Genomic DNA, 238,288 nt, shown 5'->3' on the forward strand with positions numbered 1-238,288 from the left:
ACCACTAACTCAGCTACAGATAAGGTAGATAAAACACCAAAACAGGACTTCACCAGAATGGAATTTTCGCTCGAGCCACATTGAACGTGGGGGCACCCTGTCTGTTTCTTTTGGCGAAGTGCCCATATCCTCTTGAGAATACCAGCAGGCTTCTTTTGTCAGCCCCACTATAGACAATTTGCAGCCATTCTAATGAAACGGAGTGGAAGGGTATGATCTGCTGCATATGCTGATTTCTTTTGGCAGGTGTGTTGCTATGCACAAAATTTGCAAATCTTTTTCTTTTCACTTGCATCCAATTTGCATGAAAATTAAGGTTGACCTTGACTAAATTGTGCAGCTGTTATTTTTTAGGATGTAGCTGTAGTTTTCTTTAGTGCTGATAAGTATTAATGTAAGGTACCCGTCATGTGGATCCAACCTGCTCTTTCTGCTCTATGACCCATCTGAGCTCACCTTTATCAACTGTGCCCAAGCAATGAGACTATCCTAAGGATGCTGGTGGTAACTTCTGGTCTCTGTCAGCCTTTTTGGTTTTGTTGCCTTTATCTTGTTTAAACTCTCCAGCAAATTATTTAACTGCTCCTTTTTTTCTCAGTGAAAAGATTTGTACCTGCGTTTGTGTATCCAGGAAATCCAGGGAAAAGCAAGCATAGTAACAATTGTGATGACACTTGTATTTTTAAAACATTCTCAACAAAGCATTGCCCCCCCCCCCCCCCAGTCGGAAGAAGGAGACAGACACAGGGGTTGGATTTAAGTGCCGCTTTATTAAAATACAACATGAACTATTAACTGCGGCCAAGGCCAACTGGCAGTACAGGTCAAGCTACAGGGTCAGCCCTGAACCTCCACCTTGACCTGTCTGGGCGAGCCCCCTGCCCCGGACCAGCCAGTAGGCAAAACCAAACCCCTATCGCCCAGGACAAACACTGGTGAACCCAAAATGGCCTCCGATCACCAGCCCCACAAAATGGCCACCCCTGAGTTGCCTAAGATGGCTGCCAAGGATAAGGGGGGGTGAAGTAAGGGGGGAGCAAACCGACAACCACTCACCCCTTGCCCCCTCTCTTTTTCTTTTCTTTCCCCCCCTTTTTTTCTTTTAAATATGGTTGTAACCAAGGTGTTGCTATCAAGCCCCTCTAAATTGCCTGACAAGGTGGCTGGGCGCCAACTACTGGGGCAGGCAAGCCACAACAAGGCCCATACTGGGCTTACCCAACCCCCAAAGCGCTTCACTTCATATGGCCACTGAACAGTAGTGACGAATGGCCACACAACAAAGCCGTCCCGCATAGGGTTGCCAGCTCCAAGTTGGGAAATTCCTGGAGACCTGGGGGGTGAAACCTGGAGAAACCTGGAGAAAGTGGGGTTTGGGGAGGGAAAAGACCTTGGCGTGGCATAATTCCATAGAGTCCACCCCCCCAAAGTAGCCATTTTCTCCAGGTGAATTGATCTCTGTAGCCTGGAAACCAGTTGTAATTCCAGGAGATCTCCAGCCACTACCTGGAGGCTGGCAACCCTAGTCCCGCACCCGTAGGGGTGGCGGAGAGCTGCGCAGGCCAGCTCCTGTATCCCTCCCCAATGTCTGTGGCCCAGGCAGGGCCGGCGCGCCCATTGAGGCCAGGTAGGTGGTGGCCTCAGGGACGGGGTGCCGCAGGGAGCGCCAGAGGAGGCGTGGGGGGGCAGGAGCGCGCGCCACAAAGCAGCAGCCTCCTATCCCTCCTGCCCCGTGCCGCCACCGCCACCAGCACAAGTCCCCGGCCGGGTGCAACCGCCGTGGGCATGCATCTGCAGCGGCGGAGGCAACCGAGCAGGAGAGCTCAGAGGCCGCCTGCCGCAGCGATCACGCCGGCAGCGGCATGCGTGCTCTCGTGATGACATCACACATGACATCATCACTCAGGTTGGTGCGTGTGCGCGGGGGCACCCGGCTGGCTGGCTACGAGTGCCGCAAACCCTTGCGCCACCCCTGGGCCCAGGCAAAGCCACAAGGCAGAAATCCTGCACCCAAATGCTCGTGCTGCCACAGCTGCTGCCAACGCTCCGCTGCTCCAGGCACGGCTGCAGCTTCCAGCCCCGATGCTGCAATGGGCTCATGCTACGAAGCTGCTTTGAGCCACAGCCACTGCTGCCAACCCTGAAGCCGAAAGGCTTGTTGCCCCGCTGCCACTCGGGGCCAGGTAAATGCCCTTTCTGCGCGATCAGGAGCCAACACGCTTATACGCCATACTCCACTGATCGCACAGAGCAACTGCTGGCCAGGTGGGTCAGAGCAGCCGATGGGGCCTCTGCCTCTGCCCCCACTGGCCAATCCCCGGAAGGGAGGAAGACACAGACTACTCCTCCTTCCACAGAGGCAAAGTTGGCCCCCAGCTTAAGCCGCGTTGCGGCTGCAGGGAAAAGGCCGCAATATATGGAACTGTGCTTGAGCATAACTTTTCCTTCTGATCCATAATGATGGCTATAATTTGAAGAGTTGTCATGAAAGTGGGTGGTAGAAGTAGGAAGATTTCCTTTCCTTTACAGCAATTTGATTTGCACTGAGATAAAACCAGGCTACCCATGATTACTAGAATTCCCACGTTACTTGTGGATGAAACTGGGAATATGCATGTTACAGTGTAGACCTGGCAGTTCAGGTACATCATAAACAACAACCAATACAGCACTGCACTGACCAGGCAAATGGAGCCCACTGACTTACTTAAGCCCATTGATTTAGGACTGTGCTATGATTTAAATAAATGTCATTGAGGACACGGTCTGTTGCGTTAACATTTATTTGAATTCACTTAAACATGTAACTACTTTTGTACATCCATGGGACTTAAGTCAATAGGGCTTATTCTGAATATAGGATTAAGCTACAAAGCCTATTGTTTCAGAACAATGTGACTATGGAAAGTCATTAATGTCTCTTATTTAGGGAAATAGAAAAGAGCCCAGTAGCACCTTTAAGACTAACCAACTTTACTGTAGCATAAGCTTTTGAGAACTGGACTTTTTTCTGTTTTGCTACTACAGACTAACACGGCTAACTCCTCTGAATCTTAGAGCCAAGCTACAAGTGATGCCTGACACAGGTTGGACACTTGTCAGCTTCCCTCAAATTTTGATGGGAAATGTAGGCATCCTGGTCTTGCAGCTGTAATGGAGAGCCAAGCTGGAAAACCAGGACGCCTACATTTCCCATCAAAACTTGAGGGAAGCTGTCAAGTGTCCAACCTGTGTCAGGCATCACTTGTAGCTTGGCTCTTATTTAGGGATATTCCCGTATTTGTAAACTGTGACCTGGTAACCACATCTCATTTCCAGATTACTCTTCAATGTTTATTAATGTCCGTGGGATTTATATTGGTTCTCTGGAAGCAATCCTCCTGTTAAATGTTCGCTTTGGCCTAGACCCATAATGTCTTCTTACATCTATATTAATATGGTGATATGGAGAAACTTCCAGCTGCACTCAGATAATGCAGAGAATATTTGTACCGCCGCTCCCCCCCCCCCGAGCACGCATACCGTTCTTATTTCAGATATGGATTATTAATGTGGAAGGCTTTGTCAGTCTTTGAAGCTATCTCCAGAATGGTGTTTGGTATACTTATTAGAGAGCATTAAGCACACAACTGTGGATTGTTTCATAAGCATACAAAAAAACCCCCACAAAAAGTCCAAGCTCTGCCAGGAAATAAGTAGGTTAAATCAGACAGATGGTTAATATTTGTAAAAGTCACATCCAGTTTAATATTTCTGTTTAGTATATCAGAGAGTGTGCAAATTAGTACACAATGAAAAAATTAATTAATACTGCATCTGCTTATATTGGCATAATTAGCAGCTTCTGTAGTCCTTTACTAATTCTATGGTTTGACTTTACTGGTGCTCCACTTTTAAGGTTCCATGGACTTTTTGTGAGTTAGGTAATGATTTTTCAAAGATTAATGACTTCCTCAACAAAATGAAAAATATTGTTAGCAAATTTCTTCATATATAATCTTCCCTAATAAAATATTGTATTTTTATTAAAACATGTAAAATAAAGTGTATCAGCTAAGCTTAATAAACTCCTAGCCTCAGTTTTATGTCTATTGTTATGAGACTGCCTCCACTTGCTTTGCCTCCCTCTCCAAGATAAGCTCCTATCCCCTCTTGCATATCATGTCAGTGAAAAAGGAACTAACTACATGTTACATCCCACCCCCCAATCCCCTTCAGGTCCATGCAGTTCATGGTACTTGCAGGTTCCCCTGTAGAAACTCAATTTTTAGGCACATAGGGCTCAATTCAGGTCAGGCTTATGATATACAAGGACAGCCTTTCTCCTGCCAACTTTGAGTTGGGAAATTTGTGGATGGACCCTTGAGATGGTGGGGTTTAGGAGGGGAGGGGCCTTAGCAAGGTGCAATACCATACAGTCCACCCTCCAGAGCAGCCATTTTTTTCCAGAGGGACTATTCTCTGTCATTTACAGATCAGTTATAATTCCAGGAGATCTCCAGGCCCCATCTGGAGGCTGATGTGCCCATCGCCCAGCAAGCGTCCACAGCAGAGTGGGGGTGCCAACCCGGGTCCCTCGGATTCTAGTCCAACCGTTAACACACCACACTGGCTCTCCAGTAGCAAGGCTGTGCTTATGCCTGATTGCCGTTTAATTGCATCTTATTGTGATGCTGAACGCAAAAGTAGAATAGCCTTGGTCATGGTCATCAGCTTTTTAAAAGCAAAGCAAAGGTTGTAAGGCAGTTATAATTTTTAGAGCTGTATAATTTATGAAGAGTAAGAAATGTAAATAATATTTTCTTCAGCAGCTTGCTTCCTATGATCACCTCTTACCTCATAAAATAAATGCAGCTCCTGAAGCCTTCAACAGGTTTGCAAGCCAAATATCCTCTCTCTGCCTGGATCGGTTTTACAATCCGATGCTCCTCTAGCAATAGCCCTTTCTTCCCTATCATAAACAGCTGTTTTTTCATAACTTATTTCAGTCTCTTATGTCAGCACACCAACAGATTGAGATGCCATTCTAGGCATTTCCCCAGCTTTTAATTCTCACAGAAGTTACAAAGAAATGTTTCAGGAGATAGGATTTCTTGGAAGCTATTCTGATATGTATATACAGTAAGCAGTTATGTGAGCAAAAATGTGCCATCAGAAAATCACTGCAAGAGAAATTTACTAAAGACACAAAGTAATCACTTTGGATATAATCCTTAATTTATACACACCATCTTTCAATATTTTTATTGCAACAAAATCAAACAAAAACAATGCCGATCAGATAAAATTAAAAGCATAATTTTCAAAAATAAAAATATTGATACAACTGCAAAACAAAATAAAAACTTTGATCAAGGAAAACATCAACGTGATATTTTGCAAACTGTGACCCTGCTACAGGGGCTCAAAATAGGAAGATTCTGGTACATACAGGTTGCAACAGGTGCACTAAGCAGATCCCACAACTGCCCAAGCACACTTGTCAACTTTCAACACGCCAAGATTGGAAAGTTTAAATATTTCCATGTTTAGGTTTTAGTTCAAGAACTGAGCAGTTGTTACTCAGATGTTGCATGGAATCCAAGTTGCTTTTCTCTTATGGGGATAATTTTAAGATGATAGAAATAGCTTGTCTGGATTTCACAGCTTTGATTCGGTGACAAAGTGCTTTTCCAAAGAGTATAATCCTTTCTGTGTGGATCTTATGGAGGTAAAGTAGGAACAGAACTTGTGAGATGGTGTAAGTTAATAATTTTCTTAAAGTCAAAATCCTGAAATATTCAGAACAATTCAAGAAAATTTGCTTAACTAAACACATAGGTGTAACAGAGAGCAGAAACTTTCAGAGGACAATGTCTTTGAATTCAGTCAAGTCAGTGCTTACGGCTTGATACCACTATGTAGTAAGCAAAGTCCAACTCTTTTGGTCCACCAAGTATCAGAGTCTTCCAAAGGAGTCCTCTTGTTTCAAGGAGCAAACTGGACATCACAGAAACCAGGCTTCGGTCTTCAGCCTGAAAAATACAGCCCTGCAATAATAATAATATAATTCCAATAATATTACCTGTCATACTAAATTTACTCGCCCCTTTCTAATTAACGTTTCACACATATAAATTTCAGGATTCACACATATAAATTTCAGGATGATAAGGGCCCCAACTTGTATATAGCTTCCCAGCAAACATACTCTCCCTGTGCTGCTAGCCTCTGTTCACAGACTGCACCGCTACTGTGCTAAACTGTTTAATTCCTGGGGTTAAAATAGCACATGCAAAGCGTTGGTTCAGCACTAACTTCTAGGTGACTTTATATGTGGTGGTCATGCAATAGATCTCCATCAGATTGGGACATGGAAGCCTGCTTCCTTGGAATTAGGGTTGCCAACTCTGGGTTGGGAAATTCCTGAAGATTTGGGGGTGGAGCCTGAGAAGGACAGAATTTGGAGTGGGGAAGAACCTCAGCAGGGTATAATGTCATAGTGTCCACCTTCCAAAACAGCTATTTTCCCCAGGCAGGGCTGGCGCGCCCATTGAGGCCAGGTAGGCAGTTGCCTCGGGGCGCAGGGCACTGGAGGAGGTGCTGGAGGAAGCGCTGGGGGCGGGAGCATGCACCATGGAGCTGCAGCCTCCCAGCCCTCCTGCCCCGTGCTGCCACTGCCATCAGCACATGCCCCCAGCCAGGCACAGCAGCTGTGGGCAGGTGTCTGGGGCAGTGCAGGGCAACTGAGCGGGAGAGCTTAGAGGCCACCCACATGCCGTCCCAGCTGCCCACTGCAGCAATTGGGCCGGCTCGCGCGCACACCCATGATGACGTCACACATGATGTCATCACACAGGCTTGTGTGTGTGCGCGTGTGCATGCGCATGTGTGCGGGCGCCGGAAATCCTAGCGCCTCTTCTGTCCCCAGGGGAATGGAATTCTGCAGTCTGAAGATCAGTTGGAATTCCATGAGATGTCCAAGTCCCCACCTGGAGGTTGGCAACCCTAATTCCAAAGAAGCTGATTTGTCTTCCACTTCAGGCTGGACTCTAGATAAATTTCACCTTAGCTCCCTACTCCTTGCCTTAAAGGGACAGTGATTTTTGAGAGGAACTGACAAGCCATAGTATCTGCCCAAAGCTTTGCAGCTGCTTTTTCTACTTCAGTTGGCTTCTTGCCATTCTGTACATTGATCAGAAATGCTGCATTCATGTTGCTTTTGTATTTTTTCCTCCGCTGGTTTTAGTTTCTCCCCCTTTGGATTCTTATTCAAATAGCTTTGCCTTTTCATTTTCTCTCTTTCCCTCTATTCCATAACAAACAGCTGAAATGTCTCCTGCACTCCTCGCCCTGCCTGTCATATTTGTACTGTTCTCTTATTCTGCAGTGTTGTTTTCTAACAGGTTAATAAACTGTTAGTCAGCTTTTATCAAATCTATCCTTTGCCATGGAGTTGCTCTTTCTCTTGCTTACCTTTTACTGAGACCAGGTTTAGAGACCTCGGCTTCTCTTTCTTTTTCTCCCCTTTATTTTACGCAATCAGACTTCTTGCTCTACTGTTACTGAGGCAGAGGAGTTGGGAGGCTTATCTCCTATATCGCTTCCCATGTTTTCCTTGTTCTCTGCCTTCCCTTTATCTTTTGAGTTTGTTTGTTCATTTTTTCTTTTCTTTTACTATTAATATACTTGTTGCCCCGATCCGATTTCTGAAACATTTGTTTGGTTACAGTTATTAGGCAGTCATCGGGGTCCTGCATCATTGCCTCTAGGCAGCATCTGCTGATATCAACGGCTTAAGGGGAGTCAGTCACCAGTAGAAGGGAAAGAGGCAAAGGGAAGGAAGGAAAGCCATATCCTTTATCTCATCCATCATAATTTACTACAAGGTTTTCACGTGCCGTAACTAGAAGGAAAAATTGGTTCAAAGTATCCTTCCTTGCTGGAAGGCTGCCCCAGTAAGTGCTGGTCTGCTTCCTTTGTCTTATCTGGATGCTTCTCCATGCAGTCAGAGGATCCTGTTATTGCAGCAGTCTTTCAAAAAGAGGGAAATGTGTGGGTTGATTTCAATGGGCTTAAACTGGAGTAACTCTGTTTAGGATTACACTGTTAAAGTTCTGCCTGTATTAGAACAAGTAGGAGGTAAGAAACTTACCAAGGATAAGAGTTTATGCTATTGCAGAAGAATATTCCAAAATTCACATTTTTAAAAAAATTGAACAATATTTAATAAAGATTTTACAAATAGAAAATTAAAAGCTATTACTTTATTGTAAAAAAAAACACACCACTTTTAAGCTTTCCAGGAATTAATGAAATCATAAGTTTTAAACAAATTGTGAATAATATTGTGGATTCAATTAACTCTGTTTTAATTAGCTTAGCTTTCAACATTGTTAATTTAGAAGACAAAAAGTAAATGCAACAGAGAGACTCCGTACGCCATTACACAGAGTTTAAACAAAGATCTTGGCTTTTCTTTAGCATCTATTTTCAGGTCTTCTGAACAGCCAAACATTTACATGTAACATTTTTCCACTCTCCTGCTTAATAATAAATGGTCCAGTAAAGCAAACTGAATTGCCACGTGAACAGCTTCATTTCTTAAACTGTCTGTTCAAAGAAAGGCAAAACTTGTTTTGGAGAGGAGCATTTCTTAAAGAAAGTGGGTAATCAATTTGGAATTCTCATTGTTACTTGAAAATGATAGGTCAGCATGGTATTATGTGATTCCCATAGGAAGGGCATGATCCTTCATGAAGATGGAAAGCTTCTGCTCTCACAAAAAGGTGACTGGCACTGTAATCTTCATAATATGTGACATCTATGGGCACTCATTTACTTTTGCCACAGGGATATCACCAAAAATATACTCTCCATAATCACTCATTCTCTGCCTCACAGCAACATTTAGAAGCGCTCATTTCATGCATGGGACTACTGTGATGTGAATCTTTGCTATACTGTTACCAGAACTGCCTTTTATAATGGGGAAATTAGCTTTAGCAGTCTGGAACTAAAATTAGCGCGGATCTAACCAATGTTTACGGAGGTCCCGATTCCAGACACTCTAGTGACAAAGAGACAGACTATAAATAGGTTCAATAAACACGTGTATTTACTAATAGTGTGGCGTAAGCCTGAACTTGCACATACACACAAGAGAGCATACAAGGACTAGGAAATGCAGAGTAAGAAATATAGAGACGGTCGCTTGAGCAGGTACCCACGATGATAAGGGAAATACTCACAATCCTGAAGCGAAGCAGAGACACGACAGTGAGGTGGTCCAATGCCAGCAATGGATCCACGGACAGACAGCAAGGGGGTCTGGATAGGAATGGCACGAGCACCATACGGTCTGAGAGACCAGCTTAAATACCCCAAAACGTACCCTGGGGCTGGTGCTGTACTTGGTGGTTCTCACAGATTAAAACAAAGGCTTTAATGGGACACTGAATGGCTTGGATGGGCCACTTTAGGAATCTGATTGTGATAAGTGACACCTCAGGAAGAGGGGACAAAGGAGGGAGGGGGAAATCCGAGTGGGCTGAATGGATGTTCCAGCAGACGGGGCTTGTCCTGATGTCATCAGCTCTGGAATGCGGAGGTTTCTTTGAGATGCATTATCTAAGTGCTTGGGATGGTCGGCACTTAGCTTCTTCTCCGGGGCGGCTCCTAAGATATGCAGAGCGGGGCGAGGTTCTCTCGCTGCAGACGTGGTGTGTCCGTTTCGCCGAAATGGCTTCCCAAAGCAGGCTTCTTCTCTCGGTCTTCTAGCTGCCTAGGAACATGGTCGCCAGCTGGGCATGGCGGAGGCTGGTTAGCAGGTTGCCCGGTAGCGAGGGCGAGCTTGGGGACCGGCCCGCGGGAGGCTCCAGGCGGGGACTGACCAGGGAGCACCTGGCCAGGCTCGCTGGAGGTTTCCCCAGCAGGCGCCCGGCTGCTAGCAGCGGCTTGGGCCCAGATGAGGCAGGCTTCCATGGAGGCCGGGGGAACGGCACGTAAGACACAGTCCATAGCAGGGAACAGGCGCGGTCCGTGGCGGATGGCAATGCAGGCACGAGGCACACTTGTAATAGAGTCCAAACACACACTGGGAGGTCCAGATATAGGTCTAGGCAGGGCTGCCCAGGAAGAGAGTCCTTTGTGCAGTTATCCAGGCATGGTGTCAGGAAACTAACACAGTCTATTGCAGCAGCAAGGTAATTAACACGCAGGCAGGAAACTGACACGTGTACCAGAGCACACATGTGCAGGGCAATCTTGGTGTAGCAGTAAAGCAGTAACGCAGGAAACTTTAACACAGTCCATGGCAGGCCTTAAAGCAGGAGAGGGGGGCTATTTGGCAGCAATACTGCTCCATGTTTCTCAAGGGTTCAGAATTTTTTTGTTATCACTAGACACATGTTGAATATTGCCAAAAGTTACAAGAGGGATCAGTTGCCATATATTGAGCAAAAACAGGTTGTCGTCACACCCCATCTTCAAGAAACAAAGCCTAGCCTGTGTGCAACTGCAAAATCAGGATTCAGCAAGGGAGGATACCTATAGATCTCTGGTGATGCTATGAATGTGAAAAGAGCTCAAAATGCTTCTGGAGCATTGAGCACAAACAGACAGCATTGGATCAACCAGAGGGGAAAAAAATCGCTCAAACTACAGAATATGGCACAAGATACTTACTGGTGCAGCAAAGCTTGTGATGCAGGGGAGGAGGAGAAGGATACACCTGCCATCCCTTGGTCACATAGCTAATGGCCCATAAGCATGGGTGGCTGTTTCTCACAATACTACTACTACAGAAAATAATGGAAATGATGGTGCACATCTGGCTTAGATGCCGTTCGGAATTGCTCTTCGACCTGGATCTGCCTTGGAATGCCAGCCTACTTGAGCTTCTCCATTTTCTTTGGCTCCAGCTTCTCAGCAGCTGCATGAAATGAAGCAGGGAAAGGAAGCTTGCATGTTGGTTATCAGTTCCTGCTTAGAGGTTCTTGGTTGTGCTTGCTTTATTCATTGAATTCGCAGCCCTGCCTTCTTTTAAATTCTGCCTGCTATGTTTATCTAGATTCTGTCTCCCTCTGATACTGCCATCCCATCTTCATCCTGGCTTTCCTCCTGAAATGTACCTCCACCTAAAAAGTTAGACAATTGTAAGTATAGTGGAGGGAAGAAGTGCCCGTTGCTCCTCCACTATGTGAAGCATACCACCAGCACGGGAAGTGCATTAACCAGGCCTACGAGGATAGCCGCTGATGCAAGTAGCTTGGATAACAAAATAATTCCAATTACCAAATATAGTATGTGTGAATTATTCACTTGTTATCCTTTTAAAATGCAATGGGAGTTGCAACTACAAAAGATATCTGGAAAGTCCCTGTATCTCTGTTTTTGACCATTAGAGCTCTAAATAACTTGGATCCAAAGTTCCTGAAGACCACTTCCACCCATATAGTTCTCTGAAGTAATTCAAGGGGGCTGTGCAACAGGACCCACATTATTTACACCTGTGTCTGGCAAGAACCAACTGTAAAACTTCATTCCCAGGAACTTCATCATGTCTCCCTTACAGAACTTTGGATATTTTTTAAAAACATACCTGTTTTAGAAAGCCTTGACATATAATTTTATGCCATCTCTGGGCTTTATTCTGTTTTGGTCTGTGCCTTAAGGATTTTCCAGTAGCACCTTAATACAAAAAAAATTCCAGGTATAAGCTTTCTTGTACATAATGAAAGGCAATTTGAGTCTTGAAAGCTTATACCCTGGAAATCTTGTTGGTCTTTAAGGTACTACTGGACTCAAATCTTGCTCTTACCTTGAACATGTTTATATAAAAATATTAAAAAGTCCTTTCTCCATTTAAAGGAATAACTGGCAAATAATACAGTTGTGTATTTCACAGTTGATATGGGCATGCACTAATTTGTATTTTCATTGCATAGGAAGTGGCCCTTGAGCTCTAATTATACATGATGACAGCAGAGCTCTGCTTGTGTATCACATAATTGAAGGGCAAGGGATGATTTAAAGAGGGAGAATAGCTGGTGGGAGGCAAGTTGCTGAACTAAGTGTTAAGGCATTTAGTCATCCTGTGCCACAGAATGTGGGTCTGCTGTATAGCTGTAACGATACATTGATTTACAGCAACGAATGTGATGGGTGGAGGGAAAGCACCGAATCTATCTCCACCATCTATCTCCACCATCTACTTTTCCCTCCCACTGCAACTACTCTTCCAGCTGTTTTTCCATGGGTGGGCTCTAAGATCTAAAATAAGTCCAGCCATGAGAAACTCAAGGAGAACCAAGGAGAGGATTTCTGGGACAAGAGTGGCAGGCAGGGAAAGGATTGGAGCCTCTCTCCCACATACTGCCTTAAATCACCCCATCCCCATTTTACAACCATGCCCCCATAAGACCATTAAGCACAGAGTCCAACTGAACCACTGTGTACAGTAAACCTGAATACTGTAGTCCAGAGTTGTGCCTCTGACATCTAGTTAGGGCTTTGAAGAGAAAATATTTTGACAGATGGAGAACCACCTGATTCTGCTTAATCAGTTTGTGTGTGGTGGGGCTTGTACTGAAATTTGAAAGAGAGATGGTTGCTACAGAAACAGAACTATTGTTTGAAAGAAACAAACACAATTTAAGAACTGCATGTCTAGGACTGTCTTTTCAAGAAGTACACTTAATCCCTTGAAGGTGTGGAAGACGGCAGTTCTATCTATTGTAAAAGATTATCTATTAATACCGTAGTTCCATCTTTCAGAAGATATGTATATTAAGCTCTTGTCCTTTGGCACAGGAAAATTGTATTTTCACATTTGGTTGCATGGCAAGATGATTTTGCTAAAGCTTTGGTTATAGTCTTAAACCCAAACTACCCATTATATACAAATACATGTAATCATAATCCAATGATTCTTAAAATAAGAAAAAGCCACTTCCTGAAGGCGTGATCAGGAGCAGAGAGGCAGCTGCAGAAGCGATGGGATTCTTAACCCACTCCCTGCCTTCCATTTCCCCACTTCAGCTCATTCCCAAGAAGCTTTATCCCATAAGGTTTTAAATGTGGGGATATGGTGCAGAAGAAAACTGCTTGAGGAAAGATTTGGACCGAGGAAAATGTAGCCCGGGAAAGTATTAAGCAGCTCTTTTCTCTCCTGCCACCTCTTTATTCCTAATTACCCACACTAGAAGTGACTCCACCATGTTTCTAGAATGTGTGACATGGGAACTCCTTATGGAGTTCCCTCATGGAGACTTGTATCTATGAGGGTCTGAAATGTGTGATTCTCCCCTCAAAAAAAGAAGACAAGTTGCGCGAATTGATATTTATATGAATAGGCCTCTGTCTAGAGGACCAATGTCAAAACAATATAACAATATAAATGCATATCGGAGGAAAGAGGAGCAATAGATGGCTTCAGTTTTATTTTGCTAACTACCAAGCAGGGAACCCTGAACATTACAGCAAGTACAAAGTGATGTACATTGTATAATAGTCTTATGGCAGCTTGAAGTCTAACACATTTATTATTGCAGAAGATTTTGAGGCACTCCTTTGGGTGGCAAAAAGTTCAAGAAAGAAACAAGAAAGCCATGTCATAAGAGACAGCCTCATTCAAATTTGGGATTCGGTTAGAAGAAGAATAAGCCCATTGATATCACCACTATTTTCACCAATTGATGCTTTTTGTGACAAGAATCAGAGAAAAGATAATGACTAGAGATGGGCACGAACAGCAATATGAACAAAAAAAAGCCATGAACGGCCCAAGCTGTTCATGAGGCCCCATTCTAAATGAACAGGCGGTCATTGCAAGCCTCGTTCATTGCTGTTCGTTGCTGTTCATCTAGCCAGACAGTCTGGCTCCTGCAATCAATTCCCTTGGCAACTTAGGCAGGGATTGTCTGAACTCTGTCTGAACTCCTGCTGTTGCCCTGGAAACCCCAATCTAAGCCCAATTTAGCTTGATAGGCAGATCTTCCTTTCAAGTGTGGAGCTCAAAATTTGTTACAACAAGGGAGCAAAGAGCAGGGAGGAGGGGGGCTCCCAGCTCTGACTTTGCAGACAGTGGAGAGACAGTTGCTGTTGGCATTTTGAAAGAGAGTGCATTGGAGCTTGAATTTTCCTTCTGTGTGGTGGGATAGGGATCTACCCCTTCCAGGGCTGCTGCCAGGCTCTGGGCCAAGCTATTATTGATTATTGGTACCTTTCCTGCTGCCTGCTCAGGGTTTGCATGCAAGGAGTCCCGTTTCTGGTATCCCCTTCTTCCTGGCCTTTGAGCGAACGGCCATTGCACTTTTAGAAATATGTGTGACTTACCTTGGAATCCTTATTTATAACTGCCAGGAAGAAGGGGATACCAGAAACGGGACTCCTCGCATGCAAACCTGTAGCGGTTACTGCTAGTCTTTTTTGCAAGCTGTTTGGCTGCTATATTAATTACTTGGGTTGTCACCTTCTAATCTATTGTTCGTACACAAGCTTTCAGCTGCACTGAAACTGATTTATATGCTGATGGGATTGTGAGCCCTTGTATCTTTGTACCATTAAGAATTCAGCATTTGCACTTTGTAATCAACTTTGATTGTTTACATGGGACTCATGTTACATCCCCAGTAATTTTGTACCTGCTGTACTATTCACCTTAATTATTTATTGATTGTATTAAATTTTGATATTGCTGTTTCTTTAATTGTTTTAGTCAGTCGGTCACGGTTTTGTTTATTTTTTGCATGTTACTCTGTGACTCTCCCTTTTTTTTGCTACGTGTACTTTGAGGCTCTGGGGCCAAGCTATTATTTATTACTGGTACCTTTCCTGGTGCCTGCTCAGGTCAGGTTTCTGGGAGTGGTGCAGCAGGGATCTTGGCTGGGATGATGGCTGGAGGAGAGCCTGCTGGCCCCCATGAACAGCCAACCACAAACATGTTTGTGAATGGGGCCATGTTTGTGGTTGTTCGTGAGTCCCTGTTTGTGGATGGGAATGAACAATGAACATTATGTTCAGTTTTTTTTCCTGTTTGTGCCCATCTCTAATAATGACTTTATAACATACCAAGATATGATAAACCCTCAAGGAACGATAAAATCATGGCAAGAAATTCAAGATGAAGGGGAAAAAATACAATGGCTGATATATTTTCAGGCAGTTTCCAGAATACAAAAAGCCCTGAAGGAACTCAGAGGACAGTTAAGGAATCTTACCGATTTTGAGAAAATAATCACACAGAAAAAGGAACACATCTTGGGTCTAATATATAAACTTTTACTCCAACATGATACTGAAACAGAACAAGTTAAGTGTGCATGATAAAGTGGATGCAAAATTTTGGAGAAGAAATAACATTTCAGCAGTTGGAGAACCGTTGGACAAAGGTTATAAACTTTATGGCAAGTCAAACACTGAGAGAGAAGTGGTACAAAATGTTCTTCAGATGGTACATTACACCAAAAGACATCAAGAAAATGGACAAGAAATACGTGGGGTTATGTTGGAAATGTAAAGAAGCAGACAGTTCCTTTTATCACATGTGGTGGACATGCCACAAAAGCAAAAATTTCTGGAAAGAAATACACGCTGAGATGCAAAAGATTTTAAAACTTGATTTCGCCATGAAACCACAAAGTATGCTGTTGGGAATACTACCAGAAAATGTAGACAGAAAATTACACAAACAATTTAGGTATTTACTGACGGCGGCAAGGGTGGTATTTGCAACCAGATGGAAGGAAGAAGAATGCCCAACTAGAAAAATCTGGAAAGATAAAATGGCAGAATAAGCAGTGATGGCAAAACTGACAAGCTATTTAAACAGAAGACCAATGAGAGGATTTGAAGAGAATTGGGGGAATTATTTTACTTATAAAGGATAATGCATTAAATGTTTTAGTTATAGAAATCTGAATAAGATTGTATACTGATATATTGTTATATATTGAATATAAGGCTATGATAAGATGGAAAATGGTCAAATATTAACGATGAGGTAGATTGCATGATGCAGAAATTTTACATAAAGTTAATGATCTGTATAGAAGCATTAGACCATATTAAGACGGAGACCGCTCGTTTTGACCTTTAGTTGATCCAAAATTGAAAAGTGAGTAGGGAAAAGAACGTATTTAGTTTGTGAAGGTAAATGTGAAAATACATAGTAGCTGGAATAGTAGATATAATCGTCACTTTAACATTGATGAACTCTGATTAAGATATGTTTTGTATACTCTGTATTTTAATAACTCTTGACCCCGTTATCCCCCCTCTTTTTTCTGTATTATTCTGAAATTTAAAAAAAAAATATTTTAAATTTTTTTTTGAGGCAGAGCTCACTTCCTCAGACACATGTAAGCTTATGCCACAATAAGGGGAAATTGCACTGCATACATTGTAGTCACCATTTTGGGTGAACAGATTCAATATCTGTATTTCCTATGTGAGTACATGTATTGAAGCCAGAAAATTACACACATTGCCCTATTCATACAAAATGCTGATCATGCATATCAGGAGGACCACAGGTAGCACAATTTGTGCGCCTGAACTGTTAACTGTAAAGGCTGAAAAGAGCTCCTATGACCCACAAACTGAATGTAACTTTGGTGCAGTTTTGTCTAACTTCTCTATTCCAGAAGCTACCAGACATTTTTGAAACATAGTACGTCTCTTGGAAACACAAATGGTACATAATGCATGTCATCTATTTCATCATCTGTATAGTACACTACAAAGTGTTCTATAATTAACCAAGTATTTGCAATGCACTTGTTTTTAAGATGGTGTGGTATAGAGTAACAGTCTTTACTTGCCATTATAAGAGAAATATCTACATTATATTATTGCTTTATAAAACCATGTTTATACTCTGCAGTAGAGTTTCTTTGTTTATTTAAAGCAAAGGAGAACCTAAACCAGCTTATATTGTCTCTGCAAAACATAGTTTAAGTTCTTTTTACATCCTAATTGTAATGGCCTTTGGTCTTATAAATTAAATACTACTACTACTGCTACTAGTACCACCATAACGGCATTTGCATCCAGTATGTAAAATCCAAGAGTGTATGTAAGGATTAAATCTGAACCTTGTTTGAGATGCTTTGTGTTGTCATGCTTCGTGTTAATCACAACTGCTCAAACTTTGATTTTCAAGACAGTTAATCAGAAGTTGGACACCTCAAATACAGCAAAAGTAACTCCAGTAAAATCCTGTACAAGAGTTATTTTCCAGGGTTAAGCAGAAATAAGTGCACATTTTACCTATGTAAGCAGTATAATGTCAGGGGAGCTGTTCACAGAAGATTGTTGCTGTTTCAATCAAACAATTCTACTTGTTGAATATACCCTGGTCACAGAAATTGCTGTTAAGATCTTCAATGAGCAGCTTCCATTAGCATTATGCTGCTAATTTGAGTAAGTAAGCCTTTGTGCAAGCAAGCCCCAGAATAAAATTTGCATCAGCTTTCAGCTGTTCCCTGGTTAAATAGAAAGCTGGCTAAGGATGTTATCATTCAGTAAGCCTTGGGCGGGTCACTCTACAAACTTTTTCTGTGTTTCTTAGGAAGCAAGGTCTTTACAGACACCACAAAATCAGCAAAAAGTAGTTGTGTCACTGAGAAAAGAGAAACTTGGAATAATGCTTACATATGGGAAAGAAGTTGCTAGGTGTGATTCACTGACATTGCTACTGCACAGTTTCTGTTAATTTCATTGAGGCTTACATGGGAAGTTTCCCCCCAAAAAGCAGTAAAAGATGTCATGTAACAAAGTTTAAGCAGCCTATCTGCATTCAGCTCTGAAAGTAACCAAATAGCAGATAAGCATTTCCTGTGAAACATGAGCTTCTGGGCCCCTCTCCAAAACAATCCAGGAGATCTAGGAATGGGTCAGTACAGAAAGGGCAATACAGAAAAGATATTTCCAGATAATATTTAGTCTTATCGCCATTACAAAAAAACCATCACCCAAATCTCAATACAGACACAAGGGTGCTTAGTAGAATGTGTGTATGGGGGGGAGGGTATTTCCTTTGTCTGGAGGTTGTGACTTCCTCAACATTGGCAGAGTATCTTATTTATTCGGTAGAAAGAGGGGAACTTACTAGAACTGAGTCCTGGGCATGGCTCTGAGCAGCAAATCCCATCTGAAAAGCATGATCGAGCACATGTCCTTGCTACCCTGTTAGCTATCATAGGCCAAGCCAACATATCAGGCCAACATATCAGGCCAAGAGGCAAGATGTCACTCAAAAGAGAGAGAATCTTGAACTGGGGTAGGGAAGTGTTTCCTTTTCTAAGGCCCCTTTCACACTCATTGTTTAAATTGCCATTTCTGCACAGTCGCTGCGATCGAAGTGGCTTCAACTTTGCACCTGCTGTTTTCACACTGTCTGCTGCAGTTTCATTTGGTGTCTTGTGATTCCTTTCAGACCCGCTTCGAAGCATCCTTTCAGTTTTGGGCTTTCGGGGCTTCGCAGTGCACGTCACTGGTTTTTTTTAAAAAACTTTGAGCATGCATAGTAACATTGTGAAGTTACTACATTGTTTGTCCGACAAGATCTCACCCTCCCCCCTTTGCCAGGACTGAAGGTATCCTGCCCAAAATGCAACCACTTCACCATTGCTTCCTCTCCACACAGTTAAAAAAGAGTTTAATGGTTCAATTGTTGAATGTTTTTGCCTTTAACCCTCCTCCTTGAAGACAGGAATGGGATATATAGAAATATATATCCCAGTTCCAGTTCCACACAGTTAAAAAAGAGTTTAATGGTTCAATTGTTGAATGTTTTTGCCTTTAACCCTCCTCCTTGAAGATAGGAATGGGATATATAGAAATATATATCCCAATTCCAGTTTGGTGTAGTGGTTAAGAGCGCGGGACTCTAATCTGGAGAACCAGGTTTGATTTCCCACTCCTCCACTTGAAGCCAGCTGGGTGACCTTGGGCTAGTCACAGCTTTCTGGAGCTCTCTCAGCCCCACCCACCTCACAGGGTGTTTTGTTGTGGGGATAATAATGACATGCTTTGTAAACAGCTCTGAGTGTGCATTAAGTTGTCCTGAAGGGCAGTATATAAATCTATTATTATTATTATTATTATTATTATTATTATTATTATTATATAGCAAACGAACCTTGGGGAGGAAGCTACCACCCTGCTGGAGAGGTGAGTGCCCCACTTACCACTGTGCTGGAGACCTGCTGCCCGTCTAATATGCCCAAGGAACAGGGGGGAAGCTAACACTCATGGCACCCGCTGAGGGAAGGGGCCAAGTCCCTGCACCGGACCACAGCAATGCCCCAAGCCACTCGCCGAGCACCATCTGCCCACAACTCAGCCTGTAATCATAGTGCTCTGTAGACAGAGCAAGCAGCAGCAAGAACAGAGCAACAGCAGGGAAACTCCATCTCAAGCACTAGGAAAGCCTGATGCTGCTGGTCCCTTGCCCCTGAACAGCTGCTCTGCCCACTCCTCCAACAGCTAAGCAACAGAAGTAGGCTGGAGCCACAGTCCCAGTACCACTACCTGATGCTCGACCATCTCTCCACAACTCAGCCTGCAACTGTAGTGTTCCATAGACAGGGCAGGTGGCGGCAAGACCGGAGTGGCGGCGTGGAAGCTCAGCCACAAACACTGGAAAAGCCTGATGCTGCTGGGCCTTCGCCCCCAAACAGCTGCTATGCCCGCTCCTCCAACAGCTGAGCAACAGAGGCAGGCTGGAGCCACAGCCCCAGTATCATCACCCGGCTGCCAAGCACCTGTGTGAGACACATCACTCCCAGCTGCTCAGCTGCCAACCAGCTGTTGTTAAATGGTTCAATTGTATATTGGCATTTAATGTCGCAGTGCAGCAATGCTACTGTTCTTTAGGGGAAAAAATGGTGGAAAAAGCAGTGGAGGAGCTGTGGAGGGTGGATGTGGTTAGACCCGCACCAACCAATCAATTAATGAGGAAAAAGAGAGGGGGGAGAAGAGAAGCAAAAGCATTCACACTGACATTAATTAGGGCAGCCGTAACTCATCAGTGGATTCAAAATAAAAGTCGCATTATGTCCGCAGGGAGATGCCCCGGACAAAGTCCGGTGCTGTGTCACATGACTACCTTGCAAGTGTGAAACCCCTGCAAACATGGGAAGTGAAATAGGTACTGAAAACGCTTTAAAGACCAAGTGTGAAATGGGCCTAAGTGAGGGCCTGCTTCTTGCAACCTGTGGCAGGGTGAAAAAGATAGTTGTTTGGAGCAAAGAAATTGTTTGAACAGTAAAGTATATGCTGAAAACAAATGGATTACTTTTGGTAGGAAAGAATGAAGACATAAAGATCTTTGCTTTACCTAATATTAAATCAAAAAACATCACAGGGGAATATATCCCAACACACATTGTAATCAGCAAGCAGATAACATCCAGAGTTCATATGTGCAGCACCCATTAGGAGATTATACTTTTACTCTTGCACAGGAATGGCTCAGTGCATTTCCAGTGCCACAATTGGCCAGCATGCTACACTAAGCCTGTGAGTCAGGACTGGGTGCTGATCAGACTCTAGCAGCTGCATTCTGGGATGAGGGAACTATCAGTTCACTGATATGCTAGGCAAAAAAGAGAACAGAAACCAAGCAGAGGTACAATCCAAACTAGCAGATGAGATCCAGAGGGTCAGAGGCTGAGGTATAGTCAAACCAGGTAAAGTTCAAACCCGAAGCAAGCAGGATCCCCAAAAAGGAACAACAGCTGGGCTAAAGTCCTTACTCAAGAGACAAATTGCTTGGATAGGCCTAGGCCTAGAACAAACTCTAGGCCTAGAGTTTTATAGAGCATGGTTCATGGGGACTGGCCAAGAGCCCAGATGACTAGGTGTCCAGGATCTGAGACACAGTTCCCGGACTTACTAGGAGGAGGGGATGGGAGGCAGTTGAGGAACAGCCACCCAGCCATCCCAACGGGCACCCAGGACCAGAACAGACCAACAATTGAAGGGGGGAAGGAGGCATCCCAGCCACAGTAGGGCAGAGAAGCATCCAAGGCTCAGAGAGTCAGATGAGGCAGGTGGAAGCCAGCTAGCCCCACCCTCCGATGGGAGGCCAGGGGGCCGGGCAGGGAGAGTGAGGACCCCCCCGAAGGGGAGTAGACCTGAAGGAGGAGGCGCAGGAAGCAAGGGCAGTCAGCCAGCAGCCTTACCAGCCAGGGAGGAGAGGCAGCCAAAGCAGTATAGAGCCATGCCCCAGCCTGCAGGCCAAGCTAGAAGGCAGTAGCCTGGTCCAGGCGAAGCTGGGAGCAAAACAACCCCAGGTGGGGCTGTCTGAGGCACTCTACAGTTGGGCAGCCAGCCAAGGAGGCACAGGTGTGCCTGCCCCAAGCAGCCAGCTCAGTAGAGAAAGCTTGGCAGCCAGCCAAGGAGGCGCAGGTGTGCCTGCCCCAAGCAGCCAGCTCAGTAGAGAACGTTTGGCAGCCAGCCAAGGAGGCCCAGGTGTGCATTCCCAAGGCAGCCAGCAGAGCAAACCCAGGTGCAGCTGCCTGAGTCAGCCAGGGCTGTGGCTAGAGTGCAGGAGGGAGGCATGGCTGACAGGTGGAGCAGGGAATGTGTGAAGGGATAAAAGGGAAGTCCACTCACAGAGCGGGGTGGGTTGTGGAGGAGTTTGAGAGAGAGAGAGAGAGACTGACTGACTGACTGACTGACTGAGCAGAAGGGAGATGAAGGGGAGAAGGAAGAGTAAGTCCAGAGGAGGGAAGGGGCCAGCTGTCATGGAAGGCAGCCGGGACTCTGTCAGATTGAGTGGGCCTGTGAGCGGATTGCAAGGGTGAGGTATATCCCCCCTCCTTCCACAGAGCAGGAGCCCACATAATCCCTGATGGTACCCCTGGTCCAAAGGCAGGCATGCTGGTGCCTCACAGGGTGATACCTAAGGCAGAACCTGACACTAAGCATTTAAGAAGTCCTATTATTGCAGCCTGGATTGCATTGTTGATTTTAAGTCTGGAAGACTTGTAGTACAGTGGTGCAGGAGGTAAGGTGCTAGCAGCTGTTCCTTGAGTCATTGCTCAAACGTCTCACATTAGATGATAAATAAATTGTTATGTAGGTCCCAGAAACCTAATTAAAGGATTCTATGTTTGGGCTGTTAGCAAAGTCTATTGTGTGGCATAGGTGGTTGTGAGCTCGTTCTGCTGGTTGGTGTGTGTGTAGGAGTGAAAATAACAAAAGCAAACACTTGATTTATATTTAAAAAAGAAATGAGTTCTTTATTGCAGGAACTTCATACTCTGATAGGAAAGGAGGAGAGATAGATCCTAACTACCTATCTAGTCTAAAGATGGACATAGATGTCAGGGCAAGGCCTGTATCCATGGTGCCAAGATAGAGAGAGGAGAAGGAGAGAGGTGTTGCCTGGAACAAAACCAGGAAAAGAAGGCGAGAGAGGGAGGAAGTCAAGAGGAGGAAATCCTGAGAATAGCAACCTGCATATTAAAGGATAGTCAGAGCAGTAAACAATAGTAAACAGTAAACAGAATGCCCTGACCTCTCTATCTTTCTAACTCTTTGGTTTGTCCCCCTCTGAAACCTGAGGAGAGAGACAGCGCTAGATCCTCCTCCTCCAACATTAGAAACCTCAACTTTTGTAAGCCCTGGTTTCAAATTATCATTTAAAAGCAAAGAGTAAACTACACTTGATTATTATTATTATGAAAGGACAGGAATCAGAGCATGCGAAAGAAGGAAAGGACAGAATGGAACATCAATCCAAGAATTGTTTGGTGTTGTGAACCAAACCCATATGTCCTTTGTGCAAACTTATATATGACAATACAGAAAGAGATTTGTTATAGAAGCAAGTGCTCTAGGTGCTGAAATGTTTGAAATTTATTTAGCAGACTAATTTCATTAAAATCTCAAATATATACTGATACACTTTATCTGAATAACCAGCGCTTAATACGTATCTTCATTCAAATTTGACAGTATGGGTTTAGTTACAGGAAGAACTTTTTGCTTTAGATCTGAGTTGGCGTATATTCCACTCTCATCCTGCCATGTGTTGATACCATGTCTTCTGTAATCTGCTATATCAGTGAACTGAGAATGGCATTTTCTGTGAATTACAGAGTATCCTCCTAGCTCAGCAGTAACCTGTGGAAAGAAATATTTATTGACATTTTTCCATCCCAATTTTTTTTTTGCCAAAAGTTACCCCCCTCTCCTCAGTGGATCGTAAGAATCAAAATCTAATACAATGGCACTCAAAGCTCACTATAAAATGTTCTCCAGACATAAGGAGAGAGTTGCTAACTTGCTACTTTCATTTCCCTGTTGCTGTTTCCCTTCCCATTCATAGCCTTGTTAAGGTATCTTGGAAACTGGGCATAGAAGGGCTCTTAGGCGAAGCTGGAAATGGGAAGAGTGCCTAGCTATACCCTGCCATCATGCTTGATGGTCTCATTAATGAAAATTGGAAGCTGGAGAGAAGAAGTTTGCAGTTGGAACTGGAGGTATCCATTAAAGCTGCATTTAGACATCAGAAACAAACTACAATCTGTTTGTTATGAAAATGAGCTTGAAATACATGGGAGCTTGATGCTCCCTCCCTTCTCCCCTTGCCATGCTGTGCCAAAAATAAAGACTACCAGATCTAGAACATCAATGTAGTAATTTGTTGTGACATCCAAATAAAGTGCTTTAACAAACTGGGTCTTATCCCCCCCCTGGCCCCTATAAAGCAGGATTATAAACCATGGTTTAATCCTGGGGGCAAGAAACAAAGCCAAATTTGTTAAAGCACCTATTTCAGACATCACAATGAACAGAGTTAGACTGAAGATGTCCTAAACCACTACGTCCTTAGTATGGTGCATAGAGGGAAGTCACAGCCAAGTCACAGGGAGCTTGTGAATCAAGGATTTCTGGCTCATTTTCATCACAAACAAATTGTGGTTTGTTCTTGAAGCCTGAATGTAGCCTAAGTGTACAGTAGTGTATATTATTAATCAAAAAGGCAAATTTTGTTCAAGAAATAAAATTTAGTCCTATGTCAGTCTTAATTTTGTTAGAGGTTATCCTAGGTTAGAGCACACAAGGGGAGAAGGGAGGGATGAAGGCAAATGCATCCTCACCACAAACAAATTGTGGTTTGTTCATGATATTGAAATGCAGCCTTAATGCACATAATTTTCTCTTCCAACAAAAATATTTCATTAGACCACATGGTCAGATACAGGGGTTTGCTCAGGACAGGTACATGTGCAGCAGGATTTTTAGGCTGATTGTCCCCAAACAACAAGCCTCTACAGGGCTGCCAGTCCTCTGGTGGGGGTGGAGCAGACATGGAGGATGGAGAAGCTTGTGGCTGAAATGTGTGCATGCATTTTACACATTGTCTGCTGATGATGTAATTTCTGGCATGGGGCAGAAGTGACAGGTTTTTAGTCCCTGGAGCAACCTGTTGCTTCTGCATCACACTGGAAATTACATCATCAGCCAGTGATCCAGGAGTGGACATGTGTACCCACCACCCTGCCACTCCCAGAGCCCCAGCTTGGCCAGTGGGAGACTTGGCATGCCTGGGCCTATACTGTTACCCAAATGGGGGGGGGTCTCCTTGGGGGAAATAGCTTACAAGGAGACACAGCGATAGGGGATAACTAGCAGAATCTCCACCAATGTATACCAGGATAGTTCGCTTAGAGAACTCTCTGGAAGAACCAGGCAGGTGTTCATCTGGAATGGTTTCTATTAAGGTGAAATAACAAGGCAAACAGACAGAGAACACACACAGCATACACCCAGAGCCAACTAGAAAGACAGTGAGGAAAAGGGAAAGCAGCTTCAGGGGAAAGGCAATATTTAACAGTCTAAGAGATAGAGAACGTCCATATAGTAGAGATGGGCACAAACAGCAATTTGAACTAAAAAAAGCCACGAACAGCCCAATCAGCTGTTCGTGAACAAGCTGTTCGTGAGGCCCCATTCTAAACGAACAGGTGGTAGTTGCAAGCCTTGTTCGTTGCTGTTCGTCAAGCCAGACAGTCAATTCCCTTGGCAACTGGAGGCAGGGACTGCCTGAACTCTGTCTGAACACCTGCTGTTGCCCTGGAAACTCCAATCTAAGCCTAATTTAGCTTGATAGGCAGGTCTTCAAGTGTGGAGCTCCAAATTTGTTACAACAAGGGAGCAAAGAGCAGGGGGGTAGGGGGCTCCCAGCTCTGGTTTTGCAGACAGTGGAGAGGGAGAGACAGATGTTGGCATTTTGAGAGAGAGACAGGGAGAGTGCATTGGAGCTTGAATTTTTTGTGTGTGGTGGGATAGGGATCTACCTCTTCAAGTTCCAGGGCTGCTGCCAGGCTCTGGGGCCAAGCTATTATTTATTATTGCTACAGTTCCTGCTGCCTGCTCAGGTAGGGTTTCTGGGAGCGGTGTGGTAGGGATCTTGATGGCTGGAGGAGAGCCTGCTGGCCCCCACAAACAATGGAGATGTTCGTGAACAGGCCATGTTCATCAATGTTCATTGTTTGTGGATGGCAACGAACAACGAACACCATGTTTGGTTTTTTTTCTGTTCGTACCTATGTCTACCGTAGAGTAGCAACTGGAGCAACCAGAGCTTTGTAGCAGGAAGAAGAGGGCTCAGACACACATCTGAGGATGTGCATAGAAATCCCAAGACACACAGAGCTATGGCTGGGCAGTCCAATTATACTGTGGAACGTACCCTGGGGTAGGATTGTGTCTTCTGCCCCCAAAATAATAGCTTAACGGCTGTCTCTAGAGGTGAGAGAATAAACTGGGAGAGGCTTGATTAAACTTTCCTGGGTGTTACTAAAGGTTAGAAAGGTGATTGATGACCTGTGATTGTCGATGGGAAGGGCTATCAGATCCCTGAGTAGCCTTGATTAGGAAGGTGGGTGAGGGAAGATCAGAAGGACGTGGAGGAGATTAACTCATGAACTCCTTTGTCTTTACATCTTTGAACATCTCTGGGGTGTGGGGCTGTGGGTCAGTCCTGCCTCATGACTCACATTCCAGTGATTTTCCCTTCCAGCCAGACTGGAAACTGTTCTGCCTAGTCAGGCAACATGCTATGTGCTTGAAGCACATGAGGAGAGGGATTTATCATACGGCCATATTCATAAACTTCCTTATTAGTGTGAGGGTATAGCTTGACTGCTAACAATACTTTTTGCTGTGCTACAGCACATTTACTTCCTGATTTTTCACTTATTTAGAAAATTAAACTTTACTCTTAGCTATATCAACCAGAACAGACTATTTATAGTCTGCCTTTCTCACTGAGACTCAAGGCAGATTACACAGTGTAAATCAATATGATCTGCAACTGGACATTCAATAAACAATACAATAGGGTATGGCTCAAAAAATCCTATACAGAGCAGATACAATGATGAAACAAAAGTAATTTGACATGATGTATTAAATGACGCAGAAACAACCCATATTGCTAGGGGAGGCCAAACTGGCAGTGGTTCTCTTGATGCACGAGAGTCTTGAACCTCTCCCCTTCCAGTGGCAACCACTCACACAGAGGATTAAATTGTGTCAATCCCACCCCTTACAATTGTAAAATTACTGTTATAGCCTAGAGCTTGAGAAGAGCTTTAACTATAAAACCACCACATATAAAAAGATCTGCCAAGTCTGGGGCTCCCTCATAAGCTATATAAAATAATTGTAGGTCTGTGGCAAAATAAAGGCTTTTTGTTTTCTTTGTGGAAAATGCACGCCTCATTTTTCATTTGTTACAAACAGCACTGAAGGATAATTATTCTATATACTAGTAACATAACGCACCGTTTCTTGTTTGATTCCCTCCACCACCCCTGCATTCTTTAGACATTTAAAAAAAAAACACTAGTTTGGGTTTTATGTTTCAATAGAACAGATCCATGTGAATCTTTCAGTATGTATATTGATGTATATTAATAATTGATGGGAAATATAAACTGTATATGATTGTATTCTAAATACTTCTAGTTTAACAATTCTATGATAAATGGAAAAATAATAAAGAAGTACTAAATTATTTATAACATTTTCCGCATAGTAGCTAATGGCTGTAAGGTTTCATATACATAAACACTAGGGTTGCCAGGTCCCTATACCCTTCCAGTGGGGGAAGTCCTTGGAACTTACCTGGAGTCTCCTTCTTGGTACCGACACAATGACATCACTTTTAGGAAGTGCCAGCTGCGGGCCAATTCGGCCCAGTGGGAGTCAAAATTGGCCCCTGCAAAATGCAGGAGCATGCCTGCCACCAAGGAAGCGGCATTGTCGCGCCTGCTGGGAGGGTGCCTGCTGCGCACTCGCCCAGGAGGTTTCTTGCCTCTTGGACCTATTTCCCCCACTGACCAGGTAAGCAGTGGCCATGGATGGGACCAGGGGATCTCCTGCCCACACCGGGGAGACAGGAACTCTAATACATGCACACCGATGTGGTATAGTGATTAGTGTTGGGCTAAGATCTGGGAGACACAGGTTCAAATTCCCTTTATTCCATGGAAGATTGCTGGGTGACCTTGGGCCAGTCACAGATATTCTCAGCCTAATCTACCTTACAGGGTTGTTGTGAGGATAAAATGGAAATAATTACTGAAACAGGAAGGTCAGTTGTAGCATTGTTCCAACAAGTACCATTACTCGGGGAGGAGGGAGGTCCAACTGTTAGAGACAGAATTACCAAGATGCAGAAAGAGCAGTAGAGAGCCTGGGAAGCTTAGAAAAGAGTCCAGTAGCAACTTTAAGACTAACCAACTTTACTGTAGCATAAGCTTTTGAGAATCACAGTTCTCTTCATCAGATGCTCCTCTGGGAAGCTAAGATCGTTCAGAGGCTTTAACTAGGGACCCATATGGGAAAGGGGCCTAGAAAACATTAGGTCTGAGAAAGTAAGGAAACCAGAAGCCATATTTCAAAATAGCCAGTCGGGGTGGTGTCTCTGTTTTTTCTTCTCCGTGTGGAGTATTCTGTGCACATGGAGCAGTAAAAATAGGGAAATATTCTCCCCTCAACCCTGCTATATTGAAATTGGGAACAGCTTGGGGGGGGGAGGCAGGAATCCTTCCTCCCACCACGGTGGTGAGGGAGTTCTGAGGACCTTTGGGCTCTCCTTTATTTTTTAATAGCCATTCCCCACAGCTGCTTTGTGGCTGCGAGGAATCCACACTGGGTGTGGAGAATCTGGACCCAACTCTTTAAAAACCTGCACTGTCTAGTTTGGCTCTAAAGGTGTGAAATTCCAAGAGTCAAAGCGATTGATGGAGACGTAATGAAGCAGGAAGAAAAATTATAAAGATATAAAAGGTCTGAGAGATAAACGGTTAACTGGGACAGGAAATCATAATCCAGAACTTCTGTACTATAGGTACAGGCATGAAGAGAGAGAGGGGCTTCCCAAGGAAGTTGGCTTCCTGGGAGGTACAAGAGGCTAGGGAAGTGAGATGCATTTTGCACATTAATTTCAAACAAAACAGCTACATCTATAGCTACAGGGATATAGTGTTGTGTTCAATGAGATCAACATTTCCAGAGCATTAATATGTGGGGGAGATCTTCCATCATGATAGTTGTATGTTTGCTTATGCGCTCTTATATATACTTTTTTTTATGGGTTGCCATAGTTACAAAAATATCTGACCACGATTCTCATTCTGTGAAAATCTCTGGCACATAAAGTATGGAACCCAGATCAAATCATTACGCATCAGTACACTTTCCTTCCTCGTTTACTGGCTTGGTACTGTGTTATACTTTCTATTTTTATTGCATCTCACACATACACAGTCACAACCGCACAATTTTATAGCATAGCAGGCACACACGCAGGCACACACAGTGATTTTTCAATTGCCCCATAATAAGAGCAAGTTCAAGCGCTATGATTTTTTCCCTCAGATATATGCATTATATACTTATACTGCTTAAACTTCTTAAAGATGAAAATCACATTGCTTCAATTTTTCTCAAAGGCTTAGCTCCTGTACTTTCCTTCCACTTGCACAGCATAGCCATGCATAAGCAAAAAGCGCTTGGTGGGGAAGAATGCACTCTGCAAAAGAGAACCATGCTGAGCAAGCAGAAGGCAAGTACAGGGGTCAAGTCATTGTCTAGATCTGTTACTAAGCAATATTTAAAAACTGGATGTCTTGGGTCCAGTCTAGGGGTGTACACCCAAAAAAAGTAAATCTGATTTTTTCCCCTGAAACTGAGAAAGAAGTTCAGAATTCTATGTATTTTTTAACCAAACTATACCAGATTCAGAGGGAACCTACTTCTAACTTTCCTCTTTAAAAAACCCCAAGTTTCATGAAGATTGGACCCTGGGGGTCAATTGTAAGGTCTCCTGAACAAGGTGACCCCAGCCACTCCATTGTTTCCTGTGGGGAAAAGTCAAAGCTGACTCCTTGCAGAAACTCACTGAGGTAACGCTGCTGCGGCCTAGCAACACTCCCAAATGCAAGATGAGCTCATCTCAGAGAAAACCCAGCACAACTAAATTGAAGAATAGGAATGGAATCCCCCCAGAACCAACGTGAAGCAAGGGGACCAACATCCCACCAGAGAATCACATCCATTCCACCAAACCAAAGTAAAGCTAGGGGCACTGTTTCAACTTACCCCAACAGAACCAGGCAGTATCATTTAGGGCAGCCAGGCACAGGTTCAGCCAGTGGGGAAACACCACAAAACAGAACCAAGCAGTATCTAGACACAAACACAAGACATTCGCTTGCTTCCGTTTGCTGCTGTTGGGCTAAGTTGCAACAGTGTCCCTTGCTTCAGTTTGGTCTGGGTGGAATTGATTCCCTCCAAATGTGGTGAAGTTTGGTTGAAAAAATTGGTTGACTCCCCCAGCTCACCAGAGAGTCCCCAAAGTGATTTTCCCATAGAAAACAATGACTGAATTTTAAGGATACCTGTTTTTTGATTTGGAACACCCAGTTTTTACTGAATCATCCCAAATTCGGTATTTTAATCCAAATTCTGAATTGAACAGCACACCCCTAGTCCAGTCTACATGTAACAATGGTTCAATGCAGGCTGCTTAAAAGCACCTCTGCATAGCAACTGCTCTATATCGTATCTGTCTAATGCCAATGTTGCAGAAAAGCAAGTTTTTCTTCCTATACACTTACATATGGAGTATAGTCATATGGTGGAATGTAGTCTCTTCGGTAAGTTGTGTCCAGAAACCTGTAAAATATTATATACAACAGGACGAACTTTATTTATTACATTTTTATCTGACCAGCATTTGAGAACTTACTGAAAAATAATTTGAAAACTATAATTAAATCTAAGATATTTGTTGTTCAACAAGCAACAAGCTATCTGACCAAAGAAACTGGATATGTTATTTTTGAAAACTTCACAAAGTAGTTTGAAATGGTATTACTGTTTGCAGAATCTGTTCTCTACTTTTCTGAACTCAGTCCTACTTCCTCTCCTATTAAAATGCTAATTTTCAGCATCCATTGGTGTATTTATTTAAAATATCACTTATCTACCCTGTACTCAAAATAGTTTCCAGATATACAGAGAAAATCACACACATTAAAATATTAAAACCAATAGTAATAAATTCAAAATAACAACACCATCACCACCATAGTAGATCATTATTTTCCTGTGCTCCATTATTTTCCTGTGCTATGAAAAATAAGTTGCTATGTCCAAGACCTGCGCTTCAAGTAAAGGGCACAAGATGTGCCATTTTTATAACAATAGCTCAAAATAACTTCTATTGCTAAGTGGTGAACAATATGCTACAAAAATCTTCCTAGCTATATGTTTTTAAAATAATAAAATAATAATAACGGTTGTTATCCAACCATTTGTTATCTCTTTCATTACACAAAGGCTGCTTTTAGTTCAGACTTCCATAGCACAATTGTAATATCCTCATATTGGTGACAATATTGCACAAGCCAGTGTTTTGTACCGGTTACAGTGTTGGACTAGAATCCGGGAGACCCAAGTCTGAACCCCTACCTGGCCATGGAAGCTTGCTGGGTGACCTTGGGCCAGTCATACACGCTCAGCCTAACCTACCTCCCATGGTTGTTATGAGGATAAGATGGAGGAGAGAATGGCATGACCTGATTTGGAACCTCATTGGGGGAAAGGTGGGGTATATATGAAGTAAATACATAAATACAAGCACATGACAGACATTTATGAGAAGTCCTTTTTCTGCCAACATAAACAATTGCTGTAATGCTGGGGACCTAGATGGTGAGAAAGGGTTAAATCTGGTATTTTGCCAGATTCTCCAAACATACTGACCAGCTGCAGCAGTATGACATGGAAACTAGTTTTCAGATTCCAGTGTAGAAACTCTGTTGTCACTTCAATAGCTTAGAGGTGACAAGAGTGTATGTAAGCAGCAAACCCTCCTTGTACCAGTGTTCCAGTATTCACTTCATTACCCTTTCGGTCTACCTGCTGAAAAAGCTCCATATGCAAAAGAACCTCCTCAGGATACAGAGAAGCCTCCCTCCATTGGCATTCCACACCCTGGGAAACTCTTACAGGATGACTCAGCTCAACCCCACCCCTCCTGAGTAGATATAAATGACCTGGCAACATCTTTTCCACACTGTGACACTGAGAGATCTCTGTCTTTTGGTGCTACACCTCTGAAGATGCCAGCCACAGCTGCAGGCGAAACGTCAGGAACTACAATGCCAAGACCACAGCAATACAGCCCGGAAAACCCACAACAACCATCTAGCTCCATAAAGTTTAGTTTTTAAGAAGAGTTAGGGGAAGAAAAATAAAAACCAAGTTTATGGCTCTGGCTAGCTTACCCAACAATACATTCTGCAACACCACCCATGTCTCAGTTTTCGGTTCATTTTCCTTTTCTCAGCTGTGCTGATCCATATTTAGGCTTGTGTTTCAAGGCAATTGTGGGTTATATTACTCATATCACAAATAAAACTGAGCACTATTCTATACGAATAGAAAGAAAAGACCGAAACAATGCAAGAAATTAAACAAGTTCCTTGTGTAAAGGAACGTAGATCTGCACACTTAGAGATGAGGCTTCTTTACTCTTTTGATTTATTTAGCATTACTGGGAAATTAATTTCGGTTAACACTCTCCCCTGACATTTTGTGCAGCAAATGGTTTATCAGCTCAAGGCAAGAATTTGAAAGTTGAATGCCTAAATCTGGAAATGTGAAGCTCTTACTGGGAGTTGGTGCCAATTTATTATGGACCAACTCTCCAGTTGTTTAAAAATATTTAGAGTTGATATGCCAGTCACTGTGACTGGACAATATCAGACCCAAGTTTGACCTAAAGCATCACAAGTATTTTTTTCCCCCTCAGAGGTATGTGTGAGAGAGACGAATTTCATTGACTGGTTAGAGCCTTGCTTTTGCAATGAAACAAAACCTAATTAAGCATCGTATATGTAGTTCTGAAGGGTTTTTCTTCAAGTCAGATGCTGATTCTGAATATATTTCCTCTCAGTCTATAAGATGAGATATATAGGATTACGTTAAAGGCAATTGCAGAATAGTGCATCTTATGGTTTACTTAACCCGTGGCATATACATAGTTCTTTTATTACATGAGCCAAACCTGTTGAGAATTGGTCATGACAGAAGGCCTTGTTTGAGTAGGGATGTACTAGAGTACTTTATTAGATAACGTCTAGACCTGCAAATCTGGGAGTAACTAGGGTAGCCAGCGCTGGGTTGGGAAATTCCTGGAGATTTGGGGGTGAAGCCAGGTGACAACAGGGTTTGGGGAGGGAAGGCACCTACAGAGGGCATAATGCCACAGAAACCAACCTCCAAAGCCGCCATTTTCTCAGGGAGAACTGATCTCTGTAGTCTGCAGATCAGTTGTAATTCTGGGAGATTTCCAGATTCCATTTAGAGATTGGTAACCCTATAAATAACTCTGCACATACCTGTACTGTAAGTCCCACATTTATATAAATCAGTATAAAATATGTTAAAAATACATGAACTGTAATCCCAATCATGGGATTCCACATCCCAAACTATGTGGAATTACACTGATTTGATAACACTGGGCATTCCATTAATATCTATCAACTAAGAAATAAGTTTGGTGGGTTAAATGCAGAGCATCACTAGGAAGACATTACTTTGTCTTACTAGAAATCATCCCATTCCATGATTCTACATATATCCTTATCCTGCTTAGCTTTTTTAAAGTAGCTTTGGCCTGGATTTTATTTACTGCTCCACTGTGTTTCTACTTAGGATCTCGCTGTTTTGGGTTTCAAAGCCTCTTTCAAATTTTATGGTTAGTCATCTACTTTTTAAAGATTTGAATCACAATGCTACAGAAATAATTTTTAAAGTGTATTTTTTGGTTTATAAATTACACAAAACTCCAGTAAGGTAGCAGTGCTACTTTTTGCCTCTATGTAAAACATTATTAAAAGAAACACTGCAAAACCAGTTAAACAAGATTGCACTTATCTGTAACTGTTGTTCATTAAGTGGCCTTCTGTGCAGGTACACATTGGGACTGCATATATGCAGGCCACCCATGGAGAAGATTTCCAGAGCTTTCCAGAAGACTAGGAGTGCCTTTCCTCCATTTGGCACTTTCTCGCCCAAAACATCACATGACCAGGAGGAGGTGCGCTATTCCCTCAGCTCTCTCCATGCCACTGCTGGAGACTCCCCAGAAACTAAGGATCCAAAGAGTTCACAGAGGCACAGGGCAGAGTGATGTGCGTCTGCACAGAAGACCACTCGATGAACAACACAGGTTAGTGCAACCCTGTTTTGATCTTCATGGCTTCTATGCAGTCCAACATTGGGAGAGCGGCAAAAAAGTAGTTGTTTTAAAGATGCGATTCACACTTTTCTTCCTCTGATAGGCAGCGTGGAGGAGAAAAGAGCAATTCCACTCTGCCTACCAGAGGAAGAAAAGTGTGAATCATCCTGAACTGTACTAGGGAAAAAAGGGCGACCTGTGGTGCAGTGGGGGGAAGGGGGAGTCTCATCTCCCCAGTGTTGTGGTGCCTGCTTTTTTTCTTCTCTCTCTTGCAAAGCTGGCAAAGTGATTACAGTACCCTCAGAAGGGAAAGGGGGAGGAGGAGGAGGAAGAACGGCTCCCCGCCAACTATCTGCTGAGATGCATCTTTAAGACAACAAAAAAAGCAAGCTCCATTGCCCCGTTAAGTGTCAGTGCGAGCAATCGTGGTATTTTCCAGCATCTTGAAGAAGCCTCTCTTGAGCCATAACAATGACCAGAAAGACAAACTTTTCTTCTTTAAATGTAGTTGTATTGTTCACTAAAGTGTCTATTGAGGGTTAAAAACTTTTAAAAGAAATAATTCTCCTCAGCCTCAAGGATGAGATATGGGGAAACCAGAGAACAGCAGTGGAGAGCCTCTCTGCAGTGGCAAAAAGATAACTGAGTGAATAGAGCCCCTCCTCCAAGTCATGTGATAGTTTTGGCAGGTTAGGACCAAAGAGGAGGGTCGCTCCTGGTCTTCTAGAAAGCCTTGGAAATCTTTCCATGTCTGGATTGTGCATGTGTAGTCCCAAAGTGGAACTGCACAGAAGCCACGAAGATGAACTGATATTTCTACCCTTGGGTATACTTAGAAGTCTTTTACACACAAGGCTACCAAAAAAAACCCGCTCATTGATCTTTAAGATAAAGTACTTACATTTGCAAGAAGAACATGGTATTTTCTTGGAAGTAAATACTAAAAATCAATTTTCATTTAAAATTAATCCAACTCTCATAGTATATAAATTATAACTTTAGTACTGTTGTCTTCACAAGAACATTTTACAAACTTTTCTAATTTGATGTTTGGCAGCTATAGTAAACCTGCACCATTTGTGTGGTCAGTGTAGGATGAAGGAAACATAGTGCTATTTTCAGGCAGGGAGGCCAGGCTTTATACACTATGTATACATTTCAAAGTAATTTAGGAATTTATAGTATAATAATTAAATCTATGTACAATAATTTCCTAATTGGGGTGGAGCCTGAGGCGTGGGTGTTGCCTTCTGACACACTTCCAGTGATGTCAGGGTGTGTGGCATATGCAAATCAGTTATGCCAATAACACACTTCTGGTGATGGCAAGGGGTGTGGCATATGCTAATGAGTTATGCTAATGAGTTCCTGCAGCTCTTTTTCTACAAAATGACCCCTGACAAAAGCAATAAGACTTCCTTTGCCCTGCTTGGTCTGAATCCCAATCAAAGCACAGATGATGAACTGATGCTGCTTCCATTTTTCATTGATTTCTGTAGCTGCTGCTACAGCTGCAGTGAGGGAATTGTGATAGGGCTCAATGGAGATTTAAGAGAATTCTTAGATCAAGGCTCAGACTCAGGCCTTACAGAGGAAAGAAAATTAAACACCACTGGCATTTCTTCTTTTTTGCTTATCATCTAGTCACCCACCAAGAAGTGAGGGAATCTGCCTTGGCCCAGCTGCCCCCCAAGCCCTCAAATGCTGCCTCCAGTCAACACCCACTACCTGCTTTCTTGCAACTTCAACACAAAGGAATATATATTCAGTGTCTGCAATGGGGCCAGTGTTCCTGTTCCATATGCTTCCAGGTCACCCCCCCAGTGCAACCCATCAATATGCAAATATCAAAGGAAGATGGGAGAAACATAACTGCATTCGTATCACTTACTGCTGTTTCTGTCCTTACTCCAGTGACAGTACTCAAGTACTTGCCTTAACTGACAGGGAAAGATTTCATTTAGTCAGGTCAAAGTAATGAATGGTCTTGAGCGCTTCCTTTATGCTCCAGAATGCAATTCTTCTCCCAAAACCATAACATTCAGGGCAGGCTCTCTGGTCATTTTAGGCAATTTTGAGATATGATATGCAACTATGAAAATGTTCATTTTCATGAATATGAAGTATCAGAAGGGCTTTAACAACACTGCACAAGTATTTTTTTTATTTTTGACTGATTGAAAATAAGTCTATCTATATACTAACGCTTAGTATGACCACTAAAATAATTAACTGTATTTGGCCTACACACTAGTAACGAAAAATAATGTAATGTCATATATTATCTGGTTCAGAAATAACAAGTGTCAGTTACTATCATTATGAACACTTTATATATCTTTCCAAACTTCAGTAAAGCACATGCATCACAATGTGAACATTACCACAAAATGAAATTAATTTACTGCTTTTGTAAATACTAACATTGTAAAATGATCTGGGGAGTGACGTGGCAATACAGCTCCAGCACCTATTTCAGGAAGCCCCGTCTCCCTGAAAATAAAGAGACCGTTTTCAGATTACAAGCAACGAATCAAAAACATTCAAGTCCATTTCTGGTTTTAGTAACATTTTTTTAAAAATTAACTTAATTTCTATGAATTCCTATGGAAAAAATATCAGGGATCATTAGATCAAATTCAAATATGCATAAGAAGCATTATTCCTATGATGTTTTCATTCTACAATAGAAAGGAGTTGCTTCATTTGTGACACAACTGATATCATTACTAGGGTTATCACACCGTATTTTTGTAAATGGTCACCACTGCTCTCTACTGGTCGGAGTCTGCCAAAGTACTTTAAAAATTTATTCATTTCTAAGTTTGCTGCTTAGAAACAAGAAAAGCTGTTCTCATTCTGACAGACATCTAGTATTGAGTACAATCTTGCACCTCAAAAGCCCAGAGGATTTGTACAACTTTAACTTAACAATCTCAACAAGACATAGTTACCGCTATTTATTCTTTCCAGTTCCTATCACTTGGTGAATTGGCAACTCTTACCACAAATACATACGAAATTATGTAAGAATCCTTGGAATCCAATATTGATCACATGCAATATTTTTGAGCAGAAATAGTAAAACATATAGAAAAAATGAAGATATATGTAATATATCCTATAAAGCAGCATTATTTGAACACTAAATATGGATTTAAAAGCATTCAGAAATACCTGCTAATAACTGCTTCTTCAAAACTATCTTCATCCAATAGTGGCTTCTTAATGTTTAATTCCTGATATTCTTTAAGTCTATAGGGTTGTGACATATAATCTTGATAGGTTGTTATCCATTTCTAAAAATGTGTTTTTGGGGAAAGGAACAAGGTTTAGAAATACAATAGCAATCAGCTAATTATTATGTGCAATGTATAATTATTTGTTTCCTTGATTAATGTTTTACAATTAGTTCCAGGACCATTAATTTGCATTGGTAATGAGTTTTCTTGGAAAAGAAACTCTTTCCTTTTCTATTATCCTTCACCTGCTTTCCCCTCCCATGCTCTGCCCCACCCCACTGTATCCACACTGCTCTTTCCCTTACCACTCCAGTGTTTTGCCAGTCATCTAACCACTACAGCTTTTCTACCCTAGCATAAACAGGGCAGTAGTACACCTGGAAAGCAGACTTGGAACTATACTTTTTTTGCCTGCTGACAAAGGACTTGGATGGGAGGGTAAGCAGGTGCAAAATTCTTCTCCCATCTGCTCGGCCGCATGTCCATTATTGATGGCACTGCCAGAAACAAAGTTTGTTAGAGATGCAGATAAGGACTCCTACTGTCCTTAAAAATTAACAAGTTGGGTCCAGAAATACTGGGAATACACCACTCTTATATGGGTTGCCAGGTCCCTCAGGAGCCAAAGCAGGGGGCTTGGAACAGCAGAATACTCACCTTCCCTGCGCATGCAAAGCATGTGCATGCTCCCGTCCTCCCTCATCACACCAGAAAATGATATCATTTTCTGGCATGATAAGGGTGCTGCAGGTCACACTGAAGCCCAATTAATTAAAAATCACCTCCACAAGGGAAAATTTATAATTAATTAATTGGAGGCAACATTTAAGGGCTTGGGGCAGCTGGGCCAAGGCAGATTCCCTCACTACGTTGGTGGGTGACTAGATGGTAAGAAAAAGAGAAAAAATGCCAGTGGTGTTTAATTTTCTTTCATCTATAAGGCCTGACTCTGAGCCTTGGTCTAAGAATTCTCTTAAATCTCTACTGAGCCCTATCATGATTCTCTCACAGCAGCAGCAGCAGCAGCAGCAGCAGCTACAGCAATCAATGAAAAATGGAAGTAACATCAGTTTGTCATCTGCGCTTTGATTGGAATTCAAACCAAGCAGGGCAAAGGAAGTCTTATTGCTTTTATGAAGCAAAAAAAAGTAGCCCTATGGTACATAATGGCAATATAAATATTGGGAGAATTAGGGAATAGGCGCTTCTCCCCCACCAGTACCTCCCCCTGCCAGACAGGCAAGCAGGACCCGAGGGCAGAAAGTGAGGGAGGGGAAATTCCTCATTCGAGGCAGGGGGCTGACAATCCTACTCTTTCAGCTTATGAAGAAGGCCCATGGATCATAGGGATGTCAATACAAGCGTGATCTGCCGCTTCCCTTTCTTTTACTTTCCCAAACACTGAGCATAAGACAAGAGTATGAGATACAAAAAAAGCAAACTAGCTCTTTTACATAAAACACTTTTAAAAGTAAGAGTTATATGTAGACTCAAGTTGTTCAAGTTGGTAATTATAAGACTGAATACATATTTTTTCATGTTTCATCTACAATATCCATACTAACATTAGCAATGAACATTTACATCAGTAGTATGTGTTTGCATCACTATCTTAACAGTTATGCTAACAGTTAAATCTTAGAACTGGGTTTGGGATTAACCTCAGAAACATCAGTATGGGAGTATGTTCAGATGAATCAGATCCTATTAACATCAAGGTGTAGTAAACTCCCCAGGACATGGCCTTATGAACTAAGGAAACTTTAACATTTTTCACAAACTGGTGATCAGGTGAATCCAGCCCTGGTTCTCACTTACTTCTCTCTCTGCTCTGCTTCACAGAACTGATGTACACTATGCATACACCACAATTAACATTCATCTAATCACGTTCAGTACGAAAAAATGGGATGTGAAAGTTCTGTTTATGGAGATTAATTTCTGATGGCTCATCCACACATCACTTGATGATACAATTCAACAGCAAAAGGTACAAAAGCATTTATTGTGTGTAGCCAAAGGCCAATACAATCAAGCACAGTGAATTAAAAGAAAAAACCATAAATCATAGCTATCAACACTAAAATAATAAAGTCTAAAAATTCTTTTATAAAACATGACACCCTTCAGATATGACTTTCACTCATATTTTCATAACTGCTAAAGAAAAAAGGACAATCTGTGTGGTACGAATGGGTTAGCATCCAAAAGAAGGAAAGTCAGCTTCTCCATTTTTGAGAAAGAGTTTAAGCCCTGAAAAAGTCCTCCAAGAAATTTGGTTCTAGGCTCTGTGTAGAGTGGACAGAACAGAATGTAAAAGGGTAAATCCTCCAGAACAAGAGCAGCACCACATATACAAAAGTGTGATGCAAACGGTTTACAGGAATAGTGACCATCAAGCAAAACCGTTGACTTGGTGAGACAGTTGACAAAAGATGACCAAGTGCGCAATGATACATTTCACAATGTGAATATGAATGGAACCTGCTGAGAAGAACAAGTGCAACATAACATCTGTATGCTGATATAAGCGTACTCATCCCCCTGAACTGCTCACCACTGTCCCTGTCCTACCACCTGATCCTCCCTGATGACAACTGTGCACACACACAGCCCCTCACACACATGTAGCCAGGCAATCTCCCCTTCCCAGCTGAGCCACAGTAGCTACACCTTGGTTCAGCTGGGAATAGGAAAAAGTTCAATAAAGGCTAAAAGAGGGGAGGCCCCACCTCTTCCACAGATTTGTTGCGTATTGGGTATCTGTATAGACATTATTCCTGAAGCCAACCTGCAGCTCTTCCTTTGAATTGAAGATTTTCCTTTAATCTGACTTAAAGGAGAAAGTCCTGAGAGCTCTACAAGTAATGCTCACAATGAGATTTACCTTTGAAAGCTGCATAGAGGAGTGAATTTAGGCAGAAGCAGCTTGTTTCGAGTATTGCCAGAAGAAGAAGAGCTGAATGCCACAAAATCTCCTCTTTTACATGAATCTTAATCTCTGTTGAACTTGGACATCCTAATAATGTTGAACTTAGTGAACCCTCTGCAATGTTCTGGGCACTCTCCACTACCCAGTGAATACTGTAAGTTAAATGTCACCCATTCTTATTTAAAAAATAATTAGTACTATCACTAATTAAATTAGATGATTTTCAAGCCTAGGATCCTATGAAGCTAATATTGTTTCTGAAAACCATTTTATCATGACCATGTCCTGTTGAATGAATGTCTAACTGTGCCATCTTAAGCCCCATCGCTGATGTTCATAGAATGGCAATGAAATCTTACACTGGAGTATCCTGAAGATACGTCAACACAAGAGGAAAATACACCAGTGTATCTGGAGATACACATGGCATAGTAAGCTTATAAACCATATTATCTGGGGTTAATTCACCTGTTTAGGCTTCAACATAATAAGCAATCGCTTGTGACAATGGTCATCTGTTGCATACATAATGGACAAAAAATATTTTACAAATCTATCAAAGAATGAAGATATTTGGAAACCAGATTGATGGAGGATTCAATTAACTGGAATATTTTATGTGCCTTTACTATTCCTATGCATTTTTATGCTATTCTCAGGTACTATTGTAATACGCTTTTTTTTTTTTAGAAAATTTTTATTGGTGAGTATACTTTTCAAATTCAATACATACATTCCCTCAATATCTAATTAACCCTATCCCCCACCCTTTTCCTCCCCCCTCTCTATCGACTTCCAACAGCTTTCCAACCCTTACCCCCTCTTATTACTTGATAATTCCCTTAGTCTAAGCACATTCTAATTTTTTTTCCAGGTATTCTATCATATATATCAAATATCCTATCAATATAGCATGCTTCTATCAATTATACTATCAAATATTCTATCAGTATAATATACATCTATCAATTATACTATCAATATAGTATAAATCTTATACCCCTCAATATAGACCAGTATGATATGATATGATATGATATGATATGATATGATATGATATGATATGATATGATATGATATGATATGATATGATATGATATATAACAAAAGTCTTAGTTTAAACATATTCTATTTCTTTTAAACATATATTCTATCAAATATACTATTGTCATTATAATATGTATTAACACCCCTACTGTGCACCCTGCTACCAATGTGGCACCGCACACAGCACCATACTGCACATTCATTATATAATATACAATCTAATCTACCAACATAATAGTATATATAGTATGCCCCATCAGTATATTTGTTTAACTATTCCCTTATTCATATACTCTGATAAAGGTATTACTTATCATAACCTCCCTATCTTATTCTTTAAAAAATCAGTTCTAAATTTCATCCCTCTTCTGCTATATTATAATCCAAGCTTAGATTAAAATAGATATAAATTCTTAATGGTAAAGTCACTTCTCTCTTCTGTTTAAAATGTCTTGTTTCAAAAGTTCTCAAACTGCCACAGTTCTCCTTTCACATCCCATTTTTTTTCCAAAAATTGTTTCAGTTTCGCCCAGTCCGCCAAATACTGTCCCGGATCCAGGTCTTTAAGTTTTCTTGTCATTTTATCCATCTCTGCCATGTACAGCAATTTGTAAATCCAGTCCTCTACAGTAGGTACTTCTTGCACTTTCCATTTCTGCGCATACAGTAATCTTGCTGCAGCTGTCATATAAAATAACAATGTTCTATTTTGCACTGGAACATTCTCCATTCCCAAATTTAGTAGCAGCAGTTCTGGGTTCTTATTTATTTGGGTTTGTAACACCTCATTAATTACTTCTATTATATCTCCCCAGTACTGCTTCGCTACTTCACAAGTCCACCACATATGGTATAATGATCCTTCGTGCTTTTTGCATTTCCAGCACTTATCTGACATTTTAGCGTTCCCCAGCGCAATTTTCTTCGGTGTTAGGTACCATCTGTATATCATCTTGTATACATTTTCTTTAATATTCGTACACGTTGTAATCTTAATTGTATTCTTCCACAAGTGCTCCCATGCCTCCATTGCTATTTCTTTATGAAAATTTATTGCCCACTTCACCATCTGTACTTTCACTGTTTCATCCTCAGTGTACCGTTTTAGAAGTATCTTATAGATCTTTGAGATTTGTTTCTTGCCTTCTTGTAGCATTACTTCTTCCAATTCTGTATTTTCCATTCTTATTCCTCCCCTTGAACAGTCCGATTTATAAAGATCCCTTATCTGTCTGTATTGAAACCAACTATAGCAAGGAGACAATTCTTCTTGTGACTTTATTCTTAATGTTGAATATTGTATTTGTGTTATCTCCTTATAAGTTAAACGTTGCTGTTCGTTCTCGACAGTTCTCGGGTCTATTACTTCATACGGGACCACCCAAGAGGGGATTTGATCTTCCAGATACATCTTATATTTCTTCCAGATTGTGAAGAGGCTTCTTCTAATATAGTGATGCAGAAACAGAGAGTCCGCTTTTATTTTATCGTACCATAGGTATGCATGCCATCCAAATATTTTCTTATAACCTTCCAATGCCAGAAGCTTGAGATTTTTCAACGTTATCCAATCCTTTATCTGTGTCAAACAAATTGCTTCATAATACAGTCTTAAGTTGGGCAGTTGCAAGCCACCTCTTTCTTTCGCATCCTGTAACACTTTCATTTTAACACGTGGTTTCTTGCCTACCCACACAAAATTTGAAATTTTTCTTTGCCATTTTTCAAATTGTTTAGAGTCTCGAATAATCGGAATCATTTGTAACAGAAACATCACACGAGGTAGAACATTCATTTTTATTGTCGCGATTCTGCCCAGCCATGATAAATTCAACTTGTTCCACTTTATCAAATCTCTCTCTATTTGTATCCACAATTTCTCATAGTTGTTCTTAAATAAGTCTATATTTTTTGCGGTTAGTTCAATTCCCAAATATTTTACTTTGTTTGTTACCTCGCAGCCCGTTAATTCCATCAGTTCTTGTTGTTTCTGTTTGGTCATATTTTTGCATAGTATCTTCGACTTCTTTTTATTTACAAAAAAACCAGCCAGATCTCCAAATTCCTTTATCTTCTTTATTACCTTTGGCATATTGTCAATTGGAGCCTCTACAATCAACATTATGTCGTCCGCAAATGCTCTGACCTTGTAGGTAAACTCTCTTACCTTTATACCTCGGATTGTGTCGTCCTCTCGTATCTCAATCATCAATATCTCCAAAATCAATATGAACAGCAATGGAGACAATGGGCAGCCTTGCCTTGTGCCTTTGCTTATTTTCAGTTTTTTTGTCAAATCATCATTCACTACAATCGCTGCACTTTGGTCTTTATGAATTCCTTTAACTGCTTATATGAACTTTTCTCCCATTTGCAGCTTTTCCATGGTGGCAAACATAAAGTCCCAGTTCAGATTGTCAAATGCTTTTTCTGCGTCTACGAAAAAGAAACCAACCTCCTTATCACAATGCTTATCATAATATTCAATAGCATTTATTACTGTTCTCAGATTGTCTTTAATTTGTCTATTAGGTAAAAATCCCGCTTGTTCATCTGCAATGAATTCCGACATCCATCCTTTAATTCTTTCCGCCAACACCTTTGCAAATATTTTATAATCATTGTTCAACAATGAAATTGGTCTATAATTTTTAACATTAGTCAAATCTTGTCCTTCTTTTGGAATCAATGATATGTTAGCCTCCTTCCAAGAATCAGGAATCTCTTGATCCTGCATAGCACCATTCATCACCTCTTTCAGGAGAGGTGCCAATTCTTGGCCCATTATTTTATAAAATTTTGCCGTTAGTCCATCCAGGCCTGGCGCCTTCCCCAATTTCGTTGATTGAATAGCTTCTTTTATTTCTTCTTCTGTCACTTCCTTATTCAATTTCTCTTTCCATTCTTCAGAGAGTGTCGGAAGTTTCATCTTATCTAAATATTCCGCTATTGAATCTTTGTTCACCTCTTTTTTTTGGTATAATTTTGCATGAAATTTAAAAAAGGCTCTACTAATGGCGACTTGATCACTTAATAGCTTATCATCTTCTCGTATCGTACTGATAATTTTCTTTTCCTTCCTCTTTTTTAGTTGCCATGCCAAATATTTCCCAGGTTTATTTGCACCTTCAAACGACCTCTGATTCATCCTCTTTAAATTCCACTCCAATTCTTTATTGTTCATTGCCGATAACTGTTCTTTCAATATTTTTATATCCTGATATATTTTCTTTTTGCCTGGTCTCTTTTTGAGCTGAATCTCTTTGACTTTAATTTTTTCCATAATTTCTTGTCTTTTCTCCTCCTTTTTCCTCCTGTCTCTCGCATTCAAGTCCATTAGTATCCCTCTGATCACGACCTTATATGTGTCCCAAACCTTATTTGTCGATACTTTTTTATTCAAATTGTATTGCAAAAAGAACTTGGTCTCTCTTTGCAGCAACGCAATATTCTCTTCCGTTTGTAACAGGTCTTCATTTATTCTCCATCCTCTTCTTTTAGTATTCTTACCAAATTTCCACACAATTGGATTATGATCTGAGCCTACCTTTGGCATTATTTCCACCTCTTTAGTCCAGAGCGAAAGTTCTTTGGAGGCCCAGATCATATCAATTCTTGATAGTGTAGAGTGTCTTGCAGAGTGATATGTATATTGTCTATTTTTGGGATACTGTCTCCTCCATACATCCTCTAAACTTTCCTGTTTCATGATTGCAAAAAATGACTTTGGTAATAGTCCTCTTTTTTTGTGTGTAGTCTTAGATTTCTTGTCTTCCTCCAAGTTTGTAACTCCATTAAAATCGCCTGCCAATATTATTTGGTTATAAGACAGTTCATCTAACTGTTTTTGTAAGTCCGTAAAAAAAAATTCTTTTGCACCATTAGGCGCATAAATTCCAATCACCAATGTCTTTTTTGAATTCCAAATTATTTCCACCGCCAAATATCGAGCTTCAATATTACTGAACACCACTTTAGGCTGTAGTTCCTCCTTTATATACAACACAACACCCCTCTTTTTCTGTTTGGAGGCAGCTATAAATTCTTTTCCAAGTTTTGCCATTTTCAAATATTTTACACCTTGCTTTCTAATATGTGTCTCTTGTAGGCATACAATTTTACATTTCTGTTTTACAAGCCAGTGGAAAACAACCTTACGGTTACAAGGTGAGTTTAGTCCATTTACATTCCAAGATATAATTTTACACTCCATGATCAAGGTTTTGTGGGTTTTGGTAAGTCCTTTTCATTTTTACTAATAAAATCCTCCATTTCCTGGCCAGATCTGATGCTCTTTCTTACTCCACCAAACTCAAATGTCAGTCCCTCTGGTATTTCCCATCGGTATTTTACTTTCATTTCTTTTAACATCTGGACTAGCTCTCTGTATTTCTTTCTTTCCAACAACACCGATCTGGGCAGTTCCTTCATAATTCTTACCGCCTTTCCATCAACTTCTAGTGGATCCTGAAACTGTTTGGTCACAATTAGTTCTCTTGTATTTCTTGTCGTAAATTGCACAATCATATCCCTTGGTAACTTCCTCTGAGACGCAAATTTTGAATTAATTCTGTACACCACGTCTAGGAGAGCTGCAATTTCCTCTTCCTCCTTCCCCAGGTACTCTGCCAAAATTTCTGTAATCTGCTCTCGGGCGGTCTTTTCCTCTGTTTCCGGGATCGAACGAAATCTTAGCTGTTTTTCCATTTGTTTACTTTCCGCGATGGTCACTCTTGCTTTCAGTCCTCTCATCTCTGTCCTCTGCAGATCCATCGTGTTTTCTACTACCTTCACTCTCTGCTGCGTATCTGATACGTCTTTTACCAGCTCTGCCATTTCCGATTTAAGTGTCTCTTTAAAGTCTCTAAAGTCTTTTGCCATCTCCTGTATCATACCTTTGAGCTCTTTATTGCCTTCTGTAACTTCAGAAAATTTTTTTATCCAGATTCTCCATCGCAGCTTGCCACTCCTTCTTCGACATCGTGGGGCTAGATTTACCACGCTCCCACGAGTCTGCCCTTTTCCTTAAATCCGTGGTGCTGATTTATTACTTCCAATTGCTTTAAAAAGTCCCAATTTACTCAGTTGTTTTGCTCAGTCCAAAATGTCGGGCGTTTTTTCTCTATGATTTTAACTTGAAGCAAACGCCCTTACCTTCTTCCAAGATGTCCTACTTCCTGTTTCCTTGAAGCCAAAACTTTGCCCTTCTCCAAAATGGCGAACTTCCACTTCCTGTATTAACACAGAGCGCCTCTTGCCAGTCTCTTTATGGTCCTGACGTACTTCCTGTTTCTTTAATGTTTGCAGCAGTTCTCGCGATATTCAAGCTTTCCCACAGTCCAGTATCTCTTCCCACCTCAGGTATGTAAACAATATCCAATTTTCCGCCTTAACTACTGTTTAAAATGTCACTTTTTAGATTTTCCCTTGCCGGAATCTTCCCCTTCACTTAATCAGTCTTTTGCAGTTTTTAAGTCCAGTTTTAAACTTTATTACTTGCTTAAATCTGTCCCGGTTTGAGAGATAGCAATCTTTACCTTCTTAAACGTCTTTTCTTGGGTTGTAATCGCTGCTTCTTTTAATCAAACGAATCCGTTTCCCTTGCTGCTTAACGAAGCTCGGGCATGCAGGTCTTATGCCAGTAAAGTTGACTCCTGAGCCGCTGCAGAGATCTTAGCAAACCTGTCTTCGGGTGGGACCTCCAGGGCGGGAGGGAGCTCGTTGCTTAGAGCCCCCCACCACCCGAGATCGACGCACCCTCAGATGCAGTGCGTACTTGCCTGTTCTCCGCCTGAGAACAGGGGGCCATGGGCAATCTGTGCCCCTCCAGCCTCCACAAACAGCGGCACGGACAGCTCAGCTCTTAGAGCTGCTTTAGACCTTCATGGATCCCGAACCGGAAGTTCCGGTACTATTGTAATATGCTAATGCATTAGGCAGAGAACTAACTCTGGAAACATATGAATGTATATTAGGCACTGGGAACGCTGAGGTAAAGCTGCTGCTTGCAGCGAAATAACCCAGGGCAATAGATATGCTTACCAAGCAATCTTGCTTCGAGAAGATGCACCTGTACTCATTATATTTATGCCATGCTTACAGGCTGATAAGGAAAATCTTTCCCTGAATTGCTCATACCAAATGTAACTATAGAACGATTGAGTATAGACAAGAGAAGCCAGCTGCAAATGGGAGGATCCGAACACCTGCCCTCAGATAGAGGAGTGGGCAATTAAACCCCTCAGTAAGAGGAACGAGCCTGCTTTAAGTCAGTTAGATTAACTGACTCTCCCAAGGCTGTGAAAAGTACCCAGCAATGGACGTGGGGTACCGAAAGTAACTTTCTGTACATTCCGGAGGAAGGGAGATTGCTCCCCTCCCACAATACCTGAGAGGGAGCCATCTCTTCCTACATGGTGCAAGGTTGATGAAGCAACACTTAGGTGCCCTTGGCAAAATGTTACACAGTCAAGTGTGCAGGAAATAGGGAGAGCCCTATGGATGGGAAAGTATGAGAGCGGAAAGAGATGTTTCTTGAAAAGATAAAACAATTAAAGTGATAAGAAATGCAAATTGGGAAATATTGTAATTGTGATGCTGACCAGAATTATTCTTCCAATAGGGACCACTGGGATCACTGGAGGTAGTCACTGAGAAAAGCCAGGAGGGTCACAATTAGGCTTGAGCCAATGGGACCCCCAATATTGAAATGAATAAAAGGGTATAAAACATCTTGCACAGCTATTGTAGCTTTGATGAACGTGGTGCACGAGTGATCCTTTTACTCTCTATGTAACTAACGTTCCTCCATGTTTAATAAATGTAGCAGACTTGCTTCTTTCACAGGACTCTGCATCTGTCTCTTCTTTGAATTGGCTAAGGGACATTTGAACCACTGATTTTGTGGAACAAAATGGACAATATTTCTCTTTCCCATAACACTTTATTATTGATGGAAACTAAACATTTTTTTTAAAATCTTCAAATAGGGTTCCATGTGAAACTGCTAAATCTATCAAGACATTTTCCCCAAGATCTGGATACAGACCTGACATTTGCCAGCCATTTCAAGTGTCAGTCATTTTAGTAAACTAGAGAGATTATCATTCCAGGTAGGCTATTATCAATTACTGCAGATAGAATGGTCACTGTGCTCATTTTGAATACATTTGAGTTTTACAAAGAAATCTCACAGCCTATATTTCTTGCATTTCATGGCCTTTTGACCCCATATTTTTCATAATTTTACCCACTAACCATTCTAGCTTCATGTAAAGGCTTATACCACAATAAATCTATTTGTTTTCAAGTCACCAGAAAATCTTTTTTTTTTTTGCCATGCTGCAAAAAAATAGTATGTTTAGGAACTAATTTCAGCTGGATTAGAGGCAGTGTAAAAAAGCAACAAACATAATTTAAAAACATTAGTTTCTCCACAAACAAATACACATATACCATGAACTTGGCTAGAAATCTGGATGCTATTTTTAGTTCTGTAATGCAAGCATCTGCAGGAATTTCCAGTTAAACCAACTAGCATGAAAGTGTTTTTTAAAAATATGTATTTTACGTTACTATCCTCCCCTCTTTCTACTACAAGATCAAATTCTTGGGTAGCAGGAAGTAAATCAAATTAAGCATAAAGAGCTGTCTTCTCTAGACAAACATGCCATAATTCATCTTTGAGACTGAAAATCACAACCAAGGCTAACAGTACAATACTTAGGCCCACCACACCGCCGGCACTCACATGCCCACATACCTGCAGTGCCACTTGTCTGCTCCCTATGGACTTAGCAGGAAAGCAACGCCAGCAGCTTAGCCCAGCAAGGTGTGGCAGGGCCTCAGCAGTAGGCGCACGCCCTGTTGTTTTACTGATAATCCAACTTACATCCCCCAATGGCTGCATCACTCCCATGACAGGCAAGCAAAGGCAGAGCCAATGCATGTGATTCCAGCTGCCCGTCGACACCTCCATTCCCCCACCCCCACCAAAGAGCAGACAGCTGAGAACCACATGCCCTGTGGTAACAGCACCCACATCGGGGCACCCAGCCAAGGGGAAGCTGTCCAGGGGAGCCCCAGTGCTGCAGGGGTGGCTCCTGTCACTGATTGGAATGATTACAGGCCAGCACCCACCCCAGCTCCACCAGGGGCACCTAAATGCCCCACATGGCCTATGTAGCTGGACCCTCACCATGGGGGGGCATGCCTTGTGACACCCTCCCATCCCGGCACAACATAGCCTACTTCACACGGCTGGTCTCTCTTATCTGGCTGCACTCATGTGAGGGCAAATGGGGTGGCCTGCTGCCCAGGCCTGACCCCCCTCCCCCACTGCTGCAAAGAATCTCTATAAGCAGATGAGGGGATTGACCTGGCAATAACTGGTCTTGGCCCTTACTTGCTGGGGAGATGCCCACAAGGATCCCACTCTGGTGGTTGCTGTGGCTGCCCAGTGTCCTTCCACAGCTGCTAGCCAGCTTTCCCAGGCCGGGAAGAGAGGGATGCTCACTGCAACCAGAAGGATCCTCTGGTGATTATGGGCAGGGAGACCAGGAGTGGAAGACTCAACAAGCTTGAGCAGCCCTTGGATTACCTGGAGCAGTCCAATTGGGACTGTTAATCCAGCAAGTACTGCAAGACAGCTGACACGTGCTTGCAGTATCACATGCGTGCTCTGATCTCCCTGGACTGCTATTCCATGTGAAAGCACCTCTTGCCACCTCTTCTTTTTTTTTAGTACTCTCTTGTTTAATGCTCCCAGTCAGACCAGGAAGATGGCAGGAAGCCACTTGTCTAGACACCCCACTATCTCTGGTAAAGAGAAGAACCCCACAGGGGTGGGGAGCTTCCCCCCTGGGGTTGGCAACACTTGACCAGACATCCTCTTCACTGTTGGCTGTTCAATAAAGTTGATGTCAGACAACTAGTCCCTCCCTGCCTCTTTGCACACCCATAGCTGACAATAGCTCTCCCCCACAGCACATCCCTGGGGCTGGTCCCTGGCCTGGGCCACCAGGGAATCAGCAGCCCCAAGGATCCACCAGGCACCTCTGTCACATTGCTGGCTCAGACCCCGAACAGAGTGGGGGGGTCCATCGATTCTGTGGGGGCTGCTGCTGCATACTGCCTCTGTCCCACCTAGCCCCTCATCACATGGCGATGAGGCAAATGAGGTGGGACACAGGGACTTGCCCATGTGCAGGGGGAAAGCTGTCAGCCCCCCTCAGCACAAATGGGGTCTGAGATGCCAGGCAGATCACTGTGGCGGCCGGGGGCGAGGATGATCTGGGGGAGGGGGTTCAGGCCAGTCCGTGCGTTGCGTGCACACACCCCAGGGGGGAAGCTCCCCACCCCTGTGCTCTCTTCTCTGCCCAAACAAACTGCGGCTTTATCAAAACACAAAGTTCAGTATAGACACTTATCTTAAAGCCGGATAAAAGCAGGAGCGACACGCTGGTGTGTCTGCTCAGGATGCCATCTTCCAGGAAGCCTCCTCTTCTCTGCCCAAGGTGGGGAGCCCACCCGAGGAAGTTTGAACATGGGCTGCAAGGAGCCCCCCCCCCAAAAAAAACAGCTGCATCAAGCACAGCTCCCAGGGTGACTGTCACTTTGGCAGGCATGGACTGCACCCCCTCCACTGGTGAGCCTCAACCACAGAGGCCACCATTGGGGGGCACTGGTGAGGGGTGAGTGTAAGTCAGTGTGAATGGGCAAGCTGGGGTAGCCAGCTCCTCTGTTCCTTCTTACCTGTCAGGTCTTAGGAGATGCATAACCTGTAAGGCAACTTGGGTGGTGGCTGTTGGTCAGACATTCTGGACTTAGCACTGTTTCCATGTGTGAGTGAGAAGTGCACCCTGAATTTTGCAATGTTATTTCTGCGCACTCTTGCCCCACCACCATGAGTACCCTCTCCCGCCTCCCATGGCAGAGGGCTCTCAGGCACAGCCTCTGGCCACATCCCTACTTACCTGGGTTCATGGGTACCCTGGAGGTTATGTAGGGAGGGCTGGGGACTGATTGGCTGCCAAGGACGGGGCTCAGCTGTTGCAAGAGAGTGAGCAGATTGGTCACCATGGTAGTTGGTATCCTATGCTCCACCAGGTGGGGCCAGGTATGGGGGGGCGAGTTTTCCCCACACAATGGGCGCCTATGGGCTACGCTGTCATTTTTTGTGGCATAACTTTCTGCTGCTGCAGGTGGTGTTCCCATGCACAAAACAGCTTAGGGAGCAGACTAACTTGCATCCTGCCCCCCCACCCCCCGGGCCATCCCCTGGCCTGCTGGCACAGGGACTTACACCCCAGTTATGTTCATGCCCAGCTACTGTGGCTGAGTGCCGGCAGAGAACCTGGGCAGAGTAGCGGCGGGTTGCTGCACTGCTGTAGAGGGGGTTACAATGTCCAGGGTACACTGATTTAACTCCTATTTGGCTTCCAGGGTGCTTTCGGCCTCTCTTACCAGGATTGTGCTGTATATGTTGTATACAATCAAATTTCTACCGAACCATACAGAGCATTAACAAGGTTGTATCCATTTGATGGTCCTAGGAGACTGAAACTGGCATTTACTCCAGTTTCCTTGTCTCCCTAGTCAAAGCAATCTCATCTTTTGCTTTCTATATATTTATAACATACTCCCCAAATTCTAGCCCAACAGAAAGCACAGGGATAGGTTATATAAACATATGTAGGTTTTTATATTTCCTCCCCAGCTGAATAATTTATTGAACAGGATTTTGCTGATCCTATAGGACTCAGGATCGAATTCTTATGAAATCTCTATTAAATATTTACATGTGACCAGCGCTTATATGGTTCTATTATTGAAATTCATACTATTTGATTATTAAAATAGTGTTCTAATGAAACAGGGTACAAGTGAAGCAATATATGCATATGTAAGCAGATCTGGTCCTATATGTAGCCTGGATGGGAGACAAGACACTAGGAACCACAGGTGAGCTGCTCTGAGGTCTTCAGGGGCAAAGCAAGATGCAAGATGAATAATAAGCATGTGGCCTGCATTGTGGTAATTATAATCACAATGAAGAAAATGACTAGAGTTAAGTCTTGAATGCATTTTATACTCAGAAACTAGGGCAAGAATTTAAAAAGAGAGTAAGTTATTTTACCAATACAAATTCTAATATATTTACTTCAAATTCTGTGGCATCTTAAACATTAATTCACCCAGATATTATGATGATATCAGCCTTTGGAAGGTTAGTGCTTGATTTATCAGATGTATGAAGGTCAGACAGAGAAGGCAGAGAGTATATGCATTATTTTCAAGTACTATAAATAAAAGTAAAAATTAAACTTACAAAAGGATGAGGCAAACATAACAGAAATTCAAAGACTAGGATTTGCTGGCTAGGATAACCAAAAACAGAGCTGTGAAACTTTGTGAGCGCAAAGAAACCAACGACTGAAATTATGTATATATTTACTGTGATGTAAGTTCTATACAACCAAATGGAAATTTGCTGTTGAGTAAACAAGTACTGGATTGGTCTTACACTTACTTCTCCTCAGATGGTTTGATGAAAAATTATGAACAACCTCAAGGTAGGCTGACAGACTTTCACAAGCTGTGCATGGGAGTAAACATTCCATTGGCTTAATACAAGCCCTTTGCATGAGTCTGGGGTTGCCGGTCCCCCAGTGGGGGCAGGGAAATCCTCTGCTCCCAGCCTCTGCCCCCTGCTACCAGTCACCTCGTCAGAGAGGGGAAAAGGTGCAGGAAAGGGCCTCCTGAGGCACGCTCCTGGTGCAGCATGACAATATCACTCTCAGGAGTGACATCATCACACAGTCCCTAGGACTGTTCCTGAGCTTCACGCCACGGCAATTTGGGCCCTAAATAGACCAATTCTTTAAGAATCAGCCTGGTGCAAAGTGTGGGAGCACTCTTGGGCCCTGCCCAATGATGTCACTCCCGGAAATGATGTCATCATGCTGCCTCAGAAGCATTTGTGTGCCCGTGAGAACATTCTAAAGGTGAGTGCTGGGTCACCCTTCCTCCTGCCAGGAGAATAAGGGGAGCTGGCAACCCTATCAAGCAGTACATCTGATTCCATCTTTTTTTATTCTTCGCTAATTAACAGAGATGTGTTCTTTCAGTATCTGAAAGGAATTTATTTGCAGACTTAACTTATCTCTCTGCAACTGGAACCCATCTCATCATTACGTACAAGCAGCAAGGGGGGGACCTGCTCCCATAGCATCTTTCCTTTTCCTGAGCCCATCTCTCCTTCTCACTCACCAGTCAATCCATCTTTATCTGCCCCCCTGTCTGTAGCTTCTCCTCCTTCCCTCCCCATGACAGCTTCTACCTGGGACAACTAAGGCCCAGTTGCATCATACCAACCACTGGGCCTATTTATGCAGTGCCCGCTGCTAGGTTTGAGTGGGGCTCCTCATTTTCCTCCATATCCCAATCCCCACACTACATCCTTTTCCCTTCCACCTAGCAAACCACATTTCCTCACCTTTCTCTGCTTCCTTCTCTCTTTCCCATCCACCAACCAAACTACCATCTTCAGCTATATGTAGTAATTCATTTATACCCCACTTTTTTCCACAATGGGGTCACTAAGCAGTTCACATCATTCTCCTTGCCTCCATTGTATCCAAATCCTCTCTTGATGCAGTAGAGGTTTTGAATTGCCACCTGACAGCTGTAGTCAAATGGCTGAAGGCAAACAAATTGAAACTGAACCCAGAAAAAACAGAAGTGATGCTTGATGAGAAGGCAGAGATCTTGAAGGACATTGTGCTCCCTGCTATTGATGGGGTTCAGTTGACCCTTGCAGACTCAGTTAAGAACATAGGCATTATACAGGATTCAGCACTTCTGTCAGTCTAGCCCTTCCTTGACATGACCAATCTGGCCACCTGGATACAAGCAATGGTAACATCTTGACTAGACTACTGTAATGCACTCTACATAGGTCTCCCCTCAAAGTCAACTTGCAGATGCCAATTGGTGCAGAACTGGTGCAGCTTAGTTATTATCAGGAGTTGGACGGAGCATGCAAATTACTCCCTGTTACAACCCTTTCTTTCTCTTGGGTAGATTTTTCCTTTAAACTTTCTCTTACACCCTCTAGGTAGACTGTTGCAGTCAGGAATATTATATTCCAAGATACTTTATTTAAATTTCCCCTTCTTGGTACTATGTAGCCCTGAGGATAGGAATGGGATATAGGAATGACAGATACTCTGGGATATAAAAAACAAAGTAAACTTTTGTGTTTATAAGAAGCATATTGGTTCCATATTATTTCTAAAACTTGATGGTTTCAGGAGTAGTTCTCAATTCTTAAAGTTACTTTACTTAAACCCAGTCACACAGATCTTCTCTAAGGCTTCACACACAGTTTGTCTAATTTTGATATTAATTTCTCTCTCAGTTACAAGTAAGCCCTTTTCTCAGGCACACACAGTTTGCCCACTTTTCCCTGACTGAATGTTCTTTCACAAACACACAGTTCAGGCTTCCACCCAGGTTATATTTCTCTCAGACAACATAAACAAGCTCAGGCTGCACACAGCTTGCCTGCTAAAACCAGACTCAATATTTTTCACAGAAATGCTTAAACGTGCAAAGGTTACACACAGCTTGCCTCTCTCTTACCCTGACTGAATCTTTTCTCTCCCTCAGTAACTAAAAATTGCATTCACTCCACCCACACTCTCAGTCATCAACCAATCATATCACTCACTCATCTCTCTCCTTCACCCTCACTCTTCATCTATACCTCACCAAGCATCTAAAGACACATACACACGATGGTTGTTTTGGATTTTTCGGGCTGTATAGCCGTGGTTTTGGCATTGTAGTTCCTGACGTTTCACCAGCAGCTGTGGCTGGCATCTTCAGAGGTGTAGCACCAAAAGACAGAGATCTCTCAGTGTCACAGTGTGCCACTGTGACTGTGACACTGAGAGATCTCTGTCTTTTGGAGCTACACCTTGAAGATGCCAGTCACAGCTGCTGGCGAAACGTCAGGAACTACATTGCCAAGACCACGGCAATACAGCCCGGAAAACCCACAACAACCATTGTTCTCCGGCCGTGAAAGCCTTCGACAATACACACACACATTTACTTAAAATCATTACACTCCCATTCTGCAATCACTCTTTTGGCTTCCTATCGGTTACTGGGCTCAATTCAAGGTTTTAGCTATTATATACAAAGCACCTCATGACCTTGGTCCGTCATATCCATGGGACCACCTCTCACCCTACGCTCTATGGCAGCTTCACTCATCTGAACAGGGCCTTCTGTAGGTGCCAGATTGCAAATGGGCAAAATCAACAACTGCTCATGTGTGCACATTCTCTGTTATGGCTCCTTCCTTATGAAGTAGCCTGTTTGATGAGGCTAGGAGGGCTTCCACTCTCCTGGCTTTCCACAAACTGTGGAAGGCTGAAATGTTCATAAAGGCTTTTTTAATCAGGAAGGAGAGCTGTTCTGTAAGAAAATAATTCAAAGAGATGCATTGCTAAAGATAGGAACTAAAGACTATACTACTGCATACTGTCTTGTTCTATGTATGTTAGTACAAGGTAATTTCTGCACTATTTAATATTTCATATTTACTTATGCTTTGTTTCTGCATTGTTTCAGCTCTATATCATATTTGTTATCATATTTCTGCAAGTTTTGCATTTGCATTTGTAAGTCCCAGACTTACACTGTGTAATTTGTCTCGAGTGTCAGTGAGAAGGATGGACTGTAAGTAATGTAAACAAACAAACCCCATGAGGTAAATTAGGCTTTGAATGTGTAACTAGCCCAAGGTTATCAGGCGAGCTTCCACAACAGAGTGAGAATTTAAACCTGGGTCTCCCAGATCCCAGTCAGAAACTCTAACCATACTGGCTTTCATGTGGTGGCTTCCATTGAATAGTAGTGAGTGAGCAGCCAAATCTGCCAGTGGTTATAGCTGGGCTTGGCCCTGTGAGTCCCATCTCAAAGGCCAAAACAGGCCTGGAAATGGCCCTGCTCCCTTCCCCTGCCTTTTACTGACAGAAACCAAGGTTTGAAGGTTGTCAATATTGTTGTGGTTGCCTAATGACCCCTATAGTGGCCACTGCAGATAACATTCATTTCTTAAAGTTATAGGTACTGCTTCTGTTATTTTGGGGGGTTGAACCCCTCATTATTTTTTTAAGATTACAGATTTTTCTGCAAACCTGGGGCTTTCCTCAAGTTTGTAGAAAGATCTGTCTTGTCTGTTCATGGCTCTCATCTCCACATGTAACTATCCACAGATGGGGCCACATTGACAATTACATACATTGATAACAACCATGTCTGTTCCAGTTCCTTAAGCACAGACTCATTTGGGATGATTTACTACAAAACTGTACATGCCACAACTCCTCCTCTCTCCTACATAACGCTGTCTCTCTCCATTTTCCCCATGATTGTGGTTAAAAATGTTCACTTGAAATATTAATTTCATCTTAGCCATCTAAAGAAGTAAGTAAAGCTTATGCTAAAATAAATTTGGTAAGTGTTAAGGCGCCACATAATTTCTGTTTTCTATCACATTAAAGAGATGAGTTTCTTACTTCATTTATGGTTCCAAGTCTCCAGTAGGTAGAACGACATAAGTTTTTAGAGCCCAAGGGAATTTCATGTATGTTATAATCCTTTGGTTCAGATTCTCTGTATTGGTGCCTTTAAATAAAAAAATAAAGTGGTGTTGGCTGAAATTAAACGATTATGGGCACTATTAAAAGAAACACATATCGATCACACCAGAACATAACAGGCATAAAATGGTCATATTTCTATCTGTGGGAATTACTTAGAACTTCTTCAGGATTCAGCTTGAATAACATTTTGTCCAAAGACCACAGCAAGACACAAAAGATGTTTTAAAGAAATCTAAATGGGGGAAAGATCAGTAATGAATAATGCCCACACACTGAAAAAAGAAGAGCAAATAATATGCAGTATTATAGATCAAACAGTAAGCTGGTAAAAAGTGCTGTCAAGTTGCAAATGACATGCCGACCATGTAGGGTTTTCAAGGCAAGAGACATTCAAAGGTGGTTTGCCATTGCCTGCCTCTGCGTAGAGACCCTGGTTTTCCTTGGTGGTCTCAATGAGATTTTAAACCTAATGTGGAAATAAGCAAAATAGTCCAGCCTTCTCAGTCGCAGAAGTTGTTCCAAATCAAAGAAACTTACGAATATTATAACTTTTAGATTGAAAGGGTGAAAAACAAAGCGAGATAAAATTGTGAGGGCACAGCTCTGCCTTGCCAGTAGGACACAGACGAGTCAACAATACTTTTTACTTACCAGCGATACACAAGGGTGGGTCTTCCATAGTTGGCAAAGTGAGAGCGCAAAGTCAGCGCTCCCTTGCGCTGCATCACATCTGGAGGGCCTAGTTCCATTTTCAAACGCTTATTTATCTATCATAACTCCAGGAAATGCCTCAGTCAGTACCAAGCCGTAGACTATCACGGGTAAGAAGCAGCAGACATTATCCCACTTCTGTTTAAGTCACTTCATATGCCAACACACCCAACACCCAACCCCAGTAAATACTATTAAAAGTACTTCCCCAAACTTCCAAGCCCTTCACGATCTAAACTCTTGTTAATGGGTAGCCCAGAACGTGCAAGCATACTTCAGAACGCATTATAATTACCATAGAAACCATAAACTCTGCTAGGAGAAACTTTTGGAATCATTCCGCTCCGAGGTCGGAACTATTTTTGTTGGGCTATCCCTGTGAGCCTTGCGCTCATGAATGCTGCGCTAAAACTACATTTCCCAAGATGCCACAGCAGCTTTCTCAACTCAGAGCGTTAGCAGGGGACGGGAAGTTTTAATAAAGCCCAACTGTAAGTTTCGTAGGGGAAACAAAGGAGTGTTTAAGTTTGTCATGCCTTCTCGTAGACAATTATATTGCCCTTTAATTTATAAAATGAGAGGCTCTGAACCTGAGGTCTGCCTGAAAGGTTTATAAGCCCTCGGGTTTCAATATGTAGCTGTATTCATTGGCGAGGGAGAAATTCTTCATGCGTTCAGTTATACTGCTCATTTACTTAGTATTATAGAAAAACAGGTCAAAAGTCTGCCCTGGTTCAAATTATATCCTGTCCATAGGCTTGCCAACTGTATAGGAGGTTCTTGTATTAAAGTATTTTAATTGTTTTGTTGAGCTAATAAAAGGACATGCTTCAATAAATTGCTTTTAAAAATATTGAATTAAAAGTTTAAAAAAATTTCATTCTAATATGCATTATATCACTTCACAACCGGGTATATTCAGGTTGTTAACTTATAACTGTATGCACACAACTACACTAGATCATAATAAAAAGGCACAGAAGCGAAATCCAGTATCTAAACCCAGGAGTATCTGGATTTGAAATAAATTTCCACTATCCTATGCTTCATCCAGTGTTAAATGGCATTCAGCAATACTAGCACACCAAACTTAAGCATATTTACTCAGAAGTAAATCCTTTAGTGCTCAGAAAGGCTTATTTGCAAGTGAATAGGGCTGTAGCTTTGCAGTCTAAATCTATGCACTTTTACTCAAGAGATAAATCCTATGATACGCTAATATTTAATTTGCAGAGCACTTTTACAGGGGAGAGGATTAAGAATGTGACATGACTGCTCTGAATTTTACCTCCTCATCCTGCTGCATGTTTCGAACAGGCCCCTTTTCTCCAATGACCTCTAAACAGAAGGCAAGCAACTATAAATAATTATACGGATAAATTAGTGCAGGCTGGAACGATTTTATCAGGTCAGCACTTACTTCTGCAGCAACATGAGAGGAAGCACTCAGGGACAGGTTTTACGGACCATTGTCCTTGCTCACCTCCATCTTGCTTGCTACAGTTTCCACTGCGGGGACAACTTTTCCCACCCCTGTGTGGAAATATCCCTGATCTTGTTAGCACCCAGTGTGAAATGCTGAGTGGGTATGAGGATTTAAAATGACACAGGGGGTCCGGCTGCACCACTGGTATTCTGGAAGCAAGAAGAAAGAACGGATTCTTCCCACTGGAAACACAAATGTCAGCAATAGTCCAAATGTCTCAGCACCCACCGGGACACACAGATCCCTTGCAGGAGAGCAGAGGAAGCACTCGGTAGTCCTTGGATTAACAATATAGAGGGTAAATGTAAGGTGATGCACAAGGTGTAAAGTTTATTGGAGCTATGCTGGATACTTTTACCATGGGTTGTAGGGAATCCCCATAAACATAATCTCTTCTCAGGATTATTCTACTGCAGTTGACAATCATTCTCTCTATCCCTGAATTTAAGTATTCTCAAAGTAGAAAGAACATAAAAGCCACCACAAGGAAAATCCTTATACTTTTTATTTTGTGGCGGAGCCTTTTTTTCTTGTCTTTCCCTTCTGTTACAACTGCCCTGAATAATGAGATGTCATAAGGAGTAGAACTGAAATCTTCCTGCACCATGGAAGCAGATGTCATTTACACCATCTACTACTAAATCCTTTTAACTGAAGATGTGGAACCTGCAGCCTTCTACATGCAAAGCAGATGCTCTTCCACTGAGCGCCCTTCCAAATCAACCATAGTATCACGGTGAGCAGCCCAATGGGGAAGTATTGCTTTACTTGAGCTTCCGTGGTGCAGGAAGATTTCAGTTCTACTCCTTAGCCTCTAGCCTCTGGTGTTCTGCAGGGTTTCATTCTGTTCCACATCCTTTTTAACATCTACATGAAACAGCTGGGCCCCTTTTCACACAGCCTTTATAAGCAATTTTGGCTGTTGGTTGCTAGTAGATGTTTTTGTGCTATTTCAGTTTTACTGCTAATTGCTAACAGATTTTTTTTTTACCATTTCGACAAAACCACTTGTGACCCATTTACAATGCAGGGTTGAGCCTTAAAAACCCCCCACGTTTTCCTGTTTTCAATGTACTTTGTTTGCTGCGGAGTACTGTTTGAAATATCCATAGAGCTTCCAACAGTGCCACTTTTTTATTTCCCAGCCTAATTCCAGTGCATTTTTAAAACATGTATATAGATTAGCTCTAAAGCGATATAGCACTGTAATGATAGGTTTAGCAGGTCCTCTGAATTCCCAGCTTTCATTTTTAAAAAGTCTCTAGCCCCTTCTGTAGTAGAGAGATGCCTTTTCCCTCATATCTCTGCAATGGAAAGGGCTAAGGACTTACTTTCTAAAAAATGAAAGCTGGGGATTTTGAGAACCTGCTACACCTATTGCTATATTGATATTTTGGGGCTGATTTAAAAAAAAAATACAGAAGTCCTGGCTGCTCAGGAGAGGGGTGTAGCTTCTTCCTGCAGCAGAAAAAGTGGCACTGTTTGAAATGGTCACAGCAATTCATAAACAGATGGAAATGCTGTTTGAAAGTGCCACCCCTAAATTGCTTTGCAATAAAGTCTGGGTAACAATTGGATTAAAACAGAAATGTAAAAGAGGCCTTTATCTGGTAGGGTTAAGAACCAAAGTTGAACAGGCATTAAACATAACTCAGTTTATTGTCTCAGAACACAAATAACACCAAGACTGAACTCTGTCCTCTTCAACTACTCAGTTACAGGGGCTGAAGAAGTCCAAACAATCCCAACTAACAGACACAATACCCTCACACATGCACAACAGAAACTGTCGTGGAAAATCACTCAGAAATTCAGTTTGTTGTCATCCATATATAGCTGGCAATCAGATCTCTCTCTCTCTCTCTCTCTGTTCCAGTTGACTGTCTGGAGGCAGTGAAGGTGAATTGATTGAAATTTAATCCAGATATAACAGAAATGTTGCAAACTGACAAAGTAACTAACAAAGTAACATTCTGTCCTGAATGCTTACAGTCTGGAATAGGATTAGCAGTGATTTAAGGGGCTATTACTTAACTCCATGTCATGAAAAGCTGCGCTTACCCATTTCTACACATTAAGCATCTATCAAAGGGGCATTTTCCCACCAGCTTCTTGGCAACTCTGATCTGGAACTACTCCTGGACTCCCCTCTGACCCTGGATAACCTTGTTGCAGGCAGAGGTAGTAAGTTTGAATCCTTGTACAACTTGGTAGGAAACATTTACTTATCAATAAGGGAACTACTGAAGAATTACACAAGGTTGACAATGAAGAAATCGAAATTGTTAAAGAGTTTCTATCATCAACCAAAAGGGAGTCTGCAACCAAGAAATTGTTGGAAGGGCCTTGGAAGGGCAGCCATGAAGGAATGAGAAAAGATCTTTAAGTGTAAGGAAATGTTACTGGAGACCAAGATTAATTCATATTTTGGAATTCTCCATGACTATGCTTGGATGTGAATTAAGATGACAAGAAGAAAACTGAAATTGAAATGTGATGTTGGAGGAGAGCTTTATAGATACATAGACTGCCAAAAAAGATGAACAAATGGGTTCTAGATCAAATCAAACCTGAATTCTTCCTAGAAACTAAAATGATGAAACTGAGGCTATTATACTTGAGTCACATAATCAGAACACAATCCTAACTGGGAAAAACAATAATGCTAGTCTGGTTTCCTACTCTCTTTCTAGGAGGGAGTCAACAATGCTTTTAAACAAAAGGAAAAACTGGGCAAGGAAGAAATAAGGGGGAAAAAATTTAATGGTAAAGGAAAAGCAAGGAAAAGCAAAAGGCCCTACTGCAACAGAAAATGAAATTGTTATTATGAAGGCATATGGCAGGAAGAGAAAATCCAACTACCTCTGTTGTACAATAACTTGTCTATTCTTGATCAGGGTGATCTCTCTAGCTACAATAAAGATGGACACCAGGATCTTTTTTTGCTGAGTCTCATTTTGCTCAATCATTTTCCTCATGTGATAGGGTCACTTAAGCTTGTTTTGTGTTTGTGTTCCTCTCTGTGTCAGGGGTGTAGGTGGTGTTTTTTCGAGTATTGCACTATAATTTTATAAATCACTTCAAGTGTATTTTATATAGAGCAAATGAGAATACAACTCATCTGAATAAAGTGAAATACAAGTGTTATTTCTAAAATTATTGAAACCACAGCAATATGAAAACATGTATGCAACTTCTTCACTTGACAGAAGTAGAACATGTACATATGGAGGAGACTGTCCAAACAGATTAAAAATCACATTTCACATTAGAACAGCAAAATATGCTTGTCAACAAAACAAATATCATCAAGACAAGCAACTGCACTTCCCAATTCCTGCTTCTTAACATGTTGTAGAAAAGAGCAAGAGTTCAGTAGCACCTATAAGACTAACAAAATTTATGGTATGGTATGAGCTTTTGTGAGCTACAACTCACTTCTTCAGATCTATCTTAATGTGTTGTTTGTTAGATGTACCACACTATTAGCCATCTGCCATGATATTGACACTGAAGTGAGATTGTAACGTTATTCTTGAAAGTAAGCTCCTGTCTCATTGGGACTTACTCCCAAAGCATAAAGTCAGTGGAATGTTCCACTGAGTGGTTCGTACTCATTTATATATGCATAGGATTGCAGTCTTACTGGGAGAACCTAACTTCTCCACTTGGGAAACACAGAAATCTTTTTGAGCTGTTATGTTTCTGTTGCACAAACCAGGAAAGTATGCTAAGTGCAGTCATCTCAGTATGCATGATTACTGCTTTGTCTAAAAAGGACAACATGCATATTTTGCAGCTTTAGTATGTGCAAACATATACCCTGAAAATCTAGTTTTCAGGTTGTGCACAGTAAAGCTGATCATCATTTCAGACATGGTGGTCAAGTGTACTGAGAGAATCATGCATCGCATATTCTCCCAGTGTGCAGTATAGGAGTGCCAGAAATATATTGCCTGAAAAGGAATTATATGAGGTAGGCAATTGCTGACAAGCACTCCAATAGCAGCATACCAGACCAGGCCTCCCCATCATGGTGCCCATGGGCAGTGTGGCAGATCATGTGGTTCAGGAAAGCAGAAGGGGCTATTGTGAAGGGACCAGTGACTGGTTACCTTCATACAAATAAAGGGTCTTTTCACTTTGGTCTTCTTTTCAGTGCTTGTTGGTGTATTATCACCCCTTGGTCTTCTCTGTGTTTTATCCCCTTTCAGCCATGTTGTTTTCTTCTCTCTGTGTGTGTGGAGTCCCCCTTGGGATTCATTCTTTCTTCCTTTCTCCCTCTCTGTCTGTCTGTCTGTATTCCACATACCCCATCTTCTTGAGTGAGTTGGTTTGGCTCCACCTCCTCAGTCAGCCATTTTATACTGGCACCTGCCAGCCTAGTTCAAAATTCCTACAGGTTCAAAAAAGCTGGGAGCCCTTGCATCAGACCATTTTGTTTGGCATTCAGGGCAGCATCTCTGTCCAAGCAAGTAAAGCACTGGCAGCAGTGCTGGCATGGTTTACATTTATCATCTCCTTCCAGACTGCACAACCACCAGCCAAGTCCAAATCCTGACATGCTGGCAGTGCCACTGGGACTTCCCTTGCTCCAAGAATGTCTAGCCTAGAACAACCTTCCCCTTTACCCATTCTGTTTGCTAGCACACATACTTTCTCTTGTTGCATGGTTTGGGGCGCTTTGACCAAAAAAAAGAGCTAACCCCAGGCTAAAGTGTGGCCCATCAGTACTCGCAGAGCCCCCAATAGGGCAAATATCATCCTTTCTGTTCAGGAAAAAGGCAAGAGCCCTCTGACATGCCATATAAATCGGTCCCCACACGACCAGAAAACTCAGTATTTCAGAACACTTCTCTCAGCTTGACCCAGCAACATCCTAGGAAAAACCTAATGTAGTTTAGCCCTACTAGTTAAATCCTACTAAATTAAATAAAGCCTGCTTGAAACTATTATTAGAACCAGGCTGCATTTCTTTCGTCAAATATCTTTGAAAGGAAAATGAGAACTAGCAGCGGAATGCTGCAACCCTTTAAATCCGGTGAAGTCCCGGGGTTTAAAGAAAGCTTGGAGCTTAGTTTAAGACTGCGCTGGGCATTACCAAAACGGGAGAGAAGGGTTAGAGGAGGCGCTGGAAGGAGGGAAGCCAAAGCCGCCTCTGGCCGCTTGTCTCGCTCCAGCAGGACGCCTCACCCTTCGCTTATCTTCGCCTCGCCCCTAAGGAACCGAGGAGGCGGCGCCTCCTTCTCAGAGCAGCCGGTTCCCCGAGCTCCGCGCTCCGCCCTGCGGGGGCCGCTGACCCGGATGCGCTTCGCTTTCCCCGGCCTGCCTTACGTGGGGGCGACGGTGCCGCCGACAGTAATTGCAGAGGCGGCGGCCGGCAGCAGCGGAGGAGGAGGCGGGGACCGAAGATGGCCGAGTCCCCGGAGGAGGTGGCGGTGCTGGTGCAGCGGGTGGTGAAGGACATCAACAACGCCTTCAAGCGCAACCCCCACATGTGAGTGGAGCAGCGCCAGGGAGGGAGATGGCGGCGGGCTCTGGATCGCCTTCCTCTCTTGTGCGGGCTGCTGTTGTTGCGGGCGGGAGTGGCGGACGGGGGCAAGGAGGCAGGAGCTAAGCCTTTCCGGACAAGGCGCCGTTGAGTTGCTTGGCGCACGGCAAAGTTGCTGGGCGCCAGCCGCCCTCTTCCCACTAGCTCACCGCGAGAGTAACTTTTTAGGGGGGGGGGGCGGGACTGGCAGCGCTCCTCGGTTGCAAAAGGAAAGCAAAGCATAAAGTGCAAGCATGTTCTGGTTTACTGGGAAGGGGACTTACTGTCATAATACAGGAAGGATTGTAGCCTTCGTGTATTACCAGTTGAGACGTAACTTACAGGGAGTCGCATCGGCGTGCTGAAGAAGCCATGACAGAACATGTCGCACCTTCAACCCATAATGGCTTTTTAAAAAAAGTCTTTGGAACAGTATAGGAAGGTTTTCCATTCAAGCCTCCTTTTCCGATTGTTAGAGACAAAATAGGCACGCTATAAGTTTTTTTTTCCTATATAGGACTTCTATCTAGAAAGCCTTTCTTTTAAATTGTTGCTTTTAATGCCTGGATAAAGAATATAATAATGGGTATTATAAACTCCATAGAAGATTCATGGAAATATGAGAACAGATCCTACAGCACGAGGGCAAACCATTAACTGCTGAATTGTGACTATCTGGGTGTGATGATAGGTTTTGGGCCAAATGCAAAAACTGGAGGAGAGAAACCTTAAGAAAAAAGCTGGGTTGCTCCTCTTGTCAGCTGGGAATAATTTGCCTTAGGCTGTGCTGCAAATCATTAAGACAGCTGTGAATAGGTTTTCAGCAGTAAACTTTTTAGGAGCTTAAAGGAGTGAACAATGGGCTTAGGATGGGGTAACTGCCTAAAATTGTACTATTAGTTAGGGTTGCCAGGTTCCTATACCCTCTAGGTGGGAGGGGGAGCACCTGGCACTTAACTCATGCTCTGTGAATGTTGCTTTTTACATGTGCACTCTCCCAGCACTTGTGTAATGACACACTTCCAGGAAGTGACATCATCACGCTGGCCACAGGTGTGCTCCCACACTTTGCACTGTGCAAATTCTGCCTGTTTGGGGCCAAAATTAGCCCCAGTGAAGCATGGGAGCATGCCCAATGCATGGTTTTCCAAGTTGCAAGTGATCTCTGGGGGGCTTGCTGCCACCTGCCAATCGCCAGCAATCAGTGGGTAACAGGGCAAACCCCCAGGAGACTGGGGCAACAGAAGAAGTATCTGAAGAAGTGAGCTGTGGCTCACGAAAGATCATACCCTACCACAAATTTTGTTAAGTCTTATAGGTGCTACTGGACTCTTGCTCTTTTCTACAACAATAAAGTAGTTCTTGCCATGTAGTCATACAAGGAATGCAGTTGCTAAAAGCAGGCTTATGTTAATTCTGTTATAGATACAAGGTTCTGCACAGAAAAGTGCTGTGAATATGCATCATGCATTGCTGTTCCTTGACTTAATATGATGTGATCTTCAGTGCAGAGTTTAAATATTATTATATTGAAGTTACATTACTAGTAATTTGTGTTTTACAGTGTCCTATTTTTTGTAAAACAGGAAAACTATATCATCTACTTTAATGCGAAGCATATATTTGCCATTGGTTGGAAAATAGTTTTAAAGGAATTTAGTATTTTGGGCAGGTTGTTGAACTTTACATTACGATTTCTGTTAGGCAAGGTGATAAAACAGTTCTTGTTGAAAGTCTGCAGAAGTGACTTCTGGAGTTTTACTAAGATGCAAAGTTTCCTGCACTCTTTTGCTTTTCACTGGTGGCAGAAATAAGTCTGTGTCCTTTTAGGGGAGTGGTAGAAATTAGATTTACAAGATGTTTTGTGGCTTGAGATCAAAGATAGCCTTGCTCTTTGTACATCATGGAAAGATGCTGATGAGACCTAGGAAACGTCTGCTTTGTTTCTTTTTGGTGGGTGAGGAGTGGCCCCACACATTGTGCTTTTATTACTGCATGTGCACACCACAAAGGTCCACAGCTCCTGGATCCTGGCACATATACCTCTGCAATAAACAAAGCCGGCAGCCTTAAGAAGGCAATCTCTTTCAAGTGGTATTTTCATGTTGAATGGCATTGTCTCTTTTACTGGGTTTTCACCTTGCTTTCAAGTACTGCTTTAATCTTTTTAGAGGAAGATAACTTTTTTATTCCTGTTTCTGAAGCATTTATAAATTAAACATTAAGCTCACATTTTTTACATGTTCTGCTCGTTTGGTTTTTTTCTGACTAAAGTAGGGCAAACCACCTTGTCAGAGATAAGAGACTTTCCCCAAAGTAACATGTAGTAATGTTACGCATGCGTGTTTTTTACCCTCAGTAAGATGGTCACTCCAAAAAAGTCTTTCTAATTTGGATCAAACATAAATGCATGAAGCATAATGATGATTTATTAAATTTATAGTCCGCCCTCCCCACGAACGGGCTCAGGGCGGATTACAACATACAGATAAAAATACATTGATAAAACAGTAACATTGGATAATCATGAGAACATGTATGCCCTTCTGCCGTCTTTTCTGTGCTCTGTCTAGGTTGCTCAGCGATGCTGCAAACAGCTTTTGTAGCACTACTTTTAACTTTTTAAATAGATCTGAATAATCATCTCTGGGAACTTTCTCTTGTCTTCCAACATTAAACCAGCATTGAAGAAATATGCTTGCTATTCCAAGTCTGATTGAAAGGCAGAGAAAACTGCCACATAGTTGTGCCAAGGATGTTTGAGCAGAGGTAAATAGTAGAGATCTTAATAATTTGTCTGGTAGAGTTTGTCACCTTTCCATGAAAAAAGAACAAGTGTGGCTCAAGCTTGTTGATACATACTTGCTTTATGGCCCTATGCTGTTGTCTTTAGTTACTTGGCAGGTGCTTTGTTTCGTTTTTCTCAATCCATTTCAACTTGCAGTTTACTAGTCATAAATTAGGCTTTTTTAACCATGAATTTCAGCTCCCAGCCTTTCATAATCAGTAACTGTTTACTTTGTGGTACTCTGAAGCAACTGTTTCAGTAACAGTAAGTACTAGCATCTCTGCTTGATAATGTAGAGCTCCCAATCTGTTCTGCTTTGGCTTTGTTCTCAATATCATCTATTTACAAGAATGGAGAATGTTACATTCTTGGGTATAAATTTAACGTAGAGCTTCTCAAGTGCTGGTACAAATTTACTGGCATCCATGTGGAGGCTGCTTGAAATAGCCATTCCCATGTGGTGAGCCATTTGTGTCTGTAGCAAGCTCAAAACTCTTCATAAAAGCCACAAAACCATTTGCATGCAAGCACCACAACTACACATGAATAAAAATGTACCCTGAATTTTTCATTTATATTGTGCCATCAGTGGCAGAGTGCAATAAGATATCTAGAATGTGACATCAGGATGGTGGCGGGATGATAAACAGAAAAAGAACATGCATTTATACTGGTTATACTTGTTTGGATTAATTATGGGAAGAAAACCTAAGGGATTCATATAAAAAGTGAGTTCTGAGGAAGGATTTGAAGGGCAGGAGAGAGGTGTTTGAGTTGCCGTGTCTTTTTGAAATGCTTCCCATCTTTTACTCCAGATGTACTTGTTGACTGTTCTATTACTGTATGAATTTGGGGTTTGGATCTGGATGGATGCTATGGCAATAGGCAAAGAGTCTTGGTTTACAATAACACATTGTGAAAATGGAGTCCATGTGATTTAGTGGCTGATGAAACACCATGAAGTTTAATATCACCTGACATAATTGTAAAATGATTACTCTAACCCTCAGGGACTCTTATAAGTCTCCCTAGCTTTCGCTTTTTAAACAGAAGCTATCTCCTATAAATCTTAAAGTGGAGGATCTTTCTTCTTCCTCTGTAAATCAATGCAAAAAACATGGCCAAACTGATTTATGCCAAAGATAAGAGCTAGACCTGTTTTGATGCTCGGAAGACATGCTCCCTTACATGCCTTGGTCCTCCTGTCGAAATCCGTTCTTATTTAGACTGCTTGGTTAGCCCAAAGTTACACAGAACCTTTATGCAGTCAAGATTCAACTGCCCCTTTTCAACGGTATTGCCGGGTTGCCTGTTAAGGATCCCCTTTTCAGATTGGTATGCCCCTGCCCCCTCCAGTCAGTCAACTCTCTTGTACATATTCTCTTGCAATATCCTTATGTGTTACAGTTTCCGCTGAAATGGATTATGCCATGCCTTGATAAATGGACTATGCTTCCTCTGGCGACTTTAAAGCAAAAGGTTCCATTCCTCTTAGAGGATTGTGATCTTAAACATTCTTATTTTGTTACTCTATTTCTAGAGGCTGCAGAGAAGTGTTGAAGGGAGGTGCTTTTAGATATGGGCTTTATTTAAGTTTTTCAATTTTATCATTCAGGACCATGATCTAAGAACAGGGGGGTGAAAAGTAAAAGTAAAATGATTACCTGCGGATATAATTGCTGCTCAGACACATTTATTGGCATAACACAATTTTCCTTCAATTGCAGCAGGGTGTGGCCTAAGGCTCTTGCCTTGTTCTTCTCCCTGGCAGCTCAGGCAACAAGGTTGTTCCTTATCAGGAGGGGCACCATGCTGATTGTTGGACACACACCCTTCTCACTACTCAGCCAACATTGTTTGCTGCCAGAGCTGAGTCCTGTAACATCTAATTTTGTCATAGGCTGCTACAGTGTGGCTTGGATCAGGATAGGTCCACATGGCTCAGTTTTCAAATAAAAAAAAATCCGGTTGCACTAGTTTTTTTCCCCAACTGATCAGTTGTGTGTTTTGGAGGGGATTCTTAGAATATTCTGCAGAGAATTTTTGCATTCACTGACAGTTTTGTGTGCTCAGGTCCTGGCCTGTTTAAAATTGTTTTGCACTTTTTAAACAAATGACTAGATGAAATGTTTTCTTCTCTTTGATCAAACTAAATGATAGGTTTAAGATCTTTGTTGTATGTAAATCTCCATGATAAACTAACGAAGCAGAGAGCTATAGCTGGCAATGGCATATTGTCCTTCAGGAAAGAAAAGATTCCTTGAACTGTAATACTAATTCTATATAATGTACAGCTCAAGCTACACACATTACTTTCAATAAATCCTTTCAGTTTATTGAGCATCTTTTTTTGAGGAAATGAATCCCACTGTAACTTATATCCAAGTCAATACAGCTTATATTTGCAAAATGGATTGGCAAAAATATGCCACTGGTTCATTTTTAATGCTTCAGTTATATATACTATAAATAGAAATGTTTTAAGAATCTTATTGGCTACATCAGTTTACAGCCTAGTCCTATGCATTTTGGTTTCTTTACTTCTTATATATGTAATGTAATGTAATATAATTCCCCATTGAGACTTGAGGTGGATTACACAAAGCCAATGCAGTAAGAGCACTGTGTATGCAATCAACAACACAAAATAATTATTAGTAATGTGGTGAAAGCAGGAAATAGTTGTCTAATTATATTGTTACTTCCCTTTTTGTTTTAAAGTGATGAAATTGGATTAATTCCCTGCCCAGAAGCCAAATACAACCGGAGCCCTATAGTCCTGGTAGAAAACAAACTTGGGGTGGAAAGTTGGTGTGTCAAGTTTCTTTTGCCTTATGTTCATAACAAACTTCTTCACTATAGACAACGAAAGCAATGGCTCAACAAAGAAGGTATGTTGCCCCTAAGTATTTGTACTTCATTTTAAATTTTTAATTGAAACTATATTGTTACTCTTAAAACTATTTCTTTTAAAATTAGAATTGCCTGACAAGTGGAGACTATTCAACAAGTATGCAAGTACTTTGTTAAAGATGTTTTTTGTGCTCTGTTGCTTTCAAGTGATTTAGAGATTAGTTAATTTTAGACCATCTTCAAAAAGGGCATTATTCTTCTCTTCTTGAAAGGTGTAAAATGGGTAAAATGGTATTTTAAGCTGTTTAAAATTTGGCCACTATCACATAGGCTGCAGTAATTAACACATTTAACAGAAAGTAACCTCAGTTAAAATGGAAAGGTTTTGTTTCCAGGTGATGTCTTTAGAATGGTATAATAAGATATATAATTGCTTGTCCAGAGTAGCTACTAGTTCTCAGCTGTAGGCAAAGTATGGTGTTACCTTAATGCAAATACTTTGGTTATATTGGCTAGAGTGACTTAATAACAAAGTTTATAAGGGTGTGCCTGGGAATCAAGAAAGTGCAGAACTGGAAAAATCCTGCATGCCTGGTGAGAGGCTAGTTGGAATATAAATATTTTTTCATCACTCTGCAAGGCCTGGCTTCTAAGAACTGGTAACATTGCACAGTTCCTTTCATAGTTTGATTATAAGTCACACCAGTATCAAATCAAATAATTGTGAGTTTTGTCACAGACATCAGTGACAGATTTATGTCAATCACTAGCTAAAGAGAACTTGAGTCATTACAACAGTCCTTTGGTCATTGTATCTTTTGGTGAAATGTTTTGTGGGTAGGCCACTTGAATGTAAACCAACTAAAGGCACATTTGCACAGGAACACTGTCTGCTCTCTGTAGTGCCAGAAAAGACAGGCCTGATGTGATAACAGACCACAATGAACTAGACAGCTGCAGGGCACCAGATCCAGCTGCAGACCATATATCTGTACCATGCAGAAGTTCATTGGATGTACATTTTACCTCCATTAAAAATCCTCATGCAACTTGTAAGTGGTTTACAGTGAGCTCTGTTTTTATTCTCCGTGGAGACCTCATATCTTAAATACATGTATGCAATATAAGTTAGGGTGGTTCTGAGGTTTATAAGAGTTTTTTTTGTAGGTTAAGGAAGCCATTGCAGAATGTATCTTCTGAGTCACTAGTAGAGTGTTAAAGGAAAGGAAACTGATATGGATGCACATCTCTATGTGAAAGAGCTTAGCTGTCAAGTGCTTTTTAGCAATAGAATGCCAGCTTAGCTAAGCTAAGTGGTACAACATGGCAGAGAATAAACAAAACATCATAGACTTGCAGAGAACATTGTGAAATAGAAAGGTAAACTGTTGAAAATGAGTCAGTTGGATTCTTTGAGAAGATGTCAACTTTTATTTGGCCTGTGATTCCCTCTGGTCATATTTTTTTTCAAATGATTCACTGGAAGCAGTGGACTGGATCTAAAGAAACAATGCTAAATCTCTGTAAAATGTGTGGGATTTTCAGCATGAAAAACAAGTATTTGAACACTGGCCAACAAAACAAAATCTTGTTTATGGACCAGATTTAATAGCTAAAACGGTAATCCTATTTGCATTTATTTGGAAGTAAGTGTGCTGGGATTTACTTTCATATATGTTCAAGTCAACCTACTGAATTTAGTTATTATCTCTTCTGTCTTCTTCCCCAAATCAAAGCCTGTTTAAGATTTATACAGTTTTGCAAACAAACATGAATCTCTAGTTGTGAGGAGAACCATAGCTCTGTGGAGTTTGTAGTTTGTATGCAAAGAGTCCAAAGTTTGGTAGCTGGCATCTACCTTTAAAAGGATCTCTGATAGTAGTACTGGAAAAGATACCTGCTTAAGGTTTTGAAAGATATTCTTGCTAAATATAGGCTAAAGATCTCATTCTGTTTAAAGCATTTTCATATGTTCATCAAAGTCAATCACTACTCTCTCCATATGTCCCTTTCTGCCACTTGCCCTGGTAATCTTAGATTACCCACCTCTGCAGCAGGCCCAGCTCTAATGTTAGTTACACCTGCAGTTTTCTTTTGAAGTTGGCTACCATTTTGGTAGAAAAGTAGCATTTCCCACTGCGCTGCTTCAAGTTCACTTCTTAAGGTCAGAAGATCTCTAAGGAAGCCAATAAATAGTTTAATTTGGAATATTCTAGCAGTGGCACAAACGAACTACTCTTCCATTCTAATCTGAAATTGTGAAACACAGGTATACTATAAACTCTCCATATTCTAGATTACCAAAAGCATGACAGATTTTCTTTGGCTGTAGAAGCCAGCACAAAAATTTAAGAGCCAGACTCAAATTTCAGTCTTCAGGGGTACGTATGACCATATTGTTCAATTATTCCTACCACAAAATAAATAGGTGCCACAATGAAATCTCAAGGCACCATAGAGACCTCTTGTCTGGGGTTTGTCAAGCCTCAACATAAAGTAACCATGTTTGGAACATTTAGATTTCTTGATATTAACATCTTTTAAATCAGTATCTAATGTATTCTGCTACTGTATGTTGAAAGCCAGAATATTTGATGTGTACTTGGAGGAAAGCTTGGAATGAAGTAATGCTCCCTGAAGTGTTAATAAAGTTGACAGCTATAAAAGCATTATTTGGTGTTATTGTCAGATCTTCCATAATTTTCCAATGTTGTTTTGTCAAAAGAGGGGAGAGAGGCTGCTGGATATTATTAGTCCTTTATGCTATCCTGATCCTAACCACATTTCATGGAATTGATAAGTGGAACAGAAAGCCAACCTAGATTACCCACAGGCTGCATTCAGATGTTGTGATGATCTCCAATTAAGATTAATGTGCAAACATGCTTGTTGCCATGATTTCATGCACTTCCCTCCTTCTTTTCCTGTTTTCTCACACAGAGTCTAGCAATGGATTTCTGGTTTGCAACAAAATCCAGTTCCCTGTGACAAATGCATGCAGGAATCTCATAGTAAACAAACTCCAAGTTCGCTGGGTGCTTGCATCTGTACATCAGAAAAGACTGGAGTCTGTTTCAGACTAGGAATCCTTAATCTTACTGCATGCAAAAAGGGAAGGGGAGATATGTGTTTAACCATGGCAACAAGCCATGTTTGTGCACAATCTCATATTAATTGGAGCTTGTTATGATGCCTGCAATCAGACCAGATGTTGTAATGTTACCCTGATGACCCTTCTAAAATAGGAAAAGGTATTTCCCCAAAGGTAATTGAGATTGAGGAAGTGGTAAGCTCAAGAAGAGGAGTTCTCTGGAGAAAGGGAAGGGCATAAATGAAAGGCTAATCTGTTTTTTAGTTTAAATGTTTTCAGATCACTCAAACTATTTGCAGGCACAATTTATCTACTGTTCTTAATTTGCATATACACACAGTCATTTTATGAACTCTTGTGCATTTTGGTAACTTCTGAAAATCTTACCCAACATAGATTAATATTTTTGTTCTGTGTAACATTTTAAAAGTGTCTAGTCAGAGTAATCCACCATAAGACTCCATTGTTGCTTTAAAAATATTTTTATATCCTTCACTCATATGGGACTCCCTGTGGTCTCCCACCCAGATGATTTATCAGGTCTATGCTGTCTTAGTTTACAGTATCAAGTGCTCTCCTAGTACAAGTGGTTGGTCTTCAACCCCTGGGTTGGTACCCTTGGCTCACAAGCTCCTGTAAAGCCACCATTTTTTGCTTACTTCTTGGAAGGATCTGCTGCTTGTGCACATATGTAAAGAACAAGAATGTCACATCTCCAGCCTCTCTTGCCTACAGACTTAAAAAAATCAGTAGGACGTTGGTGTAGAGGATGCATTTTTATCCCAGGCAGGGCTTAATGTCATGTCACGGTGATGTCATATGACTAATATGTTACTTTCTGTCATGTGCTTGTAAAATTAGTGCGTACCATGATTCACCTGGCTTGAAGGTCTGGGCAGGCTGAAGACCAGTCCCCTAAGCTATTCACAGGGGCAGATCATGGGACTGCATTTTTTAAAAAAGATATTCAACTGAGAGCCAGTCTGGTGTAAGGGTTACAGTGTCAGAGTCAGATCTAGGAGACCCAGCTTTGAATTCCCACTCTGCCGTGGAAGCTTCCTGTGGGACCTTGGGCCAATCATGCACTCTCAGCCTAACCTTCCTGAGAGGGTGTTGTGGAGATAAAATTGAGGCGAGGAGAACAGTGTAAGCCACTTTGGGTCCCCATTAGGAGAAAGGTGAAGTATAAATGAAGAAAAATAATTAAAAATAAAATATACCAGTCAATCTTTTGACATCTGTAGTACTTTTGACCTGATACTCAAAATAAGTCACATTATTTAGTCAAATAAGGATTTATATTTAGTGGTATGGGTTGCCTTTGAATATTAACTAATCAGATAACAACACGCTGTTTTATTACTATCATTAGAATAGAAAACATAAAATTAATGCCATTTATTAATATAATATGACCTGAATAGCCCAGGCAAGCCAGATCCCAGAAGCTAAGGAGGGCCGGCTTTGGTTAATAATTGGATGGGAGACCTTGAAAGAAGACCCGGGTTACTATGAGGAGGATGGCAATGGAAAACCACTTTTGCTAGTCTCTTGCCTTGAAAACTCCAGCAGAGGTCACCATAAGTCAGCTACAATTTGAGGGCATTTTCCTCCACCACTAATATTTATATTTGGTTATGCTTGTTGGCCTACAGGCTGTTTTATTGTCAAAGGGAGCTGGGAAAGAGTAGAGGAGATAATGTAACTGACATACCAGCTTTCCTCCTCTTGTTTCCCCTGCCCAGCCATACTGTGTGAGTTGGTGCTGGTGTGTAGGCTGCTGCTTGGAAGTCCAGTCAGGGGCAAACATAGGGTGAAGATCACAGACTTTTTGTACCTGCTTATCCTAGATGCTTTTTCTGATATGTCCAAGATGTCACTTCTTGAGGCATCCTGGGAAATGCAGTCCCAATGTGTATGGCACCAGCTTAGCTGTACAGTAAGTTTGTAGGAGTTGTGTGGAAACAATAAATAATGAAAAACAATTAATAATAATGGAAACAAAGTTTTTAAAGTAAACACTAGTCAGTTGCCCTGTAATATATATTTATATTCTTCCTATTGTTGCCAGGGACCTCCCCCCCCCACTTTTTTTTCATCATGGAGCCCACCATGAACTATGCCAACTTCCTGTGGTGCCTTTTTCCGGCTCTGCCAAAAGATTCTGTTAAGGACAGCATTGCCCATGCCTGCTTCCTGCTCCTATACCAGTATAGACTGTGTTTATGCCTGTTTTCCTGCCTCCTTGGACACCTACCTCGCCAGGGCCCGAAGCCATGCCGCCAGCAGCACAGTGCCAGCCGGAGAGACTCTCCATGAGCCTGGCCAGGCACCCCCTGGTCAGCTCCCGCGGGGAGTTCCTTGCAGGATGGTCACTGGGTCTGCCCTCACCACTGGGCAGCCTGCTAGCCAGGCCACGGGACAGGCCAAGGAAGAAGCCATGTTCCCAGGCAGCAAAGAACCAACATGGACAGTTTTACTCTGAGGCTGCCATTTCGAGACCCGGCTCCTGTCATGTCCACAGTGCCCGGCCTCACCCTGCTATGCATATTGCTGGAAGCCGCCACGGAATGGAAGCTACGTGCCTGCTGCCCAGAACACCTAAAGGACGCATTTCAATACAACCACCACATTCCGAAGCAGATGCCATCAAGACAACTCCAGCTTCCTGGCAGATCCAATCAACCCTCCCGGCGCTCCCCTCCCCTCCTTTGTCCCCTCTTCCCGAGGTATCACGATCATATATTCAGATACTAAAGTGACCCATTAGCGATAGTTATAGACCCATCAAGCTTTTGTTTCCCCTCCTGAGAACCACATGGAAGGCCCTCACCTCAGGGTACATTTTTGGGTACTTAAGCAGGCTTTCCCTGCTATGAGGTGCGCGCCATTCTTCTCCTGAACCCCAACCGTCACTCTGCGTATCTAGTACAGCCATTAGATATCGCCCTGCTTTGCTGCTGCTTCTCTACTTCTCGCCGTGACCAGGTACGTATCGCCCCGCTTCCTCGATCTCAAGTGGGCTCCCTGCTCATGCAAACGGCTCTATTTTTCTACCCTTTATTTCTTAAGCTCTTGTATGTATCTTGCTTGTATGTGCTATCGTAGGCATACGCAACATTTCTAGTAAACACGTTTTGTACTGATTAGTCCTTGCCTCTTTATTACGAGAGTAAACCAGAAGTACGGACTCTGGTATACATTGGTTAAGATCCGCACTAATTTAATCCGGACTGCATGCTAATTTCCCCGTAAAATAGCAGTTCTGGTAACACTAGTCTATCCTCAAGTATTTGTGGCATTTTATCCCAAAATATACAAAAATTGCTGTGAATAGTCTTTAAAACATCAAGAAAATTAAAATTCCAGGCAAATATTGTCTCTGTATTGCTTCTAGCCATTTGTCAAGTGTTCTTATGTTGTATTTTGATTTAATTTTTATGCTGTAACGTGTATGGAAAGATTTAAGGTGACAAAAGTAACTTTTATTAATTATGTAGCACAGTATTCTTTTGTGCACCAAGAATTATCTTTAGAATTCTTAATATATGTGACATTTTTATGCATTTTAAAGTTCTGCCAAAGGATGGGTGGATAACTTCTGTTACTGGTCCTATTTTAACTTGTTATTGAGAGTGTTAAATGCATTAATAAACTATAAAGACTTTTTATTTGTTACTTCAGTGCAGTCAGATTAATCGACCTGGTTTTGCGCCTCATAAGCAACTGATCAATATAAGAGGTGATAGATGGTTCTGGCACAGACTTCTGCTCTGTGGTGGCGTTGGTTAGTTAATTATATTTATCTGACAGAATCCTACAAGTAAGGATGTTTTCATCCACATTATATAGCAGACGTTGAATTTGCTTGTGAAGTGGAATATTGAAAATCTCCTAGAAGAGCAGTTTTTGTGCATCAAGCGTTTTCCGTGTCCCTTTCATTGCCACCAAAACCCAGAGATGCCACATGCACAGTGGCAGTGGAGCATCCACAGAGGAGTTTTCTGTGTCCTTTCGGCTGTCAGTCCCCAGTTCATACATGCTGTTCTTCCTCCCCCATCCAACTTTTCTCCATCAGCTTCATTCAGTCCGATGTCATGCGGCAAACAACACCTCTCCATTTAAACACTCACCTTCCCAGCCTTCCTGGGGCTCCATTTCTCACTTTCCTTGGCTGCTCTATTCACTGGGAGTGGAGGAGCGAGGACAGCTCTTGGACTCTCTCACAGTCTCCTCTGTTTCACTTTCTCTGCGACCCTCAAGCTTGGGAATGATGTGGCAACAGTGGCAATGTTAAGCGGCTTGATTCGCGGTTACGTTTGTATATTGCTATTGAGGCTACACTTATGATTCAACTGATATTGACATACTATATTTATGAATGACTTTCCAAGTCTCATTACAAGTAAAGCACTTTAAAATTCCTATTTGGTTAATTGTTTCCTTCATACGTAGTTTTTTCTCCTCTTATCTTGATTTACTGTGTGAGGGAGCCTCCTTTGTTCTTTGCTGGAACATCTCTGTCTGACAGGCCTGGCAGAAGGATATTAAATCTCGCTGGGCCCTAACTTCAACAGACAGAGTTCTTCCAGGTTGGTGCCAGGATGAGAGTGTCACGTAAACAGCAAGAGACCTAGTGTTTGGTCCAAAAGATAGGATTGGATCTGAAGGTGCCCTTTTGGGATAGGAAAGACAACTTTCAGTGCAGAGGTAATCCTTCTCATTTGAATCTCTGGACTCTGCAGTAGATGCTTATTTCAGTGCAGTTAATTGCATTGACTCGTGGCACAGAGTGGTAAGCAGCAGTACTGCAGCCCAAGTTCTGCTCACAACCTGAGCTCGATCCTGGCGGATGCTGGGTTCAGGTAGCCGGTTCAAGGTTGACTCAGCCTTCCATCCTTATGAGGTCGGTAAAATGAGTACCCAGTTTCCTGGGGGTAAAGTGTAGATGACTGGGGAAGGCAATGGCAAACCACCTCGTAAAAAGTCTGCCAAGAAAATGTCATGATGCGACATCCCCCATGGGTCAGTAATGACTCGCTGCTTGCACAGAGGACTACCTTTACCTTTTAATTGCATTGACATGTAAAATTTAGAATGATGAAGCAAAAAATGGACTCTTGTAATTTCTTAAAAGCAGGAATTTAAAAAACTTGAAATGTTAAGAAAGCATTGCATTGTCTGTTTGGGTGTCAACATTCTGTAATGCTTCTGAGTGCAGGAAGAATAGAGAACAGAAGGGAGTTGGTTTTGGTTAGCCTACCACACCAATCTTAAGTTTTATAGCACCATTAAATCTTCTTATAGCAGATGTGAGGAAGCAGACATACATATGAGTTCTTCAGTGTATTGCATGAAATTAATTATTCAGCATGTTTAGACTATGGAGGATGAATTGAATGGCATGGTTTTCTCATGTTGAATTCTGGCAATAAAATTCTCTTGTTGAGTTCATGCAATAAAATTATCTGTGGTCAACTCTGCTTCTAAGCCATAATAATTGTTTTTACTGGGGTCTTGATGAAAAAATTTTCTTATACTCATGTGGGATGCAGTAGAGCAGAATTCCACTTCAAATCACTCCAAGGGTTACTTTTGTGGATTTTTTTAACTGAAGAGGGCAGCGGTGTTATATTAACTGCTGAAAAGTATTTTTGCAGTAAAATAAACTTCCATTCCAGTTCTTGACTAACTCCGCCCCCCTGCAACCCATAGCCTTTCTTTTCTATCTGCACCACCACAGGATTCTCTTAAATCATAGGCAGACTGGGATGTTTAAACATCCCCTTAGCAAGCTGACTATAGGGGCTGCAAGACTCTGGTCCAGGCTGTGGTGCTGATAACAGGGAGCAAGCTAGATGTCCCACTGTCATTGCTGCAATAGCCTGGGTCTGAAGCAAATGGTTTGGGGGTGCTACCCACACCCTAGGGGTACCTTGTCTCTGCTTACTGCTGGCTGCCAGAAGCCCTCCAAAGCAGACAATTACCAGGAAAGCAATTGGGGCTGTTCACCCCTACTGTGCTTGGTTAGCCATACTTTTGTCCCTACTTCATAGTGTTCTTTCTTTCTCTCTGGACATCTTCATCCCATTGTTGTTTCTCCATCCAAAGAGTTCTCTGCATCCCCATCTGCCCTACGCTTCTCTTTCCCTATGCCACAGACTATCCTGTGCCCATTTCCCCACCTTCTTCATTCCAGCGGTCTCTTCTTTCTGCAATACCATAGAATTCTTTGTAATCCAGCTGCCATGATCCTTCTATTGCTTTGCTTACCCTTCTCTCTGCACTGCCAAGCTCTCAGTTCTTTCTGTTTCTTTCAGTGTTCTTGTAGTTTTGCTCTGTTGTTGTTCATCCCCCCCCCCCCCATCTTTATCACTTCTCATGGAGTTGGGCAGCCGTGCATAAGGCTTTCACTCTCGCCAACAACCCAAATGATGAAGGGTCTTCAGTCAGCTGGCCATACAGCATAGCCCGCCTGCTTCTGTCACCGGCTGGAAAACCAGCATGAAGTCCCCTATCCCATGTTACTCATTCCAGAGAGCAAAGGTGAAATGCAGATTTAGCAAGGCTAGCATTTTCCCACCTCCTGTTTTTAATAGACCTTGGGCCCATCTTGAGAACAATATCTCTTGTTCCAACACTGCTGGCATAACGTTGAAAAACTTGAGCCTAGATGTGGGGGAAATGCATGCTGATGGTTCTAACTTGGTTAGCACTGCTGTTCCAAGGAACTAGGGAAACCCTGGTGTGGTCAGTGACTGGAGCACGGTCACTTTGGGTGATTCTCATATTGTCATGGCAGTAAACAAAAGAACTAGGTTGCAGAGGCTCCCACAGCACAACATAAGAATAGACATTCCCACAAAGAAGTGAAAGCTACAAATAATGGGTATCTGGGATTTCTCCAGAGAGCATAAGCCCCTGGGGCTAAGCACATAGTCTGCCTGCATGGCTTACGTTGTTCAGGTTCAGATCTTCAGTAGAATTAAAAAATAATTGTCTATTGCAGCTTATTCTTCTTATGACAATGTAGCCAGATTGTAATAGCTGCTACCATCTGCTGGTGCATTCTAACATCCAACCCTCAAGCCAAAATTGTTCAATCTGTGACAATACTATTTGTTTTTCAGCTGAATTGCTTAAAGAACTCAATTTTCTGTATAATTGCATTCCTCTCTAAGAATGTTGAGGCTTTGGGGAAGACGATGCAGGTATGGGAGAGATCCTAGAATCTCGCGTGCTGCTTTTCTTTTGGGGGGCACCTCGGACCTTGATCCATTCACCGTACCGTCCTGTTGAGGTGTTTAGAAACAGAAGTGGGCATCAAAGAATGTGCCCTGGACTGGTTTAAATTGTTTCTTATGAAACGGACTGGATGGTAGCTTTCTTTTCTGTGGCTCCCCGCAAAATTAACAGCAATAAGCTGAGACCAGGTAGAACTACCAAGCCACACAGTATCCTAGATGGAGTTCTTAGGAGGGATAAAAAAAAATCAGCTCCTGTATTCCACTCTTACCATTCTATTTATCTGCTGCAAGAGAAACTCCTAAGGCCAAGAAGTTTGTGGCTGGAAAAGAAAATGGCATCAGTATCAGGAATAATGTTCCTGGAGGGTTAGTTTGAAACAAAAATTGCTAACAGCAAGTATCACAGAGAGAATCACGAAGAGGTAAGAAAATATTAACTTCTATGCTGTTTTCTTTTTCTTTCCTTTTCAGAATTGATAGATATCACATGTACGCTGCTGCTACTAAACCCAGACTTCACTACTGCTTGGAATGTCAGGTATGCTTAGTTTTAGCAGTGAAAAGATATCGAGACTTTCAGGAACTGCCTGAAGCCAGAACGAGCCATACATTTTGTTTTAAGTACCTAACTTTTCAGATAAAGTTCTTTGGGAAAACTTTTAATGTGATTCCTCACATTTTTTCATAGCATTATCATCTGTCATGCTTTGTGGTACTATTTTTCAATTGATGAGTTAAAGCTCAGTTTTCTGTGTGCCAAGACCACTAAAGGGTTGGCTGTGTTCACCCGTTGGTTTACAACTTCTTGATCACCAGCACTTACTCATGTGGCTCATGAATATGCAAAACGGAGAATCAATTACTTTGCATAAGACAATGCAGGCATAACTTTGGCAAATTGTTAATGGTGCTTTCCAGTTACTGTGAAGTTATTATGTGTGTGAAAAAGCACACATTCTTACAGTCTAAACTAACTAACTTGGATTGAAACCCTCCTCAGTTCACTTGTGGGGTGGAAACTTCCTGGCAAGTATGTCTAGAACTGTTAAACAGGATCAGTGAAAAGAGAATTTCATGAATGGTGAGAATTTAAATATTGGCAGTACCAAATCGTCTAATTTTTAGCAGTTACTTCATTTGCTGTGGCTTTCACTGCAGAGATTTATTCCGGAAGAGGAATATAGAGCAAAAGCAGCCATTTGTAATTCCTTCCTGAACATGAATCTGCCACAGAGGTATCCATCAAATGGAAGCAAGAGTGTATGGAAACCTCCTTTTCTTTCAACTAAAAGAAACATCAGCATGTAACACAATAGCATTAAGCTGCACTCGCTATATAGGCTGATGCATTGAATGAGAAAATGAGGTGAAAATACCATGACGGAAGTACTGGGGGAGCAGGGAGAATTCAGGAAAATCGTAGCCTCCTTCCTCCGCCTTTGGGACTGCCTCTGAATGTCACACAGGCACAAGCCCTTGGCTGGAGTTGGAGGGGGTTGCCATTAAACTGAAGCCAAATAAAATAGCAAAATAGGTTAGTGCCATTGTTTTGTGCGTGGATTTACATTGACCGGGTCTCGCTGTCCGCCTTTTGTTCAATTAAGGTCATTTGCTTGCTCATCCTTAATTAAATTTGCCTGATTTCCATCAGCCTCAACTTGAGAGGGAGATTGATTGGCTGGCCTCCCTCACAGGCTATCTGTACCACCTAACAAATTGTAGCGGTAACAAATTTCAAGGTTAGCCAGAATAGAAGCTTCACATTTTTTTCTTCATAAACGTCTGAGAGGCTAAGCTGTATTAATGCTTGGGATGCCTAAAGGACTGTATAGCCCCTTGTTTTAAGAGCAGCAAACATTTATTAAAAAACTTAAATAAGATAGCTACCCAAGAGAGTAAACAGTTAGACAGAGAGATTAAATTGAAATCTAAAGGCATAGTGACAGGTCAAGCAAAAGTGGCAGGCTGAACAAAATTACATTATAGCGGCTATACATCATTGTAATAGTAATATAATGGTCTGTCTCTTAAATGGGTATACTTACAGCTCATTCACTAGGCTGCAGGAGCTGGCACAAACACGCTTTACACGACAGGCTAAAACTGCATTGAGCTATTTTCATGGCAGCTGTAACATTTGGATCTGTTCTTATTCTACACTTTGTCGTGTTTGCATTGGGGTAATTTCTGTATCACCCCAATGAAGGGGGAAAATACTGTCAGTGGTATCCAATTTGCTGGAGCCCAAGCACCTTTGAGACTTCCACAGCTGCCTTATGATCTTGCTTACCCACTGAGATAGCCCTTGGCGAGTCTTGATGTTAGAGGTAAGGTAGACAGAAATGGAAAATAAAATCTTTTTGGTGGTTCTTAGTATCTTTGAACTGCCCTTCCTAAGGATCAAATTCAAAGCCCCCCTGTGATAGTTTTAAATTAAAAATAAAAACATTGGGACACCCAGTTACAGATCTTCCATGTTGCCACAGTAATGCTTGAAGAACACCTTTTTTGCTTTCCTATACTTAGCCATTGGGTTATCGATCCTCTGTGAGCATCAGTCAGGACCTGTGGTCCTGATCAGAGCGTTCCCCCTGATCAGAGCATTCACTCCCCCAGCTTAATTCTGTATTAGGTGGGTAGAAGCTGTGTTGTATCTTGAATCTGTGTTGTGTCTTGGAGAATCTTGAAAGAACTTCTATCAAAAAGATTGGGAACAAAATTGTTTAGTTAGTATTAGTACTGACTGGGCTACACTTGTGTGGTCGTCTGATGGTTTCTCATGGTCTCTTTCTACTGGTTGAAAGAAAAAAGCCCTCTGATCTCCCCAGTATTTTTTTCCTGTTTCTGATGGGATATTCAAGAGAGATCCAGCACACTTTCTTTTCCTGTTTTAGTAACAACACTCTTCCTCTGCCATTTAGGGGATTGTACACGAGGTAGATAAATCTGAATGTTTCACAAAAATTTGACTACATGTCAGATAAATGAAAGGCAATGTCCATTTGGAGGGAAAAATCTAAAAGAGCAAGTATAGCTGGGAAGCTATAGCTAGATTGGAGCCTAAGGTGAAAACAAGCCCAGAATGTCAAGACGTACTTCTTTGTGGCTTACATGACAGCAAACGTGGCAGGCAGCCTTAACGTACAGTAGTCATGATTTTAGAGCATGAATACATTTGTAAAGGCCTTTTCCTTTACCCACTCCCTAAAATTTCCATTTAGAATAATATTTAGTAATATTATTTGTTATATATCATTCTCTGAATGTACAGTTGTCATTCTGTCCAGAAGCTTGGGGAGAACTGACGTTCATATCCCTTCCTGCTCCCCCAGTTCTATAATCCATGATTCCCTTCAGCTGTCATTCTGCATCCTTAGATCATGCCATGGAAATGAAATACCTTTTTATCCAGTGCTGTTTTTGGCAATTCTTGTATCACATGTCATGCCAATGAAGTGTTCTGGAGCTAAGCTGATGTGATTTCCCTTCTACAGCCTTTGCAGTTCTACTGCTTTGTCATATAAGGGTGTATTAGAATTATTGACCTGAGTTTGTTTTGCAAAAGAATGTTTGTATGATACTTGGTAAGGGATGCTTAAGACGACATAATAACCAGGTGCTGGTTAGGGAGATGGCTTCTGTAAAGACTGTGTGATACCAGTAGTATACACATGAAAATGTTGGTTTGAGGTTAAATTCATGTAAAAGGGCTAAAGAATCTGTCTAGAATTTCTGTCAGTCGAAGGAGGGGAGGCACATTTGTTGATTTCCCTCTCCCCCCCCCGGTGAAAATGGCCCCCTCCCTGCACCTTAAGAAATTCTAGGTGAGATCCAAGATGTTTTATTGTAATTATGTTATATTGAAACATTTGCTAAAGATGCCTGTAATCAAGTATTCTCTCTTAATAAATGGCCGCATAAGTGACAGCACTTTTTGAGCTTTTGGGAGTAATATCCTAAATTGTTTGCATATGAATTTTGAGGGCTTTGGATCTCTGTTTTCTACTCCCAGTGCTCAAATTCAGTATGAGGACAATCTAGCCCTGCATTTTCCCTTTCCCCAGGTGACTTTCAGTTAAGCAGGCTAGCAGGAAGTCAAAGTGTATATAAATATATTAGAAATCCAAAAGCCACTGCCTGCCCCTAATAATCCAAATTAGGTTCTCACTTTTGAAGTTTAAGGTCAGCGTAAATTTGTTTGCCCTACTACTATTTAATCTTATAGAAATTAAATGAGAGGGTAAAGTAATCTGCAGTCTGTTGAATAGGATAAGTGCCTTAACAGCCTGCAGCAGAGAATGTAAATTGTTCTTCTTACCCTTTTTTCTGGCCTTCGTTAAAAGCCTTTCATTTTTTAAATTGAATCTTACGTCCACCTCTGCAAAATGGAACTAACTCAGCTTCATTGAACCATGGAGTACATGGCAAAGAATGAAAATTCCCTTTTTGCTAAAGTTTAGCTTTTAAGTTTTTTGAATGTCTTTGTATTTAAACATTTTCTAAGCAGTGATTAATGCTCTGTGTATTGGGGAGTATGAACAAAATATGTAAATAGCAGATTCAAATGTTGAGTCAATAGGAGAGGTTTAAAGGGCTGCTTCGAATGTTATGAGTTTTCTACTTGCGAAGCACTTGTGTAGGAAAACAAGTAAGACTCACGTGCATGTATAACATGCATAACAATTGCACATGGATCTTCTTTGCTCCAAGGAGGGGTCATATCTCAGTGGCAGAGCATCTGTTTCCTGTTAAAAGGTCAGGTAGTAGATGATGTGGAAGACACTGATTGAGACCCTTGAAAGCCTCTGCCATTCACTCAGTAGACAACAGATTTTGATAGTCTGATGTTGCGATTTGTATAAGGCAGCTTCATGTATGGTATGCTGTAGTTTACCATGGCTTTTCCATTTCTGTGTACAGCATCAAAGGTATGTGTGGTCGTCACCTGTTACGTGCACAAAACTTGCACTAATTTCCATACACAGAAGTGCTTTCAATATAGAAAAATCATAATGTCTGAAATAACCTAAATGGGAGAACTGGCATGAAGTGGACAGAAGGATGAGTGTGGTAGGTAGCCTTTGGGGTATATAGTGGAAAAAAACTAGCTTTAATGAGACTGGCATGTGTTGGCTTTCTCCACTTTGTGATTTTCATGAAAATTAAGGTATGATGAAGATTATATTCATCAACACCAGACATAATGGGACTCCATGGCTTATGTGAGAAGGAGCTAGTCATTGTTAGTATTTTAATATAAGGAAATCAAATTATAATTTGATCTGTTATCACTTACTATCTCCAGATATCTTGTGTACGGCTGTTGGTCTTCTAAAATTCCTTTGCCAAGCTTCCTTTTTCTCAAAATATCTACTGTCCGTACTGACTCTTTTGTTACAATGACAAAAGGATTCAAAACTCCCTTTAATTCCTGGCATTGCTGACAATACTAGAACCTACCAGCAGTTAATTTCTGTTCCACCACCTGGCAACACCTACTGCAGCCCATTTTACATCTGCACCCCTCTCATTTGAAATCTGTCAGGGTTGTAGGTTTGCCTGATTCAGGGTGGGAATTTAATCCAGAATGTTTGTTTAAATGTGCATAACATTTAATGAAGTACAAGAAATGATTATTGGTTGTGTGGGAGGAGAAGCCCAAGTGGGCATGAAGTATTTCGTGTGCCAGTCGTACTTTTAGTGCTGCACAGCTTTACTGCGTCTTTGAGGACAGCGTTTTGGCTGCCCCGACCCATTTCAAAATGATGTCTTAGTTTGTGTGACTCAGTGAAATGAAACAATGCTTTATCAACGTTTAAAATAATTACTATGCTGTTAATTTTAAATTAATATTTGTCATAATTAATCTGTTTGTTCAGGAAAGAACTAATACTATCTGGCACTTTAAATCCAATTAAAGATTTATACCTTGGGAAACTGGCACTTACTAAGTTTCCAAAGAGTCCAGAAACATGGATTCACAGGTTTGTTGATCTCTTTTTTGCTTTCTTAGATAACATATTAAAATTCAATTTTTTGTTTATTGGTGAAGCATGAGTGATAAATACTATCTAGGAAATTATCAGGTTGTTTATTGGAAAATTGCTCACTTGGATCTTTATTTTAACATTTATATGCCTCTCTTCTTATATTCAAAACCGCTGAACAAAAATTAAAACAATTAGTGGCAATGAGCCTGGAAATTCTTTACAATACAGTTACAAACAAAAGTTTTAATATCTCAGCAGGGTGTGTAAAAGCAGTTCAGTTAAAGGCTAATATATGACTCTCCTAATTTGCTCTAGAAGAGAATTCTAGAAGCTCAGAGCCGCTTCAGAATAAGCTCTTCTAGCATCTTGGACTTTACTCGGCAGAGACTTCTGTCACAAGTCCTTATTGGTAGATGGGCTCAATAAAATAACCTCTACACTGTGTAAATAGTTTTTTTTTATTATTAAACAAAAAATATTTTTTGTGCAGTTATATATTTTTATATTGACTGAGGGCGTGGTATGCACATGCAGCAAACTGATGAATGAAGTGCTTGAAGTCCAGTCTGCAAGTGGAGGAATCACAGTTGTGAATACTCATTACATAAACAACTCTCTGCAAGTACAATATTAATCCATCGGGGAGGATCCTGGGCTAGAATTTTTCTCTCTGATGTGCTCAGGTTTTTTTCCTGATATGCATTACATTTTATATAAGGAAAATTACAGAGACCATTCCCCGTGGACTGTCTGAAGTGGTACCATCTACTGCCTCAGGATTCTGCCGTCTCATTTTGTTCCATGTGTAGACCAGGCCTGATGCTATCCAGGCTAGAAATCTTAAGATCGTAACAGAAATGTCAACTCAGTAGTCTGCAGCAGTACAAGAATGTTACAAATTATTAGGATGGTAGTTGAAAATAAAGCAGAAAGTATTATAATGTTATTATTTCACAGCCACATTTAGAATACTATTTATTTTTCTGATAACCCCATTTTAAGAAATGATGTAGACAGAAAAAGGTCAACTATGAAAGACACAAAAGGTCATCAGTGAGGGAAAATGAAAAGGGTTTTATCCTTTTTAATTTAGAAAAAAAGATGAGAGGTTTACAAAGGGGTGGTTGAGTTTGAAGTTTGTTTGTGAACTGTACTTTGCATTGAAGAGGAAGTAACTCATTGACTGCATGAAGGGAAAGGAGGGAGACCACAAACAAAGGTTTGTTTAAGAAGCACCAAACAATAGTTTGGGCATTACTTCAGAACAAAGCCAAATTTATGATTAGTTTAGAAAAAGTAGATAGAGAGCTGTGTTGTAGAATGGTGTAATGAAGGTCACTCTGTGATTGTAGGTGAGGAGTTCAGGTTACACAAAAGGAAGAACAACATAAACAGCTTTTTGTTGTTGAAGGATTCAATATCAGACCATCGTTGCTACTAGATGAAATGCTGACAAAAACGTTTGGGTACTGCAAAGGGAGTGTGAAAGTGTTGCCTGTATTTCTTTTCTCCATTCTACCTTACAACATATTAAGCACCAGACTAATGGGAAAAAAATGTTTTCACTCTCTTAAGTTGGCTTTTGTGCTCTTAACTCTCTACACTATTTAACTAGACGATGGGTGCTACAACAACTAATTCAGGAAAACTCCTTGACCACTCTTGTGAGTAAAGGGAATTTGGAAATGGCACCAACAGAAAGGATACAACAATTAGTAAAAGAAGAAATGGATGTCTGTTGTGAAGCTGCTGGGAGATATCCAAGCAATTATAATGCCTGGTCCCATCGCATCTGGGTTTTACAACACTTGGCAAAGCTCAGTGCAAAGGTAGGGTATTGTAGTGAATAGAGTGTCTGAATTCTAACCTTGCAAAAAAACATTTGTATAGTCTGGAATGATAATTTATTAATTGAATTTCTTCACCAAAGGCTAGTGAGATTTGTTTCAGTAAGCAAGGAAGTTAAAAATGATATAAACTGGACTGAGCTGGTTTCTACAAAGAGAAGATTAACTAAGAGCTGCATAGAGTACTAGACAATAATATTGGTAGGTAGTTATAATTCAAAATGACAAGGGGAGGCAAAGGAGTGTGGAAGCTGGGGTACAGCAGTGGAGACTGGGGATAAATCATATATTGGTACAAGCCATAAAGTCTCCCAATGGAATAAAATTAACTACACATTTTAATACTATAATTTAATACTATAATTTTGGAGCTTTCTTCTACGTGTATTCTCTGATGACAGTGCATTGTTAAAATGCAAATATATTGGTATAGATTCAGAGAGATCAGACAATTTAGAAATGGTGGTGTTGATAAGTGCTTTTCAAATATCTAAGGACATCCTTCAGCTCAGCTTATGCTAGTTTAATGAATTAACATGTCATCAAACAGCCATAATATGCCTAACTGGCTCTAAAATGCCTTATCAACATGAACAGAAATGTCTGTTTGAAAAACACATGGTTCCATCCCTTTAGGGCAGTTCTCAGGGGAGGGAGATTCTCTAAAACAGATTATGCAGCCAAACTGGAAGCTGTCAGTACCTGTCCTGTCTAAAAAGGGGGGAAAGGATATTATCCTAATGACTTTCCAGTTACAATTTCTCACCAGTGCTTGGTGCATCTTTATTATTCAAGTGCATTGACCTTCCACAATAGCTGTGTTTGATCTCCATTGCTGCCTGCTGCCCGCCAGGTATTTTCAAGGGAAAGGTGCTGACTTAGCAATAGCTATAAGCTGCTTCTAGCTCCTTGCATGGAAGTCACTTTTACACACCCCAGCTTGTCACCTTAAAAACCTTCCAGAATGATAAGGCTATTTAATAATAACCTGAAAAGTGTGTCACGTATCCCAAGAGAAAATCAGGCAGTCCCTTAATTCTCCAAAAAAAAGAAGTGTAGAAAAAATTAAAAGAACAGCAACAGCAAAGGAAGCAAAGGCTATCCTTCTGTTGTTAAGCTAGGGCATTTTCAGTTTGTTTTAAACATTAAAAAAAAGCACCTAGTTCCACTAAAATTAAAGCAGCCATTCTGATGTGTAATTCAGGAAAACTAAGAGTTGGAGCCAGATTAAATTGGTACTTCCCACCATAGACCTCTTTCATATCATTCCTCTGATTCTCTATCCCCAGGGACAGCGTTTTGTGGAGATCAGAGTGATGCAGTGGGCCAGGGAAGCAGGAACGTTGGTCCTGTGATTGAAAATTTAGTCTGAATCCAACTCAAAGAATGTTGCAATTTAGTGTAGTTTAGATTATTTTACCTATACTTGAAGAAGCTAATACATAATGTCCTGGCTTTGGAAGGCTCATGGACACAACTCTGGAAGCCCAGACATAGTTATAAAAATTGTCAGAGGATTTGCTTTTTTCAGTACCCCGTTTCTACTGAATTCAAAATGGTGTTGAGCGCTGTGCCACTTTTACTTGTATTTGTTACAGTGTTGTAAATGCATGTAAAATGAGAAAAATCTCCCTTCTGCCCAAGTGGCCCTGATATATGGATTCAAGTATCCACAGATTTGGGAATTAGATCTATTGATATCCACAAACCCCAAACAAGGGTTCTAAGAAATAAAACTGCTTGAAGTGTATATTTCTCATTTGAATGTAAAGTTAATGGTAAAATGGCAAGGAAGCAGTGGTTATATTTGATTTATAGCCTTTGATATCACAGATTGTGGGTTCAAATACCTGTTTCTCAAACATAACTAAGGACATAATTGAACATATATCCACTTTTAAGTGTCCTTGGATCATGAGTCTGTATGGAGGTGCTAATCTGGCAAAAACCTCTTTGTTCAAGTTGTTTATTTTCCTTTGGCTCCATTTTAGTTCCATTGAAGACCACGGAGATCATGCTTAATAGCAGAGGGCCTGAGAGTGTCACTTTGAGGGGAAATTAAAACATGTAAATAGAAAAGTTAGGCATGTTTTTGTGGGTGGTTTAATTTTACTGTTTGCTTTTAATTTTCAGATTCTGCTTGATGAACTTTCTTCCACTAAACACTGGGTTTCCATGCATGTTTCAGACCATAGTGGATTCCACTACCGCCAGTTTTTATTAAAGTCCCTGATTGGCAGAACCATGACTGACAGTACTGTTCAGATGTATAATCAGACAACCAATCAACAAGCACCCAGTCTTCCAAAAGCAGAAGAAAATGATGAAGCAGAAGCTGCCTGTGTGGAAGATCAAAGACCAGATCATCCCTTTCTTCTAAAAGAAGAAGTGGAGCTCTGCACTGATTTAATTAATACTTATCCAGGGCATGAAACTCTGTGGTGTCACAGGTAAGCAAATGTATTTAAGGAATTGGGTCTGAATATGCTTTCAGCTCAAATCACACACATTTTTCCAGAGCATTACAAACTATTTAAAAATAGGGATGGTGCTGCGAAGTGGAAATAATTTCCAGTCTGCATGATGAAATGCATACATGGTTACTGAATCTGATGTCTTATGAAGCCATTTAAAGCATCGTTCATGAAGCTGTCTGTGTATAGGAATATTAGTTGCTTGTAATAGACCACAATTTCCCATTGATTTCATTCTATTTGAGGGATAACACCCACCTGGAAAAAGACTTTTATCTTACAGCATGATATGAGAGGGTGTTTTTTTTATGTTTGATACTAATACAAACTGGTGTTATGTTCTCTATCCAGCCCACTAGTGGGTGGCTTTAGTAAGATGGATCTGATGATAATCAGTATCCTTTCCTTTCACTTTTAAAGAACACAGCATGGGTTAAATATCTTAACATCGGTAAGTTATTTAAGTATTTCAGAAATAGGGAAGCATTCAGCAAGACAGTAGTATGGTTATATGGTAAAAGTAGCACTAAAGAAAATTTTGAGAATTGAAGAAAAGCTGAAATAAATCTTTCAGTCTTTAGTGCAGAAGATGTTAATCTAATTCCTTTGTATACCACCCACCCACTGCCACCAACAGACCTCAGCCAAGCTTTTTCTAGCTCCTCTTTTCCATGGAGATGGTAAAATAGATAAGTGAGTAGAAGGAGCAAAGAGTTCTCTGTCCCCATCTGTCTTTCTCCACATGACCACCTTGAATGCTGTTTTGGGTGTGTTCTTAGTTGCCATGAACCCTATAAAATATACTCCCTAGTATGTCTGATATTAGTATGAGATGTTCGTAGAACTACATTTCCCAGGATTCCTAGCACCTCAGTACTTCCAAACCAGCATTCAAGAAACTAGGCAGGAATGAGGAGTCCAAGATAGTGCCTGCCAGCCTGCCATAGGAAAGTATGGCTAGGATAGTTTAACTGGGCAGGAAGGGAAGAAGTAAGGTGAAGAAGGATTTTTTCTTGGATAACAACCCAAGAAGAAGAGAGAGCCCAGGACATTTAGTGATGTGTTCATAGCAAATTACCCTTTTGGTTGTAAGCTGACCAGTTCTGCACAAACAGACTTGCACAGACAATTTTTGCAACAGTCCATTTTTGAGTAATGAAGATATGAATAAATGTGGCAGGTTCTGAAAACGTGAAAAAATGAACACAGTGCTCTTCCAGATGTTAAGCCTTTATTTTTCTAATGCTTAACAAGATGTGAAGCAAATCTACATTGAGGGCTGCATGGAACAGAAATGTTATCTTTTATCAGTCATTCATGTTCTTCGATATGCTCAATGAAGTTTGACTTTTTTCTCTTTGAAGGCGGCATGTGTTCTACCTTCAGCATCATTTAAAGAACAGACTTGTCCTTCCAAGCACCTGGATGGTGGCTGCAGATGGCAGTGATGAAACCTTGAATAACTCTCACCCTGGTGTTGCCTTTGGTCATGTAACTCAGGCCATGGATGTGGACGGCTTGATTGAATCCCACAAACAAGGCTACACTCAAGAAATCAAGCGCCTGAAACGTGCTCCTCTGCAGGACTCTGTCACTTGGGAAACAGAATACAGGTTCATCAATCAAGTTCTATCAACATGCAGGGATGTAGATCAGGCGAGGTTTGCTGGGGCATACAGGAAATGGCTGGTTTCTTTTCTAGCTCAGTGAAGGAAGAAATAAAAAAAACCTGCAGGGTCCCTTGTTTAGTGCAATATTTTCTCTTTGAAACACAGGTGCACATCCTGGCTCTTGGCACTTTCCACCCTTTTGATGTTGTTGTTAGTGCTGAACTTCATCTGTTAATGATGGCTTTAGTTTTATTTATATGTTTAAAAATACCTTGGTGTTATCAATTTAAAGCTTCTTCTGCACTTACATTTCTGTTTAAGGTAACTCCATATCACATTTGTCCCCCTAATTTTTTTATATACTTATATTAATCCCTTGAATTAAAATGATTAGAAAATTTTAAATAGAGTGGTAAGAAAACAGATAGGCGTGTCTTCTGGTTAGGAGCAAGCTTGCTTTCATATTCCCTTCTATAACAAATGGACTAGCAGTATTCAAAGGCATTGGCCTTTGAAAACAAACAGATAATGCTCCAGATATGACTGTAGACAAGTTTTTGGCCACATTAGATTGCAGTAAGAGACTTTGGATTATAACATTGTATTGTCTTCATTACTCCACCGCTCTTCTGTAAGAGTTCAGGCTACAGTCGACATGCTTCCAATGAACATTTGAATTACTCTGAGCGCCTTCCAGTACTATAACTTGTTCTTGCACTGTTGTACCAGACCAGTGGTAGTGAAGTACAGTTGATAGGAAATTGCAGGAGAGCTGTGATAAGATCTCTCTCTCTCACACACAGACACACACACTTGTCTGTAAAACTCTTTCTTACGTATAGTATTTTTAATTTATTTTCCTTAAGTCAGTATTAATTATGTATATTTCCAGATGTTTTGTGAACACTACAGATTTGTGCAACACCTCATAAAAGTACAACATGCCATAGACACATCACTACAGATATTTAGAATGAAAAGCATTATGGTGACTGGCCTTTTTGCATTTAAGCAGCAAAGGAATGGAGACTTTTCCCTATAGCCATGCTCTCATTAAGAAAGACTGTTAAATTCAGCCTCCTCCTCCTTGCATCCTTTTAGCATAAACCCATCGAGCGTGGACTGGGCGTAGATGCAGTTTTTCTTGTAATCTAGTGTCTGTTGCTTTGCTAGCATTAACAGTGAAATAGTCTTACTGACAGCATTGTGTGTTCAGTTGGTGTTTGGCCTGGAGTTGTCATGCACACACAAGATGAATCCTAACCATAACCAGGAAGCACCTGTGTTGAACAGACAATACAGGACATCAGTTGTCATGATTAAGTCCATGATAGTACATGTAAGTGTATGCACAAGTGCATACTTCCTCAAAGCCAATACTGCTTGTTTAGAAATAATGTACCATTTTACAATATGCTTGCTAAAATAATGGTTTGTTTTAGTTTCTCACCCAGCCTGTCAACTGGGTCAGGTCCAGACACTGATGAAACATTTCCATTTATAATCTTTGTGCCTATTTTCTTTGTACAAAGTGGAAAGATGCATATTGCTGCTTTTCTAAGTAAGAAAAACTAGTAAAACCAGTACAGCAGCTTGGTTCCATTGTCCTAAAGGGTATCTGTTGTTTATTGGTCAGTTTAAATTTCATGCAAGTATTGGAACAAATTAATTAGCCAAAGGAAGAATAGTGAATTAATTAGCCAAAGGAAGAATAGTGATATCTCTTTAGTCTCATAGAGTTTACTTGAAGAGCCACTGAAATCAAAGGAAATGTGGCCACCTAGGAATAGGATTTTCTCAGCAGATAAAAGTCCTGGTTGTAGCTAATCCATTCTGAGAAAGTGGAAAACTTTTCAGATTTGGGTTTTTAATGTACAGAATGTTACTAGAAATGTCAAAATAATACAGAGAATGTCATCTTCCAATATATTATATTTTATTTTTACAGTGATACTTTCATGTAGGGCATATTTATCTAAGTTCTGGGGATGGTGCATCCCCCATTTAATTTGGAGAGGTCACATGGTATTCTCACACAGGGCTCATTTAAATCAGTAAAGGATGCATCACACCAACCCACAGTGGATTTTAGTCTATTTGATATTCTTCCGTTTTACCATTTCTCAAGTTTAACCATATAAATGTATGATGGAAAGAGAAGGATATGTGAAGTGGGGATGCAATAAAGAAGGTTGTTCGTGATGGACAGATAATTCCCTCTTTGCTCGAGTCGAATTGATTTTATGAGAGCTTTCAAAGATAATAGTGAAACGTGACTTGAAACCCATTTTTGCTTTCCATTTGATTTTTAAACTGAAGTCCCAGCTAGATTCCCTGGAGCTATACATAAATAGAGATGGCTCTGCTTATTAAAGTTGGCAGCCCTTCCATTATCGTAGACGTAAGGTCAAACTCTGCCCTCAGATACGCTTTTGTACGTCTCAGTGATTGCAGTAGGAATCACTTACGCTGCAATGAAGACCAAATTCCAAGACTACAATCAACTTCTAATAGTGATGCCAGGTTTTAAATTTGGCTTGATAGCTTGTAAAATGTAGAGGAAGTTCTTAAGGGTTTTAAGAAATAGAATAGGTGGACAAGAGGTTTTTTTTTAAAAATTACAAAAATATTCTAGTGACTGTTTAAACAATTCCTGTGCAAACTAAAAACTCTACCGTTTTGCAGCTGAGATCTTTTAGTGTTGGGGACTTAAATGGATAAATTGACATGGCTCATAGCAAAAAATGTATTGTCTCTTAAAAACTGAAGCTGCCACAAGCAGTTTTTTTTCTGTTGACATAATTTGAGTGTCTTATGTAAATACTATATGAGATCATTCCTTAGGAATATATTTTCAAGTGTGAAAGTTTGTGGTATCTTGTAACTGAGAACTTGAAGAAGTGTGACCATTTAATTTTAATTTAACTGGTTTCTTTGAAGTATTTGATCGGGGATAAGGCTATATAAGCAGCAGTTATATTTATTTAGTTGTGCCTTGAAGCTCTGGTGATTACCATACATTAAAAGTCACCAGCCACAGTTCTTCAGTGCTAAATAGTTCAGGACTGAACATTTAGAATGTCAGAGGTCAAGGTAGTCAAACTTAATAATTGAACCACAGCATTAATGAGGAAACACCTGACTTCACCTGTTTAGCTCCAAGCACTTGGCAGTCCGTAATACAAAATTATTCAGTACTACACTGTGGATGTTGTATTTATGGGTTCAAAGACCCTTTCTCTTTCTCGCTCTGTATGATCTATAAGCAAATGCAGGCTTGCTGTCTTCTCCAGCCCCATGTACTGGATCCTGTCTGGCTGTGGTACATTTCTGATGAAAATGGATTGCAGACATTTGCAGGTGGGGTATATTTGGAGCAGGCCACCCCCTGTCTCAGGGCCCCAGTGCTATGGCAGAGCTGGGCTGTTGGACCATGCCTGGAGGTGAGATACGGCCAAGGAGACTTGGAGTTGGATCAGAGCTAGTGCCATTAACTAGTTGAAGTAACCCTGTCAAGGAAGGCTAGAGTGCCCCTGGGAAATGCTGTGATGTCCTGGAAAAAGCAGGACACTGCTGAGCTGGTCACCAGATAAACGAGGTGCTCACAAGATCTGGAAGTCAGTGGCTGGGACTTATAAAATCAGTGGCTGGGACTTATAAAAGCAGCTGAGCGCCCTCTAAACCCCCACAGTCAGAGGCTGAGGGAGAAGCATTGTGTTGACTCTCCTCCAGGCTGAGAGAGGAAAATGTGGTGGAGAATCAGGGTGAAGGCAAACCCCCCCCCATCACCTGATGATGCTGGAGGCCCAGCAAGCTGGGAAACTTCCTGTGGGGAAGTGGCAGTTTTAGGTCATAGCTCTCCAACCCCCATATTACATGACATTTAAAAAATGAGAGTCACATTTAAGAGTATTAAACTATGAGGTCAACATAGCAAACAACCATTATATAATACTTTCTGCAATTTATTTCCCCAGAGGACACTTCGATCAGGGGACAAACAGTTGTTGGGGGTCCCTGGCCCCAAGGAGGCCCGCCTAGCCTTGACTAGAGCCAGGGGCTTTTCACCAGGCCTGCAAGACAGAGTTGTTCCGCCAGGCATGAAAAAAGGGATGTATAAATCTTAGCCCTCCCTGTGAAGGCTGTCCACCATCCTGTTTTAAATGTGTGTTTTTTAATGAACATGAATCTTTTATTGTATTTTTAATATGTTGTTATCCGCCCTGAGCCTGCTCGCGGGGAGGGCGGAATACAAATTTGAAATAAATAAATAAATTTTATTCTATTCAACTTATACCCTGCCCTTCCAGCAAGCAGCCTCAGGGCAGCTTCCAACAAAATATACTGTTAAAATACAATAAAATATTATTGCCACATTAATCCAAATAGCATAAAAATCCAGGCAAATCCAAGCAAATCACGCTACTGCAAAGTCACCATAAACCACTGGGACTGCCATGATGTAACTCTAGGGTGGCTGCAAAAGGAGGGTATAGCAGTCTAATGCTGGCCCTTACTCAAAGACCTAGCAGAACATCTCCATCTTGCAGGCCCTGCAGAACTGTAAAAGGTCCCTCAGGGCCCAGATCTCCATTGGGAGAGCATTCCACCAGGCTGGGGCCAGGGCAGAAAAGTCCCTGGCCCTAGTTGAAGCCAGTCGAACGTCCCTTGGGCCGGGGACCACCAAAAGCTGCTTATCCGCAGAGCACAAGGCCTTGCGGGGGACATAATGGGAGAGGCAGTCCTGTAGATATGCAGGTCCCAGTCTGTTGAGGGATTTAAATACTTAAACCAGTACCTTGAACTAGATCTGGAACTCAACCGGGAGCCAGTGCAGGGCGGATGTGTGCCCTAAGTGGTGTCCCCATAAGGACACATGCCGCTGCATTCTGGACCAGCTGTAACTTCTGGGTCAAACCCACTGGCAACCCAGCGTAGAGCGAGTTGCAGTAGTTCAGTCTTGAGTGCCAATTGCCTGACCTTCTGAAGATGAAAAAATGCAGATCTGGTGATTGCTGCAACTTTGACCTCCATAGGAAGTGTGGCACCCAAGAGCACACCCAGGCTCTTCACCATCGATGAAGGCTGTAACTGCACTCCATCGAGGGCTGGAAGTTGGATTCCTAATTCTGTCACCCCTGACCCAGATACAGGACCTCCATTTTCTTCTGGGGATTCAACTTCAGGCAACACTGACACAACCATTCCGCCATGGTATCCAGACACCGGGCCAGAGTCCAGGGCAGTATCTAACTGGCTGTCCATCAACAGATAGAGCTGGGTGTCATCAGCATACTGGTGACAGCCCAGCCCAAAGCTATGAACCGTCTGGGCAAGGGGGTGCATATAGATGTTAAATAACATCGGGGAAAGAATTGCCCCCTGAGGGCACACGAAGGGATGGTGGGCGGACATCTGTTCCCCTAGTGCCACCCTCTGTCCTCAACCATGGAGAAAGGAGTTCAGCCATTTCAGGGCTCTCCCATGGATCTCCACAGCAGTGAGGCGGTGAGTCAAAAGATTGTGGTTGACTGTGTCAAACGCTGCTGTAATATCCAAAAGTATCAGCAGTGCCAACCTGCTCCAATCCAGGTGTCGCTGCAATCATCTGTTAGGGCGACCAGAGCTGTCTCCTTACCATAGCCAGGCTGGGCCGAACTGGGATGGGTCCAGGGTAGAGGAATCATCTAGGAATACATTGTAGCTGTTCTGCCACCGCCCTCTCAGTTACCTTGCCCAGAAACGGAAAATTTGAAACTGGTTGTAATTGGCTGGCTCAACCGCATCTAATGAGATTTTTTAAAATAAGAGCTGCACTACTGCCTCCTTCAATGAGTCCAGAAAACCCTGGAGGTCAAAGAAAGATTAATGATGTCAGCTAAAGGGGCCCGGATTCCGGCATCGCCAGCTTTCACCGGCCATGACAGGCATGGGTCCAGTGGGCATGTGGTAGGCTTCACAAAACACAGGATCCTATCCACCTCATCCTGGGAGAGTAGCCTGAAGTGGTCCAATATCAACCCTGAAGGGTTGATCAATATCAACCCTAAGGGGCCTCTAGTTCACATACTGTCTCAACATGTACATTGTCCTGTGCTGAATTAGTAAATCACGTTGTTTCATTTATTGTATTTAACTATAGTATGTATCAATTAACTATTTTGGCACATGGGTGTAAAATGAATCTTCCCTAGCGTGTTACACCATAGGTACAATATTTGGAACTGTCATCCTATGATAGTATTGCAAAATGTAGAAACTCTTTCAAAATTCTGTGTTTTAAAACTATGGAAAATGCCTGTGTGAATACTACTGCTTAGGAGGATAAATACATTTGTCTTTTTGGAGGGAAATGTGGGTAGAGTTACTCCACTGCCCCCACATGAGCATTCTTGATAGGTAATTGTAATATAGGTGTTTCGTTCTCCCTTTGCATGAAGTTTGAAAAGTAATACTGCCAAAGGACCAGAGTAGTTACATCTAGCATTGTCATCAATGCAGTGGTGATATAATTTAAGATAAAAACTTAATACAGAAGTGGATTGAGCTACAATGATATTTTAAGTGGTACGCGCAAATGAAGTCAATACCAGTAAAAATCATTTATTTGTAGTATGGTTTATAACATTTGCTTATCTGCTTTTCTTTGCTGGCTACTCACCTCAGCACAATGCTTACACTTTGTTTTTTTTAAACAGTTTTAATATACAAATGTTAAATAATGGACACTTGAGTAATCTGTACAATGTATTATTAGTTACAGGATTATGTTTATGTAGGAGACATATGTCAAAGAACAGAACATAATGAAGTTGTGGTACTGTTGGTTTTACCAAAATCCTGTAATTGCTTTAAACTTTACATTTCTCTTGTGTGGATGATATTCTGTAATTAGAATATACCCGTCATAAAAGGATTCACTCTTCCTTGGACTACTGTTTCTGAAATAACACAGTTTGTAACACTTCGTAAATAATGTTGGCCAGTATCAGGAAACACCTGGGTGTTAGTTATACAGCCAAGTGCAGCGAGTACTTTTTAAAAATGCTCTGTAGTTCCATTCAAGTCATCCTATTTTTCATTTAAATATTGGTGCTTTATTCACATTCTAAACTATTGTTTCTTTTAGAATACAGCTGAGTTTTTGATGTCTTCTGTAGTGTTGAAAATCGCTGTCAGTTTATATTTGCTCTGCTCAGGATCAACTGAGTGAAAGATGGATATGACTTTTAAAAGCACCTTAGAGATTTTCCTTTCCACTGACAGTACTACTTATGAAATTAAAACTCTTTAGAAATGAAGTACCATGGGGAGGAGAAAAACCCACTACTATGGGATGTTTTAAAAGCAAGCTTAGGTGAACAAAAAACCTGGTGATGGAATATTTTTCTTCTCATGGCATTTATTGTGTGGTGTTCTGAAGAGGTTTTTTCTGTAAAGCATGTAGTATAACAGTGGTGGGAGTGGTCTTTTTCAGATAACTGATTATCTTCCCAAAACTGAGCTAGGATCTATTATTTTTTTATATAACCTCAGGCTTTGAGGGTTAAAAAGCAAGAACTGTGTCAGCAAAGCCAATTTCATTTCTTTTCATGAGGCGTTTAAAACATTTGAAGAAAACAAAAGCTTCCATTTGGTTTTGAAGTCAGAAAGCTTTCTAATGCCTGAACTCCATGCTGCCATTTCCACAGGCCAGCGCTGTACTGTTATCAAATGACAGAAAGGGGCACGTGTGGGGTCAGTTTACTCTTTTGCTATAGCTCAAGATCACTGATGAGATTTCTGACTTTTCCTTCTGACTTCGAGTTTGTACTGCTGTTTTACTCAGGACATAGAATATCTAATGAGTCAGGGTACCTTTTTATCCTTATGTAGTCTGTATGATTTGTAAATATTTTAAAATGAACTGCATAACAATGGTCTCTTTAACAGTTTAGCCATCTATCTAATGCTGTAACTGGTTAACAGCTTTTAAAAACCTGCCTTTTGCACCTGATCTGCATAGATGCAGTCTACTTTGTATCTTGAATCAACACAGGTAACTGGCTGCAGTCTTAAACATGCTACAGAGTAAGCACCATTTAGTATATGAGGCTTACTTATGAGTAAACATGCTTAGGATTGCACATCATAGACCTAATCCTGTAGGTTTCTAAGTATTTGTTTACCTCTTTGCACCAGAGTGTTCCTGAAAGGAGGACAGCTTAATGTCCTGTATAACAGCACGAGTCATTAATTTCTTCTGCTGCTCTAGTCAATACATTATAACTTTCTACACTGCAGTGGAACTGCAGACACCAAGATCATACCTATAGCTAGTCCTGCAGGGCAAAGTGTTGTTTCTCTCCTAGACAGGTACGATTTTTGTGCGTATAGCACAAACAATGCTGTCTGGAACATACATGCTCGGTAATATTGGGTGTGACCCAGCCAGTGTTAAGCAGTGCACCTGGGCCCTGTGCATGCTTAGTCAAATGCAAGTCCCCCTGAATTCCATGTGCTTACTCTCTAATAAATAAGCATGGGATTGTAGTTTAAATACAATTGATTTCGGCACACAAGCATCTCATGCTGACAATAGGACTTCAAAAGTGCTTAAATTTTATTTCACTGTATCCAAGACAAGCAATGGAGGAACGTTCCATGAAACAGTTAAGTGTTTAAAATTGGATACAGTGAATATTTGGTGTGAGCAGAAATGTACAACAGAAGCTCTAGTAGAGACTACACATGTATATGACTGTGACCAACTGTCCTGTATGCACTTAAAAAATTCATGGAGACATTTGTGCTGAAAAGGCAAGGATTATTCCACTGTGTAATACTGTAAACTCAATGTAAATCACATAACATAAGATACCACAAGATTAAATGCTTTCCCCACATTTCTCTAATGGCCCAATTTTTTCCATATAAGTTAATCATATTTCAGCTTTGTTTGTGTTTTCCTTGGTTAAAAAAAAGTCCTTGCTTACCTGTATTACTGTCATTACAATGTAATGTTTCAATCAAATTGTTTTAATGTTTGCATATGCTACTTTTACAGAGTAACGTAATGGGTGCAATTCATTCATCCACTGATGCTGTACAACCTCCATTAATTTCAGTACAAGAGCTTTTTGTCTGTCAGGTGGCATTGAGAGCTAGAATAAAGCAAGTCTTTGTCAACTTCAGTATTGGTGTGTAAACATGTTCTGTCATTTCCATCTGAATAATATATTCTTCATACACTGAAAATGGTGTCCAAATATTATACCCATTTATTATACAATGGAATATCTTATTTATTTTACAATAAAAATGCCATGTGTAGCATCAAAAATCAAATCCAGATGGAGAAATTATCACTACTCGATGGTTCAGAGGATGCTAAGAAAGAAATTGTCCTTCAGTATTTACATTGTTGCAATATGCAATTATCAATGGAAAATAAATGACTTGCCATAAACAAATAAAAAGGAAATTTAGAAAAAAGTTAAATCTCTAAACATCGTTGCCTTCTATGAACAAACAATCCAAAATCTTTCCACTACAGTGAAATAAAGAGTTCTGATCTTCCCAGGTGAAATCATCTATATGGTGATTTGTGAATGATAACTGCTATTCTAACCATACTTGCCATTTCACAAGTGTGTAAGAAGAAATTGGATTTACCAGAATCATCATCTAGAGTAGGTAAGATCCATTCTCTTTCTAGTTCTTTTTCTGCATTTATTGTAATGTTATATTGGCCCTGATCCTAAAGCACATTTCTAGTCTCACAAGGTAAGGTCCCAAATATTTACTTCCCTTATTTTTGAACGCATCTTCTCATACCACAGAGGGTTCACTTACCCTGTATGATGGCTTTGGGGAAGGTGCAGTAGAGAAATGCAGCAGAAATCATTGGGTTTTCAATTAATAGAGTTGAAGCCAGTTGAAATGTCTGTTCTATATGCACTTGAACTATTTTTTTCCTGCCTGATATTTCGCTAGGTTCATGGGTTTGGGTCTCTTGTAATACCTATTAACTGAAGAGCATAAGTAATATTTTGCAGGAGCCAGGCTGAGTTGGGAAGCTTGTAGCAGTGTGCAAAATTTCCATTTTTACTCATAAAGTTTCATAACTTTTTTATTAATCACTGTATTGTGTGGTCAAATGACCATGGTAAGTGAATCAGTCCTGAATCAGTTGAATAACTTTGCTACCTTGTCCACTCAAGGCAGCGAAGAAAACATACGCTCTTGTTGCTCTATGTTTGCAGTAGCTGGTAAACTTTTTTTAAAAAAAAACACTGCTCAATGTTTTTGAAACATTGACTTTTAGACACACCCAAGCCTGTTTTTAATTAAAAATGTAGGTATGCCTGTCCTTTGGGAACCAAACTACTTCCTTGCATGTAAGCAGCTAAAATTGGGACTCAGATTCTTGCATGCTATAAATACCACTCAGCTACATTAACTTCCTTTGCTCTGGCACCAAGCTTGGAAGTTTTCGTTATTACTATTAAGAACTGTGGTTTTTTTTTCTGATGTCAGACATAAAGATTGCTATTGGCATTAGCATTAAATCAAATGCTAGGGAAGGGTGGTCATAGCATGCGATAAAAGTGTAAAACTTTGTGCTGCAGTGTTTCTTAGCGCAAACTGTTCACCTAGTACCAGTGGGTTTGTAACTACATATATGGACAATATGCCACCATGGTGAACTTGTTCACAGGTGTTGGTTTGGTTTTGCCATTTTCAAAGTTCAAGTTATGTGTCTTGGTGCAATCAAATGCATTCTTCTGTATTTCGTTTGTTTGTAATGCTGCTATGATTAAATTTTAAAATAGCTACATTAAAATAATGTATGATTGTATTACAACTTTCTAACAATGCCTTTTCCTCGCAATTGCCTTTCCCTTACTTCTTTATTATATTATCTTAATGGCATTAAACTGATGAGTTTTCCGAGTTTAAGGAATTCTGTGTTAGTCTGGAGAGCAATGGAAAACCTCATCCTGCTTAAAATACGAACCTAGCATGCTGTCATATTGGAAGTGGATTGCAGCTATTTCCAGTTCTGCTCACAAAATTATACTTTGATTTTCCTCAAATACTTATACTAAATATTTTTAACCATATGCTAATCATATACAACTATATTACACACTGGTTCTGAAATTCTGTTTATCCCTTGCAGATGTATTCCAAATTTAACAGGTAAAAACTTTTGTGGTGCTGATTCCAATGATCAGCAGAATGAATTTTCCACATAGTTTTTGGTGGGGTGTTCAGGGTGTATATGTGTGTGCCTGGTTTCGTTACATAACTTTTAGTGTCCGACTATATTAAGCCCAGTGATAAATTACTGTATTTCAGGGTAATAAGAGTACTTTTTTTGGCTAAATATTAGTAATTTTTTAATAAACATTTTTCGTTGTCTTTAAGGTGCTACTGGACCCAAATCTTGCTCTTTTACTACAGACCAACACAGCTACCCACATGAAACATTTTTCTTCTAAGATCTCAGTCTATATCCTACTCAGTTTTTTTTCCTCCACAAAATTGCTGAACAAACCTTTGGTTTCCCCAACTGTTGGTGATATCTTGAGATATTGATGTAACTGTTAACAGTGAAGATCAATTAATCAGCATAATGAATTCGTGACTTCCGTATTTATTAAGAGTGGAGCAAATTTCCATGGAACTGAACCGTATTAAACACAAAAGCAGCTTGCATGTTCATACGTCAGGAGCTAGCCATCTTAGGAATGACCTTTGTGTACATTATAGGCACTGTATACCTCCCTGTCATCCCCTGAATGACAGCTGCCAGGAAAATGCTGGAATGATAGTACGAGGATGTTTCAGCGTTAAAAGCTCTATATGTTTCAGACTGATAGCTGTCACACAGGGTAGGGATTCCTGGCCTCTTTTCAGCATTTTGCTGGAAATAACTCTTATTGTTGGGTTGACTCCATTTCATTTTGTATGCCACTCAGATATTTCAAGTCTGGCACAATAGATTGTAGCAGAGCTAAGGCAATGAGTAAGAAAAGGGTGACATTATAGAAGGGACTTTCTTCCTTTCACCTTTCTTCCACGAGACTTTAGTGTACTTATCTAGTACATCTTTCAAAGTAATTTTTTTCTGGAATTCTGAAATTTCTCAGGTCTGTTATTCCCTATGGAGGGACATTTTCTAGGAGGCTGCAGTGGCTGTTTTTCAAGATTTCTTTCTTGTACCAGGGACAAATGTTCACCAAATCTCCCTAAATATTGAATGTATTTACAAAATTTTACACAAATTTATATACTTCATCCAGGCCAGATAAAGTATCAATTAGGAACTATCTCTCAAACCATAAGAACATTAAAAAACTGACGGAGGAACACAGCCAATTAATGGATACCCCAATCACCGCCACAGAACTGCTGGAATCCATTAAAAAATTAAAGAGCAATAAGGCCTCTGGGCCGGATGGCTATCCGGCCGAATTCTACAAAACCTTCGCGTCGGTGTTAACCCCACCCCTGTTATTGGCTTGTAACGAGGTACACAAATTGGGGACCTTACCTGGAACCTGGGCTGAGGCAGTCATCACCATGATCCCCAAGGAAGGCAAAGACCCCTCTAACCCCGGTTCGTATAGACCGATTTCTTTGCTGAATGTCGATTATAAAATCTTTACCTCAATATATGCACGACGCTTCAATTCTTTCATTGGAAATTATATTTGTACAGACCAGATTGGCTTTATTCCCAATAGGGACATCTCCGACAACATTTATAAGGCATTGAACATTTTGGCATTCAGTAGACAAAACAAATTACAAACCACATTCCTCTCCTTGGATGTCGAAAAAGCTTTCGACACCCTGGAGATCCCGTACCTGCAGATGCTCTTTTCCCACATGAAATTCGGCCCCAACTTCCTACAAACAATTAAAGCAATATACACAGGCCCCAAGGCAAGAATCAAACTTAATAACTTAGCGTCCGATCCCTTCACTCTACACCGAGGCACGCGCCAAGGGTGTCCCCTTTCCCCCATCCTTTTCGCCCTCGCGATAGAGCCCTTAGCAGAGGAGATAAGAACCAATGAAAGGATTCAAGGCATTGAAATAGACAAGCGTACTTACAAAATATGCTTATCCGCTGATGACATCTTGCTGTTTCTTACATGCCCACTTGTTTCCCTAAAGGCTTTGGCAGTTGTTCTTGCTCACTTTGGGTGTATATCAGGCCTCAGGATAAATCAAGCCAAATCTACCATCCTATCAATAAACCTCCCAGAGGAGACATGTAGCGACATCAAGCGGCAATTTGTATACCAGTGGGCTAAATCACACCTCAGATACTTGGGCATAAATATCCCTCCCAACCCAGCCCAGCTGCTCCAGGTGAACCACGTCCAAAAGATGAAAGAAATTAAACACCTCCTGCTCAAATGGAACAAGCAAAACCTGGCATGGTATGAAAGATACCACTTGATAAAATCCTTCGTCCTCCCAAAACTGATATTTTTGTATAGAACAATTCCGATTGAAATCCCTAGCAAAATTCTGAGCCAATAGCAGACGACATTAAACCGATTCTTGTGGCAGAATAAACGCCCCAGAATTGCCTTCAAAGTTTTGTGCGCCCCTAAAACAACAGGGGGCTTTAACTACCCAAATATAGGGCGCTATTATGATGCAGCCAGATTATCGGACATTCTCCAGATCTTACTCCCCTCTGGACACTCTGATTGGATAAACATAGTGGGCACCTTTTCCCAACCAAAAACATTGCGAGAAACATTCTGGTCTACCCCAAGTTTGCGTCCTCCTTCCATACATCAAAATATGTTCCTTACTGCACTGTTAAAGCTCTGGGACAGACTTAAGCAGTCCCTTCTTCCGGCTATATCCCGCTTTTTGGTGCTCACATCGCATAAAGGTATGCCCCGACAGCATAACATAACCGCACTGCGCTCCTGGGATGATCAACGAGACTTGAGGTTGTTGGATATAGCCACCAAGGATGGTATTATAAGCAGAGTAGACTTGAACGACAACCTGGGCAGGGAAGTCCCCTGGTTTTTCTACCTCCAACTGCGATATCTTTTGAACGAATTAAATATAAAAAGCGTAATGACTAAACCAACAACTAAATTTGAAGCACTTCTGGACTCCCACTCATTTAACCGTAAGGGTCTCCTGTCAAAACTATACCTCGTCTTGCTTGATACCAAACCACTAAACACTGAGGCGCTGCTCAATAGATGGCAGCAAGATTGTGGGATAGAGCTCACACAAGAAGATAGAGAGCATGTTTGGACATCTGCATTGCTTAATTCCTCTGTCACCAATGTGCGTCTCCAAACCTATAAGCTTATCCACAGGTGGTACCTCACTCCCCAAAAGCTGGCGAAAATATATCCCAGCAGATCTCCACTCTGCTGGAAAAAATGCGGGGAGCAGGGTACGTTCCTGCACTGCTGGTGGGAGTGTGAAAGGGTTGCTGCCTTCTGGAAGGCGGTTCTCCAGGAAATTTCCCGTATCACGACTTATGTGATACCCCCAAGCCCGGGACTTGTTTTCTTGGACCTTTGGGGAGATCTAGATATTCCTCATCTGCGGAAGGCATTGGTCAGAACTCTCCTAGTAGCTGCAAAAACTGCAATTGCACTCAGATGGAAATCGCAATACCCACCCACTCTTGACATATGGTACAGAATAGTGTGGGATCACCTTATAATGGAAAAGATAACAGACAGAATTCGATCATTGCAAAACCCCTCCAAACCTACACAATTTTACGCACAATGGTACCCCTTTCTGGAATTTTTATCTCAGAATGAATGGCTGATCTCTAAGCTACCTCACTACACGATTATAAACCCCGAAATTTGAACTATGGATTTACTCTGCAACATACTGGATGTGCCTGTATATGCTCCTCCCGATGCTGTTATAATTGGCTTACTTAACACTGTATTGGAACCCTGTTGATTATGTATAACATTTGCACACTTGATTATTGCCGACTATTAGTGTTTTGCTGTTTATGTATTGTTGTATCCGAACACTGTTATGTATAATACCGTCTTTTTTCTACGCATTTATTGTTGATCTTGTTACTTGTTATACTTTCAATAAAAACTTAAAAAAAAAAAAAGATTTCTTTCTTGTACCACATCTTCCTCTCTCACGTTTGCTTTTCTCCATCTTTGCCAGCATGGGAGCTGATCACAATGCTGTCTGTCTGTCTGTCTGTCTGTCTGTCACCTGCCTTCTTACCCAAGGTGGATTACACAGTACAAGTGAAATACAATAAAATCAACAGGACATTAACAGAGCAAGATATAATAGTGATCAACAGGATCATTAGCAGAGCAGATACAATAGGGTATGGTAGCAGAAAATTTTAAAACAAGCATAAAGCTGAGCACAGCAATGAAATCCTGAAACAAAATGTAACTAATTAACATGACATGTTTAGCAACATGGAAACTCCTCGGGAGGAACATATCTACATCAGCAAACAGTACCCAATAGCATAGTCTAATTCTATAGTCCCTGCCCTACCAAGATATCTTATGACACAGCCTTATAATCTGAGTTAGAAAGATTAATAATTCAGTTTTCCATAGTTTGTGAAAAGCCTGGAGAGTGGGAGCTTTCCTGACCTCGGGCAGGCCACTTCATAAGGTGGGGGCTATAACAGCAAAAGGACATGTACAGGCAGCTGTTGATCTTGCGCAACTGCAGGATGGCATCTGCAGAAGGGCCTGTTTAGATGAGCAAAGTTGTCATGGAGGAACATAGGGAGAGTTGCACAGATACGAGGGGCCAAGACCATGACGGGCTTTGAATGTGATGGTCATCACGACCTTGAATTGAGTTGGGTAACTGATGGGCAGCCCACAGAGTGACTGCAGAATGGGAGTGATATGCATGTTCTGCCTAGTTCCTGAGAGTAAATGAAGTGAAGTATTCTGCATAGGGTTGCCAGATGCGATGCACGGAAATATGGAACCTCAAGGGGGGGGGGTAGCACTCACTTGTCATAAAAAAGCAGCACATGCACAAAGTGCGCATAATCCTGCCCCCCCAGCATGATGACATCATTTCCAGAGGGACATCATCATGCCACCCCATTTCCAGGCAAGCAGCCTGGCCAGTCACTCCTGGGTAGCATAGGAGGTTTGGTAGCCAGCCAGCCATTCCTGGGCAGTGCCACACAGGTGCCTGGGCGAGTGGCCAGCCACTCCCTGGTGGTGCAGCACAGCTACAGGAGGCCGCCCAGGCTGGCTATCCACATCTCTGGGCTGGCAGTGGTGCTGTGCAGCCACAAGAGATCACCCTGGCACCTGGGCTTACTGCCTGCTTCTCTGAGCTGGTGGCAATGCCATGCAGCCAGAGGAAGGGAGAGGTGAGAAGGAAAGGGGAGGGGCCAGGTGTCCAGTTCTGGGACACCCTTTTCCCCAGACAGGTCCCCAAAATACCAGACTGTCCAGGTGAAAACTGGATACCTGGCAACCCTAATTCTGCACCAGCTGGAGTCTCCAAGTCTAGTATCTCTCGGCATCCTAACCTAGATAGAATGCTTTTTCTACTCTTTCCTATCTACAATGGAGTTTCTTGAATAAAAAGAAGTAATTTCTAAAATTTAAACCTGGCTCCATGCATAAGTTTATCTACATGCACTCTGACCACATATCCATGTTACATACTTTCTCTGTAAATACTTCACAACTCTGCTAGCACTGAGCACATTCCAGCTTGTCAACAACCTTCTTTTGTTGATAATTTTGTTGATGCAGCCCAACATTTCATTTGCCTTTTTATCTGCTTCGTCACAGTACTGATTTCAGTATATGGTCTACTAAGACCCCTAGAACATTTTTGCATGTACTACAGCCAAGACGAGCTTTCCTATAATTATGCATTTTTCCTACCTAAATGCATTTATCTTGTTGAAATTCATTTTGTTAGTTTTAGCCCAGTTTTCCAGCCTGTCAAGATCATCCTGAATCTTGATTCTATCTTCTACTGTATTAGCTACCGTTCTTAATTTAGTACAGTCTGCAAATTAGCATAGTTTGCAAATATAATAAGCCCCCCCCCATTCCTTTATCCACATCTTTTATAAAGATATTGAACAACACAGCACCTGGGACAGATCCCTGAGGCACTCCACTGTTCTCAGAGAGGACTGGGAACCATTTACAAGCATTGTTTGGGTGTGATCTGTCAAGTAATTACAAATCCACCTAACAACAGCAGCATCCAAACCAGAGTTTACCAGCTTGTCAACAAGAATATCACAGGGCACCTTATAAAAGACTTATGGAAATCAAGATAAACTATTTCTACAGCATTCCATTGATCCACCTAAATAGTAAATCTATCAAAAAGGAGATAAGGTTAGTCTGACGTGACTTGTTCTTAAGGAATTCCATGCTGGCTGTTAATAATCACAGCGTTTTTGTCTAAATGTTCAAGGCCTGATTGACTGATGATTTGTTTTAAAACCTCTCCTCAGAAGGCCTGCTGGACTCTGGAAAAACGAGATAAGTGGTGCTTTCTCTCTCCAGATCCTGTAGCAGCCTCTGGTCCCTGGGGTGAACTCAAGAGCCAGAAGACTCTTGCTCCATAAGTTTAGCTCAAAAGATCCCTCTGGCTGCTGCTAAGTCACAACAGCTGAAGGACGGGCAGCTGGAGCAACAGACCTCTGCCCAGTGCCAGCACCTGCCCCAGGCATCTCTGCAGGCAGCATGGCAGCAGCCTTAATGAAAGGGGCCTTTACATTAGGGATCCCATTCCCCTGGTGGGGGATCCCCCACTCACAGCCTCTGCCTCTACCACCTCTTACCTGGCCAATCGGGTGTGTGGGAGTACAGGCCTGGGAGCCCCCAGTGCACTCCCACTTTCTCCAGAGCACTTCCATGGCATGCTGGGAATGATGTCATTCCTGGTGCGATGCGGAAGTTCTCCAGAGCACACATGCACAAGTTTTCCCAGCACTTGCCAATGACCCCCTGTCCCCGGTTTTCAGAAAGGCTAAGAATTAGCATAATTGGGGGGAGGGGGGGTTAGGTATGCTTGTTGGTTTAGGAAAAAATTAATTTAGTTAAAAAAAAGAATTATATACTGATAATACAGATTTCAGTTACCCCAAATTAGTCAGTTTTTAGGCTAAGATAACTTAAGGTCAGTGAAGTAGGTATTAAAGAAGATTTAACTGAAGCAAGCCTGAGTAGGTTTGGAAACAATACACTTGCAGATTACTGCTGAGGAGGACAGGTAGACAGAAAAAGGCAGCAAGTAAGTCCTGTTCAAGAGAAGGGTAGTGCTTAGTGTATCCTAGTGTAGCACCTAGTTTACTTTGGTGAAGTCGTCCAGGGGGACAGAATGAATGACAGGAGTGGAGTGCAGCAGGGCCCTGGGGGAAAAGTCTAAGCAGATGAGTAGTAGGGTGGAGGGGATGAGCTGTGGCTTTTCTTCCACCTGTGCAGAGTCCTTCCCCACAGCAATTCCCCATCCCTCTGACTGAGGTGGTGCAATTTACCGTAGGGTTGCCAGATTCCGTGGAGTCCAAACACGGTGAAACGGAGTTCTGGCACCTCTTAAAAATGGTCACATGGCTGGTGGCCCCGCCCCCTGATCTCCAGACAGAGGGGAGTTTAGATTGCTCTCCATGCTTCTCGGCGGTGCGGAGGGCAATCTAAACTCCCCTCTGTCTGGAGATCAGGGGGTGGGGCCACCAGCCATGTGGCCATTTTAGCCGCAGGCAATTTAAACTTTAACCCCCCCCCTTGTTCCAGCTGACTCATTGTGCAGTCTTGAGTTCCACCATGAGTTTCACCACCTCTTTTCCCAGAAAAAAAGCCCTGGATAAGCATATTTCATCATGTCTTTACTGGGATGGAATATGCAACTCAGCAGGCCTTGGACATTGGGGAGCGCTGCATATTTTCTCTGAGTGTATGTATAACTCTCTTAATAGTAAGCTACATCTCTTTGTCTAAAATGGGAATGCCTCCTGACTCCTCCTCTGTTTCTATTTGTCTTGGGAGATTCTCTTCTTGCCTCATGAACTTCCAAAGGTAAAGAATCTAAAGATGTTTTTTCAGAGCTCCTGCCTTGAAGGCCTCATCCACACATCCACAGCGATCCTCGATGCTGGACAAACTGGCTGTTGGTAAATAGGGAAAGTGACTCTTTAGACTAAGAATCTCTCTTTCTACTCCAAGATATTACCATGAATGGAATCAACCTCAATAAACTGTAAGTTGTATATTTTCTACAATTTGATTGCCTGAGGATTCATTACTTCACTTTATGGAAAACACTTCTGAGTCTGACGGAGTAACTCTATTACCAAACGAAATATAACATTTCTAATACTATGAAGATATGTTGTGAGACAAGCATAACATAACTGGATCACAGATCAAACACAAGGCAACTATACATTTTGTTTGAAATATCAGAGCATGACATTTTAATATTTCTATTTTCATTTAATTAAACCTCTAGCTTGCCCTACTCCAGAAAGTTCAAAGTAATGACATTTAATTTGCAACACAATTAAAATAACAGTTTGATATACATTTTAAATTGTACTATTACTAAAAGGAACCCCTTCTTCTACCTAGATCTTGCCCAAGTAGTAAGCAAAGCTGCTGTTGAATAAAAAATGCATTTCCTTCATATAGAGGTTGGGAGCACTACGTCTAGAATGCCTTGATTCTTTAGCTTTCTTCCGTGTGACTCAAAATCCTGACAGGTCTCAAGAACAGATTTCTTGATTCCACCTCACTTCCTGTGGGTTCCTACACATGCAACCTTTTCAATTCAGAAATGCTTGACTTGAATTAATACAGAAATTAAAATATTCTTGCCAAACTCATTCTCAGTACCACCACTGATCTGCTGCTGACTGGTCAATTAGTATGAAGTTTACAAAACAAAATTCCTAATAATAGGAAGGCAACGTAGAATAAAATTAAAGCAGAATAGAATTCTTTTTCTCTGTTTGATGCATATTCTGTGATAGAAAGAGTTGAATAACATAAAACTATCCTCCAACATCTAAGGCATATTAGGACCCAAGGACTTGTAAAACCCTCAGCAACTCTGCCCTTATTGATGTTAATATAATAAAACCCTAGTCCTCATGGTTACAGAGATGTCTTTGAAGCTGTAATCATATTTTCTGTAAAGGTAAATCAATGGAAGCCCTGACCTGGATGGCCCAGTAAAGCCTGATTCTCATCAGTTCTCAGAAGCTAAGTAGGGTTGACCTTGGTTAGTAACTGGATGGATAACTCCAGTGAAGACCAGGGTTGCAACAGCAGGCAATGACAAACCACCTCTATTAGTTTCTTGCGTTGAAACCTCCAGTAGGTGTTGCCATACGCCAGCTATGACTGGACAGCATTTTCTACCATTGCTGTGTGCTGTGACTCATGAAAACTCATACCCTACCACAAATTTTGTTAGTCTTACAGGTGCTACTGGTCTTTTCTACAGCTCCTTTCTACTGCTACAGGCAGACTAACACGGCTACCCATCTTGATCTGTTGCCAAATTAATGGAAACTAGCAGATAAGCAAGAACACTATTATATTTTCTGCTTTGAGTGGTAAGAAGTTCTAGAGCTAATGAGGTCTGAGAAGTGGTCCACCCTTTGGAGGAGAGATGATGGGACATTTTAGAGCATTTTTGCAATACTTGCTTTATTTACATTTGTAAATATACAAGTATAATACAGGCAGAGGCAATCCTATAAAGTAGCCATTTCACCACCCTGCAGCAGATCCCTAGAACACTTTCAGGTGCTTCAGCCAACTCAAAGCTATGAATCGTGGATATTGACAGGATCCTGGATTTTATAAAGGCTGCCAGTTGTACTCTTGGCCGTTGTTTCTCCTGATACCTAAAATCTTGAAAGGAGCAGAATAATGAGCCCTTGATATCCATTATAAATAACTCACTGGCACAAGGCTTCTTTCCTCAGCCACTAAAGGAGATGAATATTAATCCATTACTTTAAAAAAATCACTGGAAAAGACTGATATGGCCAATTATAATCCAGTCTCTACTCTGCCTTTTCTGGGAAAGGTAATTGAGAGATTGGTGGCAGATCAACTCCAGATCTTCTTCTTCCCTTGACCCCTTTCAGTCAAGTTTCAGGCCAGGCTATGGGATGGAGTTTGCATTGGTGGCTTTAGTTGATGGTCGCCATTTGAATATAAACAACAGCTATAGTGCTTTGTTGTAATTGTTGAATTATCTGCAGCCTTTGATATGGTGGACCAGGCCATTCTATTGATATATTTTGTGGTAAAGGTGGAAGCAAGGTACCAAAGGATGTATTTTGTAATGGTTTAAATTAATACTTAGGGTTAGAACTCTGTATCAGTAGATTATCAGCATGGAACTTGTCCTCTTTAATTCTACGAGAATTGGCTTTATCTTTCATTGTCTTTATTCTTTATGTAAAGGAGAGGGTGTTTGTAGTTTTGGAGTGGAGTGTCATCAATATGCTTGTAAGAAATAAAGGACTTTCCACTGTCTCTTGTCTCAAGTTTCAGAGGGGGTTCTGAGAGTCATCAAGATAGACTGGTCAAAGGTCTGTCCATCCTTTCTTTCTACTATTCTAGAGCTATCCCTTTGAAGTATAGATTGCTTTCTCCGGGACTTCCACATCTTCCTCTCTTCTCTATCTTGCCACTATGAGGGCAGGACATCCCATCTTGCATATAGCAGCATCCTATACTAGATAGATAGAACAGAATGCTAAATATTGGGTTCATATTTCTTTTCTAAAGCTTGAACCAGACTCTGTGTATGACTTTGTTCCTTAGCACTCATTCTGCAAATGGTCTCTGCATTCATGCCTCATACATGCTTTACCGCACCCTCTAAGTTACTCTGCTAACAATGCTGACATGCAGCTCTGTACTTTATTGTCCAGAACAACACTGCTGTAGCTGTTTTGTCAGGGCCTCGCTGATGGCTAAGATGGTGATGCTGGTCAGGAAGTCTAAGGTCTTGGAGGATATTCCCACATCTGATGAGGTTCAACTGAACCTCACTAACTCAGTCACTTCTAGGAGTTATACTTGACGCAGCATGATTGCTACAAAAACAACTGAACTCAGCTGCAAAAAATACAGCTAAGCCTTACTTAGTCTAGAGGATGACTTCCTGCCTTGAGCTGGCCAATCTGGTTAGTTGGATCTACAGTAAGTTTCAGGCTACATCTGACCTGTATGCACTTAGAATCAACATGCATAGAGGGGGGACATGCAGCATTGTTCTGGTCTTGCCTCCCACCTAGCTTGGCTCGTGGACACAGTGTCTGTGCACAGAAGTGTACACACAAGGCTCTGTCCTCATGATCAGGGGTACTGCTTTTAGGAAGTTCTTGATCACAGCACAGGAGCATATGGACTACAGCTTCTCTTTGTGTAGGCTTCACACTTCCAAGCTAGTAGGTGTATGTAGGTTGGAAATGGGGCTTATGCTCACTCTGTGGGCACTAAGACATCAGTGGGTCATTTGCAGAGGGCTTGTGTGAGGTCAGGGAAAGGTATGTTCTCCATTTCAGCCAAAATTCACATTTGGAAAGCCTGTGAGCGCAAGGAAGAAAACTTTCCTTCTACTGCCTCTCACTCCTAGACTAGGAGAGTAGCTGGCTTAGGCTTTACACCTTGTTTAGGGATATGTGCCCAATCCAGGCAATGACTCAAAAATAAAAGGGATCTGCTGACAAAATGAGACAGCTCCTCCACAAAATGTGAAAGGTATACTGAGAGTCCAGATAAGAGTAAAATCAAAAATAAGTTTAGTGAGAAAGATAATTAGCAAAACCCAAGCTGCTCTGTTATCATGCATTCCATAATATACATTAACACTATAATGTACAAATTAATATACAGATATTGCAGATGCCTACACATATTGTGCAGTATATACAAATGAAGTCAAGTCAAGAGGCCAAAGAACCAAAGCAAGAGGGTGGAGCAAAATCACTTGGTTGACTACAGCAAGAAATGGAATTCTGGACTAGATGGCCTTTTGGTTTGATCCAGCAAATCTCTTCTAATATTATTTGTATAATTTCTTGATAACCAGTCATGACTATGGCCACAAGTACATTGGGTGTTAACCCAATCATACTTCAGTTCTTAAAAATTTACCCAGGGGAGGAACCATCAAGAATATGTGCTACTCTTCTAAAAACAATTTGTATTCAATCTGTGTGGCCATTCCATTACTGACAGACATGAATATTTCCCTACACATAAATAGGGTGTGCCTAGTACAGAAAGTACACTTTTCTAAATGAACATCACATTGCCATACAACAGTGCTTCCCTTGTTCATGTGAATGCAGCTGTAATTTCCAATATTAATAATTTGCAGACTTAAGGAAGCCAGGACAGCGGCCGTTTCCACACGGCTTACCTGCAGCCGGGCCATGCCGCAACGTCGCGGATCGTGCCGGGGAAAACGTGAAATATTGGGTTTTATCACGCGAGTTTTGCGCGAAATCGAGCAAAACTCGCACGAGAAAATGCGATATTTTGCGTTTTCCCCGGCACGATCCGCGACGTTGCGGCATGGCCTGGCTGCAGGTAAGACGTGTGGAAACGGCCAGCTTTCTCATATTGTTTGTGCACACAGACTGTGTTCAGGTAGATTCAGGGAGTAAGCTTAATTGGAGCACTTGACATCTATTGAACTGAATGTTAAAATCTGGTTTCAGGACCAAATACTGATAGTAATAAAACCTTTTTTTTTTGGCATCTTTCTTAAACTAAGCCTTGGGCTTGGTGTTCCCAAATATTGAAAACTGTATCACCAAGGTAATCTGTTCTCTGTAAAACTTTGGTTCTGAAATTATAATGAATTAGGAACATTTCCCACAGTCTTCCCATACAGAAAATATTTCAAAAAACACTTTTATGAAATCTGAAAGCTGGTATTTCAGACATTTAGATGGCATAAACATTCATTTCTATCTTTGGCATTTCTTGAGCTTTCTGACCTTTTAAAAACTCTTTTTGTCTCTTTGGAGTAGCAGTTCTTTCCCGACACACACACACTCTCACTCTCTATTTATATATGTCACACACACACACATACTCACCAGGCTCTCATACCAGGGCAATTCTTTTCCCAGAGGTTTGTTCTGTCATTTGTGAAAGGTCTTTAAAATGTTATGCTCTTAAGCTTTGGAACAAGCAACAAACTTAGGTTAATTGTTCAAATTGTGGATCATTTATCAACTAGGGTATTTAGCAAGATTTTACCTTTGCCACCTTCTCTAAAGACATTTGAAGATTGCAAAAGCTTTTTAATACAGATGATGACTGAAAACATCCAATTATCTTCTTAACATCCCCCCCCCAACAATTTACCATATTTATGTTGTAAACTGTGTTTTAAATGAATGGATGTGAGAGATAGGGGAGAACTCCATTCAATTACTGGCTGGAATGGTCCCCCGTCTAGAAATCTAATGGGTCAAGTTAGCTGCAATTTTTTCCTTGGATTTGGTCCTTCTGCAGAGAGATAGCAGTCTAGTAAAATACATACAGTTTTGAGCTCTTGCTCTTTTGTAAAGTGTGTAGATCAGGGATGAACAAATGGTTGGCTTTTATCTGGTCCCAAGTTGCACTATCAGATTTTAATCAAATTTTATTAAAGTTTGTCAACTTTGTATGGAAAGGAATAATGCTTGCATGTTATTTAAAAAAAGATATTGTACACTATTGTGTTACATCTCTTTTGGATCTGACCTGTAAAGCCTCAGTTATGTGGTCCCTTTGTTATTTATGAAAATTAATGGCAATTGCATCATGAGACTCATCTTGCATGACAAGATATCCTTTCAGTTCTGGGTGAGCTGATTAGTAATAGTGGCACCTGACTAGTTCCTGTTTTGCTATCCTGGGGTTTATAGAGCTCATTTTTGGAAATAATTCTATTATTTTAATTACTATATTTTGCATAAGATATAGCACTTGTAAAAGCTGAATTCAGGTTTCTCACTTGCAAGATCAATTCCTTGATTATTTAGTATTTACATGTCCTGCGTCTTGGAGGAAAAGAGCAGTTTTATGAAAGGAGTAAGGTGCTTCTCAGCAGGCAAGCAAGAATTCAACAAGCAGTGGCACTACTGACAGTCTGCCTAGCAGGCAGGTGCTGCTTTACTAGAAAAAAATAGGGCAGCCCTAAAGCGGCCTGTGCTTTACCATTTGTTAAGGAAAAGGCACTTTGTTATGTTTCCAGACTCACTATTCTTTATTATTATTTCAGATGCACTACGAGCTGGGGATCTAGCAGTCCCCCCCCCCCCCCAAACAACCCGCGGCTGGGCTAAACGATCAGAAAGAAGAGCTGTTTCCTCTTTCCGGGCATGCCTGCGAGCTTTCTGAATACGTGGGAAGGCTGGGTGGCGGCGGCTCCTGGCTGCGTTTGCTCGGAGATGTTTGTGTCCGCGTCCTCTTAGAGGCTGCAGTCGCTGACCTCGCCTAGAGAATAATGGCGCAGAGCCCGTAATGGGCAGTGAGAGGGGGCGCCTGCAGCAGTTACTCTTGGCGAGTTGAGAAGAGCCCTTCGCCGGTGGCCACCACCAACCCCAGCCAGGCCCTGTCGCTTCCTCTCAGTTTCAGGGGCGTGCGGCTAAGGACGGAGAGACAGCCGGGCAAGTGGCCGGGCCGCCCCCACCGAAGTCACGCGGAGAGCCTCGGAGGCGGGTCGAGGGAGGAGTAAGAGGCGGGGGCAGGAAGAGGCGCTGCCGCGGGTGACTGCGGAGCAGAGCCGGCTGGCGTGAGAGGAGGAGGAAGATGGTGGAGCGGGAGGCTGGGCTAGCGGCCGGAGTGGAAGCGCCTTCCCAGGTTTCCTGCTCGCCTGGGCGCAACGGCTGCCATCCGCGTCCGTGTCAGACCTGCTGCTGCTGCTGCTGCTGCTGTTGTGCGCAGTGAGAGGGGTTGGCGCGCAAGCCCCGAGCAAAAGGTAATCCTGAGGCGGCTTCTGTCTCGCTGGGGCTGAGATGGTGGCGCTTTGAATCGAGGGAGGAATGAGGGCGTCAGCAGGGGAAAAGATGGAATAAGCCAGAGAAGCTAGTGGCGGTTGACGCGGATGATGGATGGCGCAAAGGCTTGACGGAGACATAGGGCTTGCTCAGCAGAAGGGCCTGGGTTAGATGCGCGTGTATGTTGCAGTTGGGTGCGTGCGCGGCAGTGTGTGTGTGTAGTCCAACCTGTGTGATCTTCTATATCGAATTGGGGTCTTCACACTCAGCGCATCCACAGACTTTCCTTCTACCCAATTAGATACTGCAGCTAGGAAGGGGAGATGGAAGCTACCGGAGTCACAGTTTAATGTGCCGTGGCAGGAACGAGTGATGGCTGCATCGCTGGAGAGGTAGATTTTTGCAAGGAGGTGGGATGTTCTGGAAGATGGGGCGAGAAGAAGAGGGCTGGCTGGCTGGGTTTTAGGTTTGCGATGGAAGGCAAGGCACAGGCACACAAGTGATGCTCTCGCGTCTCGCTGCGCGCAGGGACAGGGACGACGGACGGCAGCTAATGACGCGCGTGTTTATCGGGAAGGAGTCTTGCTATGAAACCAATTAGAGCGGCCAGGCTTCCTGCTGAAGCTCGTAATCCAGGATTCGGCGTGGATTTCGGGACACGGAGGTGGGGAGTGGCAAATCACAACAGGGTACGCATGGTAAATGGGGCGGAGGTGGATGCGGGGGCGACGAAGACAAATCACTTCCTGAAGGAGGCGCTGCTGGCCGGCCTTCCTGACTGCATGTCTCCAGGGCAAGACCGCCCCTTGCGTGCTCCTACAGCCCCGGGCTTGTCTCCCAGTTGTATGCTAAGGCCAGGGAGCGGGGACCTGCTGCTACTGACACATACCAGTTCAGGGGAACTCAGGTTTCTTGACCTGCTTTGTTCCTTAAAGCTGCATCAGTATTCACTATTTCAGCTTAAATCCCATCCGGGTGGCCTATATTTTCATCTGTTAGCTGTGGGGGTGGTTAGCTGTGGGGGTGGTTAGCTGTGGGGGTGGTTAGGATGGCATGGTTTCACTCTGGCATGGTTTCACTCTGGAAGTGGGGGTGGGGGAGTCAAGTACCTTGGCTGTAACTGAGACTAATTCCGTTTTGGTGGCTTCTTGGGAAGAATGCATCAAGTTATATTTAATGTGTGATGTTTAAGATTTCTAAAATGTTTGTGGAGCGCCTCTGTTTAAACACAACAGTGTGCGTTACAAAAACTTAAGAAAAAGGCTCCCCTCCTCTTGCTAATTAGGTGCAAACAAACTAAAGTTTGGGCAGCAGACCAGACATGTGGCACTCATTTCTAACCTTGCGATATGCAGCATATTTCCATTCTGGAGGTATGCTTCAAGGTATGGACGCGTGCAACCATCAATACGTATTTAGGCATCACTCTGTTTATATATTTCAGAGATTCATCTAACAATCATCTGGACAGTATCTGAGTCACTGCCTTATGTTCTACTGCACTGCTGTCAAAATGAGAAGTCCTTTCCAGTGTACTCAGCCTATGCCTGTTGTTCCTTCTGAAGCACATATACAGCATACTGTTATATAGTCATTATGTGTGTGTGCATGCATTATATATATATTTGTGTCGGTTTTTAACAGAAGATAAATATAGAGGACATTTCACCTTTATCTTAAACCTGAAAGTCATTTCAGAAAATTCAAGTATACATCTGATGGCATAGTTTTGTTCCTGTTCACAGAAACTTGGATTCATATAACCTGCACTCCTAAACATATTAGCCACCCAGTCTTGTACATACCAGTAAACAGTGGGGCTTACTTTGGAGTAAACCATGATTAGGATTGGACTGCATGTGATTGACAGTGACCTCAAATATTTGGTGGCTGTTTAATTCCCTCAGTATTTTTGGTATGTTGTTCTAAATGAACTATAATTCTAGAGATATTAATCATTAATAAAAGGTCTGCTGTCAGCATGTTTTAAGGCACAGTTATAAACTAGTAGTATCCTGAAAATGGATGCAGTATAGATATAACACATTTTTACATTTCCTGTATATGACAGAACCACATTTATTCCATCTTCACTTTCATGCATTTCAAGAGCATTTCTGCTTATACATTTCAAATGTGTAAAAGTCTGATTAAATGATACGTTAGACATGAGTTGGGTTGGGAGGGTTTATAAAATGGGGAGGGGGTGCAAATCAGCTCCTGAACTCATGCAGAGGCAGGAGAAACATCATTATTCCCTCCCACTCCAGGGCGTTCACTAGCAGAAATGGTTGGGGGGGGCAGGCTGTTTGTCTGCTGCCAGTTCCACACTGCTCCTGGGTAGACTTGTGGAATGAGCAGAAAGACATATAGCCCTCCCCCCATAACCCTTTTCTGCTAGTGAAAGCACCTGAGGTGAAAGGAAGGGAATAACAATGCTCCTCCTGTCTCCCCATGCATTTGGGAGCTGATTTGCACACCCACACACTATTTTAAAGGTGAGAGTGGGGTCACACATTAAATGGGAACCCCAACCCACCTTGCATTTAACATATCGTCTAATCAGACCATAAATTGCTAGCAGACAGTATAGTGGGATACTTTCATATATGAATGGGCCTTTGTGCCTTATGCAGAATGGTGAACAAATTTAGTCAGAAGAGCTGTTCCTGACTTATGGATAAAGTGATGGGGGAAAGTTTCTTCTGTATTTTTGTCATTCAGTTCAAAAAAATTGGGTATCCTCACAGAGAGTTGGCTTTTTATGTGAAGGGACTCAGGTTTAAATCTCCATAGCACTGAAATAATAGTTTGAATAAATTGCTCTCATTTTCTCTCTCAGGCTAGCCTTGTACACATAATGTTTGTGACAAAGAATGAAGTTGAAGAATTCTGTTGTTTTTACTGTACAAAATTTCTTAATATAGGTTATATTAGTGTGAATTAGATGATATAAGCTTTGGATTTGAACTGATTTGCCTTGAATAAATAGTTGTAGTACCTATGAATTCTGTAATTCAGAGAGTTATTAAACCTCTTTTGTAGCTGTACTGGCTTGCAGCTATGTACTTGTTTTGCACTAATGCGTTTGGCTTGATTTAAAATAGCAGTAATGCATTTTGATTGTTGTTTTTGTCTTCTATCAGATATAAAGCCTAGAATTTTAGAAAGCTAGAAAAGAATAGATATATTAATAGTTTGACCTATTGGGCAGAAATGGAAAGATTGCCAGGGGAAGTGGATTCTAAGGAAGAGAGTGCATCTTCTGAAAAGCAGAAATGTTTCTTGTCAGATTATAAAGATTTATTTCTTCCATCTTTCTAACCATTTAATGCAAAACAAATTCTGCTGCTTGGAAAATAAATGTTAGTAAGGCTGAGATCCTAAGCATACTTATTTGAAGTAAGATCCACTGAAACCAAATAGATGCATTTTTAAATATGGGTTATAAATTTGGCTAATACACAGCTTTATAACTTGGCTCTTTCCCCAGTTAAATTAAATACTTATTAAACATATATTCTCCTCTTAGAGAAATCATTCATTGATTGCTGATGACATTTTTACCCCCTCCGCGTCAGCATTTCTGTTTGTTTGGCCCAAGCTTGTTTAACTGTCTTTAGTCTTTATTTTCAAGTAGATCTACATAGATCTACATACAGTAGAACTGTATACAATGGTATATTTATTTTTAAACTTGCATATTGCTCCACAACTTACGTTTTCAAAATAGTTAACTAAAATGCTGAAAACAATAAAATCCACCAGTGGTAGCTCATGGAGGGGGGCAGACACAGGGAGAGGAAGGTGGGTGAGAGCAACTGTTGGGTGACAGGAACTGGTAGTGGAGCTTCTGGAGTCCTGGCTGCAACAGCATGCAGGCGCAGAACTACTGAATGACTAGCGGACCCTGGCCATGTGAAGAGTGATGATGTCACTTGTTGGTGCCAGGTTTCCTAGGCCAGTAGCTGTGTGCCTGCCCAGTGCTGCAGCTGTGACCTCAGCAGTTCATTTGCTGCTTCCTGTTCCCTTCTGGTAGTGCACAGTGGTGGAGGCTGTCTTACCTGTCTCTCTGTCTTACTCTGTTTTTTCCCTCTGTCTTACCCTGTGGGCAATTGCTGAGATCCGCTATTATGCTACTGACATGAATATCTCAAGGATTTTAAATAGCTGTTCCCCAGTTGTGCTGGTTATCAGGCAAGTATTATTCTTTGGAGTGTTGAAGTAGTCACCGACAGAACAGTCTTTGCAGATTTAATTTGATTTTTTATCTATCTTGAGCAGTATCAGATGGCTAGCAGGTACTTTTATCTGATTTTTTATATCTTTAAAAAGAAATAAGGCAAGAGATGTTATCTGTTTGCCTGTCCTTCAAGAGAAGGTTATCTTTTCTAACTAAACTTTGACTGAAAGCGGGCCTGCCTGTCACAACCAATATTGAAGACAGTGTCCAAGGGTTTCCTTACTATCAAGGTTTCTCACAATGTTGTTCTTATGCATAGTTGTTTAAGTTCAATTTTGATTTTTGTAATGGTGCACTGTTGAAACTGTATAAAGTGAGAGATGTATTTGCTGCTCATTCCCCTACCCCGACCTCCCATCTTCCATTTTCAGCATCTGGCTATGCAAAATAAAATTTGAAGACCTTTAATGTAGCATCAAGATCTCTTCCTCCTTTAAGAAAAGTCTGAAGAAGCCTGTGCAGGAAGGGTGGATTGAGAGAATCTTTCCCGGCTAATTTTTTTAGTGCCCCCCCCCCCAAACATAGAGGGAGAAGTTACAAAGTCCTGCATCTTCTCCATAAGAGTGGAAAAAAACCAGGAGAGGGTGACTTTTATCTGAAAAATAATCAGAGAGGAAAAGTCGGAAGCAGCCTCTCTCTGTCCTGCCCTTCTTCTGCCCCAAGGCTGATCTTGGCTTTTTTATTTTTAAAGTGGCTAACAAGCACAGAACTCGATGTGTAGCTTGAGCCAGTATCTGTTCCCAGCACTCGTGCAGAGTTTCCCTCAATAGTACCTTTATTTTCACGGGGAGCAGAAGTATGGTGTACCACTCACAGCTATGACCCTTGTTCAGTGACCTTGTCTAGTGTGGCTCTTTTTATTCCCTTTTTTCTGTTTGTAGCTGAACTGTCAAATGAACTGAGAGACCATGGATCAGTTGGAAGAAGGGTTAGGAAATCCTGTTTCTTTGTTGTTCAGTGCCATATTTTTAAATACGTTACTCTCTGGAATGAGAGGCTACTTGTAAGACAGAATATGGGGAAACAGAATGGTTTCCAGTTGGCAAAATTTATATTATCTCTTTACCTGTTCAACTTTTATACAGAGCATATCGTAAGGAAAGCTGGATTAGATCTAGAAAATTAGTGAAAGGAACATTAACAATTTGAAATATGCAGATGACACCATGTTACTGGCAGAAAATAGTGAAGACTTGAAATGTCTACTTAATGAAGGTTAAAGACTTGAAATGTCTACTTAATGAAGGTTAAAGGAGAAAGCGCCAAAGCGGGATTACAGCTGAATTTTAAGAAGACAAAAGTAATGATTACTGAGGAATTACACAATTTTAAAGCTGACAGTGAGGAAATTGAAATTGTTTCAGATTTTCTATTCCTTGGCTCAATCATCAGCCAAAAGAGAGGCTGCAACCAAGAAAACAGAAGAAGATTTGGGAGAGCAGCCATGAGGGAACTAGAAAAAATCCTCAAAGATAAGGATGTCTCTCTGGGGACCAAGGTCAAGATAATCCAAACTATGGTATTCCCCATTACTATGTATGGATGTGAAAGTTGGACAACGAAGAAACCTGACAGGAAGAAAATTGATTCATTTGAAATGTGGTGCTGGAGAAGAGTTTTGCCAATACCATGGATGACCAAAAAGACAAGTGGATTTTAGATCCAATCAACCCTGAATTCTCCTTAGAAGCTAAAATGACAAAATTGAGACTATTGTACTTTGGTCACATCATGAGAAGACAAGACTCTCTGTAAAAGTCAATAATGCTAGGAAAAGCAGAAGGCAGTAGAAAAAAAGAGGAAGACCCAAAATGAGATGGCTTGACTCAATAAAAGAAGTCAGCTTCTTCAATTTGCAAGATTTGAGCAAGTCTGTTAATGATAGGATGTTTTGGAGGTTATAGTTCGGTGGCAACTTGGCAGCACATAATACAAGCATACATTTTACTGTGACAGTGGCTCAATTCCAGTGTCATACAGACATGCAGTAGAATAACTCACCCATGTGATGTTGCCCATACAGGATGTCATGTCAGTCCCTTATCCATTACACATGTGATGTGCATGCAATAGAAGCATGCCCATCCAGTGCCTGCACTATGGGTTCCTGATGTGCTAACAGCGTGTGCAGGTAAGGCAACCTAGTTGCAATTAAATACAGGGTTGTGAAACATGGGTGTGTTCTTGCTCGTCAGGCTTAGGCCAGGGGCCCTATATTTCAATTTTATCCTGGTCTTTTGGAAAGTTGTGCCTGCCTGAATTCTGTAGGAAAACAAGAGAGTTACATTTTCCTCACTCTTGATTGGTGGGTTATAATTCTAACATATTTTCATAGCACCATTGACACTCTCATACAAGAATTGTTCTCTCTTACTGTCTTTGAAAGCAGCAGTGGAAAAGCATATGTTTTATACTTTAAATTGCTAGTTCTGGCTTCCTCAGCGTAGGATGATAAGCTATCATGTTGACTCGCTACAGTGCAATGTAATGAAGGAACAAAATCATACGGACTTGGGGTGTGCCTAAAGGACTCACTGGAAATAAAAATTAAAGAGTTTCCACACTGCAAACCAACACTGTTAATAAAGAAAGAGGAAGATGAACACTAAGAGATGGAGAGGGTGTGCCAATTCAGAACAGTGACTACAAGCACAACTTAGCTCATAAAAATTGGGCTATGGAGAAGGGCCACTAAAGCATTCGTGTCTTGCCTAGTAACTGTCTTCTTAGTGAATCTCTCCATCAATCTGAGAAACTGGTCTTACTTGTTTTCTTTCTGTGATTTTAATTTTGTCTGCCTCTTCACCTTACTGAGGTGGGTGTTGAGGCTCATGTAGCTAACCTGCCAGGAAATGATGGCATTCTGAACAGAGTCAATAGGGGTCAGTCTCGTAACGGTTTGTTAGTGTTGCCTTCAACCTGTGGCTGTTTTTCTTGGAACCAGGAAGAGTGATCAGCTGGAAAAAAACCCTCTGGGATGTCAGTATAACCTAGTGGTAGAAAGGTGGATGTGACCTAAATTTGGTCTGTCTCAGTGGGATTCATTGGGTGGGTTTCTGATCCGCTTCTGTTGCCTATCTATAAAAATAGTTGGAGTGTGACTTAGGTGGCTGTCCTAGGTATAAGATAAAAAGAAAATGAATGGCCTCTCCCGTTAATATCTAGCAAAAATGAAGAGGAATCCCCAAGGGAGAGTCAAAATTACTCGACTGTTTATACATATAATCAATGTATACTGTATGTCTTATCCATTGCAACACAGTGCTTAATAAACATACATATATTTAAACAAAACTCAAAGTCCTTGAAATTATTCACAAAAGCAGTCCTGTATCCAAATGGTCCAAGGCTTGTATTCCGTTGAACATGGGAGTGCTGAAAAGCAAAATCCGGGCCGTGTGCACGGCCCGGATTTTGCTTTTCAGCACTCCCATGTTCAACGGAATACAAGCCTTGGACCATTTCAAGGACTTTGAGTTTTGTTTAAATATATGTATGTTTATTAAGCACTGGATAAGACATACAGTATACATTGATTATATGTATAAACAGTCGAGTAATTTTGACTCTCCCTTGGGGATTCCTCTTCATTTTTGCTAGGTATAAGATAAGCAACTTACTAAAGTGCTGTATTGGAACAAAACAGTCATAAACCATCTTTGCTATTCTGTGCAAGTCGGATCTTTGCTGCTGCTGCTGCTACTGATTATTTATACACTACCTTTCTCACTGAGATCCAAGGTGGATTACAGTACTGCAGGTGAATACAATACATGATCTAATCAATAGCTAGGACATTGACAGAGTAAAATATAACATGATCAGGACATAAAATGAAAACATACAGTAGGGTACAGTGGTTGTAAAAATGAAAAACTAGCAAAAAGCTGAACACAAAGATGAAAACTTACTGAATTTTAAGTGATAATAATCAATATGACATCTTTAGCAATGTTTAACTATCCAGTAGGAAAGTATTTATATCAGCAGACAATACCCAATAGCCTAGTATCGTATGTAGTCCCTCTCCTTTACCAGATATCTCTCTTGGGTTGTTACTTACGTCCCAGTGCTATACGCTAAGAATGGTAGGGTCTATCCTGTGTTTCTATTACTCAAAGGGCGGATTCAGTTTTGAAATTATTTCAGGGCAAGGTCCTTCCTCATCTCCTTTATGCAGTTGAAGTTTGGGGATGGAGAGAGGGAAATCTGTCTAGTATAGAAGTAATCCAGAACCATTTCCAAAGACGTATCGTTCTGTTTACCTTAATGAGATATTCTTAAGGTACTCTATTCCTGATGACCTTATAGGGTCTCTGGCCACTTACTCTCAAGTTAGGGATTGGATTTTTAACTCCGATGCATTGATCAATTGCTTCTAAATTCAAAAGCAGCACCATAGTTCAAATTTATTAAACTTGACCACGTCCACTCTCCTTATCTAGTTAACATCTCTGATTATAATCTTAGAGCATCCTTTACCCTATTGCGCTTTCAGTCCATTCCCTTGGCAATATTGTCTGGACATTATTCTCAAACTCCTATAGGCCAAACGGTCTGTATCTGTGGATCTCATACACTAGAGGATTTGCCTCATTTTATCATTTGTCCTTTATAGTCTGACCCCCCAGATCAGAGTTTCTGGCGGGATTTTTATCTGGTCTAAGCTTATACATAGATGCGGAGAAAATCTCATTTTTGCTTTCTGATGTTGACACATACATTTCATACAGTTTCACTTTTTGCCTTTGCTGCTATGAAGATAATGCAGCAAAGAAAGAGGGCATTGCCTGAACTTGCAGTTGACTTACTGATTAATGGTTTAAATCAATGTCTTTTTAAACAGAATTTTCCCCACATTTTGATAAATCTATATTGTATATAGTTGTATTTTACCTAATTTTTGTCTTATCTAATGGGGTTTTTGTAATTTAGTGACAGCCTATGGCTATACACAATAAACTCTGAACTGAATTGAACCCAGCACTATGAGTAGAAAGCCCTCCTGAATAATTCAGTCCTGCATCATTTATGGAAAGCCAAGAGAGTGGAAGCTTTCCTGACCTCCTCAGGCAGACCATTCCACAAGATGGGGGCTGCCACTGAGAAGTGTGTATATGGGCAGTTGTTGATTTAGCCCAGCTGCAGTGGTATCTACAGAAGGCTCTGTTCAGATGAGTGACACTACCTTGACAGAACATGGGGAATAGAGGCAATTTTGCAGATGGGGCCTAGGCCTTTAAGAGCTTTAAATCTAAATCATAACCTTGAGTTGAGCCTGATGGTGGAATAGAAGTGATATGCATGCTCCATCTAGCTCCTGAAATTAAATGAATTGCAGCATTTTGCACCAGCTGGAGTCTCTGAGATGACTTTGAGGAGAAACCTTTGTAGAGTGAATTACAGTAATCTCATCTTGATGTTACCATGCCATGAATCCAGGTGGTCACATCAGCCATTTTGAGGTAGGGGGCCATCTTCTACAGTCTTGTGTACTTACTGATTCAGTTTTGAAGATTTCATAGTGGCCAAGAGGTTTATGAAGTTGCTTCTAAAAGTAATATGGATTTTACATGCATGAAGCCGTGTATTAGCAGTGATTGAAAACAAACCATTGCTTTTTTGTTTCAAGTTATTGATCAGCATAATAAGCCAGCTGCTCAGAGCAGTAACAAAGGCATTTTTCTGTGGTTGACACTTATTCCAGGTTGTATATTGCTGGCAAGCCCTGCAAATATATACTTTGTTTTAAAAATGAAAATCTATCAGCGTTTTTCATTGCATAGTTTCAACTGTAATGTTTGTCTAGAGTTGCATGCTAATGGAAGCATCTGTTTTGGTACTGACGATTTTAGTAGAGAAAAACCCAACATTTATTGTTAAGTTCATATCCACTGAATTGTGTTAATTTAAATTATCCTCTCTGGTAAATGAAGTTATAGATACTATATAATATTGCTTTAAGAAACATACAAAATGATTCTTATTGGCTTTAAGTATTCCATGATGGTCTGATATTATGATATATCAGGGGCACCTGAGAAATGTGAACAACAGCGAAATTTGTGATTGAGAAAAATACCAGCCTGGAAGTTTAACAGCTCCAAAAATACATTTTTTTCACTAAAGGAAAACCTCAAGCTTATTTTTGGTTCGGCTTGTAAAATTTATTTATAAGAGCCAGACAGAGGTTTAATTTGGAACAATGTGTATTAGAAATGAAGGGGAAAATATGGAATAACTTAGTTTATCTTGTGTTGACAGACAATTGATTGTGTTTTAGAGAGAACAAAAAAGACATCTTCAACAGAAGGAGCTTTTAATTGTTCTGTTGACTTTTACTAAAGCATAATTTTAAAACTTCTTCCTATTTACAATTATGTGGAAGTTTGATTTGTAATTGTATTAACAAAGTGTACTGCTTCATATTGATGTGGTTTCAGCAGGATTAATTTGTGCATGCTGCTGTGCATGCCGCTGTGTGTGACTTCCCTGTCTGGGGCAGGTGTGCGTGTGTGTTATGTGCCATCAAGTCACCGCTAACTTATGGTGACCCTATGAATGAAAAACCTCCCAAACATCCTATCTTTAACAGTCTTGCTCAGATCCTGCAAACTGGAGGACATGGCTTCTTTTATTGAATCAAGCCATCTCTTGGAGGGCCTAAAATCCAGCTCTTGTCTGTTTCTCATGGGGAAGTTTAACTTGGACTGCTTTCATGCCATCTAAAATTACTCTTAGGAGTTTAATAATCATTATGTAAGGCGTGCAATCCTGAGAGCATGGAATAAATACAAACTTAGGTTTTGTTCGAAAATACCTCTCTGGCTGTCATCACAAGAAGCTCGTTTTAGAAGGGAAATGGTTAGCCCACCTAAATGGTTAACTTATCAGGATTTATTGGAATTCTCTCAGGACCAAGTTAAAATTAAATCAAGAGAGGACTTAGCAGCAGAAGGGCACTCCTGACAGTGGTTTCCATATATGCAAATTCTGGAGAGATTCAAATTAGACAAGAGTCATTATGACTTTGAGAAATCTAAAACAGAATTTGAAATAGCCCTTTGTACAAATGATGAACATGTTATTTCTAAAATGTATAAACTTTTGTTGAGGTTTGAGACGGAAGAAGAGCAAGTAAAAGAATATATGATTAAATGGGTGAAAAATTGTGGACACAATATATTAATGGAGCAGTGGGAAAATATGTGGACAAGAGGGCTGAAATTTACATTAAGCTCCAGTATTAAAGAAAATTTTTACAAAATGATGTATCGTTGGTATATGACTCCTGAAAAATTGGCTAGAATGTATAAGGGGGCGTCAAATGTATGTTGGAAATGTGCCAAACAAGAAGGGACATTTTTTCATATGTGGTGGACATGTAAGAAAGCAAAGAGTTTTTGGTTGCAGATACAATCATTCATTCAGAAGATTTTGAAGATTAAACTTCAGCTGAAATGAGACACTTTTCTGTTGGGAATAACGGACAGCCAATTGGAAAAAAACTTTAGAACACTGTTTTTATACTTTATTACAGCAGCAAGAGTACTTTATGCACCCTGGGGATGGGCGGTATATAAATTGAAAAAATAAATAAAATAAATAAAAATAAAAGTGGAAAACTACAACATTGCCTACAGTGGAGAAATGGTTGACAAAAGTTTTGGAGTTTGCATCAGTGGCAAAACTTACTGCATTGATTAGAGAAAGGACATTAGTTAACTTCTTGACTGAATGGAAACTGTTAATAGACTTTTTGCATAAATGGTTACCATTCATTGAATTCATTTCCAATACAAATCACTCTGCACCTAAGCACTTACTTTTTGTTACTCAGATTTGAAGCAACGACTATCAAATAATTGGAAAAAAAATGCTAGTTGTCTTTGTTTTAACTATATTGGCATGACGTTTATTATCTAATTTCCTTATTCCTGTATAAAAACTAAAGCATTTCACAAATTTCACATCTATGCATATAATTGTATATAGTTCACTAAGACTTTGTTGTTGTTCTATTTTACTTCTGTATACTGTTTTTGTTTGTTTGTTTGTTTGGTTTTTTAAAAAATAAAAAAAATTGGGAAAAAATAGACTTTTTGCATGAAATGGATAACAAGGATTTGATGACATCTGGATTTATGGATTAAGAAACATGAACAATAGAAAAAAGAGGGGTTTTGTGACTAACCTGGATTAAGTATGACTCTAGAAATGATATATACTTGTTGCGGAGAAAATTGCAACTCAATCTGTAGTGTAATCTAGGTTTTGTTGTTGTTTTCCCTTTCCCTTTTAATTATATAGATATATATATTGTTAGTGTGTCATGTTTAGAATTGTGTTTTTTCTATTCTCTATTGTTTATTATGTTATGGTTTATAGTTTAAATAAAGAAAAATTTTAAAAAGTAAAAAAAAATTACTCTTAGGGAAGCAACATCTTAGGGAGTTCTTGCTTGGCATTCTAATCCGGGTCGGAGCAATAACTACTCTTTTTGTGTCCCTTGACAATTATGATAATTCTTTGCTTTCTGATGATATATGGTAGGTGATCCCATGTTTCTGTGCTTTGTCAGACATCATTTTGTTTAAAAATAAGGACTTGCTGTACATTCAGGCATTGCAATGATCCACAACTAGCTATTTTTGAACTCTCCCCCTTCTCCCTCTCAGCACTGTATTAAATTATTCCAAGCCTACTTGATTAGTTGTAAGTTCTTATATTTCTGGACAGCATCCCAGAATGCAGGGAGAGCAAGATGGAATAGACTGGTTTGGAGATTTTGTGGGATTTGGAACGATTGGGTTGCTGTCATACTGTGGGTGTCATAAAATACTTTCAGTGCATTCTCTTCTTGATCTCATTTTACCACCTAACTGTTAGCTTAACTGCTAGTCAGATATAACGGTCGGAGAAAGAGATCACTAGAAGTCTGTTTTCTCCCTTATTCATATGGTTGCTTTCACGTATCACATCAGTGTTGCCACACATGTGTTGACACACAAACGTATGTCTCTGGCAAAATTATATAATGAGGTTACAGATGTTGCTGCTTGTGAGCATGAGGCAAGGAATATGCATGCGAAAATGGAAGCATTTGGAAGTATAATTTGATGAGACATCAATTGAAAGTAGAGAGGTTTGAGAAGCTATTGTTTACCTCTACCCCAAGTGGCAGAAGAACAAGTTCCTCTACCGGCCAGCCTGGGACAGTACTTAAGTGCACTGGCTGTGATTCCTCTTTGAAAATTCACAGATACTTCATAAATATTTGTGAAAGCCGAACGGATCTCATAGAACAAAATGGTACTTATTTAAATAGATGACAGGATCATCGATGCTAAAAGAAGAGTATGCTTGCAAATATTTACTTTTTATTTCTTTCACAGCCAAGTCATTTTGAAGGTTACAAAAGACAAGAGTGATAATTGCTTTATCTTGCAGAACACCCTCAGATCCCATACTACTTTCAATATATTTTAATTTTAAAAAACAACAAAAAATCAATATAAAACTTAGGTTAGTTCCAAGAGATAATCCCAATAGCAGCAGCTACAGATGGGAATGATTTATGTTACCCATCTAAGAATCCAATGTTTATAATATTTTCATCAGTGCTCTGTATATTTCATTATAACATTTCCTCATTTTAATTCTACCGAGTAAGATCTAATTAGCTGTCTGCTATGCTTTACTAGTTCTGCTTCAGAAATACAGCAGCTCATTAATGTGGGGGAAAGTATATGCTGTATGTGGCTAAATAATCTCTCCCCCCCCCCACCTACAGAATTACCATTATCTTCACGTGTGCTCTCAAAGACTTGTCTTGACCAAGAAAAATTAAAAAGTAAAATGTCATTCAAGAAAGGCAGATGACAGAAACTACATAATGTAATTCTCACTAGCATTATTGCCCCTGATACAATGAACGAGGCAAGAAGTTTTTTCAGAATGACAAGGACAGCAAAGGTGGACACACTGAGATAGAGAATCATGCCGTTTCTCTAGATAATTGTACTAGATCTTTACATGCAAATGCTACAGTTCATGCAGAGTACTCATGCAGGCCATGAGTCTGTTCATCTAGCCCAGTGTTGTCTGGTAGCAGTTAGAGTGTTGGATTAGGATCCAAAAGATCCAGTTTCTGATCCCTTCTCTGCCACGGAAGCTGGCTGAATGACCTTGTGCCAGTGTCCATGCATGTTCAGCCTAGCCTATCTCACAGAGTTGTGAGAATAAAATAGAAGATGACAATGCAAGCAGCTTTGTGTTCCTACTGGGGAGAATGGTAGAATATAAATGAAAATAAATAAATAAACCAAGTAGTAGCAGTTGTCCAGAGTATCAAATGGAGTCTTTCCTGAGATCCTTCTGTACAGACAGCGCAGGCTGAGCTTTGGGCCTGTTTCGAGATTTCGAGCACATACCTAGCACTTACCAATGGGTATAGACTCCTCCAAAGTTTGTGGCTGAGGGTGGTAGATTATTATACAAGGAATGCAGATTTGCAAAATCCAGATTCATCTGGATTTACAGTGAACCTCAAAGGCACCCAAGTCCTAAGAATGGCCCCACCCACCTGACTCTTGGCCATTTTGGGCCCATTTCAGCCTGGATTGGGGCCGAAATGGCCTGGATCGGGCCTCTGACGGGTAGTGGATCACTCTCCCACTCAGCAGCGGCCTGATCCTGACCATTTTGGGCCCATTTTTGGCCCTTTTGGGCCCAATTTCAGCCCTGAATGGCCAGGATTGGGTCCAAAACAGCCAGGATAGATGATGTCAGGGGGTGTGGCATATGCAAATGAGTTGCGCTAATGAGTTATGCTAATTAGTCCCTCCAGCTCTTTTTCTACAAAATGACCCCTGTATATTACAGATCCATGTTCAGTGTCTCATGAAGATTCCAAATGATGTGCTACTCAAATTATCAGTAAAATTTAATTATATGTTGTGGCCTCCTTCAGAATGACCTCTCTGTAAAAGAGCAAGTATAAAAGGCACAACTGAAAAACAAGTACTAGTATGCATACTTTTTTAATCAGCATTTATCCTCATGTCATTTCCTATATCAAGATGTACCAATTGAGTTTTTCTGATAATTTGAGCTGCATATTAATTGGAAACTTCATGAGACATTGAATATGGATCTGTGATAAACATTTCTACCATACACTCTGTCCATGTATCTCAAATCCAGTTTTAGATAGAAGATGGAAGTCAGCTAGGATTTGGGAGACTCAAGCTCGCACCCCCTTGCCATGGAAGGTTGCTAGGTGACCTTGGGCCAGTCACACGCAGATTGGGTATAAATGAAGGAAGGTTGGGTATAATTGAAGTATATAAACTGGTGTTTTCTTGTGTGTTACCTAACTTTTCTATAAAAAGGCCACACAATAAGGGAAATTAGAAAAAAAATATTAGGAAGGAAAGAAGAAGGAATGTAATGATGCAGTCTTACAAAAAAAAGGTCAGAAACATGTAGTAAATAAAATTAGGATACTTCCAAGTTCAGATTGATTTTTATTGAAATACCAATATTCAAAACTTTCCATATATGCAGCAAATAGATGATTATATATTATGAATGTAATAATGTGATGAAATTTCTTGCCAGTTTTTAATCACTTTCAAGACAGGCTATCTTTTGATATCACTCTGTTAAATATCCTGTTTCTTCTGAATTGTAGTTTATTTCTGTTTACATTTTCTCAAATTGCTTTCTTTAGGCACTCTTAAAAGATGCCACACTAGCATTGAGTGCATTAGCATTTCTTAAGTAATGAACAGACTAGCAGTAGAAGCTGAAGTTGTGCTTTTAAACAATGGCATTCCAAAGTGAAAACTGGTACAAGGAAAGTGTATTATTTGCTATATTCAATCTAAGGACAGCTATATTAATTTCCTTCCACGTCTTCCATTGATTAGAAACTTGAGACACAGGCAACAATAACCTAAAGGTGACTTAAATATTCATAAAAGCTATGTGAAATAGTCTTCCAGGGATCATACCGCTTCAGAATACACGGAAGTCATTGAGACAAACGCAAAACTCCTGTATTTGAAAAACTGAGTCTTGGAGGTGCATGGTTTCCACACAGGGACAAGATTTTGTGATTTCTCCAGTGTAGAGGCAATGGGGCTACCGCATGGCAGGCTGACCCCTCCCCCTTCTCTGGGCTATTGGGCTTTTCATTTTTTTTAAGAAATGGCAATTGAATATTGTTATAATGCTCAAACAATGTGTGTAACAGGAATTCTGAATTCTCAGCTTTCATTTAAAAAAAAGTTTGTCTCTAGCCTCATTCATTGTGAAGATACGCCTTTCTCATTATGTCTCTGCAGTGGAAGAGGCTAGAGACATGCTTTTTTAAAGAAACAAAGCTGGGAATCTGGAGAGTTTGTAACATATCCAACTCTATGATCCTATGATTCTATATCATTATAACAACATTCAATTGCTATTTAAAAAACAACAATAAAAAGCCTCCCAGTGGTGGGGGGAAGAAATGGCTGCCATGTGGGCTGGAAAATCCAAACTTTCCCACCAACACCATAGTCAACCCAGGCTTTATTATGATCTTCCCAAGATTTCACAGCAAACCAGGTCTGAGAAAGATTAGAGGACAGCTGAGAAAACCCTAGGAGTTGCACGAATGCACCACAATGCTGTGGGGAAGGAGGAAATAACTCCACTTCCCAGCAGCATTGAAACTTAGGCAGATAGCCGAAGTGGAAATGGCCGGGGTGACTAGGCCAGCCATCTCCTTGGCATTCTGGTTTTCTGTTTGTTAGGGATTTTGATTAGAGAGACCTTAAAATATATACTCTTCCACCAGCATTCTGAAGTAGCAAAGTATTTTCTCTCAGTGTTTGGACTGGCTCAATGTTTGGATTGTGTTTTAGAAGGAAAGATTGTTGAGATGAATAGTTATGTACAGCTGGAAAGAAGAGTGATATAAATCATACATTTAAATGGAACTTGCCATTTCTGTTTCAGTATTTCCCAGAGAAAAGTGCTTTGGAATTGGTATTTATACCAGTATTATTAATTAATTTATAGCCCGCCCTCCCCACAAGCTGTATGATTACAGCAGTGTAATCATACAAAGATAAAACATTTAAATACATTTAAAATACATTAAAATCAAAACCAACAATATGAACAATCAAATCCAAGATGGCAGCCTCATCTACTCTTCCCAGCACAGCTTAAACAAAGGGAGGGAGAGGGGGTACAACTGATGATTTCCACTGTGACTTCGCATATGAGGGGGCAGGGGGTTATAGCCCCCCCCCAGCAGGAGACTGGTCAGGAGGCATTTCCAAGGAAATCTTAGGCTGGCCTCAACCATATGCCAGGTGGAACATGTCTGTCTTACAGGCCCACTGAAAGTCTTGGCGGGCCTAGGTGTCCTCTGACAGAGAGTTCTACCAGGTTGGGACCAGGACTGAAAAAGCCCTGGCCCTGGTCAAGGCCACCTGAGCCTCCCTGGGGCTGGGGACCACCAGTAGATGTTTTCCTGCTGATCTAAGCATTCTCTGAGGGTATATACGGGGAGAGATGGCCCCTCAGGTATGCTGGTCCCAGTCAGAATGTGTCGATTCATAATTAAATGGAACATGGAGCAGAATGCTTTAATTTTTTATAATTTCAAAGAATTAACCGCTTCAGAAAATGGTACATGATACATTACTAATTAAATTCTTGCTCATGATTTATGTCAAACTCTGTTAGGACGATAGGCAGAAAGTAATTGCACAGAACACCACAAATTGTGTTTTTATTTTCAAATATGAATTTCTGATTGTGCCTGTCTTTTTTTCTTCTTTACATATTCAAGATCCTAAAGAAAGATTTTTCAAAAGTGCTGAATAAATGCTCAGAACTTTACAGAAGCAAGGTTTTGTGCATGGGTGTGTGTGTAAATTAGGGCTGCCAGCTGTTAGGAAATTCCTGGAGATTTTGAATGTGGACCTTGGAGAGAGTGGGATTTAAGGAGAGAAGGAACCTCAGCGGGATATAATGCCATAGAGTCCAACCTCCAAAGCAGCAATTTTCTTCAGGGGAACTGATTTGTGCGGCCTGGAGATGAGTTGTAATTCCAGAAGATCACCACCACCACCTAAGGATTAGCAACCCTAAGTAAAGTTATGGATCCAAATAATTTGAGAACTGAACAAGTTGCAGAACTCAGATAAACTGAGGGCAAAAAGGCGGGGGGGGGCACCAGGTATTCCATTGGCATTCTTCTGGAAGGTCTGCTTCTTCATATATTTCTCCAGCAGCTGAGCAGAATTCCAGTCCTGAGGTGTGATTAATCACTACCTTTGTGACACCTTCTTTTAGTGAAGCTGAGTTTCCTATCTCTGGATGAGAATGGCCCATATTTCCCCCCATAAAACATTGTGTTTTTGGTCTTTTCTGTGTTCATTTGCACATGCAGTGTAAAAATACAAAGATGGCTTTGAAGTTGATTATACGCAGAATATTAAATTCACCACCTCATGCATTAACAGTTAATTCATCATTTTAGCAGTTCTCACTGTTAAAAACACCTCTATTTTTACTGTTGAGATGCTAGCATTTATCAGAATGATGAGAGAAAATTGCTAACAGTAAAGCCACTTGTTTGTATCCTTCTGTGAATAAGAAGAAAGAACTTAAAAGCCCAGTCCAGTGCGTTGAAGTACATCACTGACGTGCACAGGGATTTCCATAGAGCATAACTAGGGTTGCCAACTCCGGGTTGGGAAATTCCTGGAGATTTGAGGGATGGAGCCAGGGGAGCACAGAGTTTGGAGAGGCGAGGGACCTGATCTCTGTTATATGGAGTTCCAGGAGATCTCCAGGCCCCACTTGGAGTTTGGCAACCCCAAGCATAACAGATTCTGGTTCATTCCCTCTCTCTTTTGTTCATGCACAGGAGCATTCAGAATGCTAGGCAGTTATGGAAATGGGAGGCCTGTGTGTGTATATTGCACAGTACACTGAGAGGGGAAGGGTGGTATTTGGGAGGCATGATAGGCCTTCCATTCCTTGTAATGGCCTGGATTGCTGAGTTTAACTCTGCCATTTGAGATTGTCCAGGCACTGCCCTCTTGTAATTTCTGTTATTTAGTGAAAAAAATAGTGCTAGAAAACCTTTCCACATACTCATTGACATCTTTGTTTAACTTCTTTATGCTGTCATATATCTAATAGGAGTAGTTGGTAGGCTTACCGTGTGCCTACTTATGGTGTGCAGTCTCTTGGAGATTTGATCCAAAATAAACAAGAAAAATGTTGCCATCCTATGTATTGATATGGCACATCACTTCCTGGTACAACCTGAAAGTGAGCTACCCATCGTCACTTTTGGATTGTACCTGGAAGTGATGTGATGTCACATACCTCCCCACAACTCAGCACATCCAACCCTTCCACTGGTTGTGAGGCTTGGCCCCATCATGTGGATCATAAAATCTGTAAATGGGGGAGCGTTTTGTATTTCTGGTAACTTGAGGTTTCTGTGTTTGTTTTACTTGAAATTTAGTACTCTTATTAAATGACTTTGGTGGACAGGTAAAAATCAAATTATTGGTATCCTTCCAAAATAAAAAGATGTTATCAGAAGAATATTACAACGTACCAACACTGTTGTTACTCTGCATTGGCAAAGATTTTATTTCCCCATTAGTGTTCCATTCTCTGCTACATGATGCTCTTGGGCCTGGCTTCTCATGAAAATAAGCAGTGCAGCAAAGATGTACTTCAGTTTTCTTGGATCATTTCTGTGTTAGACATTGATATAAATGTAAACGGTAAGCATTAGTCTTCTGCCTTCATCTTTGTTGGCTTTAATTTGCCTGGGCTCTTTGTAAGTAGTGTGGAGACCTGAATTCAGTATTTACTGATCACAAATGTTCCTGGTAATGAGCTGCAGAGAATTAAAAGCATTACTTAGCTGAGGCATCTATTTGATTCTTTTGTTTTGGTTTCTGCCATGCTTGTAAAAGTTCATTATAAGGATTGGGTAGGGATTGGGTTTTTAGCATTGATCCTTATTAGAGGAAGACTAGAAAAAAGTAAATAAAAATCTCTGTCTTCCGCAAACCCTTTCCATTTAAAAAGGCTGGAAATAGTGAAACCATAATTACAAGTTGCGACTCTGGGAAAAGGAAATCTCTTAATCACTTGCACAATCATCTATTTTTCCCCTCCTTGCCTAAGGGCCCATTTTCTGCTCACTTTCTCAGTTTGTTTTCTCTTCTCCAACCTCTCCAATCACCCATTTTTCTGTCCACTGTCCAGCCAGCCCAATCAGGTGACCCCCTCCCCTCCCATCTTCCTTAACCTTTTAAAAAACCCATAGCTTCTTGGGTTGTTTGTAGCATTTGAGGGAGGGGGGTCCACCCTAATCTTTTAAAACTTTTTATATTATTTTACAAAGCTTTCAAAGGCCTCACCTTGCAGATATTTTGATAATTCATTATATTATTTTTTTTAAGGAAAACAGGGATGGTGATGGAGCTGCATCCTTTACTTCTCATGAAGCTTTTGCCGTGCTTTTATTGGTGTGGGTGCAAAATAATTCTGCTTGCGGTCTCACTTGCTCACTGCCTGCCTCGTGACGTGTTTCTGTGGTCCACCTCTTCTCTAAAATGCTCCTATATATTTTTTACATAACTGTACAAGTAGCCTAAATGTTTAATAGGGTCACCACCACCAGCTGTCTTTCCTGCCTGCTGTATCCAACGATACAGTCTAACAGTCTAATACAATGCTGAGGGCTACTGTGGCAGTGGCTGCCAGCCACTGATACAAAAACAGCCGCTGGTCCATTCTTTATGGACATTCCGCAGGGGAAAATAACAGCACACACCCCTCTAGAAGACACAGATGGCACAGCAAGCATGAAAAAGTCAATGGAAACCTCAGTGGCATCTACCAATCAGACAATGGCAGCCAATGATGCCCCTGTGGGTGGCGCACAAAGGCCCAGCCAATCACTGCCCAGTTTCCCTTGATACCACTCACTCCCCTACAAACACAGAGTCAGCAGACAGGGAGGAAAGACCCAACAACAACAGCGAAACCCCAGTAGAGGCAAGTGGACTGATCACCTCTCCCCAACAAGGGCCTGACTGGCAGTAAAATTGCTGTCCACATGCAACCATCCCTGTTCCAAGCTGTCACCACTTCCTTTCCATTGAAAAGTGCGTTGGAACAGCTGCCAGGCACCACAAACCACAGTTGTATCCTGTCCCCTGCCTGAAGGGTGGGGGCATCCTGGCAAAAGAGTGTGCTAACAGCCCTGTATGGGGCTTCTGGCATCCCTGCCACTCCCACATCATAGGCTGTTCTCCTGATTACACTTCCATCAAGGCAATATGGCTCCCACATCCAAGGCTACTGGTTTGTACAAGGGAGACAGGGGCGACATGTGCAGAGTCCTGGACTGGGCAGCTGGATTCCCACCCCTACTCACTTGCCAGTACATAGTCACTTTTAGGGTTTAGTCTCTGGGGGAGGGGGTACCTGTAAGGGTTCTGAAATGAGACATATTAGCCACACCGCATGGACTTTGCTCTCTCCCTTGGGTTTTACTGCTAAGTGCTCCCTCAGTGGTTCTAAGTGCCCCCACTTAGTTTATGTAGTGCTGGGCGGGGAGCTATGATTGGGGTGTGGTGGGAAGGGGATTGGCTCTCTCTGAGGAGAGTGTGATTTGTTGCAGCTGTAGTTGGCATCGTGTACTTTGCCAGGGCTTTGGCGTGGGACTGTGTTGGGGGGGCACTTGTCTTTTTCTGTTGTATGGGTGACTGTGGGCTACACCCTGGGTTTTGATGGCATATATTTCCACTGGTTTTGGTGTGTGTGTGTGTGTTCCCATGCATCTTAGGAAGCTGACTAACTCTCAACACATCCCTAGTTCTGCTTCTTTCTCTTGGAGATACAACGGCATATTTTGGAGATACATAGGCAGAGTGCCTCAACTTCTGCACCCTCTCCCCTCCCCATTAGTGTGTGCTGTTAGTGTGTTAGTGGACTGATTGTTGCCTGCTTATTAATATTTTTAAATGGAGCAAATTATGTAGAAGGTGGGTTGGAGGAAGGTGGCACCTCAGATCAATAGGTTGTTGTAGCACTGTCCCATCTCCAGTGATGTGGAGTGGAAAGTTTTCCATTTCGAAAGAGCCATAATTTCATAAAAATAATGAATGGGATGCCATTGCCAATATAATAGTAGACGAGCTTGGCAGTTTCAGAGAAGTAATTAATGTTTTTTCAGGTGCTTATCCCTAGGAATTTCCAGATAGAGTACATGTAGGTTTCCTTGACTGGTAAAATAGGGTTGAGAGGATTAAAACCTCCGATATCTATATAACAATTGAAATTTTAAAAATCAAGCTATGATTTTATCTGAATGGCTGTGTACGTCAAACCAAAGTTAAACGTCGTTCATTTTCTTCTGTGCAGTCAGTAGGTTCTGTAGCTTAAAATTTCTCTAGAGGGCATCTGTCCTGTCCTAAAGCACATGCGCAGCTTGTTTCCCGCTGAAACAGCCCACGCTCTTGGATGAGCGATGGCCCCAACCCTCAGTTCCTCTTTTGCCACTGATTGGAGAGGTTCTTCTTGGCATTCTTCTGTCTGCATCATTTCTTCGCCTGTCCAGAGATGGAAGATAAAGGGGCAGTCAGAATGGCTGAAAAGGCCCTATTAAAACATACACTCAGTGCAATACAAAAATGATTAAGACAAACAGGCACTCTCTTTGCCTCGTGTGTTGGGAAAGGTGCATAATGTTCACTCTTGCAAACACTACCAGAGTTTTATCCCTAAGGCCAGAGCAAAAAGAGTCACCAGGCTCAAAGTCACATGATGGGAATTGGCATTGTTGACTGTGACTACCCTATCTCCTAAATAAGCGAAGTCTTCTGCCCTGGCAGAGCTAGCCAACCGGTTGCATTTGACACCATCAGCTGGCTCGCCATCGAAGGCTCTGAGCCCATTGGATCTGACTGCACCACCTGGGATCCAAAGGCATCACTTGAACTCGAGCACATTGAGTCCATCAGATCCAAAACCACCAAGGATCTGCCAGTTGGCCTCCAGTACCCCAAGTCCTTCATATCCAACAACATCAAGGATCCACCAACACCAATGGGCTTCGAGTATGCCAAGTCCATCAGCTCTGACAGTGCCCCTGATCTGACAATGCTCTGAATCTAAAGAGCTGCTGGATTTGACAGCAAGAGCTCTATCAGTGACACCTGCCTTTATGGATCCACATTTGGCTCCAAGCCCAGTCAGTCATAGATCCGAGGGAGCGGAAGGACCACTTCCAGAGTCGTTGGAACTTCCCAGGAAGATCAGGTACAAGTCAAAGCATTAGTTCAAGCATAAGCAGAACTCCCACAGAAAGGCTGTTATAGACCTAGAAGTGGGAGATTTGGGGGCCTTGGGACCCCACTTGCCCCTTTTCCTCACTTAGGTTTGGTAAGTTCCTCGGAGGAGGAAAGAGAATTACCCTGAGCTCCCTTGGACCCAACCTATTGGGTGCATAGACAGATTTCACACCAGAGCTGCTGTGCACACCGATGCCCATCATGGTATCAGGGAGTGCTGCCACCTTCAGTAATTGATTAGGGAGAGCCTTATAGAGCAGAATCTGTGGGATCCGCATCTGACTTTGCACAGCAAATGGTGCACCATTGACAGCATTCCATTCTTAAATCACCCAGAGCCTTATTTGGGGGAACAAAGCCCAAGTCTGCTATCCGATCCATCACTGGATGAGGTGTGAGGGACAGAGAATCTGTTTCCCCCATAGATGGCTTTTGGCTATATGCTGAGCAGATGCTCCAAATGGCCAAATCCTTGGATATATATGTGGCATCTTTTGAGCCAAAGCCCAAGGACAAAATACTGCAACACCCATATTCAGGAAACCCAGCCAACATTGCACTTCTCATGATCCAGAGGTCTGTAGAACTGATGTCTACATTGTGTGAGAAGCCAGCATCTATTCCCCCTACATAGAGGAATGCTTTATAAATGATTTGGATGAAGGAATAGAGAGATGCTTATAAATGATTTGGATGAAGGAATAGAAGGAATGTTTATTAAATTTGCAGATGCTACTAAATTGGGAAGGGTAGCAAATATGGTAGAAGACAGAGTCAGGATACAGGATGATCTTGACAGGCTGGAAAACTGGCTAAAACAAATAAAATGAATTTCAACAGAGATAAATGCAAAGTTCTGCATTTAGGTAAGAAAAATCAAATGCATAATTATTGGATGGGGGAGACTTGTCTTGGCAGTAGTATGTGCAAAAAGGATCTAGGGGTCTTAGTAGGCCATACACTGAACGTGAGTCAGCAATGAGATGTGGTAGCTAAAAACGCAAATGCGGTTTGGAGCTGTATCAACAGAAGCAGAGTGTCCAGATCACGAGAAGTGATGACATCGCTCTACTCTGCTCTGGTTAGATCTTACCTAGAGTACTGTGTTCAATTTTGGGCACCACAATTTCAGAAGGATATAGACAAGCTGGAACGTGTCCAAATGAGGGCAACAAAGATGGTGAGGGGTCTGGAGACCAAGTCCTATGAGGAAAGTTTGAAGGAGCTCAGTATGTTTAGCCTGGAGAGGACATGACTGAGAGACGATATGATAACCATCTTCAAGTACTTGAAGAGCTGTCACATAGAGGATGGCCCTGAGTTGTTTTCGGCTGCCGCAGAAGGTCGGACCAGAACCGATGAGTTGAAATTAAAACAAAAGAGTTTTCAGCTAAACATTAGGAAGAATTTCCTGACAGAGCAGTCCCTCAGTGGAACAGGCTTCCTGGGGGGGGGGGGGCGCTCTCCTTCTTTGGAGGTTTTTAAGCAGAGGCTAGATGACCATCTAAAAGCAATGCTTATTCTGTGAACTGCACATCATGAGAAGGAGGGTAGGAAGAGTTACATCAGTGCTTAGTTCTCGTGGCCCTTTCTTACATGCTCAGGGTAAGGCCGATTGCCACCTTGGGGTCAGGTAGTAATTTTCCCCAAGCCAGTTTGGCTAGGGATCCAGACATTTTTTGTCATCTTTTGGGCATGGAGCAGGGATCACTGGGGGTGTGGAGAGGGGAGGTAGTTGTGAATTTCCTGCGTTATGCAGCGAGTTGGACTAGATGACCTAGAGGTCCCTTCCAACTCTGTGATTCTATGATTCTATAATTCTGTGATCCAAAAAGGCTGAAGGGCTTATTAAGACCAAAGAGGACAAATGTCCTTTCCTATTCACCCACCCTCCTTTGTCGTTGTTGGTCACCAAGGAGATGCAGTCAAGGCACAGGCAATGTCACCATTTTGTGCCTGCCAACTAAGAGCAGGGCCAGTGCCAGGGTTTCTGGCACCTGAGGCGAGATACCTACTTCCCCCACCCCCCGCTAACCAATTTTAAAAAACAGAAGAAAAGTAGGAAAAATGAAAAGCACAAAACTTGAAACTTTTTACATTTCTACTTTAATTTTTATTTCTTAATTTAAATTTTAAATTTTAATTTTTTAAATAAGTGTGAGAATAACAACAATCTTTGTTTTTCTTATTGTGAGCCAAAAATCTATTTTGTGAGCAGAAACAGCAACTTGCATTAAAGTTTTGAGCACACCTCCTTTTGTGTGTGTGTGTGTGTAAAAATGTTTCCCTCTCTCTTCCTTCTCATCCAGAGCCTCTTGGCAGTAGAAGGAGGGCTTCTCTTACAAGGACCGCTTGGAGGAGAGAGATGTTTGGAAGGGGGCTGAGCAGAAGCCTTCTCTTTCTCTCTGACCTTAAAATACTGATTACCTTTGTCAGAGATCCCTTTTGGGAACTACCCTCCATGCTCATCCTTCTCCCCCACCCCTTGGATTTGAAGTGAACGCAACTGACAGCTAAGCATGTGGTGTATAAATATTGAAATAAACTATTGGGGGAGAGGGGGAAGGTGGGTTGATATATGTAAACTAGGGAATGAGAGAAGGAAGGTGATAAAGAGGGGGGCGCAGTGCAGGGCAATGCTCTGCTGGAGTGAAGGGGGAGCAGCATTGAGATCGGAGAATAGCAAGGCGGAGGAAGAAGGGGGGAGGAAAGTAATGGAATTTAAAACAACTTTAAACCCAACCACAGTGATTTGCTCCTACCTCTCGCACAGTGACTGAAAGGGAATTGTGTGTGTCTCACCTCACTTCCTCCTTCCTCTGTGGTGGTGCACACACAACCAGCCACTCTTTCTATCTAAAGCAGCCCCTCCCCCCAAAAGCCTGAGGAAAGGTGAGAAGTAGAATTGATGCCAGCTGGGGAGGGGGAAAGGGATGTACCAGAAGGAATGACAGGATTGCCCGTTGGAAATAATGGGAGAGGCTTGAAGGCCCATTGGAGAAAATGGGAGCCAGGAATGCCAATTTACTTGCATGGGCTCCATTGAAATGCATTACAACACAAAAAAAGAGCAAGAGTCCAGTAGTGAAGAAGTGAGCTGTGGCTCATGAAAGCTCATACCCTACCACAACTTTTGTTAATCTTATAGGTGCCACTGAACTCTTGCTTTTTTCTACTGCTACAGACAAACATGGCTACCCATCTTGATCTATCGACACAGGCCCCAGAGTGGAATGACAGTCCCTGGGAGAAGAATCAGTGGTCTGGGACTGGAATGGCAGTGGGTGTGGAATGACAGGGGGTGTCATTCCAGTCCCAGAGCCCTGACCCTATTCCCAGGAGCAGTCGTTCCACTCTTTGACCTGTCATTCCAGTCCCTGTGCACTGGTTCTATTCCTAGGGGCTGTCATTCCACACTGGGGTTGTCATTCCAGTCCAAGAACACTTCTGCTACTCCCAAGGGCTTTCATTCCATTGTAGTGCCTGTAATTCCACTCCAAGAATGCTTCTCTACTACCAGGGGCTGTCATTCCACTGTGCAACCTGTCATTCCTTCCCAGAGCACAGGTTCTGCTCTGAGGGGCTCTCATTGCACTCTAGAAGTTATCATTCATCTACGGTCTTCCTGTGCAGTCCCACATGGGACTGCGCACGCGCAGGCCTGCCGATACCGGAGATTTTAATAGCTAAACACCACCAGGGGGCGCTCCCGCCTCTCAGCGCGCATGCGCGGCCGCTTTCCCGCCGAAACGGCCCTTAAGAGGCGGAGCGCCCCTCACATACCCTCAGTTTCTCTTTCGCCGCCGATCGTTGAGGTTTAACAGCTTTCTTCGTTCGCGATGTCTGAGAAGGCCTTGTTTAAGCGTTGCGAGACCTGCAATCGTAAGATGACAAGGTCGGATGGCCATTCCATTTGTTTGTATTGCCTTGGGGAAACTCACAACACTCAGGCGTGCAAGCATTGCCGCGCGTTTACCTCCAAGGCCCGGGCGGAACGGACGGATCGTTTGCACGCCTTTCTCTGGCAGCGTGCGATGTCGGTCGAGGACCCTCCACCGAAGTCTTCGTCTGCTCCGTCTGCGTCCTCTCGTCCTCCTGTACCTTCGGGTTCCAAGACTCCTCGTTCTCAGCCGTCTCCGAGTCGCTCGGAGTCGAGGTCCGAGAGGATCCCTTCGGGTCGGAGTTTGTCGGAACCGACCGCTTCGGTTCCGAGACATCTAGCAAGTCGACCTCCTTCGATCTCGTCGGCTGTCTCGGCTTCGCCTGCTCGTGGCGCCCATAGAGGTTCGACTCCGTCGGTTCCGAGGTCGACTCCGCCAACTCAGACCACCTCTACGGTTCCGATGACTTCGGATCCTGCTGTGAGACCGAAGGCCGTTCCTGAAAAGAAAAAGAAGAAGCATAAGCATTCCAGTAAGCATGATAAGGCAGTGTTGGAAGGCTTACTCACCTCTTCCCCGTCGGTTCCGGTCGACTCCGCTCCCGTCCAAGTGGAGCAGCGAGCAGAGGCGAGTGATCGTCCGCAGTCCAAGACTCCTCCGGACCGGGTGGCTCAGGAGGACGATGTCATTCTCCTCGAGAAGCCTCTTACCCCTTCCGGTCGGGCTTGATCGGCCTCGTACGAATCGGACTCTATTCAGTCGGCTCGGAGTCGAAGGAGTCGGTCCGCCCGTCGCTCTAGCTGTCGGACCCTACGGTCCTATCGGAGCCGATCCAGGGAGAGTCGACGTCGAGATGATCCTGTCCCTCGTTACTCTAGTAGGGAGAGTTCATACTACTCGGACCGGCATTATAGAGGTGCTTCGTTGTCTCCCTCATTTCGAGTCGGTTCCGATGTTGGCTATGACCCGTCCCGCCTCCCGTCGGATCGGGTCTCTCCACGACCCCGGGCCCGTTACAGTGTTTCTCCTCTGTCGGAGTCACCTGAAAAGGAGATTGGGCCATCTGATGAGGCCTCACCTACTGATGATTTTCGGGCCTACAACGAGTTGCTCCAAAGAATGGCGAAAGCCCTGGACCTTGAAGTGACTTCCACTGAATCTAAATTTACTGATAAGATATTGCAACATATCTATTCGGGTTCTACTCCCTCGATTGCCTTTCCCCTTATTGAGGGGTTTGCTGATCTATGGAAGAAGCTGCAGTCTCGACCTGCGTCTGCTACCGCCACTAATCGAAAAGTGGAGAGCTTGTACCGAACCAAGGACGATGCTCATCCGTTCCTGGCCGTTCACCCTCCTCCATCCTCACTTGTCACCGAGGAGATGCAAGCTCGGCCTCGCCAGGGCTCGCTATCGGCTCCAACTGACAAGGATAGTAGAAAGATCGATGCCTTGGGTAGGAAGTTGTATACTTCGGCTACGTTTGGCATCAAAGTGGCGAATTATGCCGCAATGATGGCGGCTTATCAGCTGTTTTTATGGAAGAAGGTGGCGTCTTTTCTTCCTAAGCTTCCCGAAGATCAGCGCACTCTGCTTCGGGTCATTCAGGAGGAGGCTGTTCGTCTCTCCAGACACCAAATTAATGTTGGGAGAAGTATGGCTGACACTGCGTCTCGATCACTTCTCTCCTCGGTGGTACTGCGCAGGTACGCATGGCTTCGCACGACCGCCCTGCCAGTTGAGACAAGGAACAGGGTTGAGGACCTGCCGTTCGAGGGCACCACTCTGTTTTCAGAGAAAACTGACGAGTTCCTCTCTAAGAAGAGGACTGATCGTTTGACAGCCCGCTCGTATGGGGTTCTACACCAGCCGTCGCAGCAGCCTTCTCGCCCATACTATCGCTCCTTCCAGCGTGGCAGACAACACCGCTATCAGCCCTATCAAGGGTATGCTTACCAGCAGCGCAGGAGCTACCAGAGCCCACAATCTGCCTTTCCCAGACGAAGGCAGGGCCAACGTCCCAAGCCTGGTTCCCAACAGCATCAGGCCAAGGACCAGGACCAATTACATAAGCAATTCTGACAATCACAGGGACCTGACCCCACATTTGGGGACAGGCTTAATGCTTTTTTGGATGCCTGGTGTTCAATTTGTTCCGATGTTTGGGTTTTGTCTATTATCCAGTTTGGTTATAAAGTTGAATTTCTTGGTTTACCTTACCTACGTCTCCCTGTGTTTTCTTCTGACCCCCCTCGTTCAGAGATCCTGGGAGAGCTCTCAGCCCTATTGCAGAAAGGGGCTATAGAGGAGATTCCGGTTGCTTCAGCTGGTTTGGGGTTCTATTCCAACCTCTTTTTAGTGGAGAAGAAGGATGGTGGGCTTCGGCCTATCCTGGATCTTAGGGGTTTGAATAAATTTATACGAGTTCGTAAATTCAAAATGGTTACTTTACAGATGGTTTTGACCTTGTTGCCCCAACAGTCGTGGTTTGCAGTCCTGGATCTGAAGGATGCGTATTTTCATATTTCAATTTTCCCTGAACACAGGAAATTTTTACGTTTTGTCTATGGGCAACGTGTCTTTCAATACAATGTTTTACCCTTTGGGTTGGCCACTGCACCTAGGGTGTTCACCAAGTGTGTGGCAGTAGTGGTGGCTCATTTACGTCTCCAGGGCTGCCAGATCTTTCCTTATCTGGATGACTGGCTCTTGGTTGGTGATTCTGCTGACTCTGTGTCCAATCAGGTGTATCTCACCTTAAATTTATGTTTACGCCTGGGTCTTTTTGTTAATCAGAAGAAGTCCAAGTTGACCCCGGTGCGCTCCATCCAATTTATTGGAGTGGTTTTGGATGGTGTTCGGGATGCAGGCTTCTTGCCTTCAGAGCGTGCTGCAAAAATTAAGAGGCTTATTTCGACCCTTCAGAGGTGTCGTTTCCAATCTGTTCGCTTTATCCAGACCCTTTTGGGTTGCATGGCTTCTACTACGGCTGTGGTTCCGCTGGCCAGGTTATTTATGCGACCCTTCCAATTGTGGTTCAATTCAGTATTCTCACCGGCCCGTGATTCTCAAAATAGGAGACTTTCCGTCCCTAGGGGGGTGCTGTCCTCCCTGGAGTGGTGGCGGGATGATGCTAATTTATTTAAAGGGATGGAGTTTGGTTTTCACCAAACTCATCTGTCCGTAACTTCCGATGCTTCCCTTTTCGGTTGGGGGGCTCACTGTGCTGGCCTTTATGCCCATGGGTTATGGTCTGAATCTGAACGTGAGGAACATATTAATGTTCTTGAGTTGCGGGCAATTTTATATGCATTGATCTCCTTTACAGATGTCGTGCGGAACAAGTCCGTTCAGGTCCTGACCGACAACACGACGGCGATGTTTTACATCAACAAGCAAGGTGGCACGGCGTCTGTGGCTCTCTGCACAGAGGCGATGAGACTCTGGAAGTGGGCCATAGATCATGCTGTCTGGCTGCATGCAGTTCACATCCCGGGGGTACAGAATTCCATGGCGGACCACCTGAGCAGGCTCCACAGGGAAAACTACGAGTGGTCCCTCCAGGACAAGTATCTCGCCCCTATCTTCTCGGAATGGGGGACTCCGGAGTTGGACCTGTTTGCGACTGTGGAAAATCGCAAGGTCCTAGCTTATTGTTCCAGAGGAGGAGTAGGCCCAGAATCAAGTGGGGACGCGTTTCAGTTAAGTTGGTCAGGTCCCCTGTGTTATGCCTTCCCTCCGTTCCCGCTTCTGGCACGGGTCCTCAGCAAGATCCAGAGGGACAGAGCGTCCGTCATCCTGGTGACCCCGTATTGGCCGAGGCAACCATGGTTTCACTCCCTTCTGAGTCTACAGACTCAATCGATCCGTCTCCCGGTGGTTCCCGATCTCCTGACCTGCGGGGGGGTTCTTCACCACGACATCAGGAGACTCAAACTCACAGCGTGGTTGATCAGGCCGGGGCTGCCTTCTCCGAGGCTGTGACTAATGTTCTCTTAAATGCTAGACGTTTGTCTACCAGGCAGTCTTATGCCCTTAAGTGGGACAAATTTTCTGTGTGGTGTAGTCGCAGGGGTTTGGATCCTTTTGAGTCCACCCTTTCTGAGATTTTGGATTTTTTGTGGGAGGTAAAGCAAGAGGGTTTGGCCAACTCCTCAGTCAAGGTTTATCTGGCAGCCATCTCTGCCTTTCACCCTCCAGTGGATAGAAAGTCTGTTTTTTCCCACTATTCTGCCAAATTATTTTTGAGGGGATTGAATAATTTGTTTCCCCCTGTGCGGGCTTTGGTCCCTCAGTGGTCGTTGCCCCTGGTTCTGACTCGTTTGATGTCTAAGCCGTTTGAACCCTTGGCTTCCTGTCCGTTTCGTTTTTTGTCCATGAAAGTGGCCTTTTTGGTTGCGGCTACTTCAGCCAGGAGGGTTGGGGAGCTGGCAGCGTTATCTTGCGAGCCCCCTTATTTGAAATTTCACCCTGAGAAGGTCGTTCTTCGTACAAAGGTTGAGTTTTTACCTAAAGTAGTATCCCGTTTTCATTTATCTCAGGAATTGGTTCTGCCGGTTTTCTTTCCGACTCCGGCTTCTGAGGCAGAGGCGGCCCTTCATTCTTTGGATGTTCGTAGGGCCATTTTATTTTATTTAGATAGGGTAAAACCATTTAGGATTGACTCTAATTTGTTTATTTGTTTTGCTGGACCGAAGAAGGGTAACCGGGCTTCGGCTCAGACTATCTCTAGATGGGTGGTCCAGGCTATACTGACCTGTTATTCTGCTGCTAACCTACCTTGTCCTTTGCAAGTGCATGCCCACTCCACCAGGTCCCAGGCGTCGTCAGCGGCTCTCTTCAGAGGTGTTCCACTCCAGGACATCTGCAGGGCGGCGACGTGGGCCTCGGCGGATACCTTTGTGAAGCATTATGCGCTGGATATCCTAGATAGAAAGGAGACAGCGGTGGGCACGGCAGTTCTGCACTCCATCTTTGAGTGATGCTTTGGCGTCACCTCCACCCAGGTATTTAGCTTTGGAATCTTCCCATGTGGGACTGCACAGGAAGACCGTAGATGAAAAACAGGTTTTACTTACCATAACTGTTGTTCATCTAGGTCTTCCGTGCAGGCACACATGCCCTCCCTCCTTCCCCGCTAACTCTCTTGGTACTTACCTTGCAGGGGGCGGCGAAAGAGGAACTGAGGGTATGTGAGGGGCGCTCCGCCTCTTAAGGGCCGTTTCGGCGGGAAAGCGGCCGCGCATGCGCGCTGAGAGGCGGGAGCGCCCCCTGGTGGTGTTTAGCTATTAAAATCTCCGGTATCGGCAGGCCTGCGCGTGCGCAGTCCCATGTGTGCCTGCACGGAAGACCTAGATGAACAACAGTTATGGTAAGTAAAACCTGTTTTTCCAGTCCCAGAACACTTCTGCTCCTCCCAGGGTCTGTCATTCCAGTCTGGTGCCTGTCTTCCAGTCTCAGAATGCTTCTTCTACTTCAAGGTGCTGTCATTGCACTGCACTCTGGGGGCTGTTCTTCCAGTCCCAGCTCACTAGCCTATTCCAAGGACTGTCATTCCACTCTGAAACCTGTCCTTCTGATCCTGGAGCACAAACTCTATAGCTAGGAACCGTCATTGCATTCTGGGGGCTGTCATTCCACTCCCAGAGTATTCCATCTGGTCCCAGAGACCTTTATGGAAAATCCATTCCACATTTTCTTTGCAACTTTTTTTGTGTTGTGATGCATTTCAATGGAGCCCAGGCAAGTAAATTGGCATCCCTGGCTTCCATGATCTCCAATGGGCCTTCAAGCCTCTCTTATTATTTCCAATGGACAATCCTCCTGTCATTCCTTTTAGTACATGGGGTGGGGGGAGCAGTGAAGGAATGGATGCATGGTCCCTGGGAGACACATTCCAGATAATGTGTTCAGGGTACCTATTTTAAGCCTTCCTACCCATACCGCTCATAGCTCACACCATCAGCAAGATACAAGTTGAAAAGTCGAGCAGCACAGTAATACAACCCTTCTGTCTACGTCAAGCATGGTTTCACGGACTATTGCTAATGGTTAAGGGCAACTTTCTACACTTGCCGTTGATATCTCACTTCTCCTGTACTGAGGAGTGAGGTATCATGACATACCCAGACTAAAACGGACAGCCTAGTTAATTCTGCAGTAGGCTGTCTTCCACATGAAGTAACAGAAGTTATACTGAATGTTAGAAAGCCTAATACTAGGAGTTCTTAAGCTCATAAATGGGATAAATTTGTAGGGTGGTCCAAGAGTAGAGATCTTAATCATTATGCCTGTTGGCCTCTGTTCTGGAGTATCTGTTGAGCCTAAAGCATGCTGGATTTTCTACCTCTTTGATCAAGGTATATCTAGCTGCAATATCAGCATTTCACTTCCCTATACACAAAAAAAACAGTGCTCTCATGTTAAATGTCTAAACTGTTCCTAAAGAGGCTCCATGACATGTTTCCTCCAGCATCTTGAACCAGTGCCTCAGTGGCCATTGCAGCTGGTGCTGGCAAAGCTGATGGCTAAGCCATTTGAGCTCCTAGCCAGCTGTTTCTTAGGGATCTTATCTATTAAATTAGCATTCCTGTGGGCTATTAGCTCCGCCAGGAGAGTAAGTGGATTAGCAGCACTGTGCATAGATCCACCTTTCCTGAAAATCCATGGGGTAAAGGTTGTGCTGAGACTTCGCTTGGAACTTCTTCTGAAGTTAGTTTACAAATTTCATACCTCACAGGAGTTGATACTTCATGTATTTTTCCCTTCTTCAATGTTCGATGCAAGGAGCATTCGTCATACATTGGACATTGGACATAAGGAGGTCTATACTCTTTTACCTAGACTGTACAGCATCTTTCAGATCATATGTCCAACTTTGTGTTTGTTATGCAGGCCCTAATAAGGGCAAAAGGGCTACTTCTAAGACCATTGCTGGATGGGTAGTTCAAGCTATTAGGATGTGCTATGAGCAAATTTACTTATCTTGTCCATTGGGAGACCATGCCTATTCCACCAGGTCACAGCCATCTTTCGCAGCCCTGCTCAATGATGTTCCTCTACAAGACATCTGTAGAGCCGGCACATGGACATCAGCTGATACTTTCATCAGACATTACACTCTAGATATACATAACAGGAGGATTCTCCAGAACTAAATTCAGAAGACAACGTACCAGCATTGCTATCTCAGCAAACTGATCAGACTATGGAAGGACGTTCTAAAGAACACAACCATGGACTTGAATTACCTCTAGGAACAAATACAAAGGGGATATTGAGGGCATATGTTATATGCAATTATGATCGGCCATTTTGTAAAATTGCCGTTAATTTACTCAATTTGAATAAGTAAAATTTTCTATAAAGTAACAGATTTCCTTTACAGAGGTGGGGTCTGGGGGAGCTCAGTGGCACCTGGTGTGGGCTTTCGGGAACCACAGATCTCTTTGTCAGATGCATCTGGCAGGGAGAGCTGTGGTTGTCGAAGGCCCATACTACATTGGAATTGGATGGTCTAGCTGTTTGGCTGCTACAAACTAACAGGGCAAACTCCTTTGAAGCCAACTGATACACACACCAAAAGGAGATGTTTACATATACTAGCAAAGGAATGTTTTGATTGCTCCCTCCCCCTCCCCCCCTAATTGCCGCCTCTCTTCTCTCTCCTGCTCTTCTGTATTTGGCCAGTATCAGGCATCTGACGAAGAGAACTTGATTCTCGAAAGCTTATGCTACAATAAAATTGGTTAGTCTTAAAGGTGCTACTGGACTCTTTTTGATTTTGCTACCACAGACTAACATGGCTAACTCCTCTGCATCTATAAAGTAAAGTTTTAGAAGATTTGGCAAGAGGTAAACAAATTAATCAAAATAGTAATTTAGGAGGCTAATAGCTTTCTAGGATGAGTTTTAGTAATTCCTTAATATATTGTGTGCAAACCGTCATCAATTTGCTTTATATAGAATAACCAAAATTTATGAAAAAGCTTCTAGAATGATAAAATGCTGAAATCAAATATGTGGAATCTTCCCTTAGATAAAGCTTAAATTTAAAAGAGTCTTCTTTCCCTGCTGGAATATTATTGCTTTTTTTTTTTAAGTATCATGTTTTTAATTTCTAGATAAATAACCCAGTAAAATGTTCTAATTTAAGTTTAGATTAAACTTCTAGATGCTAGGTCGAGTAATGGAACGAATATTAAATAATTTGTGATAGAATTTAACGTGGATATATAATGCATAGATGTTTATAGTTTCTCTTGCAGCATCCTCAACAATATGTAGAAGTATAATTTGTATTGCTTTGGACTATTTGCTTGGAATTGAAGAAGGGGAGTTTTAAAAAAAATGGTTCAAAGCCATACTTAGGGCTTTTGCGGAAATTACGAGAAGGTTCAAAGTGATTTTAACCCAGGAGGATCTGTTTGTTGAGATGTCTTGAGGATCATGGAAGTGAAGATACATTCTGAGTTTATTTGCTCTGTTTTTTACAATTATTGGTGATCTAAATAATTATTTCTGTGGATTTTCCAATCAGAATATATGATACTTTTGCTCCTCTCCTTCAATTCCATTTTATAGAAAAAAGGGGAAAGTGAGGTATAATGCTTCTAAATGTATTTAATATTATATCAAAAACAATTTAATGTTTTTAATACACATTTCATTATTCAACTTAACACCAGTCTATTTTGATATTAATTATATATTCTAAATGTACCCATTTTATATATAAAAATGAATAGTAATAAGAACATAATAAGAATACAAAAAAAATTACATTTAAAAAAGGAACATTGGCAATTTCTGTGACTTAAGTTATATAAATCATATTAATGGTAGCTAGTTGTAAGTGACAAAGTATATACACTTCAAAATTAATTTCCCCCTCCTTCACCACTGTGATACATCTAAATAAAATATTTGCAAGATATCTCTAACAGTTATCCCAAAATGGAATTCCAAACATTTTACTTTCAACATACTCTCAACCTTCTGTCTTAAATAGTTGATTTGATTGTCTTATTAATTTATTTTTATATATGTTCATATATGCCAAATCTTGTAAATTGCCTGTTATATAACTCATGCAACATACTAAAAAAAAGAGGGAAAAAAGTTAAGAAACAGGATTTTTCATGTAGCTCAAATGCACTATTATACTTATAACTTTTGATGTAACCTAATGCTCTTTGTATAAGGTTCTATGCATTTTTAATTGCTATTTTTTGTTTCGTTTTCTAAATAAAAAAACATTTAAAAAGAGGCAGATACCCCCTATAGGAATTTTAAGCTCAGAACCTACCAATTGGCAGGCCTGCGCATGTGTAGTCCCTATGAATATGTCTCATGTTTTTATAGGAGTGATATTGTAATCACCAATCTGATGTAACTATGTATAAGGATTATCATGAACAGTTCTTTGGGTATGTGAAAATTAGTGTGTCACCAATTTTCAATGTTTGGATTTTTCTTAAGCTTAAACAATGAAGTACACACTATGTTGTCTTTAAATGTTGACAAATATTGTTCCAATAAAAATAATTTCCAAAAAAACTTTGAATTTGTGTGAATGTAATATTTAAGCTTTACTTGATTAATTTTTTCCCTAATTGTCCCTTACTTATCAACCCATGACCTTATGACAGTGATCCAGGCAACAGTTACCTCCAGATTAGACTACTGTAACTCGCTCTACACGGGGCTTCCCTTGGGCTTGATCCGGAAACTGCAGCTGGTTCAGAATGCAGCTGCATGAGTGGTTGCCAGAGCTCCAGTCATGGCACATATAACACCCATCCTACATCAACTGCACTGGTTACCAGTTGAGTACTGGGTCCAGTTCAAGGTTTTGGTGTTGACCTATAAAGCCCTATGCGGACTGGGTCCAGCATACCTTCGGGACTGCCTCTCCCCATATGTTCCCCGGAGGACGCTTCAATCAGCTAATAAGCAGTTGCTGATGGTCCCCGGCCCCAGGGAGGTCCGTCTGGCCTCTACCAGAGCCAGGGCCTTTTCAGTCCTAGCTCCGACCTGGTGGAACTCTCTGTCTGAGGAGACTAGGGCCCGGAGGGATTTGTTATCTTTCTGCTGGGCCTGCAAGATGGAGATATTCCGCCAGGCATTTGTTGGGGCCTAGGCAGTCCTCTTGCCGGCCATACCACTGAAGACCGTCCACCACTGAAGACCATCCACCACCCATGCAGGAGCTCATAAAGTGTGACACGTACTTATATCCGCCATCTGAGAAATTTTATTGCACATTATAATGTTTTTAAATGTTTGTTTATAATGTTTTTATTGCTTTAAACTGTATGTTATAAATTGTATGTTGTTACACCACCCTGAGCCTGTCCGACGGGGAGGGCGGTCTAGAAATGTAATAAATAAATAAATAAACATTTCAGTTCAAGTATTTGTTACTATTGGGACATAAAATTAACATGGAATACTTTTAAATTTTTGTTTACTAAATACATATTTTTAAAAGCTGTATGAGATCACTCTTTATTTAGGAAATTAGAAAACTTTCCAGAAAATGTTCCACTTCATGTTTTTCTGGAAAACCCACATTACTATCAGTCTTCTTTTGGTTTGAATGAAGGGAACCCTCAAAAGGTTTTGTAAGGCTATCCTGTTTGTGTCAGAGATCTCTCTTCTTTTCTTGATAAACAAAACTTCACTTTGATTTACCTTTGTTTTAGTTAGTTTTGCATCAATCATTTGGAAGATGATCGGGTTCTCTGTTTCGTATACAGTGTTTTATAAAGAGCCACTAGTACATGTCAGTCATAATACGATTTGACTTTCTTAAAATGACCAAAGAAATCTTTGTATGTATTACTTATGTTACATTTGGAAATAAATATGTGCTTTGTTCTATGAGTATCTATATATTCTCCAAATTTGTAATCTTGTTTTATTGCATTATTTGTTGTATGCATTACAATACCATTTCAAATTTAGTAATCCAGTTTTAGTTAATATTTGTGTGTATTATACATGATCTATGTTTGGTATTTGCAAGAAAGGCAGACTAAAAATGAAATAAAGAAATAAGTTAACATAAGACAGCCAAGCAGTGTCTTGTGTTCATGCTATGAAGCATAAACCAAATGTAGTGTTCAGTTTAAGAAAATCAAGTTCCAAGAAGCCTATTTTATTGATAGGAATCCAAAAGTACTTCAGTCTGAGCTATGCTCATGTCTTTTTTTATTGAAAATGCTTGACAGTGATTAAAAGAGTATGCCAATCAACTGTCATTTGAAGTCCACACACCTGCCAATTTCAGTGCTGTGCTGAACATTTCCCCTCTTCCTGATGGGGTAACTAGCTGGCACCAAGTAGTTTTTTTTCCCCAAGTCTTTTATTTGAATACCCTTGTTTTTAATAGCAAGTTAAAAATACTGGATACCTGCTGGCACTTAGCCCTTCCTGAACCTCTGCATGCTCCTGCAAGGCCCTGATTAAGGGCTAAGGCATGAAACAAAGATCACGTTTTATTTGGTTCATAAAAGGCAAATTGCAGCCTGTACAGCTTCAGTTTGCCTCAGGACTGTGTAGGGAAGGGTATGAGTATATGTGTTTAACTCTTCCTCTTGACTTGGTTTTGCTATTTAAAACCAGGCTTTCTGCTTCCTTAGCATTTTAAAGAACAAGTGTGCCCTTTAAACTCCACTTGCATTTACAGAAATGTAGCTCTAGTACATCCTATTTCCTTTAGTTAGTTTTTGGTGTACTGTTTACACTGTTCCTTTTGAATTGGGGCTCCCTGCCAATTTTATTACTTTACCTCTAAAAGGTGCTGGAAGGTGCTTCTGGTGCAGGTGCAGAATTCCAATGTGTGCCTGCAAGGACACCCTGAAGAAAAATGCAGGAAAAATTTGAGCTGATGCAGCTTTGTGTACTTCAGCTTCATTGACACTTGGCATTCATAGATGGGATGAATTATGAGGAGGGGTTTCAAAGAAAGAGGTAAACTTTTTCATCTTGCTTTTTCATAACTTGAATTACAAGAGTAGATTAAATTGAAATAGCTTTTGGTGATCTGCATTTCGGGGTATGTTTCATAAACAGCTTTCTCAAATTATGTGTTTGAGCGGGGGGGAAGTCTTGCTGTCTGTAAGAGCAAGCACTGTTACTGCTTCTAGCCAAGTCTGTAGATTATAACCATTGTGAATGACAAGCTATCTAGCAATGACTTATGTACAGGAGAATGTGACTGCTACTACCTATCTCTGTATTTAGCAAAAGGGAATTATATAACTAATTAGGTGTTCGCAGAGAGCTTTCAGACGTTTCCTACTGCAGGTAAGTATATCTTCAGCTGCTGTTTATTGCAGCTGCTCTTGAGCGAGAAAGTTCTTGAAAAGGTGTGCAATTATAAAAGAAGCTGAATTTGAGAAAACATCAAAGCCATCCAAAAGAACTGCGAGAAACAAAGATTAAATTTAGAGATGCTGGCATCATGTCTTTTTTTCCATTTTAGAAAATGATAGCATAGATATTTATACTGCACAGATATTTGAGTCGCATGACATAAATATTCCTGAAATTGTATTAAAATGGCTTGTATGGAAGTTTTTTGAAATAAATTGCCAACTACTTAGCTTTGATGCAGAACTACATAGTAAAGACAAATTTAGAAAGTTAGAAATGGTTCATATTGCTGAGTTGCTAACTAGTTTCTAGGTTGGTGGGGATTTTTTTAGTGGCAGTGAGATTTCTGTCTATTTACAAGTTTAGCAAAAACATTTCTCTCTTTTAAAAAATCTGTTCAGCCATCTAAATCATCCACTTGGCATGTTGTTTCAGTGTATTCCTCATAAAATAGGTTGTCTGTTCTTGGAAGCAATTGTTTGTATTCTGAAACATGGGTAAGTTTTGCGCTTCCAACTCTAACAGTGTTGGCTAGAAGATGAGAAAATGTTCCATTCTCAAAGAGTGGAATACTTAGTGAAGTTTATGATATAGTTATTGCTTGCTGCTATGCTTCAACCTGCTTGGTACAAACTGGATCTGACTTGGATGATGCCTTCAGTTGTGAGTGTTATTCTAGGGGCCTGGTCAGTCATAAAAAAACAAACTAGGCCCCTAATTGGCATTCTAAAATACTACATTTTTTAAAAAGCAGAATGTGGCAAAATGACCCTGCTGACCCTCTGACAGTCACCTAAACACCAGCAACCTGCCACTTGCCTGGAAAAGTTATCACATGCTTTTCCTTCGATACACTTCCACCAGCTGGTCAGTTTCAGAATTAGCCACCAAGAGGGCCAGCGCTTCCAGCTGTTCTTCTGCATTGCCCATTGAAGCCTCTGTCTAAAACATCCCTTTATGTAGGAGATGGTTAAGGAAGTAAGATATGTTACGGTAGTGGCCCAAACCTATCTTCTGTCCATCTTGTACAACAAGGAATTGTATTGGAAATGCCATTCATCTTTCTTGATGAATTATAACAGGCTGCACAAAAATGTTTCCATACTGTTGGCTTTGGCTTACATTTTCAGACAATTATATGATGTAGATCCTCCCCCTGCTCCAGCTCCTTAAACCAAAAATAACGTTTCTCAAGTTTAGTCTATTTGCCACCTTGAACATCTGCAAGGGAGCTTTGTACACTTTTGGTTTAGTCTGTATAATTTAGTTATACTCAGAAGTAAAGAAGGTGCTTCCAAATAGAACATATCTCCTCCTATCTGCTTTAAAAGATGAGTGCAAACTGTGCAGTCAATAAAAATATGCAGTCAGTCCAGATACTTGTTTGGCCCTCTTTTACTGAGCAGTCTACACAAGGAGGGTCGCTCTGTGCATACGTGATGCCAGGTTCATGGAATGATCTTCCAAACTCTTGCAAAACCTCCCTATAGATATTCACCTAGTATCCTCTGCAGTCTTGGAAGTCCTCCTTTGACTACTTATTTAGGTCATTTCTGTACTTGATTTTTTTTAAACAAAGAATTTCCCAAAGGTAACCTTTTTCAAACTTGACATTTATGTTTATCACTAAGTTCCTTCCCCTCCTATCTTTGAAAGGAAGTCTATAAAAATGCTCCATATGCATTTGCCTTTTTCTCTGCTACTTTGTACTTCAGAAAATTGTCCTCTGAGGTATCATTTTGGTCTGTGCTTCAGACAGACAGCACTTAACAAGCACCTTTCTCTGTTCTGGCCGGGTTCTCAAAAAATGTAGAAGGTAGGGCTGAATCATCCCATTGTGAGAGCAGACAAAATTTGGACTGGATCAGCTGTCAAAGAGGGGGAAAATTCTCTTTCTAAACTGTGTGTGTTTGTTTGTATGTGTGTGTGCATGTAAAACTATATGTATACGTGTGTGGTATTTGGGAGCTGTCTAGGCAAAGGCCTTTTTTGCAGTGCTTGTAAAATTCCTTGATCAGGAATTCATTGTTCAAGATAGAAGAGGCAGACTGTAAATTGGTATAAAAGGAATAGTGGTGTTGCTCCTAGAACATATTTCATAGCAACCCTAGAGCTGGTGCTATATAAATGTGGAATCTACCCGTATTTTAAACAAAATGGAAAACTTAGGATCAGGTGTTTGGTTGAATGAGGGAATCATGTAACTCCAGAGCTAGCAATATTTTAGTTGGTTCCTCTGTTATTACATTCTAATGGTAAAGCAGCAATTAAAGTTGTTTAGGTATTTCAGATCAGTCTGTGGTTGTGTTAAGGCTTGTTAATAGGTGCTTGAAATGCAGTATGGTAAGGAAGCATGTGGCTAGGGATTTGTTTCCTAGTGAACTTCATAATATATCTACAGTTGCTTCTGCTTCAGCAACACGTTTGCATTTTTAAAATTTTCAGGAAAGCTTCTGACATTTTCCATGATAGATATATTTATTTTTAAAAAATATTTATAAGCAGGGCTTTTTTTCTGGGGGAACGCGGGGGAACGGAGTTCCGGAACCTCTTGAAAATGGTCACATGGCTGGTGGCCCCGCCCCCTGATCTCCAGACAGAGGGGCGTTGAGATTGCCCTACGCACCGCGGGAGCCACCAGCCATGTGACCATTTTCTCTGAGGGCAACCCACTGAGTTCCACCACCTCTTTTCCCAGAAAAAAAGCCCTGTTTATAAGCCTGCCTTTTTCCAGAAATCTAAATGAGATGGAAATACTTGAGGACCAAGTGAAAGGGGAATACTTTGGTTTTGTTGTAGTGATAGTGTCATTGTCATTAAAAAGCACTTCTGCATGGTGGGGATCCTTGAATGGATGTTGTATTTTGTAATGAGACTGCTATGTAAAACTGCCAAACTCTGCATGATATAGTAAACTTACTACATTATTGGTGGCAGAGAGTAGGGGTGTGCGCTTCGGGAATCCAATTCGGGTAAAATACCTGAATCGGACCCGATCCAGAAAGCTTAGGGATTTCTGAATCGGGGCCAGCATGCTGGCCCTGATTCAGAAATCCCAAAGCAAAGCTGGGCTATCCAGCCAGCCTTTTTAGGAGATTAGTCTAGCATATCCAGTAAACTGGTTTCCTAGCAATCAGTGAAAAGGACTAGCAGATAATTAGACAGTTTGGTCTAGGGGAACGTTCTCTTTTGATCCCCAATGCAGTAACAATTATCATTCTCTTTTAAGCCACTGAGCCTTGCATAACACCACTGTGCCCAATGGCCTGAGACAGCAATCTTGGAGGACTGGGAGGAAAGGAGAAGAACCTGTTGGATTATATGAGACCAGAAAAGATCATTCCTGATCATGAACAGTCATTAAGTACAGACTAAAGATTGGCAAGATAATCTGTCCTTATCTTGAGATATGCTAATGAGAAGATGCTAAGTATAAGTTATGCTAAATTAGGGTTACTAGGTCCCCTTACCCTCCTGGCGGAAGTTTGGGTACCTGGCACTCACCTTCTTTGTGTCCCTTATGCATGCTCCTGCATGATGATGTCACGATGATGACATCATTATGATTCAGGCACAGGAGCATGCGCACTTCGCAGCAGGCCAGTTTGGGTCATTTCAGTTTGGGTGAAGCCCAGGAGCCCTCTTGGGACAGCATGATGATGTCAGACCTGGGAACTGATGTCATCATGCCACCCTGGGAGCGCACCCAGGAGGCCCATTCCCACGTCTGTCCCCTCTACCGGCTACTTGACTGCAAGTACTTCTCGGAACCATTTGAAAAAGAGACCAAACTCTCCCTGTTACAAACAAACTGGTTGATGAAGCTACACCATTCTGCACTTAAAACAATGTCTAGTCTCAATCTTCAGATTGGGCTGGTACTCTAGACAGAAATGGGTAATTAATTGACGAGTGCATTAGAGTGAGACGGGTACATTTATTTTGTGAAATAATTGTAAGTGTTGAAAAGCTTTATCCTTAAACTTGTGGTGTTCGTTTCTTGCTGGGGTGGGGTGGGGGTACCTTCTGTTCATGTTGCAAAATCTTTGGACTCAGGCCCCTAATTAATAATATTTTAACATGTGTTGCTGATTGTCTTCATTTCTGCACAAGGTTTTAATTCCATTTGACAGCAATTCTACAGGTTTTTATGCCTTAATCTGGTATATCAGGGTTCGAAAAAATTAAAACTTTTTCTGTTCCTTATCGGCTTTGTTTGTATAAATATGATTGAATGTATTTTTCTAGAATGCCACAGCTTTAGAAATAACCGACGAAGTATGTATCTCGTTGCTAAAGTTGTTGGTGAGTGCGGGGGGATGCTCTTAAGTGCTGGAGGGAGCTGAAGCTATTAACTATTGTGTGTTGCTGCATTTCTTCAAATTGAAATGTCTTTCTAACCTATGTCATTTTGTGCTATGAAATGGACATTATTGGGAGATGCTGGGAATGTTTACCGAGCTTTTTTTTTTTTTTTTTTGCTACTTCTAATGTAGACACCGTAGGCAAGTATGTGCTGGAGTTGTCTCTGCAAAAAATGAAATTGCCTGCTCTCTTGGTCAGTAAATGAAAATATCTTAATACAGTTATTATCATTGGAAAATTATGTCAGTAATGATGCCTAGAAAGTATATTTTGTTGTTAAGAGTCAAGAAATTCTATATAGGAAAAAAGTTTGAAGATGGAAATGTCCTGGGTAGAATATTGCCCTTCCTCATTAAATGCTAACATTTGCTTAGTGTATACTTTCTCCCAAGAACATGGAGGAGGTCAAAGTACCCCCCAAGTGGAGAAATGAGGTGCTGCCCATTATGCAACATCTTAAGGAAGATGATAACTTTTAAAAACTCAATAGTGGCGTGGATATGTTGCTATCTTACATTGCTGCTAGAGTAGTAGGTTAATGTGGTAGTAAGAAGGGCCTTTTAAAATCTTCATTTGGTACAGAAGTTGTTCCCTTATTTGGCTTCTGCCAACCTGGTCATATTGATCCATGCCACAGTAACCTTGAGGCTGGAATGTTTGGAGCTGTGTGCTTCATTTTTCCATGCAAAACTTTGCCAGATTCATTGATTTATAAAACTTATAGCAAATGGATGCCACTGTCATTCTATTATTAGGCAAATTTGGCAGTTTCAGAATTTGTTTTTTATGTGATTATCCCCAGAGATTGCGTGCTGAAGCTCTATTGATTTTAATTTTGTGGAGGACGGGAGCACAAATACATACAATAGTCCAAAATGAAAAATAAAGTTAGGAAATCACCTGATTGGCTGTACAGGTCATACCAAAACCAAAACTAATTTTAATTTTTTCCCCTGTCATATAGTAAAAAAGCATATTGTAATCACCAATCTGATAGAACTAAGTAATGTATGTGATTCTTCGGAGAGTGACAGTGAAACTGAGTTACTCCAGGGGCCTTCATGGAAAAGAGTTAATTTCTGTTGAAAAAGATGAATAAACAATCATGTGCAAAGCATATCATTCACATTTGGGTATGCTGAAATTAAGCCACAATCTTCAGGCTTTTTGTTACATTTAACAGTTTGGTGTAGTGGTTACGAGTAGGGGGGCTCTAATCCGGAGAACCGGGTTTGATTCCCCACTCTTCCGCTTGAAGCCAGCTGGTTGACCTTGGGTCAGTCACAGCTTCTAGGAGCTCTCTCAGCCCCACGCACATCACAGGGTGATTGTTGTGGGGATAATAATAATATACTTTGTAAACTGCTCTGAGTGGATGTTAAGTTGTCCTGAAAGGCGGTATATAAATCAAATATTATAAATAATGTAAGGAAGTACATTTTCTTTAAATCTTTACAAGCATTATTCCATTAGATAATTTCTGCCTAAGCCTTTGGATTCTGTTTAAACATAACATTGAAATTAAACATGATATATTTGTTCATAACCAAATGTTTAAGTTAAAGTATTTATTACTATTGGAACATAAAATTAACATTAGGTACTTAAAAAATATAAGTCAAAATAAACATGCTAAATCAGGTCATGATCTATTTAGGGCATTGGAAAATTTTCCTATTCACTGATTTCTAGAAAACCCACATTACTGGTACACTAACATGGAGATAACTCAAGAAGGAAACTTGCAAGTGGATCTGGAACATATGAATAATCTTACATTTCCATTTTTAAAAATTTTTCCACAGTTGTACCACGTCTTTCAAACCTGGTAGAGGAATCGGATGTCTAGGTTGAATTTATATTTGATTGGCCAGAGCCTCTGAGGCAAAGGTAATATATTTGGTCCACTAACTTTTCCCCTTGGGCTGACTAGCCCACAGCTGCCCCTATGTGAGGTTTCCTAGGGAGCATCTTTTCTAGAAAAATTTTTTGTTGTTCAAACAAGTTCTCTACAAGCAATGTAGCTTATCAAGCGTTATTTGTTCTTCAGTCATTTTTCTGCAGCACACACCTATCCTCTGCTTGCCACTCCTGTATTTGCTTAAGATATCCTGTCCTGTGTAATAATTAGGATGAGCTTTTTGCTACATTCAATATTCATTTTTATACTTGTTGTGGTTCTGTTTAGGGTTCCCATGATTCATGTAGAAGTAGTGAATGTGTTGTTTGTGTTATGAGTGCTGCCAGCAGAGGGAGTAAAAGTTAACAAACAAGCGGCCTTTTGGAAAAAAATCTTGCTAATAAATGAACATTCATTTGAGATATTTGCAAATAAGGAACCAGAAGAAGCGCAGTGGCACCAGTGTTACTGCTTGATAGCTGGTGTGATGTCGCTTTGGGGAGCATTTTCAGCTTTTTAAGAAGATGGCACTGAACTTTGTTCTCACTTTTCACCTCAGGGTTTCTTACAGTTCTGTCATGAGAGGGTTGCATCTCCACTCCTCATTTTTCTCCTGTTTTCATTTTCTTTGAGATTTGTTTTCCTCTCTGAGCCAGACTGGATGTGAAGTGCTACTATTCATTTCAAACATGAAACTGTAACAGAGGTTCATCTACGGTCTTCCTGTGCAGGCACACATGGGACTGCGCACGCGCAGGCCTGCCGATACCGGAGATTTCTATAGCTCTAAACCACTAGGGGGCGCTCCAGCCTCCAATCGCGCATGCGCGGCCGCTTTCCCGCCAAAACGGCTCCTAGGAGGCGGAGCGCCCCTCACATACCCTCAGTTTCTCTTTCGCCGCCGATCGTTGAGGTTCTTGCTCTTCCTTCGTCGCGATGGCTGAGACGGCCTTGTTCAAGCGTTGTGAGACCTGTAACCGCAAAATGACAAGGTCGGATGGCCATTCTATTTGTCTTTACTGTCTTGGAGAAACGCACAATGTTCAGGCGTGTAAACATTGCCGTGCGTTTACCTCCAAGGCTCGGGCCGAGCGGGCGGATCGATTGCATGCCTCCCTCTGGCAGCGGGCAATGTCGGTAGAAGATCCTCCGCCGAAGTCCTCTTCTGCACCGGCTGCGCCTTCCCGTCCTCTCTCGGAGACGTCGGTTGCTAGAACTCCGCGTTCCAATCCGTCCCCGAGTCGTTCGGCCCCGGCTCGGAGTTCGTCGGAACCGACAGCTTCGGCTCCGAGAACCGTTCGGAGTCGACCTCCTTCAACTTCGTCGGCGGTCTGTACTCCACCTACCCGTGAGGTCAGCGGTGACAGGGCTACCTCGGGTCCGAAGACGATCCCACCGGCTCCCCGAGAGATATCGGATCCGAGGGCTTCGGATCCGACTTCGAAGTCACCTACCAGAACCGAGCCTGAAAAGAAGAAGAAGAAGCGTAAACATTCCAGCAAACATGATAGGGCAGTGTTGGAGACCCTGCTTACCTCTTCGTCCTCGGTTCCGACCGGTCCTACCCCGGCTCCGTCGGAGAGACGCGATGGGTCCGCTGTCCGCCCTCCTTCCAAGACTCCTCCGCCGGAGGCGATCCAAGAGGTGGATGTGGTTCCGATCGACAGGCCCGCTACACCATCGGGTCGGCCTTGATCGACGTCGTATGAATCGGGCTCGATTCGTTCCACTGGGAGCCGACAAGCCCGCTCCTTTGACCGGAGTTCCCGCTGTTCTTATCGAAGCCGGTCTAGAGGTAGTCGGGGCCGGGACGATCCAGGTACCCGCTCTTATACTAGAGAAGACTCATACTTCTCGGACCAACGTTATCGGAGGGTCTCTCTGTCGCCGTCACCCAGAGCCGGTTCCTATGCTGGTCGTGATTATACACCCCGTCCCTCGGAGGTGGTGTCTCCTCGGAGCCGAGCTCGGTACAGTGAATCCCCGTTGTCGGACTCTCCGGAGAGAGAAATTGGGCCCTCGGAGGAGGCTTCCCCAACCGATGATTTCCGAGCCTATAATGAGCTTCTTCAGAGAATGGCCAAGGCTCTGGATTTGGAGGTCACGTCGACTGAATCCAAATTTACCGACAAGATTCTACAGCATATCTATTCGGGGTCTACTCCCTCGATTGCTTTCCCCCTTATTGAAGGGTTTGCTGATATGTGGAAGAAACTTCAGTCGAGACCGGCATCAGCTACCGCTACTAACAGGAAGGTGGAGAGCCTTTACAAGACCAAGGACGATGTGCATTCCTTTCTAGCAGTGCATCCACCTCCGTCGTCACTTGTGACTGAGGAAATGCAGGCTCGTTCTCGCCAGGGTTCCTCTTCAGCTCCAGCTGACAAGGACAGCAGAAAGATTGACAGCATGGGTAGAAAGCTGTATACCTCTGCCACGTTTGGCATTAAGGTGGCTAATTATGCAGCCATGATGTCGGCATACCAATTGTTTTTGTGGAAGAAGGTGGCTTCCTTCCTTCCTAAGATTCCTGAGGAGCAGCGTACTCTCCTTAGGGTCATACAAGAAGAGGCTGTCCGTTTGTCCAGGCATCAAATCAATGCTGGCAGGAGTATGGCGGACACAGCTGCCAGATCTCTTCTCTCCTCTGTGGTCTTGCGCAGGTACGCATGGCTTCGTACAACTGCCCTCCCTGCTGAGACGAGAAATAAGGTGGAGGATTTGCCGTTCGAAGGCACCACGCTGTTCTCGGAAAAGACCGATGAATATCTTTCGAAGAAGAGAACCGACCGCCTGACGGCTCGTTCGTATGGGGTACTACATCAGGCCCCACAGCAATCCTCTCGTCCGTATTACCGTTCCTTCCAGCGTGGCAGACAACATCGTTATCAGCCCTACCAGGGGTACGCGTACCAGCCACACCGACCCTACCAGAGCCCGCAGGCTTCCTTCCCTAGACGGAGGCAGGGCCAGCGTCCTAGGACTGGCTCTCAGCAACACCAACCTAAAGATCAGAGCCAATCACAAAAACAGTTCTGACAATCACAGGGACCTGATCCCTTTTTTGGGGACAGGCTTAGCGCTTTCTGGAGTTCCTGGAATTTGATCTGTTCTGATGTTTGGGTTCTTTCCATAATACAGTTTGGTTATAAAGTTGAATTTGTTGGTTTACCCTACCTGTGTCTCCCTGTTTTTTCTTCGGATGTTCCGCGATCAGAAATCTTGGGAGAACTCTCAGCTCTTTTACAAAAAGGAGCGATAGAGGAGATTCCTGCAGAGTCAGCTGGGTTGGGCTTCTACTCCAACCTGTTCCTAGTGGAGAAAAAAGATGGGGGGCTTAGGCCTATCCTGGACCTCCGGGGCCTAAACAAATTTGTACGGATCCGAAAATTTAAGATGGTCACATTGCAGATGGTTTTGACTTTGCTGCCCCCTTTCTCTTGGTTTGCAGTCCTGGATTTAAAGGACGCCTACTTTCATATTTCTATTTTCCCAGACCATAGAAAATTTTTGCGTTTTACCTATGACCATCGTGTTTTCCAATACAGGGTCTTGCCCTTTGGTTTAGCCACTGCCCCCAGAGTATTCACTAAATGTATGGCAGTGGTAGTAGCCCACCTGCGTCTTCAGGGCTGTTGCATTTTTCCGTACCTAGATGACTGGCTTCTAGTGGGTCAGTCTGAGGCGGATGTGTCCAATCAGGTGGCTCTCACCCTGGACTTATGTCTCCGTTTGGGTCTTTTTGTTAATCAAAAAAAGTCTAAGCTGACTCCTGTTCGCTCCATTCAGTTCATAGGGGTGATTTTGGACGGCGTGCGTAATGCGGGTTTCTTGCCTGAAGAGCGCGCCTCAAAGATTAAGAAGCTCATTTCCACCCTTAAGAGGTGTCGTTTTCAGTCTGCTAAGTTTGTTCAGACTTTGTTGGGTTGCATGGCTTCTACGACTGCAGTGGTCCCTTTGGCCAGGCTGTTTATGCGACCTCTCCAATTATGGTTTAATTCAGTTTTTTCCCCGAGTAGTGATTCCCAGAATAGGAGATTGTCAGTCCCTAGACGGGTGGTATCTGCTTTGGACTGGTGGTTAGAGGACTCTAACCTATTTGGAGGGGTGAAATTTGGGCATCGCCAAACCCATTTATCTGTCACGACCGATGCTTCTTTATTTGGTTGGGGGGCTCACTGTGACGGAGCTTATGCTCATGGGTTATGGTCTGGGTCAGAACGTATGGAGCACATTAATGTCCTTGAATTAAGGGCAATCTTTTATGCTCTGATCTCCTTTTCAGGTGCGGTCCAGAACAAGTCCGTCCAAGTCCTGACAGACAACACGACGGCGATGTTCTATGTCAACAAGCAAGGGGGCACGGCGTCTGTGGCACTATGCACCGAAGCGATGAGGCTTTGGCAGTGGGCTATAGACCATGCTGTGTGGTTGCATGCTGTTCACATCCCGGGAGTAGAGAACTCTATGGCGGATCAGTTGAGCAGGATAAAAGGGGACAACCACGAGTGGTCCCTTCAGGACATGTATCTTGCTCCGATTTTTTCCAGGTGGGGGGATCCGGAGCTGGACCTGTTTGCGACAGCAGAGAATCGCAAGGCCCCATGTTTTTGCTCCAGGGGAGGCGTAGGCCTAGGGTCACGTGGGGACGCATTTCAACTAAGTTGGTCAGGTCCCCTGTGTTATGCCTTTCCCCCGTTCCCGCTGCTAGCCAGGGTGCTCAGCAAGATCCAGAGGGACGGGGCGACAGTCATCCTGGTGGCCCCGTTTTGGCCGAGGCAACCCTGGTTTCACTCCCTCCTGAGTTTGCAGACTCAGTCCATCAGTCTCCCAGTAGTTCCAGACCTTCTGTCCTGCGAGGGGGTGTTTCACCACAACATCGGGAAACTCAGACTGACAGCGTGGCTGATCAGACCGGGGGTTCCTTTTCTTCAGCAGTAAAGCACGTCTTGCTTAACGCTAGACGTCTGTCTACGAGACAGTCCTATGCCTTGAAGTGGGACAAATTTTCGGCCTGGTGTCGACAGCGAGCCTTGGACCCTTTTTTGGCTCCTCTCTCTGACATATTGGAGTTTTTGTGGGAAGTTAAACAGAAAGGCCTGTCTAATAGTTCAGTTAAGGTTTATTTAGCAGCTATTTCGGCTTTCCATCCTCCTATTGATAAGAAATCTGTGTTCTCCCACTACTCTGCACGTTTGTTTTTACGAGGGTTGAATAATTTGTTTCCCCCCATTCGGGCTCTGATCCCACAATGGTCATTGCCTTTAGTTTTGGCTCGCCTAATGTCCAAACCGTTCGAGCCGTTGGCCTTGTGCCCGTTACGTTTGTTATCCATGAAAGTAGCCTTTTTAGTTGCGGCCACCTCGGCCAGAAGAGTGGGGGAGTTGGCGGCTTTATCTTGCGAACCGCCTTATCTAAAGTTACACCCTGAGAAGGTTGTTCTTCGTACCAAAGTAGAGTTCTTACCCAAGGTGGTGTCTCGTTTTCATCTGTCCCAGGAGCTGATACTGCCAGTTTTCTTTCCAGTTCAGAACTCGGAGGCAGAGAAAGCTCTTCATTCTTTGGACGTCCGCAGAGCTATCCTGTTTTATTTAGATAGGGTTAAGTCTTTTAGGCTTGATTCTAACTTATTTGTTTGTTTTGCGGGGCAGAATAAGGGGAAACGGGCTACGTCCCAGACCATCTCGAGATGGGTGGTCCAGACTATTTTGACTTGTTATTCTGCTGCTAACTTACCTTGCCCCTTGGAGGTGCGTGCCCATTCCACCAGGTCCCAGGCGTCGTCTGCGGCTCTTCTCAGAGGTGTTCCTCTTCACGACATCTGTAGAGCGGCAACGTGGGCCTCGGCGGATACCTTCGTGAAACATTATGCGCTGGACATCCTGGATAGAAAGGAGACAGCGGTGGGCACAGCGGTTCTCCATTCCATCTTTGTGTGATGCTTTGGCGTCACCTCCACCCAGGTATTAAGCTTTGTAATCTTCCCATGTGGGACTGCACAGGAAGACCGTAGATGAAAAACAGGTTTTACTTACCATAACTGTTGTTCATCTAGGTCTTCCGTGCAGGCACACATGCCCTCCCTCCTTCCCCGCTAACTCTCTTGGTACTTACCTTGCAGGGGGCGGCGAAAGAGGAACTGAGGGTATGTGAGGGGCGCTCCGCCTCCTAGGAGCCGTTTTGGCGGGAAAGCGGCCGCGCATGCGCGATTGGAGGCTGGAGCGCCCCCTAGTGGTTTAGAGCTATAGAAATCTCCGGTATCGGCAGGCCTGCGCGTGCGCAGTCCCATGTGTGCCTGCACGGAAGACCTAGATGAACAACAGTTATGGTAAGTAAAACCTGTTTATATCCAGCATTAAATGGCTTCATGGGAAAAAGGGGGAAGGTTCAGTGTTCATCTTACAGATGCTGAACCAGCAAGGAAGCCAACTGTAAGGAAAGTTTCCATAGAGAAAGTAGTCAAAAGGACTCCAACATACATATGTATGTAATAGTATATGAAGGAATTGTGCCCAAGAATAACGCAAAAGCATGGTGTATCACGCTTTTAATCTGAATTGGAAGGCTTGTCAGGTCTGCCCAGCACCCCAGTTGGACAGAACCCAGAAGTCTCAGATTGAATAGTGGTACTAATCTTTCAGACACCACTATACATTTTGCTGTATGGTATCTTTAAATGTGTCTAGTAACAGACGTGGCTTTGAAGAAAGCTGCACGTACACAAAACAACATGGACAATGAAGTTTGAGGCTCTGGGCCCAAACCTGAGACCTGGCAAACCGTAATTGGAAGAGATTGTTCTTTTTGCGCCACTTTCAAAGACCAAGCCATACTCACTAATTTTGCCTGAAAACATTTTAAAGAAAAATGCTGAGAGGCAAGCACAACTGGAAAGAGATTTCTGAAGTTGCCCGTGGACAAAGCTGAATTATTAAAAAGATAGGACAAAGATCTAAAGAATACAGGTTTAAAGTTTTCATCTCTTCATATAAATCTACAGCCCCTTTTGGGGGAAAGAAACAAATGAAAATGAAATGTGTGAAATTACTCGTTGTCTAGGCTTACAGAATCCGCTTACATAAATTTCATGTAACCATATTAAGAGGATGCTTTTTTTCTTTATCAAGTACATGAAAGAAAAATAAAAAAATCAATTCCAGTGGAAACTATAAAAGGTTTTGAGGTTCTTTGAATTTTTCTACATGTGTTCCCCTGGTGAGGGTGAGGGATCCTCTGCTCCCAGCCTCCATCTCCTGTCACCTCTAACCGGGCTGATGATGAGAAAAGGCACCAGGAATGGGCCTGGGAGGCAAAAAACATCCAGGGTAAGCATGCTATGGTAACTATCTTGGTGGGGCGTAACGATGTCAATTCCTTAGGTGATGTCATTGCACTGGCAGTGGCCATACTCGCATGCTTCACAGGGTCCAATTTTTGCCCCCAATGGGCTGAACTGGCCATGCGCAAAATGCGAGAGCACGCCCACCCCCAGCACAATGACATCACCAGCACAGTGATGTCACTTCTTGAAGTGACGTTATCACATCTGTGCAGGGAGAGAGCACAATCAATCCTCCAGGTAAGTACAGGATACCCCACCTCCCACCAGGAGATTATAGGGACCTGGCAATCCCAGTTAATAACTACTAAATATATATAGATGTTCTGAATCTAGGAGTTGTGTGTGTGTTTAGACATAGCCATCTTAGTCTAAAACAATAAAAACACTAACGAATTCAGGCTTATATTTTAAATAAATGCATACTGTTTCTTGTAATGTACCAACATAACTAAAATTGCAGTTGTTGAGAAGTTCTCAATATTCTGAAATCCATTATAAGTAATTTTTGAGAAGATACAAATCTAGTTATAAATAATTTCAGCATTTTTTACCTTCAGGAAAAGGAAATGTTTTCTACAAAGCAAAAAGATTATCCACCCCAGCCCATTATTTTTCCAACATAGATCATTAGGAACGAATGTTTCAAATTTTGGGTTCCTTCCTATGTAACATTCAACTATTGATAATTATAAGGGAAAAGCAGTTGGGGACATCCAGTTGTTGGGGTTTTGGGCTCCTTCACAGCTATTGTTCACTGTCCAGGTAGGTAAGGTGAAGGTAGTCCCCTGTGCAAGCACTGAGTCATTACTGTCCCATGGGGGGACGTCGCATCATGACATTTTCTTGGCAGACTTTTTGTTATGGGGTGGTTTGCCATTGCCTTCCCCAGTCATCTACACTTTACCCCCAGGAAACTGGGTACTCATTTTACCAACCTCAGAAGGATAGGAGGCTGAGTCAACCTTGAGCCAGCTACCTGAACCCAGCTTCTGCCAGGATCGAACTCAGATCATGAGCAGAGCTTGGGCTGCAGTACTGCAGCTTACCACTGTGCACCATGGGACTCCTTACTGTTCATTGTTACTGTTCACTGTCCAGATCCTGATCCATTTCCATTCTTTCTTCTGTTTCACTTCCTCAAAGTTAGCCCGCCTGTTCCATATTTTTGAATGCTAGATGCTTGGAATCAGAATTTAAAAAAGACCTCAGTATCTAAGAGTACTTGACATATGGCCAAGATCCCACCCCAGTGGCACTCCCCAAAGCAGCCTTCTTTCTATGTTAGAAAGCTATGAATTGGAGTCATGAAATAAGAGGACTTCATGTAAACTCATCACATTAATCAGTCTGTGGGTTCTGAGCCTTTAGAAATCAGAGACCTTTTGAAGCAGCGGTTTCTCCAGTCAAAGTGAAATAGGACCATAGAACACATTCACACCTAAATTAAACATCTTATAGTACAACCCTAAGAAGAGTTACTGCAGTCTAAGCCTATTTAAATCAATGGGCTTAGACTGGAGTAACACTGTTAAGGATTGCACTGTTTGTGAAAGAAAAATGCAACACCAGGCACGGGCTGCTCTTAGTTTGCTCGGCTTCTGTGTCTCAGAACCATTGAGTCATGCTCTTTTCACAATTCCAAGGTAGTCTCTGTAGGGTGAATCCATTCATTGGAATCCATGAGTTGTGCATTAATTCCTCTTTCAGACAGATATTGGAAATACACAAAGCAAACGAGCAAACCCCTTGTGCATCCTTATTTTGGCAGCTATATAAATATTCAAAGGCACTCTAATTTACAGAACATGCTAGGAGTTAGTACAGAAGTCATGAACAAAATACTACTGAGGTGCAAGTTCTTGTGCGCAGATTAATATTGCTTGTAATCCAGTGAGTTTGAAACTGTAAATTTTCATCCTTGTTCTTTCTGAGGAATTAAATAATTCATTTTTAATAGTCTTTGTCGTTTAAGTATGTTAGGGCCTCTGAGGCATGTTGGCATCTGGCACTAGAATGAGAGAAACGTGCCTCTTGACATTATTCAAACATATGTCAAATCCTTTATACTTAGCAACAGGGATATGCTCCATATCTTTTGTCTGAAGGATGAGAGAACAGAAGAAAGAGAAGAATGTATTGATCCCTAACCCGTTGCTGTATACTCAATTCCTGCAAGCTCTGCCTTCTGGAAGGAGTCAGTATCTCTTCTTTGCTACAGATAATATATTCTTAGTTGTGAACTGAGTTTTCAGACTAATTCTTGAAATGTCATTATTAATTTTACCTTTTTGGTTTTTGAATAAATGTGTGTGCAGTAGATTTAACACTTAGCACATTTTATTATTTAAAACTGTCTGCTTGTGCTAGATAAAAAGTTATAGTCCTTTCTGTCAACACAAGGGATGCTCTTAGGCATGCAAATGACTCATTCCATTTCTCAGCAGACGTTTTTGCAATGCTGCCTTTTAAAGCATTTCTTCCCAGTGAAATATAAAACACAAAAAAATGTATCCCTTGTTGGTGTGTTCTCTGTAATAAATAGTAAATAATTCCCTCAGAAGTAGCTTAATCAATATGAGAAGAGAATTGAATTCAACTGTGTCTAAAGAATTTATTTTTGTTTGAAGTGCTGTGACTCAAATGGGGTTAAACACAGATAATTTTTCTTTCTTGCTTCAGAGAGAGATGCCAACTTAGAGTTAGGAAATTCCTGGCGATTTTGAGGGTGGAGCCTGGGGAGGGGGGGGTTGAGATGACCTGGACCTCCCAGTGTGTGTTTGGACTCTGTTACACGTGTGCCCCATGCCTGCATTGCCATCCGCCACGGACCGTGCCTGTTCCCTGCTATGGACTGTGTTTTACGTGCTGTTCCCCCTGCCTCCATGGAAGCCTGCCTCATCTGGGCCCAAGCTGCTGTTAGCAGCCGGGCGCCTGCCGGGGAAACCTCCAGCGAGCCTGGCCAGGCGCTCCCTGGTCAGTTCCCTCCTGGAGCCTCCCGCGTGCTGGTCCCTGAGCTTGCCCTCGCTACTGGGCAGCCTGCTAACCAGCCCCCGCCATGCCCAGCCGGCGACCATGTTCTTAGGCAGCCAGAAGACCAAGAGAAGAAGCCTGCTTTGGGAAGCCATTTCGGAGAAGCGGACACACCATGTCCGCAGCGAGAGAACCTCACCCCGCTCTGCATATCTCAGGAGCCGCCCCGGAGAAGAAGCTAAGTGCCGACCATCCCAAGCACTTAGAGAATGCATCTCAAAGAAACCTCCGCATTCCAGAGCTGATGACATCAGGGCAAGCCCTGTCTGCTGGAACATCCTTTCAGCACGATCGGATCTCCCCCTCCCTCCTTTCTCCCCTCTTCCTGAGGTGTCACTCTAACACAATCAGATTACCAAAGTGGCCCATCCAAGCCATTCAGTAACCCATTAAAACCTTTGTTTTAATCCGTGAGAACCACCAAGTACAGCACCAGCCCCAGGGTGCATTTTGGGGTATTTAAGCTGGTCCCTCAGACCGCATGGTGCGTACGCCATTCCTATCCAGACCCCCTTGCTGTCCCTCTGTGGATCCATTGCTGGCATTGGACCACCTCGCTGTTGTGTCTCTGCTCCGCTTCAGGATTGTGAGTATTTCCCTTATCATCGTGGGTACCTGCTCATGCGACCGTCTCTGTATTTCTTACTCTGCATTTCCTATTTCTTGTATGCTTTCTTGTATGTATGTGCAAGCTCAGGCTTACGCCACACTATTAGTAAAGACATGTGTTTATTGAATCTATTTGTAGTCTGCCTCTTTATCACTAGAGTGTCTGGAATCGGGACCTCCGTAAACGTTGGTTAGATCCGTGCTAATTTTAGTTCCAGACTGCTGAGCTAATTTCCCCATTTAAAAAGAGCAGTTCTGGTAACACTACTGGTGGGGAGAAAGGTTTGACCCAAGAAATGGGATATTGCCTGTTCTGAATGGGGTTGTACTCCCCCTAAAGGAGGTTCATAGTTTGAGGATGCTCCTGGACCTGGGCCTCATCTTGGATAAACAAGTGGCCATGGTGGCCAGGGGAACCTTTCACCAGCTTTTGCTTGTGAGCCAGTTGTCCTTCCTGTGCAGGAATGATTCTGCCACTGCGTATAGCATGGTATACATCTAAATTAGATTACTGCAATGTGTGGGGCTGCCCTTGACAACTCTCTGGGAGCTACAGTTGGTACAGAATGCTGTGGCCAGAATGTTGACGGGAGTAGGTTGTAGGTACCATATCATTCCAGTCTTGTTCCATCTATACTAGCTCCCAATTTGCTTCCAGGCTCAGTTCAAGGTGGTGGTATTGACTTTTAAAACCCTATATGGTTTATGGGCAGCATACCTGAAGAAACACATTCTCATATATGAACCTATCTGTACACTCATGTCATCTTTGGAGTCCCTGCATTGGGTGGCTCTGCCATATAGGAACATATAGTACACTAAGACTAAGAGCTAATGAAAAGGAAAAGAAATGACTAATGTCTGACTACAGCATTTGAGAGTTATAAAGAAACCTCAACAACCATCAGGATGGGTGCACATCTTATTAGAGACTCTGAGAGTAGAGACAAGCCTCCCCTACTACCCCCCCTTTCTCTACTGCATAGGAAGAGCACAGCATGAAAGACTGTAGAGCTTTTAAAACACTCTCTTTAGAGAGGGGAAATTCCCCCCTCCCTCTTTGTGAGTGAGGACCAGCCTTCTCGAACTCCATAGCCGGGCTAACCCCTAGGCACATTGTCAGTGTGGTGGTCTCAGAATCAAGGTTTTTATGATCAGACCAAAAGGCAAGAAAAAAAAACCTGTTCTCAGTCACAGGATGTCAGTTTAACGGCAAGGCCAGGGCCCTTTTATGGCTTCTACATCCAGTTTTCCCAGGACCTAGGACAGAAAGGTGAATTAAAAGGCTGACTCGATATCTAAGGGCCTGCTTGATGTTCCTTAAGCATAACAGGTGGGGGATTGAATCGGCCAAGACTGAAAGGAAAAGAGCTGTTAGAATTGCAGTGGATAGCTCAACTCAGGGTGTGGCACTGGTGAAAAAGGCAAACTCCATGCTGCGGATTATTAGGAAAAGGACTGAAAATAAAATTTCCAGTATTCCCTTTTGTAGAGCTATGGTGTAGCTTCATTTAGAACAGCATATACATTTCTGTTTGCTGTATCTCAAAAAGGATATTGTACAGCTGGAATAAGTGCAGAAAATTCCACAATACTATAGTGCAACAGTTTATATAACTGTTGCACTATAGTGTTGTGGAATTTTCCTTCCCGATGGTCTTTTGACCACCTTTATTTAGTGACTGTAATCGGGAACAGCCTTATCTTTTGGAATAAGTGCAGAAGACAGCAAGCAGGCTGTATATGAGGTTAGAGTACTTTATCTTTGAGGGAAGGCTGAAAGGTCTGGGACTCTTCAATTTAGAAGAAAGGCAACCAAGGTGAGGGAACATGATAGAGGTTTATTATGTTATGCATGGGGTGGATAAAGTAGATAAAGAGAACCTTCTTCCACAACACTAGAACTTGGGTCACCCAATGAAGTTGATTGACAGTAGATTTGGGACAGACATTGCTTTACTCACTGAGTAATTAAATGGTGAAATTTATTGCCTGAGGACAGTGATGGCAACAAGCATGGATGGCTTTAAAAGAGGATTAAACAGATTCATGCATCCCCTGTCTTGAGTTCCTGTTGCCATTCCAAATGGGGGAGAGGTAAAAAAAATCACTGGTGTCCAAAGCACGATGATGTCACTTCTGGGAAAGACCCATATGCAATGGCAGTAGCTGCAGGAATCTCCAGAAACTCTGTAGTAAAACCATAGAGGTTCTGGCAATTCCTAGAGCTATCTCTATCACCTCCAGATTTTCCCCAGAAGTGGGGACATCACATTTACGACAATGCCCCCCCCAAAACATGTCCCTAGCCTTCAGCTTTTCCACTGGTTTTCAGGCTTCTGCATCCAGCCAGAGCCTGGCAACTCTAATTGAACCCATATTTAATATTCTTTGTATTTTTTGCTAAAATATATCATATGAACTAAGCAATAATGGCTGGAAGATCTTGAAATACTTAAATATACAATTAAGGTTGTGTTTGTAGTTCTTTTAGTCCTATTTTTTTCATTTGTTTTTCATCATTCAGTTGGGCATTTTCAGTGCCTGATATTGTTTGCCCAGACATTTAAATCATTTTGAATGGAGATAAATGTGTGAAAGAAGCCTTCCTCCCCCCACTTCGTATAAACATTCAGAGCTGTCTAGAAAAGCAGTAGCCACTGTAGCATAAATTACAAAAGTTCTGCATCCATTTGATCATACATGGTTTTACATCTTCTGTATCAAATTGTAATAATATTTTATAAATTTGTCCCAGCAGATGTTCTTTGTGCTGTCTGATCGATTTTTCAAATTCTGCTAGGAGCCTAATCATTCCACTTGTTGCTTTTATTTTGTTTCTCAGTCTTGAAAGTCAATTGTAAATATTGTATATTTTTACCTTCACCTGTTAGGTTTTGCCAAGTTTTTATTCTTCCTTGTGAACTAATCATTTCTCTCTAAGTTATTGAATCGTTTCTCTTTCTTACATTTTTGTCATGATATGCTTCCAATGGGGACATCAATGGAGATATTGAAGAACTAATTCTTTTTTGACATTTTCCCAGATTTTGTATAATCTTTCTCTGTTTGGATGGTATTTGTTTTTTAATGGAGTTAATTTTGGTATTTTAAAAACCCATAAATAATAATGTATTCCTTCATCCAAATCTGCCACTTCAAGTTTGAGTGTTCTTTGGTTGAGCACTGTTATCCAGTCTGCATTACAAACCAATCAGGCTGCTTGATAATACAGTTTAATATTTGGTACTGCTAGTCTTCTCCTTTTTTTAACCATCTTGCAAGCAGCATGAAAGGGGCACTTTCAAACGCCGCATTATTCTTGTTTTTTTTACCTTTCCAGATAAATCCATTTATTTGTCTTTGCCATTCAAAGGTTTTTTTTTTGTAATATCTGAAATAAAAAAATCTGTTTCAGTAATATATTCAGTAATACATTTATCTTTATTGCTGCAGTTCTGCCCAACCATGACATTTTCAGCTTTGTCTACCTTCTTCCTTAGTTCTCCAAGTTCTATAATAATTATCTCTAAACCATTTTGTCATTTTGGCCAGTCAGATTTATTCCCAAATATTTTATTGGATTTGAAGTTATTATTAGGGATGTGTGCTTCGCGTTTTTAACCTGATTGGGCCTGATTTGTAAATATTCAGGATTCCCAAATCGGCTTCAGCATTGCTGAGCCAATTTGGGAATCCTGAAGCAAAGCTTTCAAAAGCAATTTGTGTCACTTTGGGAAGCTTTAGCAACACGGCAGCAGCTGCTCCCACAGCAGTTTTCTAGCTGTTTGCATTACAAGCAGCAAGAAAAATGCTGTTTGCTTTCAAACTTGCCACTCTGCTACTTTTTTCCCCTGTGGGAGGGGGAGAAGGTGGGGCAGGAAGTTTGAAAGCACCCTTTTTCGTGTCGCTTGCAAGCAGCATGAAAGGGGCACTTTCAAACACCGTTTTCTGGAGGGACATGGTGCCTTTCCTAGGCTTCCTTCCATGGCAGCGCCCTCTGGTGGTGAACCAAGGTATAAAGTGAGTTGTCTGAAATACGCTTACTCAGTTATATAGTAAAGATACACACTTGGTGGCCTTTGGTTAATACCTTTTTTTTTCAAGTGTCCAGGTAAAAAAAGCTTCACAAAATGTGTTTGTTTCTATTAGAACAGAAATAATTACGTGAGTTTGTGGGTATTGTGGGTCGATAATACCTGAAGATTTGTTTGCAACAACTGGAGACGTTTTTAATATTGCATTTTTAAATTTTGATGACATTTGTAATTAGCTGTATTGATCCTCAGAAACATTCCCAAACAAACAGAATGCAATATACTACCAACCACAATGTCACAGAACTCTTCATTAGGCTAGATACAGGCCACTATCTAAGTCCCATGCCTTGGGAAGGAAGGTAGAGCCAGGGTTGTAGATCCAGTAAGGCTCAGCCCAGGGAGCAGCCCATTAATGTGAAGCAGTCTGTTCATATTCCTAAAATAAAATAGAATTTTTAATTTTATGATTCACGAGACTGCATGTATAGAAGGAGATTGTGTTATAAGATGGTACCAAATGTAGAATATTATGTTCGGGCTCTGCCGTTTGTCACATTGGTGCGAATTGTATCCCTTTTTCTCGAACCAGGAGTTAGGAGCTTGCTCTCGAAGCTGAGTATGCAGAGGCGTAATAAATTGTTGCTGTCTTAAATGCTGGGAGTCTAAAGGGAGAGCCAAGTAGGCAGACATTTTAAAATAAGGTATTCATTTTAGCATGTGGAATTAAAATGAAAGTGAACATTTAATTAGGAACAAATTCTGGTATGAAGTGGTGGCTGGTATATCTGAATGGGAAACATTTTCTCTTTTTCCAGCCTAGCGGCTTGTTCACGTGATCAGGGAATACTCAAAGGCCAGTAGTGATGTCACAATTACCTATCTCCTAAGAAGCATGGTTTTAGAATTTTTGTTTATATCTGAGCTGCTGCTTAGAGATGAGTATATCCATCTCTTTAGTAACTAATGTATGCAAGCAATGCAATAACAGATACTGACAAAACTCTCTTCCCAGCCCTGACCCCAAAGAGTTTAGCAGGAGTGGTTAAGTATAATTCACACCTTTCATTGTCAGATTTACAGATTTCTGGCTTCACATCAATGTTACAAGCATGTTAAATATTTATTGGTGTGACATCCATTTCTAGCCATTTCATGTTATAAATGCTTTTGTTTGACAGGCACCTTTCCCCTTTTCTCTAAATTGCAATAAACCACAGACTACAATTTATATTTTACTCTTGAGTGCATGGCTCAATTACTGTTCATATTCCAGAGTAGCTTTCCTTATTTATAACACTGCATTTCAAAGCTTTCAGTTATTCTCAGCAGAAAGAAAATAAGTGGGAGAGTCAGAGAGAGATCAAGCGCTAGCAACCAAAAAACTGTGCTAATTTATTTTTCTGTTTCTCTTTCCAGGGCTGCCTGATATTTCTGAGTTTCTTTCCTAGCCCCAAAGTGAAAGAGAGAGAAATTCTAAATCAGACTATTATGTCAAATTTTCCTAAATCAAAAAACACTTTTTAGAGAAGAGGTTTTTATAGCAGTGACATTCCATGCATGTTAGGGCCTGTTTTTCACTTGACTTGAAATGGCGAGTTTAATTTTGACTAATCTCATGTCTTGTTCCTACTGGATCTTTAATTTTATCCTTCTTTCCTACAAGCACACCCCCCACCCCCGCTCCCTTCTGCCTTTTACCACATTTTTTCTACCAGGTCACTGTAATTTTTATGAGTAAACGTTGGTCTTCAATTCTAAGTGGTTTGTCTTTCCCACAGTGGGGAGTTGTCATGCGGGAGGGCGCCTCCTGGCGGTGGCAGCGGCGGCGGGTCAGGTCGGGACGCTTGCGACGGGTCCGTGCTGGGCCTCTGCCCAGCTGGGCGGACTGCCTGGCCGGTGCGTGCCGGGGATTCCCGCGGAGGGCGCCCCTTAGGCCTCAGAAAGGGCGGCCACCGTCTGAGCTGGTGAGCCAGTCAGCAATTAGCTCTGCCCAGCCAGCTGCACCTTCAACGTCAGGGCAGCTGACCATCCACACACTCTCCTCCTCAGCCTGGGGTTCTGCCCTCCCTAAATACCTGCCCTCATTAGTGTCGCTTCCACCCCTCTCCCCCTGTGCCCGCCCCCAAGGCTAGCCCCAGCACCTGGGCCAGGAGTGGCCACACCCACCGTCCCCACCCGCCCTCCTGCCATTGGTCTGCTGGCCGGTGGTCCCTGCTCCCTGCCTGCCGGTCCCTCCCTCTCCCCCAGAGTGGCAGCTGCCCCGGCCTTTCATGGCCCGGTATGGCCGGGCAGGCCTCCGGCCTGGGGTCCGTCCTGGCGGGCCTGTCTCCGCCCCGGCGCCCGCCCCCCTGGCGGGCGCGGCCCTTGTTGGCCGGCTGCACTTGCGCTGGCGTCTCCCTGCGCTCGCCTGCGCCATGCGGCCAGCCCTTGCTCCCCCTGTGGCCTCTGGCCGCCGCTCCCCCGCGGCCTCACCGGGAGGGCTGCTGGGCAGGCCGCGGGGGCAGCCGTCGTCTCTTTGCCGCGCCATGCCCCTGGCGGCGGGGCTCCTGCCGCGGCGCGGCGGCGGCCATCAGTTCCTGCCGGCTCGGGGCGTCTGCTGCCGGCACGGCCGGTGGCCCGGCTTCTCCGCCCCTCGCACCGTCGCCCGGGCTCGGGCCCAGGTAGGTTCCAGCTGGCGAGGGGGTCGCAGCGGGGGCACCGGGGGCGTCGACGGGGGAGGGGGCGGCCCAGTCCGAGGGTGTGGAGCCGGCCCTCGGACAGGAGTCTTTCCCACTCCCCTTCCCATGCCACACCCTCCTTTTGTGTGGAACACTGGCTAGTGATGGCAGCTGTGGGACACTTACCCAGGCCCAGACCAACTGAGCTGGTCCCAGTGGTGAGGGGCATCCCTCAGGCTGTCATCTCGCTAGGATTTTTCCTGCCCCTGCTTTCTCATTTGTTGTATCCTTTCGTATGGCCTCTTCTTATTCCTTGCATTGTTTTGCTCTCTCCTCATTACTATCTTGTTTGCATATATTCCTTACAAGATGTCCCTCATTGTCAGCCCTCTCTGCCTGCCTGTCCGATTGTGACATCAGCTAGTACTAGTAATTGTGTCATTTTCTTCATTTTAATCAGTTTTTCTGCATATATCAGAACAGTTGACTTAGGCTCTCTTCTCATTAACTGACCCATTGCAAGTTGGTTTATAGTATTTGATAGTTATCTGTTTTATAGCAAGTGAGACAATTTGTTGGCTTCCTGTGAAGAAGAAATATTTCTTGCTACTAAATTTAGTATTTGTTGTTATCTTCAAGGTTTTAATTTTTTTTACTTTTAATAACTTTTTTTTGTAATTTCTTCACAGCCTCAGAGCACACAATGTCATCAGAATAAGTGAGGTACCCTTTAAAACCTGCCATGAACCATTTTGAGGGACCACCTGAAGGAGAGGTCAGTGATGAACTAACAGCTAGGGAAGTGAATGAGTCAGTGGAGGCAGACCTGGAACACTCGGAGGTGGAAGAGGAACAGCAACAGTATGCCGTTCATTACCCAAGATGTGCCAATGGCAGCCATGAAGGACATTCTAGGCAGGAAGAAGAAGGCACATTAGCACGGTCAGCTAGTACCGAGAGTGGTTTTCATAATCACACTGATACTGCTGAGGGAGATGTCATAGCTACAACAGAAGATGGCTATGAAGGAGACAGAGTCCTAGAGAATGAAGATGAGAGCGCCTATGCAGTACAATACAGGCCCGAGGCAGAGGAGTACACAGAAAATGCTGAGGCAGAACATGCTGAGACTATTCATAATCGAACTCTTCCCAACCACTTGCACTTTCATTCCATTGAGCACGAGGAAGCCATGAATGCTGCATACTCAGGCTATGTGTACACCCATAGGCTCTTCCATAGAGGGGAAGATGAACAATATGCAGAACCCTATGCTGACTATGGGCTGCAAGAGCACGTGTACGAGGAGATAGGAGATACTCCTGACCTTGATGTCAGGGAAGGTCTTAGACTCTATGAACAAGAGAGGGAGGAGGCTGACAATTACCGAAAGGAAGCTTTGGGAGCCCGCCTCCATCACTACGATGAACGATCTGATGGGGAGTCTGACAGTCCTGAGAAGGAGGCAGAATTTGCTCCCTATCCAAGGATGGATAGTTATGAACAAGAGGAAGATATTGACCAAATTGTGGCTGAAGTCAAACAGAGCATGAGTTCTCAGAGCCTAGACAAAGCTGCTGAAGACATGCCGGAAGCAGAGCAGAATGTGGACACTAGTAACGCTCCTAATAATTTGCATCATGAAAGCAACAGTCAACTTCCGGTTGGCTCTAAGTCTTCTGTTAATGTAGGAGAATCAGTGCAACGATATAGCAAGGAAAAAAGGGATGCGATATCTCTGGCTATCAAAGACATTAAAGAGGCTATTGAGGAAGTGAAGACCAGGACCGTTCGTTCTCCTTATACCCCCGATGAACCTAAGGAACCTATTTGGGTGATGAGACAAGACATCAGTCCGACTAGGGATGGTGAGGATCAAAGGCCACTAGAGGGAGATGTGAGTATACTACACGGTTAGATTACATTTTTATGATTGTTTGTAGGAAATACAAAATTCATCCTATAATCTTTACTTGGATATTTTGATATTTGTTATTGTAACTGCCTTTGGAGCAAAAGATTTAAAAAATATTCCTACATAAACTGATCTGTAAGTTAATTGTAGCTTCACTGATTAAATATATTTGCAAATCAAAATTATTCCCCTCCATTACCCCATAATCTTTACTGTAATATATTGTTAACCAAATAGCATCAAATATTTTAAAAAACTGATTTGCATATGACTAAGGTAAGGGAAGTAACCTACTACACTAATTTCAAACATTTGCTCTAATTATTTGCTTCTAATATGTATAGCATGATGCTGAATACAAGTATAGACTCAGTTACAATGTAATGTCAAACCATTATTTGCTGGTGTATGAAAAAGTCTTAAGTTCACATGCTTCCTCCTTTCGCTCTAGACTCACCTTGTATTCTGTAATTCCCTCCCTGTTTCAGTGCAGGTCATTGTTTCATGGCATCTGAACTGGCAAATGGTGACATGAAATTGTCATTGAACCCCACTTGGTCATCTTGAGCGAGTTGCTGATTCTGAGGATAAAACAGAGGAAGTGTGTGATAGTGGTGGTGGTGATTAGGGGTGTGCAACAAAAAAGATTCGAGTTTCCTGCTTCGGAATTTCTGGAGTGGGAAAAAGAATCAGAAATAAGCAGCAAGATGCTTCGGAAATCGCTTATTGACCTGCTTCGGTGTTCTTTATAAAGATTTGGTGCATACCGACAAACTTCCCTGCTGCTTATTTCACTTGATAGGAGAGGGATGAGGGGGTTCCCTTGTCCCCCTCCCATCAGGTGAAATAAGCGGTGGGGGTAGGTTCTAGCCACTTGCTTCAGCTGACTGGCAGGGGAGCCTCCTCCTCCACCAGTTAGCTGGAGCAAGGACACAAACTTAAAACGGCCCCCCTGTGCCGCTTGCAAGCAGTGCAGGGGCCGCTTTAAACTTTAACCCCCCCCCGCCCTTGCTCCAACTGACTGGTGGGTTCTACCAGTCAGCTGAAGCATGGGTGCGGGATTTAAATGTGCCTGAAGCTTTCCAAAGTATCCGGAATTGCTTTGGAAAACTTTAATTCAGGATTCCCGAATCGGGCCTGCAATGCTGGGTCCGATTCAGGATTCCCGAATGTTTACAAATCGGGTCCGATTTGGGTATTTATCCTGAATCTGAAACCTGAATCGCATACCTCTAGTGGTGGTGGTGGTGGTGATGATGATGTTACTTTTGTTTGATTTATGTGTTTTTGAATGCCTCCAGTCACTTACTTACCAAATTTCAGGTTATTTATTTGTGTTCTTATGAGCCAGGGTAATTTATACTAAGTCAGAAAATACATTCAACTGCCTTTTAATCAGGTCAGCTATTCTTTGTGCTTCAACCTGTACTAGGATTGCTATCTTCAGGGTTCTCATCTTGTTTTGCAGAGTACCTGATTCAGTGATAGCGAACAAAGAACACTTTTTATGTGTAAACTCTTAGGTTCAGTCCCTGTTAGCAGATCTGATATGAGGACTGGGCTGCGGAAAGTTCAGTTCAGTTTATTACACTTATATACCGCCCTCCCTGCAAGCAGGCTCAGGGCAGTTTGCAACAGAAATTAAACACAAAGTTAAAGTATAGTTAATACACATAAAACCTTGTATTGGTGAACTTTTAGTCTGATATGGTATAAGGCTGCACCTTGTGTACAGATCTGGCTAGAGGGTGGTTTTTCCCTTTTCCTCCCCCAGTCCTTTAACAGGCTATGCTTTATTATTTGTTCCTTAGTTGCTTGTCTTTTATAGGGACTCTGCCCTGTAATGGTTCACATCAGGCAAACATACCAGGAATAATAGAACTCTGTTCTTTGTCTAATGGAAATCATCCTCCATTACATAACAACATCTGATTAAAAATGGGCAGTTTTCAATTCCAGAACTTTTCAGATCCCCTTTAATATCCATTTAAAGAATGTCAATGTAATTGGTTCTTTTTTCTGTTTGTTTTCTTCAGCATATTCTGGTTTATTATAAAGACAGTTCCAACTGCATTGCAGATTAAATTAAATTAAACAGGAGTCTGGTGGCACTTAAAGACTAAAAATTTATTTTAGCATAAGCTTTTGTGAGTCAGAGCTCCCTTCATCAGACAGATAATGCTTCAGTGTTAGGCAGGGGAAATTAAAACTAACAACATAGCTCAGTACAATCAGGAGAGGATTGGGAACTGAAAATGGCCCTGGAGTGAGCTAAATAGAGTGGTCCCTGTGGTGCTACAAGTCAGTGTGGCTTGCCTTACCCAGATCAGCAATACAAACAGTGGGTATTAGCTTACCCATTGCTTCCTCCTGAAAACTGGCAGCAGTGTAGGAAACCCTTCATTACTGATGAAGGGTTTGATTCAACTGTTCCTTAAGACACAGGGGTGCTAGAGCTTGGTTATGTTTGCTCGTGGCCACCGGTGGCCCTCTTAGGCAGTGACCCACTGGGAAATCTCCCTGTATGTTAAAGGGTCACCTCACCCCTGAGTACAAAACTGATATATGCACAACTAGTAAAAGAACTGAAAATGTGGTGTTTGTGTGGTTCTTTTTACCAATCTTTCAAATTTTGTTTGTATAGTCTTCATACTATAGTATTGTTTACTGTGCAGAGTTCAGTTCAGTTTGATTGTCTTTAAATTCCCTTCCCCCATTGCTTAGTACTTCGCCAGATAAAATGATTAATGTTTCTAATGAAGAGATAGTCCCTCTTGTGTTAACAGATATTTTAGAGGGGAAAGCCAGGCTAGTGCATGGAACTAGCACTTAATGTCTCCTTCCTAGCCCCATTAAATCAAAAATGTATTTGAATTTCAGCTGTGGGATCCCCTGCCCCTACCCTCCACCCCCCTGCCACCATTCACTTGGCCAGTGGGGCGGAAATGCGTGGGAACGGACTTCCTGGGCACACTCTTGGGCTGGCGCAAGAACATCACTCCTGGGAGTGATATCATCACGCCACCTTTAGAGCATTCCCACGCTTTGCACCTGCGCAGTGACATCACATGTTGGAAGTGACATAATTGCATAGGTGTGGGGGCATGTATGTGCTCAAAGAGCCCCATGGAAGCAAAGAAAAGGTTGGTTACCTGGGAGGGTAAGGGGACCTGGCAACCCTAAATAGAACTAAACTCTTGTTCACTTTCAACCAAGTTTTTTTTTTCAGAATAAAGAGGGATACAGAAAGAAGATGGGGGGAATAACAGGGTCAAAGGAACAGTAAGATTTTGCACTACAGGAATTATATGCAAAACATATCTGAATCAGAGTTTCGCTACAAGAGTTCTTAGAATACAGAGTGCATAAAAACTTAATCTTTTTCAATATTTATCCGCATAGAAATAGAAATTGCAACTGTTAAGTCCCATCACTATATACTACGCATACTTAACGCCCACCTCCTTCCCCATACTTTGTAATAAAAAACTAATAATCAAAAAGGAAAAACTCCTCATTCCATTATTACTACACTATTTCATCTTCTCTCTTTATGTAACTGATTAATATAGCAATCATCTCTGCTTATCCCTAGCTTTATCAATGTTTCTATATCTACAAACTATTTTAGCAATTATATATTTGATTATATATTCATACATTTCCCCCCTTGTCAGACTGTAACCTCTTATAAGCTATATACATACAATAAGCCAGTATGTGATCTTATTCCTCTTTATAAAACTGCAACATCTTGTTTATTCTATTCTTTATAAGCAAAATAATTCCCCCATTTCTCTTCAAATTCACAAATTCACCGAGTTTTTGAGACTCATGAAAACCGCAGTTGCTTCATTAATGGACAATATGTTTGCCAAAGGATTTAGCCAAAGCACTGGAGACGTCTAATTCCCAAGCCATTTTTGTGCAGTCACCAGCCTTTTGTTAGAATCCTAGCTTTCATTTTCAAAAGTACTGTTTAGTCCATATGTCACAAAAGATAATCTTCATAATATAATGTAAAAAGTCTGATAGATAAGAAACAGGTTTTTTACACCCATGTTAGTCCAAAAATGAAATCTAAAACTAAGTGACACAAAACAGTGTGCAAGCTTTCAGGTTCACCAGAGCTCTTGCTCAGGCTGGATCTTGCAAAAATGAAAATATATAAAAGAGTGAGGTGGAGGGGTGTAGATGCCTCGAGCCACTAAGTCCTGTTTAAGCAAGCATTGTGTTGCATGCTGAGCAGGCATGCAGATTTAAAATCATGCTAGTGTCAGGTTGCATCCTGGTTCTCTCACAGCAGGAGATAATAAATGGCATCTCTTCATTAGAAAAACAGTCCGACAATTATTCCTATTATTTCTTGAACATCAAGTGAGTCTTACAGATCCCTTATAGGTAGAGAGCACAGGAATCACTTTGTAGTCATTATATTAACTCTGCAGATAAATTTGAGGTATTACTGCAAACAAACATGACATGCCAAACTCATTAAAGAGCTTATTCCAATAATTCTTTAAAAGTCTACTAACTGAGAATTTTCAGGTAGTAATTCATTTTTAAAAATTTGAGGGTAACAGTTTGTTTACCAACTGTCATTGGACATCAGATATCTGCATAAGATTGATATTCAGATAATTAATACACAAAAGTAGTCTCAATTAGTCATACCTCTGTAACTTGAGAAGGTTCAATGCCTTATCAGCAATGATAGAATCATGTAGCTAATGCTCCACATGGCTCTCAGGGTGTGGATCAAAAAATCCACATAATGGAGTGAAGTATAGTGAGGGGGAGTTAAAATGCCCGAGACTTAAAGAAAAAGTGAACTGTTGCCTCAGTGGTTGCCTAGCCTGCATGTTAATTTTTTCTCCTATTGCATATTTGGTTCAGTAAATGTTACCCCTTTTCCTCACTGCATGTCTCATCCTGTGGGACTAATGTTGAAACAGTTTTCTACCTCATGGTTTCCCCAACCTGTTTGAACCGTGAGCACCCTTGAAATTATAACACAGGGCGGTGTGCACAACCACAAATGTCCACCACAGGAGCTGGAGTCAACCACAAAAATTTATTTATTTATTTTAAACATATTTATGCCACCAAAATAGGGTCCCCAAGGCAGCAAAAACTAAAAAAAAATTAAAACAACAGTTTAAAACAATTTGAATTTAAATGGCATGTAAAAGGATGTAAAAAAAACCCCAATTGAATAAACATAAACACATAACAAAAAAACGGGGGAGGCCAGAATGTCAAGGAACAAGGTTATATATAACTCTCATAGTAACTCTTCAGCATTTCAGGCAGAAGCTCTGTTTAACAGGTTGCCTTTTGAAATGAACATAGCTGATTTAAAAATATTTTCTTGCAGACACACAACTTACCTTTAGACATGCAGTGAAGAGCCTCATCCTGTGGTAGCAGCTGCTCCCAAAGCATTGTTTTAAAAAATCTGCACAGCCAATCAGATCTCCAGTGGCCAGTCAGTAGCCCTGTTGGGCCAAAGCTCCATCTGGCCCTGTACACTTTCTAAAAACATGTGGTGGGTGCCAGGAAAAATGTCAGTGGGCCTCATGGCATCCACGGACACCATGTTGAGGACCCCTGTCTGCACTCAACGTTAGTTACTCACTCATGTGGAGGACAGTTTGATGACTCTTGCCTTACTTGCTTACCTCTGACAGTCTAGAAAGTTGTTAGTGTATAACATGGATGATAATGATTTTGAGTACTGGAGTTTACCACTTTTGATGGAAATGTTCCTCTTTCTTTAGATCAGATTCATTTTATTTTCAACTTCTGTTTAAATGAATACTTTTTCTCAGTTCTCAGTCTCTTGCTAGAGCTGGTTTGTAGAACATCAGTTTTTCCACAGCAGGGGTAATCTATTATTAATAAGGAGAATAGAGAAGGTTGCCTTGAATAATTAAGCAAGTTTCAGGTGTTGCACGAACCTAAACAAATGTTACCAGCTATTTGGATATGATTATATGTTCTCTGTTTACTTAGCAAAAAATTCAGAGCTGTAGGAATTCCATTGGAATGCCATTCTATTAATAGTATTAACCCCTAAATTTATTTATTTATTTATGTCATTTATAGTCCGTCTTTCTCACTAAGACTCAAGGCAGATTACATAGTATGAGATCAGTACAATCAGTAGCAAGGACAAGGGTAGGCATTTCCATACAGTGTCAAGGACATTTCCATAAAACAATGTCATAGGGTAGATGAATACAAGTTTACAGAGACATAGCATTAGCAAGGATCTAATACAGGGTTGAAGGATTGCTGAAACAGAACATAATCCATTCTAGGATTGACATTAGACAACATGAAGCACAAGTAGTATATACGAGTACATATTCAAAGAAACAGATAATATGTAAAGCAACATAATAGTGGAGCCCATGGTTCCCAACTTATTGGCGAAACATCCGAGACCCCCTCCCTACAATACCACCCTCCTATTAGCGAAACATCCAAGACCCCCCCTACAATACCACCCTCCTATTTGAGTAAAAAGTCCTTTTTGAATAATTCAGTTTTGCATTGTTTGCAGAAAGCCAGGAGTGTGGGAGCTCTCCTGACCTCCTCAGGCAGGCTGTTCCATACAGTAGGGGCCACCACAAAGAAGGCCCGTGTACGGGCTGCAGTTGATTTTGCCCATGTGCAGGCTGGCACCTGCAAGAGACCCTGTTCAAATGAGTGAACAGTAAGCCATCAAATTTTGAACAATTAAAATGCTTGAAGTTATGCTTATATATAAATATTCTAAACAGCAAAGGAGATACAAAAGATAAGGAAAAACTGAAGATGAGGCCAAAGTGCTGGGTCTTCCTGTTGCTGTGCCGGGCCTTTCTGGACCTGTGGAAGCAGTGGGGAAGCAACCCGTTTTGCCCCTGCTCGCTTCTTATGCATAGCGTACTGCACATGTGCAGGGATAAAAAGTGATTCATCGGCAACATGGTTTGTCTTTTATGCCTTAGGATTCTGGGTTAGGCAATAGTGGTAAAGTCAGGGAGAATTTATTCCTGTTACTGCACAGAAATCACCTTCTTGATCCCTTTGTCTCCTTGAGTATTTCCCCCTTTCTCTGATGGATTCTTGTTAACTGTCAAGTATTTGCACTCTCCAACACAGCTAAATCTTTCCTGTTTTGTTCCTTCCACTGCAAGGTCTTTCAACTCACCAGTTCAGATGAAAAAAATCTGTACAGGTTGGGGAAAAAAACACCCTGTTTTTTCTTAAACAGCTTACTAAAATGTACAGGCTACCTGATTAATATTAAAGCAAGGGCGTATTAACATCACAGTATACAACTGAATTTCACAAACCATCAAACATGCAGGCATTACATGTTTTTGTTTTATTCTAAACTGTAAACCTTTAAGAAAAATAAGTCCAAAGGTAAGGATCAAATACTACTTCTTCAAAAAGCTAGGTGTATTATGCACTTCATATTTGACAGTTGTTTTAAATGTGTGCCTGCAAGTCAACAGCTAATTTAAAAGCTGGAATAAATGAAGCTGTTGTGAAACAAAGGTCTCTTGCTATGATAGAATAACCATCCGATGCATGTTTTTATAGAACAGTAACAAAGAAGGTTAATCTACATAGGTAGGAAACTGGCAGAAACTCATGTTACAGGTATCAGTTGCAAATCGCAGGCACATAATACCGCTGGAAAAAAAATTGGAGGCACTTGCTGGCTAGGAGACGACTTTGATAGTTGAAGCAGAGCAGCAGCAAAATCGAAATGGAGAATTTTTGGATGTATCAGGCTGAATATTTTAGGGAAATGGTAGGTAAAGTCTGGCAACCGAGTAAATGGCTATTTGCAGATTTTTTTATTTACCTTCTGAAGACAGTCCAGCAGCATACTATTGAATTTGTTATTAAGCTTGCCATATATCAAATAATAGTGCATTTCTCTGACTTTTGTAGATATAAAATAGAAGTATCTAACATTTTATTGGAAATTTGGGTAAAATGTTTAATAGAGTGTTCAGTCCTGAGCTTTTAGTTATCTCTGCATCAACTTATGCTGTAGTAAATGGGATATCTCTACATATTTTTTTTTGTTAGTGATAACTACAATATTTAAATAGAAAAAGAACATTGGGAGTCATGTTTAATATTAATGTTTGTAATTGTCTGAATGCAAATGTTACATTTTACAAAAGATCTTGTGGCAGGAAAAATAGGTGGGAAATAGTCATGTAATCCTTAAATAGAATATATCCTTCTTTATTAGTATAAGTGGAGCCTATGACAAAATGTTGTGGATTGTGTCAGTGTGATATTGGTGGGGGGAGGGAGACTCACTGGGACCCCCTTCTTAAAGATCTTTCTTTGATTCCTTCACTTCCCAAGGATCCGTCCCTGTTTCTTTCTTCCTCCCTTTCTCTAAAATCCTTCATTTTTCTCCCCCCTTTCTCAAATATCCTTCTGTGCCCCCCCTTATAAGGATTGTTCCCTTTTTCTTCCCCCTTAACCTGTACCCATTTCCCTGGCATATCTGCTTACCCTCCTCCTCCCTCACAGGCAAATACTTTCATCCCCTTCCCTCCTTGGCTGCCTCTCAAAAACTGTTGCCATTCTCCCTTCAAACACCCTTCATCGTTCTTCTGTTCGCTCCCCACAAACCTCCGCCTTCCCCCTTTTCCTACTTACTGAGGGTTGACGGACTCAGACATCGCCTTCTCTGGGCCAGCAGGGTCTCACTGGGCTGCAGTGCAGGGTGGGTGCTCCAATGCTTCCCAAAGCCCAGCACTGAGTGGGCATGGTGCTATCTCCAGTGATTCGCTGCTGCCTTGCTGGGACTGGGGTGGCTTGTGGCCTCTATGTCTGGGTCTGGGAAAGGTGAGAGCCAGCATGTGGGATAGTTCCCACTTCTCCAGCTGCAGTGCGCCTCTGTGCATGCACAGCAGTTTGGTAAGTAGTTTGAGGGTGATTTCAACCCTCCAATTTTTAAAATGTTTTATTGTTCTAGATTTTTCTGCAACCTTGCAGGGGAAACCATTTGGCTCTTAGTATATAAGATAATAAGGCAAACGAATAAAATATTTTAAAAAACCCCAAACCCTGAAATGGCAATGCATTATTTTATACAGGCTATGGAAACAGCTTGGAGAAGTTTTGCTTCCACATTGGCTACATGTATTTATTGTGTCCTGTTTCCGCCTGCAGTGTGCTGAAATAATGGAAAGCCCTGCAAAACCTCTTTACCAGGGACAACATGGGATGTATATAGTCACAAGCAGTATTTCTTCTTTCAAAGGCCCTCTACCGGGTAGATATGGGCATGAACCAGAAAAAAACTGAACCATGGGGTTCGTGGTTCGTGGGGTTTCCACGAACCATGAACTGACATGGAACTGGCCTAGTTACGAACCAGTTCGTGGGGTTTAAATGCCCCTTTCCAGCAGGCATTTAAGAGGCATTTAATCATTTAAAGGGCTCTTTTCTGCCGCTTGCAAGGGGAAGGACCCTTTAAACTATCAGCTGGCAGGTGGGGGAATTCCCCCTGCCGCCTGCCAGCTGACAGTTTAAAGGGACCTGCCACTTGCAAGGCAGGGCTCTTTAAATGGCCCAAACCTGAGCCCTCAGCCTGAGCCCCAACTCCAACCCCCCCCAGCCCCAGCCCTCCATTTACCTTCCTTCTGATGCTGAGGTGGTGGAGGCCTCCTTCGCTGCCCTGCAGGCCCATGCAGCAGAGGAAGGCCAAAAACACCCTTTCCGCCCCTCAAATGGCAGCTGTGGCTGCCATTTGAGGGGTGGGAGGGCCCATTTCCTCCTTTCCGCCCCTCAAATGGCAGCCGCACTAAGTGGGGGCTGGGGCTGGGGGTTGGGGCTGGGGAGGTGGGGGTTGAGGGTTGGGCCATTTAAAGGGCCCTGCCGCTTGCAAGTGGCAGGCAAAGTTTAAATGGCCATTTCCTTTAGAGAAATGGCCATTTAACCTAGCCCTTTAATATGAACCAAACGAACCAGTAGTCCAGTTTGTGGAAGTTCGTGGAAATTAACTTCCACGAACCCTGGTTCACACACCCCGAACCGGGCTAGTTCGTGGGTTTTTTTGGTTCATATTTAGGTTCATGCCCATCTCTACTACCGGGTAGAGTCTTTACAGTCTCTGTCCTCTAGGGTCTAAGGCAATGAACACTTTATCCTCATATCTGAAGTCTTAACCAAACTTACTTGGAAATAAATTTCAGTAAATTTCAGATCTAACAATATTCTGGCGATTTTTTTTTGCTTTTCATGTTAATAAATTCTCTGTGTTTTTTGTTTTCTTTGAAAGTCTATCCCCAGCCCAATTCTTAAGGTTTTTCTTGATTTCTCTTGTTGACTCAGGATTTTACTTTACTTTTATTTTATTTTCTTCTAGTCTCCATCTCCTGATTCATCTTCACCCAGAGGGGCCGAATCATCAAGTATGCAACATCACCAGGATGTCTGTGGTATGGCAGAAACCCCAACTAATAAGGAGGTAGAGTACATTTTTTTAATCAGTGGATTTACAGGAGATATTTCTCATATTTAGGTCTCAGTTGTATTCTGTGCTTTAGATTTTAAATACTGCTTGGAATACTTACTCCCAAGTAAATTCCATTGGTTTAAGTGGATCCTATTTATAGATAAGCAGTCTGATTTAGAAACATATTCTTAATATTGTTAGATGGAAGTGTAACAGATTGAAGCTGTGACCTTGGATCATAAGCACTGTTGGAATCAATTACACTTAATTTAAACCTGTTTAGAAACAGCATGTTAAAAGTTATTGATGAAGTTCCATTTTTAAATACCTTCCCTGCCTTTTTATGTAGTTCCACTTCTGAAATCTTTCCTCAAAGGAGAGTCAAGTGTTAGTAGAACTACAATCCAATCTTAAAATGCAGGGTTGTTACTTTATTTCGAAGAGATTTATCCTAAAATTTAAAAATAACATTCTGTATAGTATTTTGTACCTACTAATAATAGAGAAGCTGTTTGTGCTGTTTCTTAAAGAAGCAACAAAAACGTGTCCCAGTTGTTAAAATATTTGGCTGCCTAAGTTTAGGAGAGATCTCCAATGATCCAGATAAGAGATTGAGCACACAGAACCAGAGCTTTTTATTCTGTCAAGGTTACATAATAAATGCTTAACAATTTTTTTGTTGTGTTCTGGGGACGTGTCTGGAATTAATGTTCTTGTACCTGGTGCTGAGCTAGGTAGTTTGGCCTAGGAGGTATCTGTGCTCGGTTATACTTGCCAAGGAAATGTATTAATTAAATTAACTTTGGTAGTGAGTGCATCAATTTAGTCTAGGGCTATTTTTGACTCACCTTGGGCTACAGATGAGAAAGAGGAACACTTTAATTACCTGATGTCAGAAACCACAACCACATGATCTGCCTTAAACTGGGGGCCAAGATAGATGTGATAGCTGGCTAGATTGTCAGACAAAGTCAGACAAGAGTAGAAAGGAGACAATAGCAGTTGGGGTCATGTGGACTCACTGACTGGGTCACTGTCTTCCTCCTGCAAAAGGCGGTGACAGCAGGAGTAAGGTGGCCACAGCACACAAATGCCCGCACCCCCAGACGTGCAGCCACTGCTTCACTGCCATCTGGAACACCGGGGGTGGGGGTGGGCAAACGGCCAACAATCCCTCTCATCCCCCTCCCCACTGGCACGCTGGGGTGAGGCCATACTGGACGAGCTGCCGTGCGGCCCTGCCACCGCTGTCTTCTTCCTGCTCTCACATGACTTCATCACTCCTCCAGGCAAACTGTCCACATGGCCCCACCACTGCTGTCTTCCAGTTTTCTCCTGGCATGGCAACACCTTCTGGAAAGCTGGTCAGGCAGCAAACCCGCTTTCCTAGGGCTGTCTCACTCCATGCTTGTTCTGGACGGGGCCTCACAGTTCTGTGTGAAAAAACCTGCATATTAATTTAATAAGTTCTTCAAGGTAGTAATGGATATTTCCTCTTTCTCTGGGGCCTCTGAAATGCAACACAGCTCTGTAATAATGAAATTTGTACTAACAAAAATCAAGAAGGCCAACATTCAATTGTCACAGGATTTGTAGCATTAATGATACCTGTCAAAACAATTTTTAAATGATCTTTGAGTATCTTTATGAATATCCATTGTTATATGGAAGAACTAGTTGTTTAAAATGACTTTTCTCTAGAGCTTGTATTGGAGATTGTGAGTACTATTAAAAAAGACAAGCATACAAGAAAATTTTTATTTTTCCTGAAATTGAGAAATTTAACTCTTAAGGTTCTAAATACAGTAAAAGCTTTGTTAACCATCATTATTGGGGAACCAAAGTTACTGGTTAACCAGAAATGGCTTTTACAGCAGACCTGGCTGGCACCCGCTACCAGTTCTTCCCCAGTCTTAGAAGAGGAGCAGACAGCAGGTCCCAGTGGGATGCCACCGGATTGGCAGCAGCCTGAGTGGGCAGCACCCAGAGTTCAAATGCACTCCCTGCAGCCATGCAGGCGATTAGCTCTGTGGTAGGTAGGCACATGGTGCCCTGCCCATTTAAATCCCCATCTGCCACATAGCTGACTGGCAGCATGGAGTTAGGGAGTGGGGGGGGGGACAGTGGCACCATCCTGGTCAAGCTGCTCCCATGGCTGAGACTCAGAGTCCAGTCTGCTACTGCCTGCTCTCCATTGAGAACATGTAGCAGCTGCAGGCATGCTGAATAACCACATTTGCTGGCTGACCCCGTGCCAGCTAAGATTTTAATATATTTGCTTTTTACTTACAAGCAACTACAGAGTATATCAGCTGAACCCATCAGCCCCATGCTGAATAACCATGCAGAATCTATCCAGTCAAGAAATAATATTCTGAAGAGAAAAAATTTCACTAGAAAGCATCAGTCTGTTGAATTATGTCACTTGTATGGTTCCTCATCAGGCTCCCATTCCCATCTCGTGCAGAAATTTAATAGTGTGAACTTGCTTTCAGAAGTGCTGTTCTGTATCCAGCCTTTCCTGTGATAGTATCCATAAAACTAAAGATGATGGTTTGGGCAAGAAAAAATTTGTCTTACAGATTTTGTTCCAATCCAAACACCTAAATAGGAGCAGTATCAGTTGGGCTATTAAATGAATGTATGTATTTGTAACATTAAGCCTTTGTTCCAGATTGTTACAGAAATTTGTAAAAGCTGTACTCTCTGAAGGAGGAAAGAAGATTATAAGAATAATGATAGCTATAACCGTAGTAAAGCCTTTATATCTGTTAATTGAAGTCCCGTTCTTTATATCACTAATCTCCTTCTCAGAATTGCTATTTGTTGTTTTGCTGCTTTATCATCTGCCTACTTGAACGTAGATGATAAACCACTTTAATCTGCTTGTGGCAATTGCATGAATTATTTAAAAGGATATCAGTGTAGGAGCATCAAAAGTAGAGCCACTCTAAGAGATCAGATGGTCACAAAAAATAAATGTCACGATTTTACACCTACAGTTAATTTTCTGAAAACATCTTGTCAGTAGGAGTTCTTCAGTTATTTGGTAGTAACTCTTTTGGCACTTTCTCTTGAGGCACTGCTCAGTTGCTTTCCCATTTTACTTCTGTAGTCTGAGGAGTAAGCTACTATATCCCTCTCTTCTAATCTTAGGCCAAGAAGAAAATTTAATACCAAACTGCCCCCATAATATGAGCACATCCAGCATTAACTCCAGCGATAAACTGTCACCATGAAAAAAATCTTTGTAGAAGTATGTTAGTGTATAGCTAATCCCTGAAGAGGCAATCACTATATTAGATTGACCAATTTTTAGGATCTAATCAAATTATCTGTCTGATGACATTCTGTCATGATCAAGTTTTATGATGAATTAGGGCCAATTGGTCCAATAATCATTGGACTGCTTAAAAGGATATCCAAACTTTTATATCCAATCACAAAAAAAGAGTAGTTAGAAGATCTTTTATACAAATGAAAGGCCAGGAACTTTTATACATTGATAAGGTTATTATACATCTTGTCACTATTTTTGTTTAAAACATGATTGGTATAGATCAGCGATGGCGAACCTATGGTACACGTGCCACAGCTGGCACGCAAAGCCCTCTCTGTGGGCACGCGAGCCAAGTCGCCGGATCGCTAGTTCCAGGGCTCATTTGGAGGGGGAACACCTGGAATGGCGTTCTGAGCAGAGATCACATGGGGTTTGGCCCTGCCCACGTGATTCCTTTTCCTCAACGCTGCCTCCCTGCTGCCCGTCTCGTTAGCAGCAGGAAGTGGAAGCAGCAGCTGGGCTGCTGGGGCTGGCTTTCTAAAGAAGAGTAAGCTGCTTTGATTTAACTTGCTTTACTTTCAGTCGTGGCTCTTGAGTGTGTGTGAGAGAGAGAGGTTAATTAGTTGGGACAACTGTATGAGTTGTTTTTTCTTAACTAAAACCTCAGTATTCAGATTTAATTGCAGTGTTGGCACTTTGAAATAAATAAGTTGGTTTTGTGTTGCAGTTTGGGCATTCGGGCTCAAAAAGGTTCGCCATCACTGGTATAGATATTATCTTTGTTCTCATAACTGAAGTCAGTCTGGATATGCCTTATTGATGCTAATGCTGCACTTCAAGATAATGGCTTAATAATTGATGGGTGCTTTTGAAACATTTATAACTATTTTAATAGGGGAGGTCTACAAAGATTGGGTAACCACTGTCATTATATGATGAATAATTTTGCCAGTTCTGCATGAAAGGTTTTTTTTAAAAAAATGTGTACCTCAGCATGCTTCGCTTGGTTTGATATCCTGTTTGTCTTAATTACAGTCAAGAAAAAGCTTGGCTTCATTCCCAACATATGTTGAAGGTGAGTTATCAGACTGATCTTTAAAGCAAAACAATTTTAAACTTGTTGATATAATTATAGAGCTATCATATTTACTAATGTTAATCTATTTCATATAATATATGTAAGGGAAATCTTGCAGAACTTTATGTCTAGTGTAAGTTTGCAATGCTGAAGCTATATGTTGAAGTCAAGAAAAACTGCTTTCCTGTAATGTTGGTTTGCTGTTTACGTTGGATTTTTGTTTACATCACTGTTCTGTGGTGGTGCATGTTCAGTCTCATCAGCCTACCAAAGCCCAGCAGCCCCTCCTCAGCCCAAACTTTGGAGAAACTCTGCAAAGCAGGCTTTCTTTTTTAAACCTGATATGCGAGCTCACGTGTCTTGGCAGGTTTGAGAGCCGAGGGGTAGATAAGTGGCAGAGGTGTTGAGTTCTGAAGATGAGCCCCCAGAATTGTAGTGGCAGTTTTAACACAGGAAGCTGAAAACAGTGATCTGTGAAATAAATTATTTGAGAACTGGAGCAAGCTCAGAAAAAACAAAAATTCTCAAAAGAGACAGATACTCACAAACACAAAGTTTCAAAGCTGTGGACCCAACTCTATCAGCCTAGGAAGCTGGTGAGTTGTAATTGCCAGTCATATTCAGCACACATTTAATGCTTTTCAAACAAAAGTCTGATGTAAGGGCAGTGATAAGTCACGTGGTTTTTCTTTATCTCTTGAGCTCAGGTCAGAACTGCAAGTTCGCTTGTTTATCTAAACAAAATGTCTGCTTGATTAGAAACTGCGTCTTTTATCTAGGACAGAACATGAGATTTGCAGTCTCTGTTTTAATATATGACAAGCATTTTACAGGACAAAGAATATATTACAAAGGAAGAGAAATGCATTATAATAAACTAGCCACATTAGTTAATAGGTATTAAAGGACCACTTCTTTCTGAATTTGTTTAAAGCCATCTAGCTAGTGTCCGCTGCCATGTCCTATTCCAGTTAATGCCACAAATGGATTACTTATTGAGTACTTTGGCTATGCTGAATCTACTGCCAGTAAATTTCATTGGGGAGAGCAGCGGTGCCTCTGAGTTTTTGTGGCTCATTCTACTTTTTCCAGTCAACGTATAATTTTATAAACTTCTATCATTTCGTTCCCCCACAGTCAACTTTTTTCTAAACTATGAAAAGCCTCAAATTAGCCTTTCTTCATATGGAAGAGTTTTTCAACCCCTTAATCATTTTGGTTACACTTTTTGTTTCTTTTCCAACTCTACAATATCCTTTTTGGTACAAAGTGACAATTGTATACAGCATTACCAAATGGAGCTAGCTAATGGAACTATACAGCAGCATTATGATACCGGCTGCTTTATTTTCGGACCTTTTCTAATAACCCTAGATGTGGCTTGAAGTTCTCATCAAGTTTTCCACTACAACTCCAGGATCTCTCTTCTGGGCCGATTCCAGACGGCCCTCCCCATGGCGAAACGTCGCGCGTCGTTGCGCGGAAAACGCGAAATATCGCGTTTTCTCGCTCGAGTTTTGCGCGACGTCGCATGTTGTTGCGCGAGAAAACATGATATTTCGCGTTTTCCGCGCAACAACGCGCGACGTTTCGCCATGGGGAGGGCCGTCTGGAATCGGCCCTGGTCAGTCACTGTCAGTTCAGACCCCATCAAAGTATATGTGAAGTTGGGATTCTTGCTGCAATATGCAGAAATATTCATTTGAATTGAGTCTCATTTGCCAGGTTGTCGTCCACACATCCAGTTTGGAGGATCCTCTTGGAGTGCTTCACAATCAGCTTTGGTTTTCACCATTCTGAATTATTGGGCATCATCAACAAATTTGAATCTTTACTGCTAACCCCATTTATTAACAAATTAAATAGAATTAGAAAACTTAATGGATGTGGTTCATGGGTAGAGTATCTGCTTTGTATGTAGAAGGTCCCAGTGTCAATCCTTGGCATCTCCAGCTAAATGGACAAGGAAGTAAGTGATGTGAGAGACTTCTGCTTGAGATAATAATAATAACTGCACTTATATACTGCTCTTCTAGACAGATTAGTGCCTCACCCAGAGCAGTGAACAAGTTGGTGTTATTATTATCCCCACAATACAACTGGGGAGCTGGGGCTGAGAGAAGTGGCTTACCCAAGGCCACCTACTGAGCTCATGGCAGTAGTGGGATCCTGGAATGCCACTGCCAGTCAAAGCAGATAGTATTGGCTAGTGGTCTGACTCAGTATGAGACAGCTTTGGGTGTTCATGTGTTCAGCTGGTCCTAATACAGATTTCTGTGGGAACCTATCTGCACACTTCTCTCCCTTCTAAGGAATATCTTTATTTCTACACTGTTGACTAACCAGTTGCTAAACTCATAAGAATGCTTGTCCTTATATACAATGACTATTAAGTTTGCTCAAGAGCTTTAGGTGGGGGACGTTATCAAAAGCATTTTGGAAGTCCAAGTGTATATTATTTATCATTTCCTCCTTTTTCACATCCTTGTTAACACTCTTGAAGAATTCCAGAAGTTTAGTGAGGCAGGACTTTCCTTTGTAGAAGCCGTGTGCATTCCTTTCAATAGGGCTTGCACAGTTTGTAGCTGGCTGGCAGTCAGATCTTGCTGCTTCTGTTTCCAAAATGGTCAGCACTAGAGAGACAGATAGACTGAATGAGGGATTAGGATGTGAGGTGGTAGTCATACAGATGTGAAATAAGAGTTGAATCGGAGGACTGAACCAGACAAGATTCTAGAATATCCAGTACGATGGAGTCGTGGTTCCCCCTCCAGTAAATAGCATATGTGGGGGCCATAATTCAGACTGGCTTCTTTTGTATCATCATCCTGACTTCAGACAGCCCTCCAGAGCTTCTGTTTGTCCCACTGAGGAAAACACAAGCAACTTTTATGTCTTCCCCCCTTGGGACAGATAGTAGTTCTAGGAGGGAATTGTAAGTTGGCGCAGTGGCACGGGCCTTTTCCTCTGTGCCTTCATCTATACCCAAAGTATCCCCTCATCCCACTGCAGCTGCTATTTATAAAGAACAAATGCACCAGTGATCTTCTGGTATTTCCTATGCCCATATTATCATTTTCAACTGTTCATTTTCCACTTGAGGCATTCCTGCTTTGTCACTCCAGTCATAATACAATACCTGTACTTTGTGTTGTGTGTGTTTTTTAAAGAACTGCTAGTCGCTGTATTGCCAAAGAATTTGTTTATGTGTTGAGGTATCCACATGGTGCTAGTATTTCCGATTAGCTAATGTACTTGTATTAATGCACTAGGTTAAAGCTGGACTGAGACTTGAAAACACTTTCAAGCAGGTTTGTTTGTGCATGCTAAGTGGGAAATTAAGCAGCATTGAAACCAATGGTAACAAATAATAATGTGGTTGCATGCTTCTGACTATAAACTAAATTCTGATCCTATGAAAACCAGCCTTAAATCAGACAATAATTGGTTCAGGATTGCCTTGTTACTTCCTAATACTTAGATTGGCTTTCTGCTTCCTTAATCATACAGTTTCTTAAGAAGGGCTCCTATCTGTATATGTAAACCATAGCTAGCATAGACTGGAATCCTTGGCCTTTTGGTCAACTTTAAATTTTATTTATTACTTTTTTATCCCTCCTTTCATCCAGGAAGGCCAGGGCAGCATTTGTGATTCTTCCCTCCCCTCTTTTATCCTTTATGAGGTTGGTTAAGCTGGCAGAGAGTGGCTGCCCCAAGGACACCCAGTGAGTGTCATGGCGTCTGATGGGGAGGGCGGTCTAAAAATGCAATTAAATAAATAAATAAATAAATAAATAAATAAATAAATAGGCTAGATTTGGTACTCCTACAGCCCTTTCTAAGCAAAGTTAAGCCCTTCTGAGCCCATTGACTTCAATGGATATATAATGGTATATATCCTTAGGATTGTGCTGTAAGTATATTACACCTGGCTGCAACTGCAGTCTTTTGAGCACTTAGGAAGGAATACATTGCATTCAGTTTGCTTCAAAGTAAGCATGCGCAGGATTGGACCTCAGTGGGGCTAACATGGTGTAGTGGTGTGCATGCAGGCTGAAGTGGTTAATGGATTACACTTTTATGATAATGGCTTGGTTCTAATTTAGTTGCAGATATTGTTGAATACTAACTTCTTGGCTGGATTTTTTTTTTAAAAGAAAGACCACATGATTTTTTTTTTATTAAACAAGATATGTTCCATCTTTTAGTTTTTACAGTCTAGCACAAGCCCTCTTGTCTGAATAGCTCCTTTTTAGTGGCCTGGCATAGTGAAGACATTTATTCTAGTGTGACAACCTACATTTCCTTATGTTTCCTTACTATTCATAGCCACAAAGATAGTAAGTAGAAGAAAACTAAATAAGCCACCAGTTAGTTTTATGAAATTGTCATAGCCAAGGTGGGACAATGGGGATAAGGTAATTTAAGGATAAGTACAATTCCTTAAGAAGTTGCAGATATTCTTTAAGAATTGATAATTCATTGTAGTGGCTCCTGCCCTTTGAGATGGGGGGTTATTTCCATCTCTTAGGACTTAGCCACCAGTTTCCAAATCCAGTGCCTGGCACGTAATTGAGTAGTACATTCTTAGAAACAAGTCCGTGTGGTCTCTCAACCAGCAGCAATTGAGGGCCACAGAAAAAGCCCTGGTGTTTTCTTCTGCTTCATCCAAAAGGAAACGAGAATGTAGGCATTCCCATCATGGGCTATATTCAGCCCAGATTCAGACTTTAGTATACAACAACAGATGCTTAGAAAGCAACATTTGCAATGATGTGTCAGGAGCTGGATTTAGCTAGAGTCTTTCTTATGGCCGTCTTGTGTTGGGGTGGCTGTAAGAATAAATCTTCCACCTACAGGCTACCTATACCTAATCCCCACTACATGTTATTCCTTCACTCCTTGTCCATGTTTTCACCAATCAGTTATTCAGAAAAACCTGACTTTGGAAGCAAGATACATTGTGCAGAGTAAATTGATTTATGGACGTTTATTTAATTCCTGTAATTTCCTTGGTTCACAAAGCTCTGATTGTATCACTTAGCATCTCCTTGTTTTAGATGACTGATGTTACATAACTCTGATCAAAGAGTGATGGACAGGGGCATATATAAGTGCTTTGTGCCTTTCTGTAAAAAGGAAGGAGAAAAAAAAACATTCAGGTTATTTTGCTTCAGGGTGAACTTTGTTTCACACAGAACAAGCAAATGTAAGAGTCGGGTTGGATTACCAAGCGCAGCCTTTGCTGTAGGGAGGCTGGTCCTTGCTTTGTCTGTTTCAATTGTGTTGAAACTTTATCTGTCGTGATGAACTGCAGACACGCTCCAAAGCTGAATTTGCAGACTTCATGTGCTGGCTCCAGGACTGGGATATGTTTTGTCTCTTTCCTCTTCGGAGTGTAATTTAGCTCAATAATTCAGTCTTTTCTCTTTTCTAGTTCCTGGGCCTTGCGATCCTGAAGACTTGATTGATGGAATCATATTTGCTGCCAATTACCTTGGCTCCACTCAGCTTCTTTCGGACAAAACTCCATCCAAGAATGTGAGAATGATGCAAGCTCAAGAAGCTGTTAGCCGAATCAAGGTGAGGGATCCGTCTTGCGCTCTGCCTCTAGTGATGCTTCAGAGCAGCAGCCATGAATGACGCGTGCTTCTCTTCTGAAAGGGAGTACCTTTTATGATTGGGTCAAAAACATTTACTGGATCATTATATACTGTTTTTATATTTGTGGGTCAGATTGTATAACAGTGCAATTTATTGTGTATTTCTTGAAATATGTTGGAGCCTGTGAGAGAATTAATATTTTTGTGTTTCTTCTGAACCCCGAAGAGATCATCTCCTCCGTCGTCAGAGGACAGAAAAAAATGAATTCAGCACTGTGCTCATATACACACCTCTGTGCACATGGGGCAGGGCAAGACAGGCAGGACGGTTAGTGAGAGGGAGCAGAAAGAATGTAATAGGAATCTGGATTAGTCCCTTTACAGTTCTAACATTGAATCAAAAATATATTGGACTATGGTCCAATTTCCTAGAATCACTTCTGTGATCAGTCAATAGCAGATGGAAAGAGACATACTGGCAGATGGTTACATCGATTCCTTACTGCCTTTTAAAAGTGATGTAAGAATCAAGATGTTTTACACTGCAGTTACGGACATGTGTGTTTTGTTACTTAAACATGCTGTGGTCTTGGGAAATATGCATTTTATCACCTTATGGAGTTTACAGTAATTCAAGGGTTAAGCATCACGTCTAGTAATTTATGCTGCCATCCAACAACCAGCTAGTATTAAACACAGCGGTCTGTGATTACGATGCTTGAATCTGGGCTTGAATCTGTGCACTGGTGAAAGAGGTGGCGCTGTTGTACACTTCCAGGACCAGACAATGCTACATACCTTCATATACAGCACAAAAATACCCTCAAGAGGGTGCTGGGCTGTTGATCTTTCACAATAGGGCATTGTGAGGACCGTTTCTTGCACAGGAGTCAGGGAACTTCTTGCATGATGATTTGAGTCGTCCTCAGCTGCCAGACCAGGATGCTTCCCATGAGCTATGGTAGGACAGCTTCCAATTACATTATCACAACTGAAGCATTTGAAATGGAGTGTGCTGGGGCCAGCTATATTTTTATTGGCAGGAACAAAATTAAGTCAGGAACGAGTATTCCAGTTTCAACTTATTTGTGGATCAGGCTGTTCTTCACAAAATTAATTTATAATCTCTATAGGTAAGCAGCAGCAAACTCCAACCCAATCCAAAGGGCCACATGGAAAGCTTCACACACACAAAACTACACATGAGAGTAGATAATTTTTCCAGGTCTGGCCTCCCATCTCACTTTCTCTCCTCTCATCCTGAAACGTGTAACTTTGCTATCTTGCAGTATGAGGTCATCACATTGTCTATTTTTTGCCTCCCTGCAGGCAGGATGATGTGAAATTGTCATGTCTGACACTTCGTCATGACTAATTGTAATGACAGGTTATAGAGGGAGTGTGGAAATGGTGCAGGGGGCCCCTTTTCAGCCACAACTGTGTGTCATCTACAATATTTACTCTTGCCTATACTCAGCAAGGCCCTGATTCTCCCAATGTTTTCCATAAAAGCAATAAACTAAGGCTTGGGGAGGAATTTCAGAAGTGACAAAAGAAATTGTGCCAGAGAAAAACAGCATTTATGTTTTACAAGACTTCGTGTGTGCCAGAACAAGATCTCTAGGATGTGACCATGGAATGCATTTATGCGCTAAGAAGCCCATACATAAGAGCAGCCAAGACTAGAACATTATGCTGGTATTTCTATCAAACAGTTATATTGAGGGGGAATATATATACATTGACAGTGATGAATCAGTACTAAAAACAGCTCATCAATATTCCAAGCAAGTAGGCTGAGAATCCTGGAAGGATACAGTCATACACTAAGCTATAATGCATGTAATCAACATGTGAACGAAGACTTTCAAATTTCGCTGTTGTGTCATTCTCTTTAGAAATTACACACACGTATGCATATGCATACACACCCCATGCACACGTGCGTGCGCGCGCACACACACACACACACCATGATAATGAAGGTAATGAATTTACATGCATATGACATTTTAATCCTGAATCTAAAGTGGAATTTATTTTTTAGAAGGAGCAAATTAAATATTGCCTATTTTCACATCTACATAAAATGGTATATTTGTACATATGTGAAATGGGCAGTATTCAGTATGTAATTTGCGTAATGGCACTTTTCCAATATGTATTTAGATTTAGGAGTAAGATATTCATATGCATTTTAGTTTTGACCTTCATAGTCATAGTTTTTGGAATATGTTAAGTATGGAATAGAAGTATAAATGCCTGTATTTTTGTTATCTATCTTATATTCAGTAATACTTGCTTTGTGACAATGAGAAGACAGAATACTAGCCAACTAGTTGAAAAAGATTGATGCTTTTATCTATATCACTTTTTCTATAGAATTAGTTTGCTGAACTAGCTAAAAGATTTTTGAAAAAGTAACTTTTAGTGAATTTTGGCTCAATATCAGTGCAATCTGGAAATTCTTAACTTTGTCTGGGGTCCTACATTGCAAAACTATGTCCATGATTTTTTTTTTAATGCAACTTCATACAGGGAGAACATCTTAGTGGAGGAGTAAGCAAGATTCAGAAATGGTCGGTCTACAATGGACCTATGCTTGATCCTGCACCATTTGGTGGAGAAATACCCAGCTGGACAGTATGGGGCTTTGTTTGTAGCCTTTGTAGATTATATGATGTCTTTTGACAGTATCTTGCATAATAGACTTTGGTCAAAAGACTCTACAATAGATTGTAGTCTCCTTGCTCTTACACGCACTTTACATGAAAACAACTATCTGGTAGTGAGATATAATCTACAAGGGCAACTGTCCCATAAGGTCCCAGTTAGGAGAGGAGGAAAATAAGGATGTATCCTTGCCCTCTTAGTGTTTAACTTTTACATCAACTCTATGGTGCAGATTCTATCCAATCTTGATTTTCACACACCAAATATGGCGAACAGGCAATTGTTACACTCTTATATACAGACAGTACCACTCTCTTGTTGTATAATGAAGTAGGATTGAGAAGAGCCCTCTAGGCACTCATAGTGTATTGTAAGGAAGAGCACTTATCAATTTCTCCAAAACAAAAATACTGGTATTTGCCAAAAGGTTTGTAAAGCACCTGTGGCAGATAGATGGTTACAAGATCAATCAAGTTAAAGTGTCTAATTACCTAGGCGTTGTCTTTCAGTCATCTGGTTCTTGGGCTCCTCAAATCTCTCAGGTAACGGAATCTGCCCAATGTCAGCTGTAGCAGCATTAAGATTTTTCCGTACGAAAGGAAGAGCCCACATTCCCTACGCACTGAAAGCCTTATAGGTGACTCACAGGTTTGTTTATATAATGGCTATCTTAAGTTGGAAGCTATTCAGTCAAAATTTTAAGATCCTTATTTGGAGTACCTTGGTGTGTGCCCAGTGCTATGCTTAGACTAGAGGCAGGCCTGGTGACATTAGAATCATGGTTTTGGTTGAAGTTAAACTTTCCCCCCACCTAGGTTGACTTCTTTAATTTTTGTAGTTTTCAGTGATGGTGGATGGGAGTAATAGAAGACAAACTCATAGGTTTCTCTAGTACAGCACTTTTACATTTGGGCTATCAAGGAGCCCAAACAATAAGCCGCCCTGAGCCCATCTGTGGGGAGGCCGGGGTATAAATCGAATAAAATAAATAAACAATAAATAATTAAACAGAGACTATGGGATATTTCTATCCACTTAGATAGATCTTGAGCCCATCTTGTCCTGGCTGTGGGGAATTACAACCAAAACGTTGTTCCATCCTCATACCTCCATATGTTGGAATTCCCAAAACACTGTAGAGCTTTTACCCTTACTCAGTGTCCTTCCATCTGTTCTTTGGGATCGGAGATATGCTGACATTCTCTACAAGAAACATCTCTGTCCATGCCATTGTAGTATGGTAGAAACTGTTGAGCATGTTCTCCTATACTGCGGTTTTACCAGAATATTCGGAATGTATATATTACTCTACTTATGCACAATTATCCTAGTAGATCAAATCAGTTTTATATTTCACTCTTTCCTGGTGATCGTTGTAATGAAATCTCTTTTAAAGTTGCTAGATTTTGTGCCCTGGCATGCTTAATTAGACAAAAGAACACAGCTTTGCTTTAGCAAATTTTAATTAAGAGCTGTATTTTATTAGTAGTATGCTTTATATATTTATGACATGTATTTAATGCATAATGTCAATGATTTTTATTTCAATTTCTGATCTTGGATCGTAACAATAAACATACATACATACTTACGCAACTTCACTTTTTTTCTTTTTTAAGGCCAGCATATCAATGCATTATTTGCTGCAACTACAAAGGAAGAAACAAGACAAACGTTTTATTAATAGACATTGCCTGAAATTGTTTTTCTTTTTTTTGTATTGTTTCCTCATGGTTCTTTTTGATAAATCCCTTGCCATACTTTGAAGTTGGGTGCATGTTTTCTCTGTGAAATTAAGGTGAAATGATGCAAATGTTTAGTGACTCTCTCTCTCTAGAAATCCTGATTGGCTTCATTTCCAACATCTTTGCTGCAAATTCTTCATCTGTCTCTCTACAGCAGTTTCCCATTTGGGCAAGAGCTAATGGCGGCTGCAAGTGAATTGCCTGGGCTGAGATGACATTAGCAGTAATTTGATGTGTGAATTGATGGCATGGTTGCAAGAGGTCATTGTTCCTCACTTCTGAGGCAACAAAAGACAAAATGAGAGGTTTGCTTAAATCCAGGAAAAGTGATCCAGAGTTCTTATTCCCTTAAAGGCATCTCAGTGAACACAAAGGGCATTCATGTGGACTTGGCCTTTCCATTGATATTAAGGATGTTACTTCCATTTATGAGAACTCTGCAAGCCCTCTGTGCAGAAAAGGAGGCTAAGCTTCTAGACTGGAGAAAGGGAGTGGGCTGACAGAAAAAGAAGGCAAAGGACTGGAAAGCGAAGCACAAATAAGTCAGTGTGCACTGAAATGTTCAGTGCACACCTGTGTCCTTGCATTCTTTCCCATTCCCCTGAACACGTAGTCCTCTTATATCATTCCTCACCTTCATGCTCGGAGACCAACCCTTCCTCCTCCTTTTTCTGGGGAGGGGAGCATAAGTGTTTCCATGCAACTGATGTCAAGTTCAGCATTAGTTGATACTATATGACAGACCGGGAACTGGAAACAAGAGTCCTAGCTGAAGTGATTCACCTCATTTTTCTTATGATTGGCACATGCCTCCTTATTTTAACTCTTTTCTTTTAAGTTCTGAAAATGTTTTTGACAGCAGTGAGGCTGTGAGGCTTTAAAATATATATATGGTTAGAAATTGTCAAGATAAGTATGGTATTTTTTATTTAATATGCCCTTTACAATTAAGAATAAGACTGTCTCATGTCACAGTCAGTTTAATCTGAAGACTTCAATAACAAGTTCTCTCAGTGGTAGATTTTGTGCTGCAGGAATTTCCTCATTATAGTAAATAGTCCCCAGATGACATTTTCAGTACTCAAATCTGGTTTTAACTAAAGCCTAGCTCTGTATGTCGCACTTGTGCTGCTGGTCCCAAGCTGCTGAACACAAAACAGGATCACTGCTCTTTCGCAAGCTTTAATATCTGCTCGTTATTTATTTACCCTGGATATATGCTGATAGCATGATTTGGAAACATGGTTGGATAATGCCTTCCTTAAATGAACGTTAGGAAGGTCAGCTAAGTAACGCGAAAGAAATTTATTTTTCTTAAACCTAGGGTATCAGAGAATTTAGAGTGGTATATCTGGTTAATATCACGTAAGGCATTCGTACCAAAAACCCACTCCAGGGGTTTACCTGACTCCCATCCCATCTTTACCATCTTTAGAGAGGGCAGGGAATACAGATGTAAAATAAGTGACAGTAGTTAGACCACTAGTTCACGTCTCTATAATACTGGAAACTGTATTTTACGGGTGCTGTCAAGCTTTTTATAATATTTTAATACCTTCCAATGCAATCTTGATGTAATTGATGGTAGACCAAGTTCCAGTCTTAAATGAAATGTGGGGGTTCCCTGGGGGAGGCCCAAGATTTTCCTTAGAAAGGTGTTCTGGATAATTTCTAATTGCTTAAAAAAATTTTATTCCACCCCCAAATTTCTGCCCCATATAGAAGTTGTGCTATCACCTTGCCCTGAAAAACCTTTAGGGCCAGCGGGATTAATTGGCCACCCTTTGAGAAAAAGATTTTTAAAATAATACCCATAGTGCATCACACAGTTGACAGAGTAGTATTAAGGAGTGCCTGCTATGACTGGGACCCTGGAAAACTATGCCTAGATATTTAAAGGAGGAACATTGCTCTATTTCATGGGCGTTAGCTCACCATCTGTGCTTGAAATGGTTGTTGCCAAAGACAACAATTTTTGTTTTGGTGTAGTTGATTCTTAATTCCTCCCTATCACAGTAGTCCGCCAGGCTGGCTAACAACCTTCTAAGGCCAATTTGGGTAAACGATGCTATTACCATGTCATCCACGTACAATAAAGCGGAGATTTCCCGACCAGTCAATGAGGGGGGAAAGAAATCCTGAGAATTCATGGCCTGAACAAAATCATTGATATAAAAATTAAACAAAAAAGGAGCCAGCAAGCAACCTTGTTTGATGCCTTAATGGAATGGAATCCGTAAGGGTAGATCCATTTTTACCCTAAATGAAAGGTTAGAATGTAATTCTCTCAAAAGCCTAAAGAGTCTTCTATCAATATTTGTTTGGCCAGTTTGCTCCAAAGTCTTGAACACTTAATGGAGTTGAATACTGAAGAGATATCAACAAAAGCAACATAGAGGTGCCTTCTGCTATTGCTAGAGTATTTGTGAATCAAAGCCTTCAAGGTTAGGCAACGATCGATAGTGCTACGGCCCTTACAGAAACCAGCTTGTTCAGGTTAAAAAAGATTTATTGAGTCAGCCCAATCTTCCAATTTAAACAAGAGACGACAAGTGTATAGTTTGGAGGAAATATACAGCAAACTGATAGGGTGATAGTTTACAGGGTCTTGCCTATTACCTTTTTTGTAAATGGGAATTATAATGCTTTGTTTCCAATTAAAAGGGATGGTACAAGTATGGTCAATTTCTGAAAAAAGTCTGGCTAAAATTGGGCACCACCACTGAGAGTTTAACTTAAATATCTTTGCGGGCACCATATCCTCCCCTGGGACTTTGCCTGTAGGCAAGGAGTCGGATCAGCTGCTTACATTCTGAAGTTGTTACAGGGGCCCAAGCTGGAAGAGTCTCTAAATCTCAAGGTGAATAATCAACAAATGACACATTTTGGGGAGAAATGAGAAGAAGGGAAAAGTGGCAAAACCACAAGCCAGAGGAAATCAAAATACCAGAGGCTCAGCGCCTTTGCCCTTGCGGTTCCAGTGAGGTGGAAGATATTGTTCACTACATTTTACACTGTCCCTTTTACGAGCACATTAGAAGGAAATTTTTGAACCCACTCCTCACACATTTCTCTGGTTCAGAGGAGGAATCCATTGAGTTTTTATTGGCTGATGCCATCCCAGATGTTACTTTAAAGGTGGCCACTTTTATCTCTCAACAAACAGAAGGTAGAGACTAATCCCGACTGCCTCCACAAGAATTTTAGCCAAATTATAAACATATTTTATTCCAGGCTCTCATCTATTTGTATAGATATTTTAAATCTTACTAACTTGTATTTTGTTATGACAGACTATCTAATTGGTACTGAAAATGAATTGGGCTATTTGTAATTTTGTTATGATTGACTGTCTAACTTGTACTGAAATGAACTGTGCTATGGGGTTAGCTACAATAAATATTTTGCTTGCTTGCTTGCTAGTTATTTATTTGATACTTGATATAATGTACAGTGGCCTTCTTCATGTGCAATACAAGCCCTCCATAGGGTGATCCTGTGGCTGCAATCACAGAGCCAACATAGTATAGTAGTTAAAATGGTGGGACTAAGATCTGGGAGACCCAGATTTGAATTCAAACACTGCCATGGACTTTGTGCTCTCTCAGTATAATATACCTCTCAGAGTAGTGGTTGTAAAGATAAAATGGATGATGGGTGAATGATGTTGTAACCACATTGGATCCCCATTGAAGAGAAAAATAGAGTATAAATAGCTAAATAGAACAGAGGAAGTAACACGTGAAGTAGTGTGAACATTAAACAGATTGCTGGCAACAGTTCTCACAAGCATGGAGCCAGACTTCTTATTTGTCAAATTCATGCAAATCAACACCAAGAAACTGCAGGGTCTGTGCAGCTTATTTGCTCCTTCCTCCCCATTGGTCTAAACATATATTTGAGGTTTTGTACTAGAATAGTCGAATGTCCAGTCTAAGAACTGATCTGCCTATTGTGATTGCCATATAGAGGCTGCTGAACCATTCTTTGTATGATGGCTGTTCTGTGTGACCATCATGTGTAGAGCAGCTTTCCCCATTGATGGCTCTTTCCTCTCTCCTCACCTTTGCAATGTGGAAGAATTTCTAAATGACTGCTGGGATTGTCTGATAGTTGCATAGAAAATCTGTTCAGTAGGAGGAGGAGGATGCATATAACCAGGGCTTTTTTTCTGGGAAAAGAGGTGGTGGAACTCAGTGGCTTGCTCTTGGAGAAAATGGTCACATGGCTGGTGGCCCCGCCCCCTGATCTCCAGGCAGAGGGGAGTTTAGATTGCCCTCCGCGCTGCTAGAGCAGTGTGGAGGGCAATCTAAGCTCCCCTCTGGAGATCAGGGGGTGGTGCCACCAGCCATGTGACCATTTTCAAGAGGTTCCGGAATTCCATTCCACCGCGTTCCAGCTGAAAAAAAGCCCTGCATATAACATACCACCCAGCTTGAAGGTATTTCAATTAGTTGTTTAATAAGCAAAAACTTTTACCGGGTTTATTTCACAGTTACATATCTAGAATTGGATGTTTTAGGGTTTTAGGGCTGGATGCTTTTCTTGTTTTTGCTGATTTAATAAGGGAAATTTCTGTTGCCTTCAGCATAGTGACAGTCGAATTAATCTTTTAGCAGATTCTCCTTTATACTGAAAATGTTTTCCTTTTTCCATCTCTTTCTTTCTCTCTTTCTCTGCTTACTTTATAAAACCCATTCTACTGTGTGACCTTTAAAATATAAAACAAAACTGAAGCTTAACTAGGTGGTAGTTTCAGTCCTTATGTTCTAGATCCCTACTTGACTTGGAGTCTCTGCAAGTTCTTTTCTAACCATTCTCCTATCTCTGTTTATTCCATGCTAAGCAGATGGCCCAGAAATTAGCCAAAAGCAGGAAGAAGGTGCAGTACAACCTCATCAGCTTGATGTTATGCTTGGTTTTTGTTCATTTATTTTTATTTTTTTCATTTCTTTTGACTTTCATTTTTAAAAATTTTCTGTATCCAGCAAGTTTTTTCTTCCAGTTTGTTTGGAACATCATATAAATTAACGCTTCTTAACCAACCAGCTGCTTGGTTTGCCATTTTTTGTTGCTTATCATTAGCCATTTCATATTAGAATGATTGCAGGGTAATGAATGGATTTAAACAAATGGTTACTAGACGGTTTACAAAAGTATTTTCCAAATGTAGGGCTGATTGATAAAGGGTCTAATTAAATTCTGTACTTTAAAAACCCATGTATTTTCTTGTTACCTAGTATTAAAAGGGAATTTCACTTGATTTATGGATGTGTCAAATTGCTGGATGCAAAAAAAAGTTTACTTATATGCACAAAATTACTAAGATTACTAAAACACATCATTCTGGGATTTTAATGGAGTTTTACATGATTAAAATTTGATGGATTTTTAATGTACAAAATTATTCTTGTAATTGTTGGATCTCTGGAGTGGGTTAATACTGTAAGATGTCTGTTGTCTGTCCAAAGAGTCCTTTATACCCCAAATTGTATCCTCAATTCTTTATTCCCTACCTGTGTCTGAATTGGTTTTGACAGGGTTTTTTAAACCATTTTATGTAGTCTTTGTGATTGGCTCCTTTTAGAATCTTTCAGATAAGGTCTGTCATCCAAAAACCGTTAAAATGAAGTAAGTGTAAGAAGAGCCATTTGTATGAAAAACACTATTATTTGCATTATTACAGAATAACATGCATTAACAATGGGACCCAGTTGTGTGAACATTTTCCGCTCTAATGTTAATGGAGAATGAGCATCAGGCACATCTTTGGCCTTCCTTTCTGTCCCCTAGGACAGAGTTCACATTATGATCAGTCCACGTCCCTAGGTTCATTTCTATCCAGGCATTTCCTGAACCACATTCCAATTGATAAATTGTAGGTTCAAGAAAGTGCCTATGAACCTAATATTATGTTGGATGATTCAGTATTTTAGGGCCACAGATAAAGAGGAGTGGAGAGAGCGGGAGAAAGTACTTTTGTCTAGCTTCCCTTTCACACCAGAGAGATAAATGTTTGTAGAATGTCTGCTGGTGGGTGAGATGATTAACAATTTGTGCACATTATTGCACTCTAACTCACATTTCATACTTATATATACCTTCCATATCTTTGTGCTTATCTTTAGCTTCTGCAGTCTAATACTACATTTTTGCATTGCTGTACTGGTGACTGTATCTTGATGCTTATTTGATTTGTTATTTAATAGAGCCTATTTTGATTGTCCTCAAATCCTTTTTTTAAAAAATTACTAATTAAGATTAACTTTAATTGCAGGCCGCTGAAGGTGAATCTCAGCCCATGACAGAAGTTGACCTCTTCATTTCAACACAGAGAATAAAAGTGCTGAATGCAGATACACAGGTACAACAAATAGTGGCCATTTTGTTTCACTGATTCATCTTTCATTGGTTTATTCGCATTTGTCTCTTGCATGATTCTGAAGGTCACACATTTTAGATCACTGGGGAAAAGCTGAAGTGTGGCAATAATCCATTTCTTCCCAAACCTTTTGCAAAAGGAGACCAACTAACTCTGTGTTTTTATTTTACTTCTCTTCTTATGGGGTCATGTAATTCCCACATGTTTTTGCAGCCACACACTATTAGAAAGGTTAGCAACTGAATGGTGATGTTCGGGGGCTGTTCTGGGACAGCTTAATGCCCATGTCTGTAGCAAGTCATATGTTGGTTGTCTGCAATCGTCAAATGACAACTGTGGGGAAAATTTCAACAAACTGTTACTTGGTGAGATTTATAGTGTAATCATAAACAGAGTTATATTATTCTGAGCCCATTAATGTAAATGGATTTATTAATTAAAACATTTATATCCTGCCTTTCACCATGGCTCATGGCAGCTTACAATATACAATTAAAACATCAAACAATAATAAAAAAACCCAGTTCCCCTCAACCTAATAAAGCCTAATAAGACTCTAATAAAATGCCTGCAGCCTACACTCCATTAAGTGCTTTAGCCTTACAGTGCTCCCTAAAAATCTCCAAGGATGGCACTCCCTCAGGGAGCGTGTTCCATAAAGTGGAAGCATGCACAGAAAAAAACATGGCCCCCTGTGGATGCCAGGTAGGCCAACCTTAAAGGAGGGAGCAACCAGAATTTGGCATGCTTAAAACCAGAGCTGACAATAGAAGGGTATAACTTTGCTGAGGGTTGCCTTTTTAGTCCATTGGAAGATCGGAACATTTGTAGGAGTATGGAACCAGTTTGGGTGGTCATTTTCCCAAGTCTGATAGATCAGACAGATTCCTGAAAGGTCTTAGGGAGTTTTCTGGAAATAGCACTGCTGTTCCAGTTGATCTCCGAAACAGAGAAACATTCCCACTATTTGACATGATTACTGTTCAGTGCCATCTGCTATCTTGTAGAACCTGTATGGCTTCATGGTTTTGAGGAGATGGGACAACCACTGGGGGATCTTATTTTGCTATCTGTCAGATTTGCTGCCTCCTGCAGGTATTCTGTATCTTCTGCCTTTTTGTACACGTATTTCCAACAAATATTTCCTTAGGCAAGACATTTCGCTGAGTGGTGGTGGTGATGGAACTCGAGGCCTTTGGGGAGGGGCGGGGATAAAACAGATTAGATCCATTTCTATCTGGCTTTGGACACAGTTTTCAAACTCAGTTTGCTTTGGTCACCTGATAGACAATCTTTGCTATGAGTAAGTCAGGAACAGTACAACCTGTTGGTTTCTTGGGCCTCTCAGTGGCTTTCAATACTTTTAAAACATGGTGTGCTTCTGGATTGGCTGGTATTTGGAGCACCTTGGTACAGCAGTTCTGTTTCTACCTGGGTGCCAGTTTCAGAAGGCAGTGCTGATGTCTTAATACCTGGTGCTTGTGCTATAGAGTCCCACAGAGTTCTGCCTTGCCCCCATAGTGTTAAACATCTGAATGAAACTGCTAAGTGAGATTTAGAGTAAAAAAGTGGTTTATTAGTTTTTTCCTGGGGGAAAAAAAGCAGAAATATTGGAGGAAATTGAAATATATGTAGAAATTTCTTATCAAAGTTAAAATTGTTTGATTGCTTTATCCTTATAAAATGCATATTTAAACTTAGGTTATATATAAAATTATATTCTTTTAGCATATTTATGGAATGTAGAGGTATAAATGCTCTCAACTTCTGCAAGCAAAATTGTGAGTATACTCAGTCACTAATTGAGAGAGAGCTGCAAACTGCCCCACTCCTATGTTGCCTTAGCACATTTTTTTTCCAGAAACTTTACATCCCTAGTTTGGAGATGGCTTGATGATAGCCAATACACTGAAGCCTAGTCCGAATAAGAGAAGCAGTGTGGTCTAGTGGTTAGACTCTCAGATGACTATCTAGGGGATCCAGGTTTGAATCCCTACTCTGCTGTGGAGGCTTGCTGGGTGACCTTGGCCAGTCACACTCTCAGTCTAACCTGCCTCACAGGGTTGTTGTAGGAGAGGAGAAAGATGTAAGCTGCTTTGGGTATCCTTTGGGAAAAGAGATGAATAAATAAATAAATCTGAGATTAATATGACTAAGGTAGTCAACCTGTTCTAGATGGGGTTGCACCTTGAATGTGGGAGGTGCTTTTGGATCCATGACTACAGGTGAATTGCGCAGATCTTGTATGTGGCATGTAGCGGCCTTTAGTTTTGGTTGGTTCTTTGAAGATCCAGGCCTGGCTGCAGTTATCCATGCTCTGGTTACACATTCCAGTTAGATTAGTGCAATGTGCTCTACATGGAGCTGTCTGGATACTGTTTGGAAACTTGAGTTGGTTTAAAATGCCAGTAGCCTGATTGTTAGCATGAGATGGGTTACAGGAATCAACACCCATTCTTGAAAAATTATATTGGCTACTGATTTATTCCCAGACACAAATCAGAGCTTATCTTTTAAAATCCTTAACATCTTGGGCAAGGGTAACTAAACGATCGTCTGTTCCCATATGAACCTGCACTGTAGTTTAAGATCTTCTTCAGAGGGTCTGCTCCCACATTTCACCAGCCTCAGAGGTGAGATGCATAAGCCCTGCAGACAGGGCTGTTTGTTTTATGGCATCTCACCTTTAGAAATCCATCCTTGCTGCTTTAGGCACCAAGACCTTTTGTTATTGTTTTCCCTGCCTTTAGCCCTTCTTTCTGATACTGGCCATGTTATAGTCAATGATGGATTTATGCTTCAGTTTCATAGAACTTAGGCTATGGCTTTTAAATTCTTACGCTTTTATTTATGTCACTCTGTATTTTTTTTTAACAGAGAAGATTTTATTCCTTTGATTTTGACAGTATTATTGTTCTTATTAGGATTATGTATTGTTTAGTTATATTACTGTATATGCTCTTTTTTGTATTTTCACTACAGTAAGCTGCCTTGGGAATTTTTAAACTGAAAGAGCACTACAAAAATATGTAAAGTAAATAAATACCTAATATGTAGGTTTCCAAAGGAGGAGTAAAATGCTACACTTTCAAATGACTTCTAATACAAAAGGTTTAAATAAGTGTGTTGTCTTGTACATTGGAAAAGGTAGTTTCAAAGTTAATATAGTTACAAGTGTGCTCAAGTTAATTTGGCTGTACTAGCAAGATCACCTTGGCCCCAAATAAGGCACTGTGCAAAATGGCCCAGAGAATACTGACTTTAGTTGTTTCCATGTGGAGCTCATGCTCTGTGATAAAAATGCTTTTTCATTTATGGAGTCTAAATGGTTGTATATACTAAATGCCTGTTATATGTTAGTGCTAAAATATCCTAACACCATGGTTTGTCTTCCTTAGGAAACTATGATGGATCATCCTCTGAGGACCATTTCCTACATTGCAGATATTGGGAATATAGTTGTACTGATGGCTCGCAGGAGAATGCCGAGATCTAATTCCCAAGATAATGTGGAGGCATCTCACCCCTCCCAGGATGGGAAGAGGCAGTACAAAATGATCTGCCATGTTTTTGAATCTGAGGATGTAAGGAGAGTTTTTCTTGTTGTTATTTGCTCATTTTAAAAAATTGACAAGATCAGAAATATAACTTGGAGTTCTTACACCAGTTCATCAAAACAGACCTGTACACTCCCTCCCCCATAAGACTGCCAAGGTCTCTTGATGTATACCTCATTTGTTTCCTGGGGTTGGACACTCACAGCAGAGTAGGGTTGAGGAATTAAAATGGCTGAGCATCTGGGGACATTGTTAGCTTCCTAAGCTTAGGGTCCACTTAAGTCTGTGGGCTTGGCTCCTTGTGGGCAGTAAGTGTCCCACAATAATTATATAAAGAGCCAAACTGATCTGTTGCAGCCACCATATGTGTTCTGTGGTCATACTTCCATCGCAGGTAGAAGCCAGTTTGAAATTCCCTATTTTAAGATCTCCCAAATTTCCTTTGACGTTATGAGCTAATTTGATGTATCTTATTTTAACATGGTTTCTTTTCTTTTGTCTTTCTTCCCTTTTGGTATCCGCTATAGGCACAGCTAATTGCACAGTCCATAGGTCAAGCATTTAGTGTGGCCTACCAGGAATTTCTGCGAGCAAATGGAATAAATCCAGAAGACCTAAGCCAGAAGGAATACAGTGACCTGCTCAACACTCAGGACATGTACAATGATGACTTGATCCACTTCTCTAAGTCTGAAAACTGCAAGGATGTATGTTCCCATTTTAGTCACGATCCTGTTAGGCTAATAATGCCCCAGGGCAAGCTAATGCGAGTAACAGCAATTAAACAGCCATTAAGAGTTCCTCACTGGACAGAAGCCTCTCCATCTTGCAGGGATGCAAACACCGAGACACTTTTGTGTCCCCCTCTCTCTTTTTTAAAAAAGGAACAGCCAGTGCTAAATTTATCAGCACTTGGACTAATTGCCATATGCTATGCATGCTCTTAAGAAACCAATTTAAAATGTTTGGCATGCTTTAGCATGACTAAAAATAAGCTGTTAATCCAATCAACAATTTCATTTTTGTGGACATAACAGAGTTTGCAAGAAAGCTTGTTTCAAAAATTCCGTATGTTGGAAGCTTTACAGATAAAATGTTTAATCTGCATGAAGTAGAATTTCATAAAAACAGAAAGTTGGAGATATTTCAATTCATAGAATCATTCTGCTGTGTTTCATTGCTTTATGCTGCTCCACTGTTCCACACACAATAAGGGCATACATTCTTATTGAAGTATGCCTCCATTTTCTTGAGAGAGAGAAAGGCAGTTTTGCGTTTCATAGAGGAGAATGGCATTTATTTGATGTTCTCAATATTTATTGTTCTGATTCAGGTTTTCATTGAGAAACAAAAGGGAGAAATACTTGGCGTAGTCATTGTGGAGTCTGGATGGGGATCCATTTTGCCTACAGTTATCATTGCCAACATGATGCATGGAGGACCAGCCGAGAAATCTGGGAAGCTGAACATAGGGGACCAGATCATGTCAATCAATGGGACTAGCTTGGTTGGCCTGCCACTCTCTACATGCCAGAGTATCATAAAGGTACAGAAATTGCATGTGATTTAAAACATATTCCTGACTCGTGTCTATCAAGAAGGATGTTTGCTGTTCATCAGAAAGAAAGTGGAATGATACTTGATCACAGCACCAGGGTTGGTAATTTTCTGCCATGTGCAGTGCTCTGTGTATATGTGTGCTCCAGTCTCAAACAGACCAGTGCCCTGCTGTACTTTATAGTTAGGGCAGAGGGATGGTTTATAGTCCTGATTCGTGGTGCTCTGGTTATAATCCATTGCCTCTGCGGTCTTCTCATGTTCCCACCACTTTTCTTTATAAATCCATAGCAGATTTGCTATGCATCAGTATTTCACGGATGTTGTCTGTCTTTGATTCTCTCCCTTCATGAACAGATACAGTTTGGTCTTGAGAATCTCCCACGGACTTGCCTCCACTTTTACTTTTCCTGGATAATCACTGCTGTTATCTTGTTGCTATATAGAGACCTTGCTGTATCCTGTATGTGAAGACCTGCTTTTTTCCTGCAACACCTGGCTGTTGTCACGGGCACAGCTGAGCACTTCCGAACAGAAAATGACCCAGAGACTGTCAGCAGAAAATGCACACTTATTTGAAACTTTCAGTGTTTACTCCTGAGCTTAATATGGAATTACAGAAATCAAGTTACCAAACAAGAGGTGGTGTTATGTTATTTAAGTAGATGCTTGTGATTGTTAAGAACAGTAACGGTTAATAAAAGAGGTGCATATTTTTGTTGTGAGGTTTGACTAGGCAGTGACCTTGTTGTTACTCTGTAAAATTCTGCCCATCAACTTAATTTTGGTCATTCTGTAATAGATAATATTTTTCCTTTGTTATGAACAATTATGGAACAGTTATGAAAGCACAGCCTGCAGTCTTAATGATATGCAAGATGTTTCATCCCAGGAAATCTTGTGTCACAAGTTCTGTAGTGCTTTAGCATTTAGTAACCTTAGTATGCCCTCTAGATACCCTTAGTATCATTTTAGAGAATGATCAGTTGGTCCACAGGTAAAAGGGTTAGGGTTATACAACTACTATATGTGCCTTAGCTGTGGGTATGCATGTCTATCCATAGTAAAGGGTGTGTAGAAAATTGCACCTACATGTAGGAGAGCTGTTCTGTGGTTTTTTTATCCTTTAGCTATTTTGTTCCATTGCCCTGGTACCTGCTACCATACCTGCTTCCTGATCCGTGCAGGTTGCTTATTTTTTCCTGTGCCTTTCACTTCCAACAAGTGCTTGGAAGTCAGATTTGGATGAATCATCAGTATAAATTTTTTTCTGTTTGCAGGGAACAGCATTTCTGTGCTTGCAGAGCGCTGGCAAAGCCAGCATAGCCTTGGAACTCCCTTGGTTTCATATTATTTGCTCATTATCTGTAATGTCAGAAAGAGGCTTCCGGTTGCAGAAACTGTATGCAATTTACCATTGTGGAATTCTTCCTTGGCAGTTCATGAGTTTTGATCTTAAATGCCTTTATTGTAGAGCTGCAAGACTTTCCTGTTTGGCATGCATACAACAGCCAGGATTAAGCAGACACGGGGGTGTCAAATTTGTGTGTATGAAAAAAATAATACATAAGTATCATAAGTTGGAAGTGACTTGACTGCACATAACACACGTGTTTATCTTTAGGGAAATTATGTGTCATCTAAATAGTTTAATTTTATTTATTTTATATACATTATCTGTAGTCTGCCTTTCTCACTGAGACTCAAGGCTGATTAGTCAGTGTTATTCAATACAGTCAACAGGATGGGACATACAATAAGCAATTTAATAGGATTAGGATTGCAGAAATCTGAAATCAGAACTGAAACAAAGCATAATTAATATGACATGTTAAATGATGTAGCAATTACATAGTTGGATAATACATATAGCAGCAGATTGTATGTTGTGTGCACAGTGGTATAGTCCCCACAGTTCTTTTCCCTTCTTTAAAGCGTCTTTTTGAACCGCCCTGTTATAGTATCTGTGTAAGAACGTCCTCCTGATTAGAAAGCAAGCAGACCGTGTTTTACAGCTAATAATTTAAAGTTAGCTATCTAAATTTTTAAAATAGCTTCTAAAAATAAGTTAGTTGGCTTTTTATTGTGAGAAATGAGGCAAGCTAATAATGGAGTGTGATACAAAAAGAAAAGTGTGCAAAACTGGTCTTTTCAGATTTTGTAGAATCAATGTACGTAATGTAGCACCTTAGTTTTTTCTGATTGGGAAGTCTAACAGACAGCCATATGGTGCACATATGATGCTTTAGTCTGGATTGGGTGATACATTTTGGGCTATAAATAAAGCCCAGGCACCCCAAAGTAGAAGCTATAAAACAGAATGAAAATGTCTTCGGGCCTTGTGTTTTCAGTGCACACCAGATGGCTGCCGAATGGCCTTTTCTCATCTTAGGCTTGTATTGGCTTGTATTTTTATTTACTGTGTGTGCTTCCCAGATCCACATGCAGGCATCCTGGCAGCCAGCCTCCTTGCTTGATGAATGAGCAAGCTGAGCACAATAGTATTATACAGGCAGGAAAGTAAGGGAGCATTTTGCCACTTGGTGCTCTCGAGGGTTTGTTTCACATATAACTGGTACGTAAGAGTGCTGGTAGGAAAAATCAACCATAAAGGGTAAGGCTAAATGCATGAATAGATCTGTGGTGCAAACAGTCATTTCAGCAAGCATCTTTTTCCTGCCTTTGCAAGAGGCCATTTTAAAAACCACCTCTATTGTTAGTAAAGAAAAGGTGCATATGGATACATCCAGTTACAAAGGAATTTTGTGTCAGTGGCATTAACAAATGTGATAAATTATAGAAAGAGTATGTATCTTCATTTTTAGCAGAAGATGAAGGTGAAAGGAATCCTGGCCCAAGGCATTGGACACACTGTGAAACTCTATAGAGGGGGGGCATAGGTTAGAAACCCCCAGTGTCCTCATTCCACAGGTCAAAATGTTGTACACTAAAAATGAAGCAGCTGGGAAGTGCAAAAGTTAACAAGGGGTTACGTCCCTACTTTAAATGTCTTTGGAGGTCCAATAAGGAAGAAGAAGGTTTAGAGCATCTGAGTCCCAAACATAATCAATAGGATAAGAAGCAGGGTCCAAGTCTTGCTACAACCTCAGTAGAGACTCTTACCCACTTACAGGTGCAAGATATGGGAGTCAAGGTCCAGAGCAGAAATTGCCACTCAGAAAAGACCTGAGACTATAGTGCAGAAAGAGCAGCTGATCAAAATTGCCAAAGCCATTAGCGGGAGTGAAAACATAGCAGATCCACACCAGGATACTGAAAACGATGGAACCAAAGAAAGGACAGACATTATGCACCATCAATGAATCTTGTGCTGCTAGCTGAACAAAAACAGCAAGGAGATTAAACATAAAAACAGATTATCTTGCCAATAGATTAGCAAGAGCATTCCCAAATGACAGGGATCCTTGGCAGCAAAGGATCAAACAAAGGGAAAGGCCATGGGCCATCACAGTGTGTTGCAAGGCCAAATAACCCATGCCTTCTGTGACGGATCCCCTTCACTCCCCTACTGTGAGGCAGATTTTCCCACCAAAATTCATTTTGCCTGCTTTGGCTGAGCAGCCCTAAATAACATGTTTGACTAACCATGACAGTCAGATACAATTTTGGCTTTTTAGCCCAGCCAAGGAACTTGATGGTGAGAAGCAGGAGTTCTCTTCCTTTTTGTTGGAAATGGCTCTTGGGACTGTATAGCATTCAAAAAGAAATAACTTTATTTAATAATAACAATAACAGGCAGGGGTTGAATAAGTGTAGTCAGGAATAAAAGTGCTGAGGTAAAATTTTGTAGATAGTACAGAATACACTTTGAATAACAGGCAAATTAGTTTCCTTGAAGCTTAGTTTCTTATATTCTTGGTTCTTAGCAGTGAGAGGTGTTTTACTTAATACTTTAGTTACAGCAGCAGTGTTTCTTGACAGAGTTTCCTATAACAACTCTGTTTTTCTGGTATTAGTTAACTGTTTTCCCTACACAACAGAGCCAGGGTCCTCTTCCCCCTACCCCTAAACAGGAATTAATCTTCTTCTCCTAAGATGTAACTTACCTTTCTTTGCCTTTTGTTTTACTGCAAATGCTACAGTGCAATGCACTGCAATAATGTTTCCTCAACGAACCGGCACCAACTCCTAGATACTCTGATAGCAGGTGTGACCGACTGCACTTGAAAGCTGATTTTCTAAGTGCAGCAATCAGAGAGCTGGGAGGGAAAGAGTTAACTCTTTATTGGAATAGAAACTTCAGTGACAGGCTGCTCCCTCCTCTCTGATTGATCTGTTAGAACCTGGCTGTAGGACTGACAGTTGGTTTCTGTAAGAATTGTTGAGGGAGAGAGTTTATGAGTGAGTTTGCCAGGGAAGGTCAGACATGTTCCCTTCTGAATATTATGCCTTAACTGTAACATCACTGTCCTGAAGAATTATATTTAAGAATTCTTAGTATAAATGTTAGCAGAAGCTGAAGCCCACTTGACACGACACCATAGAATTGGGAGCGTGTTTTGGCAAGAGTGATTGGGTAGTGGGTTAGATTCCCTTTCAGGCCAAGAAAAGAAGGATTATGACTAGTATTCTTGATGAAAGTAGTAGTAGCATGACAAATTCAATTTGCAGAAGACCAGGAGCCACAGAGTCCAGTGTGAGGAATAAAATGGGCCATCTTGATGAGGAGATCAACTACTACCAAAATGCTCCTGTGGCCCTTTGAACACAGCAGATCTCCATTGAGACTAACTGTCAGGGCCCTGTGGGAGTCGGGAGGGGCTGCAAGTCTTGACGGGAAAGTCTTTCACCCATCTACAAACTTCACAGAAGTCCACATACCGGACTACATCACTCTGAACCTGAGGCCATCAGTGAATTTGAGCTAGAAAAATCTCTGAAATTGTCCCATGTGTTCCTGCACAGATAATAGGTAATGCACAAAGCTGGGGGGAGGGTCATCACTAGGGCAAGTCTGAAGCAAGTTAAGAAGTTGAAGTCCAGAATCAGTCCGAAGTCACAGGAGTGAGGCAGAGTCAGCGGCGGCAGGGTCAAGAGTGGTTTGACTTGTTGCTTCCATGGGCCGTTTCTCCTTCTCTCCATCCTTTAAAGCCGAGATGCTTGTTTCACAGCTGGGCTGCATCTGGCCCATACATGCACTCTCCCCTCTATTGATTGGATCCAGGTGCCTCTGGGCTGCTAGACACGCACTTCACTTCCTCTTCAGTAGTTCATGCTGGAGCCTGTTCCATCTGCGCTCTAGCAGCTCTGGAGACGGGGGAGGTAATGTGAGTAGTGGGTGCTGTTCAGTCCCACATTGTGGGCCAGGGCAGTTGGGACACTTCTGATGGGTGGTAGTTCCTCACTTGGCAGATTTGCCATAGCTTCTGGTAGCAGGCTGTCTGTAGCTGACTGTGGGTTTGGGGGACTTGCTCCAGCTGCTCCTTCCTCTTCTCCCAAGTTTCTCTGCCTCGACAGGGCTGACCCACGACAAACAGCCTTGGAGAAAGAGCTGTAGTGAGGAGACTCTGACAGGCCCCACCTCTAGACTTATCTCTTGGTGATCAAGGATGCCAGGGAGGGAGCAGGTGCCTTTAATCAGGCTGACATTTTCAAGCATCTTGAACAAGCCTCTCTTCAGCCATAATGACAAAGGGAAAGACAGAAACTTTTCTCCTTTAAATGAATTTGTATTCTTCGCTAGAATGTCTATTGAGAGTTGAAAATTTTAAAAAGAAATACGTCTCCTCAGCCTCAAGGATGAGGTGAAGGAAAAGCAGAGAACAGCAATGGAGATCCTTTCTTTGTGGTGGGAAAAAGAGGGAATAACATCCCTCCTCCTGGTCATGTGATTTTTTGGCAGGAAAGTGCCAGATGGAGGGGGGTGCTCCTAATCTTCTAGAAAGCTCTAGAAGTATCCATGGCTAGTCTGCACATGCACAGTCCCAATGTGAGACTGCTCAGAAGCCAGAAAATCAACCACAATGTGTTAGGGGACTGGTGAAGTTCCTTGGTATAAGCTTTATTTTCACATTGGTGGTCAGTATGTTCTGGATATGTAACAAATGTTTTGTTTTTAAATTTGTGATCGTAAAGTCTGAACAAATTAAACAGGATATGACTAACACTGGCAAATGCACATCAAGTAGATTTGCAGTTTGCATCTGTATTAATGCTCTGCCACAGTTTTAACAATGTTTCTGTTGTATTGTTTTTAAGGGTTTGAAAAACCAGGCCAGGGTTAAGCTGAATATAGTGAGATGTCCTCCAGTAACTACTGTCCTCATCCGAAGACCAGACCTCAGATACCAGCTAGGATTCAGTGTACAAAATGGCATTGTAAGTAGTATCCTTAACAAGTGACTTTCGCACTCCATCTTTCAGAGACCATTTTTTTCAGATTTCAGATTTGTTACAGTCAAATGACCAGCAAGAAAAAGATCACATATACAAACCACAGTTCCGACTGTTTTTTTAAGAGAGAGGAAAAATGGGAAATAATTTTAATTCAGAAGCACATGGGATATACATTTTTATCTAACTAATAAATCCAAATGTTACATTTTGGAACCAGTGTATATATATGGACAGTCAGCTTACTGTGGGGCAGTATAATCCAGTGTGCTTGTGTATATTACATATGGAGTAGGGGAAGGGGTAATTTCCAGTGCTTAATTTGTAAAATGAGAAGCCATGGAACTCCAATTACAATTTCCTTTCTTGTAACACACTTCCTTAAGAGTCCAGTGTCTCCAACTCATGGTATGCATCGTCAAATGCGAATGTTTTCGCACTTTTGAAATTACCATTTGTCCAGTCGTAACATGGAAGAAGGTAGCTCATTTTACCGCACACCAGCAGGCATTCAATTTGCAGAGCCATATTTCAAGGAAATATCTGTTGGATTCTTTTTAAAAATGGAGGTTTATTTACAAAATAAATAGAATTTGTTTTCCAGACCCGATTTGCTTTTCACACCTGTTGATATGTGCATCATGTACACTGTGCAATAATTTCGCTCTGTGCTCTGAATCTTACATTTATCTGGGCTGGTGCACAGTTTGCACAATGGAGAGATGTCCCAGTCAGCATGTGGATGATGCAACATAAGCTGCATGGACTAAACTGTTGTTAAACCGCCCTGAGCCCGTCTGACGGGGAGGGCGGTCTAGAAATGTGATTAAATAAATGATTAAATAAATATTTGCTCTTGTGGACTTGTATGTTGAAACAGTACAAGGCTGTTTCCACACGGCTTACCTTATTCTGCAAAATAGCGAAATCTCCCGAGAAGACGCTGTTATCGCATGAGAAGATGCTATAACAGCGTCTTCTTGCGAGATTTTGCGCGAGATTTCGCTATTTTGCAGAATAAGGTAAGCCGTGTGGAAACGGCCCAAGTTTCAACACACATTCTACCACTCTCAGCCACCAATGTGGAATTCCTAGCTCATAAATTATCTGTGTGATAATAGGGAAAGCAACAAGCCACTTCTGCACCGAGAGAATTGTGCCCATCCTGGTGAATGTATGAATCAGAACTTGACCCCTTGAGGGTGAGCTGCCTCCATTTAAAGTATTGCATTTTATTTGATACAGTACCACCTTCTGTGATACTGGATTGGTGATGATGGTTTCACGCATGCACACCGTCCTGTCTTGTTGCCTCATCAAAGTTCATGCATGAATGAATTTGTGGTCTCTTACCCGGGACATCTGCCTTTGCAACTTCAATTGTCATCACTTGATGTTCTGCTGTTCCAGATCTGTAGCCTTATGCGAGGAGGGATTGCAGAGCGAGGAGGAGTACGAGTGGGCCACCGAATTATTGAAATAAATGGTCAGAGTGTTGTAGCAACACCTCATGAGAAGATTGTTCACATCCTCTCAAATGCTGTTGGTGAGGTAGGAGCTGGCAACTCTCAGTTTCATTGTATGAAATGTTGGCTTTGTTGCTGCCAGTCAAATGAAAATGACAATGGTCTAGCTCTTTACTACAAAATATGAGTTCATAGTTTGTGGTGAGGCTAGCAACTCAGCCCTGGATGCTCATGGCTTCAGCTGTGGGAGCACTGATCACATTTTTCTCCTGCCTTTCCTCTGAAGAGCTTGGGGCTTAGTGCATTGATCATCGCATTTTAACTCACATCCAGCTTGTGAAATAATTCATGGCTGGTGAATGAAGTTCCTGAGTGGACTTCACCACTCCGAGGCTGCAAGTGGGGGAATCACATGAGAGAGTATTTACCAGTGTTTAAGAAGTTCTTTCAAGTAGAGAACCATCAAAGCAAACAAAACAGAGGGCAGAACATTTTCCTTTCCTATGCTATTTTTTTCTGTTTGCATGGCTTTAGGCAGAGAGATAGTAATTGGGTCTTATACAACAAGGATTTGCACCTCATCTCCCTTATGCAAGGCTAATATTCTGTTAACTGCAGCAGTGGCTTTCAGCTGGTGTATCGTAATATGCAGTGAAGTCCAAAGACCAGTCTAAGGTCTCTCTCTTCATAGTATTTAAAGTTCTTTTAAAAGATGAGGAAGAAGAAAGGGAGAAGGAATTATAGGTGGTAAGGGAGGGATTTTAAAGAGCCCTGTGGTGCAGAGTGGTAAGCAGCAGAACTGCAGCCCAAGCTCTGCTCACGACCTGAGTTCAATCCTGGTGGAAGCTGGGTTCAGGTAGCTGCCTCAAGGTTGACTCAGCCTTCCATCCTTCCGAGGTCGGTAAAATGAGTACCCAGTTTCCTGGGGGTAAAGTGTAGATGACTGGGGAAGGCAATGGCAAACCACCCCGTAAAAAAGTCTGCCAAGAAAATGTTGTGATGTGACATCCCCCCATGGGTCAGTTATGACTCGGTGCTTGCACAGGGGACTACCTTTACCTACCTTTAAGGGTGGGAAGAAGAAATAGGAATATATAAGGGGGATTCTCTCTTGTGGTCTGAAATGCACTGTTTCTGACTGAGTATCACTGCCTGCCTGCCTGCCTGTTTTACTGCCTGCCTGTTTTACTAGGGAGTGATCCCACTGAATTATGGATAGGATTGCAGCCTGATGCTTCCTAAATATCTTCTCATCCCAAAAACACAAAATGCCAAACCCCTTTTTATTATTTTGGTAGGACACTGACTCAATTCTCCTTTTGTTCTTCCAGATTCATATGAAGACTATGCCAGCTGCCATGTACAGACTCTTGACAGCACAGGAACAACCAGTTTACATCTAAAGCTCACCTTCCCAGTATGCATGGAGGACCTTTCTCCTCGTTAGTGGTTGTGTTTTCTTGTGCAGCATTTTGGTGTCTGCAGCAACATTCACCCCCTCCCGCCCCGCCACTCCCATCATTCTGCTGTGTACAAAACATTTTTGGTTGCACCTTTTTTACTATTAGAGTTTTATGTAATCCTTCACAACAAGGAAAATAACCAAGATTCTCTCTTTCTCACTCACTCACAGTTCAGGCTGTTACCATTTTGTGCTTCTGTTGCTGTTAAGACAGACAACATCAGTGCATCAATTGGAAGAAAACTCTGTTTACCAAACAAGTCAAACAACCTGGTAAAATTCTCATGGGTTGGTAGATGGGATGGGGACTTGTTAAATCTGAAAAGGAGCTGTGCTGCGTATCTGAGGGGAAGCACTCAATGATGCTATTTGCTCTAAGGAAAAGATTGGGTTATGTTTGAGGGAAGGAAAGATGGGCAAACCCCATTTTTTCAGCCGAAAACTGCTTCCATAAAGTACTTCACATCTGTGTATCAGGCCAGTGTTGCCTCAAGGGTAGTGTTTATCGTGTGCTGAAAATCCTCTGGGACTGGATTTTGCTTTGTTCATGGGTAATTTTGCTACTTGAGACCTAAGCATTTCTCCACCTCTTCTCCAGAGGACTTTATTTTTAGATGCAGGATGGTTTTTGCAAGTGGCTTTTCTAATCCCTTCTTTCTTTCTAAAGCTGCGTGGTATCCAGCTAATTTAGTGGGGGAAGGGGTGTGACTGCTGTCAGACAGACCTTAATTTCCTACATTTTCTTCATTTTGTGAATGTGTACATATATATGTGTGTATGCGGGGTGATTGGTCGTCACATTTTAAAACTGTATGCTTGATATTTATGATATTTTTGAAAGTCCATACAGTTCTAAATTGGTTTGTTATTCTGAGCCAGTATACTTGTAACATATCTTTGGTCCAAAAGTTAGAATTTAATATTTTAAAGATAAGTTCTCTTTAGTTTTGGACTATAGCATTATTGAAATAGTTGAAGGTATACATTTAATTTATTTTGTAAATTATATGTGTGTGTGTGTGTATACATATATATATATATATATACACATATATTTATACACATATATACATATATATACACATGTATATATATACATATATTTATGTGTGTGTATACACACACACACACACAAATATATGTATATATATTTATGTATATATACACATAAATATATATGTAAAGTTAATCTCAGATATGGGATCTTAAAGAGTATGATCAATTATTGTAGATGCTTGTGCAATGAAAGTGTGTTCCAAAATGTTTTGGTGATGGTATTTAAAATCAGGGTCAGTAGACTTCAGTATTTGTAGCAAAAAGGGAAAAAAGTCGTTCCTCAAGCACCTTGAACATTAATACATTTATCAGAACATATGTCTTTGTGGCACAGAGGCACAAAAACATTTGTCATAATAAATATGTTACTGTTTAAGTTTTCCCCAAGACTCTATGTTAGTTTTGCCTGTGGCATATTAACATGGAATTTATCTACAGTTTGCATGTCGGATGGGGTAGAAAAATAGGAGATGCATACTTTGTAACATGACAGCCAAGTGCACTATTCAGGAAAGCACTAGTGCATCAGGTAAAGAGACTAGGATGACTGCATGTACCTGTTGCATAGATAAATAATAACATACACCTGAGGTTTAATGCCCTGAATGGGTGCTATATGTGGATGCATGGGTATCCCACTGCCTGCACCAAGCATAGAGTCTCTGGGAGAGCAAGGAGGTGGTAATATATTTCACTTTGTGAAATAAGTAGGCACTGGGGAGGCATGGAGTTACCTCCTCCATACTCTGTTCTCTTTATACTGCTGGAAGTAGCTAACTTGTATAGGAATAATGGTGGGATGGGGGCGGGGGTTAATTACCTTCTTCCACCAAAGTTTTACAAGATTACATTCTATTGCCTATATAAATAGTAGTATAGGAAAGGCAAAACATGTAATATGAATGAGTAGCAATCAGGGCAAATTGTAGCTGTCTTTTCTTATGCACCGAGTTCCACTGAAGCCCTTTTTAAAATCCTTCAGCCTAGGTGTGCCTGATTCTACATACAACCAGGGTGTTGTTGGAGCCTGGAGAACTCCAGGTAACGAAGCTTTACTGAAACAAAGGGGATGTGAACTTGGATGCAGACCAACCATTGGGAGTTCAAGTAAGAGGAGGAGAGATGTAATTTTTTAAAAAAAAATTGGTGCAACCTTGAAAGAAAAACAAAATAAAATAATTAACATTATCTAAAATATTTAACAATTTACTTAGTTGTAGAAATCATAATAAAAGATTTATGAACATCACTCTTTCAAGGTCTTAGAAAAGGCCTGAAAAACATGAAGGTCTGTTCCATCCAGATTTTGTAAGTGTCTTTTGGGGGGTGGGGGGTAAGAATAATGAGTAGAGGTTGAATTTTTGCTGCTGAAAAATAGAGGCTTCAGTAGAAGAGAGAGAGAAATAAACTTTGAGTAAGGGGAGTTACTGAAAGGTTCAAAGCAGGAATTTAATGTATTAAGTAGGAAAACACTCAAATACTCTATTTTTCTTAAAGGAGTTCTTAAAGGATTTCAGAACCATGGAATACTCATTATACAGTAGCATTAGTTTTCCAAGTTGATGGGTAATATTCTGTTCTTAGACTGATACATCTAGATTGAGAGCTTTGCATTTTCCAAAAGACCACATGAACAACTTTCTGAATAAGTATATGCATATATACAGTAGCCCATGGAAGTATGATATATACTGCACATAATTTAGTTTAGACATCATAACCATTTCTTCCTTCCCTGGCCCACTCATAGCATTTACTTTCCATCAAGGAAAGATCAGACCTTTCCTAAGTCATCTTCTCTTATTCCACTTCTCTTCACTCAGGGTCAAACCACACAAGACAAAATACGCTTGAATTACACTCATTGCACTCAAATACACTCGAATTACCCATGTAATTTGAGTGTATTTTGTCTCATGTCTTGGTCAAGTCTCCCTACCCCCCATTTCCTTACATCCAGCGGATAATCCAGAAATTTTCTAAATGAAAAGCTAGAGTTGAGGGCCCAAGTACTCCAGCAGTGTTACTTCCCAGAATAGAGTTACTCCTACTTCTGGCTTACCTAAGATATTTATTTCCCCAGATTTTAGAGAGAGTACAAATGGGAATAGGGCAGATATGAGAGTCAAATGAAGGTGTAACATCTTTGACATCTTTGTAACTTGAATGACTGTAAATGGTTTTCAAATTATTATAAGTATGAGAGAAAATCATTCATGTCTCAGATGCCTTCTGGTCTGGTTTATTACAGTAGGCAATACTGGTTGGGAAGCGCAGGGCTGGTTCACTGAACCAAAGCCCGTCTTCAGCGCACAAATGTTCTTGAACCAGACTGTACAAGAATGTGAATCCCTTCACAGTTGTGAAAACTGCCATTGCAGTCAGAGAAATCGTCGTCTGTGTACAGCCCAGTTCATACAAAGATTTTTCTGCACAGTTGTGGTGATGTGGCTGCTTGCATGTAGAAGAATATTACTTGAGGACTGATTTAAGAGTAGAGCCAATTTTATAATCAATTGAGAGTTTTCAACTTTAGCAGAAGGATTGTGAATAATATGGACTGAAAGGGGAGAGGTGACACAACCAGTTGAAAGCTAATGTTTTAAACGAGTCTTAGAGAAGCAGTTACTAGAAGCAGTTTACATTCTCTGTAGAATCAAAGCATCCGTTTATTTAACACTCCTTCCAGCCTGCAAAAATCCAGTAAGGATGATAATTTGCATACTTTAACAACTCTTCCATGTTTACATTACAGTTGAAATTGTCTCTTGATTTATCATTTTTCTGTGTGTCTGAATTGCTTTATAATTTGCAATATGTTTTGGGATCTCCCAAATGCAAGCTTTCGTTGTAGGGAGGGGAGTTCTTTGTACTTCTGGGAATAAAAAGAAATCTGTGTCTGAAGATGGCAAGTGTGTGTGTGTGTGTGTGTGTATACATAGAGAGAGCACAGTACTAATGAATATGAAACTGTACTATTATTCTATAAAGACAGTGAATAAAAATTATTGAAAAGCATTGGGAGAAGTATAGTATTGTATTTGTAACAATATTGTTCTTTGTAAACACTAAACTTGATTTATTTATATATATTTATTTATATAAATATATATAAAAATGTGAACCTGGAATGTTGATACTGCACATCTACTGAATGTAACTTTTCAGACTTTTGTCACAGGTCTTTGGCCCCTTCTCTGTAATGAAGCTTACAGTGGTTTAAGGGGGATTTAATTTTTTTCTTGGCCTCTGTTTTATTGTGATGTATTCATGTGTGCTACATTCCTTATTTAACAGAGTGCTAATATCTGTAAGATTTGCAACAATAAACATACCAAAAAAAGCATTAGATATAGCAAAGACTCTGTTAACATTGATTTAGGAAGACCTTGTTACTATTTGAACCACAAATCATTAATGTATTCAGATTTCCATACCTCCCACCACCCCATGAAATATATGAGTTTTGGGCAGTACAGACTCCTGAATCCTAACTATGTCACATGCAAAGTACGTTACTTTTTGTCATTAAATGATTAATATAATTTAGGGGTTTTACCAAGTAACCCCTTAATTGCATGCCCTGTGGCATTGCAAGGCCCTGCTAGCAAGTCCTGCTATGTGTGCAGAGACTTAGGGGTGCATTTTCTTTATCTTTACACTGGTCTTTCACAGAAAGCACAGAGGCATTGTTTAGCTTGTCTGCAAACGCCCAGTGAGAATGAAGAGAAAATTTCCCTTCCCTCCTTCAGTTATTCTGCAGTGCACACTCATCCCCAAAAAAGAAAAGATACTTCTTATTCTTCCCATTAACCTTTGCAGAAGGAAGAAGGGAGGGCCCTTTCTTTCTTTCCCCCATGTTCTCTGAAGTTCATAGAGATTCAGTATAGGAGTTTTTGCATTGGAAATGCACACAAAAGTCAAATGCAGCAGTTTAGTTCTCCATTTTTTCCCCTAGAAACGTCTTTCTGGATATAAGGCAGAAAATTCCTACTGATAAAACCAAAAGCTTCTCTAGTCCAGTATCCTATTCCCACATTGGCCAACCAACCAAAAGGCAACATGTCTATCATCTATCTCCTTTTTCCTAGTTTAAAAAAAAATACCCAGGCAAGAGGGATTGTGAAGTTGTTTATCTTGCTTGCAAACAATTCTTGCTCTGAAGTCCATTCTTCCAAGATCTTTTAGGGGAGTTCCAAGTGTTATCATTTTTTAACAGAGGGGAAGTAATGGGGGGGGGGGAGATCCTCTTGTGCTCAGGTGCTAGAGCAGCACCCCCAACAAATGCAGATATTCTTGATTTATGAAGCTCCCTGCCAACCTTCACAAGAAATCAAGGGAAATTTCAAGAGTTTCTTCAAACAAAATGTGCTAGAACTGCCCCTTGGGCTACATCCCATTTCAGTTCTCTGAGACATCTAGGCACCACCTGGTGATGTGCTGGTCTCCTGGCCTGCACAATTTTCAGCATGGTTATCGCACATTTCTCCTTCAGTACACAGCCACAGCTCAATTTTGGAATGACCTGCTGAGGGCCAGCACTCCCAGCTTCCCTTCCTCATTGCCGGTTAAAAGAACCTGTCTCATGCCTGTGTCTCTTGCTGTCCAGAAACTGGTTACCACATGGATGGTTTGCTGTACTATGCACCCTCAGGGAGCTAGCAATCTAGCAACCAACTACCTTTGTTCTCCTGGCACGTACGCCAAATATTTTATAAGTAGTTTATAACTCCATGGATAAATATAGCTAGATCACATGTACATTCTTTATCTTGCCTGACAGCAAGTTCTTTAATTTCTGTTGTTCAGAAATATTCTGTAGACCTTCAGTCCAGGGAGTAATATATTGATTGCAAAGTAAATTGTGTTAGGGAAAGCTAAAAAGGATAGGGGGAATTCTATTAAAATGGGACTTCATCTCAGTGGAAGGTGATGCATTGCATCTGAATAACATGAAAGAGCGTTGATATTTTGGAACTGTTAAGTAGAAGAGATGTTTAGCTGGTTCAGACATTTTCTGGTAGATGAAAATAAATTGGGGAGCATTCCTGACCAGCTTTGAATTTTAATACAGACCAGTCTTTTTTAAATAATCGGTTTCATACATCTTGCAAAGATTTTTCTCAGTGAAACCTCTATTAATCACATTTGGGTTTAATGTGGCAAACTTTGAATCAATTGGGCTAAGCCAAGTTTTGAACCAAGGATCGGGTATTACTAGTTGCAGCAGAGATGGTAAAGCGTTCGATTCACAAAGGGATGATCTGAAGTTAATGGCACGATACCATGCTAATGTCGAAATTTGAGGGAGTCCAAGTTCTAGTTGCACCACAGCTGAAGGTACACTGGGAGGAGGAGAAAGAATCTTATGAAAGAACATTTGCTGGAGTTGATCAAGAGGGTCCAGCGGTCCATTGGTCCAGATTGGGGCAGCATAGAGCAATTTGGGAAGAATAATGGCTTTATATAATACTAACCAAAGTGGCATGAGTTGACCACCTTGGGTATAAAAGAATTTCTTGTGTCATTTGGGTCTTTCCTATGACTGATCTTATATGGGAGTTCTAGATCAGATCTTAACTAAACATCGCACTGAGATATTTAAACTGATTAACTTCTTCAATGGTTTCTCCATAAATTTGCCAGGGGTGTGCCTTCAAAAGTCTTGACTTAAAAAATCTCAAGATCTTTGTTTTGAAAAATTTATTGTTAGTGACTCTTGGGCACAAAAGATTCACAAGTTTCTTCAGGCCAATTGGGGTTCAGCTGAGGAGAACTAACCCATCGGCATATAGAATCATTGACTGGTTGGTTTGTTAAAAATTGTGTATAGGGAATTATTTTACAAATGTGTGAAGAAGTTGTTTATATATAAATTATATAAGTGTGGAGCTAGAACATACCCCTGGCACCCATTTTGAATAGTGTGTTCAATTGGCAGTTTAAGTTGTACAGAGAAGAGTTACCAGCATTTAAAATAGTAAAACTTATTAAAAGGAAAAATTCACATACTCTGCACAGCAACAGACTTGAGCAAGGGATACAAAAGAAAAATCACAAACATGCAATTCCTTATCCCTCTGTACATGCCCTAGATGGTCATATTCTAAGGCAGGCTTTTTACCCTTGAAAGTTACAATAATCTAAACACTTTCCATTACCTTGGAGTCTATTTGCATGCAGCCAGCCCGTTTTCAGCTCCCCGTGGCAACGGTGGCCATTAAGATGGAGCCCAGATGTAAGAGATCCTTCCTCCAGATGGGATCAGCCAAAATGGACCTGTTTTTTCCATGCCAAGGATTGTTACCTCTGCTTCCTGTCCTTCCCAGAAAGAGATCCTATTTGGCATCCCCCAGTCTCTGTTCTCTGCTTCCTAGAACCATTTGTGTAATCCAGCCTTAAGCACTGAGTGATTAGGAGCAGCATCACCAAAATGGGGCTGATAGAGAATCTCTTAAAATGAAAGGGGGGGGGTTGTGGCCCCAAAACAGAAAACATTGCTCTTAAAGCATGCCATAACAACAAAAAATGATAGTTGCAGCTAAAAAGTTTGTTTCCCAAAACAAAATTTTGGGAAACAATTAGCGTCTAAATAATATAGAAAATTATTAAAGTTACTTGTGAATTTCACTTTATATTATTTAAGCTGGGTTCTTTCCTACTGAGAGCAGTACCGTTGGGCAGTAACTGGGATAATTTGAAAAGCTGAAAGGGGAGAATCTGTCCTCTCCCTTCAGTCTCAGAATGCGCTCTCTCTCTCAGTCTGCTCTCCCTCAACCCCTGGCTTCTTTCAATCAACTTTTTTCAGGGAAACAGGCTCTTCTGCTTTCTGATATTGTCAGCTGCTCGTCACTTGCCATTCCATATTTACATCCTGGCAGGCTGTGAGTGCTGAGGGAAAGGTAATGGACAGCAGGTGAGCAGGCCGGCCACCACCACTCTAGGTCCTTGAGAATGCAAATAGAGATGGTATTGCAGAACCCAATGAGTAGAACAGCTGAGGGGATCCTAGGCCTGGAATCTAGCAAGCATGCAAAAAAACTATTCATGTACAGCAACAGTGCATGGACTACTTCCTGGTATTCAGCGGAATCTCTTGGAGATATGGGGAGAAATTTTGTGGTGAGTTATTCCATGTCTTCAGCTTCAGTGAAATGTGTCACATTTCTTGGTGAACCCTGTACAAGTTCTTCAGTCTTCTAGAGGTAGTTGCACAGAGGACTATTTTTTCCATGAGATTTTGGCTAACTGAAGCAAACTAGGAAGCACGGAAAACAGCTAGTTGGAAGACCATGTCCTTAACCAGTGGCTCTTTGCTTAATAGCTGCACCCAAGGAGGTGGCCATCTGGATTAATTATTCAAAGTATAGCCTGACATTCTCATTAGGGGAACTTGATTCCTGGTTACAATCAGGGATCTGGGAATGAATCCAAAGCTCTGTCTGAGGGTTGTCTGATGAATCCACTTCCCCCACCCCACCACTTGATGATAGTGTATAACTAAGACTGCATGGGAGCATTTTGGAATGG

At 41.6% G+C, this 238,288-nt stretch overlaps 3 protein-coding genes across 4 annotated transcripts; 2 read left to right on the top strand and 1 right to left on the bottom strand.

The window, feature by feature from the left end:
- Positions 1-22,242: 22,242 nt before the first annotated feature.
- Positions 22,243-57,656, bottom strand: CFAP95 (cilia and flagella associated protein 95). Its single transcript, XM_054987040.1, has 6 exons — positions 57,319-57,656; positions 56,581-56,689; positions 36,944-37,065; positions 36,191-36,259; positions 30,132-30,189; positions 22,243-23,118 (listed from the first exon to the last, which is right to left on the bottom strand). The coding sequence occupies exons 1-6, from the start codon at positions 57,414-57,416 to the stop codon at positions 22,921-22,923; spliced, it is 654 nt and encodes a 217-aa protein (XP_054843015.1). The 5' UTR covers positions 57,417-57,656; the 3' UTR covers positions 22,243-22,920.
- Positions 57,657-64,220: 6,564 nt separating this feature from the next.
- PTAR1 (protein prenyltransferase alpha subunit repeat containing 1) lies at positions 64,221-101,467 on the top strand. Of its 2 annotated transcripts, XM_054986488.1 has the most exons (7): positions 64,221-64,361; positions 69,904-70,073; positions 80,845-80,911; positions 86,253-86,357; positions 87,979-88,192; positions 90,344-90,660; positions 92,049-101,467. In XM_054986488.1, the coding sequence occupies exons 1-7, from the start codon at positions 64,276-64,278 to the stop codon at positions 92,392-92,394; spliced, it is 1,305 nt and encodes a 434-aa protein (XP_054842463.1). In that variant the 5' UTR covers positions 64,221-64,275; the 3' UTR covers positions 92,395-101,467. The 2 variants fall into 2 exon arrangements, with proteins under 2 accessions (XP_054842463.1, XP_054842464.1); XM_054986489.1 differs by lacking the exon at positions 92,049-101,467 and having other exon boundaries at positions 90,399-90,528.
- A 16,648-nt stretch (positions 101,468-118,115) lies between these two features.
- On the top strand, positions 118,116-230,490 carry APBA1 (amyloid beta precursor protein binding family A member 1). The gene is made up of 13 exons (XM_054986595.1): positions 118,116-118,283; positions 182,834-184,041; positions 194,456-194,557; positions 198,861-198,900; positions 204,341-204,486; positions 213,774-213,806; positions 215,202-215,288; positions 218,705-218,890; positions 219,391-219,570; positions 220,197-220,409; positions 226,640-226,759; positions 228,185-228,325; positions 229,572-230,490. Exons 2-13 carry the CDS (start codon positions 182,887-182,889, stop codon positions 229,641-229,643), a joined length of 2,475 nt encoding a protein of 824 aa, XP_054842570.1. The 5' UTR covers positions 118,116-118,283; positions 182,834-182,886; the 3' UTR covers positions 229,644-230,490.
- Positions 230,491-238,288: the final 7,798 nt, after the last annotated feature.

This window comes from Eublepharis macularius, chromosome 8, assembly GCF_028583425.1.
Source record: "Eublepharis macularius isolate TG4126 chromosome 8, MPM_Emac_v1.0, whole genome shotgun sequence".
Lineage (NCBI taxonomy): Eukaryota > Metazoa > Chordata > Lepidosauria > Squamata > Eublepharidae > Eublepharis > Eublepharis macularius.

Excerpts from the sequence above, each read along its gene's own strand:
- PTAR1 (XM_054986488.1), top strand. The coding sequence starts at position 64,276 with ATGGCCGAGTCCCCGGAGGAGGTGGCGGTGCTGGTGCAGCGGGTGGTG. Across the intron at positions 80,912-86,252 it reads ACTACTGCTTGGAATGTCAG|GAAAGAACTAATACTATCTG; the intron begins GTATGCTTAGTT and ends CTGTTTGTTCAG. Across the intron at positions 86,358-87,978 it reads CCAGAAACATGGATTCACAG|ACGATGGGTGCTACAACAAC; the intron begins GTTTGTTGATCT and ends CTATTTAACTAG.
- APBA1 (XM_054986595.1), top strand. The coding sequence starts at position 182,887 with ATGAACCATTTTGAGGGACCACCTGAAGGAGAGGTCAGTGATGAACTA. Across the intron at positions 219,571-220,196 it reads AGTCTGAAAACTGCAAGGAT|GTTTTCATTGAGAAACAAAA; the intron begins GTATGTTCCCAT and ends GTTCTGATTCAG. Across the intron at positions 226,760-228,184 it reads TCAGTGTACAAAATGGCATT|ATCTGTAGCCTTATGCGAGG; the intron begins GTAAGTAGTATC and ends CTGCTGTTCCAG.
- CFAP95 (XM_054987040.1), bottom strand. The coding sequence starts at position 57,416 with ATGGAACTAGGCCCTCCAGATGTGATGCAGCGCAAGGGAGCGCTGACT. Across the intron at positions 56,690-57,318 it reads CCCACCCTTGTGTATCGCTG|GCACCAATACAGAGAATCTG; the intron begins GTAAGTAAAAAG and ends TTTTATTTAAAG. Across the intron at positions 30,190-36,190 it reads TCCCCAGATCATTTTACAAT|GTTTCTGGACACAACTTACC; the intron begins GTTAGTATTTAC and ends AATATTTTACAG.